Below are 206,767 nucleotides of genomic sequence, written 5' to 3'. Positions count from 1 at the left end.
TGTTTGTGTTGGGGAGAGGGAGGGTCGGACATAGGGAACTGGAGGAGGGGACAGAAAGGAGAGGATCCGTTCAAGAGAATTGTGGCATCGAGGGCCTCAGCGCAGAGGAGTCGACTGGGCCTGGACGGCCAGTGGGGAACGCCACGGGCGCTGCCCGTCCACTGAGGTCGGGGCCACGGAGAGGCTTGTGTGTGCATTCTGTTTCATGTTGATTTGAGGTGGGGTGATGGAATAATTCTTGATCCACAGCAGGCACTTCTGAGAGTGAAAGAAGCATTATCACAATCAACCTGGGCCATCAACCTGGCCCGTTCTGTGCAAACTGGGACATGAGGTCACCCTAGCTGTGGCCCCTCTGGTCCATGGAGATCCCCAGGGGTGGCAAAGCCTAAGGAGGAGTGGGCGCGCGTGTCCACGCCGTTCCGGTCAGGAATTTCTCTCCTGGGCCAGTTACAAGATGGGAAAGGCAGGCAAGAGAAGAGGCCGGGGAATGGATGGCTCTGGCCCAGCCCTCTACGGCATCCCAGCCCCCAAGCCTGGGTTTCTCCTGAAGACCCACATACAGCGTGGACACCTGAGGGGCCGCGGGAGATGTGGAGCCGTTTTTCTGATGTTTGATCACGTGGTTGCTGGCGAGGGATGCTCTCGTCCTGGGGGGCCTGGGGGCCACAGCCTCCTTCCCCAGAAGGCCAGCCGAGGTGGTGCTGCCTTGCGTGAGCCTGGGACAGTCAGGGACAGGCCCAGGGCTGCCCGGGCGCCTCTCAGCCTGGGGCATAGAAGGGGCGTGATTCTGAAAGCTCGAGATGAACGGCCGGAAGCCTCCAGGTGAAAGAGAATAGGGCCAGGGGACCAAGAGGGCCATGGAGGCAGGGGGTGGAGGGGAGGCAGAGTGGGTTGTTTATTAAAAACACAGAGATTCTTGTTTCCTGGGCTGTGGCCTTGTGGTCCCGAGCACATGGCGGGTTCTCTCTGCCAGGGCCTGGGCGTTGAGCCTTTCCGCATGTCTCTTGGTGGCAGGAAGCAGCTCGGGCCAGAGCTGGGGACGCCGCTCTGGGCCTGGCCTGCCACGTGTCCAGCTTGGCTTCAGTGACTAAGGCCACCTCCGTGACACTGGTCTCTCCTCCCCCCCCCCACCCCACCCCCGCCTTCAGGGGACCCCCCGCAGGGTTAGAAACAGTCCATTGATGGAAACTCATCGCGGTCAGCTGAGAATCCCGGCCACTGCTGATGGGTGTCAACACAGCGGAGAGGAAATAGTCCTCCCTCTCTCCATCCCACCCGGGGGCCTTCCTACGCCAACGGGCCCCCCTCCCTCTGGACGGCTGGAGCCCGGGTGGCCTGGTTACCTGGCTCAGCCTCACCCTGCCCGTGGGATTATCACCTCCTGGGGTGAGGGAGGTTCCCCATCACGGCAAATGGTACAAGCCTGAGATCAGAGGAGATACTTAATAAGTAAACATCCAATGCTTTGAACTAGATGGCTTCCAGAAGTATTTTTATTTTATTTCTGGCCCTTTATGGGCTGTGTATTTAAGCTCTTACCACTCTCCCCCTCAATGTTAATTTTTCTGTACAAATAATCATCTTAACTCTTTCGGAAAAATTTTGAAAATTATCTTGCCTTTTTCATCATAAAAACCACAGTCACGTCGCAGAACGTGGACTAAGAAAAGGCGTCCCAGCCCTCGTGAAGCATGACATGGTGGTGAATTTCTTTCCTACCAGTGAAAGACGTTTTCAAAAGTGGAGAATTCGTCTGTAATCCCATTATTCTTGGGTTTTCTATTTTGTCAACATTCCATTTCAGATGTTCTCCACGTACATATATTTTACACAACTGTTTCAGAGGCATGTATGTAATCAGAATGTGCCCTGTTCTATAGTCTGCTTTTCTCAATTCATGCAAATTCACGTTTTTCTATGTTGCTGAATTTTCTAATCCCTTAATTTTGGACATTTAGGTTGTTTGCAGTAATTTTTGCTGTTATAGAGATTTGTAATGAATAACTGCACTTACGGCTTTTTTCTTCTTTCACACTGATTTCAGGGTATAAAATGCCCTCGTGAAGGTCAAAGGCTATGAGCATTTTCTTGGCTTGATAAACAAATGCTTGCAGTGATCAGTAATTATCTGGCATTGTAGGAGGGTACGGGTTCAGTGCAATCTTGTTAGAGATATTAATCAGTAAAATATATTTTTCCACTTTAATAGGTAATGAGGTCAAATGGTACCTCATTTTAATCTACATTTCTTTGAAAACAGTAAGACTGAAAATCTTTCTAGATGTAATTCCTCTTATGTGAACTGCCTAATTACGTCTTTCAGACATTTATCTATTATAATCTTTTGTATTTCTTATTAATGTGTATGAACTGTTTATTTAGGATAAACCATTGTCCCATTTGGTTCAAATATTTTTCCAGACCTTTTTCTTGGCGATTTTTAATTTTTTGTTTTACATTTCCATAGTCATTTGTTGCTTTTAGCAGTTTCAGAGTTTAGAATGCTATTTTCTCTTTGATGATCTAAAAACATTCAATTCTATTCTTGTTAAAATTTTGTATCTTTTTTAATCCACCTAGAGTGTAATCTTTTTTTTTTTTTTTTTTTTTTAGATTTCTGTCGAACTTTCCCAACACCATTAAATTAAAAATATTTTTTAAAACCCTGCTGTGTTGTGATGTCAAGTTCATTATGTACACGCCTCACACGCTGTGTCCGAGTGTCTGCTTCTGGCCGGTGAGCAAACAGGTCAGATTGTTACTGACCTGAGTTTGGCTCCCACGTCAGTTTTATAACTTGACGGTTGCGTGCAGCTGGGCTCCAGTTCCCGTGTCTTAGAGCGGGCGGGAGGGGGTCTCCCTGAGCGGGTGAGGATCACACTAGAGTCCTGGGGAAGGCCCCCCTCCAGCAGGGTCTGAGCAGGGGGGTCATGGGGTCCCCCCCTCCCCCGGAGCTGCCAGGCTCAGCTTCCCCCAGCCCCAGCCCCTCTTTGCTTTCTGTGCACACAGTGGGTGGTGGGTAATGATTTGGAATTGCTCTGGGAAACTACCAAGGGATCATCCCCATCTGGGGGCTTCTAGACTCGACCACCACAGGTCCCTGGGCCTGGGCTCATGGGTGGTGAACTCCACGGGGTGAGGGGGCCTTCTGCTGCAGATGCCGACAGGGCTGAGGCACAGACAGGTGGCATCTCGCCAGTTCTGCGGTCGACGGGTTAACGGCCCGTGTGTGTACCTGTGTGTGCACTGCGCGTGCGCGTGTGTGCATCCGAGCGTGTGTGCTGCGTGCGTGTGCAGGGCAGGGAGGGGTGTCCAGGGAAGGAAGGCGGCGGTCCTGCCCCTGCCCTGCAGCCTGCCCAGCCGAAGGGCGGGGCCCCACCCTGGCTGCCGGGGGGCCGAGCAGCGTGTCACATGCTCGACTGTTTCAGAAACTCTCAGGAACTAAATCTGGGTGGCTGGGAAGGGGCATCAGTGTACCCCAGCTGCGCCCAGGTGACTCAGAGTGAAAGCGCCTCAGGGCTGCGACCTCACTGCCGGCCTGGGGGTCGGGGCGGTGCGGGGCGGGTGTCGGGGGCAGAGGGTGGCTTTCAAGGAAAGGGAGACGCCATCCCCTCCACGGCCGGGGCACACACAAGGCGGCAGGAACCTGACAGATGGGCGGCAGGGAGGTCCCTCGGCAGGACCAGGACCCCAGAACGTGTTCGGAAAGGAAGTCACAGCTCTTGGTAGCGATTACTCAGCCCACGCAGGCTGCTCACTAGGACCTGCCATTCCTTTCCAGTGATTTCACTGAAAGCTGGGGTGGGAAAGTGGGTGAACATTTCTAGTCATTTCAGTAGGAACTGGAGCGGGGTGGGGGTGGGGGGGCGGCTCTCTCAGTGCTGTGACCCTGCCCTTCCCACCCCATCCTGCCCTTGACCCTGCCCTTCCCATCTGCCCCTGCCCTTCCCACCCCATCCTGCCCTTGACCCTGCCCTTCCCATCTGCCCCTGCCCTTCCCACCCCATCCTGCCCTTGACCCTGCCCTTCCCACCCCATCCTGCCCCTGCCCCTGCCCTTCCCACCCCATCCTGCCCTTGACCCTGCCCTTCCCATCTGACCCTGCCCTTCCCACCCCATCCTGCCCCTGCCCCTGCCCTTCCCACCCCATCCTGCCCTTGACCCTGCCCTTCCCATCTGACCCTGCCCTTCCCACCCCATCTTGCCCCTCCTACCGCGGGGTGGATGCCCCACCTGGCAGGTAACAAAAGACAAGAAGAAAATGACGAGGTGCTTCCTTCCTTGAGAACCGCTCTCACGTTACTGGAGAGGATGAATTCTGCCACACGAATCAGCATGACTCGAGGGCAGACCGTGGCATCCTGTCCCGGGTGCGGGCAGCAGGGCGGCCTCGCAGAGGAGAGGACTGTGTCGGGGGCAACGTGATAAGCGGGGTGATGTCCTGAGTGGCCCCAGCGCCGAGGGGTCACGGTCACCCCAGCACCGTCCTCCCCGCAGCTCGACAGACACAAGAGGGGCCGTTAAGATAAGCCCAAGACTGTCCTTACAGTTTGATCATTTCTATGACTACTTTGATGACTTACCTCGGAATGTCAGACTGTCTTATTTTCGCAGTGTCTACTGGGGATCTCCCTGCCGGTTGCCGTGACGGTGGCCGGGCCGGCTGGGGAGGGTTCCCGAGGCGAGGTCCGGGCCCAGGCGAGGCGGCCCCGGGGTTGTTGGGGGGGAGACAACTCGATATGCATCGGGACCCGAGGCTCACCTGCGAGAGCCGCCCGACACGAGACGGGGGGCGGAGGGAGGTGAGGCTGGGACACGTGACGGGGGTCCGGGCCTGGGTGCCTTCCGTGCTGCACGGGGGAAGGAGGAAAGGACGCTCTTGAAGGTTTCGGCCTTGGTGGCTGGAGGCTGCCAGGAGGGAGCTGGTCCCACTGGGAGGTTGCTGTTCGGTTCCTGAGCAGGTTGGGCTGGGGATGGCCGTGAACTTCCAGGGGACAGGTCAGACGCATGGTGGCAGCGGGTGGGGCGGGGAGGGCCGGGACCCTGAGGGGCTGGAGGCCCCAAAGGAGCGCAGGGGGTGAGCAGGGCCTGGGGTGGGCGTCGGGGAGAGCAGAGCTCTGAGACAGGCCCGTAACTCGCGGGGGGAAGATGGGGGCCCAGAGAGAAGGTCAGAAGGTCACCGTCGTGATGACCTGGCAGTTTGGAATTTCGAGCTGCCCCCGGGTCCCAGGGAATGGTGTGTGAACCGGAGGGGTCAGAGCAGGAAAGCCAACGCGGGGTTCTTATTTTGAGGGCAGAAATATCTTCAGTAGGAAAGCAGGGGTGGCCCAGCAGAGACCAGACTAAGTCTGGGTCTGATTTGGAATTCTGGGCCTCCACTGACTCATCTGGCGAATACCGACTCAGCACTGTTACGTTTACACACGGATCGCAGGGTCAGGGACGCAAGCACAGACTTCCAGTGTCCGCAGCCACAGCTGTGTGCTCCCCCAGGACCCCGCGCTCCGCCGCCTTCACACCCTGTGGGACGTGGGACGGGCAACACAGTGGCTGCCTCGGGCCCCAAGTCAAGAGGGTGCAGTTTACAAGCCGCTACCTTGCTGAAGTGCTGTGGTCGTAAAAGTAGGCCCTTACGGCGACTCAAAATTCAGGTCTGAGACCACGTTGCACGTGCGTCCTACCAGCTGATACTGTAGGACCGTCTTATGTTCCTTACAAGACCGGCTTTCATGAGACTGAACTTGCTGCCCGTTAAGGAGTAAAGGACTCACTTGCCCCCAGCACAGCAGAGACTCTACCGGCTGTTTTCGAGGTCTGAGTGCGTCTGCCTGAAGGCAGTCGAGTTCCCTGATGGAAGGGACCCTACCGTGGTGGCCCTCGCATCCGACGACTCTTTCCTCGATACGTGTAGTCACCCTGTTGGCAGGCTTCGTTCACCTCCAGTACACTCGCAATCTCTCCGTTCGCCCATCCTCGTGAATCTAGGGATCCAAGGCCACGGGGACACACCAGCCTGGTTTTAGCTGCTGCTGCCGTGGGGCTGCTGGTTAGAGAACCGGGCACCAGAGGGAAGCCCACCTCAGCCCCACGTGCCGTTTCCCACCGCTGGTGAACGCGGGACCGCCTTTTGCAACTGTCAGACTCTGCGTCTTTTCGTGCCACAGCACCTGCGGCGGCGGCAAACGCTGCCCCGTGCGGCCCGGGCGGGGAGGGGATCTGAAATCCGCAGGCTGACACGCCGGCTGGGACGCCGCCACTTCTTAGCTTTGTGTCCGTGACAGAGTCACTAACCTTCCAAGGCCTCGTCACCCTCATCTGTAAAATGGAGATGTCAGTGCTCGCGTCTCCAGAGAGAGCAAATCAAAGAACCTTTTAAGTCCTCAGGCGATGTGACGGTTTCCGTTTGGTCGGGGCTGAGAGCCACGTTTCCTTTCTCACATGGACGTGCACACCCCGAAGAACGAACCACTGCAGCCGAGTGTCACTGTCAACGACACACGCCATCCTGTGTGTCTTCAGCCTGCGATGCTTCGCACCCCAGCAGGTGCTCCTGACGGAAGGTGAGGACTCAACCACCTCAAGTCACAGACTGGGGCGAAGCAGAATAAAATACATCAGGAGCTGAGGTTCCACGGTGGCTTTGCTTAATGTGGTAAAAAAAAAAACAAAAAACCCTTAGTGGGCCTTAAAATATTTTTTTGTTAACTCAATTGCTTTTGCCCTCTTCAGTGGAAAGTAAAAAAAATCCTTTTTTTTCTTTCTTTCCGACGTAAATAGGAACTCACTCTCGTCGGAGCTTGTGGAAGGGAACCCGGAGGTGCGGAGAGCTGGCCACCAGACGAGGTTCTAGAGCCGCGATGTGAAGAACAGCTGACGTACCCCCCGAGTGACACAAATAGTTAACTTCTCACTTGTCTCTCTGAAAAGCAAAACTGCCATTTTAAGGAGATGCAGGTCTACTTTTTAAGGACCCGTAACTTGAGGGAGGGCAGAATTCCAAACTCACGCCCGATTCCTAGGTCAGAGCCTCCCAGCTGTGTTCCCTTTGCTGTTACCTCTCCATGTGGACAGGTTACGAAACAAAGGCGCCTGTTCCCATCCACCAGGCTACCTTCCTCTGCCCTAAGTAAGGACTCCCAGTGAGCCAGGCCAGGGGGCACACTCCCGGGCACCAGGGTTTGCGCACGCTTCTCTGGTGTCGCCTGAGTCTCACGGTTAAATACTTTCAGTTTTGAAAATGCAAGTGCAACTCTGAGCTGAGGCCTGAGTGTCCTGTCAAAGGACCGAAGGCGGAGAACACACTCGGGCTTGGCACCTGCAGACGTTGCTTCAGGTGTGGAATTGTGTAGGAAGGATTTCTGTTGTTGTTAAACAGGTGTTAGATTTTTCTTTTTCTTTTTTTTAAACTGCTCTGGTCTTAATGAGGAGAATCGGCAAAATCAAAGTGAAACTTATAGAATAATGGCCAAGACCTGGCTTCCCGCTGCTGCCAGAGACGGCGGGGTAGGGGGTGAGGGGGTTGCCTCGGCAGCCGTTCAATTCCAAAGGTACAGAGGGTTAGTTCTGACGCAATTTAATTACTAACTCACCAGAAGAAAGTGAAGCAATACGGACAAAATTAGTGCAGGATGAGCACAAACATTTACACACCACCACACAGACCGTCTGAGCCGAGCACAGAAGGCAACAGACTTTCAGCATTGCCTAAGTCAGGGTTCAAACAATATCTAGTATCAGTTACCTCTCATGAATATCTAAACTGTTCAATTTAAACAGAGGTTAAGAGAGAGGAAAAACCGTATGATGAGTTTGCCCAAGTTCGAATATTACCAAAAAACCCCTATTTTATTCAAGAAACAGAAAAGGTCATTTGGTGCCATGCTTTTATTCAAATGAAAGGGGAAAAACTACACTGTACCAGGAAGTAGCAAATATGACAGTATTTTACAGCACAGCGTTGTAAAAAAAACCTGTAAGCAAGGCTCCAGAGCAGACAGTAAGCACACCAGACACTGTACACCGCCCCAAGTGTCCATGAAACCACAACTAAAAAGCCGAACTTGGCTTTAAAAACAGCCAAATAAAAACTGTAACAGTCATTCTAAAGCAAAATGGAAAAGCCGAGAGGAATGAAAAGCTTTCCAAAGCTGTGTCACATGGCAGAATTTGACAGGCCGCACTGGTAACCATTACAAGTTCGTTTGGCAAACTGAATTGAATAATTATCCTAATAATGTGACCCTCCAATGATGAGAAGCACCAATGTGTTTCAATAAGGTTCATGAATATCTCCAGACTTTATGCAATAGCATAATTTTCATTTGTATAATTTTAAAAACATAATTTAAAAAAAATCTGCAGACTTAAATATATCCATATTCTTTCTGCATGAAGAAAGTAAAACAATCATACTGAGAGCAAGGAACTTCTGTGGCAATATTCACATTCTACCTTTAGACATCGTGGACATTGTTGGACACACACGAATTTGAGAATAAAGGGTGGTCCTGTCTGATTTTACATAGTTAGTTCCTCCATTGTCTGGCAGCCAATTAAAAAAAATTTAATGGCCAAGTAGTATCACCAAGAAGATTGCTTTGATAAAGGAAATTTAATTGACTGAAAAGAACAAATTTAGTAATGTAGAACGCTTATTAATTCTCCTTTTGACTCTCTATTATTTACCACATTTTGATTAGATTCACTTACTATTTTTTTTTTAAACTAGTGAATCTAAACATGTATTTGACAATCATTTCCTTCTCATTGTGACAGAAACGGTTGTCTGAAAGGTAAAATGTGCAGTCCCCCAGTTTAAATCTCCATATATTATATACACAATATGTATACACTTAAAATATAAGAGTTACATATATCCTGGTCTCTTACATGCAAACAGTAGATCACAAATAATTCTGAGCTACACATATATCTTGCACAGGTACTGGAAAAAATCTGTGAAATTTTTTTTTTACAGTTTTAACAAATATACATAAATATAAGAACATAAATTACAGTAAAATATTGACAGCATTTGAGAAAATGTTGGTAACCCAGATGCACTGATGCCTAAAGGCCTTATAGTAATAGAAAAGTACAGTTCAGGGACATCTCATTCCTACTCTTTTTAAAAAATAAGTAAATACATCATATGAGATATTAGTTATTTCTCTAAACAACTCAATTAGAGAAATGTATATATTTTAGTCTCTACTTCCCGTGAAAGAAAACAGCCTACACATCTCACATATGCTACAATACTGTCTTTCCCTCTAAGTTTACACGGTTGTCACAACACTGAAACATAACAGGGTCACAGAATCATTCAAGTCTTTTCCTGAGAATGAAGTTTTTCCCCAACTAACCCTCTGGTATACACTGTTAAAGGAACAAAGACCACATAGAGAAGATTTCAAGTGTGTACTTAATCTAAGCTGAACCACTTGAAAAGGATAAAGAAGAAGAAAAACTCAACATAAGCAAAAGAATGTGAAGCTATTTTAAAATTAAAATGTAGCCCTTTGTACATGTTTAAAAATTCTAAATATAATTTTTTATATCAGTTATAAATATAATGTAAAGACCTCTTGAGAACTCATGGCAGGAAGTCTTACATCCTCAGATTCCGAGACTATTCTCCAAGTGTCCTTCACTTCCGCCAGCTTATAAAGTGACATACTTTAAAAGAGATAGAAAGCCTTTTTGTTAAAAGAACAATCCAAATTATTCTGAGTTGGCCAGAAGTGGTGTAAAAACAGCACTGATTTAATCAGCAACTTCTTATAACATCTTCTTGGTTAAGCTCATGGGGTTTAAGTGAACCTATAGCAGCTCTTCACAACTTCTCCTCTTATTTAATAGAGAAACATTAATACTCGAGTGAATAATAAATATGGAATTGTAAATACTTAGCAGAATAATTCTTGCAAATGCTCTAACACCATTAAAACATGAGGGTTACTGTAAAACAAACACTAGTGTTTCTCTCAGCATCGTAAGAACGACGCCAGTTACCTCTGAAGGCCTATTTCCTACTCGCATGATCTCCACATGAAACAAAATACAAAGGTATCTTGGAACAAACCCCCAGGAGAGAAAAACAGCAAAATAAACCATCTGAAGACAGGCATGTACATTAAAAAGTTTTTTAAAAAAAGCAACAAACAAAACACACAATTCGTTATCTTAGCCGTATTTCAACTAGTGTCCATGAGAACTCAGTGCTTCGGTGTATCGAATACCAAAGCAGGCGAACCTCCACCTGTGAGCCGGACAGCGTGTCACCGCCTGGCCTATCACCCAGGTGAGTCTCCTGCACTCCAAACACTGCGGTCTACATTCCAGTTGTCATGACAACAGAGCTGGATGTCCAGTTTCAATTAATAAAAGTCTGTTGGCAATTAGAAAGGTTTTCTATAGGCAGGAAAGATGAAGTGCAAATTTAGCATGAATGTTCTGAAGCAAATATTTCCCGGTTCCTATGCTTTAGTGGGTAAAAGTTTCTTAGGCGTCACTGGTCTCTTGGTCTGCCATAAATGGCTGTGAATGGTAATCGCGTCCACACTGGCAGATAAAGTTTTAGCGGGGATGTGGCTGAACTGTTTCCTGTCAGAATTATATTTGTAAAGGCCCTCGATCATCTTTTTAGTGATAGATTTAGGGCCTATCCCCGTCAGCTTATTAATCTCTTCAGTCTCTGGGCAGTAAGTGTACAAAGACCTGAACTGGCAGCCTGAATCCCGGAACAAGATTAGGAAGTTGTTGGCATCTGACTTCTCCATTTCCTTTAGGATAAGAAACAAAAATAAAAGCCCGTAAACATTTTGCTGAATATAATTTATATAACTGTGTTACATTTCTTGGCCAGTTCTATGACATGTAATTTCAAATATAAATTCTTAGTAGCCAAAATGAGGCATGCGGCACACGTCCAGCACACGGGGATTGAGATGTGTGCAGAGACCTTACCGCTGAGGTCCTGTTGGCTGTGCCGGAATTGTAATCCTGGAGGGACTTAAAGGGCTGCAGGATCTGCTAACTCTCGGTCTCAGTCAGACTGTCTCTACCACTAACAATCAAGCACTGGTGATCTCCTTCGCGACAGGGCTTCATTTTAAAAACAGGCAGATCATGTTATCTACATTTACGAAACGTGAACGAGTGACTCTGGGCAAGAAAATAATTTATAATTTTATATTATCATCTTAAGTCTATGCCTAGTCTTTAATAAAATCTGAGGTCTTCCAGAATCCCGTTTGAAAGTAAACTCAGTCTAACAATGAGGACATAGTTACAGATCTTTCATATGCTGTTGAAATTCTAGGAGTCCCCTGAAGAGTATTTCCTCCTGAATTGAAAGAGAAGACTCTGACAGTTTTACAATGTTGCCAAATCTAATTTTCATGCAAACATGCTTACCTCCAGTATTTTTTTCTTCTGACCTTCATTTACTTTTCCAGCCAAACAGCAATGAGCTAAAGCATTTTGTATTATGTGCTTATTGGATTTTGCACTGGGTTCTTTGAAGAGCTTTGGTCCTATGGCAGAATTTAATAACAGTAATAAAACAAAAACAGCATTCCTAAGTCAGAAATACGACTGTGTTTAAACGATGCGACCATCCCTACACTGATTAAACTCTGTAATAGAAAACCACATTCTGTGCCTGAGGGCCTCTGGCTGCTCGGCAGCGGTCAGAGCACTGTTGCATCCGCAGGGACACCCCTGGGGGCCTTCGCTGGCCTCCCGAGGCGGCTCTCAGGCCTTGCTGTGATCGTCACACTGCCTGTTTCACCTCTTTCTCACCTCTTTCTCGGGTTTGGTAAGGTTATTGGTGAGCTTAACGCAGAATGGGACCGCGAGTAATTTTAGCTTTTAAAAGACAAGAAAAAGCTTCATCTTTTTCTTCTTCCATACCTCTGGGGTTTTTTTTTTTAGCATTTGTTTTTCACAACGGTGTCTGTAAAGCACAGAAGCCCTTTTTGCCACTTTGCTAGGACATTCGCGCTCGTGAAGGGCCGTGTGTTGCCAGGCTCCCTCCCCCTCACACTAACTCAGCTCTGCCCCGAAAGGCCCTCGGTAGTGTGCCGAGAAACTGGTTCTTTGGGAAAGAAAAAACATGAGGCCTGAGTTTTACCTATTTCTAGAGTAAACTACTCCTACCGTGGCTGACTCAGGGCCAGCGATTGTTCTGCAGCCGCGTAATTCCCGGAATTTTAACAGTCAGTCCGTGAGCTGGTCTGAGCCGGTCAGGTGCACGCCGCAGCCCTGCAGCTCTGGGCTTTCAGCGGTGCCGCAACACGGCCGTTACGCTGGCCTTAAAGGCTGACACGCTGCTGAAGGAGGTTGTCTTAGAAACCACAGAACAGGGAGGAAAAGCTCACGCCAAGTCAGCAAGCTCTGCCTCCTTGGGCCTTTGGGGGCCACACGGACACAGGCGGGACGCAGGCGGTCTCCGCGGCCTCTGCTCCTCCCCACCGTCTTCTCCTGTCCTCCCACCTACCTCTCCACGGCGCTCACATTTCCTCTCCTGCTTCTTAGGAACCTTAGTTCTTACCTACTTTCCATTCTATGTGGTTTTCCTTCAATAACACCTCTGCAAACAGAGGCTGGAGGAGGGCCTGACGGGGACGTGCAAGGCCGAGTGCCCTCCTAGACCCAATGCATTCCCATGTCTTTTAGCGCCTCTCAACACTTTTTCAAGACGCACTGTTCCAGATACTGAAATCCCAGCGTTAGAGGAGGGGCTCGGTGGACTCTAGCTGTTCCCAATACTCAGGACCGATGCACTGCTGAGGGACCCTCTCTAAAACCTCTTCAAACCGAAACTGCAACACAGAAACGGCCTGCATTTTTAAGGGAGAAGCAGAGGAATGAGGTGTTAAGTGGTGCTACTACTTTTTAGAAACTTACCTTAATTCTTCTGGGACAAACCATATCACTGAAACCGACTTACTGGAAAGTGACCACTTGCGTTCACTGTTTCGGATCAGTCTTCCGTGTTTAGACCGAGAGGCAAGTCAGTGAACCTTTCTTAGCACAGCTTGAGCTAGTCTCAGCCCCGTGTTAAACTGTTTCCCTAAGAATGCACAGGCACTGACCTGTGTACTCTGTTCCAGAAGCCACAGAAGAAGTGGTCGAAGCGTTCTCCCAGTCCTTTTCGCCATTTCTACTGCCACACCGGCTTGGAGATAAGAAGCCTTCTACAGACTCTGATCTAAATAATAAATAACATTTTAATGCCTCAGGTAGAGAAAAACATTCGGGGCTCAGAAGGGTATACGTGAGCACCAACCAAACTCAACCTAGAGGCTTAAAAACAAGAAGATGGTGATAACTTTGTCTCGTTCACAGCTATACATCCAAGTCCTGAGAACTCAGCAGGCACTCCATAAGTGTCTGCTGAATGACAGAATGAATGTTTGTCCACATGACAGTCGGCAATTAATGCAGTAGGGTGGTAATACAAAGGTCAGAGCTCAGAGCTGGTGACTGTCACTAGAGACGTTTTTTTTTTTAGATGGGTATTATAGTATAAAATAATGAAATACTGATTTTTAGCTTCTAAGGTATACATTTCCTAGAGAAAGAAAGAGACAGCGTACAAAAGAGAGCTTTCCTAAGTCACGAGCAACTTAACTCTGGAATTATTCTAATGGGGAAGAAAACTAGAGGCGGCACTATACAGATGAGGTACTTTCTGTTTTTACCATGATTGTGTCACAACGGTAGTAGCAACGACTGATGTACAATTACGGTTAATGTCTTATTGGTGTCATAATTCTAAAAGATAAAAAACTGAAAGATGAATAGACCTCTTTACATATAAATTTCTTTTAACAGAAACCCAAACTGTCCTAGTGAGCAACACTTATAAACATTCGTGACTACGGTTCATTCACTGGGAAATATAAAATAACGTTTTCTATGAAAACGCTTATGCTGCAACTTACCTCGGGGTCCTCCTGCCTGAATGCACACTCTCGCTGTCGCCTGTGTTCAGTGACGCCAAAGAAAGGCTAGAGACTGAAAAGACACGATAAATTCGTGATCCTGAATAAAAACAAGATTAGAAATTCAAAAGGAACAACTAGAAAAGAGTCTGCTCATTAGACAACACCAGCATATGAATATGGAGCTCACGTAGTTTCTTTTCCTTTTTAGATGCATAATATGTTTGCATGCATATATGCACAATTTGTTCAAAACTAGCAAGGAACTACTTTTGAGAAATAATGAAATAAGTGAGGAATTAAGAGGTACAAACTTCCAGTTAGAAGATAAATGAGTCACGGGGATGAAATGTACAGCGTGGGGAACATAGTCAATAACTGTGTAATATCTTTGTACAGTGACAGGTGGTAACTAGACTAACCTTGGTGATTATTTTGAAATGTATGGCAGCATCAAATGAATCACTATGTTGTGTAACAGGAACTAACACAGTGTTGTAGGTCAATTATACTTCAACAAACAAACCAACTCATAGAAAAAGAGATCAGATTTGTGGTTACCAGAGGTGGGGGGAGGGAGGGGGAACTGGAAGAAGGTGGTGGAGAGGTACAACTTCCAGTTATAAGACAAAGAGTCCTGGGGATGTGATGTACAGCAAGACGACTACAGTTTATAATTTATCTAACACTGCTGTGTGATATACGACACGAAAGCTGCTAAGGGTAAATCTTAGGAGTTCTCATCACAAGGAACAAATATGTTTTTCTTTTCCTTTAATGTTGTATCTATGCGAGATGAGATGATGGATGTTCAGTAAATTTATTGTGATCATCATTTCATGATGTGTGTAAGTCAGATCATTATACTGTACATCTTAAATTTATACAGTGCTGTATGCTAATTATATCTCAATAAAACTGGAAGAAAAAAAAAGAAATAATGATAAAATTAATTGCTGTTAGGATTTATTCCAGAAACAATGTGGTAATACGAGATATAAGACAGTGATTATAAGAAAAAAAGTTAACAATAAGAAAAATTAACAGAGAAATTAACAAGAATAATAAAATATATTTAGGAATATCTAATTACCAGGTAGAAAATTAATTTATTAATTTCAGCCAATACTGGGTATCAAAAACTTTCACTGACTAGAAAAGGTAGAGTTCTCTTTATTTTTTGAATTGAAGTATAGTTAATTTACAATGTTGTGTTAGTTTCTGGTGTATAGCAAAGTGATTCAGTTATATATTATATATATATATATATATATATATATACACACATACATTCTTTTTCAGATTCTTTTCCATTATAAGTCTATTACAAGATACTTAATATAGTTCCCTCTGCTGTACAGTAGGTCCTTGTTGGTTCTCTCTTTTATATACAGTAGTGTGTACCTGTTAATCCCAAACTCCTAATTTATCTCACACCCCCCGCCCCGCCCCTTTTCCCCTTTGGTAACCATAAGTTTGTTTTCTATGTCTGTGAGCATTAGAGGTCTCTTTAAACAGTCAATGTTATGCTATTTTCCTTCAGTTTTAGAATTACTCTAGGAATTCTCTAAAATTTTCCATGGCATTTAGTTTTAATAAAGTAAACATTAAAAAAATAAGAGTATGCATGTTGAATTTAGAAAAAAAAATATTATCTCAACTCCAGAAATTATGAATTTGGATTTTTGACCATTTATATCTTAAAGGAGGGACTCATGAACTCCTGATCTTATATTCCTGGTTATACTGACATGTTCTGTACACATTCCAGGCACACAACGCTTATCCTTAAATTTACCAGTACAGAAAGGGCAGTTAATGATCCAGGGAGCTGACGTCTGAGGGCGAGCTCCCTGCCAGGTTAGTGTTTAAGCTGGATGTTCGGCCCCTGCGTTTGCTCTGTTGGCCGCATGCATGCACACATAATACACTCAAGTCACCGGAAGCATCCTCTGCTCGTTCTGGTTCTGCACACAGGGAGTGTGCAGTTCAGCCCCGAGCACCCCCAGCCAGCGTGACTGCCCGGGCTGCTGTGGCTATGAACAGACTCCTCACAATGCACGTGTTACCTGGAGGACCTTTTATGGGTGTTTTGGGGGATTCAATGTGGTCTCTGTGGATAGACTTTGGCCGTTGCTTTTTCTGCTTTGCTCCCTGAGGCCGAGGCTTGATGACCGTGTCCATGTCTTCCATGAGCTTCAGCTGCTTGCGCCTCAGGTACTCCTGCCGGATGAACTCCCGGCGGGCTCGCTCATCTTCCTTCTTCTGACGTTCTTCCTCGGTTTTACGCCTAGGAAACAAGCGGGTACATTTCTTTGTGCACAACGCTGTCAGGTGTGCGCTTACGTGAGGAGGAAGAATGATTCAGCCCCTGGGAAAATGGTTCATTTAAAATGTACTTGAGATAATTTAGGTCACTTAAATATACTATTAATAAGTAACTACTTAAAAAATGCATGTGTGTGCGTGGGTGTGTAAAACCCAGGGAAATTACTTTCAATTAATGTTTCTGGAGAACTTTAAGACGCCTCAAACTCAGGATAAAAATATGCAATCAAGTAACACTTTGGGAAAATAACTTCTAAAAAGCACCCCAAATCAGCGTTGTCTCTATATTCTGCAAAGGTCCCTAAACACCGTTAACGAGAGTCAGGGGGACACCACCTCCCACGGACCCTGCGCAGCAGCCCCCACCTGGTCTCCTCTTTCTTGTGCTCCATCTCAGCTTCCAGCTGTTGCTTCCGCAGCTGGGTCTCTTTCTCCCTTCTTAATCGTTTCTCCAACAAAGCTGCCCGTTTCATTGCCATATCATTTTCTGCTTTTTGATCATCCTACGAGTGAATGTCATTGAGAAAGAGGAAACATCTGAGGCACCAATATCCTCATGTTCAATGCTTGTGGCCACATGGAGGGGTCACTCTTAATAACTGAAAATCCAAACCGTCTAGTGAAGCTCACTCCAACCCCACCATAGATGGACATGTTCCAAAATTATGAGGGAAGAAATGAATTAAAGTGGTAATACTTTTATCAAGTAACAAAGGACACAAACTTCTTTGATTACATGTTTTCAAAACTTAGGAAGTTAGCAAAGAACAACATAAAAAGGGGAAAAAAAAAAGACAAAGTTTTTTTGGGCCCTGATAAATAACTGATAGAGTGGAGAGTTTCCCCACAATTTTTAAAACTGCATTTAAATTGTATTTAAAATACATGCTTAATATAGAAAACTCAAGTAAAAGCACCACAAAAATCAGCTACGCAAAGTTGTATCACATAAATGAAGCTATTGCTGCATGATTTTTTAAAAAAAGTTGAGGTCCTGACAGTTTGCTTGCTGGGTTCTGAACTATGCCGCAGGTTTTTCCTTTGAAGAGAAGATGGGCATACTTATACTCCTAACCCCAGAGCTAGTTCATGACCTGTAGGTGTCCTGAGCTTGCTCCAGCTTCTACCTGAACGCTCAGGGAGCTCGGAAGTCAGGAAAGTAACCAGCTGTAGAAGTGGTTCCCTGTCGTAATGATGCCCTGCTTATTAATTCAACAAGTGTTTCCTGCGTGTCTAATACATTCACAACATAGTGTCAGACATTAGAGATACTAGAATATGAAAAAGACAGGACACCTTAAGGTTAAGGAGCTTCTAGATCCCACGGGGAAGAGGTACAAACAAGGTGCTTTGCACAGAAACCCAGAGAGAGATGAACTCTGAATGGAGAAAGTCAGAAGATACCATTCAAACAGTCAGTCCAAACATTCACACGTCTGTGTCAAACAAACTACACACACTGCAATCTGCCAGGCACTTTACTATGCTCTGGGGATAAGGAGATGCAGTGTCTCTAGGAGTTCACAGTCTAAGAGAAATCGTAACAGAAGCAAATCACAAGGCAGTTGGAAATTCTGGGCCAGCAGCATTATTATGAGGATGTTTAGGATACAACAGACACAGAGGAGAACATATTCACATCTACCCAAGGAATCATGAAAGGCTGCAGCAAACAGATGAGGCTTGTCTTACAAAACATCCCAAACAGAGTTATGGGGGAAGAGGGTGGACCAACAGGCTTGGATCAGTCTGTGAAAGGCCCCTGAATACATGCTGAGGGGTTCAAGTTTATCCAACAGGCAACTCTAAGAGACTCCGTCGAGTTATGCTACCAAGTGGCAGTGTGACGAATGGCACCATGACCGAGGCAGGGAGGCCCGTGAATGAGCTATGACCACGGTCCAAGGGGGGAGTACTGGGCAGTGAAAACTGAAGTGAGGAAACGAGGGTACACATGGACCGTACGTTTTACACCCAAGGGTGCCCCTCTGTTCTCCTTTCTCTGCAGGAGCAGAGGTAGCAAGGTCTCTAAAATTAAACACATCTATTACTGTCTACAGTAGCAGCCTATTTAAAAAAAAACAGTAAGTTTTACACCGTTAAGAGACAGAACACAACCCACATTCAAATTTCTAAACATTAAAAAGGGCCGAGAGGGCCATCTCTCTATGACCAACTTCAAAGTAACTTACCAGGTTCCAATATTTAATGATCCTAAGTAAAACTAACGATTGTAACCACTTTAGTATTCGCGGGTTTTGACCCCAATAGGACTGCTGTACGTTTCATTTAAAACCCGAAATTATAAACTGTTGCCACTGAGTGCTGTCTTTCTATCTATATTCCAAATTGTGGAGCTATTCAGGATCACAAACTATCTACTTTAGTCCCTTAACTAAAAAAAGAAACATGAGTAGCAAACATATGCATGTTTCTGATTATAAAAAACCATATTATTCCCTACAGGGAATTTGGAAAAATATAAAGATAAAAAAAAAGGATGACGGGAGAAACATTTTAAAATAATATTAGGCTTTTCTGGTTCTAACATCTATGATAAATTTCAAGATCTTACCATCACGAGGTGATACTGTTCAGTATTTGTGTTAGTTGGCTATAGTATTGTTTAAACATATGTCATAACCAACACCGATCCTGAGATTAGGGGTCATATGCTACACCTTCGCCAATGCTTCTAGAGAAGCTATTTCAATGACAACTGCTCAAATTATGTACTTTTAAATGTTTCACCTTGCAAGAGTCCGTCTGGTCAGTTTTCAAAAGATTTTTTAAAAAACAGTACATATAAGGTTAGATGGTCAACATTAAGAAAATAAACTAAAACAGACTTACATGCAATGCCAAGTTATGAGCTTTTTACAAAGTGGCCACTGAACATCTTTTGGAAGAGTGTGAATCACTTGGTTTTCAGAAGGCTTTGGTGAAAGTGAAAGAGAGTCAGAGGGGACAAAAACAGCACGTCTAAACATGTACCACGATGTGATGAAAGGAAGACTGTTCTAGAAACCAATGTGCCCGAACAGAACTGCAGTCCACCAGGGGTTGGGCCAGAATACATTTTAGGATTAATGGCAGACCTGTAACGAGAAGGGCTGCTGCTAAAGAAGCAAGCGCGCCAACTGAAAACACCCACCAGTGAAGAGGCCTAGGACCACGTGGGCTAGGTTTACCTTAAAGAAGAATCCACAGCATACTTTCTGGTCGTCATCAGCTTGTTCTTTATCACTTTCTCCGTCATATTTTTCAACAGATACATCAGCCTTTTCAGGGGCTTTCAAATCTGAGAGGGAGACTTCAATCAGATTAGCGCTTTTAGGAGGAGCAGGTGGGAAGGCAGGTCTGGAAGGAGGTTCTGCAGGGTGATTCACGCAGTCCTCGCTCAGGGTGGGCCATGCCGTCTCCGTGGCGGGCTGCGCCGGGCCCTCGGGAGCCGCAGAGGGCAGGGCCCGCGCCTCCTCGTCCTCCGGGATGTGTCCACGCTGCTCCCGAGGGCCCGTGGACCCCTCTCCCTCCTCCTCCTCCTCCTCCTCCTCCTCCTCCGCTCCCTCCTTGCGTCTGGACTCCTTGGCTTCCGGCTCTCCGCCGCCCCCCAAGCACACGAAGGACCTGGTCTGAATGGGGACCTGACTCGGGGAGAACCTCCTGAGCCGAGGGAGGCTGTCCACAGACCGAGGGGGCGTCAGCGTTCGGTGCAAGGGCGTGAGTTTTAATTCGTTAGGCCTGGGAGTCCTCTGAGTTTTGACGGAGAAGGCGGCGCTCTTCCGGGCAGCAGGCTGCGGAGACGGGTGCGCGGGGCGGGGGGCGTCGGCCGGCGGCCGGTGGGGCTTCCCCGCGCGGGCCGGCCGGTGCGGAGAGGGCGGGGGCGGGGAGATGACCCAGGCCTGCTGCTCGCGCATGTGCATCAGCAGCTCCTGCTGCAGCGCCAGGCGCTGCATCTCCCGCTGCAGGACGAGCAGGGAGGCGTTGAGCCTCTCGATGGAGCGCGTGTGCTCCAGCAGCTCGCCGTCCTGCGGCGGCTCCTCCGCGGGGCCGGCCGGGCTCCACGGCCCCTCGGGGTCGCCGGGCGCGCTCGGGGACGGCGGCCACCTGCCCACGGGGCTCTCCGCGCCCTCCTTGGGGTCCGCCGGGGACCCGCTCCTCGGCCCGTTCGCCTTCTGCGGCTCCTTCTCCGGCGGCCGCTCCGCGTACACTTTCCCGTCTTCCGCGCCGGCCGCCTCCTCCCGGGGCGGGGAGGTGCCGTCCCCTTTCCTTTTCACCACGGTGAGAAAGGCCGTCCGCCCCATCTTCTGCCTCTGCTTGGTGAACGCGGCCTCCATCTTCTTCTTCTGGGCCTCGATGGCCCGCCGTTTCTCCTCCAGCTTCATCCTGAGATGCACCACCTCGGAGGCCAGCAGCTGCGTGGTGTCCCGGCCGTGCGGAAGGCCCGTGTCCTCTGGGGTCTGGGCCCAGGCCACCACGTGAGGGATGTTGAGCTCCGAGCCCTCCGGCGTCGTCTTCTGAGAACTGCTGCCGCTGCTTTTTCCGTCGGTGTGATTCAGCTTCCTGAATTTCTGTTCGGCAAAGCTGGTCATCTTCACGCCGGAACTGGAGGAGGCGCTGCTACCGGGCTGGGACCTGGTGCTGACGGTGCTGGGACAGGGACTCGGGGCCTCTCTGGCGTTGCAGTCCGGGAGGAATTTGGACGCGTCGTCCACGTCAGAGTCCAGACTCACGGTGTAGTCTCTCAGGGAAGAGTCTTCATCCATAGTTTCCGGAATGTCTTCTGAAGGGACGTGGATCCCCGTGTCCACCTCCGTGTTGTCAGTGACGGGGCTCGAGGCACCTTTCGTGTCCGCCACGCTCTCGGGGCTGGACTGGCTGCGCGGGACGCTGGAGTGCAGGACGCCCACCTCCTGGCTGTGGAGGAAGAAGCCGTTCGCGAGCTGGTCCGGCCGAGGGGTGTGGGCAGGCTTCTCAGTATCGTGGATTATCTGTAACGCTTCTTCGATGCTGGGGGTCCCGACCTGGCTACCAAACTCATCGAGAAACACTCTGTTCTGCAGAGCTCCATTCGGAAGCCTGTGATGCACGTTCTGCTTAGAATCTAGTTCGTCTGTGTTTAGGGGCACGTAGGCCGTCAGGTCGCCGTGAGAGCCCACGTGAAGTTCCTCTTCGATGCTTCCTGCCCCCTCCTCCCCATTTACTGGCTTGAAGGACAAGTTTTTCCTAATGTTCTTGGATACACGACTGTTGTTCAGAGTAAGTCCTTCATTACTAATAGAACGAGTGATTCCTTGGTTTGGAGTGGATCTCTGTATACTACTTTCTTTATCAAAAGAAATATCAAATGAAACGCCATGCACTGATGATCTAAAAAAAAATTAAAGAGAAAATCTTTAAATAATCCCAGAAAGGAAACAATCTGATATCACTGAACAACAACAGTTATTTGAAATTATGCTTCCTTTCTTTCCCATTTCTCATAATCACATTGTCCTCAAGGCGAGGGTAAGGCTATCGGGCCACCCGTCACGTTTGGCCCCTTTGGTCAGTCTATCATCGGACCACGTTGCCCTTTTCAAATGCAGGTACTAATTAAACTGCAGTCTGGCTAACAAGGGGGGGCGGGGGATGGACAGTTTTTGAGAACGTGAGTACACTAAAAGTAAGTCTCTGTTTACCTTTTCTCCTTGGGCCATGTCCCTATGAAGCTGTCAACATAGGACATAGATGAAGACCTTCTTATTCCTCCTTCAAACGCATAAAAGTAAAAGTCATTGAAATCACGTAAAAAAAATTTAACTTACAACAATTCAACAGATTTCACATAAGGTAAGTACATGTGGAGAAATAAAGATCATTTTGTTAAGAAAAGCAAGCATAGAGAAACAGAGCCCTTTTAATGTGTCATATGTAACACTTCTTAGAAAAAAGAACTGGATACTTTTATTTACATTTATTCTCAATCATTTTCTAGTTAACCATTTAAATGGCATTCTCCTAGGCTTTTTCAAATACATTACCTGAGGCTGAAGGATGAGCTTGGGGACGTGAGTGTCTAGAAGGCAAATGAAGACGAGAGTGTGTAAGCGCAGCTCCTTCCCCACTGCAACGTAAAATACACGTCAATCAAGTGTCATAAAATGTCTAGCTCTTGCATATAAATTTTAGATACAACAGCTGAAGTCGGAAACAACACTCACTTCCGACTCTCCATCCTAAGTGAAAAAAAAAAAATAAGGAAACATAATATAGTGTTTAAACCAAAGAATGGCGGTGATTATATGTATCTCTATGTATTTTATGTCTTTTAGCCCAAGAGCTTGAAACGCTACTTTCATGTACAGCTCAATGTCCTTGTGAGATAAGATACGGCACATTATTTTCATTTTACAAATAGAAAAACTGAGAAAGAGAGGAAAGTCGTCAACTTGCAATATTCTGGTCGAATCTCAATCTCTAAAAGTACAGGAATGATGAATCCTTGTGAAAGAGCCTGGCACCTCCTGCTCGCGGGCCTGTCTGTAGGTCTTTAACACTTACATTTTTTCTGATTTGACTCCACCCTGTTCCAATTAATGCAGCGGATTACATAGTCTACTTCTCAGTTTCTGATGACATTTGGCCACAATTTAATTTTTCTATTTCTACGTTTTCAGTCCACCACGGCCTACCTTGTAGCAGGCGAAACTAAGCATCCCAACCCCAATGGGCTGAGAATAAGCTGGGAGCAGGATGCAGTGACCTCTGCAGCTCTCCGTGACTACACTACCTCTCGGCTAATGCGAACTGCGAAGATGAACAGCAACTAAAGGATACAAAGGTAAACCACAATGCTGCATTCTTTTTTTTTTTTTCATCTTCATCTTTTTTTTTTTTCCCCAATTTGGATTCATTTCTTTCTTTCTTTCTTTTTTTTAAATCAGTCATCAATTTTATACACATCAGTGTATACATGTCAATCCCAATCGCCCAATTCAGCACACCACCATCCCCACCCCACCGCGGTTTTCCCCCCTTGGTGTCCATACATTTGTTCTCTACATTTGTGTCTCAACTTCTGCCCTGCAAACCAGTTCATCTGTACCATTTTTCTAGGTTCCACATATATGCGTTAATATACTATATTTGTTTTGCTCTTTCTGACTTACTTCACTCTGTATGACAGTCTCTAGATCCATCCACGTCTCAACAAATGACTCAATTTCGTTCCATTTTATGGCTGAGTAATATTCCATTGTATATATGTGCCACATCTTCTTTATCCATTCGTCTGTCGATGGGCATTTAGGTTGCTTCCATGACCTGGCTATTGTAAATAGTGCTGCAATGAACATTGGGGTGCATGTGTCTCTTTGAATTACGGTTTTTTCTGGGTATATGCCCAGTAGCGGGATTGCTGGGTCATACGGTAATTCTATTTGTAGTTTTTTAAGGAACCTCCATATTGTTCTCCATAGTGGCTGTATCAATTTACATTCCCACCAACAGTGCAAGAGGGTTCCCTTTCCTCCACACCCTCTCCAGCATTTGTTGTTTGTAGATTTTCTGATGATGCCCATTCTAACTGGTGTGAGGGGATACCTCATTGTAGTTTTGATTTGCATTTCTCTAATAATTAGTGATGTTGAGCATCTTTTCATGTGCTTCTGGGACATCTGTATGTCTTCTTTGGAGAAATGTCTATTTAGGTCTTCTGCCCATTTTTGGATTGGGTTCTTTGTTTTTTTAATTTTGAGCTGCATGAGCTTTTTATATATCCTGCAGATTAATCCTTTGTCCGAAATTCATTTGCAAATATTTTCTCCCATTTTGAGGGTTGTCTTTTTGTCTTGTTTATGGTTTCCTTTGCTGTGCAAAAGCTTTGAAGTTTCATTAGGTCCCATTTGTTTATTTTTGTTTTTATTTCCATTACTCTAGGAGGTGGATCAAAAAAGATCTTGCTGTGATTTATGTCAAAGAGTCTTCTTCCTATGTTTTCCTCTAAGAGTTTTATAGTGTCCGGTCTTACATTTAGGTCTCTAATCCATTTTGAGTTTATTTTTGTGTATGGTGTTAGGGAGTATTCTAATTTCATTCTTTTACATGTAGCCGTCCAGTTTTCCCAGCACCACTTATTGAAGAGACTGTCTTTTCTCCATTGTATATCTTTGCCTCCTTTGTCATAGATAAGTTGACCATAGGTGCGTGGGATTATCTCTGGGCTTTCTATCTTGTTCCATTGATCTATGTTTCTCTTTTTGTGCCAGTACCATATTGTCTTGATTACTATAGCTTCGTAGCATAGTCTGAAGTCAGGGAGTCTGATTCCTCCAGCTCCATTTTTTTCCCTCAAGACTGCTTTGGCTATTCGGGGTCTTTTGCGTCTCCATGCAAATTTTAAGATGATTTGTTGTAGTTCCGTAAAAAATGCCATTGGTAATTTAATAGGGATTGCATTGAATCTGTAGATTGCTTTGGGTAGTATAGTCATTTTCACAATATTGATTCTTCCAATCCAAGAACATGGTATATCTCTCCATCTGTTGGTATCATCTTTAATTTCTTTCATCAGTGTCTTATAGTTTTCTGCATACAAGTCTTTTGTCTCCCTAGGTAGGTTTATTCCTAGGTATTTTATTCTTTTTGTTGCAATGGAAAATGGGAGTGTTTCCGTAATTTCTCTTTCAGATTTTTCATCATTAGTGTATAGGAATGCAAGAGATTTCTGTGCATTCATTTTGTATCCCGCATCTTTACCAAACTCACTGATTAGCTCTAGTAGTTTTCTGGTGGCATTTTTAGGATTCTCTATGTATAGTATCATGTCATCTGCAAACAGTGACAGTTTTACTTCTTCTTTTCCAATTTGTATTCCTTTTATTTCTTTTTCTTCTCTGATTGCCGTGGCTAGGACTTCCAAAACTATGTTGAATAATAGTGGTGAGAGTGGACATCCTTGTCTCGTTCCTGATCTAAGAGGAAGTGCTTTCAGTTTTTCACCATTGAGAATGATGTTTGCTGTGGGTTTGTCGTATATGGCCTTTATTATGTTGAGGTAGGTTCCCTCTATGTCCACTTTCTGGAGAGTTTTTATCATAAATGGGTGTTGAATTTTGTCAAAAGCTTTTTCTGCATCTACTGAGATGATCATGTGGTTTTTATTCTTCAATTTGTTAATATGGTGTATCACATTGATTGATTTGCGTATATTGAAGAATCCTTGCATCCCTGGGATAAATCCCACTTGATCGTGGTGTATGATCCTTTTAATGTGTTGCTGGATTCTGTTTGCTAGTATTTTGTTGAGGATTTTTGCATCTATATTCATCAGTGATATTGGTCTGTAATTTTCTTTTTTTGTAGTATCTTTGTCTGGTTTTGGTATCAGGGTGATGGTGGCCTCATAGAATGAGTTTGGGAGTGTGCCTTCCTCTGCAGTTTTTTGGAAGAGTTTGAGAAGGAAGGGTGTTAGCTCTTCTCTAAATGTTTGATAGAATTCACCTGTGAAGCCATCTGGTCCTGGGCTTTTGTCTGTTGGAAGATTTTTAATCACAGTTTCAATTTCATTACTTGTGATTGGTCTGTTCATATTTTCTGTTTCTTCCTGGTTCAGCCTTGGAAGGTTATACCTTTCTAAGAATTTGTCCATTTCTTCCAGGTTGTCCATTTTATTGGCATAAAGTTGCTTGTAGTAGTCTCTTAGGATGCTTTGTATTTCTGCGGTGTCTGTTGTAACTTCTCCTTTTTCATTTCTGATTTTATTGATTTGAGTCCTCTCCCTCTTTTTCTTGATGAGTCTGGCTAATGGCTTATCAGTTTTGTTTATCTTCTCAAAGAACCAACTTTTAGTTTTATTGATCTTTGCTATTGTTTTCTTTGTTTCTATTTCATTTATTTCTGCTCTGATCTTTATGATTTCTTTCCTTCTGCTAACTTTGGGTTTTGTTTGTTCTTCTTTCTCTAGTTTCTTTAGGTGTAAGGTTAGATTGTTTACTTGAGATTTTTCTTGTTTCTTTAGGTAGGCTTGTATAGCTATAAACTTCCCTCTTAGAACTGCTTTTGCTGCATCCCATAGGTTTTGGGTCGTCGTGTTTTCATTGTCATTTGTCTCTAGGTATTTTTTTATTTCCTCTTTGATTTCTTGAGTGATCTCTTGGTTATTTAGTAACGTATTGTTTAGCCTCCATGTGTTTGTCTTTTTTACGTTTTTTTTCCGTGTAATTCATTTCTAATCTCATAGCGTTGTGGTCAGAAAAGATGCTTGATATGATTTCAATTTTCTTAAATTTACTGAGGCTTGATTCGTGACCCAAGATGTGATCTATCCTGGAGAATGTTCCATGCGCACTTGAGAAGAACGTGTAATCTGCTGTTTTTGGATGGAATGTCCTATATATATCAATTAAATCTATCTGGTCTATTGTGTCATTTAAAGCTTCTGTTTCCTTATTTATTTTCATTTTGGATGATCTGTCCATTGGTGTAAGTGAGGTGTTAAAGTCCCCCACTATGATTGTGTTACTGTCGATTTCCTCTTTTAGAGCTGTTAGCAGGTGCCTTATGTATTGAGGTGCTCCTATGTTGGGTGCATATATATTTATAATTGTTATATCTTCTTCTTGGATAGATCCCTGGATCATTATGTAGTGTCCTTCCTTGTCTCTTGTAACATTCTTTATTTTAAAGTCTATTTTATCTGATATGAGTATAGCTACTCCAGCTTTCTTTTGATTTCCATTTGCATGGAATATCTTTTTCCATCCCCTCACTTTCAGTCTGTATGTGTCCCTAGGTCTAAAGTGGGTCTCTTGTAGACAGCATATATATGGGTCTTGTTTTTGTATCCATTCAGCCAGTCTATGTCTTTTGGTTGGGGCATTTAATCCATTCACGTTTAAGGTAATTATCGATATGTATGTTCCTATGACCATTTTCTTAATTGTTTTGGGTTTGTTTTTGTAGGTCCTTTTCTTCTCTTGTGTTTCCCACTTAGAGAAGTTCCTTTAGCATTTGTTGTAGAGCTGGTTTGGTGGTGCTGAATTCTCTTAGCTTTTGCTTGTCTGTAAAGCTTTTGATTTCTCCATCAAATCTAAATGAGATCCTTGCCGGGTAGAGTAATCTTGGCTGTAGGTTCTTCCCTTTCATCACTTTAAGTATATCATGGCACTCCCTTCTGGCTTGCAGAGTTTCTGCTGAGAAATCAGCTGTTAACCTTATGGGAGTTCCCTTGTATGTTATTTGTCGTTTTTCCCTTGCTGCTTTCAATAATTCTTCTTTGTCTTTAATTTTTGCCACTTTGATTACTATGTGTCTCGGCGTGTTTCTCCTTGGGTTTATCCTGTATGGGACTCTCTGCGCTTCCTGGACTTGGGTGGTTATTTCCTTTCCCATGTTAGGGAAGTTTTCGACTATAATCTCTTCAAATATTTTCTCTGGTCCTTTCTCTCTCTCTTCTCCTTCTGGGACCCCTATAATGCGAATGTTGTTGCGTTTAATGTTGTCCCAGAGGTCTCTTAGGCTGTCTTCATTTCTTTTCATTCTTTGTTCTTTAGTCTGTTCCGCAGCAGTGAATTCCACCATTCTGTCTTCCAGGTCACTTATCCGTTCTTCTGCCTCAGTTATTCTGCTATTGATTCCTTCTAGTGTAGTTTTCACTTCAGTTATTGTATTGGTCATCTCTGTTTGTTTGTTCTTTAATTCTTCTAGGTCTTTGTTAAACATTTCTTGCATCTTCTCGATCTTTGCCTCCATTCTTATTCCGAGGTCCTGGATTATCTTCACTCTCATTATTCTGAATTCTTTTTCTGGAAGGTTGCCTATCTCCACTTCATTTAGTTGTTTTTCTGGGGTTTTATCTTGTTCCTTCATCTGGTATATAGCCCTCTGCCTTTTCATCTTGTCTTTCTGTGAATGTGGTTTTTGTTCCACAGGCTGCAGGACTGTAGTTTTTCTTGCTTCTGCTGTCTGCCCTCTGGTGGTTGAGGCTATCTAAGAGGCTTGATGGGAGGCTCTGATCAGAAATTTCTAATTTGGATATGTAATTTGATAAATTACAATCTCTCCTTTGGTTGTTGAGAGAGCTATCACCACTTCAAAACTATGATGCTTTTCTTCTCAAAGCTCATGTTAACTGTATTGTTAACAGATTGAGTCAGGATAATTGCCCTTGACTACTGACCTGGGGCGGTCGTGGTTTGAAGCCGGGTGCTTAATAAACCAAAGCTCACCCAGTCACTCCTCCAAACTCCAGAACTCCACACTCCAGAGGCCCTCCATTCGATCTGCATTCTTATTATTTAGTGAAAGCTTAATTCACGAGCTTTCCAAAAGCAGCAACACCCGGAGCACGTGTATACCTTTGCTGTCGCTCAGCTCCCACAGCCCCCGCCCCTGCGCTGCACATCACTGTCCTCTCACTCGCGTCCCCGGTCGTTTCCTGGGAAACCCGAGGGAGAGGACCCCACGCTGCTCCCTGTCACATCCGTCTCTCTCATCCCCCCTCCAGTAGCCTTTCCACAGCCTCTACCCTTCCTACGTCTACAACAGGAGCATAATCCTGAAGATATGCAAGTTCAGTTATTAAAATAGGTTCACTCTTTTGTTCTTCCCCAAGTAATGGCTAAACTTTTGTACATTCCTACAGTTGCCTTACTTCACGCCTGCATAGAGGATTTTGATGTGGGGTGATTCCCGTACAGGTTAGTAGCCAAATGTGTGCAGTAGCTGCTACAAATGTCTTGCTTTGCTGTCTTCCTCCTTTGGCTTTTTTTCCTCGTAAGGTCACCATTCAGGTGCGATAACATTTGTAGATGTGGCTGCATTATTCTCAGCAAGAGCAGAAATCCCTGAATCCTTCCCCAAAAGTTCTATAATGGGAGAACTACAAATGGACCATATGGAAACTCATAGAAATGAAAGGATTACACGATGACTCTTCAAGGAAAACGATTCAGACATCCATCTGGTTATAGGAAGTTCTTCTGCTGGGAGAAAGGAAAAAGGTAGCCACTCAGATATCTGAGAGACAGAGAAGAGATGAGTCTTCCAGAGGATCTTAAGACATTTCCCAGTGTCAGAAAGGTGGAAGATCGTCCACTCAAGTTCCTAGAAATAATAATCATGGAATAACCTAGTCTTTAACTGGAAAGTTTCAGAGGTTTTAAAGATTTAACAGTGCAAGAGTTACAACCTAGAATATTGAGTGTTTTCTAAATTTTCAGGGAAGGAAATGCCACTATCTAACCAACCCAGGAAAGCACTGAGGAAATAACGTGTACAAAAAAAGTTTCCGACGGGATAAAACAGAGGCGCTCCTAGATCAGCCACATTCTAACCTAATCTGTTTGTGGTAAATCTCAGGGATGGTTACAAAATAGAAAACTTAGTGGAAGTAAGAAAATTTATAGGAGTAAATCAGAGGGGAAGGGAAGGAAAATGCTTTCTTAATCTGAAGGAAATACTTAGCGAGATCAGAAGTTCACAGTGCTAAGAAGCCCTACAAAGTCAGTAAGATTACTGTAAGGGTTCTGTCCACGCTCATTAGCACACAGTAGAGAGAGAAACTTCTTAGATGTGAGGAGGGGGTGACAACTTCAGTACAAGTTCATATTTCATGCAGAAAGAACTTTCAATTTCTTACTCATAATTTTTAAAATGTATTTTTAGTAGATCTGCTTGAATTTCTTAAAAAAAAAAATCACAAAATACATCCGTTTTAAACTTAAAATAAAAATCAGGTCAGTTAGGGAGCCCAAAGTCAATACACATTTTAGGTTCTAATAAATATGCATTAAAAGCACTTATAGGATCTGCTGAAAGACATTTTTAAACAAATTAATGTCTCTATCACATACTTGGGTCAGAAGTCAGGATTATCCTGCTATTAAATGTTTACTTTGCTTCCAGTTCAGTTCCTGATACTAAGAACTAAAGCATTAGATAAAGATTCAACAGTACAATAAATATTCCACTGTGCTCTATGAATAGCTACAGTAACCAGCAAACAAAACAGTAGGGAAAACTGCCTCAAAGATTAAAAAATTGTTAAAAAATTGAAAATTTAAAAATTTCCCCCTGGCCTAAGAGTTACCTATCATTTAAGCATCAAATAATCTCAATTATAAACAAGTTACGCAGCAAAAGTTTAGTTTTAGGCTGATTATTTGGACCTTAGGATAATATTCCCCCACTTTTCAGTGTGAGTCATAAAAGCCTATTTATGAAACATTCATTTCAGTGTAAATTTCAATTACGGTGATGTTAAAACAGGCTTTAATAGGGTAAGTTAATTGAAACTTATTTAGTTCAAAGTCCAACGGAAACTTTAAAAACTCTAATGATATAAAATTTTGATTTCCTTAGTGAATGGAATCGGTGTTCTGGACTCTACCTTGGGGTGAAGTCAGAGCTGTCCAAGGCGTTTCTCTGGGCAGCATTTAAGACAGGAACTGAGGGCAGATCGTCCACAGGTTCAGCTACAGGAAAGGAAAAAAACCTCAGAATTACATAGTTAGCATGTTTCCAACACTGCTTCAAGAATTACGGGCCACAAATAAATGTTTAAGTTTAACCACAATTTTCCTTATTACTTATAGAGAAATCTTAGCATATTTAGTTTTCTCCTTAAATAATTTTCAAAACGACAAATTTTCTTTAAACTGTTCTTGGAAGTGTCCTGGCTTTAAAAATCCACTTGATTGGGGCTTCCCTGGTGGCGCAGTGGTTAAGAATCCGCCTGCCAATGCAGGGGACACAGGTTTCAGCCCTGGTCTGGGAAGATCCCACATGCCACAGAGCAACTAAGCCCGTGCACCACAACTACTGAGCCTGCGCTCTAGAGCCCGCAAGCCACAACTACTGAGCCCACGTGCCACAACTACTGAAGCCCGCGTGCCCTAGAGCCTGTGCTCTGAAGCAAGAGAAGCCACCGCAATGAGAAGCCCGCGCACCGCAACAAAAAGAGTAGCCCCTGCTTGCCGCAACTAGAGAAAGCCCGCGTGCAGCAACAAAGACCCCAAGCAGCCAAAAATAAATAAATGAATTAAAAAAAATCCACTCGATTAAAGCTAACTGGGAGAAAAAAAGGCTTAATATAAGATAAATACACCTATTTAAAATAAAAATAAACGAGTGTCTAATTTTGCTAAAAGCTTTCACAGAACTTCAGTTACACATGGTCACTTTTACGTCTATGAAATAGTTGGTATTTTGGTAATCAGTTAGACAGAATTTCATTGGTTAGTAATTAAAACCACTGGTATAGTTTACAATTTTTGTAAATAACGCTCATTTATTTTTTGCTTTGGAGATCTAATGTAACAGCTGTTGAATGTTTTGAATAGCGGGCTTCACAGATGAGATCATACAAAGCAACGTACATGAAAACTCTATGTTAACGGTGAAAAGCTGTACAATATCGTTTGTGGTAACTACTGAAGACACCTGGCTTTATGCAGTGGCCTTCGGGAAGGGCCTCAGCTGCTCTCTAGGTCTGCCTCGTTACATGACAGCTCTGCCCTAAGCAGCTCAGAGACACAACAGGTTAAACACTCATTTCCTGCATGTTTTACAGAATTTGGCCTGGGACGCGGTGGGAGCTCACTCCACTCACCAGAGTGGTATCACCCTCCCACGTCCCTTACCCCTGCCGCCGGAGTACATATTTTTCCCTCCTTCTTGATCTCTTTCTCTTCTTTAATATTTTTTGAGGGAAGGGGTGGGGATGGGGAGAAATAAGGGAAAATACAAAAATGTGGCACCAAGGAGAGCAGCTAGCTAGTTGGGAGGCACAGTAATCCCACTTCGTGTTGGGCAGAGAAGTGGCAGTAGAAAGAACCCAGAGTTACAATGGAGGCAAGTTCTCTAGTGGGCCCACACTTATCATGTGGAATTGATTTTCCCCTATAGAAATAAAACTCTGGTTTTATAACGGAAGCCGATGGAAAATTTGTTCTGCTTTAGAGAAAATATAGAAAGATTTTTTTTGTTCTTCATTTCCAGAGATCTTTATAGTAACTTACCCCTTTATTTCTTACCAGTGTCCTTATTATGAGCAATCAATAGATCGTGGTACTGTAACAATCACAAAACCTACTAGGTTTAAAAATAAATATAACAAGCCCCTTTATGGTTTAAGGGCAAGTTCAAATTACAGATTAAAGCCAAGCCATAATTTGAGTGGCTTCTGGGCAACAATGTTAAAAACTCAGACTCTAACGGGGAACAAAAGCTAGGGATGGGGGTAAAAGATGCAAAGAGAAGAAAGTGGGAAAAGAGTTAAAGCCAAAAGTTCCACAACATACGCCGTGGAATGCAGGGCTCTTCTCGCCACCTCCTTTTCCTCCCCTACACCACGTCTCTCACGGAGAATTTAATGGCTTTAAACGTTGAGAGAGAATTTATCAAGGCTAGACTAGAAAACAGCAACAGGCTTCCCTGTAAAAGAATAACCAGGTGAGGCTATCTGAACGCTCCATCCTGCTTGTTTACGGGAACACTGATCACCTCCTTGCGGACGAGCATCGCGGGGCTGGACGAAGGAGGGCTTCACGACCTCAAACCACCAGAAGAGCTCTGCCATGAACACCAGGTAGTTACTCTGTGCGAGAGGCAAGAAGTTAGGAGAGAAAGCAGGTAACGCCCGACCAGAAAGCAATGACAGAGAGTTACCTATTAAAACACAGCTCGAAATAGCATTCACCCATCAAAATCTGTGATTTTTTTTTTTTTTAAAGAAATGGTAAAGCTTATAATCCCTAAGGCTGTGCTGTGTGTTACCGTCTCAGAAGCTTTCCATTCTCAATTATATTTCTTTCTCCTACACGTTTATTATTCTTCTCCTCAGCTGAATCCTTCCTGCGTGGCTTTTACACACGCTCAAACCTCTGCCACTGAACGCGGCCAAACCGGCACCCGATCCTTCATCCTCCGGCTCCGTCCACTGGGCCCGCTCGTCGCTTCAGACTTCTGTAACACCGGCCTCTCCCAGCAACCTGCTCTCAGCCCTCCTCTCCCTAATCCACTCCAGCCTGGCACTCAGGCGCCCTCGCTCTAAGCCGGCATTTGCTCAAGCCACCCATGTCTGTGTCACTAAATCAAACAGATTTTTTGGTCTTCATTGCCCCCAACCCTCAGCAGCATTCGATACTCCTGATGTCTGAAAACTGCCGCCCACACCCACCAGCTATGGAACGGCCCCCGAAGGCACGACTGCACTTGCACATGCACTTTCTATTTCTCTCACTGTGCCAGTCGCCTTCCCCACAAGTCTGATCAGATCCCATCCTTACTTCCCTGAACGGCAGCCACCTTCCCAGTGCACAAAGCAAACCTGGGAGTCACCGCGACACCGGCCTCTTTCTCCCCTCATACGCGATTCGCCGGCGAGGCCTGCAGGTTCTGCGTCTCAACAGCCCTGGAATCCACCCACTTCTCTCCACCTGCATCGTAACTACCCTCACTCAAACTGTGTTCACCTCTTGGTTAGCACACAGTCATTTTTTCTTCGGCTTATGCAGCCAAACTTTTCAAAATGCAACGCCCCTTCCCCCGCTTGCCCTTGCCCTTGGGAGACTGACTATAGCTTACAAGCGGGTACCTGATGGGGTCCCTTTTCAATTTCTCCAGCTTCGTCTAATACCATATTCTCCAGGGTTCCTCACCTTACCCATCAGACTATATGGTCAAAAGGACAAAGCTGTGCTCACCACTATATCTTCAGTGTTTAAGACAGTGCCTGGTACATAATAGATGTCCAATAAATATTTATTGAATGAACATATAAATGAATGAATAAACATAAGAAAGGCCAGTCACTGGCAAAACGTTTGAAATGTTGTTACGGAATATCTCTGGGTAGTAAGATGATTGCGATTTATAGTTTTTCTTTATACTTATCTCATAGTATACTTTCTAAAACCAAAGTATAAAATTATATTTAAAGCACTGGTGCTAGGTTCCAGCTCTACTAGTTCAGTTCACTGAAAGCTATGTATATCTTTTGGAAAAACACTGTTTAAGTACCCCATAATTGTCTGTTGATAGGGAATTAATTACTATCTTAAGGACCCTGGAGCTCAACATCACTAATCATCAAGGAAATGCAAATCAAAACCACAAGGAGATACCACTTCACACCTGTCAGAATGGCCATCATCAGAAAGATAAGCGATAACAAGTGCTGATGAGGGTATGGAGAAAGGGAACCCTTGTGCATTGTTGGTGGGGATGTAAAATGGTGCAGCCACTATGGAAAACAGTATGCAGATTCCTCAAAAAATTAAAAATAGAACCACCATATGATCCAGCAATCCTATCTGGGTACATAAGCAAAGAAAATGAAAACAGATCTCTTGAAGAGATATCTGCAGTTCCATGTTCACTGCAGCCAAGACATGGAAACGACCCGAGTGTCCACCAGCAGATGAATGGATGAAGATGTGGTGTACATGCAGCCATGAGAAACTAGGGAAGTCTGCCATTTGCAACCACACAGACGGATCTTGGGGGCACTGTGCAAAGTGAAATACGTCAGACGGAGAAACACAAACACTGTATGGCATCACTTGTACGTGGAATCTGAAAAAGCCAGACCCACAGAAACAGAGAACAGGGTGGTGGTTCCCAGGGACTGGGGTAGGGGAAACGCGGGAGTACGGGTCAAGGGTGCAGACTCCCAATTATGAAATGAATACGTTCTGGGGAATTAAATAATTATAGTTAATGATAACTGTATTATATACATGGAAATTGCTGAAAGAGTAGATCTTAAATGTTCACAACAAAAATGGTAATTATGTGACGTGACGAGGGTGCTGACTGACACTGTGGTGATAATCATTCTGCTGTTATGTAAGTGAATCAAATCAACACACTGTACACCTTAAACTTACACAATGTTATATGTCAACTGTATCTCAATAAAGCTGGAAAAAATTTATTTTAAGCACCTTGGTAAGATAACTGTCCTAATAACATAACTGTACTGTGTTTGGCCACTAGATGTCAGCATAGTAAGAAATAATTTTCCCAGTAAATAGTTTATGGAGATAATTTCTTTCTGAATTTACGATGATTAAACAGCAATAAATCTGTCACCATATTCCTGGAATGGTACCAGATTAATTTCATTTAAGAGCTCTTCTTTCCTTCTTTCAGTTAAGACAGTCATGCAGCTATACGTTAACATTCTTAAACACTCTAAGTGATATCAAAGAATACAAATATACAGAACATAGAATAAAAAGTAAAAGTATAATTTAACCCCTCTCCCTCGAATCCTAATACTGCACTCAGAAGAAACCACTGTTAACAGTTCTGTGTTTCTCTCTCTACAGACCTTTCCCCACGCATCTGTATGTGTGTAGATGTGCATATAAACAGAAAAAGGATTTTTAAAATATATGTAAATTGCATCATGCCGTATATATAATGTGTGCTCCCCGCACGCTTCACTTAGTAACTCCTAGTGAGCTTTCCGCATCAGTAAGGTACCCCTGCCTCCTTCAAACAGCTGCTTTACAAGACGTCTCAAGTGTGGCCCTCCCAAGGTGAACTGCTGCCAACTCTTCACCACCACGAACAATCCTTCTATGTCCTTCTGTGCACTTTAAATGCGGTTAGAGAATGCCCAACTGCCCTCTAAAAAGAGCACACCAGTTTACAAGTCCACCACGAGGGGAAAAGAGGGCTCACTCCCTATTCCCCACAAACACTTGTTACTCAAGTAAACAAATGACAAGGTGGCCAGCACCATGGACCGAGCAACCTCTTGCGGGCTTGGAGTCTTAAAATACTCATCTGAGGTCAGAACTGTGGTTCTAATGATTTAGCAGAGAACACAGAAAGTGACCAAACTCTTCTCTGCAGATAATTATCTATTTTTAAAGTGCCTGATTTAAGAAAATGTCTTTGTATGTGGATCATGCCCAGACTAAGCTGATCTAAACAGCAGGGCTACCTGTTATTTATTGGAAGTCCAAGGTATACAACTTAAGCAAATGTAACCTTACAACTCAATGTATTTAATGAGGTCATTTTTTTTCTTTGAGATCTCAGTAAAAGCATTTAAAAGTTTTTAATAGGAAGCGCCAGGAAAAGTATTAAGATAAATATGAAAATATCTCCTAACTTCCATTTTGGTAAAAATGGCAAAGTGTAAACATTCAAAATCAATCAAGGTTTTTCTTCTGATGTGCTGGACAGTGCGGAGTGGGCACTGTTCTGGTCAACAGGGGCAGTGGCTTATTCTGGAAACGCCGTTACCCCTGGCTCCGTCAATCTGCCTTGCGGTAAACGAGAAACGGGTACAGGAAAAAGAGAGAGACCAGAGAACGAGAATTTAAAGCATCACAAGGCTCTAGCATTACTCTGGGAGGGGTCCTTTAGCAGCTTCTATGAAGGTGGGCATTGCAAATACAATTAGGACTGACATAAAGCTGTTCCTCTCGGACTTCAAACAATTCGATTGTAAGATCACTTATTCCTAAAGCCTTTAAACAGAAGTGTTAACTTCAGGCGGGTGTACGAGAGCCGTGAAGGAATTCTGCAGCTGCAGCTGCTGGTAACAACAAGGCAGCGTTCCCACCATGAAGTTCTGGAACCTGCAGCTCAGAAGCCATCACGCCTGAGACACGCGTCTGTCTTCACCACTAGAAAGAATGCTCTGAAAGGACAGGGGGGTCTTTGTGTTGTCTGCTGATTTATCCCAACCACCTAGAACACTCTAAGGCGCTCTATAAACATTTCTTGAAAGAAAGGCGCTAAGCAACGGCCCGAAGCTAAGAGGTCGTGTGACGTCCTGAAGCAAGGGACAAGTGTATGGCTGATAAATGCGATTAACTTCCTAAAAGGTTCATTTCCAGATGACCGTAATACTTCCTGCCCTCTTCCTTTCCCTGGGCTTTGCCTCAAGTCCTGGGACCGGAGGGCCCCTTCTTCCCAGACGGAGTCCACAGTCCTGCTGAGCGGCCACACCTCCTGCACGCTCACCGCAAGCGGCAGCGTCCCTCCAGGACCCAGAAACGCTCACTGGCTTATCCGCTATTTTGCTAACAACATCAGAACAACGGTTTAATTCTGTACCATGACATTAAGTTTAGCTTTGTACTGTAAGAGAAACCTGTAGCTAACAGTGTAGGTTTTTAAAAAATAAAAAATAAAATAAACTCGGCAGAAAAATCAAACAAAAACTAGTTTTTCAAGAGTTCTTTTGCAGTTACAGTTAAAATTTTAACTTACAAAATTACAGTTAATTTTGTAAGCTTAAAGCAGCTATACTGTTTATGTACCTAGTTATATGTTTTTTCAACAAACTTGAACAAACAAAGGGGAAAAGGATGATCGAAATACCTTTATGGAGGAAGCAGCGTAGAGCATGTCTTCCAGGGTGAAATGGCAACACTGGTTCAAATATTCTTGGCAAAATTCTTGAATCAGCTGCAGGTTATAGAGGCTATCAGCCAAAGACATGGTTTCTTTCAAGCAAATATCTTCAAACAGGAAAAGAGCAAGGGTTAATTTTGATAATGTACATTTCATATTCATTTTGTAATTATTACCTTAATACAGATATACAACTACGTAGAATCCGTCTGACCCACACGTATAACAGCAGTGATCACTACACAGAGGCTTAGAGACCAAGCACTCCTTTACTCAGCTACTTCCTAGAATTATACATAAATGTTCTTCTTAAAAAAAGCCTTCATTACTTATTAAATTTACCGTCTTAAGTATTTTTTACCATCTATCCACAGTTTAGAATATTTCAACGGAACACTTACCTTCTAATCTGACGACACCAGGACAGTAAAAATGAATAAGGGCAGCTAACGCACAGCCATCCGAGCCATCTTTCAACAAATTTTCTACCAACGGAATGCAAGGCAGTTGCTTAAGCAATGTCTGCTCTTTCCTATAACGAGCCTACATTAAAAAAAAAAAAAAAAAAAAAAAAAAAAGAGGTGAAAATGAATAAGTACTAAGCAACATACAGGAAAAAAACAGTATTGTAGATTCCAGTGTATCAGTCATAAAATATAAGTCAAGAGAAATGAGAACTACTAACCAGCATCCTTCTTTTCTAAACATTACCACTAGACCTCACGTTACCAAGAGCACTTTGGTTCTGAAGGGAAGTACTTAACATGACAGTGCTCATTTATGTGAAATTCACTTAGCCTAAGAATTTACATGTAAAAGCATCACAAAATGGATTCTGAACATTTGTTATCCAAATCATCAGTTCTGCTCCTTTGCAGATGATGACATTCATTCACTTTAAGGTTAGACTTCACTTAGACCACACGTTCTTACATGGAAAGAGTGAGACTCGAGCTGAGAGAATGAGAGTCATCAGAGTTGGGAGCAGGCAGAAGAATGTGAGACTATTCTTAAAGGAAATGTGGCGATAGAAACATCACTTTGAGGAACCGGAATAATATTCAAGACCATGAAGATATTCTGGCTTCTCATCTGAATGCTGAGACAATGCAAATAAAGTGTAATGACTTTGAAACTGAAAAAAACCCGCCTGGTTGAGGTTTCATTAACCAATAACAGAGCAAGTATAAGGGTTTCTGCTCCCTCTCAGAAAAACAGATGAAATTCTTGTGTTGTAAAGACTGGCCGGTGTGAGTGGATACAAACTTGTAAAGGCGGTTCTCTAGAAATGAGACACGCTGTAAAACTCAGAGGTTACGAGAACGAGCTCTTAAGTCAGATTACCTAGGCTCAAATCCTGGTTCTGCCACTTCTTAGCTCTGTGATCCTGGACAAGGTACTTCAATGCTCATTTCTCGGTTTCCCCATCTGTGAACTGGGGATAGTCACAGTACCTACTTCACAGCACCACGGAGGATTACAGAAGACGATGGACATAAAGTGCAATGCACACACGGGCACACAGCGAGTAATCGCCAGAGGTCAGCTGCTGCTAGCTATTAGCTCTCCTCAGGCCAAGAAAAATAACGCTGAAGGCTTGATGAAGATACACACTGAAGTACTTTATTAGCAAAATTTACAATTTTACAATATCAGTGGTTACTGATATTTAAATACAGTTTTTTTAAAAGTATCAAAACTAATTTTTCTTCTAACTTCATCTAAACTGATTATATTTCATGATTAAAATACAATTATGAAATATAATACTTTCGTGAGAATAACAGAAAAATATTATAATTTACTGAAAGAGAAAATTTACTATTTGGTGGTGAGGTCCGATTTCCTCTAAATGATATCCCTCAGAAGAGCATACACATTCAAGGAGGAGACATTTATCCCTATTTCCCTGTCACTGGCTACTCAAGAACAAGATTCATGGAACATTTTTTCCTCTGAAGATTTTCAGAGGATCTTGTTCTTACGAATCAGTGCAGACTAGACATCTGTGTTTAATGGTATGTTCCAAACTCATAGACTACCTATATTCAGGAAAAAAATCACATAGACACACTACATAAATTCTTTAATTGATTACTGACTTTTACATAATCCTTAGTAAACTTCCTCATTTTGCTGCTGGCAGACAGTTTAAAAATCAGCCATGAAGAAAGAGGAGAGAGGAGGGGAGGAAGGGAGAGAGAGAAAGAAATCAGCCAGTGGCCTCTTCTGGCCGTACGCTGCCCCTCACACTTGGTAGTAAGCACCCTTCCAGGTCCTCCCCCTCCTTTCTTGGGCCGGCTAGAAACAAAATAGTCGCCTCTTGGGAATCCCCTACATTGGCTGGGCTCAGGGCCAAACTTCCCAGATCTCCAGGTCTACCCTTGTTTTCGGCCCACGGTCTGAACTGGACTGAGCTGGGCGCCCAGAGTCATGGAACAAAGAACTGAATTGTGTGCTGTGTTGTACTGCACCCTGCCAAGGAGCACTGCTGCACAGGGCACACACAGACACACACACACAGAGCTTCATAAGGCTGCAGCCACAGAGGCCCATGGCTTAGACCAATCGGAGGTTTATACGTGGCATGCCGAAACATCTTCCTGAAGATTATATCCTAGAAGAGGCATCAGGTAAACCAACTTTTAATCCTGAAGCCATGTGGGACTCTCCGAAAGTTCATCTGCAGTTCACAAAGGTTACAGAGTCTTTTATACCTGAACATGCTCTATGCTTTACAAACTTACTGCTCTTTCTACAAATGGAGAAATCTGGCATTTAAAAGGGACATACTTTCTATCTTTCAACGTTATGGTGCACTTCTAAGTTACATTTCTGTTTCTGACGGTGTAAAATACTTAAGTGGTCTAAGCCCCAGATGCCACCGTGAAAGATCAACTCTTCAAGTCAAACCAGAATTGAATCTAGCTCAGGTCCAGTACTGGGAGGGACACAGAATCCGTCACTTCTTTATTACACAAAAAGTATCCTCTACATTTCAGGCCAAAAGGAAATGATTCTTTCAAAAAGATGACTTTACAATACAAATAATTTACATGTGCAATTGATACTCACTTTTACTAAAATTATTAAAACTAATGCAAATCTATATCCATACTTTTTTTGTTACCTAGTTACTGATGGTCTGTGAGTACTGACAGACTAGCTTACACTTTAAATTATTTTTAAAGCTTCTAATCCAAATTTTGACGAGATTTTTAAAATCTTTCTGTTTTACTTTATGATCAAAAACACCTTAAAATCCCATCTCTACTTGTGACTAACAGAATTGTATGTAATGACCATATCGGCAAGACATAAACGATACCATTCTACAATTACACTTCTGGAGAGCAAGTTGAAGAAGCTGTGCAAACTTACTGGAACCAATTTCCAAAACCATTTGGAAGGAGACTTCGGAGGAAGCAGCAGGAAAAGAGGGGAAGCAAAAAGTAAAGGGAAAATTCATCAGAAGTTTTTAAAATTAACAAGTTATAGTAAAGTTTCTGTTAGTGGAGTTCCAAGTTTATAGTTCTCAAAACATTTTTTAAATGTTAATACTTTACAATTTAGCTTGAACTATAGAGGTTCCTAATGATGAAGACCACCACCTTCCCTCCCCTCACTCCTCTCCCAACATGGACGTGCGTTTTTAGGGTACCCAGGACATGCTGTGTACTTCGGCAGCAAAGAATTTTACCTCCCAGTTCTGGGATCACACATCACATTAGAAACTAAATTTATATCACAAGAGGGAGTAGAAAGATTCTAGGGCTGGACTTGCAATCATTAAAATTCTTAGGCATTAGGAGGCCAAGTCCGATAAGGTAGTCTTCTTCCCAGAAGGAAAAGAAGAAAGACTGTTTCATAAGCGCACGAACAAAAGCAAGTAACAATGTAGAATTGAACAAAATGATCATTTCTTTTAATGACATAAAGAATTTCTTTCAATTAATGAAGGATAAAAAACCAGTTGGCAATTCTCACCAGTTATTATTTTTATAGAGTCTCTAAGGCAAGTAGCTACTAACACAAAGAGAATATAAATGTTATTAATTTTACTATCTAGGGGGTGTTCCAAAGAATATAATTTTATGTCTTTAAGAAGATGAATATACAATAAGCCCGTAATTTCAGATAATATGAGAATAATTTGTAACTGTTTATCTTTGTATTTCCTAGCACAGTTTTTTGGCAGCCCTAAATAAATATTTGTTGAAGTGAACCAAACTAAATGGGGTCTGAGTTAAAATTCATGTTCAGCTTCTATGCATAAAGTTTTTCCTACAGAAATTAATAGTAAAAATAACATTATTTGGAAAAATAATATAAATGAGGTATTTTCAAGAACTTCAAAAATCAGAAAAATGTCATCTCAAGAATCAGAAAAATACCAGCTTCCCACAAAGAGATAATATTTCCAATAAATTTTTCTTATTGCATCAGGAAGAATAACCCTAATAATTTTTTTGCATGTATTTGAATCTCTCATTTAACCAAAAGTTTTTGGCAGCTGCAGTCATAATAGCCATAAAAAGTGCAAGAGCAGGAAGCCCCTGTGAATGCGTCAGGATTCCCAATGAATAATGGAAATGTCAAAAACAGGAGTTTTCTTGTTTTTGAGACTAGAAGAATCCATAACACAGAAACTGATGATAATAAGAAATTACTATGGATTATACAAAACAGGAGATGAGTCTCTTGTGGTTCAAATTAGTCCACATTTCTTGCAAAATATTCAATACTTGAACGTTTTACTAATTCAGACAACTCTGAAAGAGCTCCCAATGGCTGCAGCTGGAAAAACTGAGCAACAAGTCAATACCACAGACTGGACTGTAACCCAAAGTATACAATACATACACAGGCGTCCATGGCTTGTAACCCCAAGTACAGAGCACATACACACCAATCCATACTGATACCAATAAACGGCTGAAGGATATAAATAAATGGAGAAAGTACAAATCTCCCTTACAGAAGAATTCCAGATAGTATATATCCTCTTCCCTTCAGGGAGGGAGCTTAACTTCCCTCTCCTGGAACGTGGGGTGGACTTAGTGGCCCACTTCCAAAGAAAAGAGCATCAGAGGGGGAAATAGAAACTTTACAATGAAGGAGACCACTTCAACCAAGTGATCAAGGTGGACACCATCAGTGACAAATCCTGTTCACGTCACATGCTCCCTGATGTGATGTGATGAGAGGTGAAGCCACCTCTGCGATGTTCTTCTCCAAAGGCCCACAGGCCCAATCTCATCACAGGACACAGGAGACAAACCCAAACCCCAATTCAGGGACCCTGGTAAAACACCTGGTCAGTACACAAACTGGTGTAATCTAAATAAAGTCTGTAGTTTAATCAACGATAATGCACCAATGTTGTTTTCTTGGTGTTGCCAAATGGGCCACGATTACGTAAGATGTTAACATTGAGGGAAACTGGATGAAGCTGTACTATCTTTGGAACTTCTCTGTAAATCTAAAATTATTCCACAATAAAGTTGATTTCAAAAATAAATACACACGAAAGTAGGTGAAGGTGGTCAAAAGGCACAAACCTCCAGTCACAAGATCGTAAGTACCAGGGATGTGACGTGCAGCGTGCCGTCAACACTGCTGCATGTTACGTAGGAAAGCTGCTACGGGGGTAAATCCCAAGGGTTCTCATCACAAGGAACAAACGTGTTTTTCTATTTCTTTAATGCTGTATCTATACGAAATGATGAATGGTCACTAAACCTATTGCGGTCATCATTTCATCATGTATGTAAGTCAGATCATTATGGCGCACACCCTAAATTTACACAGGGCTGTATGTCAGTTAGATCTCAATAAAACTGGGAATGAACGAATCAATGAACAAATGAATAATGATGGACAGAAACAGATTATAACCCATTAAATAAAATAAGAATCCATCAGTTCATACAGATAATAAAGAGATGATAGGTAGATTGATAAATAGATGAGGTCAGATTTGCTTACAACAGAATCCTAACTAATAAACGTAGAAGAAATGATAAAGTTAGAGAATTGCCATTTTGTAACCACCATAGTAAAAAGTTAACTGAAGTAGGTATCATCAGTAAATGCTAAATCTAGGAGGTGGGGAAACACTGAAGAGGAACAGGATATTTACAGTCTCAAAGTACCCTCCTCTCAAATTACTTATTACGAAAGGAAAAATAATAACCATGCAGTCAAAAAACCCAAACAATATCTTAACCAACTGATCAAAATTAGTATCACCTAGTAGGGGCAAATGGATATCACATGCCTCTGGATACAATCCTGTGAAAAGGACACACTTTACATAGTATTCTAGGCTAAAAAAAGCACAACTTAATCTAACTATGAGGAAATATCAGAAGAACTGAAATTGAGGGATAGTCTATGAAAATGACCTGTATTCTTAAAAAAATGTCAAGGTCACGAATGAAAAAGAAAAGCTGAGGACTGTTCCTGTTTAAAGAAGATGACAGATACAACAACTAAACACCTTACATGACCCTGGACTAGATCCTGGACTAGGAAAATATATAAAGTTCAATTGGGATGACTGACAAAACTGGAACATAGGCTGTGAGTCTGATCAAAGCACTTCATTGACATTAAGTTACCTATCCTGTGGTTGTGTAAATGAATAGCTTTCTTCCTAGGAAATATACATTGAAATATTAAGGGGTGAAGGGGTATATGATACATGTAACCTTCTTTCAAATGTTTCAGGAAAATCTACACATACATACGTCTGCGGGTGCAACATGTAATGCACAGAGCACACAAAATGTTACACTGATGGATCTGGGTAAAGAACATATAAGGGTTCTTTGAACTATCCTTGCAACTTTCTGTTAAATCAGAAATATTTCAAAATAAATGTTCTTAGCAAGTTATGTTAAATCCAGACCAGTCCAAATCTTTGTAGGGTGTTGTGTCCAAATGCACAAGACTATTGATCTATAAAGCTGCTGAAGAAATCTAATTGTTACAGTACTCTTAGGCAAAGATTAAAATCACGGTACTAGGATGTCTAACTAATATGTAAGTTTCTTCAGACCAAATCATCTTTATAAAATATTGCTTGGAGAAAAAAAAGTTACGGTACCATCTCTGAATTTTAAAAATGTTTAAATATATACATAAATGTGAGAGTTTATAATGCAGAATTTTGTTTTTACAAGAATGTAAATCAAGAATAAAATGAATATAATTTCTAGCCAAACCAAATAGTTCAAATGCCAAAAATCCCACTGTTGGGTAACAGAGCAAGACTTCATAACCTACTCTGTGCTTGGCAGTGTGTTCATGAGGACTCCTGTACTTTACAGACTATGTGAAATGAACACTTACTTTCACAAAGATTTTAACAATGAGAAAAAGGATAAAATTCATTTGAAAATGAAGGTATTGAATCTAAAACATGGCACAGATGAACTTATCTATGAAACAGAAAGAGACTCACAGACACAGAGAACAGACTTGTGGTTGCCAAGGAGATGGGGAGATGGGGGAGGAATGGAGTGGGAGTTTGCAATTAGCAGATGCAAACTATTGCATATAGGATGGATAAACAACAAGGTCGTACTGTACAGCACAGGGAACTATAGTCAATATCCTTGGATAAACCGTATGGAAAAGAGTATGAATAAGAATGTATATATGTGTATAACTGAGTCGCTCTGCTGTACAGCAGAAATTAACACAACATTGTAAGTCAACTATACTTCAATAAAAAAGTAAATGAAAAAAAATAATAATAAAAGAGGAAAAAAAAGAAAATGAAGGTATAAATGCTATGTTTGTGCTAAAATAAAAATGCGTACTAACCCAAATATTTAAGTGAAGCACACTCATTCATTCATTTACTCAATCACTCACTCAGCAAATTCTGGTTGTGAGGTTAGTATGTACAATTCCATGGGCCAAGTGCCGTGAAAAAGTCAGAGTGACATGATCCAGTAGTGTCTGGATACCATACAGTTTGTTTTTCTTAAAGGTCACTTAATCTGCAGTTGTTTGGAACACAAATAGCATTTTTTTCCATAGAAACAAGGTTTCCTGGATCCTATGTCAGCATATAAAACCCCCATTTAGTTCATAATGTGTATGCAAAACTACAGAATTAAATCATATATATAATAAACGAGGTTTCCATGGAAATCCTGTAACTTAGGATGATGCTGAACCTTATTCCTGATTAGAGCCAGGAGCAAAATGGGGGGCTCGGGGGGGGGGGGGCAGGATTAAATCCATCTGCAAGGCAAGGGTTTCTACTACTAAAGGGGGGAAACTGGAAGGAAAGGGCTGGGGGACTCGAGGGACAAGGCGGGGGCAGAGCTGGGGGAAGCCGGGAAGCGGGTGCAGATCTCCACTGGGGAAGGTGGACAAGAACCAAGCCCAGGGGAACCACTGTGATCCCAGGCACCGGATTCAGACAGAAGTGTAGGTGGTCTCCGCACAACTTGCCTGGCGAAGCTGGGGACGCACAAACCAGCTTTCTCCCTTTCCCTCCTCTGGTCTCCTCTCTTACAGAGTATCAGTGACTAGCAGCATTCGCCCAAAATGAACAGAAGTGCTGTACAATAATGAAGATACTTAAAATAACCCAGATGGAAAATAAAGTCTCTGCATAAGATAATTTCTTATACCTCAATTCAAATGCTAGACAACATGTTTAAAGGGCTCTCATTAATATATTTTAAAAGATGTAGGAAATATACTTTAGGTCTTAGTATATAACAAACACAAACACACAAGTGTTCGGAGAAAAAAAACTCTAAAAGCCTGTTCAAGAAGTTTAAAGAATTAATCCGTGTTAATGTTTCTTCTTCCTTCACAAAATAACCATATGTACAACTTATAATCCCTGGAATGTAATTTTAGAGGCTGGTCTTACTGCAAGTCATTATAAGGCTGATACACTGAAAACTGTTTTCCTGCTTCATATATTTTACCAAACAAAGGCAAACCTTTATTTTTTGCCAGAAGAATGTCAGAAGCTGAGCTCTAGTCATTAACAATTTTTCCTAAACACCGTCATCCAACTAACCTTCATTCTGCACTGCTACTTACTTGGTATTTATGGAAAGGCTTTCTAGGGTACAGTTAAGACCACCAAAAAATAATTTGATGAACACACAATTAACGCTTCCCCAAACAGCACACACATATGAACACAGGGTCTCACAAAGGCACCTTTTTTTCTTAGGAACATGTACCTTTTGACCTCCTGAAGCTTCCACTGTGTGGTGGTCTTTCAATTTCTGTTCTTGTTCCATTATGTCTTTCAAATGTTCATTTACCTTAAAATATAAAAACATTAATTTGAATTTATAGTCAAATACAACAGTAAAATAACATGTACCTTAAAATGCCTGTGTTCAGATCTCTGATGTCAAATACCAGTACCACACAAATGAACAGAATTTCATTTTCCCAACCAGAAAAGAGTATCTTACAGGTGTTTTGTTTGAAATTCTAAAGTTCATGACTTTACCAAATACTTGTTGAGTACCTAGTATGTGTCAGGTACTAGTTGGAGTGCTAGGGGGAAAAAAAGGTACTTGATAAGTTCTGTTTTAATGCTTGGGAAACAATAAAACTTTTTTCAGTAAAAAGTTTACTATCTCTTTTAGGACTACTAAGTGAAAATTATTTTCCTCAAAAACACTCTGAATCAAATTCTTTTTTTTCTTAATGTCTTCCTTGTCTTTTATTCTTTTCTTTAAAATAAATTTATTTATTTATTTATTTTTGGCTGCGTTGGGTCTTTGTTGCTGCACGTGGGCTTTCTCTAGTTGCGGCGAGCAGGCTTCACTGCAGTGCGCAGGCTTCTCATTACGGTGGCTTCTCTTGTTGCGGAGCACGGGCTCTAAGCGCCCAGGCTTCAGTAGTTGTGGCACGCAGGCTCAGTAGTTGTGGCTCACGGGCTCTAGAGTGCAGGCTCAGTAGCTGTGGTGCACGGGCTTAGTTGCTCTGCGGCATGTGGGATCTTCCCGGACCAGGGCTCGAACCCGTGTCCCCTGCATTGGCAGGCGGATTCTTAACCACTGAGCCACCAGGGAAGCCATGAATCAGATTCTTAGGCTGTGATCTCATAGGCATGTCCCTGGATCATGAGTGGGTTTTAGTGTGGTCATAAGGCCACAGTTAAATTACATGAAAAATTTTTGCATATGGGAACTTCTTAGGGAGAAGGTCTGATTTATCTAACAGATTGTTCAAACAGCCCATAATTCAAGATGATTAAGAAACAATCTGTCTAGTGCAAAAGTATTTCTTCAGAATAGTTTAGACAATTTTGGATTCTGAGTTACTGATTTTAAGGTCAGTCCAGTAATAATAAGCAAATGTTCAAGATAATTAATAATGGCGTTCTGGAAAATCTGAATGGTATTATCAACCACTGTAACTCTAAACTAAATCAATAATTTTCTAACCTCTTCTGTTGCTTAAAATTCAGTTCAGTGCCTAAGAAAAAAAGACGGAAGAATTTGAATTTATGATAAATTTAACTAACAGTTACGATACTCTCCGAGGCATTAGAAGGAATTTAACCAACACACAGATTCATCTTGGATTGTACTGCCAAGTAGGCTGCCGTGCTCTAAGATCTCAGGGCACCGACTTGGCGGTGTAAAACACTCTTCCAAAGAGACAGCATAAGCAGAAGCGACCCGGCTCTGACTCAAAACCCCCACTCACAAGCCATGACCTTAATAATTTCCTGATATCAGAGCCTTCGCTGCCAGCTGGAATAAAACCTACTTCACAAGAGGTTTGGAGACTATGGCTCTAGGACGGTCCCCAATGATCCCCTTGAGTGTGGGCAGGGCCTATAATTTGCTCCTACCCAACAGAATACATCTAAGGGGATGGGATACCACTTTGGCGCTTACGTCTCGCACACTAAGCCCCACTCTCTCCTGCTGGCTTTGAGGAAGCACGCAGCCATCCCTCGAGCTGCCCTACGGAGAGGCCTGCGTGCTAAGGAGCTGGGGGCAGGCTCCAGCCAGCAAGGAACTGAGGCTCTCCGTCCAACTGCTGGACCTAAGCCCTGCCAACAACCACGTGGGCTTGGAGTGGACCCTCCACACCCAAACTTTCCAATAAGACCCCAGGCCTGGGCAACACCTTGACCCAACCTTGTGACAGACCCTGAAGATGGAGCATGCAGGTAAGTAAGGTCTGGATCCCTGACCCACAGAAACTGGTAACACTGAGATGATTATAATAAGTAAGTAAATAACTGAGCTAACAGAAGTTTTAAGCAGTTAAGTTTGTGGTAATTATTACAGCAAAACAACTAATACAGAGAATAAAAGAGATAATGTATAAAATGTACCAAGTAAAGTGCATAATACAGAGCACAGACCCCATAAATAGAAACTACTGCCATTACTTAGAAACAATACACCCCCAACGTAATTCCAGATAGTTAAATGTCTGTAAGGGCTTTAACAAATCCTACTCAAAATACTTTAAGTTGATGTAATGGCATAAATCACCCAAAATACCAAACTCATGATTGTAAGAAAATTTTACATGTTGATAATTCATTAACTTTCATAACAGGGAAACTACACGAAAAGTACAAGACATGGTCACTTCAAGTTATTTAACCTACCTGGGTACACAAGACAGATAAATGAGATAATTAGCTTAGTAATTCTTAAGCCAGTTCCCAGATGCTGGTTAGAAAGTTCTAGCACTAAAGTTGAGTCATGACATTCTTTGTGCAACTCACGGATAAAAGTTAAAGATGTGTGTGTATCAGAGAGCCCATCGTGACCTGGAGGCAGTTCACCACTGGAACAAGCGCTGAGGACCAGTGAACTAGAGAACATACAACAAACAGCTGGCGCTGGCATATGAATTAAAAATAAATGTGCTAAAACGTCATATGCATTTTTCTTTAATGTAAGTCTTTTTTTTTTTTTTAAACATCTTTATTGAAGTATAATTGCCTTACAATGGTGTGTTAGCTTCTGCTTTATAACAAAGTGAATCAGATATACATATACAATATGTTCCCATTTCTCTTCCCTCTTGCATCTCCCTCCCTCCCACCCTCCCCATCCCACCCCTCTAGGTGGTCACAAAGCACCGAGCTGATCTCCCTGTGCTATGCGGCTGCTTCCCACTAGTTATCTATTTTACATTTGGTAGTGTATATATGTCCATGACACTCTCTTACCCTGTCACATCTCACCCCACCCCCTCCCCATATCCTCAAGTCCATTCTCTAGTAGGTCTGTGTCTTTATTCCCGTCTTGCCACTAGGTTCTTCATGGCCTTTTTTTTTTTTTTCCCTTAGATTCCATATATATGTGTTAGCATACTGTATTTGTTTTTCTCTTTCTGACTTACTTCACTCTGTATGACAGACTCTAACTCCATCCACCTCATTACAAATACCTCCATTTCATTTCTTTTTATGGCTGAGTAATATTCCATTGTATAGATGTGCCACATCTTCTTTATCCATTCATCTGTCGATGGACATTTAGGTTGCTTCCGTGTCCTGGCTATTGTAAATAGAGCTGCAATGAACATTTTGGTACATGACTCTTTTTGACCTATGGTTTTCTCAGGGTATATGCCCAGTAGTGGGATTGCTGGGTCGTATGGTAGTTCTATTTGTAGTTTTTTAAGGAACCTCCATACTGTTCTCCATAGTGGCTGTATCAATTTACATTCCCACCAACAGTGCAAGAGTGTTCCCTTTCCTCCACACCCTCTCCAGCATTTATTGTTTCTGGATTTTTTGATGATGGCCATTCTGCCCGGTGTGAGATGATATCTCATTGTAGTTTTGATTTGCATTTCTCTAATGATTAATGATGTTGAGCATTCTTTCATGTGTCTGTAGGCCATCTGTATATCTTCTTTGGAGAAATGTCTATTTAGGTCTTCTGCCCATTTTTGGATTGGGTTGTTGGTTTTTTTGTTATTGAGCTGCATGAGCTGCTTGTAAATCTTGGAGATTAATCCTTTGTCAGTTGCTTCATTTGCAAATATTTTCTCCCATTCTGATGGTTGTCTTTTGGTCTTGTTTATGGTTTCCTTTGCTGTGCAAAAGCTTTTAAGTTTCATTAGATCCCATTTGTTTATTTGTGTTCTTATTTCCATTTCTCTGGGAGCTGGGTCAAAAAGAATCTTGCTATGATGTATGTCATAGAGTGTTCTGCCTATGTTTTCCTCTAAGAGTTTGATAGTGTCTGCCCTTACACTTAGGTCTTTAATCCATTTTGAGTTTATTTTTGTGCATGGTGTCAGGGAGTGTTCTAATTTCATACTTTTACATGTACCTGTCCAATTTTCCCAGCACCACTCGTTGAAGAGGCTGTCTTTTCTCCACTGTATATGCTTGCCTCCTTTATCAAAGATAAGGTGACCATCTGTGTGTGGGTTTATCTCTGGGCTTTCTATCCTGTTCCATTGATCTATATTTCTGTTTTTGTGCCAGTACCAAACTGTCTTGATTACTGAAGCTTTGTAATATAGTCTGAAGTCAGGGAGCCTGATTCCCCCAGCTCCATTTTTCGTTCTCAAGATTGCTTTAGCTTTTCGGGGTCTTTTGTGTTTCCATACAAATTGTGAAATTTTTTGTTCTAGTTCTGTGAAAAATGCCAGTGGTAGTTTGATAGGGATTGCATTGAATCTGTAGATTGCTTTGGGTAGTAGAGTCATTTTCACAATGTTGATTCTTCCAATCCAGGAACATGGTATATCGCTCCATCTATTTGTATCATCTTTAATTTCTTTCATCAGTGTCTTATAATTTTCTGCATACAGGTCTTTTGTCTCCTTAGGTAGGTTTATTCCTAGATATTTTATTCTTTTTGTTGCAATGGTAAACGGGAGTGTTTTCTTAATTTCACTTTCAGATTTTTCGTCATTAGTGTATAGAAATGCAAGAGATTTCTGTGCATTTATTTTGTATCCTGCTACTTTACCAAATTCACTGATTAGCTCTAGGAGTTTTCTGGTAGCATCTTTAGGATTCTCTATGTATAGTATCATGTCATCTGCAAATAGTGACAGCTTTACTTCTTCTTTTCCGATTTGGATTCCTTTTATTTCTTTGTCTTCTCTGATTGCTGTGGCTAACACTTCCAAAACTATGTTGAATAACAGTGGTGAGAGTGGGCAACCTTGTCTTGTTCCTGATCTTAGTGGAAATGGTTTCAGTTTTTCACCATTGAGGACAATGTTGGCTGTGGGTTTGTCATATATGGCCTTTATTATGTTGAGGAAAGTTCCCTCTATGCCTACTTTCTGCAGGGCTTTTATCATAAATGGGTGTTGAATTTTGTCGAAAGCTTTCTCTGCATCTATTGAGATGATCATATGGTTTTTCTCCTTCAATTTGTTAATATGGTGTATCACATTGATTGATTCGCGTATGTTGAAGAATCCTTGCATTCCTGGGATAAACCCCACTTGATCGTGGTGTATGATCCTTTTAATGTGCTGTTGGATTCTGTTTGCTAGTATTTTGTTGAGGATTTTTGCATCTGTGTTCATCAGTGATATTGGCCTGTAGTTTTCTTTCTTTGTGACATCTTTGTCTGGTTTTGGTATCAGGGTGATGGTGGCCTCGTAGAATGAGTTTGGGAGTGTTCCTCCCTCTGCAATATTTTGGAAGAGTTTGAGAAGGAAAGGTGTTAGCTCGTCTCTAAATGTTTGATAGAATTCACCTGTGAAGCCATCTGGTCCTGGGCTTTTGTTTGTTGGAAGGTTTTTAATCACAGTTTCAATTTCAGTGCTTGTGATTGGTCTGTTCATATTTTCTATTTCTTCCTGGTTCAGTCTTGGCAGTTTGTGCATTTCTAAGAATCTGTCCATTTCTTCCAGGTTGTCCATTTTATTGGCATAGAGTTGCTTGTAGTAATCTCTCATGATCTTTTGTATTTCTGCAGTGTCAGTGGTTACTTCTCCTTTTTCATTTCTAATTCTATTGATCTGAGTCTTCTCCCTTTTTCTCTTGATGAGTCTGGCTAATGGTTTATCAATTTTGTTTATCTTCTCAAAGAACCAGCTTTTAGTTTCATTGATTTTTGCTATTGTTTCCTTCATTTCTTTTTCATTTATTTCTGACCTGATCTTTATAATTTCTTTCCTTCTGCTGGCTTTGGGTTTTTTTTGTTCTTCTTTCTCTAATTGCTTCAGGTGCAAGGTTAGGTTGTTTATTCGAGATGTTTCCTGTTTCTTGAGGTAGGCTTGTATTGCTATAAACTTCCCTCTTAGCACTGCTTTTGCTGCGTCCCATAGGTTTTGGGTCGTCGTCTCTCCATTGTCATTTGTTTCTAGGTATTTTTTGATTTCCCCTTTGATTTCTTCAGTGATCACTTCGTTATTAAGTAATGTATTGTGTAGCCTCCATGTGTTTGTATTTTTTACAGATCTTTTCCTGTAATTGATATCTAGTCTCATAGCGTTGTGGTCGGAAAAGATACTTGATACGATTTCAATTTTCTTAAATTTACCAAGGCTTGATTTGTGACCCAAGATATGATCTATCCTGGAGAATGTTCCATGAGCACTTGAGAAAAATGTGTATCCTGTTGTTTTTGGGTGGAATGTCCTATAAATATCAATTAAGTCCATCTTGTTTAATGTATCATTTAAAGCTTGTGTTTCCTTATTTATTTTCATTTTGGATGATCTGTCCATTGGTGAAAGTGGGGTGTTAAAGTCCCCTACTATGATTGTGTTGCTGTCGATTTCCCCTTTTATGGCTGTTAGTATTTGCCTTATGTATTGAGGTGCTCCTATGTTGGGTGCATATATAATTGTTATAGCTTCCTCTTGGATCGATCCCTTGATCATTATATAGTGTCCTTCTTTGTCTCTTGTAATAGTCTTTATTTTAAAGTCTATTTTGTCTGATAGGAGAATTGCTACTCCAGCTTTCTTTTGATTTCCATTTGCATGGAATATCTTTTTCCATCCCCTCACTTTCAGTCTGTATGTGTCTCTAGGTCTGAAGTGAGTCTCTTGTAGACAGCATATATATGGGTCTTGTTTTTGTGTCCATTCAGCCAGCCTGTGTCTTTCGGTGGGAGCATTTAATCCATTTACATTCAAGGTAATTATCGATATGTATGTTCCTATTCCCATTTTCTTAAATGTTTTGGGTTTGTTATTGTAGGTGTTTACCTTCTCTTGTGTTTCTTGCCTAGAGAAGTTCCTTTAGCATCTGTTGTAAAGCTGGTTTGGTGGTGCTGAACTCTCTCAGCTTTTGCTTGTCTGTAAAGGTTTTAATTTCTCCATCGAATCTGAATGAGATCCTTGCTGGGTAGAGTAATCTTGGTTGTAGGTTTTTCTCCTTCATCACTTTAAGTATATCCTGCCACTCCCTTCTGGCTTGCAGAGTTTCTGCTGAAAGATCAGACGTTAACCTTATGGGGATTCCCTTGTGTGTTATTTGTTATTTTTCCCTTGCTGCCTTTAATATGTTTTCCTTATATTTAATTTTTGACAGTTTGATTAATATGTGTCTTGGCGTGTTTCTCCTTGGGTTTATCCTGTATGGGATTCTCTGTGCTTCCAGGACTTGATTAACTATTTCCTTTCCCATATTAGGGAAGTTTTCAACTATAATCTCTTCAAATATTTTCTCAGTCCCTTTCTTTTTCTCTTCTTCTTCTGGGACCCCTATAATTCGAATGTTGGTGCGTTTAATGTTGTCCCATAGGTCTCTGAGACTGTCCTCAGTTCTTTTCATTCTTTTTTCTTTATCCTGCTCTGTAGTAGTTATTTCCACCATTTTATCTTCCAGGTCACTTATCCTTTCTTCTGCCTCAGTTATTCTGCTATTGATCCCATCTAGAGTATTTTTAATTTCATTTATTGTGTTTTTCATCATTGCTTGGTTCCTCTTTAGTTCTTCTACGTCCTTGTTAAATGTTTCTTGCATTTTGTCTATTCTATTTCCCAGATTTTGGATCATCCTTACTATCATTATTCTGAATTCTTTTTCAGGTAGACTACCTATTTCCTCTTCATTTGTTAAGTCTGGTGTGCTTTGACCCTGCTCCTTCATCTGCTGTGTGTTTTTCTGTCGTCTCATTTTGCTTATCTTACTGTGTTTGGGGTCTCCTTTTCACAGGCTGCAGGTTCGTAGTTCCCGTTGTTTTTGGTATCTGTCCCCAGTGGCTAAGGTTGGTTCAGTGGGTTGTGTAGGCTTCCTGGTGTAGGGAACTAGTGCCTGAGCTCTGGTGGATGAGGCTGGATCTTGTCTTTCTGGTGGGCACATCCACGTCTGGTGGTGTATTTTGGGGTGTCTGTGGCCTTATTATGATTTTAGGCAGCCTCTCTGCTAATGGATGGGGCTGTGTTCCTGTCTTGCTAGTTGTTTGGCATAGGGTGTTCAGCACTGTAGCTTGCTGGTCATTGAGTGATGCTGGGTCTTGATGTTGAGATGGAGATCTCTCAGAGATTTTTGCCGTTTGGTATTACGTGGAGCTGGGAGGTCTCTTGTGGACCAGTGTCCTGAAGTTGGCTCTCCCACCTCAGAGGCACGGCCCTGATGCCTGGCTGGAGCGCCAAGAGCCTTTCGTCCACACGGCTCAGAGTAAAAGGGAGAAAAAATAGAAAGAAAGAAAGAAAGAAAGAGGCTATAATATAGTGAAGTAAAATAAAGCTATTGTAAAGCAAAGCTATACAGACAAAATCTCACCCAGAAGCATATACATATACACTCACAAAAAAAAGGAAAAGGGGAAAAATTAATATATCCTGCTCCCAAAGTCCACCTCCTGAATTTGGGATGATTCGTTGTCTATTCAGGTATTCAACAGATGCAGGCACATCAAGTTGTTTGTGGAGTTTTAATCCGCTGCTTCTGAGGCTGCTGGGAGAGATTTCCCCTTCTCTTCCCTGTTCGCACAGCTCCTGGGGATCAGCTTTGGATTTGGACGCGCCTCTGCGTGTAGGTCGCCTGAGGGCGTCTATTCCCCGCCCAGACAGAACGGGGTTAAAGGAGCCGCTGCTTCGGGGGCGCTGGCTCACTCAGGCCGCGGGGAGGGAGGGCTACGGAGGAGGCGGGGCGAGCCTGCGGCGGCAGAGGCCGGCGTGACCTTGCAGCAGCCTGAGGCGCGCAGTGCGTTCTCCCGGGGAATTTGTCCCTGGATCATGGGACCCTGGCAGTGGCGGGCTGCACCGGCTCCCGGGAGGGGCGGTGTGGAGAGTGACCTGTGCTCGCACACAGGCTTTTTGGAGGCGGCAGCAGCAGCCCCAGCGTCTCACGCCCGTCTCTGGGGTCCGCGCTGATCGCCGCGGCTCGCGCCCTTCTCTGGAGTTCGTTTAGGCGGCGCTCTGAATCCCCTCTCCTTGCGCGCTGCGAAACAAAGAGGCAAGAAAAAGTCTCTTGCCTCTTCGGCAGCTGCAGACTTTTTCCCGGTCTCCCTCCCAGCCAGCTGTGGTGCGCTAACCCCTTCAGGCTGTGTTCACGCCGCCAGCCCCAGTCCTCTCCCTGCGATCCGACCGAAGCCCGAGCCTCAGCTCCCAGCCCCGCCTGCCCCGGCGGGGGAGCAGACAAGCCTCTCGGGCTGGTGAGCGCTGCTCGGCGCCGAGCCTCTGTGCGGGAGTCTCTCCGCTTTTTCCTCTGCGCCCCTGTTGCTGTGGGATCCGCGCTGTTAGCTGCGGCTCGCGCCCGTCTCTGAAGTTCGTTTAGGCGGCGCTCTGAATCCCCTCTCCTCGCGCAACAGGAAACAAAGAGGGAAGAAAAAGTCTCTTGCCTCTTCGGCAGCTGCAGACTTTTTCCCGGGCTCCCTCCCAGCCAGCTGTGGTGCGCTAACCCCTTCAGGCTGTGTTCACGCCGCCAGCCCCAGTCCTCTCCCTGCGATCCGACCTCCGAAGCCCGAGCCTCAGCTCCCAGCCCCGCCCGCCCCGGCGGGGGAGCAGAGAAGCCTCTCGGGCTGGAGAGTGCTGGTCGGCACCGCTCCTCTGTGCGGGAACCTCTCCGCTTTGCCCTCCGCACCCCTGTGGCTGCGCTCTCCTCCGTGGCTCCGAAGCTTCCCCCCTCTGCCACCCGCAGTCTCTGCCCGCGAAGGGGCTTCCTAGTGCGTGGAAATCTTTCCTCCTTCACAGCTCCCTCCCACTGGTGCAGGTGCCGTCCCTATTCTTTTGTCTCTGCTATTTCTTTTGTCTTTTGCCCTACCCAAGTACGGGGGGAGTTTCTTGCCTTTTTGGAGGTCGGACGTTTTCTGCCAGCGTTCAGTGGGTGTTCTGTAGGAGCAGTTCCACGTGTAGATGTATTTCTACTGTATCTGTGGGAAGGAAGGTGATCTCCGCGTCTTACTCTTCCGCCATCTTCTCTCCTCCCCATATGCATTTTTAAATATCCATTAATTTAAAAATGTACACTAGCTTTTATTTAAACTTTTTCATTTAAAAATACAGAATAGTCATGTGTATCCTTGCCTTGATGTAAGTCTAAAGTCAGTCAATATTTGTTCCTTCCTCCTGAATAATACAAAAACCTTAGAAAGGCTTTAATTCAAATCACCTCCTCTCATCCCTCATGTTACTTTAACCTAGCAACATAGTTCTTCCTTTTTAAGGGCCTCAGAATTAGGCACGATGATGATTTTTTTAATAACACTTGCTTAGATTTACCCATGTTGCACACCAACTCCCCTTTTTATCATTGCTTCCTACACCCCACCTTTTCCTCTAGTTCCACTTCTTTCTTCCTGAAAGTTTCTTTCAGTACTTCTTTCTGCAAAGGTCTGAATGATAAACCACCTCTGCCTGAACAAATCTCGATTACAACTTTAGTCCTGGGCAAAAGTACAGAACTCTAGGTTCATCGTTATTTTTCTTCGGCACTTTGATGATTTTGCTGCACCGTCTTCTGGCTCAGCTATTACCGCTGAGATGTCTACTATCACGTTCCTTTGAGAGAGGAACTGTCTTTTATCTTTGGATTCTGCAGTTTCATTGCTATATATGTAGGCGTGGATTTAATTCATCCTGCTTCAAATTCACGATGGTTCCTGAATTTGAACGTCTATGCCTTTCATCTATTGTAAAACACTTTCATCCATTGTCTCTTCAATTATACTCTCCCCAGCCTACCCCCTCCCTGTTAACTCCTTTTGGAATTCCAATCAGGCCTCTAGGCAAGTCTGTTAACCTCAATGTCATATATCCCATCTCATCTCTCTGGGCTGATTCTGGGTGATTTCTTGCCGTTAATTAACTCCCCTCTTCAACTATGTCTAATCTTCTGTTTAATCTTTTTATTTCAATGACTAAAATTTTCAATTTCTAAAGTTATATTTTATTCTTTTTCCAATATACCCTCCACACTGCCTTACTCTTTCCTATGGCTTTTATTCCGTGTTTTATTTTCAGCCACTCAAGCGTTTATTTTTGTCTTTTCAGACTGTTCTGCTCTCTGCAGCTCTCGGCGTGTGGGCCTTGTTTGTCAGGTTTGCTGGCCCTCCCGTGTACGTGACGGCATCTTCATCATTTCCTAAACGCCGGTTGTTGGTACTTTTGCATCTGAGGGAAGAGCATCCCTCCCCCACTGCTGGGGACCCTCAGGGTTTGGGTGTAGAAGTGACCTTCAGAGTAACCTTTCCTCTGCTGGTGTGCCGGGTGCCAGGAAGATACCACTGGCCTGGCACTGGGCCTTCTGGTCATCTGCTGCCCCCCAGCCCATGCTCAGTCCCGAAGGCGCCCTCCCCAGACCTGGAGGGAGACGCGAAGTCAGCCCACGACGACCCGACAGGCCGCGTCTTCTCGCCAGGGGGTGGTTTAGGTGTGGGCCTGAGAACCACTCTCCTGAGGGAGACCTCCTTTGCTAATAGCAGCGCCCAGAAGACCCTACTCTCGTCTTCGCCGGACACCGTTATGACTGCACGTGTATGACCTCTGGAATCACCGAAGCCATGGTAAAACCACGCATGGAAGTAGCCCTGTGGCAAAGCTGGAACCCCTGCATTCCTGATGACACTAACACTGACACAGCCCACCTCCAGGTGGCACTTAAGAGCAGAGACATCGCGGCTGGTGTGCTCGTTTCCACCGAGGGCTTGAGCTCTTGGCGGGTCTACACAGAGGTCACGGTTCCAACCTCCCGCAGCCGGCAAAACCCACGGCCTCATCTGGCATCTAGCGACTCTCAAGCCCCGGCAGAGGCTCAACGGCCCCTGAGAGGCCACCAAAGCCTGCAGCCCCGCTTTGTTTCTGGCACCCGACAGTTTCCTTTTCTGTCTCTGACGCTCAGCTCTGTAGCATAAACCTTTCCAACTGCGTTTTATCAAACGTGTCCAGGAGTTTGTAACAGGAAGGGCTACCACTGAATCTGACACGCTGCCAAAATAACTAAAATGTTCTGTCCTGGCAACATGTGTTACAAGGCCTCATAACGTCCACGCATCTTGAAGCATTCTGACGGATTTACCAATTAAGGCGGGTAGGGGTTGACAGGGCCCAAACCTGGGAAAGTTTATAACTTTTTCTGGGTTTTTGATTTGGTCCTTTTTCTTAGCATTTTGTTTTCTTTTTTTAATTTTTTTTTTAAGTTAAAAAAGAAACCCTTTAGAATTCAGTATCAGGTAGTTGTAACTGACCTGTCAGTTTGGAAATATCTTCATGATTTTTTTAAAAGTCCTTATCTGATTCTCTCGGAAAAGCAAACTGGTCACACGTGAACATCCTGAACCCCTATTCCTTCACTTCCTCATCCACACAGTCAACAGCTATTTACTGAACGCCGGACGTTATATTAAGAGGCTAGGGACACAACGGTGCATAAATACAGTCTAGTCCCTACCCTCACGGAACAAGGGAGACAGAACAAAAAAGGAAAAAAGGGTAAAAAGCTCCCCCCGACAAAAGCAATCTGTAAGGAGTGGTGCAAATCAATAAAGAGGTGAGTAGAAAACCACGGGAGTGGGGAGACCTATCTGAGCAGGGACGCTGTCCCAGAGGCGGCCTCTGAAGCTGCAGCCACGACACAGAGAGGAGGATGCAACACAAGCAAAGACCCTGTGGTGGGAAAACCTGGTGTGTTCGAGGGAGTGAAAGAACAGTAAGGCTGGAGCCTGGTGAGCCCAAGGGAGGCTACAGATGGAACTAGAGAGAGGGAGGGCCAAGTAACAGAAGGCTCCTGTATTCTAACTCTTGTGCGCCCCGCCTGACTTAGCCGTTACAATCTTGTCCTCTGTGACCTTGCTTTTCTTAAGTTTAAACTCATTTACAGTCAACAATGCTGATAACTATTCTAGCCGTGTAATTCCCATTTTTCTATGGTAGCTTTTTTTTTTTTTTTTTTAAATACTTGTATTATCCAGAAGAAAAGGCAACTAGGTCAGGATGAGCCAAAACAAGAGCCAGAAGAAGCAGTACATACTCCAGTGGAGAGCGGAGGGTGATGTCACAACCGGAGAATAGACGCCGACGCCGGGGCTGGTGGAACAAGCGAGAAGAAGCTACTCTGAGCTACTCTGAGGTGCAGGTTCTATCAACTGGTTCCCATCCTGATCTGAAAACTGAAGAGGGTGGACATGGCTGCCTAAAGGTGCTGGACGTTCCTAATTAGGTGATCTCCTTATCTTTCCGTAGCCTCCCGAAGTTCTACAGTGCCGAGCCTGATTCTGTGGCTGAAACTCCCTCTTCGATGTACTGAACACCATTGCTTTGCCAAACACTGCACCGGTCCAGGCACTAGTACTAAAAAAAGAAAGACGGGCACAGGACTCGTCCTCATATCGATTATTCTAGTTTGTTTAAATGATTGAACTCTGAAAAGTGCTATAAAGGAAACAGAGCATCACAGTAGAAAATAAGACGTGCCAGGTGCCTAGTTTAGACAGGCTGTGAGGAGAAAGCGGCAGCCAAGTTGAGAAATGATAGCGCAGAGGCGCTGAGCCGCACAAAAAGCTGGGCGATGGGCCGCCCAGGAACGGGAAACATCGCGTCCAAAGGCCCAGAGGTGAGCCCCACAGCTGGGATGAAGGGAGGGAGGGAAGAAGAGGAACAGTGGTCCTGACCTAGGACGGAGGTGCACACAGGGGTCGGGCTGGATGGTACTTTGTCGGCACTGGTACACTTGACGTTTTCAGTGTAAAATGTGAACTCAACATGATCCGAGTGGCCTGAAAAGCAACATTCTGGGGGTCCGGGTTCTGGTCCTGCTGGAGCGGCAGGTGTCACCTGGAGCTTCCCGGGGACACTGAGGAGAGCCCTTGGATGAGACAGCAGGGCCGGGAGGGTCAGCCGCTGAAGGAGGCACACGCCGGGTTCAGTCCGTCTGCACGGCTCTGCCCTCAAGCCGCACGAGGCTGAGCCGCTGGGCTCAAGCAGGAAGCTGCAGCCTCGGGGGCTTGAGGAACAAAGGGGGCAGTCATCGGCGTGGCTGGGTACCAAGGAGGAGGGGCAGCCTGGCAGGAAGCACTCGTGAACGGAGGAGACCCCAATCCACACAGAAGCTGCCACAGATCCTTGGCTGGCCCGCACTGTGCTGGCAGGAAAGGGCCCCGGAGCCCAGGCAGGGGACAAGTGCTGGCAGCCCGGCAGGGAGGTGGTGTGGCGCTCAGGCGTGGTAAACGCCCCGGCGGTCCGCTGAGGCTTCACAAGGCTCACATGTGAGTTCGAGATGCGGACAGAAAAGCAGTCACTGGACTTGTCCAAATGGGAGGCTACAGTGACCTCAGCAGCGACTTCAGGGTGGGAGTGGGCGAGGGGATGGAGAGGTTCTGTGTACAGAGAAACGGGGTCCGATTTGGATGGGGATTACCAGGATGGGAGACACCAGAGCAGTCTTATTCTTACGAGGACGATCCGACAGGGAGGGAGTCGGGCGACGGAGGAGCGTGAGGGTGGCCCACAGACCAGCGGTGGGAGCATTGCCCGGAGCTTCTCAGCAACGGAGACTCTCCACCCCAGCCCAGACCTACAAGCTCCCGGGAGATTCTTATACACATTAAAGCGTGAGAAAAACTGAAGCTGAGGACCAGTGGCCATGAAGAGGGGAAGAGAGAGGAGTCCTAGAGCAGTAAGTAAGGGGGACTGGCCTTTGACAGGAAGGGGACACTCTCCACTGTGAGAGCAGCAAAGAAAGACAATGATGCTGATGAGGAAAGGTCTCCAGATGCGGCAGCAAGAGGAGGGACTTCCCGCCGGACGGCTGCCCATCTCTACGCTACGAGACGAGCACTCGTGACGTCCGCAGCTGACGGCGATGGGGGAAGGGCTGGGGAAGGTCCGAGGAGCAGAGGAGGACGGGCGGTCATGCTGAAGTGCGGGAAAGGGACCTGCGCGTGGACACGCCTGTCGGGCTGGCAGTGAGCGCGGCGTGTCCGTCTGAAGCTGGTGCTCAGGAATGCACACTAGCCTCCCCGCGTGAACTCCTCCAGCAGTGTTAACCTCATAGGTGCATCTACGGGATAAGGCGGTAACTGGGCCCAGCTGGGGTTTTATCAAACGAGCACAAGGGAAGGAGAAGGATGCAGAACTGACCTTCCAGGCAAGACTCTAAGTTCAGAAAGGAGAAACGTGAAGTCAAGTGAGACCGGGAGAGTTAAAGGGCTCGGTGGTTTGGAACTCACGATAAAGGTGAACAATTTTAATAGTGGGGGTGTGAGAGTGAGGGAAAAGAAGTAATCAAGAACGGGAGGTCTGCGGTGGGTCGTGAAGGCCACGCGGTTTCTGACGATGAGTGGGTCCAGGATAGGACCGTGACCCCTACAGCTAACGAGTGGAGGGCAGAGTGCCACACGGGCCTTTGACACTGACGCTGATATTACGGACCACGATGGCAGATGCAGGAGTCTTCACACTTGGCTTCTTGTTACAAGCTCTATGCAAGCATTCAAGGGAGGACACCTGAAGATGTAACTTCTTTTAAATCCGTTCAGGTCTTGCTCACAGATAAGGTTTAATTTTCTCTGGGGTTACAGTTGTAAACGAAAGAGAATCAAGAGGAATTAACTATTCAAATTGGTAATGGGAGCGATAAATTGACAATTTAAGCATCTTCAGAGCACAAATAACTAATCACAGTTCTATAAAAATTTCCAAGAGGAGGAATCTACAATCTATATAGTCTTATGCAAGTCAGCCAAGCAAACCTAAAAATCATCTAGTTGGAAATGAGAAACTTACTTCATTCCTGGATGCAAAAAATACTTACTGAGCACTCACAGCGTACAGTTAGTTCCCTACTTGGAGTGCTCTGAATTTTGTAATAATCTGATATGAACTAGATTAATCATTAAATGTAACTACAGATATTGTGGAACACATAAAATCTATTTCCATCATTCTCCAGTCTAAAGGGAATGGGAAATTTCAAGTAAGATCGCACAACTTTAGTTTTCACTTTGATTTAAAACAAAAAGAGTAATGGAATCTGTCTTAGTCCGTTCAGGCTGCTACAACAAAAATACCACAGGCTGTGTGGTCTGTAAGCAACAGAAATGTATTTCTCAGAGTTCTGGAGGCTGGGAAGTCCGAGATCAAGGCGCCAGCAGACTGTGTCTGGTGAGCCTGCTTTGTCACACGGCAGAAGGGGCGAGGGAGCTCTCTGGGGTCTCTTTATAAAGACAGTGGCACAGGTCCCACGCCTGAGGGCCAGGCCCTCACGACCTAACCACCTCCTAACACCACCACATTGGGGCTTACGACTTCAACATATGAACTGGGGGGCAGGGGGACACAAACATTCAGTGTGGAGCAGAGTGGGGACGTATGATGTTTTCCGGTTCTGAGACTTTTTTTTTTACCCAAGGGAGCATATCCCTACCTTATTTATCCAGTACATGACGGCATCCTCAATGTCATAGGGCAGATCTGTGGCTTGGAAGAAAGCCGAGTACTGCTGAGCACACGCGGCCACCTTCTCCACGCTGACCATCTCCACGGTGTAAGCCATCATGAGGGTGTCCATCATGGCCAGGTGAGCGCTCTGGAAACACAAACCGAGAACAACCGTTAGAAACGGCTGCTTATATACGTTTACATGTTAACAATATTTCCTAACAAACAGGAGCACAACTAAAGGCTATGGAAGACAAGCCTTGGTAAGAAAGCGTAAATGGTACAGGCCAGAGGTGAGCTAACGGAACCCAACTAATGTATCACTCAGATGCTTACTGGGGATCTATGCTCAAGACACTCATTATCTTCTACTCAAAGGGTGCTCCTTTTCCTGCTTCTCCTGCCTTTGAAAATGTCGCTACCATTGGCTCGGCGATACAGCTTCCAACTTCAGAGCAGTCTCTGAGTAAGTGCCCTCCTCACTCCTCTCCTCTACGTGGTAGAAATGTACACCACAGGGTAGAAATGTGCACGTGCTACTTGTAAGCTGTCTCTCAAGGCCACCCTCCTGGTCTGGTGGCCTCCGCTCCCATTCGGACACCACCATGTCTCACCCCTGAACAAAGCAAAAATCCTGATTTTCCTGGCTCCAACTTCTTCCTCATCCTCTTCATCCAGCACGGGACTTAGTCTTTCCTTTGTTGCTGTTTTTTGGGAGGGGTGGTTTCAAACAGAAACAGCTATATGGGGGGAGGGCGGGTTTCTTAACATTTCCTAACATCACAAAGTATCTAAAGTCGAAAGTACCCTCTCCCCCTCCTATTTCCCAAGCAGTGTCTACGGTTTGGTACGTATTCTTACCAAAAATGTAAGTTTGGTAAGAATTTACACTGCTTCCTATTCTTTGGCTTCCCAAACAACGCTACAACCTTGTGTTTCTCCAGGGACGACGATTCTCCTCCGTGGGACTACTGGGCCCGAGAGCAACTGCATGCTAAGTTGTGATGCATAGTCACTTATCTGCTCTCTAGAAAGGCTGCAGCTACTTTCACATCCCCCAAGAATGTTAGCAAGGGTGCTTGTTTCCCCACACCGTTTGCCAACAGTAGACATCATTTACTTTTTATCATCTGTTATCAGTCTGAAGGTGAAAAACCCCACTCTTGTTCAGACTTTGCATTTCTCTGATTGAGGATGGGCATCTTTTGTATGTTTGGCAATTATTTGTACTTTTTTCCTCGGAAAACTGCCTGCTCATATCTTTGGCCTATTTTTCTCTTAGGTATATTCACCTTTCTTTCTTTATTTCTTGACTTGTAAGGGCTCATTATTTATTAGGTACATTAGCTCTGCACCATTCAGGTAGCAAGTACTTTTTCCTAGCCTGTCTTTGGACTTTCAACTTTATTTGGAATGGATTATGCTGCAGAGAAGTTCTAAGTATTTACTCGGTAAAATCTGTGAATCTTAACGTTCTCCTTTACGACTCTGGAATTTCTCCCAAGTTTACAAAAGGCTCCCCGCACACCCCCAAGTATATAGAAATAGTATCCTCTACTTTTTCTATTTTGATACTTTAAATCCACGTGGAATTTATTTTTGAAGATGTTATCAACTAGGGACTAGTTATTTTTCCAAATCAGAGACGTCATCATATCATGCTCCCGTAAAGTCTACCTCATCTTCTATATAATAAAGTCTGAGGCCCCTCCCTATCAATCCACTTTTACAACCTGCATTTCCTTCCCCGAATCTACATTCCATTTAGAACAGCCTCAGAAGAGTGTCTGCTGTTCCCCCAACCTGTGGCCAGGCTTCAAGCTCCCATGCCCTCCCCTGCTGTCGCCTCCTCACATTGCAGACTAAGTCCTGTTGTTGGTCTGCCTGTCACCCTCTTTCCGATCTCCTTTCCCATCAAAATGGATCATTCTTCCTACAGAGTGAGTATACTATTTATACTTGCATGAAATTCTTTTTTTCTTTCAGTTTTATTGCGACGCAACTGAAATACCACACCGTGTAAGTTTAAGACTGGACATACAGATATTGTGAAATGGTGACCACAAGAGGTTTAGGGGCACGTGCACTGAATCCTGACTTAACTATCTGAAGCAGGGCAGGGGAAACAGTGTCTGCAAGAAGCTCCCCGGGAGAGGCTCATGAGCAGCCAGCTGAGGACCACGGACTGTCTTGCTGCAGGACAGGCACCAGCCCCCTGGTGAGACGGTGAGACCCCAAGGGCAAGGGCGCTGTCTGAGCACCTTCGCCTTCCCTACACCTCACACAGTACCTGACAGCGAGCAAGGGCTAAAGGAAGGAAAGGGGCTGGTCTACTGCTCACTGTAAAGAGGGAAGAGCTAGCTTGACCCTGGAGGCTGAGGAAGTGGGTCCTGACTTGGAGGTGGTGGACCAGCGTACTGGAAACTTAGCAGTGTTTACAGGAAGGCAGGTGCTCTGTCTGAAGCAGAATGCCTGATAATGGCGATCAGAAAACCAATGGTGACTCCAGGTGCTGTGCTGAGGGCTTTATTAACATACCAGCTCTTCCATTTCAAATCTTTTCTGAAGTAAGGCTGGAGATAATATACATTTGTTATAACCCTTAAAGCTCTGAAGGAAGCATCATTTATGTTTTTAATGGGAGGAAGCTGAAGCTACAAAAATTAAATAGTTTGTCCAAACCTATGTGCTCCTTCTACTGTGTCGTGCAGTTGGCAGAAGCTAAGTCACGTATCAATAGTTAGGCAAGAAATACGTTCTGGAAATGATAAATAGACATCATATGCAAGAAAGAAAAATAAGCATAATTATTTGAACCTCAAGTCATGTTTTCACATTCTCCCTCTTTTTCAGGCGGGTACTGTCCAGAGACCCCAATTCCTTCTTCAGACTCAGAGTGGACACGGTATCAACCGCAGCGCGCCCTTTCACTCAGGTGATTTCTGTGTCCTCTCTATTCACTCGAGCCCTAGGGAGCGGGGTCCTGTCTTTCTCATCTTTGTTCCCAGCACAAGGTTTGGAGGGGAAAGTCTGAGTAATTAGTATTTACAGCATTACAAAGCATAACTCTTTTGAACAAATATGTGGGAAAACATCTCAAGAGCTGTAAAACCATTCACCTCCTCTTCACTAAGACTCTTTCTCTTGGCAATTTATTCTACAGATACAATTTAAGAGAGAAAAAGGAGCTGTATGAATGAAACTGACCATTACAGAACTGTATATAACAAGAAAGGAAGCAATGTTACAAGCACAATGAGCAATTTATGCCATCCTAAGCTATTTAACAATAGGGGAAAATGTGCACAATACAATACTGAGTAGAAAAAACAATGCCATACTATAACAATGCTCAAAATAAATATATACATATAAATGGGCAGACATAAGTGTATGTACATATACATCTTGAAAATATATATATATATATAATATATATATATAAAACAGGAAGGGAAAAGGAATGAATAAAAATAAAACTTACTTAGAAATGACCTTGTTATAATATGCAAAAAATACATATAAAATCTATAGTTTACTTCAAAAATTAGGATAGTAAACACTAAGTATAATTAGTAATACATTTTCAGAACAAAGCTCATCTCACTGATTACTTCACTTCCTAAATTTAAAAACAGATTAAAAAAAATTCCACTACTGTGTTTACAGATATTTCCATAAGATATTCACCCACTTTTAAACTACGAACCTTCAAATTTTATTATTATTTTTTTTTACCCGTTAACTTTATGAGGTAGAAGTAAATTTAAAAATTACGTATAACAGAAACTATATACATAATGAATCTAGAAAGCATCGACAGTGAAAAATAAGCTGTAGGCTACAATCAATCGATTTGGAATGATTTATGTCTCTAAATAAAATACACGCATTTAGTTTTTCACCCAAAACATTAAGGTCAGAATAATGATAACGGCAGCTAGCACTGAGTGTTACGCTCCACGCGATGTTTCCCGCGTTTGTATCAACTCACTTGATAACACAGCACTGTGAGATGCACTGTTATTAAACCTATTTTACAGAGGAGTGAACGGAGCCACCTGTCCGAGGTTACAGAGCCAGGAGGCGTGCCGGGGTGTGACCTGAAGCCTGGCGCAGAGCTCACACGGCCCACCAGCGGCCTGCAGACCCCAGGGCTGGGCGCCCGGTGGCAGCGCAGAGCCCGCCATCCAGAAGCAGCAGCAGAAAGGCTAGTTAGGAAGGAAACGCAGGAAGGTTTCCTGCATTTTAGTGAAAAAGGCAAGGACCAGGAGGCCCGGGAACTCACTGAGGCCGCTATTAGCGTCTACATCTGGGTTACGGGTTACAGTTTTGTTATCTCCGACCAGTGGAGTCTAGACAAAAATGATTTACATTTAGGTATCAGAAATGAAGGTTAAGGCTTTTAAATAAAGAAGAGCATTGAAGTGTTGTAGGTAAGAAGGCTATTTATTAATGAGCCTCACAGATTAATAACATCCAAGTTCTACTATTTCACGGCTTTTTTATTCTTTTATCAGATGAAGGACTAAGAAAATATTTCCTAAACTGAACTCAGGCCTGTGGCGCAGTGGCCAGTGCACCAACTATGTCCAAGCCCTCCTAGAAGGACACGGGAGGGAACAGACTTAACAGACAGCCATGAACATGAAGAATTGGAATTATTCTGCTAAAATGGCACACAACAGCATATACACATCACACTATAGTTTGTCAAAGTTAATTCCGATTCAGAAAATATTTTACACATCATTTATCTATATAAACAAGTTCACCATAATTTTCATTTATCCTTCATTTACATGGAGATACAAGGAAAACAGCACTTAAAGCCCTACTGAGATACCACTTCCCACCAGGAAGGCCATAATTAAAAAGTCAGATAATAACAACCATTGGCGAGGATGTGGAGAAATGGGAGCCCTTGTGCCCTGCTGGTGGGAATGTTAAATAGTGCAGCCACTGTGCAAGAGTCTGGCAGTTTCTCAAAGAGTCTGCCCCAGCAGCTCTGCTTTTAGGTTTATTATACCCAAGAGAAATGAAAACGTGTCCACACAAAAATCTGTACACAAATATTCAGAGTAGCATTATTTCTAATAGCCAAAAAGGTGGAAACAACCCAAACGTCCATCAACCGATGACTGGATAAGCAAAAATGATATAGCCATGATATTTTTTTTTTAAATAAATGTATTTATTTATTTTTTGGCTGCATTGGGTCTTCATTGCTGTGCGCAGGCTTTCTCTAGCTGCACTGAGCAGGGGCTACTCTTTGTTGCGGTGCACTGGCTTCTCATTGCAGTGGCTTCTCTTGTTGTGGAGCACAGGCTCTAGGCGTGCGGGCTTCAGTAGTTGTGGCACACGGGCTCAGCAGTTGTGGCTCGCGGGCTCCAGAGCGCAGGCTCGGTAGTTGTGGCACACGGGCTTAGTTGCTCCGCGGCACATGGGATCTTCCCGGACCAGGGCTCGAACCCGTGTCCCCTGCATTGGCAGGCGGATTCTTAACCACTGCACCACCAGGGAAGTCCCCTAGCCATGATATTCTGAATGGAATATAATTCGGCAATAAAACGGAACAAAGACTGACATAAGGCCACAACATGTGTGAACCTGGTAAACAGTGTTCTCTAAAATGGATTGTGGCAATGCTTACACAACTCTGAATACACCAAAACCATTGCACTGTACGCTTCGAATGCATGAACTGCATGGTGTGCCAATTATACCTCAAGTTGTTACCCCCCAAAAGATTAGATTGATTTATGATGCTCTGCTGACCCTTTTCCAGTGTAAACACCTCAAAAATGACTGTTTAGGTCTAAGTTAGGCAGTTAGCTATATCCATGTGTTTGCAAAGTATCTTTAAAAGGACTTCAAGGTGAAGGGACACTTATTTTTCTGGACAGTGAAGTATTTTAGATATTATTAAAAAATAAATTAACATTTGCTTACCACCATAAGTTTGTTTTCTACATAATGTTAAGCAGGAAACGTCTATAGATGAATCGATGACAAAAATAAAAATAAATAAATATGCTAAGTTAATTCTATTTTCCTCCCATAGATATTTATGTTCACTTTCTTTTTTTTTTTTTTTTTTTTTTTATGTTCACTTTCTTAAGGCTCCAACTAATCTGGATAAAAGGTATATATAGTTTACTTTAAAAGATTATTATTTATGATCTTTCTTAGATACTGTTAATTATTTCAGTAGCTAGAATCTGAGCGATAGATTTCTATAGTTGGTATGAGAATAGAAATTTTCCAGGAAAACAATTTATTTCCAATCATAATGTCGGTCCCCTTATATGATAAGAAAATCTTAGCATATCAAAAATTCAGGCTATCAAAAGTAGGCTGGTCCAAGGAGCAAAAAGCACTGGTCTTAAAAACAAAGGCAGGAGAAACTAACACACCACTGTAAAGCAATTATACTCCAATAAAGATGTTAAAAAACAACAACAAAAAAAAAACAACAAAGGCAGGACTTCCCTGGCGGTCCAGCGGTTAAGACTCCGCGCTTCCACTGCAGGGAGCATGGCTTCGATCCCTGGTCGGGGAACTGAGATCCCACGTGCCATGAGAGGCGGCCAAAAAAAAAAAAAAAAAAAAAACAGAGGCAGACCGTCACTGAAACGGCAACGAGTTCAGCTGTAACCTACAGGAGGATGCAGGCACAGCTGTTCCAGTCATAGCGATGCTGTATCCAACCTGTAGTAAACACAGTCAGGACCAAAGCGGGCCACCGTCGTTCTGCTACAGCAGACGGAACGGCGGAACTGGGCGCCCTGGCGAGGGAGGTGGTGTCCATGAGATTCAAACGCTTAACATGAATGACAATTGCTTGTGACCACACGAAAGTGACACATCGATTTTATTTGGACGCATCTGGTTAGACATGTGAATGGGGTAAAGAGAGAGTTAAAAAGTACGATTACTAGCATGGAACTATTAGCACAGTGATACTTATTTAGCTGCCATTTAACTCTGCCTACATTGAAAAAATACAGTACGACACACAATAAAGCAGTCGAGAGTTCTCTTTAATCTGTGTCCATAAGGGCGGCACGAGCATCTGGCTTACATTCTGTCATTTGCATTTGGTGAATCTGATAATCACACACCCAGTGGAGAACTGTTTCCAAGACAATGTTGAACCAAACTGATATCAAGCTTTATTACAAAAGGAATACATGCAAGAAACAGTGCAGCCCAAATGTCTATCAAAATGCAAGTCCCAGGGGCTTCCCTGGTGGCGCAGTGGTTGAGAATCTGCCTGCCAATGCAGGGGACACGGGTTCGAGCCCTGGTCTGGGAAGATCCCACATGCCGCGGAGCAGCTGGGCCCGTGAGCCACAACTACTGAGCCTGCGCGTCTGGAGCCTGTGCTCCGCAACAAGAGAGGCCGCGACAGTGAGAGGCCCGCGCACCGTGATGAAGAGTGGCCCCCGCTCGCCGCAACTGGAGAAAGCCCTCGCACAGAGACGAAGGCCCAACACAGCCAAAAATAAATAAATAAAAATTAAAAAAAAAAAAAAAAAATGCAAGTCCCAGACCAATGAAAGAAATGATGTCTCCCGAGCAGTTCCATCACTTCCTCCGGGCTATATTTAACCTCAAATGGCAAGTTAAGGATGTTTAACTGAGGCTGCACCGGGTGGACACAGACAGGAACTGCACATCAGTAGCAAATAAATACGGTAAACACAGGAAATAGTTTACAGCAGTGGTCCTAAATCTGGCTCATCATCAAAAATCACAAATTTCCTGGCCCCAAACGTCAGAGAGGCCCCAGAATAGCATCCTAACAGGAATCCTGCCCCCAAAGGCCCTCATCGCAACAGACTGACAATGACATCACTCCACAACCCAACGCCATCAGGGGCTTCCCGGGGCCCACCACCCTTCCAGGGTCTCCTCTTCCACTGCTTCTCTGCGTGAACCTATGGTCCAGGAGCACAGGTGAAGAGCAAGCAGAGTGCCTGCGTTCAACCTTGACTCTACACCTGCTACGTAATCCTGGGCAAAGCCCTCAATTTCTTTATGCTTCACTACCCTCAACCGCAAAGTGGGATGACAACAAGAGTACGGGCATTTCGTGCCCTAACAATAACACGGTTTACGTCAAGAACAGGGTTGGGGTAGACCACTCGAAAGATCTGCACCTTTGTGACCAGGAGGTAACCTGGAGAGCCCGGCTTCCACCTGGCTGGAAGCTGCCCCAGTACGCAGGGAAAACTGCACAGAAGCAAGTGTGGAAATGCTGCCTGCTTTCTAATTAGAGGCTGGCTGGCGGATGGTGACACGATGACACAGCTGGATGTGGATCTCAGCCAGCAGAGGTGGACCCGGGAAGCAGTGCAGCCGTCCCCAGCCAAGAGTGCACTCGGCCGGGGCTGCCCTCGGGGAAGGGCCCTGGGCAGATGCCCCTCTGAAGACTGAAACAGGAAAGGAGGCTGTGGTGTCAGTTTTGGATTGGAGGTTGCCCTAAGACCTCATGATCCTACGTGTATATTTCTCCTAGCCCTATCTTGAAGAAAGGGCCTAGAAGCAATAACACAATAAATATAACTGTGCCCAGATCCTGGTTTCTAAATAACATCTCCACATTAAAATAAACCCAAGGCTCTTTAGAGAATGGCTGATTCCAAGGCAGAGACAGGAAAAGCACAAAGTGAGCCTGGAATAGCTAGTTGTGTCAGAAAGAAAAAAGTATTCAAAGACTGATGGGGAGCTGTTAAAAGGATACAGGAGCCAGCCTGGGCGGGGGGGGGGCGGCTCCCATTGGCCAAATATGGGCCCACGTGAGTACAAAAAAGATTAACAACAATAATGAATTATAACACAAGTAATCAAAAACAAAATGAATCCGTGAGTCCACAGCGATAATCACTAAAGGGGAAAGGAGGATGAGAAAGCTTTTCTTCACAGAACAATGCCAGGTAAGAAATATAAAAGGAATGACAGAATTTTAAAATCACCACATTGCAACCACCACTGCGGTCATTCATTCAGGCACAGATCACCCAGAGATGCTAAAACCGCTAGGTGAAGCGTCACTGGGAAACACAATGTGCAATAAATGTCAAAGTATCACTCCACATAATGCCCCCCTGATTACAAAGGGAAAAGTGGTCAAACCCAGAATCACCAATAGCGGGACATGATGAGATTTAATGAAGAATATAACACATCACCTCTTCACGTCATAGCACTCACGTCAAAAGATTTTACTCTGAATCTTGTATTGCTATTCTTATCCCACAAAATTACGTTTACCGAGCAAGCGTTAAATGCTATCTAGCTAAAACAGGAGCGGCTGATACATGCACAGAATAAGCTGCTTCTGTTTACCTTTTTAATTCCTAGGTGATTGTTGGTGGCTTTCTTCCCAAACCATACCTCACAAGGAATGCATTCCAAATGTGTATCTGTCCATTAAACAAGTCATTAGATGGGTACAGGAGAATGTACGGCCTTAATGAAGTTCTAATATAAGCAATACTTGCCAGTCCTGTTGCTACAATTAGATACAGAAACTGAGGAGGTTTCAATAAGCCAAAAAGAAAATATATATAAAATCAAGAAAAAAGCTTAAAGAATAAAATGCCTTCAACTGAGGTTACACATAAGCCCCCTAAATGATTCGTCAGTACACAGAGCAAGAGGTCACAAGTGTTTTTCGGTCAGAAAACTGTCCTGGCATCAGTGCCATCCAGATGAGGCAGGCTTCTCTGCAGCACCCCTTCCAGAAACAATGCCACTCCTAAGAAATTTTAGGATCTAAAGTGAAAATAAATTTTATTTCTTTTAGTTACTGTTTTGCTTTACCACACATTAAGTAACCATTTTTATAACAATACATACTTAAATATATTATTTTGAATTAATTCATATACTAATATTCAGTTTAAAAAAGACCTAGGAAGAGAAATAGGGCAACAGAAACCGATCACAATTGCTAAAATTTACTGACCTCTTATCACAGGTCAAGTACTACATGAGACGCTTCCCCGGCCTACTCTAATTCATCCTCACAACTGTGGAAGGTAGACAACAGTGTCGTTCCTTACATAGACGAGAAATTGGACCGCAGAGAGCTTCAGAACCAGTCCAAAGGCAGACAGCTATTTGCTGCCACTTGAGCCTGTCCTGCTCTAGCGACAAAGGGCTCCATCACCACCACTCTGCCTCATCAGCAGAGACGCGTTTGCCAAAGGGCACAAACCATTTCTGCTCCAAACTGTAGCGTTTCCTTTCAATCTTAAACATCCATCCTTCAGGAACTTTTTTTAAATCAAGCTTTTTATTTTGAAATAATTATAGGTTCACATGCAATTGTAAGAAGTAACACAGAGGTGCCACGTACCCTTTACTTGGTCTCCCCCAATGGTAACATCTTGTAAAAAGCACAGCGTAATGTCACACCCAGGACACTGCATTGACACAACTAAACTACAGAACATGTCCGTCACAAGGGTCCCTCCCTCCTGTTGGCCTCTTATAGCCACATCTACTTCCCTCCTGCCCCTCCCTCTCCTTAGACCCTGGCAACACTGATCTGTTCTCTGTTTTTATAATTTTGTCCTTTCAAGAATGTTACATAGATGTGATCATACACTATGAAACTTTGGGGATTGGCATTTTTTACTTGGCATATTCTATGGAGATTCATACAAGCTGCTATATTTATCAATCGGTTGTTCCTTTTTATTGCTGAGTAGCGTTCCAATAAAGCTCTTAAGACACTGATCACTTGAGATTATGACTGTTAACACTTTTATAAATGTAAACACATCAGCTTGAGCTACACATGGAACATCCAACAGAAACTATCTCACTTACACTTTTAGGGGTCTGCTAAATAGATTACACTGGAGTACTAAATTAGTCAGCATCATAGGTGGTTGAACTTTCCCAGTTTAACTTACCTTTCTTATGAATGTTTAAAGCTCTAACTAAAGTTTGCATTCTTAAAAAGAAGGTTGCAATGGCACAGTTACAGTAAGAAGCAGTTTATTTTTGGTCAGTATTAACTGAATTCTTAACCTAACTAGCTTATACGAAAGGTAAATGTCTGTGGAGGTGTTTAAAGAAATAATAACTATAGGTGGTAGCTGCCCCAGAACACGTCTTCGATGGAGAGCACAGGAAAAAGCCTAGAAATGTAACAGCCCGCTCCAGCTCCCAGTGGCATGTCAGGCTCTCCAAGTGGTGACAGGAGGCGGTGGGCTCAGAGATACCCGCACACGCAGGGTTACCCACTTCCTACCAAGCGTGCTCAGCCCGAAACAGACGAGCGCACGCACGTGTGCACCTGCACACATATACAGAAAAACGCCAAGCCTCAAAGATTTCCCAAGTACTTGTCGGGCAGTGAATAAAATGCACATCTTAGTTTTTGTGTTTTTGTATATAATCTTCAGTTGACTATTTTTAACTCATGAGAAAAAAATCTAAGCTAATTTCTACTCATTTCTTTAGGTCTTGGACTAAACGTGGTATCACCCAGAAAGGTTTCCCTGATCACTACTCCCCACCTCTGACTAGATTAGGCTTAGGTGCCTCTCTGGGAGGTTCGCCAGCACCTAGCAGCAGCTGGTACCATGAAGCAGTTGCCTCTTCCTTGTCTGTCCCTCCTGCTGGACTCTAAGTGTCCCCATGGTGTAGCTCCGTATTAATATACATTAGGTGATCAACAGAGAAGTGCCTGCCGAATGAATGAGCATGCAAGAAACACACAGTGTCACACTGACTGGAAGAGCCAGTCCTCTCATGACACACCCTAGAGAACTGAAAACAGGTATTCCAACAAAAACTTGCAAATGAATATTCATAGCAGCATTGTTCATAGTACCCAAAAAGTAGAAACAACCTAAATGTCCATCAATTTATGAATGGATAAATAGAACGTGTTCCATCCCTACAATAGAACGCTTGTTGGCAATAAAAAGGAATGAAGTATGGCTACGTGCATAGAAGAACGTTGAAAGTATTATGCAAAGTAAAGGAGCCAATCAAAAGAAGGCCACATATTGTATGAGTCCATTTGTATAAAATGTCCAGAATGAACAAATCCACAGAGACAGAAAGGAGACTGACTAATGGTTGCTGTGGGCTGTGGCAATGGAGTGGGGAGGTTCGGGAGTAAGTGCTGATGGGCACAGGCTTTCAGGTGTGCGGTGGAAAGTTCTGGAGCTAAGTAATGGCAATGACTGCACAACACTGTACTTAATGCCACTGAACTGTACTCTTTAAAATGGTAAGTTCGGGGCTTCCCTGGTGGCGCAGTGGTTGAGAATCTGCCTGCCAATGCAGGGCACACGAGTTCGAGCCCCGGTCTGGGAAGATCCCACATGCCGCGGAGCAACTAGGCCCGTGAGCCACAACTACTGAGCCTGCGCGTCTGGAGCCTGTGCTCCGCAACAAGAGAGGCCGCGATAGTGAGAGGCCCGCGCACCGCGATGAAGAGTGGCCCCCGCTTGCCGCAACTGGAGAGAGCCCTCGCACAGAGACGAAGACCCAACACAGCAATCAATCAATCAATCAATAAGTGAATAAATAAGTAAGCTTTAAGAGAAACCGTTGGAGAGATTTAAAAAAAAAAAAAAAACAACAACAACACCAAAAGTGTTGACAAGGATGTGGAGCAACTGGAATCCTCATACACTGCTGGTGGCAAAATTAAAAATACAGCCACTTTGGGAAGCTGCTTGACAGATACTTAGAAGTTAAACACGTGCTTACATATGGCCCATCAATTCAACGCCTAGGTATTTACCCAAGAGAAATGAAAATATATGTCCTCACAAAAATGTACACAGATGTTCACAGCCACTTTATTTATAATAGGTCAAACCCTGTAAACATCAAGGTACACCAATAGGTGAATGAATATTGTGGTTTTCGTAAAGTGGAATGATACTAGGCAATAAAAACGGAACAGACGACATACAACAACATGACTGAGTCAACAAAATATGAGCGAAAGAATCCAGTTGCAGAAGTTCATTGTTCCCTGCAGCGGTTAAGTGCCGCGAGGTGGCGGCACTGACTCCCGGGAGCCGGGCACAGGGACAGCTGTCACGCTCGGACCTCCTCCGTGGACCCCTTCTGGGTGCGCCGAACCATGGACGGTGTGGGGCTGGCCGGGAAGAGCCTTCACACCGGGCTGACTCTGACGCTCGGAGCTTCGGCCTCTGGGGTGTCTCTGGGCATCTCCGAGCTCAACGTGAAGGTCCTGGTGAAAACTTGAGAGTGGACCACATTACAGATTGAAAAAGGCGCCTCAAAGGAGTCAGTTCTTAAAAACTCAGCTTCCGTTGGTATTATCCAGAGATGAGTCACCCACGGAAAATGGGCTGCCCGGTCTGTGAGGAAGGGACTTGGAGCTGTCTGACGTGTTTTATTTCTCCAAGAAGGGATTGGAGGCCATTATGGAAGATGAAGTGAGCCAGCGGTTCTCCTCAGAGGAGCTAGTGTCACGGAATCTCCTCACAAGGACAAATGTAAACTTCCAGACATCAGTCCGTGGTGCTCACCATGGTGGGGTGCTGGGCGTCATAGTGCGCTACCGTGTCCTACTGCCTCGGAGAGTTACCTTGGCTTTCACTAGGATCAGTCTGTCGGTTTACAGGAAGTACCCTGGTTGGACAGTTGTCAGAAAGCAGCCTCAAGAACCGGCTGAGTGAACTGGTCCACTGCCGGATCTGCGTTCGTGCCCTCTCTGTACTACTCGCTATGGAAACACGCAGTACAGACCCCAGAAGGGAGGCATTTGTGTGGCAACCACACCTCCCTGTAGATGTTTTATCTTGACAATGGATGGGTGCTATGCTACGGCTGGCCAGGTGCATGCCTGGTGGATGGGAATTATTCAGAGCTATGGTCAAGGCTTGTCCACATGTCTGGTCTGAACGCTCAGAAATGAAGGACTGACACCTGGTTACCAACAGACTAAAAGAACATATTGCTGCTAAGAAAAAATTACCCATACTAACCTTTCCTGAAGGAACCTGCATCAACAATACTTCAGTCATGATATTTAAAAAGGGAAGCTTTAAAATTGGAGGAACCATACATCTAGTTGCAATTAAGTATAATCCTTAGTTTGGTGATGCATTTTGGAACAGCAGTAAATACAACACGGTGAACTACCTGCTTTGAGTGATAACCAGCTGGGCCACTGTCTGTGCTGTGCGGTACGTGCCCCCCATGACCAGAGAGAAAGGAGAAGATGCAGTCCAGTTGGCTAATAGGGTTAAGTCTGCTACTGCTGTACAAGGAGGGCTGACTGAGCTTCCTTGGGATGGAGGGCTGAAGACAGCCTAGGTGAAGGACGTCTTTAAGGAACAGCAACAGAAGAAGTACAGCAAGACAACTGTGGGCAATGGGTATCTCAACACGGAAGCAGACTGAACGCCACCCAGGCTTTCCAGAACTAGTCCTTGGAAATGGAATGTGGTGGAGTTTTTTTTTGCTTTTTTTTTGGGGGGGGGGGGTGCACTGTTTTGTTTTACCGTTTTTGTTTTTTTATTGTTAATCTTTTCTACAGGAGGACTGTCTCTACCTCTTTTTGCCAGAGGCAGACTCCACGGTGCCCTTTTTGGCTTCTGTTGTTGTTACAGCATTAGCCTCATGAACTGTAAGTAGTTTACTGAGTTTGAACATATTCTGCCTTTTGTAAAACGACTGTGTCATTGTGAACTGAATGAAATATTTGTACCGGAAAAAGGACTTCTAAAACATCTGTGGAACTCAGTTGTGTTTGGAACTCGTTGACAGAGTAATTCTCAAGAAAATACCCCGAAGTGTGTTCACGATTAGCTTTCTCACACCCTCTCCTCCCGTTCCCTTCCATCACTTAAACATGGATTTCACATCACTCGAGTTACTGTTATGGTTTTGTTCTACTACAAGGTTGAAAAGAAAAATGGAGGACAGTATTTAGGAGAAAGGACAGATTTGTGGCCACTTGAGCTGAAAGTTGAAAGGAAATTAAATATTTTTTACTAGCGTGTTAGAAGAGACCTTCTATTTGGTGAGCTTTACCAAAGAAAATGAGTCCATGTTACTGTGTGTGCACATTTACAGGTAGGCAACTTGCGAATAAGTTAGCCAGCAATAGGTGATAAAGTTTTTAGTCTTCCTTGTTTGTACGCTAAAGATCTATACTTAAGGCCTCTCCCATCTGCTGATTTGTTTGATCTTGTAACCAAACACATTTCAAATAGGAGCCTTTGACAACAACGGCAAATCCCACTGAGTGTCTTCAGCAGGGGAAGGAGTGAAGGAAGCACTGTTCCTCCCCTTCCACCCCTTCGTCCTTTATTTCAGAATTTTCCCAGTTTCTTGAACAGGAAAATAAGTGGTAAAACTACCTTTTGGAAACTGAGCTTTAACTTTCTTTAAAGGGGAAAATAAGTGTTTCCCGACTCTGCAGCATAAGCAATGTTGATAGCAATATAGTGTCATCCAAGTGTTATTTCTCTTCTGGTAACCAGGTACAAAATGTGACACCGTTTTACGGTGAATATAAATAAATTCTACATTTCTAAAAAAAATAAATTAAAAAAATAAAAGTTCATACATTATGCTTTCATCTATATGAAATTCTAGAACAGGCAAAACTCACCTACAGGGACAGAAAGGAGATTGATGGGAGATCTAGCATGGGATGCGGATACGGAGCTGACAGCAAAGAGGCACAAAGGAATTTGGGGAGCCAATAAAAACATTTTATATTTTAACTGGAGTAGTATTTACATGAGTGTATACATTTGTCAAAACTCAAACTATTTACTTTAAATAGGTACACTTTATTTAAATTATGCCTCAACAAAGTTGATTTTTAAAAAGAAAGCTCTGGGGGCTTCCCTGGTGGCGCAGTGGTTGAGGGTCTGCCTGCCAATGCGGGGGACGCGGGTTCGAGCCCTGGTCTGGGGGGATCCCGTGTGCCACGGAGCAACTGGGCCGGTGAGCCACGGCTGCCGGGCCTGCGTGTCTGGAGCCTGTGCCCCGCAACAAGAGGGGCCGCGACGGTGAGGGGCCTGCGCGCCGCGATGAGGAGCGGCCCCCACTTGCCGCAACTAGAGAAAGCCCTCACACAGAAACGAAGACCCAACACAGCCAAAAATCAAAAAAAAAAAAAAAAAAAGAAAGCTCTGACCTGAAAGTCACTCAGACTTCATTGAGCGTCCTCTTCTTCATCTGTTAAATGTGGATAATACTTAATTTCTCACCCCACAAGGCATCAAATGAGATCAGAGTACATCAAAGTACTCTAGATGTTGTTATGTGACACAGTGATTTATAGCGTTTTATTACTTCAGGCATTAGACAGTCAGTGTATGACTATGGGAGTAGCCTGCAGAATAATTTATTACCTAAAGATAATCTTCAAACTTCATCGTAATCATTTATTTTTATGTTTCCCCAAACAAATGCTACATGGATCGATACTTTAAGGAATGAAATTAGGAGTGTGCCTGGCCCACTAAGAGTGGGGCTGCAACAAGCCACCAAAGACAGCGGAGGCAGGAAAAGACAGCCAGCGCTGGGACAACAAAGCGTGCGGTGCTTTATGGAAAACCCACGAAAGCAGATGATTATATCCAACACATCAAGATTGAAGTACAGGACATCTGTGTTTTTCAAACGTCCTAACCATAGTGACCTGGGCAAGTTTTATTTTTATGACCGTTTATATATGGCAGCTCAGGCTCGTCCACCACCACTCAACATAATTGCTGCCACCTCATGCCAACGACGTAAAATGACAGCTATGTTCTTTCATTTGCTAACCAATACGACATTCCTAGTATAGCTGAACCAGTCACATATGGTGTACTTCAAAGTATGTTTGTGTTTTATAGCTTTCCAGATTTGAAAGTTTTCCAGGCATATGGATGCTGAGCCAAAAACTGTGCTTCACATCTCAAAATCTAAAACAAGTTGCATAAAATACACTGAAATATGCTTTATCATATAAAAATAACCATCAGTAAAAGCTCCAGTTAACACTCAAAAAATTGCCTGAAAGGAAGTCTGTCAGCACATTTCTTTCAGCTGGGTACGTACGAAAAATGCACCTGACAGTACTAGCTTTACCAGGAAAAAAAAGAAAGTGAACCACGTGAGGTTCTGACACAATCATAGCTGTTCCCTAATTTGCCCACCATGCCGTCAGGATTCATCTGCCAAGCACTGTCTATGGGGAGGAGAAAAAAGGAAGGTCATGATGTCTCTCCCTGGTGACATGGAAGGTTACCACCCAGGTTTTTAGAAACCACAAAGACAAGTTAAAGTTGAATAACAGTGGGCAAAATTTCACAAGATTTGGACACAGCTATGGCAGAAACTCAAACAGCAAAGTAAGAAGTAGGAACACCTTTCCTCCAACCCACCAAGTAGAGGTCACTATTTCCTTCCAGATGAAGGCCTGTGGGCAAGCAGTGCTGAGACAAACATGCCACAGTGGCAGAACTAAGACACCAAACTTCACCGAGGCCGGCATCACGGCCTCTACACATAGATACTGGCCAGAGGTAAAGAGCTGTGGATCTGGGAGGTACCTCACTAGGTAACTGGCAGGAAAACGAGCGCTTACGTGAAAGGAGTTTAAATCTGCATAGGAGCCAGTGCACTTAGAACACATGCTGTCAGCCACGAGACCCCCAAACTAATCTGGTGACATAACTCTCAAGAAATGCTCCTACCTACGATAAAACTGTCAAATCTCCCCTATGTTCATTCTAAGGTGAAGAAATGTGTAAAGAGATCAAAAGACTATTCAAGTTTTTTTGTTAACCCTCTGAGCTGGTAACACAATACCTTACTGCCCACATAAAATGCCACCGCTATAATTTTGGTAGACCATAACAAACATAACTCCTTTAAAACATTAATTTTTAATGACCCATTAAGTACTGACATTATTCAAATCTAAATTCTAATTTAGATCATTAAAAAATTCAAGAAGAAGAAAAAAAAAAAAAAAAGAAAAAAAAATTCAAGAAATAATGCTATTATTTATCAATAACAATGCTGTTTAACAAAGGAAAGATAGAAAAAAAAATCAGTTTTCCTTGTATTTTCAGGCTTTCTTCAGTGACATTCTTAGAGCTATATGGAAACTAGCGGTGTGGCATAAATTCTGCCAAAGATGGGAAGGAAAAGCTGATTATAAACAAGTGGTACCAGTGCACCATACCTCAATTAATAAAATGTCAAAATACCCAAAGCATTTCTGAACCTATATGCCTCATTATTTTTTTAAAGGAAACTTAAGGTTTTTTTTCAAAACTACTTTAGAAAAATCTATGAGATCATTCTTAATATATCATGATGTTCTACGTATTAAACAGACAGGTTAAAATATTTTCCCAGTCTGGGATACAAGACCAAAAAATAATTACCGAGCAAAATGAGGATAAAAATCATTAAGAAAAATAGATGTCATCAGAACAAGAAGACTCTTGATACTATCAAGAAATGTTCAATTCTTCATCCTACACCCTTGTCTGTTCTCCACAGTGTCTTCTGTGCATTACTTAAATATTTGTTGTTTCTAACAATTCCATCCCTAACCTTCTCTCTTTACTCTAAAACATGCCCTCCCCGGTCATCTCAATCCCATGGCTTCACCTATCCAGGACTACTCAGGTGATTCCCAAATCTATTTTCAGCACACATCTCAACGGGCATCTCTTCCTGGATGTCCTGAAGGCATCTTAAACCTAACCCACCCCAAAGTGAAGCCTCTATTCACTGCAGCATGGCCATTTCCGGCACTGCCAATTCCTCCTCTCCCCTTTTCCCTATCTCAATAAAGGTCGCTACAATATGCGCTCAGTCTGCTCAGTCTTAGTTACACAGTCTCATTATTTCTATGTTTTAAACATGGAACTCTGATCATGTCATTGTTACACTTACAAATCTTTCAGTGCAGGGAGGTTCTAAACATCCATCAAGGACTGGGCAAATAGATGATGGTCTTTTCACACCACAGAGTATTGTACAGTCTTCAAAAATGATGGCATGGGTCTATATTCATCAATATGAAAAGATGGTTATGACCCTTTCCAGGCGCTCTCCCTGCCCCTAACTCCGCCGTCTGCCATGCCTTCCCAGCCCTAACTCTCCCTCCTCAGGACTCTCTGTTTAGTTTCTCAATCTGCTAACAAGCAAATTCCTTCCATGGTTTGTTCAGATTTCTGAAGCAGAGACTCTCATTGGCTTCATTTACCACCTTGGGCTAAGCAACTAGGCAGAAGCTAGGGGTCAACGACTCCTTGGATTTAATCTGCTCCTACCAAAAAATGGCTCTGGCCAAATGCAATAAAACTCTGAAGTTACTTTATAATTAAAATATTTCTAGAGAAATACCACGTAACTATATAATGAAAGAATCTGAGCAACAACCTAAAATCTACTGTAACTGGATTTAGTTTTCTAAAATATATCCTTGGTATTAATAGACCTAATTATATCTCAAGCATACTTCACTTCATGAAAACAAACTGGTAAAAATGCATTAATTAATTCTGTGTTATAAACAGAATTAACTAATGTGAATTTTTAAAAAATTTCAGCTTTACTGAGGTATGGCTGACATAAAATTGTTAAGACATTTAAAATGTACATCCTGGTGATTTGATATATGAATATGAATTGTGAAGTTTTAAACAGCACAGCTGGATACAGAAAGCAGAGGTGGAGAGAGAAGTCAACACATGATCCTCAGCTGATTATTTGAAAGCAGACAGGCACTTACGGTATTAAAATGGTAAAGCAGAAAGCCAACAATGTCATCACTTAATTAGATTCTCAGGGCCTCCCTCCCCCAGAAGACCTCATCTGGAAGCTCAGTAAACATGCGTGTCGTGTCATGAGTAATTACAGCTCACGCTACTCAAATCTGTAGGCAAACAAAAACAAAAACCACATCTCTCCCACTCTCTCAGTTGTAATTCTGAATGACTTCTCTTTCAGAGTAGATTTAATTCTTAATTTAAATATTCACTAACATCTCCTCTTCCTTCACTGAGGCAGCGTCTTCTCTGGGCCAAGAGCTGGGAACACAACGTGATCAACACGGCCCTGACTTTGTGGAGCTGATTCTGTACAAAAAGCACCCTCTCTGTTGGCTGGATGGATAACTGTAAAGTAGTAAACAACTTTTCCCTATTTAGAACTTTATCTGAGGAATTTCATTTTGGCTCCAGCATACAAAAATAAGCTGAACTCTGTGATTCACTCTTTCTAAAAAAATGACTTGTTATAGAGTTTAAAAAAAAAAAAAAAAAGAAAGAAAAAGAAAAAAGCTTTAGCAGATAAAGCCGTTTTTTGTGTGGAAGATCAGTACTCCCTCTCCATCCTCATCTCCCAAACAGAAACAACAAAAGGCTTAATAGTAGGGATGAAACTGAACCTACTGCAATATAAACATATATCATTATGCTGTACACCTAAAACTAATACAATATGTCAATTCTATCTCAATAAAAATAAAACACTGTAAGAAAAAAATGGAGATAAATACCATATTCTATTTCCTTCCAGATTATTATCCAAGATTTTCCACCATCTCTTTTCCAGTCAGTTTTAAGTGTTTTTCTGAAGTAGCTTTATCATCCAGACCAAAAAAAAAAAAAAAAAAAATCTAAATCCTTTTAATCATTAAATTGGCTTAAGGAAAAGGAAATACACTCTCTTTTCTAAGCCCTCACATCCTTCCCTTTAGTCCATACCCAGGAAAGAGAAATATTGATAAGAAATGGACTCCAGCCAAAGCAATTGTGAGAAAAGAGAACAAAACTGGAGGTGTCACGATCCTTGACTTCAGACTATACTATACTGTCATCAAAACAGTACGATACTGGCACAAAAACAGACATATAGATCAAGGGAACAGAATAACGAGCCCAGAAATAAACCCACACATCTATGGTCAATTCATCTACAACAAAGGAGGCAAGAAATACAGTGGAGGAAAGACAGTCTCTTCAATGAGCGGTGCTGGGAAAACTGGACAGCTACATGTAAGAGAATGAAATTAGAACATTTGCTCACATCATACACAAAAATAAACCTCAAAATCAATTAAAGACCTAAATGTAAGACCTGAACTCCTAGAAGAAAATACAGGCAGTACACTCTTTGACACGGGTCTTAGCGATCTTTTTCTGGATCTGTCTTCTCGGGCAAGGGAAAGAAAAGCAAAAATAAACCAATGGGACCTCATCAAACTTAAAAGCTTTTGCACAGTGAAGGAAACCGTCAACAAGACAAAAAGGCCACCTACTGAATGGGAGAAGGTATTTGCAAATGATAAGGGGCTAATACCCAAAATATACAAAGAACTCATACAACTCAAATCAAAAACAAAACAAACAAAGACAAAAAAAAAAAAAGACCAAAAAAAAGCAACCAAAAAAAAAAAAAAAAAATTAAAAAATGGGCAGAGGACCTGAATAGACATTTTTCCAAAGAAGACATATGGATGGCCAACAGGCATCATGAAAAGATGCTCAACACCACTAATCATCTTGCTCATGACCAACCTCAGTGGCCTTCTTTCAGTTCCTGAAACACACATCCAGGCCTTTAGCTTGCTGTCCCTTTTCCCTGGATTGTTCTTTTCCCAGACGTCACACATGCTGCTTCTTTCTGGTATTTAGGTCTCAGTTCAAATGTCAACTCTCTAGACAAGCCTTCCCCGACCACCTCCTATGGAAACAGCATGCTTCACTCCCTCTACCTCTTTCTTTCTGATTTATCTTCTTCAGAGCATTTACTACTATCTGCAATTATTACAATTTGTTTAGCTTTTTATTGCTCATCTTCTCTACTAAAATACTAGCTCTGTGAAAGCAAGGCTTGGGCTGTCTTCTCATCACCATCTCCTATCGCCTAGGCCCACAGTAATTCTCAGCCAGTATTACTGAATGAATCAAGCAGTTCATACTGTACAAATTACAAGTCAAATAAACGTGGTCCTAAAATTTCAAGTTCCTGAACATGTTTCCTCCAGGAAACTCTTAGTAGGAACTTTATCATCCAGACGTGAAGCTGATTTATTTTGAGGCTCCCTCTGTCAGCGATGCTCTCCCCCTTATCTCGGCCTAACTGACCCCTCGTGGAGACCTCTGCTCATTCTCACACGCAAGGCTGCCCCAACCATTCTATCCACGATGGGCACGCACACAATTCCCTCGATCGCTCCATCCCATCATCCCGCTCTTATCTGCTTCATAGTCCTCATGACTCTCTGAAGTTACCTTTTTCATCTGTGTGCTAGCTGGACTGTTTACCACAAACTAAATATTTTAGCTTCAGGAAAACAATAATCAGCATTCTTAGATCCCTGAAAGTATAGAAGAACTTCCTGAAAAGACAGGCCCCAGGGACAGCTTTGTAACACAGCTCACTTTGTAACACAGCTCATTAAAACCCTCTTTTCAACCACAGAACAGTGTGAGCTCAGAAGAAATCGAGTATTACCAAGATTTTTTTTTTTCCCCATTACAGAAGCTCATTTATCCAGGTGTCTAAACACAGGCAAGCATTCAAATGGAACAGTCTGTAAAGTTTTTTTTTTTTTTTTTTTTTGGTAAAGTTTTTAAATAATCATCTATTTTCCTTCTTTAAATCTCATCACTGACATTAATTAAAAACAATCTGCTAAACCACCACAATCTACCAAGCTACAAAAATGGGTCTGTATCATGGGGATGCGGGTGGGGGATCAATCTGTTGGACACAGACTGGGGTGTCGGTGGCCAAGAACCACTGCTGGGGCCGTGCACCGCTGGACAGCACTGGGCTGTAAATGTGCAGATTAGAAGAATCCGCATTTCTACACCAAACCTGCTAACACAGCTCAATCTTGGTGCTCCAATTATATCTACTAACGCTGTATGTCATATAAATAAAGAAAAATCATCCTCTACAGTACTACCTACTTAAGTTTAGTAACCTACAATGAATAGTTATCTTTCTTCTCTTTTGAAAAGATGAAAAGTCCTAGTTAATATACATTTACTTCACCTTCAATAATCATCAAAAAGTACTGCTGACAGGTCTGTAATATCAGATAACTTCCTAAGTATCTTAGCTTTTGCTACGTTGAATATGTTATGGAGATGAGATTACAAACCGAAAGAATAAAACTTTCATTATTTACAAGTGAATTATCTATTTTACAGACAAAGTTTGAAGTAATTTGTTACACCACACTTTAGACACTAGCTCTGAAAGTCAAATTTTTTTAAAAGAATACGCATCTGAATCCGTAATGTATACTGCATTTCAAGTCAAATAAAATGATTAAAATTTTTAAATTGGAAAATAAGACAGATATCAAAGTGTTATTTCAGGAAAATTAATCTGGCAGCAGTATACCACAGAAATTAGATAAGACAGATAGACAGATAGACAGATAGACAGATAGATATATATATATATATATATATTTTTTTTTTTTTGCCTCACTGTGTGGCTTGTGGGATCTTAGTTCCCAGACCAGGGATTGAATCTGGGCCCACGGCAGTGAAAACGCTGAGTCCTAACCCCTGGACTGCCAGGGAAGTCCCCAGGTAACATAAATCTTAAGGAGGCAAGTCCACATACAAACTCTGTTCCCACAGTTCTTTTCATTAAAACAGATACACGTTGGTAGCTTGTATATTAGAATACATTTTTAAGAAAAACATGAGTATGGTTATTTAGTTTTCAGTACCAACACTGTCATTTCACCATTCTTCCCTATTAAAAAAAAAACTTAACTAAACAAGCAATTTTAAACGTGGGTTTATGCCCCACTCATGGTCACGCGTGAAGTAGGTTCAGTCAATTGCAGTCCACATTTTTTCCAAATAGAACAGGAAAAAAAATCAAGTTACAAGGATAACTGTCACATGCGTGTATCTAGCTAGACCAGGCGTGGGTCCTGAGGCAGAATGTATTTCTAACTGTGAGTCTTAGTCAAGAGAATTTCAAAACTCCAGGCCAGATGGTTGTGATGGTCTCTTTTCGCTCTAAAAACTTTACTTTTACGGTTAAATCTGTCCTCACCTGGAAATAAAGGGAAATGAGTGGCTTCTTTATTTAATGTTTAGCTACGTTTCTTTTAATGGCAGGCAGCGGAGTCTGCTGAATTAGTTACGCTAATTTAAACAACAACTGGGACTTACTGACGGGGACGCTGAAGCAGTGCACAGACTCTGGGAGCGCTGGACCAGGGGGCTCAGGAAGGACAGAAACCGAAGGGCTCCGGGGCCTCGGCAGGGCACCTGCGAGCTCGCTCGGCCTCGCCTTCCACCACAGTGCTGTGAGTTCCTCGCTGCTGCACAATGCAATCAGCCCTCCTACATCAGGCAGCCTAACCCCTGGATAAACCAGCAACAGCAGGGAGGGAGTGCAGACATGGTCTCTGGGGAAACAAACTCTCCACCATCCCAATTTGTCTAAAACATCTGATTTTTATGGCCAGAAATTAACATTTCATTTTTAAGCACTATGCACTAGGCATAATATTTGGTTCGATATGATCAGTATACATAGTATATGTGTATATTAAAACATTAAATTATACACCTTAAACATATGCAAGTTTTATCAATAAAGCTGGGGAAAAATGAGAAACATAAAATATGTTTTCAACAGATAAAGGAGACTGTGCACTATATGTAAGAGCAAGTCTTTTAAAATAATGAACATTACATTGAACATTATAATAAGGACGATATTTTTCATTTCACATATTCTTAAAAACTTGGGTCATTAAAAGTCATATTTTTCTAAAGCACTTGTGAAAATAAATCCTGGTGTAAAGCATTTTTAAAATTTAAAAATTATTTTGCAAAGTGAATCACTCTTATTTTTAAAAGTCTGTATCTTCATACGTCAGCTGCCACTAAATGAGATGTCCCTATGTAAGAAGAGTGCCTGCTGTGATCTGAATGTCTGTGTTCCCCCAAAACTCCTATGCTGAACCCTAAAGCCCCAGGTGATGGCACGAGGAGGCGGGGCCTCTGGGAGGTGGTCAGGTCCCGAGGTGGGGTCCTCGTGAACGGGATTCGTGCCCTTGTAAGAGAGGCTCCGGAGAGCTCCCTACCCGTTCCCCCATGTGAGGCCACAGCGGGAAACTGGCAGCCTACAACCCAGAAAAGGCCTTCACCAAAACCCCACCATGCTGACTCCTTGACCTTGGACTTCCCAGCCTCCAGAACTGGGGAGGGGGGGTAAATTTCGCTTGTTCATAAACCACGGAGTCTGTGGGATTCTGTTACAGCAGCCTGAAGAGACTAAGACAGCCCCTCGGTTGGGGGACCAGAACAACTCCCCTTCCCGCCGACCCGCCCTGCCCTTGGGGCTCCTAACCCACTCCTCTCACCATTCCGTGTGTCTGCTGCACACCCTCTCCCTGTGTCACATCCTGCTTCACGCTGACATTCTCTGCCGGTCTCCCCAGAATCCACGCAGAATAAAATCCACAAGGACAGGAACAAGGGTGGCAGCACAGCGTATGTGCAGAACAAGCACTGGGTCAGGAGTCAGGGAGGCCCGAGATTGTCACTGTTCTGTCACCAACTGGCTACACAATCACCATCTGTTCACTGCCTCTTTGCACACCTCTTCCAGTAGGAACTGAACAAGTAGCTACTAACAACATCCGTCCGTAAAGTTTCCTTACTTGTTATAAAAAGAGATGGTAATAACCGCCCTATTTACTTTTCCTAGTTGTTACCAAAAAAAAAAAAAAAGTGTAAATGCTTTATAAGCTGTTAAGCACTACAGAAATAGTAGGGTTGTTTGTGTGTGTGCGTGTGTTAGGGTTTTTGCAAGGCCATACGTATAAACGGGATGAGCATGGGCTTGGGAGTCAGCAGATACAAGCTAAGCCCGAGCATCAGCATTTCTCACCTGTCTGGCCTTGGGCAAGTTAACTCACCTTTCGGAGTGTCAGTTTCCTCATCTGTAAAACAGTGATACTAACACCTGTATCAGATATTGCATGGATAATTAATATCTGTAAAGTATGTTCAACTCTCCTCATACCTGACTTCATCCCCACAACTCTCCACCTTCGGTCCTAACCCATTTTCACACCACAGATCCTTCAATCCATGTGACTCCTCACCTCAGGTCTCCAGGAGCATCTTTAGGGCAGAGACCATAGACTTCATCACCAACGCCTAGCCTAGAGTACATAGTGGGAACTCAGTAAGTACATTAAAGAAGTGAATTCCCATCCATCTTCTTGGTAAATACGTAAATGTAACATAACAAACTAAAAAACCAGACATTTCTCACAAAATGCATATCAATCTTACTTCATTCCTTAGTACAACAAAGACCCACTTTCACTTACATACATCCCTGTGTTTTTCAACAGGTGCTAAGAAGAAAAGAGAAGCTTAAGACGAGACTTAGAGTAACCTTTATCTTTCTGACCAAAAATAAGACGTAAGACCATCAGCTCAAGATTTTTAAACTAAAAGGCTGTCCCTTTACTTATTTTGTTTTTTTAACCTATTAGGTAAAAGTATCGGCATTCAAAACCACCAGAAGCAACAGAGGATGGGGAGCTAAAAACCTAGACCCTGAGGCTCCCAGAACGAAGAGAAACCAAAGAGCTGGTTTTCCCAGCTTCTAGCAGTAAGCCAACAATTAATTACTTGGAGTTGATGTAAGGGCTAAAATCTTTTGGCCAGTCCTTATCCTAGGTTCTCTTCTTCATTTCCCAACTGAGGACTTGACTTCAGACTATATTACAAAGCTACAGTCATCAGAGCAGTGTGGTACTGGCACAAAAACCAACATACAGATCAATGGAACAGGACAGAAAGCCCAGAAATAAACCCATACACTTATGGTCAATTAATCTACAACAAAGGAGGCAAGACTATTACATGCAGGAAAGAGAGTCTCTTCAATAAACAGTGCTGGGAAAACTGAACAGCTACATGTCAAAAAATGAAATCAGAACACTCTTTAACACCACACACAAAAATAAACTCAAAATGGATTAAATACCTAAACGTAAGACCTGATACCATAAGACTCGCAGAGGAAAACATAGGCCGAACACTATCTGACATAAATCGCAGCAATATATTTTTCGATCCATCTCCCAGAGTAATGGAAGTAAAAACAAAAATAAACAAATGGGACCCAATTAAACTCAAAAGCTTTTGCACAGCACAGGAAACCATAAACAAAGCGAAAAGACAACCCACAGAACGGGAGAAAATATTTGCAAAGAATGCAACCGACAAGGGATCAGTCTCCAAAATTTTCAAACAACTCATGCAGCTCCATACCAAAAAAAACAAATACCCAATCAAAAAATGGGCAGAAGACCTTAAAGAGACATTTCTCCAAAGAAGTCATACAGACGGCCAAGAGGCACATGAAAAGATGCTTAAAATTACTATTAGAGAAATGCATATTTAAACTACAGTGAGGTATCACTTCACACAGGTCAGAATGGCCATCATCAAAAAAATCTACAAACAATAAATGCTGGAGAGGATGTTGAGAAAAGGGAACCCTCCTACACTGTTGGTGGGAAGGTAAATTGATACAGCCACTATGGAGAACATTATGGAGGTTCCTTAAAAAACTAAAAGTAGAATTACCATATGACCCAGCAATCCCACTCATGGGCATATATCTGGAGAAAAGCTTGGTTCAAAAGGATACATGCGCCCCGATGTTCACTGCAGGACTGTTTACAATAGCCAAGACATGGAAGCAACCTAAGTGTCTATCAACAGAGAAATGGATAAAGAAGATGTGGTACATATATACAATGGAATATTACTCAGCCATTAAAGAGAATGAAATAATGCCATTTGCAGCAACAGGGATGGACCTGAAGATTATCACACTAAGTGAAGTCAGTCAGACAGAGAAAGACAAATACCATATGATATCACTTACATGTGGAATCTAAAAAAAAAATGATACAAATGAACTTATTTACAAAACAGAAACAGACTCACAGACTTAGACAAGGAACTTATGGTTACCAGGGAGGTGGGGGGGGGGGGGGTAGGGACAGATTAAAAAAAAAAATCATCTCAATTCCACCTCAAAAACGCTTCTCCTGCAATTCCACGGCCTCCAGCGGTGTCTCTCCCACAGCAGAGTGACTGTTAACACGAGTCTGATGCCCTCCTCCCTGGTTTAAAGCCCCATCACTTCCAGGATGAACTGACACTTGGGGGACACAGAAGCTCACCCGTGCCCTGTCCCCATCCAACGCTCTGGCCTCGGTTCTCATCGGCCCCGACATGCACCCTGGGCTAAAGCTGTGACGGTGCACACGGCTCTCACACCCTCGGCACTCACGCACCACCTACAACAGGCGCTTCTGTGCCCACCTGGCAACCCCTTCAGAGCCTTCAAGACTCAGACTAAGAGTAGGACCGAGCTTGGTGCCTCTGTACTCCTGAAACGTGCGTACGACAGTTTGCTTATGTTTCTATAATCTCCAGTAGAAAGTGAGCCACTGAAGGACAGGGACTCTTTTTCATCACAGCAGGTAAGACAGAGTACACGACAGAAGCTCCGCAACTCAACTGAAGACATTAATAAACGGCCTGACTGACTTCAGTTTTATTATAAATATAAAGGTTACTGTGAGATCATCTGGTAAAATAAGCACCAGTTGTCAAGTTATTTCCATGAGAAAGTAATCTGGAGTTCTAAATAACTGTTACAAATCAACTCAAACACAATAAACACGGTCGTAAGATATCAAAAGATAATGTGAGTTTGTAACTGAGGCGTACACGTTACCTCGAAATACTAATGGAGCCCAAACTAGGCACATGATCCACGGGAAACAGAAAGACCCGGCGCTAGGCATGAAGAAAAAACCCTGCTCAACAATGGCTGTGAGAATTTAAAATGATTTTTCACAGACGCGCTCTGCTCATAAGTTTGTAAGGCATTATTATACAAGGGTGACTAGAAATAAGTACCTTCTCAACCACTACTATCATGTTACATTTATATAATCCTCTTCCTCTAAAGTGCAATTTTTAACCTTCTTCAATGGGGAAAAGATTTTTTAAAGCTCCTACATGGGTACAGGACCCTGAGTTCAGTGACAGAGGTGCCAAGGAAATCCCAACAAGAGCTGCTGACTGGACCAGTGTGCTGGCAGTTGGCAGTTGGCAGGGAGGGAGGGAAGGAGGACGAGGAGGAAGAAGGACTACACGAGGCTCCCCCCAGCTCGGCTCGTCCGTCCCACGCTTTCCGTGTGCCCAGCAGAATGGGTGGTAACCGGGGGATCACCGTGCACAGTGTTAAACCACCGCCCAGGAAGACCTGATCACAGCTCTGCTTCACCCGCCCTCCGTCCGCAGCCCCGCACACAAGGCTACGGGAGCAGAAGCCTGGGCAGAGGGCCGCGCAGACTTCCAGAGGCACACGGCCCTGCTCCCTCCCGCCTACAGCGCCTCTCTCCTCCCACCCGCTCCTCTCGGCCCACCTCCCAGGACTTCCCCCCAGGACTTCCCTGATCCAGGCAAAGATGAAACTACAGCCGGCCGCGGCAGAGCTGGCCTGAATCCCGCCTGCCTCCGCCCCTCCCTGCGCTGGCTCCGGGGCCGCGTTCTCAGAGCCTCGGCTTCCTCATCCGGAGAGCGGGGACCATACACTGTCCTCTAAGGATTGTTGTAAGATTTAAATCATGTGAGACGGGGGTGGGGGTGAAAGCAGGAAGCCCACTGCCTGGCACAGAGTAAGCTAAACGAAAAGGGCTTCCAGGTGGGGTGCTACGTGAACATGTACACAGACGGATATCAGCAAATCAGCACACTAAGTGCTTCACAGTGTTTTGCCATGTTCTGTTTGCTTGACGCAGGCTGGAAAGAAAAAAGTCAACAAACCACCACTACCACCACCACCACCACCAAAAACCCCAGAAAAATAGTATGAAAACTTATTCCACGATCCTGTAACCACAAAAAAAGTTACAGACCCTCAACTTCGGCTCGTAGCCTCCTCACCATCTAGGAAGCCCACCCTATTTTTTAGCCTCATCTCACATTTATGTCTCCACACAGGCAACACTGTCATTAGTGACACATACGCTTTCAGTTCAAACTTGGGTCAAGAATTCCTTCAGGCCAGTCACCTCTGTCACCCACCCCTTTCCCCAACCACTGAAACCCCATTAATCATTCATCCTCTGAAGCCTTTCCTCATCCTCCCCGGCAGAAATCATCACGCCCATCTGTACGTTCCCGACGCCTATGGCTTAAACTCATACTTAGAGCACTTATTTCATGCTAATTAGCATTTTTTCCAATCTTCTTCCTCACTGGATTCTAAGCCCCACATCATTCAAGTGGAGGTGTCAGTGGTCAGGTGAACACACAGACCACAAAACGTAGTAAAATAAAGTAACGCTTCTTTACCTACAGGAATGTGCTTCTTGAGGGTAAACAAATATTTCCATCATCTTCCTGTGTTTTAAACACAGCTTCACCGGCCTGCCACTACTACAAAGCAGTGTAACGGACAGCAGCAGGGATGCGTGCTAACTTTTTAGCTTCTGTTTTCTGAATATCCAAGAACTTCCCTTGTAACAATCCTGACAGTTCACTGAGAGAACATTTTATGCCTTACTTATCAAATGATTTATCAGCCCACTTTAATTTCCATTAATTAAGCAGAGTGTTAAATCTTTTTGCTACTCATTAAAAGAAAGCACTTCAAAATAAAATTTTTGTTATATGATGATGATTGTTCCAAAACAAGATCTGAGTAAATAATAAACGTTATTTTATAAATCAAATATGAAAATCAATCTCCTTATTTCATATCACACATACTATATACATTTACTTTAGTGGGGTTTTATAAATATCAACTCTTATTTCCTACATATACAAACACGGCTGGAAAGCTGATCTACAACCAAGAGTTTGATTCATAAGCAGTCTACGGTTTAGATAGTATGAGTCCAAATACTTAAGTGCTCAAATTTGCTTCAAATTACAGCACTCTAAATTAGAAAGTCACGGTTTTAGCTCATTCCGATTCTAATTCTACTTTTGCTACTGAATAACAGTGTTACCCTAGGCAAATCACTTAACCTCTCTAAATTCTAAGTTTTACATATTTGAAATGACTCTGGATTAGATCAAATTTCCCAGATCACATTCTTGATCATACAAATCACCTTGAACACTTGTTTGGAAATACATGTACTGACCCCCTCTTCTAAAGGCTCTATGCTAGCAGCTCTGCCCTGGGGGCCGGGGGTCTGTGTTCAAAGTCCCCACGGACTCGTGTCCCCCAGGCTCCTCCTGACTGGGAAGTTTTCTACCACACACTGGTTTCTGATCTCTAATGCTCTTTCTGGCTCTACAGTTCTATGGATTTAAGATTTTATGACGTGGATCAAATCCCCCAGCCCAACCTGATGACACCGAACACAGTCCACGTGCAACTTCGTTTTGCTGTGGAGGAAAGTTCAAAAGCTATCATCCTTAACATCTGGCTCCACTTGCTGTACAAGTCCCTCAATTTTCACGCCATCCTACATACCAGTATTTGCGCTGACAAATAATCTGATAGCTAACCTGATCTGGGCCAGAACACACTTCTGGTTGAAGGCGCTCCCCTGTGGTTTCAACGCACACAACTCGCCGTACGTTTAACGCCGACTCACGTGTTAGTGTCAGCTCTCAGAGCCTGTGCTTCCAGCCCTGCAGCTGTGCCTGGTTCACATCTGTCCTTTACTCACATATGTGTGACAGCCATCAGGCAGACCACAACTACAACCCCTTCTAGCAATCTGACAGATAAACGATTAGGTGCTGAATAAACTTTACTACGTCGTAACTATTAACTGGCTTTGAAACGTAATGCCTGAAAACACTTGCCCATGGATAGAAATATAGAAGAAAACATTTTAAAGGCTGTACTCTCAAAATCTGTCCTTAAAAGCACTGTGACAGAAAGCATATGCTCTCCAACGGGTGTTCTCAATTTAAAAAAAAGGCATTGCTTGCAATCCCCACCCACCCCAAGTGAATAAAATCTGGTTAGTCAAACTTGCCTTAGAATGATATTTCCGCTACCACCACACATTTCTTTCCCCCAAAAGGCTGTGAGGCAGCATACAGAGATAAAAGATCTCAAACATGCCAAGATAATTTAGAGGTGGGAAGGGTGGTAGGGGTCAATATATTCAGTACAGTTAAACATACCAGTTTTCATTATACTTCTCAAAGAGCAGGACAAGGCAGGAAACTGATTCTTCGTACTCTAAAAGCAGACCAAACAGTTTCTCAGGAAACAAAGCTTTTACCAGTACTCTGAGAAATCTTCCCACATAGGTCTTAGAAAATAGTTATACTACAGCATCGTCAATCAAAATTTCACAGCAACTGGAAAACTTTAAATCAAACTGTAAGAAAAACTGAAAAGTATACAATTAAAACACAGATCAGTAGGTGCGACACTGCAAGGGTGAAGGTGATGTAGTCAAGCGTGAGTGCCTGATGCCCACAGACAGAAGCCAGACCCAGAGAACCAGAGGCCGTATCATTTACATCACGTTCCTTAAACCTCCTCTACCGGAGTCAGATTTAACAGCAGGATCGATACAGAGTGAAAGAAACCTGACAGGAACGCGATTAGTCGTCTACCAAACCTGTATCTTCACACGCACAAGCTGCACTAGGAAAAATAATGAAGAAAATGTGGTAAGTTTGTTTCACTCTTATTAAAGAAGATCTAAAATAGATAACCTCCTCTAACGCTAGAAGGACCAGGTCATGTGACGTGTATCTTTGGTACCTGAAAGAACGGGTACTGAGCAAACACAGAGACTCAACGTCGCAGACGTGCTTTACAACCATCCGTTTGGCCTGAACCATGGAAGTAAAAATAATCAGAGCAGGAGCGTCCCGCAGCGCAGCGACTGTAGAGAGGTGGCGGTGAGCACCTGTGGGGACACCTGAGTAGAACCTGCTCAGCCCTGGTGCTGGCAAGCCATTCACGTGTATGACGTGCACAGAGACAGGTGCACAACCATCAGGGGGAACCCGCAAGGTGGACCTGAAGCCGTCAGTGAGAGGTGAAAATCTCACATCTGATAATAAACACTCTTAATGTTCCTTAATAATTCTATTATAAATCTATTAGTAAATTCATTAAATTTTTCTTGAGACATTATTCTCCATTTCTGGAAAGTAATAGTGTTTTTTTTTGTTTTTTTTTAATATCTAAGTTTTAACCTGAGTTTTTTTTTTTTTTTAAAGATTTATTGATTGATTGATTGCTATGTTGGGTCTTCGTTTCTGTGCGAGGGCTTTCTCCAGTTGCGGCAAGCGGGGGCCACTCCTCATCGCGGTGCGCGGGCCTCCCACCATCGCCGCCTCTCCCGCTGCGGAGCACAGGCTCCAGACGCGCAGGCTCAGCAGCTGTGGCTCACGGGCCCAGTCGCTCCGTGGCATGTGGGATCTTCCCAGACCAGGGCGCGAACCCGTGTCCCCTGCACCAGCAGGCAGACTCCCAACCACTGCGCCACCAGGGAAGCCCAACAGTGTTTTTTTTTTAAGAAGGAAAATAGGCAGGAAGCAAAAGTGGGTCAATCATCTCTTTCAGCACTATATTTGGTAAACTAATTTTCGTTCATTCTCTGAGATTCTTCAATTTCAAAATTTCATATAGTCTTCTCGTATATCTCTCTCCTTCCTCCGAAGTAAGACAACCAGTCTCATGCAAGAGCATGATTTAATTAAATGTGCGAATCCACTGTTCTAATGCCATTCTCGACGATGCCCAGGGTTTTGTAAACCTGAGCTAAAGCGGTACCGCCGATGGAAGCAGCATACGATGAACTCGAGCATCTGTGTGTCTCCAGAGACTATCACGAGAGAGGCCTGCCTGCTAGTCCCAAGCCAGCGCAGAGCCCTTCATTGTGTGTTTTCCACAAGAACGAATTCAAGTTGTTAAATAAACTAAAATATCTGATCTGCAGACATTTACCAAGAGGTCATTCAAGCATGTAAATGAACACTTACAAATCCCATCTCTTTCCTCACGAGAATAAAAGGATGCACTTTACATCTCCTCCAGTCTCTATGATGGAAGAAAGTTTTTAAATCAAAAAAGAAATCACTTCACTTTAGTTGGAAATTATGTAATTGTTTCTCCCAGGTATTAGAATGGCGCCGAACATCCCAAAGTAGTGTATTAAAATCTTCCTTAATTTGTGCACTTTGCTATACACCTGAAACACAACACTGTAAATCAACTATACTTCAATTTAAAAAAAATGTTCCTTAACCTGAAAACGAGGCTTGTAAGAGAAGAGGTATTTTTTTCAACTCTAGGCAGAGATGACAACCCGATTGCAAAACCTATGTCCCTCTGTATTATAATGCAATTCACAAACGTACACACTTGAAACAAAATGATCTTGGGTGTACAAAGACTCACCATCTGTATGGGTTTCTTGTGGAGATCGCGTTCTGTTACCAGTTTTTCTTGGTCAGTGACATAAAGACCTTTCTGTGCTAAAGCCTGGATGACAGCATCATGGCCCAGAAGGGGTTTTGCAGCGTCGCTCTTGAGGATGAGGCTCCCAGCGCGACAGTACAGCTCGGCCGAGAGAAGCAAATTAACAACCGGCGGCTTGATGTGCTCTTGGTCGTACTGGTCTGTGTAAAACGGCTCTCCGAGCTCCTCCGGCACATTTTCTACAAAGATTAAGGGGAAACAATTTCTTACAAGAGTTTTGTAAAAGAAACACAGTTTACCTAATAATCATTCATGTCTTAAACGTTCAGATCCCTTCTGAAAATAACAATAACCCTTTGACCGAAAAGATGATTTATTCGACCCTGGCAGGTAATCTGGAACGAGAAAGAGATAGAACTTGCCTTTGCAGGAGGGAGATAACGGTTCCGAGCCTATGCTAAACGGCGACTAGCAAGCGATCAAGGAGAGACGTCTTCCGTCCAGCGAGTCTGCGGAAGGTACTCCCACGTGCTCGCTCGAACACGGAGAGCGAGCCACAAGGCTCCGAAAAGCCCATTGCAGCGAATCCGCTCACGTTCAAGCGGTCAACCAGGAAACGCACGGTGACAGCTATTTCCGGGGACCGCCAGGCCTCGACGCCTGGGAGGATAGAATCCTTTGCCCACAGCTGCCCAGCTCGCCGCTGCCAGGCAGAACCCGCCCGCCGCCTGCCGTCCCTCTGCCTCCCGCCTGGCCTCTCCCCCTTCCCGCTGGCCTGCGGCGGCTGCTGAGGGGCAGCCACCGCCGCGGTTCACGGAGAACCGCCCTCCCACGGCCGCAGCACCAGGAAGCCCTGTTTCCTCCGCCTTCCCTCCGACCCCCCAGCCCACCCCAAAAAGCCTTCCTGGGCGCCCAGCTGCTCCCTTCGGGGGGAGACAGACAGGGCAGCTGGGCGACGGGGACGCTCTCTGCGTTTCTCTCTGGCGGCCAGGCCATCCCCCGGGGAAGAGCGCCAGGCGAGGACGGGCGTCGTCCCCCACGAGGAAAGGCGGGCATCTGAGCAGGAAGCCGGCGTAGAGCCACAGCCACAGAACCTGGCAGCTCGGGCCCGACACCAGCCAGGCCCCCGCCTGCCTTCTCCGGGGAACCAGGGTTCGGGGCCACGCGCCGCCCCTCGCGGATCTGAGGAGCCTCCTGAACAGGCAGCTTTAGCACGAGCTCGATAACGCCACCGCGCTCAGCAACGTCGGCCTTCCGAAAAGCGTATTCGCAAGCACTGATACACTCCGCAGCAATTTTACCTTACGGTTTTTGACAAGTCCTATCGTTCAGAAAAATATTTTCATCAAATAGTAGTACCATAATGATTGCACGTTCACTTTACATACGAGTATGGTTCTGGGGAGTTCAAGAATTTAGAAGTAATCCTTACCCTCAAGGAGCCAGTAGTCTACAGATAATCTAGACAGACAGGTGAAGTTCAGCGATTCAGAAACTGGAGACAACACTAAGCCATAAATGATCAAGGGGTTTCCCCGATGGCGCAGTGGTTAAGAATCCGCCTGCCAATGCAGGGGACACGGGTTCGAGCCCTGGTCTGCGAAGATCCCACATGCCGCGGAGCAAATACACCCGTGCGCCACAACTACTGAGCCTGCGCTCTAGAGCCCGCGAGCCACAACTACTGAGCCTCTGTGCCACAACTACTGAAGCCCGCACACCTAGAGCCCGTGCTCCACAACAAGAGAAGCCCGCACACCGCAACGAAGAGTAGCCCCCGCTCGCCGCAACTAGAGAAAGCCCACAAGCGGCAACGAAGACCCAACGCAGCCAAAAATAAATAAATAAATTTAAAATGAAAAAAATAAAAATAAAAAGAGAGAGAAAAGAAAATCAGAGGAAGCATCAACTCCGGAAGCAAGATCATAAACTTAGTTTTACATATGCTGAGTTTGAAACAATAGCAAAAATATCCAAGTGGAAATATCCAAAAAGCAGCTGGGAATACAGGACTCTGCAAAGAGGTCAAGAGTAGATGTACCAATTTGGGATTTTGGAGACATCTAAAAATATCATCCTCATTTAATAATTGAAAACACTTTCCTTCCTTCATAGCTGCATTAATCAGTAGTGAGCCAGCCTTAGACTTAGTAGCTGCCTCAGCGTGATACATGAGCTCCGTTGTAATCTACAGAACACGGTGCTGGCACTCACTTAAATTTTAGTATCACAGGAGCTAAACGGAAGCTACTCGTAGAGCAAATTTAAAAGGGAAATTATTTGATTTTAAGATAATTATTATAAAATGTATACATAATAGATTTTCTCCCCCATAACAATAAAACGTGACTAATGCAGGTGACTTGGTACCTAAACATTAGCTGTGCAAAGAAAAGTGACTGCCCATTATCAGGATGACAAACTTCACCACACCTGTACATCCGCTTACATATTTATTTACGGCTTTTACATCCATTCTCACGCATGATCTTTATTACAACTTGGTGGAACTGTCAAATCAGACAATACACAGAAAAATATTAGGAATGTATAATACTTAATAAGGGCCTTTATGTGCGGGCACTGTCACAAACATGCATTCTGTCGTTCAATACTAACAACCCTCTTGCCCCTATTTTACAGATAAGGAACTCAAGAAAGGTTATCTTGCCCAAGGACACATAGCTGATAAATGCAGAGTCTTAGCTCTAAACCTTGTAGCTAAGCAGATTCAAAAATAACAATGGGGGCTTCCCTGGTGGTGCAGTGGTTGAGAATCTGCCTGCCAATGCAGGGGACACGGGTTCGAGCCCTGGTCTGGGAAGATCCCACATGCCGCGGAGCAACTGGGCCCGTGAGCCACAACTACTGAGCCTGCGCGTCTGGAGCCTGTGCTCCGCGACAAGAGAGGCCGCGATAGTGAGAGGCCCGCGCACCGCGATGAAGAGTGGCCCCCGCTTGCCACAACTAGAGAAAGCCCTCGCACAGAAACGAAGACCCAACACAGCCATAAATAAATAAATAAATAAATAAAAAGGATAAATAAGCCCAACTTTAAAAAAAAAAAAAAAAAAAAAAATAACAATGGTTTGCCAGGATCACCAAGCTGGAAGGTGGAAAACATATAGCTTAGGGGCTATTTTCATTTTATTATGAGAAACCCACAAATCTAAGTGATGAAAGCGTAAGTTTCAAAAAAAGATCTCAATGCAAGGAAAAGGGAAGGGATCCACAGCAAGTCAAAGAATGTTTCAAGAATATGAAAAAAACAGATTATTCCACCCCAAAAGAATGCAAAACTGCATATGGAGTATTGTAAAGTAGGTCACTTTTAAGAACAAGTCTTCAAGAACCAAATATGCTTAAAAGAAGGCTTCGAAAATGTCCATCATTTTGCCAACAGTACAAGACTATCATTTTTTAAAAAACAGTTTGGAGTTGTATCACATTTTTAAAACAAATGAACTGAAACCACATATTAGAAAATAAACAGGCAAAATCAAAGATAAGAGGTTTCACCCTCCCCCTCACCTCCAGAGTACAAGAAGGTAAGAAATTAATACTTCAAGAAACTGAAACTCCACTCCCAGAATTGCAAAGGGTAAGAGACAAGTTCTTCTTGTGCACCAGGACTTAAGCAAGAACCTACCTTACTCATGTTATTATAAATCCTGACGAAGGCTAAGCTTTGAAATTAACAATCACCTGAAATGCTTGGGCACAGGCAGAGGGCACAGAAACAGTCTTGCTCAAGGCACTTTTCTATAAAGCTGAGTTAGTACTAGTTGCATCCGTACACCAGCAAATGACACAGATTTCCTTAAAACAGTGAACGGTCAGGGGGTACAAGGGGAATGCAATTGAGAAATATCACCACTCAACCATGGGAACACTGCCTTATTTTCCAAATCTAAAAATTATGTCTAAGGCAATTACTAAGACAGAATTTGTGAGTTTCAAAAACTCCAAGTAAAAGTAAGCCCTACACCTGGAACTCTAAATTAACCGAAAGACACAAAAAAATGGTCAGTTAACATTTTTTTTTTAAATCATAGTACCAGTAATCAAAGAAAGTTACGAGACCTTGCCTATCAAAATGGCAAATAATTTTTAAACCCACTGTTGACAAGGATGTATTAAAATGAGTACCTCACAGAAATCCAAAAAAGAGGGGATATATGTATACGTATAGCTGATCCACTTCGCTGTAGAGGAGAAACTAACACAACGTTGTAAAGCAACTATACTCCAATAAAGATTAATTAAAAAAAAAAAAAAAAAAAAGAGTACCTCCTACATGACCAGAGGGCAAGGGCCATAATTATTCCCCATAATACAAACCGTAGCATCTTAGTGCCTGATACACGGCGAGCATGAAATAAATATTTGATGAATGAAAATGTTATTATTTTTTAAAAAATTTTAGTCATTAGTCTTGTCCTGAAGGGACTCCCAGATTTCAAATTTCCCCTCAACTCCCAGATTCTGTACTAGTAATCCTAATTTACTCCTTGTACCTGCTTTGAAAAACCTGACAGTTTTCCCCTAGGCCACTCTTTACTTCTGCAATAGTATCCCTCTCAAAACCAAACCTTTCTCAGTTAACCTACATTCACTACCATCAGGAGGCAGCATGACAGAGTGGGGAGAACTGGGGCTTTGGATTTAAAAGCTGTGTCTTACCTGACCTGGGACCGTGAGTGCAGGAATTGTCTGTCCTGAGTTCAGGCTCCCCAGCCTGCGCAGGTGTGCAGCCGTGGCTGCTCTTGCCTTCAAGTTCCTCCACCTCTGGGCCCACCACACCGCAGACGCTACAGGGTGCCACGTCTGTCCTTCGGGGCCTGGGCACCAGCTGCTCCCCTGCCCCTCATCCTCCTCTTGCGGTCGGCCCTTCCCATCGGGAGCTCGGTCAGCGGTCATCTCCCAGATACACCTTCCCTGACCCCAGGCAGTCATCCTGTTTCAATTACTACTATCCCGTCACATTGAGGTTTGCTTATTTCTACCCCCTCCCGCTACGGCGCAGCCTCGAGGAGAGCAGGATACTTTGCTGTCCTCTGTCACAGCACCTAGAACAGTGCCTGGAACACAGCAGGCACTCAAATATTTAAGCATGTACAAGGTAAAGTACCCAAACTGAGCCTGGCCTTCAAAGAAGACACCAGTGAAGTTAGCGCCCCCGCGCCCTCCACACACCCAAGACATGCTGAAGTCACCTCCTCCACTCCTCTCCCTGCCCTGAGAGACGCAGGGACCTCTCCTGAGCTCCAGATCCTCACAACCCTTCACGTCGCAAAGAAACCCAAAACCCAAAACCAGAGCCCGGTTTCTCAGAGACAAGGGCAGTAGGAAACATGGAAAGGGGGGAATCAGAGCGAGCTCTGTGGAGCTGGACTGAGATGGGAAGTGTCAGTATGAACACGTGGTGTCTGACATGTACCTGTGACAGAGGGAGAAGCAGCTGTAGCTGCGTGTCACATCTGCACGTGCGTGTTTCCTAGCTCTGTCTGCTAAATCCCAGCGGCAGTAAGCCTCGCACCTATATCTCAGTTTCTAATACGCCTCCCATTAAAACGAACCAGGACTCCTCCAGAAATGGCTGTTTCCTCCCGGGCTGGAGCAGGAAAACTGCAAGATCAGCTAAGAACGTGTGTGTGTGTGTGTGTGTGTGTGCGTGTGTGTGTGTGCGCGCGCACACACGCGCGCACGCACGCGTGTAAGGAAAATAAGGAAAAGCTAACAAATGATGGGACCATGTCAAAAGGTCACAGCATTCAGCCGGAAGGAGATCCCATTGACCAAATCTGAGACAATCTGAACATCAAAATAAATAATGACAATAAAAGATTATAACCCACTGAATAAAACAAGAATGTCCACCCTGATGTAAACAAATAAATGAATAAGTATGTGAAAGAAAAAGAAGGGAAAACTCTTCCTTGTAGTAGAATACCAACTAAAAATGGGATAAAATAAATGGGATAACAACTGATTCAAGCAAGAATCATTTTGGATGCTAAATTGGTGGGTTTGATGAACAGGGTACTCCAAATTATCTCCCCACAAATTGCTTCTTAATTAAAGATGGAAAATAATAACTTTGTAGCGGAGAGAAGTGGCAGATACCGCCTGAAGCAAGTGATCAAAGTCTGCATCACCAACTGAAAGTACCTCGTGTGCCCCTGACACAACCCACTGAAAACACAGCACCTCTTCTGCGGTCGTCCCTCCAGGTTTGTATAACTTGAATCCATCAAGAAGACGCATTAGACAGATCCAAATGAGGGACATTCTATAAAATAACTGGCCTACTGTTTTCATAAGATAAAAATACATTTTAATAAAGGGAACAAATCGACCCTGCAGGCTCAGACATTTGGGGGGTACTGAGAACTGGCATTTCCTACCTCCTGCCCCCACCTCCCTGGCATCTCGGCGTGTGAGGGAGGATGTCAAGCTGATCCTGGGAGGAACAGAGGGTAAGGAAACTGTGCTCTGGCTAGATATTTCTCCTCTGGGGCTGCCTGGCTGCCCAGTGGTTCATCTCTGGTGCCTCCTGGGCATCCCTGCCCAAGTCCCCCGAGGAACACAGGCATGCTGCCAGGCAGGGGGCAACAAAGCACACCTGCTGCTGGAGAGACAGGTGATGGAGGTGGCAGGGATGAGAGGGGGTGCGAGGGCGGGTCAGCTGGAGGCGAGCAGGGAGGGAAGGAGGCAGAGTAGAGAGTAGGTGGTCAAAGGACAAGAAGGAAGAAAGCCAAAGAAGATGGGGTGGCGCCAGGGGACAGGAGGAGGAGGGGGTCTGGAAACGTCTCCGGTTCCTGGGTCTCCATCACCTCTTGTCTGGGGCACGGGTCTGTGTACTGTTCCTTCAGACTACCTAGGTATTCTTGTTGGGACACTGCCCGCAGCCACACCAGAATCTCATCATCGTCCCAATCATGGAGCCCAGGGGCGGAATGAGGGCCCAGCATTCCAGAGAGGGCAGAGGACCACGAGGCAGGAGGTGGCCCAGTTGGTGCCTGCAGGGAACCGCCTGCTTGTGCCAGGGGCACAGGGCAAAGACAGTGCCCAGGGCAGGGGCCTGCCACGCAGCTCAGCATGCAGCTGGGGTGCTGAGGCTTCACAATGTCAGTATCACGGAAGACAGAGACAGACTGAAACGCCGTTCCAGGTTAAGGAGCCAACAGAGACAAGTCTACTAAACGTGATGCACAATCCTGGACTGCATCTTGGAATGGGAAAAAAAAAAGCAGCAACACAGGACATTAAGACAATGGCAAATCTGAATAGGGGATGTGGATTAGATAATACGGTGTCGAAGTTAAATTTCCTTATTTTTATAATTTTACTGAGATTATCTGAGACTTACCGTTCATCTTAGGAGAGAGCCTGAAGTATTTAGGGGTAGAGGGTACAATGTCTCTAATTCTTTCTCAGACAGTTCAGAAAACATTACGTGTGTGTGTATGTATATACAGACACACACAGATTTATGTGGGGGAAGGGAAAGGGAGAGAATCATAACGCAAATGGGACAAAAGGTTAACAACTGGTAACCCTGGGGAAAGGGTATGCAGGAGTTCCTTGTACTATTCTTATACATTTGAAATTACGCTGAAGAGAGTCACGAAACCTCAAAATGCCCCAAATCAATCTTCTCCCCAAGCGTAATCATTCCCGGTGTTCCCTGCATCACAGAGGTACAGCGGCATCTAGGCGTCCCTCAAGCCCCAGACCAAATCCATCACCAAATCCAGCCCAACCCTCCCCTTCTCGCAATCTCAGCTCACACCTCTTGGTCCTGGCTCTCGGAACTCTGCATCTGCACTACTGCATTACTCCTATACTTGTCTTTGCAATGTTCACACCTGTCCCCACTCCAAGCCATTCTCTACTGGAGCCAGAATCTGCTTATTTCCCGTAGGCAAACTTGAGCACGTCACACACCCTGCCAAACCTCAGGGTCTTCAATGACTTCTGCTTCTTTAAGGACTCAAAGCCTTCCTCTGACCTACAAGAAAGACGTGACCCTGCCCCTGGCGGCCCACTCGGTTCCTGGAACCATGCACGCTCGGTTCCCCTGCAAAGCCCTGGCACGCTCTCGTCACCACTGTTCAAATGCTCTTTCTCCCTATTCTTTACTCCCTTCCAGATTCTTGGGGGCCGGTGATCCATTCAGTTTGGTCCAATTTCCCCCCAGTAAAGGGAAAGAACAGAACAGTTATCCTGCCTTTCCTGTACCTCAGAAAATGCACTTTCACTTCCGAGGCTATTCAATTCTGTTATAAAAGATGCATAAGTTTGTAAAATGTATGTGAAACCTGTTAAGACATTTGAAGTATAGATAAGTACTAGTAAGCAAAAAGTTGTTAATCATGGACAGAACTCAAAGAACGTATCAAATAAAGGTAAGTGATTAGCAGCATATGTATGTTAAACATAGTAAGGAATGGAAAAACCAAAAGATACCTAATATTCACGAGGTCCCAAGGTGCTAACTATTCATGATACACAAGATACACCAGGCAATAAATATTCATGATATATTAAATATACATGAGGCTAAACAAACAATAGGCAATGAACACTAAATATACATGAACACTTAAAATTCATGAATGCTTAACTGGGCCACCCATCAGTGACACACATTCTGGCCTACGTGTGCTCTGCCCAAGGCGCACAAGACCCAAGGCTATTCATCAGGCTTCCCGACAAGCCACAGCTGTGGCAGGCATGCATGTCCTCTGCGTCTCTGGTGGAGCAAGTGTGCGGCCTTGTGTCACTGTGGGCCTCCTTGTTCGAACCTCAGCGCTGGTTGTTGTGACCGTACCATCTGTGGGCAAGGCTGATGGAGCAGAAGGAGACAGACAAAGAACGAGGCGTGGTATGCTGCAGGATTCGGGGAGGGTGTGTTAATTCACCCCCTCTCTTTCCTTCCCCTCGCTTCTCCCTGTAAACTGATTTAACAATCCATGTGATTTAAGCACTCTGATTTGGTCTGTGAGCCTTCCTGCTCCGTGACCTCCAGGGTGGGTGCCTGGCACTTCATCGTGGGAATTTCTCCCCCAGGGCACCCAGACATTTAATACAGGGAAGAGAATTCCCACTAACAAACAAAGAAGTCATGACACAAAGAGAAATAACAAGACATTAAGTGCCTCCTGGTGGAAGTATACAAACCTATGGAGTATGCAAAAAAAAAAAAAAAAAAAAAAAAATCAAACTTGAATCTGTACAATTCTCTATATTTAACTGTCAATGTATAAGAAATACAGGGAACAAAAAGAAACCTGTTAAACAGTACCGTGGCGATCCAGGCCGTGGGAAACGACAGGAGAAATACTATGGTTTCTCCAGTAAGTAAACTGTAAGGAAAACAAAATTAGATGGAGAGGGAGCCTATATATTTTAAAAACTTAGAGAGACATACCAAATTGCAAAGGATGGTCCCTATTTGATACTGACCGGAACAAATGAACTGTAAAACAGAAAAGTGAAAACAAAAAGATGACTGGTGATGTGGAGCTGTGTGATGACGGCAGGACCACGGTAAAGTTTAAAAAGGGAGCGCCTGGGGACTTCCCTGGTGGTCCAGTGATTAAGACTTCACCTTCCAATGAAGGGGGTGCGGGTTCGATTCCACATGCCTCCGGGCCAAAAAAAAGACCAAAGCATAAAACTGAAGCAACACTGTAACAAACTCAAGAAAAACTTTAAAAATGGTCCACATCAAAAAATCTTAAACAATAAACAAATAAAAAAATAAAAAGGGAGTCCCGGGCTGCCGGAGACACTAGTATGTTTATAGATGCAATGACACGATGTCCGGGACTTGCTTTAAATAACCGGCGGTGGGGCGGTGGAGGGGGTCGGGGGGTGAGCCGCTGGCCATGGAGGTCAGACGCGGAGTACAGGGAAGTTCGCTGTCATCGTAGGTGTTTGCGATTTGCCATCGTCACACGGCTTCGTTTGCTTGAAGAGGAAGGAGGAGGCAGGACAAGGGCAGAGAAGTTCCTCTGAGGAGCCCTGGGTGCCGTGGGACAGGACGTGAGAGAGGGCGGGGCGCGGGAGAAGCCTGACCGCCCCCGCCCCGCCCCCCCCCTCCCCCCGCCGACCCAGGTGCGCTTTCCGTGCCGCAGTGAACACGTCCCCGGCCGCCCGCTCGCTTTCCTCCCCCCCCCCCCCCCCCCCCCCCCCCCCCCCCGCTTCCCCTGCACACCTTCCGCCGCCGAGCTGCGAAATCCCGAGGCGCCTCCGGCTGCGCCTTCACCCCCCAGGCTGGCCTCCTGTCCCGCTTCCTCGCTTCCCCCTCTGGTCACTCTCTGCGGCTCTCCCGTCCTGGGGGCCTCCCCACACTCTCCCGCGGGGTGACTGGCACTTACCCACCCTGCGTATCTCCATCACCACCTCGCCTCTCATCCCGAGATCTTCCGGGCCCCACGCGGGGCTCTTCCAGGGCCCAACGCACACACCCCCGTCGCGGCGCTGCTCTCTCCCGCCCTCTTTCCCTCGCACACACAACCTGGCCCTCTCCCACTGTTCTGTGCCTCAGCAAGGAAAGTCGGTCTTCCCACGCCCCGCAATACCATCTTTCCTTCGCCGTGTCCAGCCAACCACCAAGTCTCACTTTGACGCGCATCACTTCCTTCCGTATCCATCCGCCTTCAAGCCGCTGCCACCTCTCACCTGGGCCATAGCAACCTCCTAACTGCTCCCCCTTCACAACCCTTCGTCTCCCTCCAATGCATTTTCTGCTCTGTATCCAAGACATCTTTTTCCTCGCTGTGGTCAAATACACGCAACATTAAAATCACCATTTCAACCATTTGTAAGTGCACTCCCCCGAGATCTTTGAGAAACAGTCTTCCAACAACATTACCAAGTTTAAAACACAAACTGAGTGGCTCAGGGTCCAGGAGGGAAGGAGACTTTCCACTAGACCTAGCCTTTTATACCTCTGGACTTTTGAATCGGTGCCCGTCTCACCTCTTCAAAAAATGTTAAGTGTCAAAAGTAAAATTTCAAGAACTTACAATCAACACCTCTAAAATCTATGTTAAAAAAAAATGGAGGTAGCTAAAAAGAAAAAAGGATATTTCTGCTGTTTCAAAATCTGTTACAATACAAAATTCTACAAAACACGTAAATTAGAGAAAAATTTACGAGTCAGCACCCTCGTAATATGAACGTCATAGAAAAAAAGAATGGAAAACAAGAAGACAGTTGAAAGAGAGTCTTGAAAGTAGTAGTAAAATGCCAGCAGAAAAAAATGAAACCATCTACTTTGAAACTTTCCTTTGCTGAGGACAAATGTCTTTTAAAGTATTTCAAAACATTTCAAATATTTTTTATTCAAGAGCCTAAAGTACTCAAATTTGCTTGTAATTCCCATTTTAGAGATAGAAAATGGTTTGAAGGAGACGGCCGGGAGTGGGAACGGGGGTAGATTCAAAGTAACTTTTTAAGATCATACACACACATTGCCAGGAACCTGTATTTGTTAAATATGGAGTAAGGAGACGAATACTTTTTCAGTGAACTGAAATTCTATTTCTTTACCTCAAAAAACCATTTCAGGTGCTTCATAAACTCGACTAGGCCTAACACTCGGGGTGCAACCGTGAGGGTTACAGAGGAGTTCGGTTTTCTCTCTAGTGCTGGATTCCCAGCCTCTGTTTTATTTTTCCCAGTTCATAGTTGAAAAAAAAATTTTTTTTTTATTTTTGAATTTTATTTTATTTTTGTATACAGCAGGTTCTTATTGGTCATCCATTTTATACACATCAGTGTATACATGTCAATCCCAATCTCCCAATTCACACCACCACCACCACCCCGTCCCACCACTTTCCCCCCTTGGTGTCCATATGTTTGTTCTCTACATCTGTGTCTCAATTTCTGCCCTGCAAACCGGTTCATCTGTACCATTTTTCTAGGTTCCACACATATGCATTAATATATGATATTTGTTTTTCTCTTTCTGACTTACTTCACTCTGTATGACAGACTCTAGATCCATCCACGTCTCTACAAATGACCCAATTTCGTTCCCGAAAAAAGTATTTTTAATAAAAAGAATTCTTTGAAATTATTAAAGAAATACAATCCCATTCCACAATGGGAAACAGAATATCCAAAGGTAGCCTAAGTGTGAGGTGGATCAATTCATGTTTCAATGTATATGCTTTTTCTTCTAAAGAAGGCAAAACAAATGCTTATCATCATGACTATTCAGCAAGCAGGGGAACTGAGACAAAGACTTTAGGAAAAGCCCCCCAAAAAGGGAGCAGGTGGTAGAAGGAGAGCTGGAAAGACACTGCAGTGTCGGGGTGTCGCCCTTTAACCCAGAATGTTACGTTGATGCAGAATGCGTGTTTAAAAAGAAAAGGAGAAACCATGCAAGCACAGGAAGGAAAGTGCTAAATGTGATCAGTGAATACAATTATTATCTCAGCAGAAGCACCACGCTGTGACTACTAACAAATGTGTAATATTAATTTAAAGATCATTATTGTAATTTACCAATAGAAAAGGTCCATAAACTAGTACCTAAAAAACTAGATCCACTGGTGGGGGGGGGTGGGGGGGTGGGGAACGACCCTGAAATGACAGACCGATGCTAAATATGTTTCCTATTTCTGTACTAACTAATCAAATACAAACAGGTTCGTTGAAGAAAAAATTAAACATACTTTAAATTCCACGAAAAACCAAAAATTTAGACTTACATTTGAAAGGTTTTCACGCTTTCTTTGTGCCTTCACTTCCAGTATTATACTACAAAGCTGTAATGAACTCTAGGAAGAGTATAACACAGAGGTCAAAATACAAACTTTAGTATAATAAAGGTTTTGACTCTAATTTTTGTTCCATCATTTACCAGCTGGATGATCAAGGGCAAGTTATTTAACCCCTCTAAACCCATTTCCTCTTTTATAAAAAGGGCAAACTATCATATCTCCTAAATTCTTATTTTCCATTTGAATATCTGTGAAATCAGGACACGTTGTAACAAATTTGTACTTTAATGTCCAAAAAACCTTTTTAATTGAAGGTGTATCAGTGTATCTCACAGTCTTCATAGCAGTGATTCTTAAGCTGGGGTTGTATTGGCCCCAGGAGACACTGGCAATGTCTGGAGACATTTCTGGGTGTTACAACCTGGGAAGAAGTAGGAGTGGGGAATACCACTGTCACCTAGTGGGTAGAGGCCAGGATGCTGCTAAAATCCTACAATGCATAGGACGGCCCCCTCAACAAGGAAGGAGCCAGCCAGTAGTTCTGCAGTGGAAACCCTACCTTAGAGTGGCAGAAGAAGAAATAAAATAATATCTACTTAATAGGGTCGTTCTCAGAATTAAAATAAGGCATATAAAATGTTCAAAACTGTACTTAACACTAAGTATGTGCTCAATAAATCATAGTAGCTTTTTCAAAAATCCAGTGTGCTTAGGATAATTTATTTATCTACTAATCAAATACCAAATTCCCTAACGTGGCCCTTCAAACAATCCCAATTTACCTTTCAAGCTGCATCTCCCACTACTCATCACATAAACCTCCTCCAATCCTGCTGGTCTATGTTGTTGCACTAAAGGTACTTGGGTTCCGAGCTCTGTGCTGGCACACAGACCACGTGCTCCACCCGCCACCTGTATGTGCCACTCAGGCATGGTTTAAATACCTGCAGCCTTTGACACTGTTAATAAGACCACCCGCCTGGAAACTTTCTCCTTCCAGGGCCTCAGTATCTTTACACTTTCTTAATTCTCTTCCTAACTCTTTGCTCTAATTCCATCTTCTTTTCCTCAGCCTCCTCCGTGTTCACCACCCTAGATTCTGTCTCAAATCTTTTCTATCGCTCTACGGCGTCATCTACTTCTGATTTCAATTACACTTTATAGGCAGAAGATTCCCAAATTGCTATTTTGTAGCCTCACCTGGTCAATCATACTCCCTACCCACATTTACAGCTACCTACCTTACTAGATTTCTCAGATAAGGTATCTGGCCAACACATCAAGCTTAAGGTTCCCCAGAACAAAGCTGACTTGCCATTTAACTTGCTGCTCTCCATCTCTGCCAATGGCACTGGACTCACCCTCCCAGTCACCGAATCTCAAAAGCTCAAGTAACCTCATTCTCCTTACAACCTCAGGGGACCTCATCCTCTCCCCATGCACCCCAAATTCAGTCATTTAGAAACACTAGGTGGCTTCCCTGGTGGCGCAGTGGTTGAGAGTCTGCCTGCCAATGCAGGGGACACGGGTTCGAGCCCTGGTCTGGGAAGATCCCACATGCCGCGGAGCAACTGGGCCCGTGAGCCACAACTACTGAGCCTGCGCGTCTGGAGCCTGTGCTCCGCAACAAGAGAGGCCGCGATAGTGAGAGGCCCGCGCACCGCGATGAAGAGTGGCCCCCGCTTGCCGCAACTGGAGAAAGCCCTCGCACAGAGACGAAGACCCAACACAGCCCAAAATAAATAAAAATAAATAAAGAATTAGAAACACTAGGGATTATACCTTTGCAGTGTTTTTCTATCTCTTGCCTCTTTTCCATTCATTTGACTTCTCCCCAAACAGCACATGGTAAAGTGGGCTGCCTGAAATCAGGCTCAGAACACAGCACCATAAGCTGGGTGGCTCTGGGTGAGTCCCTAACCCTCTGGGCCTCGTTTCCTCATCAGTAACACTGGAGTGATGGGCAGTTTCCACCTCTCAAGGCTGGCATGAGGATTAAAATGAGATGATACACGGAAAGTGACCGACACACAGTAAGTACTCAATTAATATTAGCAGCATTTCCGCACGGCTGCTTCAAGCTCTCACGATCTCTTGCCCAGACTCCTACAAGAACTTCCCAAACAGGCCTCTCTGCAATCAGTCTCTCTTAACCACAGTGCTGTCCGCTGACAGCACATCCTTCACACGTGCATGAGAGTCAGGTGTGAGACAAGTTTTTGAGAAAACGTGTTGGGATATACAAAGAAATGAAATAAGGGTTATTTAAAATAGCAGATGATTTTATATTCTGCTATATGTTTTGTAGTTTGTATCAAACTACATGGTATGAAAGGGAGAATGATCGTTGATAAAGTTGAAATGATAAAGTGACACTAGGAATTGGGCCTTAAGTGCCATGTTACGAACTCCAAATGCTGGGAATTCCCTGGCAGTCCAGGGGTTAGGACTCAGTGCTCTCACTGCCATGGCCTGGGTTCAATCCCTGACTGGGGAACTGAGATCCTGCAAGCCTCACAGACCTGCCTCCAAATGCAAGAATTTAGTAAGGAAGAAGGTCGTAAAAGGGTTTGCACCCACCATTTTCCCCAAAGCACTTAAAGCAAACTCAGTAATATCACTGCTAAATGGGTTAAGCTGTTCAAATACATTAGACACAGCACAGTTTAACTTCCCCCTCTTCCGCAATTTGCTTAAAGTATCTAATTGGTTTACAGATTAAAATTCACCTAAACAAACTTATTCTTCATTTGATCAAAACTGTACCTGCATTCTTCCACAAAATAAACTATGAAGATTTGGGTTATTTGGAATATTTTTAGTGTAAAGAAAAAGAATATGATTCCAAGCTCTGATAGAAGACTTCAAATTAAGTAAATACTCTATTTGCTTTCTAGGTATTACAATGCTACCGCTTTATTTACTTTTTATAGTTCAGTAACTTCATTCTGTGCCCAAAATTGATTTCTAGCTATCATTTTAAATGAATTTTCCAACATACGGTTCTAAAATTGACTTCTTTTTAATATGTCAAAAGTTAGAAACTTTCTAACGGAGAAAGACTAAATTGGTGCCTGAAGACCGGACGTGTCATCATTAAAGAAGTGATTTTAGTAAATCATAACTTAAATTTGGGCTAATGTTTTGAATGATTAACTGAATACCACTAGCAATACCTCTGAAATATGTTGTCTACTAACATCTGCCATATAACGGTGTCTGCAGCAAATGCAGAAAATTTACATCAAAAGAAATGAAACATTACATTTTTTCAACTCACTCCATATAAATTTATACTTTGAAAGACTGTTGATTAAAGAATAAACAAAATGTACAAAGATAACATTCTTAATAATATAATTTCTTGTTACTAAGTGACTCTTAAGGTCTTCTAAACTTGATTTTCATTCCATTTTAAATATGACTTTCATCCACTCTGTTGCCAAGACAACTGTAAGTACCAACAACATTCATCTAAACCATCTCAGAGTGTGTTAAGATCTGCCCATCCTTTAAAGAAAATAAATCAATAAGACTTCTAACGCGTGCTGTGTGCCCATTCTGCACACTGGCAGATGAGAGGCTTACTGTGCAGAGCGGGGTAAACAGCGCAGACTTAAGAGTCAGAAAGACCTGCACTGGCCCACGGGATCCACCGCTTGCCAGATGTTTAACCTTGAGCAAATTCATCTGAGCTTCTTCCCTCACCTGCAAAATGAGGACAATATCTTTCCAGAGGGATGCTGTGGGAATAAACGAAGCAATGTGTTTGAGGTATCGGGCATACAAGAGGCATGCCTGCCCTCACCAACGCCATACCCTTCAGTCAGACAATCAAATCAAAGCTCATGTCTGCCCGTACTAAAACTGTGACCGTGGGGAAGTTGTTTCACCTCTCTGCACTGGCGTCCTCTCTTTTTTAAATGAGGAGTACGCCACCTACATCACAGAGCTGCTGTAAGTCCCAAATACACGACACAATGCAAAGCATCTAGTGCAGTGCCCAGGCACAACACACATTCCACTGATACTCTGTTCCTTCCTCTTCTCTTCTTCGCCAAGTGTGTTCAACACTTGTTTCTCAACTGGTCCAGGATCTAGTAAACTTGCCTGACAGGTATCCAGGGAGTAGGCCGTTTTCTGGTTAGGAACCCTTGTGAATCCAGGGCAACACTGTGACATCTGTACTACAAGTTTCCTCTCAGTTTCAGAAGGAAAGAAAATATTTTTGCTATTCCCTCTGCCTTCCATTTTGTACACATTGCTTTTCCACAGAGGTCACTATATCAATTTCACTCTTTCCATCTTTTCTAAATACTTAAATAGGGACTTCCCTGGCAGTCCACTGGTTAAGACTTCGCCTTCCAATGCAGAGGGTGCAGGTTCAACCCCTCGTCAGGGAGCTGAGATCCCACATGCCTCCCGGCCAAAAAACCAAAAACATAAAACAGAAGCAATATTGTAACAAATTCAATAAAGACTTTAAAAAATGGTCCACATCAAAAAAACCTTAAAAAAAAAAAAAAAACTTAAATAGCTTTCATTTCTCCTCTAAATGGATATTAGCTTCAGTATGCTGCTTAAGTTAAAACCAAAATACATCTATTATTTTCACCACCGATATCAGTGGTGCCAGAAAACAAAAATATACTAACACTTTGTGTTTCCTCCCAGGTGTTACTCTACACATTTAGTTCCAAAGAAATCTTTAAAATCTAAATTATTTCAAAATAAATTTTTTATTATATTTACTCCTGATGCTAGTTTTAAAACCTTTAACATCAGGACCTCCCTGGTGGCACAGTGGTTAAGAATCCGCCTGCCAATGCAGGGGACACGGGTTTGAGCCCTGATCCAGGAAGATCCCACATGCCGCGGAGCAACTAAGCCCACGCGCCACAACTACTGAGCCCACGTGCCACAACTACTGAAGCCCGCATGCCTAGAGCCCGTGCTCTGCAACAAGAGAAGCCACCGCAATGAGAAGCCCGCGCACCGCAACGACGAGTAGCCCCCACTCACCGCAACTAGAGAAAGCCTGAGAGCAGCAACGAAGACCCAACGCAGCCAAAAATAAATAAATAAAACCTTTAACATCTTTCTACTTCAATATCAAAGCATGATAATTCAAATAAAACAAAAGCTGTCATAAACACAAAATCACTGTAACGTGAAGTTTCCCTCAAAACTAATTCAAATAGTTTTCTAAACACTGAGATTCATTTGCTAGTTAACTAAATATGCAGCCCTGATAGTCACCTGTGTATGTATCCAGCTGTGTATGTTTAAACAGTAAGAATGAATTAAAACATTTACCCACAAATTTTCACGGTCCTAAAATTGGAAATAAGCCATCCTCTTCCCCTCAAAAAAAAAACAAAACAAAAAAACCCCTGTATTTAACATCTGGAGAAAAATCTGTAAATATAAGAAACTTCTCAATAAATATTTTACACATCCAATATTTATTAACTAGGCCACAGAAATCTTACAAAATAACTCAAAGTTATTAGATGAAATTACCTTCCATGAGCATCTCCACGTGAGAAGGCAATGCTTTCAGAGCTCCACAACATGGGCTCCTAAAGCAACAGCTAAGGAATTACAACAGGAGGCCCTTTTCCTGTCATTTTGCAAAGACTGGGTAAAGGCGGGAGTGTCTGACGCCTACTGTCCTATACAATTTGTGTCAACAGCACATGCCCTCCAAAAACTCTTCTATTTAAAAAAAAAAAAAAATCCCACAGTAGGGAGTTGTTGTTTTTCTTAATTTATGAAGCCAAAATATTTGGGAAAAGGAATGTGTCTGAACACGAAGTAAAAATAGGACATGACACACAGCAAGCTAAATATCGGGTTTTAATAACTGGTTTAATAGAGCCTGAAACGTGTACGGGAGGACACGGGCTTCAAGAATGACGACAAAAATTAATACTGCGCTCCGACAGAGGCCACGGTACAGTCCACGGATCCTGAATCGCAGCCATGGTTACAAATGTCAAAATCAATGTAGTCTGTGTGCCATCCACCTCCTTCCAATAATAACGAAACCAACTCAGATTTCTCGGTGGTGTAATCACAACTATGACTGTGGGGGAAATGAATGCAGCACAATGAGAAAAATACCACAAATTAAAACCACCCCATGTAAAAACATGACCAAATTGGTCACTGGGAGGGGGAAAACAAAAAACAAAAAAACACACCCACTTTTGCTATCCAATAAAAGGAATCTGGCCGCATCCCACCTGCCCAAATCAAGGGCTCCTGATTGAAGAGCAAACCTGCGTTATCCCCCCTCCTTTCTTCTCCCATCGCGTCCCCGAGCCTGTGCGCGGAGACACGCGCGAAGGGGACCAGAGGATGGGAAACAAAACGGGGACGCGCGCAGCCTGCGGGGACGGAGGGATGGAGGGATGGGGGGCGGGCACCACGTACCTGTCCCGAAGGCCTTGGCCACCAGCCAGGCCAGATTGCAGGCGATTTTGGCCCTGGAGAAGTCGTAGTGGTCGAAGGGCTTGATGGCTGGAACAATGAACGTCCTCCTCCCGTCCCGGGGGTCTGCAGCATCCCCCATCTTCACGCGCTCGGGGCGCCGGCCCGCCCTTCACATGGTGCTGCCGGCCGCGGGGTAGGCGCTGGGGGGTGGGGGTCGGGGTCTGGGTCCAGGCCGGGGTCCGGGCCGCTCAGAGCATCGGCCCCGCGCGCCCGGCCCGGGATGAGGCGGCGCCGCGTCCGGCCGTCCCGCGAGCCTCCCGCGAGCGCGCGTGCGGGCGCCTCCCCTTTGTCTCGGCGCGGCCGGGCCCGGGCGCGGCGGGGGCGTCCTCAGCGGTCACGTCGCGGGGGCCGTCCCGCCATCGCGCCTCCCGCAGCGCCGCCCTCCGCTTGCGGCCCTGCCCTCGGGGCGCCCGCCGGCCGGAGCGCGGGGCCGCTGGGACTCGCCGGGGACGCGGCCGGGGGACTCGGGCGGCCCCCACCCGGCGCAGCCGGAGCCGCCGCGGAGAACGTCAAAGTCCCTGCGGCGCGGGCGCCGACAGCCGTCCCTCCTGGCGCCCGCTCCCCGCCACCGCCGCGCTGCCGCACCGCGCCCTCCGCCTTGCGGACGCCGTCAGCCCGGCGCTCGGGCCCCGCCCGGCCAGCCCTGCCCCGCGTTTCCCCTGCGGCCGCCCGCGCTGTAGCCGCCTCCGCCGCCGCAGCTGCGGTTTTCCAGCTGCCGCACTGGACCGAGCGACGGCGCGGGTCTGCGCATGCGTCCTCGCGCGGCCCGCCCCGCCCGCCGCCCAGCGGGGGTCCCGGCGGCCCGCGGAGCATGCGCGGTGGCGGCGGCGGCTCTGCTGCTCAGCCGAGTGCACATCCTGGCGTCCTGGCCCGGCGTGCGGCGGCCGCTGACCCTGCTGGAGAGGCGGGGAGGGAGGGGGAGACGGGCCTCGCTGTGGCTTTCGTGTTTTCCCGACGCAGTGCTGAGGCACAGAGAACTGATGTTTATTAAAATGCTTATTTGGTGGCACACACTTTGCTGCCAACTTGTGCCTAAACAATTCCATCTAGTCCTCTAAGTAACCCGAGGGGGTGGGTGTGATCGCTGATTGCCCACAAAGGTATAGGGGTCAAGTGGGGTGATTAAGTCACACGTGAGGCTTGACCAGGATTGAGGATCTGGGAAGCTCCCCACCGGTGTTGATTTCATGACTTTAGGATACTTTACTCCATGCTCTCCACTTAAATGTCCTCCCTCGGGAGGGGGGGCACATCCATCAGCGCCTCCAAACAAAGCATCAGTTCCTGCACGAAGCCAACCGCATGACCTGGCATCCACAAACCCTTGTGGCTGCATTTTGTCAGAGCCGCTCCGTTATCCCGAAGGGGCATCTTCTCAGATGTCAGTGTCCTGGCTCGGCCGTGCTCCTTCTGTCCCCTTGGCTCACTCCTACTCGGCCCGCAAGGCTCTCACAGGAATCACCTCCTCCTGGAAGCCTTCCCTGACAGCTCTTGATCCTCCCCGTCAGGGCTGCCAGGCAGGTGCTCTTCTGTTCCCAGAGCACCGTGTTGTTCCGTCCCAGCTCCTGCACATACTGTACATGCAACCGTCTAGGACTTGTCTGTCTTCCCACTGATGACAGCGTCTATCTCCCACACCCATGTAGGGCCCAACCCATAGTACTTGCTCAATTAATGTACAAGGACTCGGGATGGATATCATCGTAGTTCACTCTTGTTGAGCTTATTTAACTCAGAATTCCTCACAGTATCTCCTTTCAATACATTATCGAATTTTAATCATTGTCCAACCCTGTGTTATCTTCATTTCACACACATACAAAAAAGGAAAGCTCAGAAAAATTTGAAAATTACCCCATATCACACAACTAGTAAACTGGTTGACCCAAGATTTGAACCCAGGACTGTCTTACTCCAAAGTCCATGCTTTAACTACTAGGGCTTCTCTGGTACTCCCTGCCCTTAAGATGGAAGCAGGACATACGAAATATGGGGGGTGGGGAGGGGGCTTTGGACCCTACTATCTAAAAGGGCAGCTCCACTGGCAAGCAGGCGCCTTTGATCCCTACAAATACTCCCCCGGAACCTAGTAGGGCATTACAGATAAACCTACTAACAATATGGGCTACAAAAAGAACGTGAGTGACAAGAATAACACACCACAGGGTGGTTGATGTCATTTTTCAATAAGTGAATGAATATTAATAAAGTATTTCTCATGGGCAAGGCCTTTTGCTAGATCATTCAGGGGATAATAAAACTAGCATATGAATAATAGTTGACACAGCACATTCATATGATAACTACCTTAATTCTCACATCCATGCTGTAAAATAGGCGTTATTACTATCTTTCAATTCTAGATACAGGACTGAGGATCAGAGGGATTAAGTTGCGTGGGCAAGATTTCATGGTTGATTCATACCTGAGTCTGACTTCAAAAACAAGCACAGGTCTTCTGGCTCCACTCCCCGGGCTCCTTTCCCCGTGCCTGTTCCCTCCCCAGATTATGGAGGCTGACATGTACATAAATAAATATAATACAATGACGTAAAAGAGGTAAGTGCACATAAAGTGCAGAGGGAACATCCGGATAGAGGGATCAGGAGGGTTTCGCAGAGACTTCTGTTAAACCGAATGTACTCAAGTTCACCTTCAACGAAATCCTAAAGTGACAAGTCAAATTAAGAGAAACCTATATACTGGAAAGGTTGAAGAGAGATGCCAAAGCATTTCACCAGTCACCGTGACCATCTGCAAACCAATGCAAGATTCTCGAGGCCAGAAACCACGCCCAACCAACTCTATGCTGTGTTTGTGACCTAGCACAGTGCTTCGCTCACAGAGGGTGCTGGGTGAATGCTTGTTGAATTTTACTGAAAACGATTTCAACCTAAATAAACACGATGAGGAAGAGAAGGAAGCACAGACAGTTGCTCTGCTTGTCCTTTGATTCAGTGGTGATGCATTTAGTAGCGATGGCATAACTATGACCCCAATTGGGGGGGAGTGTGTGTAGGAATGGAAGAAAAAAAATGCCTACACAAAGAGCAGCTTTTACTTTCAGGGAGGCTGTGAAACTTGGGGTCATAGTAGGAGGCTATTATTAACAGAGAAACACCCTGAGTACAAAGAAGAAGGATTTACTTTCAGGGAGACAGACACTCTAATAGGGTGCTCTTTGTGATACCTTCCGAATGATCCCTTTTAACAGTTGGAAATCTCTGCAGAGTACCGCTGTCAAAAAGAAACACTCTCCGCTGCCTTCTTGAGGTATCTGACTTCATTAAAAATCAGAAACAAAACCCAATGATTCTTTGCGCCAGCTTGTCCAACTGTACAACCATCCCTCTATTTTTTAACTCCAGGCTTGGAATCTATCCATCAGGCAACAGTTACACTATTCCTACATGTCTATTCCTCCTCCTCTCTGTTTTAAAAGTTGATCTCCTTTCTCCTGGAAAATCCACAATGTCAGCCAGACTTCCTTCCTTGGGGCCATCCTCCATTTCTCTGTCTTTGGATAGACTCATAAATTTATTCATTCATTCATAAGCCAATATTGATTGAGTACCTGGGTGCTGAGGCTGCAGTGTCGAACAAGAGAGCTGAGAAAGCAAATTTTGAATGGGAAAACTGAGAGATCTCGGGGCCTGGGCAGCCCAACTCTCCTCCCGTTGGCATGATTACATCTTCATAGGCTCAAAGCCTCGTTACTTCACCCACAGAAATCTTCATTGAGTCCCCTCGGAAACAGAGAAACACTAAACACTACACTACACTAAGCACTACAGTAAGAATGCACGTTATTTCTTTAACTGAATGCATGTATTCACATACTGTCATCCATTTTCAATAAGTTACACTAACAGGAGCTAATGCTTATTGAGCACTCTGTGTGTATCAGGCCCTGTTCCACATACATTAACTTATTTAACCTTCACCACAGCCCGATTTTCCTCATTTGGCAAATGGAGTAACCAAGGTACAGAGGACTTAAGGAAGTGGTGGAGACCTTATGTTATTTTGAAACTCAAGGAACTAGAATAAGTCACCTTTGAATCAGCCAGGTTAAGAATGACTGGCAGGGGTGGGGTAGGTTTAAAAAAAACCAAGAATGCTTAGCTAACCGATGGCAATAAGATGTTAAACTGGCTGAAGTATAGCCGCATCTGGTAAACCAAGTTGGGGTAGAAGAGTGTGGGCCGAACGGCGGGCACTCCATCATTTCTAGACACGGTTGTGGTTTTCGCCCACAGAGCTAACAGAGTTTTACAAGGATTACCTCATCAACCTCACAGCGACTCCAGCAAGGCCTGTGTGGTCTGAGGCCAAGTGTGGAGCTGGGGCAGCTGAAACCCTGGGATCCCCGAACCCTCCCAGCAGGGCCCCGTGAGTCAGTGTCTAAACCCAACCGAGAAGCCTGGCCCTCAGCTTCCCAGGGGCGGCCCTCCCGTTTCCCAGATCCCTAAGACCTTTGTCCTTTATTTATTCCCTGCTCAAACCTGAGTCTCCAGTAATGGGCAATGCTTCTACCACTTTCAGAATCATTGAAGACGGGTAAGGATGTTGGAGGAAACAGAAAGAACACCAGTCTGGGGGAACTCCCTGGTGAGCCAGTGGTTAGGGCTCTGCGCTCTCACTGCCAGGGCCGGGTTCAATCCCTGGTCAGGGAACTAAGATCCCACAAGCTGCATGGCGTGGCCAAAAAACAAAAAATCAAACAAAACAAAAAACAAAAAAGGGAGTGAGGGCTTCCCTGGTGGCACAGTGGTTGAGAATCCACCCGCCAATGCAGGCGAAACGGGTTCGAGCGCGGGTCGGGGAAGATCCCACATGCCGCGGAACAACTAAGCCTGCGCCACAGCTACTGAAGCTCGCGCACCTAGAGCCCGTGCTCTGCAACAAGAGAAGCCACCGCAGTGAGAAGCCCGCGCACCGCAACGAAGAGTAGCCCCCGCTCGCCGCAACTAGAGAAAGCCCGCGTGCAGCAACGAAGACTCAACGCAGCCATAAATAAATAAATAAATAAATTTATTAAAAAAAAAAAAAGGGAGTGAGGACCCTGGGGTCCACTACTGTTTGTCCACATGATTTGGGGGAACACATGTCACTTCTCTGCTCTCTGATTTCCACTTCTGTAAAACAAAGGAGGTAGAGTTAGGCAAATTCCAAGGTACTCCCAATGCCAACAGGCCACAATGGGAGGGTGACATCTCTGTACTTTACCAGACCATAACTGAAGGTTTAATCAGTCAGCTGGCTAGCGTTCAAGATTTAAATCTTTAGAGCAGACGTTACTTTTTTTATTTCCAGAAAGCATTATGATAGGATAATGCAAAAAGGCTAGGGGAGGTTACAGGACAAGAAATGGGGTCCTCCAGTGAAGGCAAGGACCAAATAAAAACTGGAAGGGAACTTCCCTGGCGGTCCAGTGGTTAAGACTCCACATTCCCAACGCAGCGGGGAAGGGGGCATGGGTTCAATACCTGGTGGGGGAAGATCCCACATGCTGCATGACTCAGCCAAAAAAAAAAAAACTGGAAGAAGTCTAGCAAGAGGGGAATGTATGCAGCTGTTTGTGGGTAAATCCGGTAGTTCCGCTACTTGAGTCATCAAGGTCTAGAGTTTTAGAACGTCACCTAGTCACTCATGAAGATTTTGTTCTTTTTATCAAGTTCTTGATGGAAACATCCCACATATCCACCAGTAGAGGATTGTGTCAAGACTGATCAAATAAATTACGCTGTACATCGGGATCATATAGAGAGATCTCCAAGACATCATATGGTCAAGTAGAAAGGGGGGTGCAGAGTAGTAGGTTTTAGTTGGTATTTAGAAAACATGCCTGATATGTTACTATAAATTCAGATTATGAAGAATCAGGTATATATTAAAATGTGTGAAACTATCATAAAATAACAATAAAAAAATTCTCAGTACTAAAAAAACCGGAAAACCAAAAACCAAAAACAAAAATACATATTCATTGACTCTCCATGGATATTCCTGAACGTTTGAACAAGAAATTGGAGGAGTAGGTGAGAGACCTAGGTTTCTCTTTATATGCTTTGGTACCTTTTGATTCATAGGCATCTTTACTCATTCCAAATATTAACTTAATCTATTTTAAACTCACCTCTTCACTCTTTCCTGCTACGTGGCTTCGGCTCCCCCCAACCCACTGACACTGTGCTCACAAAAGTCCTTCACGAGCTCCTGTTGTGACTCCTGTGCTCCTGTTTCTTTGGCCCCCGTGACGTGTGGCACTTACAACTGCCCCTTTGTTCCTGAGGCCATCTTCTCTCTCAGGTTCTGTGGGCTCCGGGAGACCCGTGTTCTCTCTGCTGTCCTTCCAAGCCCAGCAGAGGAGACGGTCAAAACTCAGCCCTTGGCCCCCTCCTTCCTCTACACTCCTGCTCCTGGCATCACAGGGATGTCTTTATGGCTTCAACTCTCATCACTGGACCAGGCGGTTCGCTAATCCGTGTCTCAGCTTCTGACTCGCACGTGCTGCTAACGTGTGTCATCGTCCTTGAGCCCTGCACCCAACCAATCCGAATATCTCTCACTTCCGTTCCCTCTCATCCACTCCCGCTATTTCTCACTTTCTGAGCCCACAGGTGAATGTGAGAATCTTCCTAAACCTGAATTTTGGTGATTCAACAAATATCCACAACCAGCAAACTTTCATGGTTTCAGACTATGTGTCTGATACTGTCCTAGGTCTTTCACATACTGCAGCTTATTGAATTCAATAATAAGATAGCATGTACTTGAGGTATTAATCACATTTTACAGCTGGAAAATGGAGGCCCAGAGAGAGTAAGAGAATTCCTCAAGGTTTCATGGGGAGAACAGAGCAGACACTCAAAGTCACGGCTCCTGATTTCAAGGTCAGGAATCTCTCCATCCGCACACACCTGCTTGCTTGCTCTGCCTGGCTTCCTAGACGTGGTCTAAACATTTGCCTTGATTCTGAGGATCCCCTACAAAATGGCCTTCACTATGTTTGTATTTCCCCAGTACTCTCCAGTACATATCGAGCCAAATTGCTCTCAAGACCTTGAACATATTGAATCCTTTCCCAGGCTTATTGGTTTGGATGATTTTTTTTTAACCTCCTTCCATAACACCCTCCACCAGACCAACATGAGCTATCGAAATCCTCTCATCTTTCAATATCTGCCTCAAATGCCACCTTCTCCATGAAGCCTTCACTGCCCCACCGTTGGCTTCCCGGATCGATTTGTGCCCTTTTACGGTAAGTTTTGTCTTGAATTATAATTCTTTCTGTGCACCATAAGAGAAGAGACAATCTTCTCATGCAGCTCAATATTAAAAAAACAAACAACTCAATCAAAAAATGGGCAGAAGACCTAAAGAGACATTTCTCCAGAGAAGACATACAGATGGTCAGCTAACACATGAAAAGATGCTCAACGTCAGTAATTATTAGAGAAATGCAAATCAAAACTGCAATGAGGTATCACCTCACACCAGTTAGAATGGGCATCGTCAGAAAATCTACAAACAACAAATGCTGGAGAGGGTGTAGAGAGAAGGGAACCCTCTTGCACTGTTGGTGGGAATGTAAACTGATACAGCCACTATGGAGAACAGTATGGAGGTCCCTTAAAAAACTAAAAATAGAATTACCATATGACCCAGCAATCCCACTACTGGGCATATACCCAGAGAAAACCATAATTCAAAAAGACACACGCACCCCAATATTCATTGCGGCACTATTTACAATAGCCAGGTCATGGAAGCAACCTAAATGCCCATCAACAGACGAATGGATACAGAAGATGTGGTACATATATACAATGGAATATTACTCAGCCATAAAAAGGAATGAAATTGGGTCATTTGTAGAGACGTGGATGGATCTAGAGACTGTCATACAGAGTGAAGTAAGTCAGAAAGAGAAAAACAAACATCGTATATTAACGCATATATGTGGAATCTAGAAAACTGGTACAGATGAACCGGTTTGCAAGGCAGAAATAGAGACACAGATGTAGAGAACAAACGTATGGACACCAAGGGGGGAAAGCAGCAGGGGGGTGGGGCGGTGGTGTGATGAATTGGGAGATTGGGATTGACATGTATACACTAATATGTATAAAATGGATAACGAATAAGAACCTGCTGTATAAAAAATAAATAAAATAAAATTTTAAAAAACAAACACAAAAAAAAACAAGAGAAGAGACAATCTTATTCTGCTTCATAACCTCCATCAGTGCCTAATATATAATAAACCACAGGAAGTATTTGTTGAATAGAAGAAAGAATCAGTGAATTAACAGGTAACAAAAAATACACATTAACACACATTTTAAGACCGTGAATCAGACCAATATAACTTAACTAGCTTATACGGGAATTAAAAATGGAAAGTTAATCTCCTTAATACTATACTAAGTCGTTTCCATTGGTTCCTAAATACTAGTCTATTATGTTTTATTAGAATTTATAGTGAGAAAGTGTAGTGATTTTTTCCATAAACTAATTTTCTTCCTCTGAAGGACTATTTTTTATTATGAGATTGTTCCCTTCCTGATTTTTTTCTGTTAAAATGTCCTTTCTCTCATGGAATAACCATGATTACTGACGATGGTTGAGCTTTTTGTATCCTCATTTAGAGAAATGAAAAGTGGACAACCCTGTATTTTCTCCTCTCCAGTTTATTTACTTATTCATTCATTTGGGAACCATCGCTGCTCTGTGAAATCCCAGTCTGGAGGTCACTGCTCTTATCGACCGAACTAAGTGAATTAGTCCTGCCTAGCTTCTTAAACAAAACTGGCTCCAAATAGCATTCAGAAAAACAAAGGACAAATGTGTTATTTTTGTGTTATCATATTTGCTATGGAAACAGTTATCACTCTCATTTCAAATACGTTCGTATTTGAACAAGTGATGGCATATGGGCTAAATTTTCCTTCTTTTTTAGTCACTAAAAATATAAATCAATTCTTCCTTTAAACCTCTTGTTAGGAGTTATGCTTCAACTTTTGTGGACCTCTTTCTAAGTGGATTTTGAACTGCTGCTGAAGATAGGATATGGTCGTTCCTTTCATGATGCCCTATAGACAGCTAGAAAAATGTACTGCCCCCTCTCTCTGATGTTTGATCTTTTGGGCCAGGCTACTGGGAGGATGCTGAATATATGATTTTGATTAACAGAAACAAAATAAGGTGGCTTCCTTCTCCGGATTTAGTTTTCTCATCTGTCCCCATCTTCCTCCTCATTTTCTACATCAGAGAAATGCAGCTTCCTGTTTAGTTTCTTCTGTTGTTGATTTAAAGGTTCTGGATAAAACTGGAAGAGGAAAATTACAGCTTGAGCTTGAGCATTTGAAAAAGCAAAAGCCTGTGGCATCCAAAACGATATTGCTTATGGCACTTGGGTAACTCAACATTATTTTTGCCACTTGAGAAACACTTAGGGTCTTCAAAATCAAAGCTGGAGTTGAAAAGGCAGGAAAAGCAACAAATGGCCCAGTGGGTTAAAAATGTGCAGAGATCGTCCTCCACGATTCCCAAAAAAAAGAGGTGTCCTTGAAAACAGAAGAAAGACTCTGGAGCTTTAGCTGATCCATTTTAAATCTGCTTAAACCTGTTTCTTATTGCATTTTAAAACATTTTTTGTTACATTAGTGGACACAATTCAGAATAATAACAACCATTTGTAAAGAGTATCAGGAGATTTTTATTTGAAGGTAAATAGGATCAGAAATGCTCGGAACCACCTGGACATGTGCGAATAGCAAACCATTTTCTCACCACTGATCTTGTTTGTCTACATGAATATTCACAGGGCGGGGCTGGTTCAAGCAGGTTGGATACTTGTACATCATTTAACTTTTGATTTCATTTGAAATGAGTTTTGTTATTTACCTTCCACAGGCCACTTAGCTAGTTTGGCTAACTTTTGGGAGTGAGGATGGAACTGAGAGATGGGAGCAAAGACGTGGTGGGTAGGATCGGAAATAAATGGTCGGAACCACAGCCTGTTCCCAAATCTTGGCCAGCACTTTTTAAAGTATGTATTTTTTCATTAGGAAAAGGGGAAACAGTACAAATAACTTAAGGAACCCTACATTAATACTAAAAACAATTTAGAATACATTCTTCTAATTGCAGTTGAGTATATTTTTTATACTTAAAACTCACAGCTTTTTCTCATGGTGAAAGCAATCCACATTTATTTCTTTGATTTAGAAAATACAGAAAAGCAAATGGAAAAAAGAAACACCTGTAATTTCACCACCCAGAGATATGTTTTGTATATACTTCCATATATTTTGTACCAAAGTGAGATCATATTGTATATCCCATTTGTACCCTGTTTCTTTCACATAATAGTATTATTAATATACCTTGATATTAATAATTATTCATCTAAAACATCAATTTAATGCATAGTAGAATTCCATTGTTTGGATACATTACTTTTGTTTGTTTGTAACCAAACCCCTGTTACAGGATATTTTTGTTATTTCGAGAATTTTTGTTTTTATGATAAAGCTGTAAGGAATACACTTGAACATACATCTTTGCTTACTTCACTGATTATTCTTAGATATGGATAAGTTCTTAAATGTGAATTGTCCATTCATTTTTGTTAAGTCTTTTGATTTATATGCTTTACTACTCTTCAGAGAAGTTGTAAAAATTTTCATGCATACCAGCAATATGTTAAGAGTACACATTGTTTTTTAAATTTGTATTTCTTTAATTGCTAACTAATGATGTTAAACATTTCTTCACAATTTTATTTGCCTTTTTTCTCTTATAAGACTAGTTTCCCATTTATCTATTACAGTATTCATCTTCTTGTATTGATTTGTGTGAGACATACTATATATTAAATATATTAGCTTTGTCTCTCAAATAGTCATTTTTCCAAATTTATCACTTCTTTTTTTTTAAAATTATTCCAAATGGGTGCACCATTTTATTTTATTTTACTTTTTATTGGAGAATAATTGCTTTACAATGTTGTGTTAGTTTCTGCTGTACAACGAAGTGAATCAGCTATATGCATACATATATCCCCTCCCTCGTGGACCTCCCCCCCACCCATCCCACCCATCCCACCCATCTAGGTCCTCACAGAGCACTGAGCTGAGCTCCCTGTGCTATACAGCAGGTTCCCACTAGCTGTCTATTTTATACATGGTAGTATCACTTCTCTTTTAATGTTACTTATAGCTTTTTTTTTTTTTCTGGTCGCACCACACGGCTTCTGGGATCTTAGTTCCCCGACCAGGGATTGAACCCGGGCCCTTGGCAGTGAAAGCACCACGTCCTAACCACTGGACCGCCAGGGAATTCCCACTTACAGCATTTTTTTTTTTAATAAATGTGTTTTTATTTTTTTTAAATTTATTAATTAATTTATTTTTGCTGTGTTGGGTCTTCGTTGTGGTGCGAGGGCTTCTCATTGCAGTGGCTTCTCTTGTTGCGGAGCACTGGCTCTAGGTGTGTGGGCTTCAATAGTTGTGGCACGCGGGCTTCAGTAGCTGTGGCACGGGGGCTCAGTAGTTGTGTCTCATGGGCTCTAGAGCGCAGGCTCAGTAGTTGTGGTGCACGGGCTTAGGTGCTCCGCGGCATGTGGGATCTTCTTGGACCAGGGATCGAACCCATGTCCCCTGCATTGGCAGGCGGATTCTTAACCACTGCGCCACCAGGGAAGCCAACCACTTATGGCATTTTTATGATGTATTTGTTTTTCTGTAGTCAACTTTGTCAATCTTTTCCAGTTTCTACCTCAGATGTTAAACTTAAAAAGCTGTTCCTCCACTGCCACCCCACCCAAAAGGTTATATAAATGCACATATAAATTAATAAAATACACAAATGAATGAATTGTCACAGGTATTTTGTCCGCAGAGGTATTGAGACTACACTGTTTTGATCTCAAGAACATTTTTACTCTATGTAGTAACACAAGCAGTTTAGTCAGAAGTATACCAACAATGTTGATTATGAAGATAGTGTTTTCACAGTGAGTGCCATTAGGCTAATCTAAATCTTTGACCAATTTTCTGTACTGTGAAGTTAAACCACTCTCATCTTTTTTCATTTTCTTTTGCTGTTTTACCTAAGTTATTTTTATTGGGATTAGTTCTTTTCCATGTAAATTTACAAGATTTATTTATTTTTTTGTAAGACCTTTTTGGCCATATCAAATTCTAACAGCAACCTGCGATTATAAGTTTTCTTTTGTGGCCTACAATTTTATTTAACAAGTTCAGCTTTCCTGAGTCACATTTTTATACCTCTAAGTTTGTTTACAAAATGGGATTCTCCAAGCAGCTGTTTATTTATTACTGCTTTTACTGTCTGTAACCTGGGCTGTTGTCTTTTTGATTTTGTGTGGATTATTTCTTTCAGTGATTTTCATTATGAGTTGGATAGTAGACTGACAGGTGACAACGTTTGTAAATGCCATGTTTCACTATAGCACATGAGAGAACAAAGTGGGACCCCTTTGCCAGCCCAGGGACAGTAAGTGATGCGGTGATTTAAAATATGTCCACAAATTCTTCTTCAGGTGATGTGCCCTTCAAAAGTTGGAGCCTGATTCCCGTCCCTCGAGTGTGGCCTGCAAAGAGAGACTCAATTCTAAGGAACAGGGAAGAAGCACAGGGGGCAGCACCCATCAACCCAGTCCCTGGAGACTAGGTCACGAAAGGCATGGCAGCTTTCGGCATGCTCTCTGATCACTTGCTCCTGGAAATCCTGCTGCTATGTCATAAGGACACTCACGTGGTTTCTGGAGAGGTCCCCTCAGTGGAGAACTGAGGCCACGGGTCAACAGCCCTGTGTGGGCACCACCTTGGAAGCAGATCCTCTGGTCCCCGGTCCCCAGCAAGCCATCAGAAGAGGCCACCAGCCTCCTGGGAGGCCGAGCCACAGGGACTCAGCCAAACTGCTCCTGGATCCCTGACCCTCTGAAACTATGTAAGATAGTTTGGGGTTAATTTGTTCTCAGCCATCGTGAAGGGGAGATGACAGTGAGTTGAGGGGAGGGGTCGGAAAAGGCTTCCTGGAGGTGGCACCTGGGCAGTAATTTGCTCTCCATCAGGGATGCTACAGCTGGTGATGCCCTTCTCTTTACTGCTCCTCCACCCTTCAAGCCACCTCTCCTTTCAGCCTCACCTCCCTACCTTCCTGTCCTCACCTTTCTTCCCCTCCCTGGTCACTCTCTCCCCCTCCTTTCTCTTCCCATTCACACAGCAATGGGAAGGGTTGTATAAACCATTCTGGATTTTTGGTAGGAAGAATACAACTTTGATGATCATGTATTACCCCCACTAAAAACATTCACTTCCACGGTACAGATTCCTATGGGATGGAGAGGTACTCCACACCCCCTTTCATCCTCCTAAGACGTTCATCACTTTGTGTCCACTGTGGGTGGGCAGCCCAGGATTTCAAACGAACTGTTGGGGAAATAGATACTTTATTTATAGCTCAGGGGATGTTTAAAATTAACTGTAATACAAAAACAGGACCCTTAAATAGTCAAATTAGACACTTGGTTTTTATTGATGAACAGAACGAAGAGAATAGAACCATAGTCCTAATATGTCTTCTGCCAAGAAGAAAATTTGCTGACAGAGGTGGGATGAACAGCTGTAAACTCAGAAGTCAAGCCTATTTGTACCGCTTTTCAAAAGATTTGCATTTGGTGTGGTGATATTGCTTACAGAATTGTCCATTCTCCGTAGAGCTCTCCTGGCCTCGGTTCTTCTGTTGGCTGCTTCAGTGTCCTCACGACATGGCAGCAGGATTCGCCTGGAGCAAGTGACCCAAGACGACAATGCTTATAAAAGATGCCTCTGTAGTTTACGTAATAATCAGATTTTCAATTTGTTTACTCCTGTCACTCACATAAATAAAGCACCTTAATTGCCTCTTCCTTTTTTTTAATAGGTCCCTTGACAAATATTCTTTGGGGGCCATCAGCTACAATATGTTTTGTGTCTTGAGGTAAGTTCTTTCCTTCAGTAAACTGTTTTCCACCAGACACTTCCAGCTAAACATCCAAAAGGATAGTATGTCATTTTACAGAATAACTGTATGTAAGAAAGCAATAACACCTCATAATAATGATGTGTTATAGCAGGACCACATTATAGTATGACTCCACACAGAACTACCTCTTCTGAAACATAATGACCAAATACAGTAAATGTTTGAACTGTGCTAATCTATAAGTTGCATACCACCCTAATATCCAGGCCTGAACAGAATTCCAACATAAGAAAAGAGGGTCATTGCCTTAATTTTAAATCTCTTAACGAAGATTAGAAGCCGCATTCAATTTAGAAAAACCACTCAGCATTGCTTCAGTTGATGAAATGCTGGAATAACAATTGTAATTCCAAGGACTGTGTTGTGTTGCTTTAGACATTCCAAGGGGACTAGAGAACAATGCTCAATAAAACAATGAAGGGGACAGTCTAGCCTGGTGGAAAGACAGACTGAGTGGCCTCAGAGGACTTGTTCAACCCTTGAGCTCTGTGACACTTCAGTGGTTCCTCACAGTTTCATGAAAGTTAATAAAAATGGTTTTGTCATACTCTTTTAAAAAAAAAAATCTATTAATTATTGTAGTTTAGAACAACATTACATGGTCTTTACTACAAGCTGTTTTTTTTTAACTGATTCAGTAGGACCCCAGGTACTTTTTTGCAGAGGAACTTCTCTAAAAGAAAACAAATTACCACTTTTTCCAGGCAAATATCTTAGTTCTTTCTAAATCCCAAACATTATGTAAAAGATGCTTGCCAAGAGTATGATTGGGTTTTGATCAAAGGTCTTATTGAAACACATACCTTCCTAATTGCATCCTTTCCCAAAACTTCTTACAATAAAAAGTGACAACATAACTAATGAAGGGAGAAAGTCAGGCTCTACATAACATGTTCGGTTTGCTTTACCTGGTGTGTGTGTTTTCAGAATTTGTAAAAAAACAAAACAAAAAACCTACCACCACAGCAATCCCTTGAAGCAAAGTTGTATGACGAATAAAGTGTTCCAGCCAAGTTATACATCTCTGCAAAGGGAGGTTTGAATGGCAAGTGCTGGGCAGGACGGAGCCCTCAGGGCAGCAGAGCCCCTGGAACAAAGAAGCATTCAGGAGTCTCCAGGCCACTGCACGCTCCAGTCTGTCACTAGCTAAACATGAGGCTGCTGGAGCTGTTAGTGGGGTTTGCCTGGAAAACTCAAAGGCATGGAAAGAAACACATTGAAGTGTGTCTGGCATCTGCCCATGCACTGCACTTCTGATAGACCAAATATTATTTTGGCACACGTATTATTTCATTAGCTAATAATGAGCTTTTACCATTCAGCAAAACTAAGACACTTCAAGCTCAGTGTATCATGCTCCCAATTTGGTTTTTGTTTGCTTTTTTCCTTTAACTTCACATTCTGTCTTAAAGCACATAACCACTTCCTAACCATCAACGTCAAACAATCATCAAAAACCACAGTTTACTGTTTAAATTTGATATGTCACTTTTTTAAAAAAAGGCAATCATTGCAATCATCTTGGAGGTGTGTAGAAGCCAGCTTCTCCTCTGCAGGTTGTAATCTTATTTTAGGGCCTAATTAGAGAAGATTCCTTTTTGATACTTTACTGGATTTCAAGGAATGAGTTACAGAGAATGTTCTCCCGGAAAAGCAGAAATAAAAATAGTGTAAGAATGGATTAATGTAACAGTTCTCAACATTTTTTATTCTCAGCTGCCCATTTTTAATTCCCTATATCATTTGTCAATTTAAATACCTAAAACAGAAGAAGCATGCTCAATTAGCCTTTTTAAAAAAGGCTGAAAAATACAAGAAGAAGACTACACAGGTGTAAAAGTTTAACTCACTATGTCCCTCTGCTGCCATTTTTGGGTTTTTCTCAGCCTGGGTGTGTCCCTTGAACTGCCCTCGCACCCCACCCTCACCCAGCACCCCTTCGTGGCAGGTGGAGACCCAGGTGCATGAGGTGGTGCTGTGAAGAGAAAGAATCACTGCGTCCAGGTGCCCTCAGGGCCGTGAGTTCTCCCAGCTCTGCACTTGACCACAGGGTGACTTACCTCACTGGGACTCAGTTTTCCCATTTCGAAGTAGGGTGCTGAAGAAGGCGTTAGGAATGGCCTAAGTTAAATTAAATCACCTTTGGCATCTAAGTCTGCCTTTTAAAACAGTTTCTATAATTACGTAAAGAATTACCCACTCTATACATAGAAACAATGAAATACTACTCAGCCATAAAAAAGAATGAAATAATGCCATTTGCAGCAACATGGATGGACCTAGAGATTATCATACTAAGTGAAGTAAATCAGAGAGAGAGACAAATATTATATGATATCACTTACATGTGGAATTTAAAATATGACACAAATGAACTTATCTACAAAGCAGAAGCAGACCCACAGACATAGAGAACAGACTTGTGGTTACCAAGGGGGAGGGGGTTGGGGGAGGGATGGACGGGGAGTTTGGGGTTAGCAGATGCAAACTATTATATATAGAATGGATGAGTAACAAGGTCCTACTGTAGAGCACAGGGAACTATATTCAATATCCTATGATAAACCATAATGGACAAGATATTTTTTTTAAAAAGTATAGGTACATATAACTGAATCACTTTGCTGTACAGTAGAAATTAACACAACATTGTAAATCAACTTATACTTCAATAAAAAATATTAAAATTGAAAAAATAAAAAAAAATTTTAAGGTTCTGAACTCTAAAAAAAAAATGACCCACTCGTATTATTTTCAATTTGCTCCCTTTATTTTTGGTCTTGGGCCTGCGTCTTTAAAAATTCTTTTCCTTTCCTCTGGTTCCCTTCTCCTCCTGGTTGCTCAGCTGTATTCCTCTCTATCCCTATGTTCCCCCCCAAGCCTGGTTCACTTTTTCCTTCATCATTCTCCCAATTTTATTAAATACGACTGTGTCTTCACTCTTTCATCCTAGTAAAGTAATTTTGGAAAACACTGCTTGATTTTAAATGATTCATTCATTTGCTGTGTTATAAGTAGAAAATGCTAGTATTAAATCAATGTATCATAAGACATTCCTACTCAAGTTCAAAATGTTAGAATAATAGGGCTTGTATTCAGCAACTATTGCAACTATTTGAAGGTATAAATCAGGCAGGACTGGTTTTGCTTTGTTTTAAAATATTTCAGGAAACTTACTTAGAATATTTCAAGAACATTACAGAAAGTTACAGAAAACAGCATAAAGTACTGACCATTGATCTTTGTCAAATCTGAATATTTTGCTATATTTGCTCCAAGTTTTTAAAAATAAAATGTTACAGGTACAGTTAAAACCTTCTATATGTTTTCCCCATCTCATTCCTCACCCTCTGCTTCCCATGTATACATTATACACTGAACGTTTTTTCCCTTACTTCTTTTTATAATTTTATTACACATGAATGTGTAACAAATAAAACAAGTTACTGACATATGCTTTTAAATTTTATATTAATGATATCAGACCATCTTTCAATGTTAACATTTACCCATGTTGACCCACTTAACTCAAGTTCATTCATTTTGATTGTTGTATAGCATCCTTTTATATGAATATACTACAGTTTATTGATCCACTTTACTATTAGTGGATATTTAGGTGTTTTCTAATTATTTGCTATTGCAAACAGTGTTACAGTAAATATTCTTGTACTCTTGGGCATGTGTGTGAGAGTTGCTGGGGGTTACAAAGATGCACCTTTTCAACCTAAATATGTATTTCTCAATGGCTCTCAAAAGTGTGTGAGTTTCAGGGGACTTCCCTGGTGGTGGGTGCAGTGGTTAAGAATCTGCTTGCCAATGCAGGGGACACGGGTTTGAGCCCTGGTCCAGGAAGATCCCACATGCCTCGGAGCAACTAAGCCCGTGTGTCACAACTACTGAGCCTGCACTCTAGAGCCCATGAGCCACAGCTACTGAGCCTGTGTGCCACGACTACTGAATCCCGTGTGCCTAGAGCCCGTGCTCTGCAACAAGAGAAGCCACCGCAATGAGAAGCCCGCGCACCGCAACAAAGAGTAACCCCCGCTCGCAGCAACTAGAGAAAAGCCTGCGCACAGCAACAGACCCAACGCAGCCAAAACTAAATAAGTAAATAAATAAATTTAAAAAAAAAGATGTCTCCTCGGTTGTAAAAACGTGTGTGAGTTTCTCCTGGTCCACATCCATACCAGCTCTTGACATCATCAGATGTTTACATTTTTTTCTGATCCGACGTATGGAAATGCAAGATCATTTTCGTTAGAATTTGCATTTCTCTGATTGCAAGTGAGTTGGATCATTTTTGTTTCATGTTAATTGAATTTCTTCTGTGACTTGCCTATTTTCATCCTTTACCCATTTTGCTTCCCTTTTCTCATTCTCAATATTTCTTCCTTGTGTTTTTCTCTTATTTTCAGATTAGTCTTGCCAGAAGCATATCTATCTCATTAATAGTTTTAAAAAGTAACTTTTGCGGAATTCCTTGTGGTCCAGTAGTTAGGACTCGGCACTTTCACTGCCAGGGCCCGGGTTTGATTCCTGGTCAGGGAACAAAGACCCCACAAGCCAGGCAGCACAGCCAAAAAAATAAGTAAATACAAAATAAAATAAAAACGAACTTTTGTTTTTGTTGATCTAGTCTCCCTTTGTTTTCTGTCTTGTTAATCACTGCTCTTACCTTTATTTCCTTCATTCTATTTTCTTTGGGTTTACAGTGCTGTTCTCTTTATTACTTCTAAAGTTGATTCTAGCTCACTAATCTTTACTTTTTTTCCTTTTTTAATGTGACTATTTAAGGCCGTAAATTTCTAAGAACTCCTTAGTCTTTGACCCACAAATGTTGATGTATATTATTTTTCAGTTATAAGAATTGTCTAGTTTATATTACTTCTTTCTTGACATGATAATTATTTGTGTTTTTATTAAGAAAAATTTCAAAGCATTATGTTCAGAGAGCACATCCTATGTATGATATCGATTATTTGATATGTGTTAGGATTTTTATTGTGCTCCTGTGTGATGTATTTTATATATGTTCCATGTATGCTTGGACAGATTGGATTTTATCTAATTATTTGTTGCAAGGTTCTTTATATGTGCATTTGATTAAGGTTGATACATGTGTTTTTCAAGCATCTGTATCTTTTCTAATTTTTGTCTGCTTTCTATGTCAATTACTGAGAGAGGAATATTCATACCTCAACAATATGCTCGTTCATGTTTCAGTTTCTCCTTGTACTTTGGACAATTTTGGCTTCGTATACACTGAAGCTATGTTATTAGGTGCCTGCAAGTTTAGAGTTATTATATTTTTCTGGAAAATTGTTTCCTCTTATCATTGGATAGTTACCCTCTTTGTCCCTGATAATGCTTTTTGGCTTAATCATGGAGCTTTCTTTTGTTAGAATTTACCTAACATAGCTTTTCCCATCTTACCTTTTCACCCTTTTGGTGTCCTTACATTTTAAGTTTCCTGCTTATTGATGAGAGACAAACAGGTCGTCCTTGAGGCTCATTCCCTCCTACATTTGGTAGCTTAAGGAGAAAGTAGCTCAGCAGATTAACTCGATGGAAGGACAGGCTGATACCACATCCTAGTAGCGCCAGCTTCCTCTTCCTAATAAGTCCATTTCTTCCATCAAGAAAGTCCCACTGTTTTGCTGTAAAATAGATGTTCCTTGCCTCTCCTTCCAACATCCTTAGAAATATGTAGAACAATAAAGGGGGGGCCTCTTTTTGGATCCTGTGACACATCACAAAGTCCCCACTTGAGCACATTTCTCTGGGGGATAATGAGAGATGGGAAGATCGTGTGCCCTCTGTTGTTCTTGGCCTCTAAGTTTCCTCAACAAACAGCACTTTAATTTTCCATCACATGTAGCTAGTGGTATATATTAGTCTGCTCAGGCTGCCAGGACAAACACCATAGACTGGGTGGCTTAAACAACAGAAATTAATTTTCTCCTAGTCCTGGAGGTTGAAAGTCCATGATCAAGGCTCCAGATGACTTAGTTTGTGGTGAGAGCTCTCTTCCTGGCTTGCAGACAGATGTTTTCTCGCTGTGTCTTCACATGGCCTTTCCTTGGTGTGCACATGTGCACATGCGCGCACACACACACACACACACACACACAGCAAGCTCCCCGATGTCTCTTCTTATAAGAACACTAATTCTATCAGATCAGGGCCCCACCCTTATGACCTCATTTAACCTTAATTCTTCCTTAAAGACCCCACCTCCAAATACAGCCATACAAAAGGCTTGAGAAAAACTCCAGTATAAGCAGTGAGAGGTAAGGTAAATGATGTAAGGTTATTTTTATATTTCTTTAAATTTAGAGAATTTATCAGAAACATTTAGTCAAATATCTCCTAATAAATTTGGTATGAAAATCTGAACATGCGCTAAGTCAACTATCACATGAAGCGTTAATCATTCTGTTATTACTCTAATGTTAGCCAAGAAGGGTTTCATCTTGCATAACATCTATAATAAAGAGCAAAGTAGATGAGGAGATCATCTTAATGCATTCTGTAACTCATTCCTTAAAATTAAATATCAATTATAATTGTTTTGCCTAAATTCTAAAGTGTCTTTTAAAGGAAATTTGGAATTACTGCTCTTTTTTAAAAAATAAATTTATTTATTTATTTGTTTATTTTTGGCTGTGTTGGGTCTGCGTTGCTGTGCGAGGGCTTCCTCTAGTTGAGGCGAGCGGGGGCTACTCTTCATTGTAGTGCACAGGCTTCTCATTGCGGTGGCTTCTCTTTGTTGCAGAGCGAGGGCTTCAGTAGCTGTGGCTCATGGGCTTAGTTGTTCCGCGCGCGGCATGTGGGATCTTCCTGGACCAGGGTTTGAACCCATGTCCCCTGCATTGGCAGGCAGATTCTTAACCACTGCGCCACCAGGGAAGTCCTTGAATTACTACTCTTATCCAATATTCAGAGAGGGAAATTTTGATGACAAATCAATAACATATTGCTTTAAATATTTTATAGAAGGTGTTTTAAATAAGATACTTGAAGTGATAATCATTTTTTCAATAATCAATTTCCAGTACTTGCATTTAGGTGCAACTTTGCCTACCAAAAACCTTGAAAGAGCCAACGTACATCTACATTAGCAATAAAAACTGTCATAAGTCCTTTAAGTGGTGCTTGGGTGAAATCAACTTCTAAATACTCAGCTACAGTGACATGGCAGGGTTTCTTAATCAGAACTGTTTTGGTTTTGAGCAATAGAAATCTACTCAAGCCATCTTGAAAATATACTATATAAAGGGTTTATTATAAGTAATTAGGTTATCACAAGGAACCTCAAGAATGGGGCAACGTGAAGAATTAGACAACTAAATAAGAAAACCAAATTAGAAAACTAAGCCTCTGCATTCTTACTTGGGGACTCTGTGGCTTCCTGTGTTCATCACATTTCTCTCTTTCTCTCTGCAGACCTCTTTCCCTGTGTTCATAGTCAAACATTTGCCCCCATTCACTCTCAAGTATAATCATAACGTAAACCTGAAAATGTATGAAAGGACTCTCTAATTTCAGGTAGTCATATCTAACAATTAGGCTCAAGGCTCAGGAGTAAAGGTGATTTTTTTCAACAATTATCTAAAAAGTTTAGAATTCTTATTTTCGTTCACCAAATTCAGGAAGGAAACCATTAATTTTCGAGTTGGTTTATCGCTGGAGTTTCATGAGATTAAATGCAAGTCTGAGGGATGTGATGGCTTCTTTTTCCAAACCACCATATTTGGAAATATAAGACATGCTCCAATTTTACAAAGAAATCTTTCATTGGGAAAATTAAATACTTGTCATCACACGTGTATTGATCCTGCCTTGCTCTCCGTCCCTTCTGCCCGGGACCCCTTCATCAGTCCCCGGCCTCTGGCCCCCGTTGCTCTTTGCCTGTGTCCCAGGTAGGACTGCTCACTCTTAACTGTCCCTCCTGAGATACTAGCTGAGGTCAGAGCCCGGGCTTTCCACCACCAGGGACAAAGATCACGTGTCAGACATGTTGCTTTCAACACTCCAAATTAGTTTTAAACAAGTGAGGGGAAGATGAAGGTTTGGCTGACTTATCTGTGGAATAGGCAAATTCAGACCCAGGTGATGACAGATAATCTAGACAATTCCATTTCTGGACTTGTTTTCCTGCATTAGCCAGACAATTAACTCGGCAATTAAAACTCACCAGATAACCTCATCATCTTTCATTTGGCAGTTTCTCGAGACAAAGCATGGCTACTTGCTTCATTGGGAGCAAATGCTGATTTTGTACTTAACCTGCCCTGTGCCGTCATAGGGCACAGAAGACTCCTGCTGACTAACAGAGAAAGAATTGGAAAACGGGAGTTAGGTACAAGTTTCAGCCTTTAGAGAATGAGGAGCCTTTGGGTTAAGGCTCTCCTTACATTGTTTAAATCTTTGAAATGAATCATGACTGATTCATGGCCCAGCTATTTTATTTTATTTATTTATTTTTTTACTTTATTTATTTAATTATTTATGGCTGTGTTGGGTCTTCGTTGCTGCGCGCGGGCTTTCTCTAGCTGCAGGGAGCGGGGGCTACTCTTCGTTGCGGTGTGCGGGCTTCTCATTGTGGTGGTTTCTCTTGTTGTGGAGCACGGGCTCTAGGTGCGTGGGCTTCAGTCGTTGTGGCTCGCAGGCTCAGTAGTTGTGGCGCATGGGCTTAGTTTCTCCGCAGCATGTGGGATCTTCCCAGACTAGGGCTCAAACCCATGTCCCCTGCATTGGCAGGTGGATTCTTAACCATTGCGCCACCAGGGAAGCCCCCAGCTATTTTATGTCTAAAGGACTGACATCTTGATTTTTAAATTGACAACAGTAAAAAGTGAAAGTCTTTCTTTGAGAAACTGGTATCCTTTCAGATCATTTCTGTATCTCTCCAGAAATGATGTTGCAAAAGGCTAATGATATATAATCAGATTTACAGAGCAAATCAGTTCACATCATTTCATTGGTTCTACTAATATGCTTACTGGTTATGCAGAGGAAAATATATTGTTGTTCCCATCTCAGAAATAGAGAAAGTGGCACAAAGCCCTTTTAGAGTCCTGGCCCACAGATCGCTGGCAAAACAGGGAGTGAGCCGGTGGAGGCCTGCCTCCCATGTTTTGAAGTGCTATCTTTTTTCCTATTTCCTGGCTCTTCTGTGTTGAAACGCTTCATGCCTTTAGTTGGGAAATGCCTTCATTAGAAATACAGTTTAGTCATTCTGGCCTTTTGGAAGTGGTTGTAAAATGACTGATCCTCGTGTTTTGGTTTGTGTTGGGATGTTTCAGAGCTGGGCGGTCCAGAAGATAATTTAGGGGCAATAAGGGCTAGCAGAAAGCTCCCAGGAGGTGGGAAAGCACTGAATTATCAGCACTGTTAACACCACCAACGAACACTCCCGAGAATCTACTGCAGGCTAAGTCTGGAGGCATAAGACCAAAACAGACAAACAAATAATCATGACGTAAACACTGCCCTCACGGAGTTTCTAATGAGGTGTGGGGCATAAATGTAAACGTAGATGACAACGTAAAGTAATAAGGCTACGTGTACGGTGAGCACAGTTTTCAAATGAAATTTGGGTGGTGTGGACTAAGGGTACTTATGGGGGTGGAACCTCTTATTTTACTGCCAATCAGCAGATGGAGCTCAGAAGAAGGGTGATTCTTAAGCACCTGGGCCGGTTGGTTAGACCTTGTGGAGGAGGCGTGGCTTGAAGGGAAGCCTTCAAAGAACATTGGAGCATAGACAGGCAGAAAGGAGGTAAGGAAGGCATAACAACAAAACAGGAGATGGCATGGGTGTGGGACTTCTGCGTAACGTTCGTTGGAATAGAGGGAATAAGTCATTAAGAAATAAACTTGGGGGCTTCCCTGGTGGTGCAGTGGTTAAGAATCCACCTGCCAAGGCATGGGACACGGGTTCGAGCCCCGGTCCGGGAAGATTCCACATGCCGCGGGGCAACTAAGCCCGCGAGCCACAACTACTGAGCCCATGCACCACAACTACTGAAGCCCATGTGCCTAGAGCCCGTGCTCTGCAATGAGAAGCCCACGCACCACAACGAAGAGTAGCCCCCGCTCACCGCAACTAGAGAAAGCCCGCGCGCAGCAAGGAAGACCCAATGCAGCCAAAAATAAACAAATAAAACAACTAAATTTAAAAGTAAGAAACTTGAAGAGCACGTAAGGGCCAGGTGGTAGAGGGCTTTGAATGCCAGCTAAGGACATACGAGTTTACAGGTAGCGAATGGGCTGAACTTGGGTGGATGCAATTAGGAAATGATTTTACTTAACACCACTTGCTGAAGACATACTCCAAATAGGATTTCTCTTCTTCACCCCTTGAGTGACTATTTGAGCAAGGTCCAGAGTTTTCAGGGCAAACTTAGGGCTTTGACTAAATATAAACAAACATGCCAGTCCCTCATCCGGTCAGAGCTCCTCTCTTGCCCTCCGCTCAGGCCAGACCTCTGGTTTGGGAGCCAGCAATGGGTGGGCGTCTGGTCTGTCCCTGCTCTATATACCCCCCCCCCCCCCACAGCTCTTGGCTTCTTTAGGGTTGGAGACAGTGGCAGGTAAGGGATTAGAGGGAAAGTGGCAAAGTCTATTTCTCACATCTGGTGATGTTTGTAATTCTCGTTTGGCCACCTAATGTGTGGCGGGCCTCCAAATGCTGGCTCTTTCACACAGCATGTAGCGAGGTCTTTGGAAGTCCCACCGGATGTCCTGTTACAGCACTGTTCCTGGCCTTTATCACCTCCATCCCCGTGTGGATCACCCACAGTATCCCTCTGTAGGGAACTAGGCAGATGGTTCTCTTGGATGGGGTTCTTCCAAGATCATCCTTTCCCAGCTACTCGCCGTGGTACTCACTTTGTCCGCTGGAAACATTGCACATCCTTGCTCCAGAATTGGACAATGCTCCCCGAAACAGCAGACTGTTCCCACTGCTGCCTTTTCTTCCTGCCCTGACACCATGGGCAACTCCAGCTCAGCTCCCCACCTGATGAATTTTCCAGGGGAGAGTTAGGCACTAGTCCCTACCTTCATCCTGTATGACCCAATTTCCTGGGGGCATTTTCTCCCCCAAATGTTATGTTTCCACATTAGTAGCAAAACATCCGGCTGGGAAGTGAGATTCCAATCTCCCCTCTTGTAGATAGCGCCAATCTCTATAAATGGGTCAATTGGGATTCCTTCTTTTGGTTTGGAGGTGGGAGGGGAAGCAAAACTACAAGACTTTCTACTCACATTTGAGTTCCCTTACTACCAAGAATCTCACTGATGAATCTCTTCTGTTATAAAGGTTGGAAATGGGGGATGGTATTGATTATTGATGGATCCATTTGGTCACCTCTTAGTTAGTCCTGCAGGGATGTGTCTAGTCTCTTTCTTAAATATGGGTGCATTGTCACCCGTTGTCCAAGCCTTGAGGCTTTCACTGAAGTATTGAGACAAAATCTCCTCCCACATCCTGTGACATGGGAAGTGGGAGTCCAAGGAGGAGGAAGACACGAGGAAAGGGAACACATTTAAATTTTCTTCATTACAATTTGCCTAGGACTCTAGTGGTCTGTCTGTGAGCTTCTGCAAACCGTCCTAAATGATACCATTGGCTTGTTGGCTTGTTGGGCTGTGGCTGCCTGAACTGAACTTGAGCGAGCACTCACAGGCCCTAAAGATTGCAGTTTTGTCTCTTCGCATCATCAGTATCATATGTCCAGCCACTCGTGTCCATCTACCTCTTTCCTGCTTCCCATTAAGAATCATTCTGATGCTTTATTTTCGAGCAGTTGCTATCTAATATTCTTTCAAGCTGAGCTTAAATGAATATTTATGCACCTAAATGTGGGTATTATTTTCTCTCCCAAGTTATGTTCCTTAAAGTAAATCTGTTTTCAGCCACGAATGCCTGCATCCCATCTCCAAAATGAGTTTTCAGTACATTCCTCTTTGATGTGTGCTCTCCACGCAGATTATGGCATGCATTTGACATGTCATGTGGGAAAACTTGGGGTTTATGTTTTTTTAATTTTTAAAAATGTTTTGAACATTATAGCAGTAGCCCATGCTTCTAATAACAAGTGCAATAACATGGAACGAACATATATAAAAGACAAAGCTAATTGTCTCCTCTTTTTCTACCTCTGTCCCAATGCCATCCATTCACTGCTGCTACCCTGAGATAACCAACGTCAGTATTTTGTTAACACATATACAAGTATATATTTAGATACGTTGGGGGTTTATCTGTTATCATACTTTATACAGTTCCAGATTTTCCAAGATTCAGTACTGAATCCCAACTTTCTTTTAAGTACTCTCAGCCCATGCAGCCCAAATTCCTTTTTTTTTAATCTGACAGTTTATCATAGATTTCTCTGCAAGTTAGTAGATCTATGTCTATAACAATGTTTTCTAATTTCTTCATACATAATCTCCCTCATACACGTTATTTTACATAGAAGAGTTTATTCCGTGTATACTAGAGTACGTTCACTTTGCTTAGTCTTTCCATATTATTTATTTATCTGCATCCTCTCCTTCTCTCCTCTCCTGCTCCCCTATCCCTCTGACCACCCCTTTCTCCTCCAGATAATTTGTGCAAACAAGGTGATGCATATTTTTCTGTGTTTTTCTCCAGACATATAACTATACATAGATATGTAGATTTTCAACCATTATTTGCTTTGCAAAAATGGGATTATATTATATACTCTGCTCTCATACCTTAGTTTTCTCTTGCAATAATGTCTCATCCAAATCCCTTTATGTCAACTGGCAGACTGCTAATGCATTCTTCTTCATGGCTGCATTATATTTCACAGTGTGAATGAATGTAACATATTCAGCCATTCCTCTCTCAGTGGACATGCACTTTGTTTCAAATCTTTTTCACTATGAATGACCGCATGCTGGATCTTCATTGAGGCATGCAGGAGCTTTTGTTGTGGCACACGGGCTTCTCTCTAGTTGTGGTATGCAGGTTTTCTCTTCTCTAGTTGTGGTGCGCCAGTTCCAGAGCGGGTGGGCTCTGTAGTTTGCGGCACACGGGCTCTAGTTGGGGTGCACGAGCTCAGTAGTTGTGGCAAGTGGGCTTAGCTGCCCCACAGCATGTGGGATCTTAGTTCCCTGACCGGGGATTGAACCCGCGTCCCCTGCATTGTAAGGTGGATTCTTTACCACTGGACCACCAGGGAAGTCCCCTATTTCTGAGTTCTTTATTCTAAACCATTGAACTACATGTCTTTCCCTCTTCCAAATCCACACTCTCTTAGTCACTGTAGCTAGATTACAAGCCTTACTATCAGGTAGAGTGATTCCTCCCCTTTTATTCTTCTTTGTCAAGATAGTTTAGCTATTCTAGGACCTGTTCCATATAAATTTTAGAATAAGCTTGTCTATGTCTTAAAAAATCTTTGCTGGGATTTTGATAGGAACTGCATTGAAGCTACAGGTTGATTTGGGGAGAATTGACATCTTTATTGTTTGGTCTCCCAGTCCATGAACACAGAATGTCACTTTATTTATTTAGGTCTTCTTTTATTTCATCAACATTTTACAATTTTCAGTGTACAGATCATCTACATGTTTTGTTAAATATACACCTAAGTATTTCATTTTCTTTGGGGTGATTGTAAATGGTATTGTGTTTTAAATTTCTTTTCCACATGTTCATTGTTAGTATGTGGAGATACCCTGGGTTTTGTGTGTTGATCTCTTATCCTATGATCCTGCTGAACTCAGTTCTAGGGTTTGTTTGTTTGTTGCAGATTCCTTGGGATTTTCTACGTACACAATCGTGTTATCTGCAAATAGGGATAATTTTATTTCTTCCATTCCAGATGACATGCTTTTTATTTTATTCTTGCCCTAGAGCAGCGACTAGACTTTCCAGTACTACGTTGAATAATAAAATAGTAATAAAAGGGGACATCCTTGTCTTGTTCCCAATATTAAGGAGAAAGCATTTGGTCTTTCACCATTAAGTGACATTTTAGCCATAGGATTTTGTAGATTCTTTGTGAAGATGAGGTAATTCCTCTCTATTCCTATCTTGTTGAGAGTTTTCTTTTTTTTTTTTAATCATGAATGGGTGTTGGATTTTGTCAAATGCCTTTTCTTTGTTAATTGATATGATCATTATGATCCTATGACTTTTCTTCTTTAGTCTGTTGATATAGTGATTACATTGATGGATTTTCAAATGTTGAACCAGCCTTACATACCCAGAGTAAATCCCACTTGGTCATGGTGGATAATTTTTTTTAAATACTATGTTGGAATCAATTTGCTAATATTTTGTCAGAATTTTTGTATCTAATTCAAGAGAGATACTTGTCTGTAGTTTTCTTTTGTTTTACTGTCTTTGATTTTATATCAAAGTAATACTGGCCTCCTAACACATGAGTCAGGAAATATTCCTTCTGTTTCTATTTTCTCGAAAAGACTAGGTAAAACTGGTATTAATTCTTCTTTAAATGTTTGATGATCTCTCCAGTGAAGACATCTGGGACTGGATTTCTTTTAGGGAATTTTAAATTACAAAATCAGTTTTTTAATGGCTGTAGAATGATTTAGTTTCTCTATTTCATCTTGATTGAATTTTGGTAGTTGGTGGTTTTTAAGAAATTTGTCCATTTCTTTTAAGTTGTCAAACTTATGAACATAAAGCTGTTCATGGGATTCCTTGAAGGATTTACAGTAGCATCCCTGATATTCTGTTTTGTGTCAGCTCTCTTTACTTTTGTCAGTCTTGCTAGAGATGATCAATTTTAGTGATTTTTTTTTTTAAGAACCAGCTTTTTTTCATTGATTTTCTATGTTTTTCTATTTCCAATTTCATTAATTTTTGTTCTTTTTTTTTTAAGTCTCCTTCTACTTGCTGGGGCCTTATTTTGTTTCTCTCCTTTCAGTTTCTTGAGGTAGGCACTTAGATGACTGGTTTAAGACCTTTACTTGCTTCTAATGTGAGTGTTTGATGCTATAAATTTCCCTCTCAGCACTGCTTTAGCTGCATCACACATATTTTGATATGTTGTATCTTTACTTTCCATTATTTATATTTTAAAAAAATTTCCATTGAGACTTTCTCTTTGACCCATGGGTTCTTTAGAATCATGTTGCTTGATTTCCCCATGTGCAGAGGAACTAAGAGCTCTGGCCAACAGCCATCCAACTTGCTGGTTGTATGAGTGACCCATCTTGGGTGCAGATTCTGCAGCCCCAGGTAAGTTTTTAAGTGACTGTAGCCCTGGCCCACACCGTGAGTTCATCCTTGTAGCCTCCTAGCTAAGCCACTCTTGATCCACAAAAACTGTGAGAGATGATTAGTATTGCTTCAAGCCCCTAAGTTCTGGGGTAATTTGTTATCTATCATGGATAATTAATACAGTATAAGCTCTGTTCAGATTAATTTGTTATTTTAGCTCACTTTCTCAAGTTTTTTCCTCAACTGGTGGTTTGTCTATGATATATTCTCTGAATCCTTGTATATTTACAAGTATCTTTCATTCAAACTGATGGGTAAGTGATAATTCATCTGGGTATAGAATTCTTGGATTTCAATCCTTTTCTCTTAGTACTTTGCAAAGTTTGCTCCACTCTCTTTTAACCTCCAGAACTGAAGATAAATCACATGCCTGTCTGATTCTCTTTCTTTATAGTTTGCTCATTTATTTTTCTGGAAACTCATAAGATTTTATCTTTATGTTGAAGTTCAAAAATTTTACTCATATATGCCTAGATATGGTTCTCGTTAATTATGCCTGGAACTTAGCCGTTTGAAGCTGCAGACTCTGGTCTTTCTTCAACGCAAAAATATTTTCTTCTATTTTTATCTCTTCTCCACCTGCTCCTTGCCCTCCTTCTAGAATCTATCCTCCAAGGTCCATCTTCCAAATCTCTTATCTTTATGTTTTTGTTTGTTTATGCAATTTCTATCTCTTTGTACTTTTGCTCTGTCATTTGAGATTTTATTCCATTGAATTTTCCAGGCCTCTAATTTGAGTCTCAGCAATGGCCTTCATTTTATTAAAATTTTAGTCAGAAAATAAAGGTTTGATTTATCTAGAGAGCCTCTTTTATGCTGCACATAGATCTCCTTCGTGTTATTAGTTTTTTCTTACTGTTTTTCTTACAAGTTGTTGTCTGTCTCTTCCAGCGGCTCTATTTCTTAAGGGACTTTATCTGATAGTTTCATTTGCTCCTTCTCTTTCTGGTTGTGGAATTCCTGGGAGAAGCTTAAGTATCAGTGGTCTAGGGAGGATGGAAGGACAATGGTCTCTGATTGTCTGATGGCATAGCAGCAGACAGGTCCTCAGGAAGGAAACCCTTTTGCTCCCTGATCTCCTTTAATTCTCCTGGCCTCGGTTTGGTTCTTCTCCAGCTCTTTGGGGTCAACAAGAATATACCCATGTACAAGGGGCAGAAATCAACCTGCTGGCAGGCCAACTATCATGGCACAATCAGGGGGTCTGTCTACTAGACATCACTGTTTTTAGTTCTTCACATCAGTTCTATCCTACCCTGCCCCCCAACCCCCGCCCTGCCCAGAGTGAAGAAGGCATCACACAGGTCTGTGATTCCCACCCCTCTTGCCTACTGAGAGGCCCCAGCAGAAGGAGTTGGAATGCAGTTGGAGTTGGAAGCAGAGGGAACGTGAGAGACAGTAAGCTGCAATCTTCCCCTTGCGTAAATTTGAAATTAATTATTTTTTCACATTCATTCAGATCATCTTTCATGCTAAGTGGATAGTGCACTTTTGTGAGTCATCTAAATATAAAAACATACTTGGAACTAAAATTCCAAGAACATTTTATAGACTCCTTACAGAACTCCAGCCAACCAAATGATTTTTGTTCAGACTCTCCAATGTGAATGTTTATATGTAGACATCAAGCATGAGAAATGTCAGACCTGGCATAAAAACAGAACAAACGGCAGAATCTATGGTTTTAGAAAGGAACGGTTATTTGATCTCTGTGCAAACCTCAGCATATTTCTTCTCTCTCTTTTTTTTATCCTCTGGAAAGCTATAATTTGAATTTAAGAGCAGTAGTTAGGAGCAAAATGCTAATCAAAATCAGAAAACCATACATTAAGCCCTCTCATGAGTGAGGCACTATGTAAAGCAGAACCCAGCACCCGTTTCTGAAGACTCGAGGCACTTTTTCCGACCCCAGCATCAGCCCCTCACTGTCCCAAATTTCTTCTTGCTGATCCCAGGATTTCCCCAGATGGCTCCCTTTCTTGGCTACGAACAGTCTGGTTTCTCTTCCAGAAATCCCCTTCTCCAAGGTTAGCCTCAAAGGGGGCTACTCCTGCCATTTTTGAAGCCAGACACGAGCCTTTTCATTTGAAGGGTTTTCACTGCTCCACGTTATTGAGAAACAGGGAATTAAAAGTAAACAAATGTTGGAAAAGTTACAGAAGTTTAAGAACTTACCAAAAGTTATCTTAAATACATGTCCTTAGGCCGCAGTAAAATGTAGCTGAGGCTGGGATGCGTCATCCAGTGTCTTTCTTTGGTTGCTCACATAGAGAGTTGTAAGCGCCAGCCTTGCGGGGCTTCCCCCTTCTGTTTCTATCACTCTTATTCCTCTGGCTACAGCTCAGGGAGACTTCCTTTCCCAGGCCCCCACCCTGAGCCCCTCTGCTTTTCTATCAGGTTCGGATATTCTGATGATCTTATTGGAGTAGAACTTTGGGTGCCCTAGTAATTCAACCAAATGCCTACAGGCATTTGAAGTGGGTCATTTATATCCCCAGAGCAGTTCTGTGTCTATAACCTTCATACAGGACATGTCACTAAATTATCCTTTAACAAGTATCACAGATGGAGGGAATTATAAAGCAATTATGAAGTCAGTGTCCTTAGTTTTCAGTAACAATCAGGCTCACGTGTAAGTCACAGCTCCAAATCTAAGTGGGGTAATGTAAGTTGGAGAAGAGGTTCAAAGCAAATTCAAATGATTAAGGACTTCCCTGATGGTGCAGTGGTTAAGAATCCATCTGCCAAGGTAGGGGGCACGGGTTCGAGCCCTGGTCCGGGAAGATTCCACATGCCGCGGAGCAACTAAGCCCATGTGCCACAACTACTGAGCCTGCGCTCTAGAGCCCGTGAGCCACAACTACTGAGCCTGCGTGCCACAACTACTGAAGCCCACACGCCACAACTACTGAAGCCCACATGCCACAACTACTGAAATCCACGCGCCTAGAGCCTGTGCTCCGCAACAAGAGAAGCCACCACAATGAGAAGCCCACGCACCACAGCAAAGAGTAGCCCGTGCTTGCCACAACTAGAGAAAGCCCAGGCGCAGCAATGAAGACCCAATGCAGCCAAAAATAAATAAATATATTTTTAAAAATTAGAAAGAAAATTCAAATGATTACTAAAGGTCTGGAAAATAAGTATATACTAAGAAGATATATAGTTTATCAACCTTGGTACTATTAACACTGGAGGATAATTCTTTGGAGGGCTGTGTGCATGTGTGTCCGTGTGTGTCCGTGTGTGTCTGTGTGTGTGTGCTTGTGTGTGTGTGTAGAACCATCCTGTGCACTGTAGGGTGTTTCGGGCATCCCTGCCCTCTACCCACTAGAGGCCAGTAGCATTTGCCCTCCAGTTGTGACAAACAAAAAAGTCTGCAGACATTGCCAAATGTCCCCTGGGGATAAAATCACCCCGGTTGAGAATGACTGGGTTAAAGGAGTTAAGATATTCAGCACAGGGGGAGAGATAAATTAGGAGTTTGGGATTAACATGTATATATAGAATAGATAAACAACAAGGACCTACTGTATAGCACAGGGAACTATATTCAATATCTTATAATAACCTATAACGGAAAAGAATCTGAAAAAGACTATATATGTATACATACAATTGAATATATATACAATTGGCAATATATATATATACATCTATATATAAAACGGAATCACTTTGCTGCATACCTGAAACCAACATAACATTGTAAATTAACTCTACTTCCATTTAAAAATGGTTTTTTAAAAAGAAATCATAAAAAAGATATTCAGCACAAAGCAGAGCTTTTTTTTTTTTTTTTTTTTTTTAACTTTTTTTTGGGTTTGTTTATTTTATTTATTTATTTATTTATGGCTGTGTTGGGTCTTTGTTTCTGTGCGAGGGCTTTCTCTAGTTGTGGCAAGTGGAGGCCACTCTTCATCGCGGTGCGCGGGCCTCTCATTATCGCGGCCTCTCTTGTTGCAGAGCACAGGCTCCAAGACGCGCAGGCTCAGTAGTTGTGGCTCACGGGCCCAGCTGCTCCGCGGCATGTGGGATCTTCCCAGACCAGGGCTCGAACCCGTGTCCCCTGCATTGGCAGGCAGATTCTCAACCACTGCGCCACCAGGGAAGCCCACAAAGCAGAGCTTTTAATACAGGGTTCAAATACACGAAGGGGCCTCACACTGATGACAGTCAGTAGCTTTCTAATTCCACTGAGGACAGAGGAATTTCAACCCAACGGATTTGGATAAAACATAGTTGATTAAATTCTTGTGAGGCTTGTTACGTAACTACATGGGTTACTAAAAAGGACTGGAATTCCCTCCTCTGCCCATCTTTTTTTAAACATTTATTTATTTATTTATTTATTTTGGCTGCGTTCGGTCTTAGTTGCTGTGCATGGGCTTTCTCTAGTTGCGGTGACCGGGGCCACTCTTCGTTGCAGTACAAGGGCTTCTCTTTGCAGTGGCTTCTTTTGCTGGGGAGCACGGGCTCTAGGCGCGAGGGATTCAGTAGTTGTGGCACGTGGGCTCAGTAGTTGTGGCTCGCGGGCTGTAGAGCACAGGCTCAGTAGTTGTGGCGCCCAGGCTTAGTTGCTCCACGGCATGTGGGACCTTCCTGGACCAGGGATCGAACCCGTGTCCCCTGCACTGGCAGGTGGATTCTTAACCGCTGTGCCACCAGGGAAGTCCCTTCCCATCTTTAAGATGAGATAAGCCCTTTGTTTCTAAGGTAACTCTGATGCGGTAGTTCGTTAGAGGAGAAGATGTGATAGAACACCTTTCCGTTCCCCTCTGCCCGCGTCCCTTGATCTGCCACAAGGCAGGAGCCTTGCAGGGTTGGCGTACCTGCTACCAGCACCATCCTGTCGATCAAACGGGCCTTTGCCAAACAGACAATGTGAAGTATGAGTGTTGTTATTATTTTTACCTTATTAGGAAGAATAGAGGAATCCATAAAAGTGTCCTTCAGTGTTTTCTTTTGAAGATACATCTTAAAGGACTTCGAAGAAGTCTATCAGTTCTAAGTTCCATTGGGTATTATCTTACCCTGAATTATTTACTCACTGTAAGTGGTAAGAAGAAGTATTGTTGGCGTCTTTTAAGAACCACAGGGTGAGAACAAGAGGTCTGTGTAAAAGGAGAGTTTGACTTCCTAGAAAAGAAGCTGTCAGAAAGAGGAAGGAATGGCTTGATGCCTTTTAAACTTATTTATATTCCCACCTCGTTCTAGAAAGATTTAAGGCTGAATTCTTGATAATGACAGAATTTTTAAGCTCTTAAATCTACAGTAATATTCGTTACTGAGCAATGCATGACAAAGAATTCTTGCAGCCTGTGATCAGACTAGGGCTTCAGATTCTGGCAGGACAGTGTAGAACAACGACACTTTGTATATCTCTGCCATATAATAGCTCATTCATGCAAATAGATGAACTAGTCAGATATTTTACTTGGTTTTTAATTATCTTATTTAATTAATTATTTTAATTGTTTATTGTGTAATTTTCCATTTAGGAGAGTTAGGAATAATCTCAAATGTATCAGTTAGGATTTTTTTCTATTGCAAGTTACAGAAAACCCACTACAAACTGGTGTAAGGAGGAAACCAAAACAGGGATGGAGAAGAGGATTTCCTGGATCTCGTGGCTAAGAAGCCCCAGCGGAGAGCAGACGCGAAACGTGGCTGGATCCTGGGCTAAAAAAAAAGTTCTTTTATTGTCATGCTCAACATGGCGAGATGGCAGCAGAATGAAAGGAACCTGCTTTTCTAGTAGCTGGAATGAGCCACGTGCCAATCCCGACGCAGTCACACTTGTCTAGGGACTGTGGGGTTCTGAGAGGTTTGGCTAGGTCACAAGTCACCCCCAGACTCCCCCTCAACCAGACGGGCCGAGAGGAAGACTAGACTCCCAAACAAAACCCGGAATTGTGACTGGAGGTGGACCGAACAGGTGTTAGTCAGCCAAGAACAAATGCCTTTCACACACGTTCCTTGTATTTGAATATTTCAGTGAAACTCTCAGTTTAGGACAGTTACGCTGCAGTTTGTGATTCCTGCTCATCTGGTGTGAAACTCCTCCGATTCAAGCTTTGTTCAGCAAAGTGGAGTCACAACGGCCAGTGTCAACTGCCAGGCTAGTTGTTCTAAGGCGTCGGGTGCAGGACTATGAACGCATCCCTATGGTGAGTTAAGAGCGTTCCTCTAGATGAGGACTTTGTTTTTTGTTTGTTTGTTTAATTTTTATTTTTATTGTGTATTGAAGCATAGGTGATTAACAATGTTGTGTTAGTAAGACAAATATATGGTATCGATATGCGGAATCTAAAAAGAAAAATGCTACAAATGAACTTATTTACAACACAGGAACAGACTTAGAGAATGAATTTAAGGACTTGCCTTGTAACGTCATGGAAACCTTCGCTGGCACAGAGTTAACTGCTGGAGACGAGAGGCCCTGGGACAGCACCTGCCCACCTCCAGGCAGACCCCCCAGAGTCAGACACCGAAGGCTCTCGGCTGGAGGACCCGACCTGACACTGCTGAACGTCCAGGCGCTGCCCGAGGCCCTGTCTCAGCCGAGGGCGAGTCCCGCTCACAGGTGTCCTGAAACCATCACCAACCAGGGACCCTGCTGGTGCTGAGCCGCCTCCTTCCGGACTTCTCCTTGGCGAGGTCGGTACCCCTTCTCTGTTTTCCCTCCTCTTACTAAGCTGTGCTGTGTGCTCATCATGTGCACTAAATCCTACGATTCCTGAACTGAATACTGGCTCCGTTCTGTGTGTCTCCACTCCCGTGATCCTTACGCAGCCTCACCGCTGCGCCTGGTGACAAAACCAGGACACGCTGTCATTATGCTACGTGGTTGCATAGCTTCTATTTAATATTTATTTATTTATTTATTTATTTTTGGCTGTGTTGGGTCTTCGTTTCTGTGCGAGGGCTTTCTCCAGTTGTGGCGAGCGGGAGCCACTCTTCGTCGCGGTGCGCGGGCCTCTCACTGTCGCGGCCTCTCTTGTTGCGGAGCACAGGCTCCAGACGCGCAGGCTCAGTAGTTGTGGCTCACGGGCCCAGCTGCTCCGCGGCATGTGGGATCTTCCCAGACCAGGGCTCGAACCCGTGTCCCCTGCATTGGCAGGCAGATTCTCAACCACTGCGCCACCAGGGAAGCCCCATAGCTTCTATTTAGAGTTATTGTGGCAGAGATGCCAAGAGCCCCCCACGCTGCCTTCTTCCCTCCTTCCAGAGTAGGGAAAGTTTTACCCCGGCACCTGGGTCCGCAGACACACACTACCTCTCCCAGCTCCCTGACAGCAGGTGCAGCCACGTGGCAACGCTCCAGCCAATGAGATGTGAGTACAAGTGATGTGTACAGTTGCTAGGTCTTATCCTAAAAGTGAGTGTGGGTTAGGCTACTCTTTTCTAATAATATACATACATATTTTAATATAATATACATGTAATTTATTATATATAATTTATACTTCATTATTTATTATATTTTTAAAAATATGTAAACCTGTATTACCAACGTTTCAAAGAGCAAGCAATGTTTACCCTGGGGAAGAGAAAACTTAAGAGAGTGGTTTTAAAACCATTTTTAGGGACTTCCCTGGTGGTCCAGTCGTTAAGACTTCGCCTTCCAACGCAGGGGCTGTGGGTTCGATCCCACACCCCCTGCACTGGGGGAGCTAAGCTCCCGCATGCCTTGTGGCCAAAAATCCAAAACCTAAAACAGAAGCAATATTGTAACAAATTCAATAAAGACTTTAAAAATGGTCCACGACGTCAAAACCAAAAACTCTTTAAAAAATAAAATAAAATAAAACCGTTTTTAAAGACTTTAGCGTATGTTCTTGCTTTCTAACCACTGAAATAAATTTTTCACCTCAACAGAGCATCACGGCATCACAGGAAAAGCCCCCAACTGCTAGCCTTGGCTGCTCCAAGAAGCTGATATTGTCCAACAGGATGGCTGTCCCCTCACTTTCCCTAGACTCCAGGTAGGAATCACGGACTCGGGGTGGGGAGGAGAACACTTCTCTAAGACTCGAAGTGCTGTCCTGGGAAGTGGGGCAGACTGGTTCCTGGTGAGACGACAGTGAAGCTTCATAAACTGTGGCTGAGATTTCCTGCCACTGGAGGTGTTTATAGAGAGTGGATGGTTACCTACCAGGGATGCCGTCGAAGGACCTCACACCTTGCCTTTCCACCTCCATTTGGACTTCACCTTAATTTGAAAAGTGACCCCGTGGCGTATGGCCCTGGGAGACCAGGAGACAGTCTGGCTGCTTTGGAGTCAAAACCGCACCAAAGGGCTTCGCTGGTTGGTTTGAAATATTTGGTCTTCTAAACTCTCGTTCATTCCTATTAAGACATACAGAAAAAAAAAAAATTCCAAAGACAAGACAAACAAGAAATCAGAAGATCACCATCTTCGCCAGGCCTGCTCCATCCCCCTTGACCAGCGTATCGCTTGCAATCGACTCTGAAGAATCAGATGTGTAAGGACCAGGGAGCTCAGTACACTCATGAAGTCGGTGATATTTGATTTCTGAGTTTTCCCTTTTTTTTTGTACGATCGCCCCATTTCCAGGGACTTTTAGAAAAATCATCACCTTCAAGCTGTAGATGTTTCACTGACGCCCGCCCTTGGGAAACAAGCTCATGAACTCAGCTAAGCCTGAGAATCTGTGACTGATGAGGTTTAATGTGCTGACTTGTAAAGGGTGTGAGCTCTGGACAAGACGGTTGAAGTAAAAGGTACACCTCTTTAATTACAGGATTTACGCCAAAAAATGTCAAAGACAGTGGGTGGGGTTTGTGATCCTGTCTTTGCCTTTAGTAGAGAAAGCCTTCCTGGCAGCTCTTGAATTTTTTTTTTTTTTAACGACCAGTTTGTTTAAGTTAAGAGCCAAATAAGGGTCACGCGTTACGTTCAGTTTGTATGTCTCTTCTAAGCCGTGGGTTCCTCCTCTGTTTCAGTCAGGCTCACTTTCTTTCTTTTCCTTGAAATGTATTTGTCATTTTTTCCTGTAAGTTTTTCCACAGTCTGGATCTTGCTAATTGCATGCCACTGATGTTGTTTAAAAGCCTCCTCTGTCTCTTATATTTTCTGTAAATTCATACATCTAGAGGCTCAATCAGATTTAGGTTCAATTTTTTTGGCGTGAATACTGTGTAAGTGGTTTTGCGTACTTCCATCGGGAAGCACGGAATATCTGTCTGTTTCCGTGAGGCTGGGATTGTTCAGAGGCCTCAGGCCCTGCCAGGCTGACTCATAACACTATAAAGTTCTGTCCATTTTTCACCTAATGCTTTTAGCAGCCGTTGGTGATCTTTGCTTACACCCGCTGTTTCATTGGAGGCTGCAGCCCTGTGATATTCTGGATCTATGAGGCCTGCTTCGCTTCTTAGCTGGAATCTCTCCACAAAGGGAAACCATTTCATCAACTAATGGTTACCCTCAGGTACAGTTTGTACAGGAAGGCCAGACAAGCGTTTGACTCTTTCTTTTTATTTATAAGTTGTTAGAATGATAGGTTGGTTCCTAAAAGAAAAATATGACTAGTTCTTCTACTCCCAAAACTTCTGAGGCCAGATGTGTGGGATTTTCTGTCCCATTAAGCAATTCTGAGACTAACTACCCAAAGTTAGTGCAGACGGGTTAGGGGCCCAGTCCCACAAGACCATCCCCAACTTGAGATGCTAGTTGCAAATCCCGGGTACCTGTACTTCCGACCAACCAGCTATAAATCGGAGATCCCCACAACCCTCTCCTCAGCTTGATCATTTGCTCACAGAAGTTAGGAAAGCACTTACTATCACCCATTTATTATAAAGGATACAACTCAGGAACAGCCAAAGGGACAAGATGCACAGGCGTGGGGGGAAGGGTGGAGCATCCACGCCCACCACTCCCAGCACTTTGACGTGTTCACCAACCCAGATGCTCTCCAAAACCTGTTGTTTAGGGTTTTCACGGAGACTTCATTTCTTAGGCGCGACCGATTAAATCATTGGCCATTGGTGATTAAGTCCATCTCCAGCCACTCGCCCCTCCCCCGAGGTCAGTGGGTGGGGCTGAAAGGTCTGACCCTCTAGTCACCCCAGCCTCCCCTCAGTCCCATCCTTAGGGTCTTTTCTAAGTCACCTCATTAACATAAACTCAGGTGTGGTTGAAAGAGGCTAGTTATAAATAAGCCAAGAGGCCTCATTTTACCCGATCACTCAAGAAATTCCAAGTGTTTGAGGAGCTCTGTGCCAGGAAGCCAGTGTAGACACCAAAGACATATTTCTTATTATTTCACAGTTCCCTGGCATCCTCCGCGGGTGACTCATGATTCCTTCTTTTCTTCTTTTTTTTTGTCATTATGAAATCTATCTACGTAAAAGATAAACATAAGAAAGGCTAAGTAAAATGATTTATTACATTCATTTTCCAATTTTTTACATTGTAAAAGGAAATCAATTCCACATCCTACTGTGTAACATATTTAAGCTACTACGTTGTCTTAATCTGTTCCAGATGCTCTAACAAAATACCATAGACGGTTGTTCTGTAAACAAAAGAAATTTATTTCTCATAATTCTGGAGGCTGGGAAGTCCAAGATCAACACCGTGCCAGCAATTCGGTGTCTGGCGAGGGTCCAGTTCCTCATTCATAGACGGTGGCTTCTCACCGTGTCCTCACACGATGGAAGGGGCGAGGAAGCTCTGTGGGGTCTCTTTTATGAGAACACTAATCCCATTCACGAGGGCTCCACCCTTATGACCTAAGCATCTCCCCAAAGTCTCACCTCCTAAGACTATCATGTTGGGAGTTCAGATTTCAACAGATGAATTTTGGGAGGACACAAACATTCAGATTATAGCATATGGTTTTTTTAAAAGTAATTGAAAGGTAAACTAAATACTGATTTTTTTACTCACAAGGTGAAAATTGTAATTATAGACATACAAATTGATACTTGGCTACTTATAGAAAGCAAGTGCGGTAAAGTTGCAGCAGCCATATTCACAGTGAAATTTCATTTGACTTAGGAAATGTAGCATTCTTACGTTTCTCAAAGTTGAATCCTAATCCAGAAATATTTGTAATGCTTTTTAGGAATAATCCAAGTGGCACACTTATCTAAATCTATTACCTTTCAGAGAAACAAGCTAACCAAGCTCGTGGTGCAAGCTTTTGTACGACCCACTCTTATAAAAAGGAGATACTGGGACTCCCCTAGTGGTGCAGTGGATAAGAATCCGCCTGCCAACGCAGGGGACACGGGTTCAATCTCTGCTCCAGAAAGATCCCACATGCCGTGGAGCAACTAAGCCCGTGTGCCACAACTACTGAGCCTGCGCTCTAGAGCCCGCGAGCCACAACTACTGAGCCCTCGTGCCACAACTACTGAAGCCCACATGCCTAGAGCCCGTGCTCCGCAACAAGAGAAGCCACCACAGTGAGAAGCCCCAATGAGGCAACGAAGAGTAGCCCCCGCTCGCCGCAACTAGAGAAAGCCCGTAGGCAGCAACGAAGACCCAACGCAGCCAAAAATAAATAAATAAATAAAAAGGAGATACTCTAGGTGTAGGAACAAGAATGTTTAAGGTGGAGAATATTAGGGGCCAGGAACTCCCTTTGGTTGTTATTTTACCCAATGAGAATCTGCAAACAGCTCCTGTTAGCAGCTCTCTCTACTCTGAGAGCCACCAATTACCTTAAACTGGAAAATAAATTCTTATCGTTTAGTTGGTAACTTGGTAGATTATTACATCCTTGTAAATCATTCAGATATTTTTGATGTGCCAAGGCCTACAAAGGTGTTGGTGACAAAAAGGGGACAATTCAGGGTCTCTACCCTCAAGGGATTACAGCAGGTGAGGCAGACAGGAGACAGGCAGGCAATCTTAGCAAAGGGCTCTGATAAAGCCTCAGTGTGATTCTTTTTCCTCCAAAATAAGTATTACACAATAATCCTGAGTGGAAACGTGTATCTAGTATTGGACAGCATTTCTCCGACGCCCCACCCGCTGGTCTTTTGCTTAAGCAAAGTCTCCAAGGGGTACACACACAACTGCATCCTCGGCTCTTGACACAAATCTGGGCTGTTATGTAGCAAACACTTCTGACAGCGGGTTCTAGCCCAGCTGTGGGTCTGCCTGCATCACCATATAAGGGCTTTCCCTTTTCCACCTTAGAATTCAGGGGCAGGTCACAACTTCAAAGATGTAAACGTTTACATAAGTGGTCACTGAGAACCAGCGTTGGTTTCCAAGCTTTTTTCCATTTTTTTTTTAAGCTCCAGACCCAGTATTTAAATGAAATCACCCCTTGGTAGAAAACTGAAGGCTGCTACCCACATTCCCATTTTCCAGGCGTGTCTGCAGAACTCCGGCTGTTTTTCAGAACACTGACTTCAAGGATAAAAATTCAAACATAACGAAAAACCTGAAACTTGAAATTTCTTGCAAAGGCTTATGTTCATGCTCTTTAAGAACATATATCTTCTTGCTTCACATAATAATAATAATAATAATAATTTCTATTTTATAGTGCTTTTAACTTTCGGAAGTGTTTTTCTATGACTTATAGCAGATTTTGTGGTCTGGTCCCCCCCCCCCCTTTTAATGTAGTTATTTCTAATTTCATAGCCTATGTCTAAGAAGAAAATTTGATATTATTACCTATTCATGGATTTTTCTCACTGTTTAAGCAATGTAGCCTTTTGACTAAGTAGATCTCTTTTAAGCAAGTATGACTTGAAAGTTATTTTCCTTAAGCCCAGATATCATCTGATACTGATTGATCCACCCACCTGCAAAAAAGAATTAATCAACATATTAACATATGCTATAATAAAGAGAAAATCTCCAATTCTTTAAAATACTTTTATATAATCTTTCAGACTATTTATAATCTATTTTAACACAGTCATTTTAATTCCCACAGTATATTATTATACTGTCAAATTGAAATTTAAGATTTTTCTTTTTTTTTTTTTTTTTTGCAAAACACTGTTGCTTGTATTTATCACTGTGAAGGGATTACCACCAAATGCTAACTGGTCATGGGGTAAGGGAAGGATGTGCTAAAGTGGATTAAAGTATTAAATCCAATTTGTGAAACCACGCTGAATGTATTACCATCACAAATTAAGATTTTTAAAGGGCAGAGGTTCTTGGGATGTAGCAAACAATGAAAAGTCAAAAATGGAAAGGCATTCAGCATGGAATGAATCACCACACAAGATGAGAAAAGTAGAAACACCCACCAGATTTCATTATTTGATGGAGAAAAAAAAAACACGTTCCTCTATTTTACAATAGAGGACAATTAGAAGATGTAGGAATGGCTTGGGAGAATGGAGCAGTTTTCTTCTGAAGACACTTATTTAACTCAAGAATGGTCTTAAACCCAAGAACTTCTATACTTAATTCAAAGAAGTTACCTCACTGAGACAAACCATTTAAACGAATAACTTTCCTTTTTCAACTTTTTTCTTACGACTAGAAACGCTTGTTCACTGCAGGGGATACAGATGAACAAAAAGATAAAAACCAACATAAGCTCACCCTCCAGGAAGAGCTACTATTAACACTTTAGAAAGCTTTCTTGAGATTCACATACTGTACAATTCACCCATTTTAAGTGTATAATTAAATATTTAAAAATATATGTACTGGGTTGTACAACCATCACCACAATATAATTTTAGAACATTCCATTACCCCAAAAAGAAACCCATTAGCCATCACTTCCCATTTTTCCCTACCACACAGCCCCCCCTACTCAGCCTTAGACAACCACTGATCTGCTTCCTGTCTCTGTAAATTTGCTTATTCTGGACCTTTCATATAAGTGGAATCACAATATGTGGTCTTTTGTGACTGACCTCTTTCACTTAGCTTAATGTTTCCAAGATTCATCCAAATTGTAGCATGTATCAGTACTTAATTTTTTATTGCTGAATAATATTTCAATGTACGGATATGCCACTTTTTAAAAATCCATTTATGACGCACATTGGATTGTTTCCACGTTCTGATTGTCGGGAATAATGCTGCTATGAATATTCCCGTACAAGTTTTTGTTTGAACACCTGTTTTTGAGTCTCTTGGAGTGTAGGAGTAGAATTTCTGGGTTACATGGTGACTCTATGCTTAACATTTTGAGCAACTGCCAGACTGTTTTCCAGAATGGCTGTGTACCACTTTACACTCCCACCAGCAATGTAAGAAGGTTCCAGTTTCTCCATATAACACTTTTTATTGTCTGTCGTTTTTCTCTTTTAAATAGCAATCCTAGTTGGTGTGAAGTGGTATCTCCTTGTGGTTTTGATTTGTATTTCCCTAATAAATAATGGTATTGAGCATTTTTTTCTTACGTTTATTGGCCATTTGTATATCTTCTATGGAGAAATGTCTATTCAAACTGTTTGCCCTTTTAAAAATTGGGTTACTTTCCTTTTTATTGTTGGGTGTCAGACTTCTTTATATACTCTGGATATAAGGCTCTTATCAGATACATGAATTACAAATCATTTCTCCCAATCTGTGAGCTGTCTTTTCACTTTCTTGACATCATTTCTAGCACAAAAGTTTAAACTGATCTATTTTTTTCTTTTGTCCCTTGTGCTTTTGGTGTCATATCTAAGAAGGTTTTGCCTAACCCAAGGTCATGAAGATGACTCCTATGTTTTCTTCTAGGAGTTTTAAAATCTTAGCTCTTACATTTGAGTCTATCCATTTTGAGTGAATTTTTGTGTATGGTGTGAGGCAGGGACCCACTTTCATTTTTTGCATGTGGATATCTGGTCCCACAACCATTTGCTGAAAAGACTATTCTTTCCCCTATTGAATTTTCTTGGCACCCTTATTGAAAAACAGTTGACCATAAATGTAAGGATTTATTTCTGGACTTTCAATTTTATTCCACTGATCTAAATGTCTACTATTAATATTTGCCACGACTCCTCTCTCTTTTTTTCTGGGTATTTATTAATATTTTTCAAAATAATTGGACCATACTAAATACAGTTTTTAACCTTTTTTTTTTTAAAGAAATCACTAACATCCTCTCATGTCAATAAATATTCAACATAACTTTTAATGGCTGCCTTTTATTCCATTGTACAGATATATACAATATTAATTTAATTCCCTTTTGGTGAATATTTAGGCTGTTCCCACAACAACATTATCGTCAAATGAGGTAATAAAAAAATACGCCCAAAATATACCTTATGTGTATCAGTAATTAGTTTATAAGGAAAAAACCTAGAGTGGGAATTGCTATGTAAGAATATTTTTAAGTCCTTGATACATACAAGAGCTTAAGCGTCCCTCAGTATAGACGGAGTTTACTGTTGTGAAATCTTGACTAATTCTGCATTCACATTTTATCATAGACTTACACAAAGAGGGACATCTCAAAACTAATAGTTTTTGATAGCTTGACTTAAAGTAACCAACTCTTCCCCATGTCTTAAAAATCTCAGTTTAATGTTATTTTCTTCTCCTATATGAAGTACTGATTTGTTTTGCTGCACTAGGTAAACTGTCACTGAAAGTGAATGTTTCAAATGAAGCAGTTGAACGAAACCACCAAGGTTTGTGGCAGGTGTGCTGAAGTTAACCCCACAGTACAAAATCGAAGTTGGATACGATGGGAAAGGAAGACAGAAGATGGCACACATGTTGGGAGAAAATAGAGAAATTAATAGACTAGTGGTCCCAGTGTGGTTGAAAAATGATCACGGCAGGAAAAGTACGGCAGGGAAAGCTGGGAGGAAGGAAGATTATTGCCAGATAAAAGAATATCTGAATTGCTGCTCTCAACTTGTCCACTGCTGAGAAATTTAGAGTTGCCTTGGAAAAACTTAAGATCTCTTGAGGGGACTTAGCTGGTGGTCCAGTGGTTAAGAACCTGCCTGCCAATGCAGGGGACGCGGGTTTGATCTCTGGTCCGGGAAGATCCGACATGCTGCGGAGCCACTAAGCCTGTGCGCCACAACTACTGAGCCCACATGCTGCAAGTACTGAAGTCCGTGCGCCCTGGAGCCCGTGTGCCACAACTACTGAGCCTGCGTGCTGCAACTACTGAAGCTCGCGCGCCTAGAGCCCATGCTCCGCAACAAGAGAAGCCACAATGAGAAGCCTGCGCACTGTGACGAAGAGTAGCTCCTGCTCGCTGCAACTAGAGAAAGCCCGCGCGCAGCAATGAAGACTCAACACATGCAAAAAATAAATAAATATTTTAAAAAGCAAAAAAAAAAGATCTCTTGAGAATATAATGTCCCAGAAACAGGCCTAATCTTGAAAGGGACAGTCCACGCAGCATCTTTCCCTCTGGAAAATGGACCCACACTGGCAGCGGTTTCTAAGTGTTCCAACAGGCATGGCTCTTGTATGACGTCTTCAGAGTATACCAGCTTTGCAGTGTTTAACCTAATGAAAACTGTATGTACCTCCCTTCGCTAAGGTCTACATATGCAGACTTTATAGTGTAGGGGAGCAAAATTTCCACCCCAAAATGTCTCTTTGGGATATGGATTATTTTGAGCTGAAAACAATCAAGGCCAAAAGACGCAGGGAGAAACTCTGACCTTCCCCCAGGTGCCTAAAAGAATTTCGATAGAGGGCCTGTTCCTAAATTAGAGCCATCGCCAGAGATCTCTGCAAAGAACACGGGCCGGGTGTGGTGGGGAAGTCGGCAGGGGCTGGAGGCCAGAGTCCACTCTGTCCCATTGTGTCTGCCGGGCTCAGCAAACACTTGCTCACCAAGCATTTGCTTTTCCATCTCCATGTAAATTGCCTTCCACCCCTTTGAGGTCCCAAACAACTACCCCCAACTTCCTCTTTTGTCTTTAGTTGAAGACGGTATTTAAGGTGAGGGTTTTGGCCGTTTGGGGGAGTTACTCAGTTTTTGTGGGTCTCTCCCATGAAGACATGTTATGAAATTTTGCATGATTTTCTCCTGTTAATGTTTCATGTCAATTTAATTCTTAGACCAGCCAGAAGAACCTAGAAGGGTAGAGGGAAATTTCTTCCTCCCTGACAATCGCTCAGTACCAGTCTATTTTTTCTAACCATCCAATGACTTTGTAAGTTCAAGTTTTTTTTTTTAAGATTTTTTTTTTTTTTTGATGTGGACCATTTTTAAAGTCTTTATTGAATTTGTCACAAGACTGCTTCTGTTTTATGTTTTGGTTTTTTTGGCTGCTGGGCATGTGGGATCTTAGCTCCCTGACCAGGGATCGAACCTGCACCCCCTGCATTGGAAGGCAAAGTCTTAACCAATGGACCAGCAGGGAAGTCCCATAAGTTCAAGTTTTAGGATGAAGTTTCAGATTTGTAACACACACCTAGTTTTAACTAGACACCTCCTAATTTGGCATCCCAGAAGGCTCACCGCCAAGAATTATGTAGTTCTGTGAATACATCTGTGCCAGGAGTTTGCGCAGAAGAAATAATATGATTACCAAGATCATTAACTCTATGATGTGTTCAAGATTAGTAGGAAGACGTTTCTAAAATTAGTAACAATAAAATATTTATCATGCTATTGTGTGTATTAAATTCATCTCGATAAAAGCTTTAATCTTCCTGCTCTGCTCTGTGGTTAGAATAAAGCAACTCAAGTGTCAACCATGGTTCCTTTTTCACCCTCCACATCCAGTCAACCAGGGAGAGCTAGTAACTCTACTTCTTATGCATCTCTTGATTCCGTCCACTCCTCTGTACCCCGATGGCCTCTACCTGAGTTCGGGCCACCGTCTGCTCTAGCCTGAATTACTACCTCAGCTTCCTCCCTCAGTTTTACCCTCAACAATCTTTTCTCCACATTGCAGCATGAGTGAGAAATAAACCATTGTTGTTGTTGTGTGCCACTGAAACTTGGGGTCACTTGTTACTGCAGCATAACTTGGCCTAAGCAGATGATACCTAACTTCTTTCAGTTCCCTGGATGTGCCATACTCTCACTTTGGGCCTTTCCCTCCTCCTCTTTTTCCTGTTTCAATTGTCCCAATTTATCTTTGGCCCTTCAGATCTCAGCTTAGATGTCATTTCCTCTGGAAGGCCTTCTCTTTTTCCCCATGTCTGGTTTGTGTTCCCATCCTACACACTCCTCTGACATTCTGTACGTCCCCCGTCACAGCACTTACTGTGTAATTATCGCCCCACCTCTACTGTAAGACAGAGACTATGTCTTTCTTGTTCATCACTGTATTCCTATGCTTGCCATGTGGTAGATGCCAGAAATCCCTTGAATGAGTAAATCAATTTTTAGATGAAGATTTTGTCATAGTGTTTATCAGGAAAAGTCACCGAAGGCAGAAAGTAGTTGAGTCCAAGTTGTGGTCTGATTCATTGTGATGATACAAGTGAAAAAAGTATCCATGGCAGCCAAATGCTATCAACCTGTGCTTTCCTGTCTTCCCCTAGATGTAAGTTATACGGGTTTCCAAGCCTCCCATACTAAAAGAATAAGGAGTAATATATATATTTATAACTGAATCACTTTGCTGTACACCTGAAACTAACACAACACTGTAAATCAACTATACCCCAATTAAAAAAAAAAAAAAAGGAGCAGCTATAAACAAATAGGTGTGCGACTGAAGGTCCCCGGAATCAAAGAACGATAGGCATTATTATTTCTGTACATGTCTGAACAGCGCATGAGGATAACATACAGGTCAGCTCACATTCTTGCAGCATTTCCGGTTCTAAGACACAGCCTAAGGCAAACTCTTAGCATGGTTATGCAGGATGTACGCATAACACAACTCTTGTCTAACTGAGTCACCCTGGATAGTTTCCTGTCCCTCCCTGCCATAAAGCACAATGCACAAGAACAATGCAGTCATCATGCCATCTGTGATTCCCATGTAAACTACCACAGGTAAGGCTTTCCGTGGTCCCACAATTAAAAGACCACCTGAAAACCATGTCGGTGAAGACTTCTTGTGCAGAAAGCAGGGGTCGCAGCTTAGGTTAATTAGACTGTGCTCTGGTGAGACCTAAGAGGAAATCTGACTGAGCTCTTTACTAAAGAGCATACGGTGGGGTAGAGCCACATGTGAGGCCTGAGTGATTCTGAGGTTGACTTATTAACCCCAAAAGATGAAGGGCTGGATGTTTAATAGTAGGCTTCATGTAGCATGCCTAACTCACGTGCAGAAATGAGTTTAACTCACTAGGCTATACATTAAGAATGAAGCATCCCACATGTAAAAATTGCCTAGTTTTTGAAAAAGAAAAACCAGAAGAAAAAGACTGACTAGTTTTCTGAAAGTCATAGTAAGAACAGGCATGTATACAGCAAGGGTCCAAATCTTCTATGAGAAAACTGATGAGAGTCAGGCAGGGCAGGGTTATGCGACACGTATTAGCTTGAACTATTTCTGAGGTTTCCAAAGGATTAGAAAGTGCTGGGAATGCTAGAAAGGATGGTTAGAACCAGGTCCCTTGATTGAAAGTTAAGGGGACATGGTTTTAGGCCCAACGTAAAGAAGAACTTGTGAATGGAGTCTAATGGATTTAGGAGACAGACCTGAGCTTCAGTTCCTGCTCTTCCACTACTACCTGTGTGACCTTGGGCAACTTGCTTAATTACCTGTTTCTTCATTAGTGCAATTCGGATAAAATACCTACTTTATAAGACTGTACTGAGAATTAAACATGATAATGTTTGTAAAATGCTTTGCACAATGCTGGCTAATGAAATGGTAATTATAATCAAGCAGAGATCTCCAATGAAGAACGGGGCTTCCCTGTAAGGTAAGAAGTTCACTGCCTCTAAAAGTACTTAATAAGTCAATTGGTCATGTGCGGTGAAACAGTTCCTCCTGTCTGGGTACAGAGAGTGGCAGGGACCATGATTGGACTCTGGTGAATGCATTCAAATCTAAGATTCTAAGACATACTGATGCTTCAAGTTCTTTGTACACGCTGATTCTAAAATAAAATGGCCCCCAAATACACAAAACTAAAATTGCAGGAACTACAGGGAAAAATGGACAGATCCACCATTTTAATAAGAGATTGACTGACCTATTTTATCTATTAATGGGTGATAGATAGGCACACTGATAGGCAAATCTGAACAAGAGCGTTAGTAAAGATGTAAAAAGTCTGAACTACCAAGCTTGATTTATTTGGTACATATCCCTGCACCTATCTACCTGCTGGTGAAATCAACTTTTCTTCTTTGGTTTAGACTATTTCTAAAAATTGACCATGGACCAGCTCATACAGCAAGCCTCAAGGATCTTTGATTCTCTGGCCACAATGCAACAAATATATATGTACAAAACATAAATATATTTTGAATTAAAAAGTCCTTAAATAACTCATGGTTTAAAGAAGAAATAATAATGGACATTTTAAAATACCAGAACTGAATAAAAATACTATGTATCAAAACTTGTGGGATGCAGAAAAAGCAGTAATTTGAGGAAAACTTATAGCCTTAGATGCTTACATTAGAAAAATAGAAAGATTAAAGATGAATATGCTAAACCCATTAACTGAAAAATAGAATAATCTGAAGACAGTAGTAGAGAGAGAAAAAACATAAATCAGTGAAACGGAAAACAAACTTGCAGTAAAGAGGATCAACAAGGTCAAAAGTTGATTCTTGGAAAATGTACAATGAGACAAACTTTCTGGTGAGATGGATTAAGAAAAATAATGAGAGAAAGATCAAGTCAGTATTAATGAAAAAGAGACATAATATTATATATAAAACATACTTTAAAAAGATAAAATGAAGAACTTTCTGAAAGTAAATATGAAACAGTTGAAAAGAACATTAAAACATATAACTTAGCAACACTGACCCAAGAATTCCTTAAGAAAGGCTGAATAGTTCTATGACTGTGAAAAACAATAAATCTAAAGGTAAAAATCTTTCTACCCACACGAAAAAAACTCGACACCCAGATAATTTACAGGGAGTTCTGCTAAACTTTCAGCAGACAGGTCATTTCAATATTATGTAATTTATTCCAGAGAATAATGGAGGAAAAAAAAGAAATATTCCCCAATTCATTCTTTGATGCCTGTAAAACCATGGATAGTGTGAGAAAGGAAAATTACAGATAAATTTTACTTGTAAACATAAACTTAAAAATCCTAAACAAAATGTTAACATAAAATATCAGATATATAAAATATATTATGGCCAAATTAGGCTTATTTCAGGAACACAAAGGTGTTTAACATTTGAAAAACCTTTAAATTATAAATATAATTCTTCATATTGCTAGATAAGGGGGAAATGCTTTCGCTGATCTCAACAGATTAAAAAAGAGAGGAAAAAAGCATTTGATAAAATCCAATACTCTTTCATGGTGAAACTTTTAGCAAATTCAGAATGAAACAGAACTTCCTTAACTCGATAAAGGGTATTTGAAAAGCCTGCAACACACATCATTCCTAATGAGGAAACATGTGAATTAAAGTATTTTAAAACCAGGAACTAGACAAGAATGTCTGCTATCATCACATGTATTCAACTCTGTGCTGGAGATGGTAGCCAGCATGACAAGGTAAGAGAGAGAAAAGGAAAGGAAAAACAAAACTGTCATTACTTAAGATGTGACCCTCTAAATAGAAAACTAAAAATAATCTACATATTATTGGAAATATGAAGAGCATTTAGCAAGGTGGCTAAAATATCAATATATGAAAATCAATTTCATTTTTATAAACCAGCAAGTAATTCAAAAACATAAGTTTAAGGACTTCCCTGGTGGCGCAGTGGTTGAGAATCTGCCTGCCAATGCAGGGGACAGGGGTTTGATCCCTGGTCCGGGAAGATCCCACATGCCGCAGAGCAACTAAGCCATGCGCCACAACTACTGAGCCTGCGCTCTAGGGCCCGCGTGCCACAACTACTGAGTCCATGTGCCACAACTACTGAAGCCCGCACGCCTAGAGCCCATGCTCTGCAATGAGAAGCCACCACAATGAGAACTAAGAGTAGCCTCTGCTCATCACAACTAGAGAAAGCCCGCACGCAGCAACAAAGACCCAACGCAGCCAAAAAAATAAACAAATAAATAAAAAGTCACCAAAAAGTCTGATTAAAAAAACCCAAAAACATAAGTTTAAGAAACCATTTATGATAATAACATAAACTGTAATGAATCTAGAATAAATCTGACCAAAGATGAGCAAGTATCTCTAGAGAAAATTAGATATTCTATAGAAATCATTAAAGAAACCTAAATAACTAGAGATATATAGCAAAATATTACTATAGGAATTTCAATTCTCCCCCCAAATTGACCTACAGAGTTAATGCATTTCCAATCATAATCACATCAGGACTTTTTTGTGGAAATTGACAAGTTGATCCTAAAATGTATATGCAAGAAAAAACGGCCAAGAATAGCCAAAACAATCCTGAAGCAAACTTGCTCAACCGGACGGCAAAATGTACAAAGCTACAGTAATTAAGGCAGGAGGGTACTGGCACAGGGACAGAAAACTAGGAAGAGAATAGTGAGTCCAGAAACAGACGTTCACGCTTTGGAGCCTTGATATATGACCAGAGATAGTACCGCAGGTCACTGGAGAAAGGATTCTAGTCAATGTATGGTGTTTGGACAATTGGCTGGCTGTCTGGAAAACAGGAAAGGAAAGGAAATGGATCCCTACTTCACACCAGACAAAACCCAATTCCATATGGATTAATGATTTAAATGTGGAAGGCAAAACTTTAAAACTTTCCCCCCAAATTCTAAGAAATACCTTTCAGATGGCAGGGTAGACAAGGATTTTTTTTTTTCTGTTTGATAGACTCTATTTTCTAGAGCAGCTTTAGGTTCACAGCAAACCTGAGAAGGTACAGAGATGCCCCGTCTACCTGCTGCCCCTACACAGGCCCAGGCCCCCCGTTATCAACGCCCCCCCCACCAGATGGCATGTTTGCTTCAACAAACCTACAGACAGGCATCGTCATCGCCCGGAGGCCATGGTTCACATTAGGGTTCACTCCAGTTGTTGTACGTTCCACGGGTTTGGAACATGTGTACCCCACGACAGTGTCACACAGAATAGTTTCACTGCCCTAAATATTCCCTGCGCTTTGCCCATTCATCCCTCCCTCCCCTCAACCCCTGGCAAGACCAGGACTTTTTTAAGACATCAAAGTTTGCTGATTACAAAGGAAAGGACAGACATTTAACTACGCTAAACTTAATATTTATCTAAAGATAGTACAGAAACAAAGAAAGTGAAAAGATCTTGGACTGGACCTTGGCCTGGTGGTGCCGGGTATCGCTCTAAATCAGCGGTCCCCAACCTTTTTGGCACCAGGGACCGGTTGCGTGGAAGACAATTTTTCCACAGACGGGGGTTGGTGGGGGGGGATAGTGGGGAGATATGGTTCAGGCGGTAACGCCAACCATGGGGAGCTGCAGATGCCGCTTCGCTCGCTCACCCGCCGCTCACCTCCTGCTGTGTGGCCCGGGGGTTGGGGACCCCTGGTCTGAATGACATTATTGGAACAACTGATGAAATTTCAATGTGGACTGTATATTAGACATTAGTATCATATCAGTGCTAAACTACCTACATTTGAAAATTGTTCTGTGCCAACATAAGGAAACATCATTGTTTTCAGAGGTGCACGCTGCAACTTACTCTCAAATGGTTCAGCAAAAATAATTTATATATTGTCTCTCTTACACACAAATACAGCAAACTGTGGATCTATGTGAAGGGTATACAGGAGTTCATTGTATTAGTCCTGAAACTTTGCTCTAAGTTTGATTTTTTTTTTTTCAAAATAATAAGTCAAAATTTTAAAAAATATTTGAAAACACACGCTATAAACAGGGAGAAAATATTTGCAACACATACTATTGACATAAGATTGGTATCCAGAATATTTTTTAAAATAAAAACGTTTAGAAGAGGAAAAGAAACATGAACAATCAGCACATGAAAAAATGTTCGACATTATCAGTAATTAGAGAATGCATATTAAGACCATAATCTTGTACCAACTTACTCTCAGTAGACTAGCAAAAGTTAAGAAGTTTGACCAAAACAATGATTGGAAAGAATGTGGAATAACAGGAAAGGGCTGATCCGTGCTGGTGGCAGTATAGATTGGTACCAGCACTTTGAAAACATTTTGGCATCATCGTGTAAAGCTGCATACCCCATCCCTCTGACCCAGTCCTGCTACTCCTAGGTTCAAATGGGACAAGTTCAAGAGGTGTGCACAGGAAGGCCCTTGCCAGCCTTGTATCACCGGGGCAGGCTCAGGTTTTGTCCGGCATGAGCTTATGTAATTGGAGATAAATCACAACAAATTGCAAATGTGACAAAACCCAGGAAGGTACCATATTAGTTTTTAAATTAACTGTCTCACACACCTCTATACCCTTTTCCTTCATTCTTTTGGCTGCATATGCTTAATCCCCTCTTTATATGACAATGATTTCCATAATATCATTTTCCATAGAGAAAATGAGAAGATTGCCCTTCTTCTAACATAGTTTACTGAACATTTTTTATTATTAATATTTGGGATGTAGAAAACATGTGTCTTCACATCCAGACAGACTCACTGTAGTTCTGTTATAGGGTTGTGACCTACAAACTCAGGGAATCTGACAAATTTTACTTTGTGTGACTCTCATCATTAAAGAAAACATGTAAAGTGCATTTATAAACATATAAGCATGACTACAATCCTGACAGGAGAGAACTTCCAGGTCAGAACTGGATCCTCCACTTACAATTTTACACATCTGAGTTTTTTCAGATTAGCTTCCAGCTTCCTACATTTCAGACTAGGTTTCTGCCCCAACACACACATCCATCAGGTGCTGGATGCTGTGGGACATTCCTATTCTGATATGACCATCTGTTCATGCACCTTCCTACCCTGGGGCGAAAAGCAAGAGCCTGACATTAAAGACTGCACACCTCACACATACTCTCCACTGAACTCAAACGCATCCCTGATGCAACCCACCTTGGCTCAACCCCAAATGCCTGCAGCCATGCATCACCCAAGCTGAAAAGGGCTGAAGGAAGGGGGCGCGGGAACGTAAAGAGAAAGTGGTCCTCTTCCATCGTGGTTTAAATGTCTTCCTTCTGTAGATTTTACAAAAACATATGACCATGGGAACACACTGCCAAGACTCCTCTTTCGGGTCGATGGGAGAGACCCATGGGAGGGGCCCTGAAACTCCAATTTCATTAGCTTCACGGTCAGTTTGCCTCCAATAATAACAAAATACTGGAGACAAGTGTCCACAGAAAAATGGATAAACAACTGGACATAAACGACTTCACAGAAACGCAATGTTACAGCAGTGAAAATAAATGTTCTACAGCTTGCTTACACTTAACAACTTGGGTGAATCAAACAAACGTTCAACGATAAAAGCAAATCCCACAAGACTGTGTATCATTTGTATAAAGCTCAAAAAGAGAAAAGTCAAACAATATATCCTTTGGGAATGCCTCCACATATAATAAAACGACTAAGAATGTCAAGGAGAGACAAAGTTCAGGACAGTGGTGGTCGAGGGAAGAAGCAAGAGGTAGAACCCGGGAAGCGCCCGTATATATGCTCCACGTGGATAATGTGGAGTCACAGACTTCCGTTTTCTCAGTGTGCTTTAAAACTTACATATTTGCCCAACATGTGATTTCGTGTGCATCCAGTATTAGCCTGAAAGTGCTTAAGTCCTGGAGCCCCGCGTCCCTCCTTCCGGTCCCGCGCTTTCCCCATCACTTCACTGCCAGCGGCTCGGGACCAGCTCCAGCGAAGTGCGACCCCCTGGGACCCACCCGGCACGTGACTGTGTGACTGTCCCCGCCGTCGGGTGGGGCGGGTGGAAAGGTCCTGAGTATCACGTGCACACTAAACCTGCTCCGTTAATTCCAGTTATTCGCCGACTAGAAGCAGATCAGGGTTTGAGGCCCACGGGGTCTCACCCGCTCCCCGCAACACCCCCCCTACCCCCGCCTCCAAGCTTGCCGACCACCCACTCCCACCCCCGTCCCCGCCCCTTTCCCGGCGCCTTGACTCTTTTCCTCCAGCCTCGCCCACTCGATTACGCGAATTTTTCCAAGAGGATCCCCACGCCTGCCCCTCTCCACGGAACCCGCCCGCTCCAGCCAGTCTCCGTGATTTACAACCGGCCGGAAGCCGGGAAGGGGGCATGGAAAACGCGCGGAACCGCCCGGAACCGCCCCCTCCCTTCCGGCCTCTCCATCGGGCCCCGCCTCCCGCGGCGGCCCCGCCTTCCCCGCGCGCCTTGGCGCTTCCCAAAAGCCGGAGAAGTGGATCCTGCGCTCCGCACGGTCCCCCAGCTGCAGGGTGGCCGCGTGGCCCGGGCTCATCGGCCGGAAGCCCGGCCCAGCGCCTCAAGGGGGAGCCGCCCCGAGACGGAGCGGACGCAGCCGCAGTCCGCGCGGGTGAGCGTGCCCCCGGCCCCGCGGCTCGGGCCTGCCTCCCATCCTACTCCTCTCGTGCGGAACCCGGGCGCCGAGCCGCGGCGGCGGGACTGGCCGTGCGCAGTCCCCTCCCCCTCGCTGTCACCCCCCCCCCCTTCCGGCCTCGTGCCCATGGCAGCGCCGTGACGTCACGCGCCTCTGCGTGCGGAGCCGCGGTGGGGGGGCGACGTACGAGGGGGTTGACGTCGGGGGGAGGGACGACGCCTTGGGGCTGACGTCGCGGGGGGAGAGGGGCGACGCCCAGGGGGAGGGGAGGGGCGTTGGGGCGAACGGGAGCCGCGCGTCTGCAGCCCCGCCCGCTCCGCCTCTGTTCCGTCGCGAGGACCTGCGTTCCGAGCTCCTCCCTCTCGAGTGCAGCCGCCCCTCCCCCACCCCCTTGACCTTTTCGGAGACTTGAGGTTGTAACTCTAGACCTTCACTTGCAATTTCTTTGGAATTTTTCTGGAAAAATGGAATCTGGCAATGTATCCTAAGAATTTTTGTTTTGAGAAAAATGTTTCTTAGCATATTTGGCAGCAGATTAGGTTAAAAGCCTGTTTACCAAACGCTGTCATTTTGCAGAAACCTGTTTTGTTGTAAATGGGAAGCGCTGTGGTTGGAGGGTTACACACGCTGAGAAGGTGTGAGCTTCAAGTCCCTCAGCCTCCAGGTGCTGAGTCCCCCGTGAGAACTGAACGCACGCAGGATACAACGTAACAGCACACGCGTGTGTACTTCGCGCTCAGCTCTGACCTTGGAACCTAGTAACTACTGCACACGTGTTACTAGTGATGCTTGTGCCTTGTTTTAAAGACTCCAGTTGTGAAGTAGACCTTTTTCTTTTTGTGTTTTCGTTTGTGAACGTGTGACAGAAGGGTTTACCCCAGAACTTCTGTGATGTCTGGTATGTCAAAGTGCAAGGCAGTCCACAGACAGAGGTCAGTGGTGTGGAGCCGTGTGCAGTGTATGCAGACAGGACTGTCTTCACCCGGCGGACTTGGGTGGGGGCGGAAGGGAAGCTTGATGGGAGCACTGCCTTCTTTGTTCTTTTGAGACAAAACCCGGGGACGTGATGAACTTAGGGTTCTGTATCTGTGACTTTATTGAGGGTAGAATAAATCTCAGTGTATAATTTCTTCCACAGAATATTGAAGGATGTTCGTTCCAAGATCCCTGAAAGTCAAGCGGAATGCTAACGATGATGGTAGAAGTTGTGCAGCCAAGAAAGTCAAACCAGAGGCAGAAGACCCCCAGCTGGGTGCAGGCGGGGATGGTCCAGCCGATGCCTCGGGTACCAAAGAAGCTGCACTAGCAGCACATCACAGCGCCCAGCCGTGCCCTCTCCCCGGGCCTGCCGGCCAGGTGCCTGAGGGGGGTCTGGCTGGACCCGAGCGGCGGGCACAGGACGGCGATCTCCTCGAAGAGCCAGTGAAGTCCTTCTCCAAAACCCAGCGCCAGGCTGAGCCCGGGGAGCCGGTGTGCGTGGTATGCGGGCGGTACGGAGAGTACATCTGCAATGAGACGGATGAAGACGTGTGTAGCCTGGAGTGTAAAGCGAAACACCTTCTGCAGGTTAGGGGAGCGGAGGGGCAGTTAGCGCCGGGCGGTTCCCAGAAAGCGGGTTCTGAGCCAGTGGCTCCACGTCCTGCTTCGTACGTCTACACCGAGCACGCCTTCATCTCGAACCTTCGGGAGGACCAGATTGAAAACCTCAGACGGCAGCTGGGAATCGTTGTTCACGGGCCAGGCGTCCCCCGGCCCATCATTGACTTTGAGCATTGCGGCTTCCCTGAGGCCTTAAACCTCAACCTGAAGACCTCGGGCTACGAGGTCCCCACCCCCATCCAGATGCAGATGGTCCCCGTGGGGCTTCTGGGCCGAGATGTGCTGGCCAGCGCGGACACGGGCTCTGGGAAGACGGCCGCCTTCCTGCTTCCTGTCATCATGCGATCTCTGTTTCAGGTAAGGTAGAGCTCGCCTGTAGGAGCCTCAAGAACAGTCAAGGTGTTTACCAAGTGTCATCCTCAACTACGTTAAAATTGCAAACTGAAACCAAGTACTTAGACCTTTAGTCACTGGGACTAAATTTTATTATATTGAACCAGTGTCTTCATTGAAGGTCTAAAAAATTGCTTTCCTTACAAAGTGTTGTCTTTTTAACAAATTTTCTATTCAAGGAACAGTCTTTGGGTTTGGGGCGAAAATCCTGCTGACCAGGTGAGCTGTGATTTTTGTGTCAATCTAGCCTGCTTTGATCTTGTGTTTTGAAAAACCTGATACCAAAGTCAGAACACTATTGTAGAGTTTCAAAATATACCACTAAGCATGATCTGCGTTTCATCTTAAAATGATACCACCTTGCCTTACTCGTTGGTTTATAAGCACTCCTGCACATAATTAGTTTAACAGACGTTTTGAGTAATTACTTGCCAAGTACTAGAGAGTTTGTGAGGTTTGGAAGATGGCAAGGGGGAAAGGAGTGAGAAATGTAGGCGAAGGGAAAAGAGATCGAGGAAATTTTGGAACGCGAAAGCGTAGTAGAAGATAATGTGAGAAAAAAATAAAAGACTAGATTTTCAAAATATAGACGAAACTCACCAGAAGACCAAAATAGAATATTTGTGTGCCAGTATACCAGTAAGGTCTCTGGACAGAGAAAAGTGAATCTACAGGAGCGCTGAGGGGAAATCGAGAGTAGGATGCCAGCCTTCAGTTTTCCCGCCTTGATTGAGGCAGACGCCTCTCCCTGGTCCTGATTGTGGTCTCTCATTGTCTGTCTGTGCTGTCTGAGAAATGGGTGCAATTTATGCTGGTTTTGGAGGAGAATTCTGCAGTTGAGCACAAGGCCGGTGGGCTGATGGGACCACTTTCAAAGGAAAGCGCTCCTGGGGCTGCCTCGAGGCTCGCGTCCACAGCAGCAGAGCTCATTGCTGGTGTGTTTCACGTCTTTGCAGAGCAAGATGCCATCCGCGCTCGTCCTCACGCCCACGCGGGAGCTGGCCATCCAGATAGAGCGCCAGGCCAAGGAACTGATGAGCGGCCTGCCCCGCATGAGGACCGCGCTCCTGGTGGGGGGCCTGCCCGCCCCCCCGCAGCTCCATCGCTTGCGCCAGCGCGTTCAGGTGGGCTCCCTGGACCGAACGCCTTCGCAGAGGACCTAAGCAATGCAGGAACTAAGGGTTTTCGCCCCCTGAGGAACTTCAGAGTGTGATTTTAGGTGGCCTTTAAAGTCTTGCCACGTGAGCCTTAATTTTAAAGTTCGTTTTCTGTGGGGAAGGACAGGAGCACAGGTTAGGGAGGTGCCTTTTGTTTTCCCAACGCTGTCGGATGTTCTCACAGCCATGACCACCTTTAATCATTGCGTTTGCTCTGGGAGGTGGGGTGGCGTACCCCGTCTTTCATGGTTGAGAAGATGAATCTCCGAAAGGTGGGCCTTATCTCAGGATCGTGGCTGATACACTTTAGAGTGTGATTCCTACAAGCAAGGACATTGTCCTTCATCATCACAATCCAGTTACAGACTCAGGAAATTCACGCTGGTCCGCTGGGATGCATTAACATTGGTGTCACGGCCTCCGACCCCGCTCAGGTTTTACTAGTTGTCCCATCAGCTTTTTTTCATCAAGTTCAGAGTCTTTCGTTGCTTGTAGCTCTCATGTCTCTCTCAGTGTCTTCAGTTTGGAACCGATCTTTCCTTTTTTCTCAGGACCTTGGCACTTTTTAAGGATTATAAGCCGCTTACTTGGAAGAACAGCCCTCAACTGATTAGATTCAAGTTACGTGTCTTGAATTTAGTTCTTTAACAGAACATCACAGAAGAGATGCTTTTCTTTTCATTATATCCTTTTAGATGGCACACAGTTTCAATTTGTCCTTTTACTGGTGCTTTTATCTGTCAAGTTAAAACTGTAGAGTTTGTTTGTACCCTTTGTGTTGAATAAGTATTTTAAGGGGAGTACTCTCAGGTTGTAAATTTATTGAGCTTCACCAAACTTTCCACTTATTTACTTTTTTATATCAGTACGGACTCATGGTTCCCTGTTTTTTTTACAGGGTTATAATCTGTTTGACCAGTGGAAGCACCTTCCAGTCGGTTTCTGTGTCCTTTTATCATATCCTTGTCATTCGTTGACTACTTTCTTACTTTCCATCTAAAGAAGATGTTCCGTACTTACCTCGTTCTTTCCTGGCCTCAGCCCTGGAACTCTCTCCACGGAGCCCTGGCTCCTTTGGTGTGGAGACTAGTATTCAGAAACCGAGACCTGGGCTGTACCGGGGCTCCTTGCTGTTGAACTGTCATTGCTTCTGGGACCTCAGCCTACCCGAGACCATGAGTTCATGTTGATACTTGAGTTCTCATTCATCACAAGGTTCCTTTTACGTTTTCTGTTTCCATGTTGGTAACTCTGATGATGAGAAACCTGCCATCCCTTATCCTTTACGTAGTTATTTATCTGCCCCATCCCCCGGCATGTCGCCAGTGTCCCTCCCTCACAGCGATGCCTTCCTCCCTGGACTCTGCCCTGCACGGCCTCACCCCTCCTTGCCCGGCTGCCTCTCCCCCTGCCGCCCGGGCCAGACCTCACAGACTCCTGCCCTCTGGGAGGAAAAGCAACCGAAGCGTCTGTGTGCTCGGCAGAGGTGTCTTTCGAGAGTAAGAACAAGACGAAGACCTACTCAGATAAACAAAACCGAGCGAGTGTATCGCCAGTGGACCATCTAAAGGAACTTCTGGAGGAAGCCTTTCTGCAGATAAAGAAGATTCCAGAGAGGAAGGTGGGGGGTGGAAGGAAGCTGGTGCAAAGTCGGCAGTACGTGTGTGGGCGAAGCTAAACAAACACAGGCCGAGCGAACAGTGACCAGGAACAAGCCGTGGTTTCCAAAAAATGGGGTGAATGCCATCCCACAGCGTGTAAGGACAGGCGAGATGCGATCGCTGTAAAGCATCGCCCTGGATCTTTCAAGAACAAGCTAAAAGTGTCGATTAACTTTATATTAAGTTATAGATTTGTTGACATTCAAGGCGAAGCACTCAATGAAAAAAGAGTTGATAACTTCCAAACAGTCAGAGTGGAAAATGGAAGAGAAGGAGTGAACTCAAGTCAAAGTAATTAAAATTGACTTGATATTTGTGGATGTCTGAAGTACCCACGCCAAACCCTGTGTTCTGGAGATACAGACCTTTTATCATCCGCGGCGATGTTACCACTGCGCGGGCGTGGACTGGAAAAGAGGGTACAACTGAACATAGGAGGTCATTTGTAACTCCACCAGAGTTATCCCGGCACTGTCTCATTTAATCCTCACGATAGTTTTTAGCGTTTCCATCTTACGACGGGAGAACAGAGACTCACACCATTATTAAATGCTGGAGCCACGATTCCTGCTGAAGTTTGACTAAAGAGCCCCTACTTTTAACCACAACTTCAGCTAATATATTATAAAACTGCTGAGACCCTTGAATCACCTTAGAGTTCGTTGTACCCAGCCTCGTAATTTAAAAGTGAAATAGCAGGCCCAGAGAGGGCAAGGGATTTGCACTTGTTCACGGAGCCAAATAGCGGTGGGCGTGCTCGTAAGGCCCTCCCGGCGTGGCCCCTGCCAGGTTCTCGGGCCTCAGCCGCCTCCTCCCCCCTCCACCCACGTCAGCCTCCCTGCCTCCGAGCCTCAGCGGTCACGATGCCCTTCCCTCTCCCTGGACCTGCCCGTCTTGCTCACTCCCACTACTCCTGTGGGTGTTGGCTTGTGTTTTAGCAGCACTGAGTACGTCCCTCCATTTATCACGTCCTGTCCTGATCCTCGTGAGCACGTGTTTGCTCCCTTTCTTCCTTAGTGTCATGACTTTCACGAGAGCAGAGACCAAGTCTGACTTACTCATCATCGAATTCCGAGCGCTTATACCAGAGTCTGGCATGCATTGGCCACTCAGTAAGTGTAGAATGAAGGAAGACGTGAGGGAACGAACGTGATCGAACTTTCTAATTTGCCTTTCCTCTTCTGTTCAGGTTATCATAGCAACTCCTGGGCGACTTCTGGATATAATAAAGCAGAGCGCTGTAGAACTTGGCGGTATAAAAATTGTAGTAGTGGATGAAGTAAGTAGTGGTGTTTAAAAACAGAGTTTTATATAATCTGGGAAAAGCGCATTATAGTTCTATAATTGCATTGTGTATTCAGGCATTTTCTCTCCCAAAGGAAAACAGTTCAGGGGTTTTTGTTTAATTGGCAGTAGTGGTTCTTCAGCTGGTTCCTGTGTAGCACTGCAGCTAAACTAAAATTAAACCACCACTGTCTTGTCCTAATCGATTGGAAATGTAAACTTAACAGGCATACTGTATTCTCAAGTGTTAAGTTTTTTAAAACATGCTGGGTGTCGTTTGTCTACAAAAAACAGAAAGAAATCAGTGGCAAATAACTCTCAGTGGGAAGTTTGGAAGTAGCTGATGATGCTTTGTTGGAGGAGCTTTTTTGTTTTTTTCTGTGTGGACACAGGTGCCTGTGGTTGCGATTTTCTGTGTTGCATAGAGCAAATAGGCATTTTTATGCTTTGGGCTTAATAAGAAGTAAACGTGTTATTGTTCGATGATGATGTATCACGTGCCAGCCGGACGGGGCACGGCCGTCCTGCCTGCATGCTCGTCCCGCTGGCTGTGACGGGGCAGAGGCCTGGCGTTACCCAGCAGTGATCAGTGCTGACCAGTGACAGCAACCTGGCCTGCGTCTGGGGCGCCAGGGAGTAGCCTCGGGACAGCAGAGGGTGTGGCCGCCACACAGCCAAGACCCAGAAGATGGGGGTTGGAGCCTTTACTGCACCTGCTGTGAGACCTTGGGCAAGTCATTTCATTTTCCAGAGTCGTGGCAAGGAAGAGTAGTGGTTGTGAAAACGTCTCCCACTGAAAAGTCCCGTATAAATGTACAATAATATCCAGTCCTTTAGAAAGTGCTGCTAAGTCAGCGTTTAGTCCTGGCCCGGCCGTTGGGGGGACCTGCTCTGTGGCGTTGGAGTGTCATCCTTACTGCCACCCTGAACGTGTGGCTGGGTTTCCCCTGTGGATAAGCCCTTGTCCTTAGGTTTCCCCTCCCCGTCTTACGAGCCTGAGGATGGTCCTCGTAGAGAGTTTATTCATGCCCCCTTCTCTCAGAGCATTTTCGTTTTCTTACGTTAACAAGGTTTCTGGGGCACCCCAGGGCTGCGCCCAAGGTGATGGTGCAGGAGGGGTCTTGTCCGGCAGAAGCGCCCCGATGCCCAGCTCCTCGGTGTCTGGGGACGTGGCTCCTGTGTGGTCAGGGGAGAGGAGCTGGGCAGCAGCGTAATCGGTCACATACTGAAACTGAAGTCAGCACACAGGTGCTCTTTGGGTGCAGGGGACGAGCCCTGGGTGAGATGGGTGGTGTCACAGAGAAGCTTTAGACACCCACCAAGCCTACAAGGTGCCCTGTTCACAAAAGCAGGCGAAGGTCTGAATTTGTCCCGAGAGCCGAGGTTTGCCCTCCCCCGATGCAAGCTGTCAGTAGGACCGTGTGATGTGCTCAGGGTTCAGGAGGAGAAATGAGAGGGTCAGTACGTTGGCTTCTCAGAGGTCATGGGACTTGACCTGAGCCTCGGAAGAGGGAAAAGGATTTAGAAGGGTAGAGGGTGCATCCAGTGTCCCAGGTGAAGAGACTGAGGCGAGCAGCCTCGGTCGGGTCGGGCAGTGCACGTGTGCGGGGCCGGCAGGAGAGACGGGCCGGCCTGAGGGTCCTGCGTGAGAAGTAACAGGAGGTGAACCCGGTGGCTGGCGGGGCGGGTTGCAGAGGACCCGGAAGGGAGGACGCAGGGGAGTTTGGCTGTGACCTGGGGGCGGTGAGGCTTAGATCACTGGGTGGGTGTGCCACGTGGGCAGTGGTGGTTTACGGGGTCTGCTGTTCCATGCGGGGGAATTAGAGGAGGAAGAAGAAAGCCAGCCAGCCAGCAGCCCAGACGAGGGGGGAGGGTCGGTGACGGGGTGGAGGCAGGCGTCGGGGTTCGCCTGAGGGTCACAGTGAATCACTTACGGGACATGTGATGACTGGACACGTGGGAGGACGAAGGTGGGTGGAGACGCGCCTTGATTTAGGGCCCACGGGGACGGGCTGGGGCCTGGTGGTCACACTCGAGTTGGTTTTGGAGATGTTGAATTCCACGTGGGTGCTGGTGAAGGGGCAGGTACCAGACCATGCGTGAGAGTCCACGGGATGTGCTGGCTTCGCTAAGGAGGAAGTTGAGAGAGACGTGCAGTGGGCTGAGGCTCTGCCTTGTGCAGCTGAAGACAAGTCAGTGAACAGAGAGGTGGTCGAGAGCCCAGAGGGAACTGGGAACAAATGATGTCCCTGGGAAGAGAGGCCAGTGTTGGGGGGCGGGGGGAGGGGGCCGGACTCAGGGATGGTCAGGCCGGAAGTCTAAAACAATCCTTTAGGATTAGGAAAATCTGCTGTCACCCTTCGCGTCACCCGTGTCCCAAGGACTCTCTCCCACCCCATCCGCCTGCTCTTCCTTTATTCCGTGTCCGTGACTCAGAACCTTCCCTCTGGAGCCGCCCCGCAGACCTCAGGCCCCCTCGCCTCTGCTCCGGGGACCCGTGTGCAGACCGTCCTTCTCCTGCAGTGCGTTCCCTGCTCCACCCCAGTGACCAGGCGCTCTGTTTGCCGTGTCCCCAGTGGCTGAGATGGAGAACCAGACCTCGTGCTTGGATGTTCTGGTTCCGTGGGTCTGGGGTGGAGTCCGGGAATATTTGCACTGCTGACCTTTAGGGAGGCTTGGGGCATACGGACCATACTAACTGCCTGACGTACAGTCAGTGCTTATTCCGTGCTGAGAATAATGAATGCTTATCTATCTATCAAATCCATTTTAGGGCTTTTCTCGTGCTAGCCTCTGTTCTTGGTTGTGAGGATGTGATGGAAAGCGAGGTGAGCTGTGACACAGGTGTGTACACAAGGTGACAGGACAGAGGCGCCCGAGGAGAGGGGGGCCCCCTCAGGCGGGGGGGGGGGCCCTCTGGGGTGCCCTCTAGGCTGAGCGCTGAGGAGCAGGAGCTGCCGCGCAGAGATCCATCTGGCGGAAGGGCTCTAAGCGGGAGAAGGGCCGCCGGCCACAGGAGGACAGGTGAGGACAAGTGGCGAGTGGGCAGGTCCCGGGGAGGGAGACGGGGTTGCAGGGGGGGCGAGGGGAGGCCGGAGGCCGGGCCGGGCCGGGCTGGGCGCCATCCTGAGCGTGATGGGCTCCGTGCTGGCGTGATGAGGGGGCTCGGGAGGGCTTGGGCCGAGGAGCAGCACCTGTGACGCGTTCTCGGGCATCTGTCTGATTGCCTGAGGTGAGCGGGTTCTGGTCGGCCAAGGCGGGAGTCAGGGGTCCGCACAGACGTCAGCGGAGTGTGCGGGGCTGTTGATGGATCGGAGGTGGGGTGGTGATGATGAGAGACGAAACAGAGGTGCCTGACGGTGCCGTCTCCGTGATGCGTGCTGGAGTAGGCCTGGGTCTGGCGGTGGGAGAGACGGTCTGTTTTGAACATGTTAAGTTCCAGGGGCCTTGAGGTCCAGCTGGGGCCACGGAGTGGGCAGTGAGTCTCCACCACTTGAGTCCAGGAAGGCAGTTACGGCCCCGAATGAGGTTTGGGGCGTCTTTGATGTGTCCGTGGTGCTCAGAGCCCTGGAACTTGTTGAGCTTCCTGGAGAGAGAGCATGGGTTGAGATGGAGGGAGCCTGGGACGCAGCCCACGGGCTCATTGACGTACAGAAATTGTCTGAAAAGGGAGAGCCAGGGAGGGAAGGAAGACCAGGGTTTGAGGAAGGGCTGGTCAGGATGTGCCGTGCTGTCATTTAACTGTATCGTGTTTCAAGGATATGGACACAGTAAGTTTCCCCTCTGGACCATCGATTCTGGAAAGGTAGGGTCTCCTCCCGTGTCCTCACCGTCGAGCACACAGCATTGAGCTTGGTGTTTATGACGTAGGTTTGGAGCCAGTGGTCCCCGGTCCACACCCCAGCTCCACCACGTCATAGGGCACTGTGTCATGTGCCTCAGTTTCCACATCTGTAAAACGGGGTCACGATGGTGCCCACCTCCCACCACGCTCCCTTGAAAGGTGCCCAGCGTCCAGTAAACGCCCACCGAATGGGGACTGTCTGCCACCGTTGGCTACGAGTTAAGGTTTGCTGAGTGGAGTGAATGTTTAGCCTGGGGACCCTCAGGAGTGAAGTTTTGGTGGCAGAGATGGAGGTCGGATTGTCTGGCATTAAGGACATCGCGAGCAATGAAGAGATGCAGGCAACACCAAGAGCAGTTCCCAGAAAATTAGGCCAAGTTTGCTGTTTAATTAGGGGACACCTACGTTCACCTCTTACCTTATTAATGCTTACTCTGTATCCAAGTGCTGTCTCCCCCCGGGGACTCTGAGATTTTCAGAGTAGCCTTGTGTTAATTGTGAGTGGCTCTAATATTTGAATCACCTTAAATTTAAGTAGTGCTTTTAATTCTAAGAGATTTTTAAAAGTACATGTTCCCCCACATTTTAATCTGTTAACATCCCTCTAAGGTAGGTAGGAAAATAGATTTATAAGTGGAAACTGAGGTGTAGAAAGAGTAAGATTTTCCCAAGGTCTGATTGATAATGGCTTTCAAAAAATACAGTTTAGACGGGAACCAGTCATGAATACTGTTTAGGTAGGGGCGTGTGTGTGTGTGTGTAAACGAAACAGAACTTTCATGAAACAATACTTACCCTTGTGACATGTGATTTCTCTGTTCTCATATTTTTTATTCTACCCTATTTTGTGGTTTTAAAAAATGCTATTCATGGCCCATTCTGCAGTTTGAATAACAACTGTATTCTATGAGTAATCCACGTACATTAAAGAGAAGTTAGAAACAGGAGGAAAAACACCCATATTACCATTGAAATAACCATAAATAACCATAGTCATTGTATTTCTTTTTCATTTTCTCCTGGCCTTGAGAATTCAGACATTGTTCTGTAGACACTGGGAAACTTTAAAGGATTTTAAGCCTGAGTGTATTATAATCAGACTCATATTCTCCACGTGGAGAATAGCCTTTAAGCAAGAAGCCTGGTTCCCAGGAGGGAGGGGAGGGCTTGAGCCAGGGTAGTGGCTGTAGGAAGGGGGAGGAGGGTTTCCAGACATAGTTAGGAAATGGAAAGTAAGTGAAGCAGTGGTGGTGTCTGGGTAGTGGGATGATGGGTGAGTTTAGTTTTCTCTACTTTGTTTTGTTTACCAGGTTTTCTACAGTGAGCATGTTATTACTTCTAGTATTTAATAAATAGTAATAATAATTGCATCTTAAAAAGAGTTAGACGAAGACTTAAAGATGGCGGTTGAATGTGGCACCTGGGGAGTGATTGATGAACTGAAGGAGCCGGTGAGGGGGACGGAGGTGAGCCCTGGACCGGACAGTGGGGGGAGGGCGGGGAGGCGGAGGAGGGAGACCGCAGGGCTGGAGGACTCTGCCAGGAAGTTTGGGTGAGAAGAGAAACTGAAGGAATTTATTTCTCGTGGTCTTATTTTTTCTGAACCAGGAGAAGCAAGGCCATCTACTGAGATGAATGGGACTTAGTGGGATTACTGAGGAAGGTGGGGATGTTTGCAGACACACTGTGGGTGTGTGTTCTCTCTGTCTGCCAGTTAATTGAAACACTGAGAAGGGCCATGCTGGTACTTTATATACTTTATCTCATTAATTCTCATTAACAGCCCCAGGAGGTAGTTACTATTAGCATTTCCATTTATAAAGGGAAAAAACTAAGGCTTAAAGCTCTTCATTAACTTGCTTGAGGTCTTAGGTAGAGCCAGGATCAAACCCAGACCATCATGATAATTTCATATTTTTTAAATGTCATAGAGTGAATAATATTAAAACAAGTGATCAAGCTTCAGTCTAACTGATAGCACATTAGTGGACACTGAAACAATTCAATGTCTTATTTTCCAAAATTATAGACACCCAGATTATATTTGAAAATCAAGATAGCCTGAACTTTTCTTTATTTTAAAATTAAAAACTTAAAAAAAGTTTTTTCTGTTTTTCTCAGCAATACATTTATTGTTTTTATTTTTTTTAATGTTTATTTATTTTTGGCTGCGTTGGGTCTTAGTTGCGGCACGCGGGATCTTTTGTTGTAGCGCACAGGCTTCTCTCTAGTTGTGGCACACAGGCTTCAGAGCGTGTGGGCTCCGTAGTTGTGGTGTGCGGGCTCCAGAGCACGTGGGCTCTGTAGTTGTGGTTCACGGACTCAGTAGTTGCGGCACACAGGCCCCCGCGGCATTTGAGATCTTAGTTCCCAGAGCAGGGATTGAACCCTCGTTCCCTGCATTGGAAGGCGGATTCTCAACCACTGGACCACCAGGGAAGTCCCTCATTGTTTTTAAAAACCAGCAATGCAGAGGTATATGCAGAAGTGAAAACCCCCAAATTAAATTTTTTTTGTTTATTTGAAACCATATTTTATTATAAATATATGTTCATGGTAAAAAAAAAAAAAATCCAGGAACTTCCCTGGTGGTCCAGTGGTTAAGACTCTGTGCTTCAAATGCAGGGGGCGCAGGTTCAATCCCTGGTTGGGGAACTGGGATCCCACGTGCTGCACGGTGTGGCCAAAAAAAAAGATCAAGCTGCAAAAAGCTATAAAATGAAGAATAAAATTGTTCCCCCCAGCTCACAAGTCTTCTCCCCAGAGTTAGCAATTAACTTTCCTGAGTATATACACAAATGGTCTCATGTTATACATAGTGTTCTCTATTTTGCTTCTTTCCTCCTAGCAGGGATAAAGAGCTTTCTGGTCATTTTTCATGCTAGCACCGTGTTATATGGTATGGATCTACCATAATTTACTTACCAAGTCTCCTCCTGTTGGATATTTAGGCTGTATATGGTGGGGTTTTTTGGCCACTATTACTAATGCCATAATAAAAATCTTTTTATATCATTATAAACATAGTTACACAATATGTAGTTTTATATAAATATATTTTTTCCCCAGTTAATCCTTTGGCTTTTGACATTGTGGTGTATTTTTCCGTGTAAAGAGTTTTAAATTTTTTACGTTCTTAATTGTATCCGTTTTTTTTCTAGGGTGGCCCTGGGTTTTCATGTAGGACTAACTTTACAATGATTTTGTTTAGGCTGATACCATGTTAAAGATGGGCTTTCAACAGCAAGTGCTTGACGTTTTGGAAAACGTGCCTCATGACTGTCAGACCCTTTTGGCTTCGGCCACGATTCCAGCCAGCATAGAGCAGCTCGCAAGCCAGCTTCTGCGCGACCCCGTGAGAATCATCGCCGGGGAGAAGAACCTGCCCTGCTCCAACGTGCGCCAGATTGTGTTGTGGGTGGAAGAACCAGCCAAAAAGAAGAAACTGTTTGAAATCTTGAATGTGAGTGGTAAAGCCGTCAGCCCTGCTTTGTAGATTGCACTTGAATTTTTCACAGTTTTTTGTTTCTTTGGTTTTTTTGGCCACACGGCTTGTGGGATCTTAGTTCCCCGACCAGGGATTGAACCCGGGCCTTCCGCAGTGAAAGCGTGGAGTCCTAACCACTGGACCGCCAGGGAAGTCTCCACAGTTTTTTTTGTTTTTTTTTTTTAGAAATTCACGTTCTTTTATTTATTTGTTTATTTGTTTATTTATTTATTTATTTATTTATTTATGACTGTGTTGAGTCTTCGTTTCTGTGCGAGGGCTTTCTCTAGTTGCGGCAAGTGGGGACCACTCTTCATCGCGGTGCGCGGGCCTCTCACCATCGCGTCCTCTCTTGTTGCGGAGCACAGGCTCCAGACGCGCAGGCTCAGTAATTGTGGCTCACGGGCCCAGTCGCTCCGTGGCATGTGGGATCTTCCCAGACCAGGGCTCGAACCCGTGTCCCCTGCATCGGCAGGCAGATTCTCAACCACTGCGCCACCAGGGAAGCCCTTTTTTTTTTTTTTTTAATAAATTTATTTATTATTTTATTTATTGATTTTTGGCTGCATTGGGTCTTCGTTGCTGTGCGCAGGCTTTCTCTAGTTGCGGCGAGCAGGGGCTACTCTTTGTTGCGGTGCGCGAGCTTCTCATTGCAGTGGCTTCTCTTGTTGGAGCACGGGCTCTAGGTGCGCGGGCTTCAGTAGTTGTGGCACGCGGGCTCAGTAGTTGTGGCTCGCAGGCTCTAGAGTGCAGGCTCAGTAGTTGTGGCGCATGGGCTTAGTTGCTCTGCGGCATGTGGGATCTTCCCGGACCAGGGCTCGAACCCGTGTCCCCTGCCTTGGCAGGCGGATTCTTAACCACTGGGCCACCAGAGAAGCCATCTCCACAGTTCTTGAGAGAGTGCTTTTTAGATGCAGCTTCGGGGGAACCTGCTATAGATGTTTAATGATAAATTGCTTTGCTTACTTCAGAATTCTGTAGGGTTCAAATAAATTTTTATTTGTGAAAACATGCAGTATAGACACAAGGTTGGTGTTTTTCCCATTATTATAGAAAGATATTTAAATATCAAGGTTATTCCCAAAGAATATTTTTTTTGTTTCAAAAATTTTTAGTAGTTTTATATGTAAGGTAAAGACAAGTTCTTTCTTGGCTGTTCTGTCTTTGAGAAATAGAATTTTTTTAACAGTAACTGGTTTAAGCAGAAATGTGTTAAGTGGGTGGTAGGTACAAGCGTAGTTGTTAAAAATACAGTATTAAGTTAAATATGGTTTATTTTGACTTACGAACAATTTTGGAAATTTTAAATTGCACTTCAAATCATTTCTGCAGTTTTAATGAGGTGATGCAGAAGTGTGAAGGACGTACACTGTTTGCCTTCTGTTTGTGCATATTTTAAAGAAAACACTCATTTTAACAGAGTGTGCCTTTTTTCCTTCTTAGCAGTGTTGGTAAACCCATTGATAACCAGCTTATACTAATGCTCTCAGAAAAACGTCCCATTGTAAATTACGTTATAGGAATAATTTTAAATACGTGTTTTTAATGTTTCAGGATAAGAAACTCTTTAAGCCTCCAGTGTTAGTATTTGTGGACTGCAAACTAGGAGCAGATCTGTTGAGCGAGGCCGTTCAGAAAATCACAGGTCTGAAAAGCACCTCTGTGCACTCGGAAAAGTCACAGCCGGAAAGGAAAAACATACTGAAGGTGACACCCAGCGTTCTGTTTTCTTCTCTTTCCTGTAAATCTGTTTTGCCTCATTTTCAAGAGATACCATATTACCTGCTGCTTTTTAAAGCAGACCTTTTTTTTTTAATGACCCTGAGAACTTCAGGCAAGCAGCGGTGTGAAGTTAATTGTTCCTCTTACTCGGGCTTCTGTGTTTTGGGAGCAATAAGCCTGTCCCCTAGGGATTGTCTACTAAATAGATTAATCATTCAGAATCTGCCATTTCTGAAATCAGGTCACTTTGGACTGAGGCATAGAGTAGTTCACCTTTGGAAAAGGTTTGCCTGAATAAATTAATAGAAAAAATTCTGCGTTGGGGTCGGAAGGCCTTTAAGCTACATATGTCTCTCAGGTGTACTAAGACCTCTACTTACTGCGAAGGTATTGCAACAACAGTGTTGAAGAAAGTGTTGAGAAAAGAAAGGATAATCTGAATGACAGAAAACCACTCAAGATAAATGCTCAATAATGAATTTTGTTGCTGTTTCGGAAAGGGTTTACTTGAAGGAGACTATGAAGTCGTCGTGAGCACGGGGGTCCTAGGAAGAGGCCTGGACCTGGTCAGCGTCAAGCTGGTTGTCAATTTCGACATGCCTTCCAGCATGGATGAGTACGTGCATCAGGTAAAGAGATTTTGCGTGTTACCACCGTTTTGCTCATGAATTTTCTTATGCAAGGCATTGTCGTTATAATGGTAAGTTAAAGCACGACGTAAAACTGCATGTGCTTTTGCTTTTAAAATATATAAACTAAATTACGTTTTTCAAAACTATATGGATGCCTAGAATGCATTAAAAATTAGTTGGAAATAAAAAACTAAAATGGGGCTTCCCTGGTGGCGCAGTGGTTGAGAATCCGCCTGCCGATGCAGGGGACACGGGTTCGAGCCCTGGTCTGGGAGGATCCCACATGCTGCGGAGCAACTGGGCCCACGAGCCACAACTACTGAGCCTGCGCGTCTGGAGCCTGTGCTCTGCAACAAGAGAGGCCGCGACAGTGAGAGGCCCGTGCACCGCGATGAAGAGTGGCCCCCGCTTGCCGCAACTAGAGAAAGCCCTCGCACAGAAACGAAGACCCAACACAGCCAAAAATAAAAATGAATAAAAATAAATAAAAATAAAGGAATTCCTTTAAAAAAAAAAAAAGAAAACTAAAATGTTTATTAAAAAAAATTCAAGTGCTTTGCTTTTGGTGTAGTTTAATTTTCTTTATATTTTTTGTTTTCTTCAGTGAGCATATTAAATGGCTTTTATACGCAGAAAAAGAGGGCTTTGTTTAAAAAGGTTGTTTTAAGTTGCTGCATCTGGCCAAAATAAAATCGATCCGCTGAAGTGTTTGTTTTTTTAGGAATCATGTCTTCATCTCCTCTTCATACCCTTATTCGCTCTAGACTTTCACCTTTCAGAGTTTGGTTCCTTTCCTTTGCTGCCAGAGATAACAGCAGCTCTTCTTTCTCGCAGAAATAAAGCCTCTCTGAGCGCCACGTTATCTCACTGACCGCTACCTGTCTTCCTTCTCTGGCATCACTTACAGACTCTTCAAGTAAAGCCTTTCTCTGATGTTCTTAGAATCACCTCTGAATGTCACATTTACTGGGGTCGCCCACTGAAATGCCTGTAGCGCCCTTACTGAGTTGTTGCTTTATTTTTCATAAGACTTAAAAATCTAGCAGTCTGCTTTCTCTCTCCCTCCTTCTCGCTCTCTCTCTTTTCCTTTCTAAGCTCTTTAAATGTTTTTACTTGTTGAATCTGGCTTGTTCTATTTTCGTGGCTGCATGGGAATGTATTGTATGGATGTCCTGTAATTTATTTAACAAGTCCTTCACTGCTGGACAATCAGATGTTTCCAGTGTTTTGTTATTAAATAATGCTGCAGTGAATACCTGTGTATACACAGCTCCCTGGGCCTCTCCTGCAAGTACATCTGTAAGAGAAATTCCTAGTGGGAGAACTGCTGGGTTAAATGATATGGGTATTTAAAATTATAGTCAGTATTCCCACGTGTCTGATTTTTAATTTCAGGGGTGGTAAGCTTCTGGAGAAATAATTTTGTATTGTTAACATTAGCTATCTTTGGCCGGGCTGCGTGGCTTGTGGGATCTTAGTTCCCCAACCAGGGATTGAACCCAGGTCCACAGCAGTGAAAGCACCAAGTCCTAAGCACTGAACCGCCAGGGAACTTCCTAGCTATCTTTTAGAATTTGGAGACCGTTGCAGTTAATTTTTAACTGCTTTTTATCTCAATATAACATATCTAGTATAAATTACATCTCAGATGTAATCCACATGCTGTACAATTTGCCAATTTAAAGTGTACAATTCATTGGTTTTTAGTATATTCATAGGGTGGTGCAGCCATCTGTATAATTGATTTTAGAAAATTTTCATTGCCCCCAAAAGAAACCCCTTGCCCCTCAGCAGTCACCCCAGTTCCTCATCACACGTGCACATACCCTCATTCTCAGGCAACCACAACTGTACTCTCAGTAGATCTATGTCTTCTGGACATTTTATGTAAATGGAATCATACAGTATGTGGTCTTTTGTGACTTGCTTCTTTCACTTAGCGTAATGTTTTCAAGGTCCACACGTTGTTGTAGTATCTTATTGACAAATAATATCCCATTGTAAGGATACACCATATTTGTCCATCCATTCATTGGTTGCTAGACATTTAGGTGGTTTCCACTTTCTGACTACTATGAGTAATGCTGTGAACACCCAGGGCCATGTTTTTGTGTGGACATATGTTTTCAGTTCTGTTGGACATACACGTAGGAATGGAATTGCTGGGTCCATGTTGAACATCTTGGGGAACCACCAGACTGTTTTTCCATGTAGCTTCATAGTTTACATTCCCACCAGTAAAGTATAAGGGTTCCATTTTCTCCACATCCTCATCAACATTTACATTATCTTTTTTTTTATTATAGCCAGGTTCATGGATATGAAGTGTTTTTGATTTACCTTTCCCTAATGACTAATGATGTTGCACATCATTTCATGTACTCATTGGCCATTTGTATACCTTTGGAGGAATGTCTGCTTACATCCTTTGCTTTTAAATTGGGTTGTCCTTTTGAGGTGTAAAGTTCTTAATATGTTCTAGAGACCCTTATCAGAAACATGATTTGCAGATATTTTCTCCCATTCTGTGAGTTGCAGCTGTTAATTTTTAGTTTTATTGAAACAACTCAGTAAGGTAAATCAGGTAAAAACAAAAACTGATACTGAAAAACAGCATCTCCCCCTTATTTCTCCCCAGTCTCATTCTCTGCAGGCCACCCCTTTCAGCTTTTTTAGAGGTTTCTTCTTTTACAACGTTAAAAATGTTCTGTATATTGGCGGGAACTATCTATTCATTTAGATAATCTGAGTATACTTTAAGTTCTACATTTCAATTAAGGAGCAGAAATTGACCATGATTGTGTATTTCCTTCCCTTCTGAAGAGTTTCTCAGTATATTTCGAGACACCTTTTGTTCCTTCTCACGGGTCTCCACAAATTTGTGTCTGTTTAACTGTCAAAATGAGAAACAACTTTATGCAAAAATGGACTTGCTTCAGTCTCACATTTCAAGGCACTTAAGTACGATAAAGGAGATACAGTCCTTTTGCTCTTAATGCAATAGCTTTCAAAAAGTTTCTACCTTAACCCACCCACAATAAGAAATATCTTTGTCTCATTACCCCCTACACATACATACAAACGTGCACACACACGCACACATACGCACACACGCACACACGTGCATAACTGAAACACAAGTTTCACAAACAATACTCACTTTTATTATTTTTATTTTCTTATTTTCTATTTGGGTTTCCTTAACACTATGCTAGTGGCAGCCCACTAAATTGATTTCACAAGTATATTGAGGCGAACTCAAAAAATGCTCTCTGAACAAATGTTCACCTTAGTGAAGCTTCTGTGAATACTAGTCTTCATTTTCTTTCAAGAGACATTAAGATTCTATGTGAACATTTTGAAAACGTCCTTTGCATTTCATTTCAGGTTGGAAGAGTGGGGAGATTAGGTCAAAATGGAACGGCGATTACTTTCATCAATAACAACTCGAAAAGACTCTTCTGGGATATTGCAAAACGAGTGAAACCCACAGGGTCCCTTCTCCCCCCACAGCTGTTAAATTCCCCTTATCTTCATGACCAGAAGAGAAAGGAACAGCAGAAGGATAAACAGACGCAGAATGATCTGGTTACGGGGGCTAATCTCATGGACATTATTAGAAAACATGATAAAAGTAATTCTCAAAAATGATTTGTTAATACCACGTTGAATAATTTTTATTGCATATTGTCAGTGAAATTTCTGTACATGATTCCTGTATGGTTTGATGAATTTGACATGCACATGAAACAAAAAGTTAACATGATGTAAAAAGTTTTAATAGACTATCAAATTTATACAGCAATATTGTATTTATTTTCCTTTTTAATTTTCATAAATTAAAAACAACAAAGTGAATTACTAAATGAAATAAAAATTTCTTCTCTCTGGAAAAAGTCCTTATTTTTTTTCTTTTCAATAAATATTCCTCGTAGCTATCATCAGAACCAGAGACCCACACAGCCCGACTCAGATGGTGATTCTTCCGTTTTATATCCACTGTGCTGCATGCACGTTGGCACCTGGATTATTGTTGAATCAGTGAATATTAGGAGAAAAGTAAATGATTAAAAATGGAAGAAATGGTCAGTGCTCCTTTTGAAAGAAATGTTAAATATCTATTTTCTCTCTCCGTTTTCCTTTCGGCTGGATAAACGTAAATTTATTTTACATCTGATGTGGTCTTCTCATCAAATAATGTTGAGTTATGTGAATGTTGCATTGCAATATATAGCTTTATGTTAATGCCACTTTGCTGATTCAGTTGATTTATTTAAAAAATAAATTTAAAAAATGTATTAGGGCTTCCCTGGTGGCGCAGTGGTTGAGAATCTGCCTGCCAATGCAGGGGACACGGGTTCAAGCCCTGGTCTGGGAGGATCCCACATGCCGCGGAGCAACTGGGCCCGTGAGCCACAACTACTGAGCCTGCACGTCTGGAGCCTGTGCCCCGCAACAAGAGAGGCCGGGATAGTGAGAGGCCCGCGCACCGCGATGAAGAGTGGCCCCCCGCTCGCTGCAACTGGAGAAAGCCCTCGCACAGAAACGAAGACCCAACACAGCCAAAAATAAATAAATAATTTTGAAAAAAGTATTAGTGTACTCCACACATCTTTCCTGAGCTCACACTAGGTTCTGGACATTTGTTCAGTGCTCAGGACACAAGTGGACATTGTGCCTGCCCTCAGAGCGTACAGACTGCATAATAAACCACCTTTAAAGTCTGGGTAATTTAACAAAACCAAGATGTATTTCTCACTTACGGCAGGGCTGGCAGCTCTCCTCTGGGTCTGAGTTCTTCCATCTCTTGGTGGCACCGGCTTAAACACGTGGCCTCCAGGGTTGGCCTGAGAAACACAGGCAGGTGCCGGCCCGTCTGGGCTCAGGCTTCCAAACCTCTCAGCTGATGATTTTAAACGCTGGGCGGAAGGATGGGCATTTTGCTTTGATACGGCAGTACTTTCATTTCTTTAAAAACCATTAGTATTGGTTTAGCTGGGTTAGTTAGGTGGTATGTGACGTAAATGTTGACACTTAAACAAGCATTATATCCTCAGCATCCTCCCCGGGGGTGAAGGACCAACGTGGGTAACTAAACCCTAGTGTTTGTGGTCTCCACCCAATGGGAACAGTGGGGTTAGAGTCTCCCCAGGGTGCGCGAACCCTCAGGACTCCCTCTCGCCCCATTTCTGTCTGCCAACTGTTGAGCGGTATTCCAGGGGACCAGGCTGCGGCACCCTTCAGGCCCAGGGCACTGTCAGAGTTGCAGCGAACACAAGGCCGTGCGTGTACCAGGCGCTGTCAGCGTGTTGGTAATACTCACCCAGGAAAGGGCAGCTTTTCACGAGACTCAGACGTGTTTATAGATAAAAGCGGTATGACCAGAAAAGCAAGAAAGCTTTGCAAATCAGCATTTAAGCAAAAAACAAATACTGTCTGGGCTGTAACATCAACTCCCTGGTCAGCTTAACGCGCGGGCACCCTGGTTTCTGCTCCCACCGCTGGTCACACGACCCTGCGTCTGTGTTCACCTTCTTCCAGCCACGCGGGCCGCGTGCTCTCAGTTCCAGGTTTTGCATTGCGCGGGGCATGTGGACCACACTCTTGGAGACTCACTTCTCAAGGCAGCAGGTGGAGGAGACAGCGGTGGGAAGGGAGCCCTGACTCACAGGCTTGTGATGCGGACCAGACATCAGCGCTGTGCAGAGCAGGGCGGGCAGAGGGAAGAGGGAAGGCACCAGCGCCCTGCTCTTCTTCCTCCTCCCCCGCCACCCCCCACCCCTCTTTCTGGTCCTTCCTGCTTCTCCATATCTCAGCCTCTCACTCCTTGAGATCTTGGCAAACCTTCCACGTCTCCCATCTCCCCTCCTGTTGGGTGGTTGCAAGGCAGTGGTTTCCTCCCTTAATATATCAATAATTTACGGACAAGAAATTAAAACTTGTTTTCATTGGTCCCAGTGTTGCTAATATTTTTTTCCCAATTAAAGACGTTATTCTTTTAAAAAGGTACCGTCTCTCATTTCATGAAAGAAAGAACGTGAGATCTAGAACAAGAAGGAAGGACATACTCTGAATGAGAGCCACTTCTTCCCAAGAAGGGAGGGATGGCAACCTTACACTGACGAGCCATGTGATAAAATTTTAAGTAATAGATGTTTGTGACGAATTACTATACAGTTTGAAATTTTAATTAGCTGAAAGAACTAGTCATGTATGCTCTCAGACATTTGTTTTGCTCTTCTGCTAATTGTGTTACATGACAGAGGTACAGAATTCACTTTTTAACTGCTTTGTTGCCAGATGGAAGCAGACATCTTTTGTATGTCAAACACCTTACTGAAATTATAAGCGGCTTTTAGACTCTGCAGTATGCAGTGCCATTTTATAAGATACTTTCAATGGCGTTCTATTCATGTTGTTAATACCAAGCACATTTTTCAAATCAGAATTTTTTTCCCAAAAGCCCAAGTTTGTGTGTGTGTGTGGTTTCATAACATCTTTACTAAGGACATTGCCACATACTTAAACTGTGACTCACACTGATGAATTTAATAAATCTAAGTTGGCTCCATGAACTGTCATATTTTCTGATAAAACAATACTATTTTCCGTTGGCAGGCTGAGTATTATTCGGGTTGTGCCCTTCTTTGGAATTAATATCAGCACAGCCCTTATTGCCTTGTTATATTTTCCGCTTAACACAGTCAACACAAATTTCGCTCCATAAACTAGGTAGGTATCCAGAGGTGACAGGTCATTCAAGGTGACTTTCCTGGCAGCCACATGTAAACCGACTCCGGACAGATAGGACTCTTTCGGTGTCTCCCAGGCGCACTCAGAGTGACCCCAGAGGCACTAGGGCCACAGTGTGAAAACCAACCAATGATAATTAAGGAAACACACTTCTCTTGTTCTGCTGTGGATGGGAGGACCTATTTTATAACGGCACATGTGGTGTTATTGGACAGAATTACAAATAAAGTCAGTATAAGACAAATGTTTACTTTTTGGGTGTGTTGACAGTCACTTGTAAAATGTTTACAAACAGTGATTTTAAATTCTGAATTTCAGCTTTCCGAAAAATTTGCATATCCCTCTTTTTCTCACTTCATCTCAGAAAGATGAAAACTTGGCCTTTTGCAAATTTTTTTCATTAGAGGAAATTAATTCCATCTCTAATCTTTAGCTTTTCTCATCTGTAAGATGAGAAAAGGATTGCTTTAAACTTCTCTGAGGTCTTCCCAAATCTACATGTTCTGTGCTTCCTGCTTTTAAATCTCTCCCTGTCTGGAATACGCTTCAGAATCTCACAGGGTGGAGGAGTCTGGAGGAAACTAGTTTGGCCAGGAATTGATCATTATTGAAGCCAGTGCTGGGGGCGTGGAAATTCATTATTATTTGGTCTACAACTGATGTGTCTGAAATACTATATTCCATAAGAAAAGCATATATATATGTATGTATATAATCTGCAATCCTATCCTTTTATTTGTGCCCTGGTTATAGATCTTCAATTCTCCACTGAGCCTTTGGCTCAAATTGGACCCATCTAGAGCCAAACTGACCACCTTCCTTGCAAAAAGCCAGTTTCCCTCTTTCCAATTTCCCTGTTGCCTGTGTGCGCAAGCTGCTCCCATCCACAGAGAACGGACTTGTGGTTGCCAAGGGGGCAGGGCTGGGGGAGGGATGGACCGGGAGTTTGGGGTCAGCAGATGCAAACTATTACATATAGAATGGATGGACAACAGGTCCTACTGTAGAGCATATGGAACTATATTCAATAACCTGGGGTAAACCATATTGGAAAAGAATATAAAAAAGAACATATATATAACTGAGTCACTTTGCTGTACAACAGAAATTAACACAGCATTGTAACTCAATGATACTTCAATTAAAAAGAAAGATCAGGGAGTCATCATCAGCCCATTTCTCTCCCTAGTCTCCGTTATCAGCTTAGTCACCAAGTCCTTCTGGTTTTCGTTCAAGATGTCCACATTCTTACGCTGCTACGGAAGCCCGGGACTCCATCACCTCAACTCAAATTCTACTAGCTGCTTCCAAACTGGCTTGTTAATTCTAGGACCCCTGTCACTCAGGAGCTTCCAATCCAGAGCAGGAGAATATTTTTAGAAGATAGTTTCACTACTTCTCTGATGTTTCCTTGCTCAGAAAACTTGGGCACGCTTTTGACAGCGACAGCCAACCTGAGTCCTTCTGGCCGGAGTCCGGATCGCTCCTGCACCTGAGTGCACGGTCCAGCATTCTCCCCACTGCTCCCCAGCCCGAACCATCTGTGCTCTGCACTGGGACAGCACCGAACATCACAGCCTGGAGATGAAACGTGGACACGTCACGGTAGCTACAATTAGCAGCCGGCCATCAGCAACTGATGTGTCACTGGTGGTGCTGTCCGTCTCCCAGCACAAGCAAAGGAAAGCCAAGAATCTGCTAACAGAAGGGCAACTTAATTAGGGAGGGAATGTTTTCGCATTTTTTCCCTTGAATGCTAGTGATATTTTCACTGGGATTACAGACAACTGTAAGTGCTTGGAATCAGGAAATAATAAGAAAGTGAATTCTGAAACCAGGGCAGCATTTTAGAACTGACAAAGCTGCTATGATTTGAGTGAGGCAACTGAGTGCATTTAATTAAATGTGGTGCTTTGTGGGGAGGAAATTAAGACGTTTGTAAACAGTTGTTACGATTTTTGAGATGTTTCGCACAATTAGAGTAGTTTATGACTTTTATGAATGCAAAAATATAAAAGATGCAGAAAATTTGTAACTGAAAGTAGCATCTTACATATGTGTGTGCATGCATGCGCACACACACACACACACACACACACACACACGGAAGGTACCTTTGGAAGAATAGTAAGAAGGGAAATGTGTAGCCTATGAGGAGAGAGCTGGGAGATTTTCACCATATGTCCTTTTAATATAATGCACAGGGTTTCCTTGGCGGTCCAGTGGTTAAGACTCCACAATTCCACTGCAGGGGGCATGGGTTCAGTCCCTGGTGGGGGAACTAAGATCCCACATGCCACGCTGTGCAGCCAAAAAGAAAAAAAAAAAAAAAAAAAAAAGCACAATATGGGAAAAGAATCTGAAAAAGAGTGGATATAGGTATATGTATAACTGCTTCACTTTGCTGTACAGCAGAAAGTAACACAACATTGTAAATCAACTATACTCCAATAAAAATTTTTTTAAAGAGAATACAAACTACTAGATGTAAAATAAATTACAAGGAAGTAATGTACAGCAAATGGAATATAGCCAATATTTTATAGTAACTTTGTATGGACTATAATCTATAAAATATCGAATCACTATGTTGTACACCTGAAACTGTTGATAATATAATGTTGTAAGTTAACTATACTTGAATTAAAAAAAATAGTGTTCAAAAAAATAAATAAGATAATGCACAGATTTCATATTTATTTATGGGTAAATGGTTACTAAATTTCCTTTTAATTCTTTCAGATTTGGGGGTGGAGGGGAAGTGTGGAGTTTGTGTGTTTGTAAGTAGCAGACCTGGCTGCTGTGGTTAAACATGGAACAGGTTTGGGTGGGACGGGAGGTGGTTAAAGTTGAGTGCAGGGCACTGAGTGGGGCAGAGCATCAGCCCAGGGCCCCCAGACCGGCAGGCAGCCCCACTGGGTCAAAATCTGTGCTGACGGATCGTTAAAGCTGGGGTGGGGTAGAGGGAGGCACCTGCAGGGAGTTGGGGGGGGGCAGTGCAGAGAAAGGGAACCCCCCCTCCACTGCCTAGTTTATTTCTCAAGGAAAAACCTCTCCCCTCCTAGAAATGGAAGCAGAAATGAAACTTTAGCTGGAGCCGAGGGTGGCAGCAGGGTAGGAAGCCTGGCATTGAGAGAAAACTCCGTCTATGAATGTGGAATCCATCTCCCCTCTTTCTGCCTCCAAGGTGCAGGGCCGGGAGAGAAAGGAGCACAGCCCGGAGGGTCCAGACCAGGCGCCCACACTCAGACTGGCGCCCACCACCCTGGCAAGGCAGGCCCCTGTGCCATCCTGATGACCCCGTGCTGGGTACCTGTCACACAAAGGGAGAATTGAGTTCATGGTGTCCTCAGGTAAGAAGGTGAGTTTACAGCTGAGCCAGCGAGGAAGGAGTATCAGTTGCCACATTCCAGGAATGGGCCAGATTACTAAAGATTCAAACAGTTTAGGGAAACGGGCAGAAACGAGGCTAATGAAATTCAGTCTCGAAAAGCTGGAAGGTCAGCCATTCAAGCAGAATCCATAATACATTTAAATGGAGCCTTAACAGGGAGAACTGCTGAAAATAATAAGGAAAGAGCCCGAGGGCAAAATAATATCATCCAGAGCCTAGATGCCAACGGGATTTCCTTCCAGAGCAGCCAAGGCGCTGGGGGCTCTCCATAAAGACACCTCCCACGCCTCATTTAGAATCTGGGGGGCAACCCTGGGCTTGCAGCTACTCAGAACAGGGCTTAACACAAGGCAGAGTCTTGTGTTAAAAGGGGAACAGGAGAAACGAGAGGGAAGGCTGGCCTGCACCTCAGGAACCTGCATTTTCACCCTCTTCCCGAGCTGAGCACAGAACCTTTACCCTTTAGCTCAGGCGTCGTGAGTTTCTGAGAGGGGTTCCCCCAATTCTTTTCATGATTTTGTCCTCACTCTTTCGCTGACCTTGTTCTTCTCTCTGTTGTGTGTTTTTGCAGCAGAGCTTCTAAATCAATTGCAGGGAGAGAGCTGGGGATTTGAACCAAGAAAAAGGAAATGGAATGATTTTGAAATTAGCATTAATTGAGCAGAGTCAGGTACCTATGAGCTGTGAGCAAGCTATTGATACAAATTCATGAAATCTGAAAGAGCCTCAAACTACAGACCTGCCATGAGCAGGACCAACAAAAGCCCAGACAGATGAGGTGAGAGACCATGGAGGGTGCGGCCGGAGATCGGAGCTGTGGAACTCTGTCCCCTTCGTCCAGCTAGAATGCCATTACCCTGTGATTGACGAAATGCATTTTGAACCCACATCCTAAGACCCTGCTCTGTTATTCCTATATGCAATGAGAGAGAGAGAGGGAGAGGGAGAGGGAGAGGGAGAGGGAGAGGGAGAGGGAGAAGGAGAGGTAGGGAGATGCCCTACACCTGCACTGTCCAATATTATGGCTCTTAGGCACTTAAAATGCGGTTTGTCCTGGAAGTGTAAGATACACACTTGGGTTCTGAATAAAGAACATAAAATCTCTTATTAATAATTTTTATGTTGTCCATCGACAGATGAATGGATAAGGAAGATGTGGTACATATACATATATATACACAATGGAATATTACTCAACCATAAAAAATAATGAAATTTTGCCCTTTGCAGCAACATGGATGGACTTGGAGGGCATTATGCTAAGTCAGACAGAGAAAGACAAATAGTGTATACTATCACTTATATGTGGAATCTAAAAAATACAACAAACTAGTGAATATAACAAAAAAGAAACAGACGCCACAGATACAGAGAACAAACGAGTGGTTACCAGTGGAGAGAGGGAAGGGGCAGGGGCAAGGGGATTAAGAGGTCAAACTACTATGTATAAAATAAATAAGCTACAAGGATGTATTGGACAGCACAGGGGATGTAGCCAATATTTTATAGCAACAATAAATGGAGGGTGATCTTTAAAAACTGTGAATCACTATGTTGTACACCTGAAATGTATATAATATTGTAAATCAACTATACCTCAGTTTAATAAATTTATGTTGATTATGTATTGAAATGATATTTCTGATATGTTGGGTTACATAAAATATATTATTAAAATGAATTAACCTTTTCCTTTCCTTTTCTTAATATGGCTACTACAGGATTTAAAGTTCTCACGTGGCTGCCATATTGGACAGCCCTCCTCTAGACTTTCAAATAGTGGAACAGATTCCTAGGGCTGCAGTTTGCACTCCCCCTTGTTAAATTCCGGAGACTGGGCGCAAACTGATCAGCCAGAAGTTTGTTTTCACTTTCTTTTTTCAGGAAAATGATCTCAAACTGTTCAGGCCTGATTGTTGTCAGTTGGAGTGGACGTTTGGGGCCAATGAACAGTTGTGGTACAGAAATTTAATTAATAATATTGAAGACATGCAGCTGGGAGAAACAAAGGACACAGTGGAGAAGACTAATTCTGTGGGCATTATTTCATATCATTTCATACGAATTAAACCCATAAAGTGCACACAAACCTTCACCATGGCTTGGGGGAAACCCTGTTGTCACGGAGGACAGAAAATGCCATCATTATTCATCTCTGTGCTGCAGGGAACTGAGAAACATTAATCCAAGCAGAGCGCTATACTCTCTGTCGAGCCCCAGACCATTAGATCCGAAAAAAAAAAAAAATGCAGGACTCTTTCTGATGGCGGATTTCTTTTTTTCCTGAGTGAGTCAGAGAACAGACTGTGGTTTAAACCAAAAAAAAAAAAAAAAAAACAACAAAAAAAGAAGCCTTCTGCAAACGGGTAAAGGCATGTGGACGGGTGTGGAATGATTCATGAAGCTGTGAGACCGACAAGTCGCCTTTTCTCCCACTGAAAAGCCTGGCATGATGTATAATTCTTGCCATCCAGGTGGCCTCTTATTTGACAGCTGCCCTTTGAAAACCACAGATAAGAGAAGCAGTCACTCGGCACAACCTTTTTTATGTTGTTTTTTAAATGAGAAAACTCATTTATATGAACACACACTGAAAAGGGGTTATAAAAACAGCTAAATTTGTATCAGTTTAGATAATTCTAGATACTCCTAGTATCACAATTTAACAATAAAAGCTATGTGATTCTAAACTATTTTGGGCTTAAGAGGGACCACTGAGTGATTTATACACATTCAACATCCTTCCTGAGACCATCTTTTTAAACTTGTTGAAAGTTAAGTGACACAAAACCTTTCATTCTCCACTTTGGAAAAATAGCTCCAATTCTACTTGGAAGAGTCAGCACCATTTTTAACAGGATGTCAAAAATGATCTTGGGCCATGTTGGCAAAGCACAGAGGGGAGAAGACACCTGATCGAAGGTCAAACTTGGCCTGTTTTTAAAAAAAATGTTCTTCCTAAGTGAGCCCCAGAGCTCCCTTTATGTAGAAATAGGTTACCCGGTAGACTTTGGGGTTGACAAGGGTTCTAAATTTTACTAATCTCCTCTGGAATGAAACCAGCAGGATTCAAAGAGAAAAGAGCGGCTGGACTAATCCCTGAGTTCTTTTTGTATTAAAAAAAAGAAGGATTACTCACTTAATGTCATTGTTTCTTTTAAAATTCCTGGCAGTGTTGCCAAATGTATTTAGCTTATGAAACTGATCGTGAAGCTTTTCATCAGCCTCATCAAAACATACAAGCCTGCTATATGCCTGCTTCCAAGACTGTTGGTCTAACATGCACTAGAATTTAGAAAGAAAATAGAAAATATGACAGATTTCAAACTACCCTTATGTTTGTTTAACTCTTGTGCTTATCACAGTGCCACAGAAATGTGAGAATTAGAAACAATCTTAGTAAAAACAACAGGTCAGGGTAATGATGCAGGGCACCAGCAATGGCGCCCCATTTCCTGAGTTCTGAACTTGGCTCTGTGACTTAATAGGCTAATAAGATCAGGCAAGTTATTTAACAACTTGGAAACTCAGTTTACCTCATCTGTAAAACAGCAATAATCACAATAATAGTACCTGCCTTACAGGGTTATGGAAATTAAATGAGATAATGTACACATCTTACATAAAGAAGAGACTCAGGAATTGCTGGTTTATTGGATAATTTAACCCAGTCATTGAGTTTCACAGGTGAGGAAACTGCACACGTAGACCCCACCTCAGTTCCCTCCACTGAGCCTCGACGGAGCTCAGCTCTGATCACTTCTCTTCCACTTCCCATCTGGGCTTTAAAATTTATCCCCAGAGTCCTGTTTGGTTACAGATCCCAAAATGCAGCCAGATACAAACACCTACACACCCAGAAAATAATCCTCATTTTAATAATTTAAAAATTATGGAATTGGGTAAATTGTAATAGATTTGTATCCTAAGAGACCATTAATTAGCATGAGTTAATCGTTTTTCTTTAAATCTTAACATAATAGAAGGCTTCAGATGTGCTTGCTTTACTTCTGAACACTTTCTACATGTTTTCTTTTGGTTTGTCTCCCTCTGGTGGATTAAAAAAATACTTCCTTTCGTTTTCAGAATAACCATGGATTTTTTGGAACAGGTTTTGCTCAAGTTAAGAGTTTGTCTGTTGTCAGCCTGGTTTATGTTGTGGAACTTCTAGAAAACTATCTTTCCTGGATGGGACTCTCTGCAGAGGCTCAGATTCAGGGAGGGCACCTGCTCCCTGACACTAAGAAGCTCATGCAAAGACACAGAGGTGTATTCAGAGAATGACGTGTGGTTTGAATGGCTGAGAATAAAGTACAAGGGATTAGGGGTGAAGGGCAATGGTAAGAGATGAAGTAGAAGGTTGAGCAGGGACCAAATCATTGGGCTTTTAAAGTTATGTTTGAATTTTATTTTGTAGGTAATGGGAGTTGCATTAGTTAGGATGAGGCTGCAAAAACAGGAAACCCAAATAAGTAGCTTTTAAAACAAAAGGGTTATTTCTGCCTGTGTAAAAGAAGTCAGGAAGTAGGCAGTCCAGAGTTTGATATAGAGCTCCCTGTTATCAGGGATCCAGGCTCCTTCCAAAAAGTCCTACTCCATCCCTGGGGGGGGGGGGGGGTGGCCTTTGTCCTCATGGTCCAAAATAGCTGCCAGAGCTCCAGCCATCACTTGCATTTATCCAACTGGACATCTACATTGGCACTTCAATCTCAACTTTCCCAGAAAATATGCTGATTCCTACCCCCAAACCAGTTCTTCTGTTTTGTTCTTTAGCTTCCCATTTCACTAGAGGAAAGAGCAGTGAAACGAGGCTGTGAGGGAGGCGCAGGAGACTCTGAAGCTGAGGAGAGAGAGTTCAGAAAACAGCAGAAGAGTGATTTACAGGGGAGCAGTGACCAGTCATCTAAATGCTGCACAGAGCTCAAGTTGCACGTGCTCTGCTGGTTGACTTTTATTAGAGGTGCCAGTGAGGCTGGTGACCTTGGTGATGATGTGTCTGCACTTGTTTTGCAGAGCAGAGCCCTGTTCAGTGTTGAAGCTCGTGGCAGCCCTGACCAATGTGGCCTCCATCACATGAACCCAGTGTGCGGATCCCCCCCGCCCAACACCTACTCACCCCCCCGTAAGGTAACCTAGACGTGAAGAGATCGAACAGAAGCCAGAGGCCTCCAAGAGGAGGGCTGGGGGCATCTTTTAAAAATTTCTTTTTCATATGAGAGAGATGCTGAAGGCAGAGGGAAGTCGGGGATGTGCTGCAGGGAGGTCCCTGGGGAGATGTGGAAGCTGCATCCAGGATACAGGTGTGGCACTGGCCCTAAGGAGCAGGAAGGACACCTGTTTCTCTGAGGCCAGACCTAAACAAGGGCTTAAATGAAGAAAAGTTTGCAGCTGGTGGCAAATGAGGTCACAAACTAAGACAAAAATATTACCAGTAGAGCTAACTTAGATGACGAAAGCCACAGTTGGTTCTTAGTTCTCATTTATGGAGGCCTTTCGTTCCATGCAATGTGTGTGCAATTTTCAATTTTCATACACATTATCTTTTTTTTTTTTTTTTTTTTTTTGGCCTCGTGGCTTGTGGGATCTTAGTTCTCTGACCAGGGATCGAACCTGGGCCCATGGCAGTGAAAGCGCCGGGTCCTAAGCACTGGACCACCAGGGAATTCCCCACATTATCTGTTTTGATTCTCACAAATATCTAAGTTAACTATATACAGTCAAAACATATATCAATTGAAATTTACATGCAATAATGTGTCGCATGTTTCACATGGTTTCGCGTGCATTATCTAGTTTGATTTTTCTAGCTATTGTCGACGATATCCCCTCATTTTACAGGTCAAGAAGCCAAGGGTCAGAGAGGTAAAGTAATCTGAGTGGCAAGCAGATTGTATGACTTTAGATTCCCAAAGGAGGCGTTATTTTAATGAGTCAAATCTGAAAACAGGTTTGAACTACAGGGCATTTTAAACAGCTGCTGTGTCACCAGTAAGGAAGCATTCCCTCTGCCTGAACTGGAGGGCAGAGCTCTGACACCACCAGTGTCGTGTGGGTGTTGGAAGGGCTGCACGTCCTCAAAGTCGGGCAGCAGGCCAAGACTAGAGGCCCCGAGATTTCATTTCATTTCATTTCATTTGAGATGAAATGAGATTCCTTCAGGATGCAACTCTTTAGGGTAGGTGGCATTAACATCTGCAATTCCCAGATGAGGAAGCTGAGGTCCCCAGAAGTGACTTTCCCTGCTGGTCAGCTGTGGGCAGGATCTGAAGAGAGAAGCACCATGTCAGTGTAATATATAAAAGACCCAAATCCCTCTTGTGTAGCCCGGAGGTGGCTCACAGGTGGCCCTTGATTCTGTGGAGTATTATTCCTGTGGTTGGAATGGAATCGGGAGCTTTGTACAGAGCAAGAAGAAGAGGGAAGTGTGGCTAGCGACCTGTGAAGGTCCTCTGTGCCAGGCACTGGGGAGACAGGGTGACATAGACGAGGCCCCTCTCCATCTTGGGCTCACAGCCTGGGGCGGTGTCTGGTCTTTAGGTCACACACTGTCTGCTTCTAGTTAATTCATAATTGTAACTTTAATGACACTTAATTGTTGTAATAGAACTTACTGTTTTTTTTCCTCATTTTTAACCATTTAAAGCATTCTCTCATGGTTGGCCATTGAGAGCTTTTCCAGTTTGGGGCCTACAAACTTTTTGGATGCCACCGAAATATTTTCTAAGAATAAAGTTTTGTAGTGCAGTAACTAGGTCAAAGAATATGAATCTCTTTACGGTTCTTTTCATACATTATCACATTGCTTTCTAGAGGGGTTTGATGTTTACTCAATATTTATTAAGCGTCTTTTATATATTAGGCCTTACACTAAGCAGTAGGGATACACCGTGAATGGGTGTGGTCCTTGCCCTCAAGAAGCTTACCAGCTGCCGTCACTAGAAATGTGTACTTTTAATTCTGATGCAAAATCACTAGCACCAAAATTAAAAAACATTTTCTTCACTTGTACTTCTTTTTCTTTTACACTTGCATTTAATGGCTGGGTTTTACATTCTATTTTTATCTGAATTATTTTTGTGTGTATATGAATTATTGCGTGAAGTCCCTTTGCCCATTTTTACATTTTATTTATTTTCTTCTTCTATTTATAAACTTATTTGCCTTATAACATTGAAAGAGATCTTTACATCTTGTCACACTTAATGTATTTTTCTAGTTAGTTTACTACATTTTATTTTTGTTATTTTGAACTATACGTAAGTTTAAAATTTTTATGTAGTTGTCAGTCTTCCTTTGCCATATCTTCTTTTGCTTCTAGACTTGATCATTTTCCCATATATCTGATAAATACAATATTCTTTTTTTCTGATAGTTGCTCTATAACTTAATTTTAATAAATTTTAGCATGATTTTTAAAGTGAGCTTTAGAATGAGTACTTCATCATCCACTCAATTTTTCTATATAGTTGGGAGTCCATTTCGGTTTCTCTATCCTACTGAATACATTTCCATTATCTGCACTTTTTGCTGTTTAAAAAATATAGTTGCTTTATAATATTTGCTGGGCTACAGTCCCTCTCACAGATCTGGTTATTTTTCAGCATGTATTTTTATTGTTTTTTCATGCTTCAAAATCTTACTGTAATATTTATAGAAAGTAAGTTATATCTCACGACGTGGGCTTTGGAATTCTAGTTACACCGCCTGCTAGTTGTCCGATTTCTCACAAGTTTAACTCTAAACCTCATTCCCTCATCTGTAAACTGGGGAATCATATTAATATTTACCTCGTAAGATATTCAGGATTAACTGAAAAAATTCCACGTAAGACATTTAGCGCACTTCCCATCACC

General features: G+C 43.5%; 2 protein-coding genes, 1 long non-coding RNA gene and 1 pseudogene across 10 annotated transcripts; 2 read left to right on the top strand and 2 right to left on the bottom strand.

Moving 5' to 3' along the window:
* Positions 1–7,872: 7,872 nt before the first annotated feature.
* Positions 7,873–117,901, bottom strand: CAMSAP2 (calmodulin regulated spectrin associated protein family member 2). The gene is made up of 17 exons (XM_068541876.1): positions 117,113–117,901; positions 97,908–98,167; positions 63,418–63,579; positions 46,871–46,954; positions 38,048–38,189; positions 37,614–37,753; positions 32,769–32,862; positions 30,655–30,739; positions 22,307–22,389; positions 21,965–22,034; positions 19,475–21,653; positions 16,650–16,786; positions 16,025–16,245; positions 13,956–14,028; positions 13,104–13,219; positions 11,422–11,540; positions 7,873–10,787 (listed from the first exon to the last, which is right to left on the bottom strand). The coding sequence occupies exons 1-17, from the start codon at positions 117,249–117,251 to the stop codon at positions 10,482–10,484; spliced, it is 4,410 nt and encodes a 1,469-aa protein (XP_068397977.1). The 5' UTR covers positions 117,252–117,901; the 3' UTR covers positions 7,873–10,481.
* LOC137763084 (glycerol-3-phosphate acyltransferase 3 pseudogene) lies at positions 76,561–77,849 on the top strand (annotated as a pseudogene).
* A 36,445-nt stretch (positions 117,902–154,346) lies between the features above and the next one.
* Positions 154,347–172,384, bottom strand: LOC137761662 (uncharacterized). The gene is made up of 4 exons (XR_011073441.1): positions 172,174–172,384; positions 159,195–159,325; positions 156,738–156,899; positions 154,347–154,882 (listed from the first exon to the last, which is right to left on the bottom strand). It is a non-coding gene; the product is annotated as an uncharacterized lncRNA (long non-coding RNA).
* A 430-nt stretch (positions 172,385–172,814) lies between these two features.
* DDX59 (DEAD-box helicase 59) lies at positions 172,815–192,528 on the top strand. Of its 8 annotated transcripts, none has more exons than XM_068541867.1 (8): positions 172,815–172,964; positions 174,127–174,944; positions 175,937–176,104; positions 178,988–179,077; positions 186,138–186,389; positions 187,968–188,120; positions 188,636–188,764; positions 192,155–192,528. In XM_068541867.1, exons 2-8 carry the CDS (start codon positions 174,138–174,140, stop codon positions 192,416–192,418), a joined length of 1,863 nt encoding a protein of 620 aa, XP_068397968.1. In that variant the 5' UTR covers positions 172,815–172,964; positions 174,127–174,137; the 3' UTR covers positions 192,419–192,528. The 8 variants fall into 8 exon arrangements, with proteins under 8 accessions (XP_068397968.1, XP_068397976.1, XP_068397974.1 ...); XM_068541875.1 differs by lacking the exon at positions 192,155–192,528 and adding an exon at positions 189,013–189,322; XM_068541873.1 differs by lacking the exon at positions 192,155–192,528 and adding an exon at positions 188,986–189,322.
* The last annotated feature ends 14,239 nt before the right edge of the window (positions 192,529–206,767 follow it).

This window comes from Eschrichtius robustus, chromosome 3 (assembly GCF_028021215.1).
Source record: "Eschrichtius robustus isolate mEscRob2 chromosome 3, mEscRob2.pri, whole genome shotgun sequence".
Lineage (NCBI taxonomy): Eukaryota > Metazoa > Chordata > Mammalia > Artiodactyla > Eschrichtiidae > Eschrichtius > Eschrichtius robustus.
The sequence above is the reverse complement of the archived record's forward strand: the minus strand, read 5'-3'. Positions and strand labels throughout refer to the sequence as shown.

Bases quoted from the DNA above. Each gene is read 5' to 3' on its own strand.
- CAMSAP2 (XM_068541876.1), bottom strand. From the start codon at position 117,251: ATGGGGGATGCTGCAGACCCCCGGGACGGGAGGAGGACGTTCATTGTT. The intron at 37,754-38,047 runs GTAAGTGTTCCG...TCCTGTTTGAAG, and splicing joins TGGTGTCGTCAGATTAGAAG to ATATTTGCTTGAAAGAAACC. The intron at 11,541-13,103 runs GTCAGTGCCTGT...ATTCTGCCATAG, and splicing joins TTCTGGAACAGAGTACACAG to GACCAAAGCTCTTCAAAGAA.
- DDX59 (XM_068541867.1), top strand. From the start codon at position 174,138: ATGTTCGTTCCAAGATCCCTGAAAGTCAAGCGGAATGCTAACGATGAT. The intron at 186,390-187,967 runs GTGAGTGGTAAA...TTAATGTTTCAG, and splicing joins AACTGTTTGAAATCTTGAAT to GATAAGAAACTCTTTAAGCC. The intron at 188,121-188,635 runs GTGACACCCAGC...TGTTTCGGAAAG, and splicing joins AAAGGAAAAACATACTGAAG to GGTTTACTTGAAGGAGACTA.